A 288358-nucleotide genomic window follows, 5' to 3' on the forward strand; every position below is an offset into this window, starting at 1 on the left:
CTCACATGGAGGTCAAGAGGTGCTTTCAGTTTGATAGGCGCAAGAACGGCACCTGCAAAAACAAGTGACTGCATTGTAGCGAATAATATACACGCTCCCTTTTCTCTGAAAGACTAACAATTAATTGTCCGTTGATTAATGTCAGACAGGGAATTAACACATTTTGAAAGGATCTTTTGATTATAATTTGCTATAAACAACTATTGTGAAGTTATTGCGTTATTAATACAAAGTAATGCTGATTGGGTCCTATTTTGATATAAGGGAGGACATTTCAGACAAAAATCCATATTTATTGCTTTAATTGGTTGATTTTCAGCATTATGAATGCTTGCTCAATAACTTTAATGTTTTTTTAAAATCAAAATTAAACTTTGTCACTTAAGTAATTAAAGCAAAGTAATGACGATTGCTTCCTGTCTTCACCAGTCTCTGCTTGTCGTCAAAACATTCAAAAGGCTTTATAAATCATCAATATACTTGAAACATCACATTCATGATCGAAGGTTGTCACATTTGCTTTCTTATCTCGTTCACTCCCAGCCATTTTTGCTGAAGCAACCCCCTTCGCTCCTGGCTGTTTTACTAGATTTTGACTGATTTTGCAAGGCCCACAGAATATTGTTTTCTATTTGGAACATACCAAAAGAAAGATTAAAGTCTCTTTTTTTGTCAGGAAAAAAAGTATATTTCTATCTGTTTCCGTTTTGCAGCAATTAGCATTAGAATATAGCTAAGTTTAGAGCTGTGAGTAAATGAACTTTTTTTCAACATGGCCCTGGTTGATCTATTTTACTCTGCTGCCACCTACTGGCCGTTTTAGTAATAACTGCCATTGCTTCAACCGTTTTGTGCAGTTGAGAGGCTGTATCAAAGCCGTCTGTATGCTCTAGCATAAAAAAATAAAAAAAATAAACATATAAATACGTATTTGGGAGCATGGTCATCTTTAAAATGGAACGTATTTATACATTTTTGTGAGCGAATCAGTTAATATAAAGTAACTCTTACTGATTCAGGGATTCACCATTTTGAGTCGTGATTTTTGACCAAAGTTAAAATGCTATTTGTAATCTTATCTGTTTAAAACATTACATTGATTATCTAAGTTTGTCATGGTTTATAAAAACAAAGTTTTTCCTTTTCCATTTCTTTGTTTACTATTACATTACAATACGATCCGGGATACATTATGCGGATGTGTGAGCACGCGCCGAGACGAGCCTGGAACAAGAACATGTCGGGTTATCGCGAGAACATCTGCGCACGGATGAATAATGTCGTTATCTCATGCGATCGCAGGGATTCCAGCCGCCGGCCACCCGAGCCGCCAAGCCTCGGACGGTCGAGGTGAGAGTTCACGCTGACACTTATCATGTGCTGATTAAGACGTACGATGACCCTCGACCCCGCCTCGCAAATGGAAAGCACGTGTGGGCAAACAACAACATTAAAAAATGTATGATGAGCGTTCGTACAAACTCTTTTTGCTCTGTTACAGGAAACAAACTCTTTTGTCTTCTGTCTGTTTTCTCTCCTGATGCTTTTCTTGTTTATGTCTGTTACACTCACTTTTCTTGGCGTCAATGAGTAGTTTTACTTGTTATATAATTGAATAGAAACATGCTGAGGACAATAAGGCTTACTTTTGATTGGCACTCTCCAGAAGTAGTTAATGATGTCACCTTTTGGTGGATTTTGACATGGCTAAAAAGTCGGCCATTTTTCCTTGCGGTAGGTGCTAGCATGAATGCTACAACTATTGTTTGTTTTTGTTATGTTGACGATAATGGTTGTCTTTGAGACTTTTGAGCAGTAATGGCTGATGCCGTCTAATGTGGGTGGAGCATCGTGACAATTTTTGATGATTACTTTACGGATTCTTAGAGGGTTAAACCAAAAAATAAATAAATAAATTGTCCCGGACACCAGTTTGACTGATCGATATATAATAAGGTAAACATGTCTGTCATGACGATACGTACATTTGATCACACAGTTGCAGGTTTTGATTAGAATGGAACTTGGTGTATTTGTTGATAGTGACCTCACACCACTCAATCTCAAATTTTCGGTCAATTGTTTTGGAAGCTACGGCCCGCCGAATTTGAATATTTTTGGCCAAAAGGCCTTTGAACCTCAGGAACTATTTAGTCACTCTTCACAAAACAGGTATTTTTTTTGGAACTAGAAGTCAACTTGCATTTCAAATCATTGAGAAGATTGGTGCATATTTCAGTAACCTTTACATTGACATTGAAATTGACCTTGTGAGTCACATGACTTCAACAATTTTTATTCAATGTTATCACACATATTCTCTGAAATGTATAAAAGTTTCAGAGTGGTATTTTTTTTATTTATTTGTTTGTTTGTTTGGCAGTACCCATACCCTCAGATATTCACTGAATATTCAGTAATAGTCATTGAATTTTCTTTGAAATTTGAATATCAATGAAAGCAAAATGTTACTAGAACATACCCCAATCTTCTAAATGCTTACAGGTTTGCATCCGTGATGAATTACCTTTCCAACGTTATGTATTTTGTGACGATTGACCCAGCAGTTCCTGAGATATAAGGGTTCAAAGGAGTGCGGCCACGCCCCTTTTTGGCAAAAAAATATTTAAATTCGGTGGGCTGTAGCTCCCAAACCCCAGCTCTGATTGGCCTAAAATGTGAGATTTAGTGTATGAACTAGTACTTTCATTGAAATCAAAATCTGCTTGGTAAAAAAAATTCAGATTTTTTTTTTTGTGTGTGTGTGTGTGATATGGCATGGAATGATCCCAAAACAGTTTCAAAAAGTGATGCTTGAAATGGATTTTACATTTTTAAACTACAGTTCCACTCCATGTCAAGATATTGTTATATTCTTTTCCATCTGCAATTGAGTAAAAAAAATAAATAAATACCGGGAATACCATACTCTGTCTGGGCTCATTGTGGGTGGAAAGAGTGAATATTTTCTTCAGGAAGGGACGGCTGTAATTTTGGAGGAAGGGTCCGTAATCGTCCACCGCCTCTCACGTTCTATCTTTAGTTAGCGTTGAAGCTTTGCTGAAGTTCTCCAACACGTTGAAGGCACGGCGGTGTTTCTCCCCACCGCATAGCTGAGGGAAGGAAGCAGCGCTGAAGCAACATGGTGGAAAGTCAGGGTGTTGTGGTTATGGAGTAAGGGGGGGGGGCTTGAACTCTGGTGACCCCCGGGTTTAATTCCCTGCGCATACCAAGTCGTAATCCACAATCCAGCTTCAGCCTCAGTGGTGAAAAATCTCAATCTTTATTTTTGATCACAACATAGGTATACATTGTTGTTGTTGTTGTACAACATGCTAATATGCTAATATGAGTGAACTAAAACTTCTGTAATCAACCTATTTTCACACGTATCGATAATGAGTGGTTGCAGGTCATCATTGCTGCCTAACCAGTCGTGCAACCAGTTGAACCGGACTCATCAAACAACCCTCCGCCAGCCTGAGCTCATGACTTGGCCACGTGACAACATCAGCGCCAACCGCGGAGCTCCGATCACGAGATAAGCGCCTTGGGTTTGATTGATGCCAGTCAGCCGGCGCCCGAGGCTAAATGTTGACGCAAGGACGATTCATTTAAGACGCGCTTGTTGTCCTATAAGGTTGCGACACTGATTCATGCCGGTGCTGAAATTCCTACGCCGCGATAATTTCAGCGCAATCTGCTCCATCTGAAGCGCTGCTGGAATATACTGTAGTGACACATTTGACAATAATTATGTCCCCCTGGAGGCAATTTAACGAAAGCCTATGAATCCTTGTTAACTACGACTGGCTGCACTGCAGCCGAGTTCTCCTTTAAGAACTTCATTATGTTATAACACAGCGTGTTCTGTTTGTTTAATTCCAAAACCGTCATTTTCCTTCGGAAACAATGTTAAGTCAATTGGTTCCTTCTGTCAGCATCATAAAACAGGACGCGTCTTACGTCACATTTCATCGCTAGCTGTCATACAAATGCAAAAACAAGCTGACCGCTTTATACACTCGGAAAACTGCTGAGTCATTCGACCGACCTGTTCCTTGGGTCAAATTGACCCAAAGCTGGGTAAAACAAACAAACAAACAAATTGGGTCCAAAATTGGACCAACCCACTTTTGGGTCAAATTGACCCGATTTTCAGTCCAATCCAATCCAATCCAATCTAAAAAAAATTATCGAAATGCTACTTGAATCCATTGAACCTTTTTGACCCAAATTGGGTTATTTTTGATCCAACTACATTTATGGGTGTAATGAAACAAAAATTTAGAAAAAATAATTAACTTTTGACCAAAAAAAAAAAAAAAACAATTTTACCAATAAAAAGTAATGTGAAGTGAATTAATTTCATTTGTTGAAATCGCCTTTATTAACTGTCCAGGTAATGTTTAGGTAACATTTCATTAGCTCTCATACAAGTATAAGGGAAAATTGCTGATCATGAAATAATAAAACTAAAATTAAAAAATGTTCTCCCAAAAACGTATAAATACGTTCTATGTTGAATATTACCATGCTCCCAAAGACATATTTATACATTTTTTTAAATATATATTTTTAAATGCTAGAGCATACAAAAGGCTTTGATGCAGCCTCTGAACTGAAAAGAATGCTTGAAGCAATGGTAGTTGCTAGCCAGCAGGTGGCAGCAGAGTATAAGAGATCAACCAGGGCCATTTTGCAAAAAGCTCACTTGTAATGTAATAGTACACAAAGGAAATTAAAAGGAAAAACAGTTACTTTGTTTTTATAAACCATGTGGTGACAAACTTAGATAATCAATGTAATGTTGAGAACCGATATGATTACAAATAGCATTTTAACTTTGGTCAAAAATCACTGTTTTCGACAATAAGCAACGACTCAAGATGGTGAATCCCTGAATCAGTAAGAGTTACTTTGTTTTAACTCATTTGCTCCCAAAAACGTATAAATATGTTCTACTTTAAATATTACCATGCTCCCAAAGACGTAAGTATACGTTTTATAAATGTTTTTATTTTTATGCTAGAGCATACAGACGGCTTTGATACAGCCTCTCAACTGCACAAAAACAGTTGAAGCAATGGTAGTTATTACAGAAACGGCCAGTCCAGCCCATATCGGTATTGGGTCAAGGTAGTACTCACGGCGGTGACCGATATCAGTATCAGCCGCACTCTTCCGAACGTTTTACGATCAGGAACTAAAAATTTGAAGAATAGAACGTTTCCATTAATTTCATGTAGCTTTAAGGAAAAATACTATTTTGGAATCTATAGAGCTTTCTTTAAAATGATCTGACGTTGTTTTATGGGAGAGATTTTATGTATCAAAAGTACTAATGGTATCGGTATCAGTGACTACTCAAGAGTTGAGTACTTGCACTGGTATTGGTCTGAAAAAAAGTTGTATTGAACATCCCTAGTTTCAAGTGACATTTAAATATTCCTGTGTGCATAAACAAGCTAACCACTATATTTAAAAAAAAAACTACAATAAAATGAAATAAGTCACTTTTTGAAGAAATTATTTAAATTTTACCACCACAGGAACTCATGTGAAGTCAATAAATTCTTTCAGTCGCCATCATCAAATCTTTTATAGGTCTTCGTAAGCGTCTGTCACACAAACAAGTTTTTAAATATTTTTTAAAGGTAAAAAAATAAAAATACAGCCCTAGTGAATAATGGCAAGTCACTTATTCCTAAAATTCATAGCAGCACTGTATACACCACTGTATAATCCCCAATTTTTTAAAATGATTTTTCTTAAATGCAGACACAATGTTTTAATGTTGTACAACATTACATAACTGTAACGCGTGTGTTCGTGTAAAAACGCGCTAGCCACGCCCACAACAAAATCAAACGAAAACATATTTTCATTGTGTTGGATTATGAAGCTTCCCTTGTACTTTTGTTTTTGTGTCTCTTTTTCTAGTAGGGTTCCGGATTGTTTTGTAAAAAGTGGTTCGAGTCCAACACCCCACCCCCTTTACAATTTATAGTCCGTCATTTGAGGACTGACCCGATCCTCACGGAAGATGCGCTTCACATCCAAATGTTGTTGTGACTCATCACAAGTGCTCCCATCCGCCCGCTTTTGGACTGAAACAGCAGCTTTTTGCTTCGGTTCTCTTACATTCCGAAAAACATACTACTCGACTAGTAATAGCACTACTAGTAATGAGCCTCCATTATTGATCGCATGACGTTCTTCAGGAATTTTCACCTGTCAAAAGTTTCCTCATTGTGGGATATTTTTTTTGACTGTCGCACATTACTTTAAACTAGTTTTCTCTCAAAAAATGCACCTTTTCTGGCAATATTGCGACTTTATTCTTGTAACATTAAAACTTTTTGCTATATATATTAACTTATTCACTGCCATTGACGGCTATAGAGGTCAAAAATTCATTTGAACTATTTCTTTTAGTTTAACATTTTTTTCTACTTTTGTTAACAAGAGTATAAAAACCTAGATTTTTTTATTGTACATTTAGAACAGATATAAAATTTGTGATTAATTGTGAGTTAATTATGAAGTCATGCGATTAATTACGATTAAAAATTTGAATTATCTGACGGCCCGAATTTTTACTAATATTTAAGTCGCGTCAGGCGATGAATTTTTTTAATTGTAATTAAACACATGACTTCAGTAGTTAACTCACGATTAATCACACATTTTATATTTGTTCTAAATGTACAATAAAAAAAAAAAAATTCTAGGTTTTCATACTCGTGTTAAGAAAAGTGGAAAAAAATGTTCAACTAATAGAAATAGTTCCAATGAATTTTTGACGTCTATAGCCGTCAATGGCAGTGAATGAGTTAACACTTTATTCTCATAGCAATATAACTTTTTTTCAGTTTTATTCAGTTTATTATAGTAACGTGATTTTTCTAAGAAGAAAATCTAACTTAATTTACAACTTGCACAGTGGGGGCCCAAAAATTAGAATTAAAAAAAAATTAATCATTATTATTTGGTTATTATTATTATTATAATTATTATTAGCAGTAGTATTTGTGTGGTATGTTTTATGTGCAATTGTTTTTTTTTAAGTACTGTAGAACAAAAATTTTGTTATGTTAGCTTCGTCTTTAGTACATTTTTGTTTGTTATCTAGTAACTTGTAATATCTAATTTTTATTCTTATATTGTTGACTTTATTCTTGGAGCAATACACTTTGTATTGTCTTTATTGTGTCATAATTCAAACTATTTTGTAACATTAACTTTTTTTTCTCCTCATTGTAACTGAATAACATAACTTTTTCCTTTTAATAAGTCTTATTTGCATGAAATTACAACATTTCACTGAAAATACAAATATTTTCATAACTTTAATACCCTTTCTCGTCACACTACAATTTTATTCTTCTAACATTGCAACTTTTTTCTTTGTATATTGCTACTATTCCAAGTTTTATGGTAATTCATTTTTTTCTTAAAAACATACGTTATTCTCAAAATGTTGAGTTAAGATATTTTTTTCAGAACCTTTTTATACTTTTCAAAACATTCCTTGAAAACAATATCCTTTTATTTTTATTACATTTTGTTCTTGATTATATTACGTCTTCATTCTTGTAGCATTAAAACTTCTTTCTTGTATGTAATATTACAACTTTATGTGCCATATGTGGATGTTCTGACATATTTTCCTAAGTTTTGCTCCCAGGGACGAAGCACATTCCAAATTTGTCTCTTGAGCTAATAAAATTTGGAAAACTCGCATATTGGACAATCACTTGGGTCTTGATGCACATGTTGCATAAAATGGAGAAAAAAAGTTTATCTCCGTGTTGATGTCGTTAAAGTATGCAAGCGTAGCAACACTGGCAACGCTCGCGCAGCCTTGACAATGATTCACAATTGGAATGGGACTGTTTTTTGTAAGTTGCAGTAGAATGTCTGGGATGACACAATTGCATTTTTCGGATTATACTTAAAAAAGAAATAAATAAACTCACATCACTACGGTGCTTGCAAGACGGGTCCTCCTATGCAGCTTGTGGATAATATGGAGTAATAAAATATTTGTCATGTATTAATAACACATCGTGTTAATTGACTGACCATCGGATCGGGTGTGCTCGCTATTTGGTATATTCAGGCGATTGTTATTGACCAACAAAATGATCATTTTATTTACAAATGTGAGTTCTGTCTCTGTGTCCGGATATATATGAAGTAAATAAGAAAGAAAGAAACGTGTAAACGTGTGTCTAAAGCATTAGTGTTTAACGAGGGCTCACTATTTGGCAAGTTGCTGTTGTTTTATGTAATGACCTCAAACATTTGAAGTCTCAATTGCAAAGTAGCACTCGATTATGTATACATGCATCTGTCCATATTCATTTTTACCCTCATTTTGATAAGCTCATGTGACCTCATCGCATATTACATTTTGATAAACTCATGTGACCTCATCGCATATTACCCATGAACACACAACATTATTATTAATGAATTTAATGGTTTACGAGCATTAAGTGTAAGCCGAGGGATGTTTAAACAATGAAGAACAAACATAGTGAAGCCTTGATCTTGGCCACTTGTTTGCTTCCTGTTAGCATAGCGCTACACGGCGCCAAATCATTAGCTGCACCTGCACTGACCCGTGACCCAAAAAAGCTCTACACAAAAGTAACCACGCTCTTTTTTTTTTTTTTTACATTCGTTTGTAAACAACAGTGTGATTAGTTATCATTAAATTATATTATCTATGGAACTGTGTGATTGGTTGACAACCAGTTCAGGATGTACCCTAATCATAATAAATATATATATATATATATATATATATATATATATATATATATATATATATATATATATATATATATATATATATATATATATATATATATATATACATATATATAATAAAATGTGTGTAATTTTGTTGGGAATTTATTCATCTATTTATAAAACAGTATCAAAAAGTAAACAATTCATTGATGGTGTAGTATTTAGCTCGTTCACCAACATGCTATTGTGAGTTTTAGTCATTATCAGCAGCTTATCAACCAAAACGCTAATGGGAGAATTTGAAAATAATAAGTCCAAATATATAAATATGTTTTTGGGATACAAACAAAAAAAGAATTAAAATATAATATAAAATATAAATACTGTATAATCAAATAAAATCAAATGAAAATTTTCTGTTGTTTTTTGGAAACTCCCAATTCAAAAAATTTTTTATTGGACAGCAAGAATATTTACTTTGCTTTAAAGGGGAAGTCAACCATAAAACTGTCTTAACATATTGTATGTGCCCCTCCCCTAGCCTAAACACGGCATTCTGATGAATATAGTGTTTTTGGAATATGAGTTAAAAAGCAAACTCCTCCCTGTTTTTTTATCCATCTCAGGGGGCGATCATTTTGCCACTTCCTGTCGACTGAAAATGACATCACAATTGCTCAGGGTTCAGGTAATGACCAATCACGGCTCAGCTTCAGAAAACAGGTTTGTCGTGATTGGTCTTCACCTGAGCCCTGAGCAATTGTGATGTCATTTTCAGTCAACAAGTGACAAAATGGTTCCCCTGTAAGATTGATGAAAACGGGAGGATTTTGCTGCTTAATTCATATTCCACATACGCAATATTAATCGGAATACCGCGGGGGCACGTACAACTCCTTACTGTATATATCTTTGGGTTGACTTCCCGTTTAAATCTTGCAGTGTATCAGTAAAGTTAATGATGATACAAACCACAGCCACACTAAATTAAACCCATTGTGCTTTTATCCACTCGCGCATTGCAACATATGCAACCATGCCCAAAATGTCTAGCGGGATACATCACGGCGGTCGAGTAATTGTGTGCGCGAGCGCATGTGTGCGCGTGCGCCGTCGTCACGAGTGAACGGGATACTTGGCAATTCCCAACGAGGCGTGCTTAATGAAACGCGGTCCAACGCAAACACACCGCGGTCTTATTAAAGTGATAAAGCCTGGCAGGCTTTCCGCCGTGATGAAACGCAGGCCCGCTAAGCGGAGTGAATCCCCGCCGGCCTCGCCCTGTTGCCTCACGCACCAATGTGTGTGCGCACGCTCCGCATTCCGAGGAAATCTCTCGCAATTCCCTCGCAATTCCATCATTTTTATGTCCTTATGCTTTGTTTGTGTCATGCTAGCGCTAACTTGTTTGTGATAACGCCAAGGCTTTGACTATGGTCACAGCTGTTGCATCTTCATATTTACCGGTTTTCAGTGGTAATTTCCGATGCCCCCAAAGATCTTATAAAAACAGATGAATAAAGTTTTCGCCATGTGCTTGCTCATGTCAGGCTCATTTGTTTTTCTTCTACATGTACGTGATGTATGTGTTGTGTTGCGAATCGCTATATAAATACAACTGACTGGACAGTTGGGTATGAAGAGGATGGAGCGTAGCGGAGCGCATGCCTCCTCCCGAGTGAGCATCTGCTTTTCTTTTCCCTCCTCTTCCTCAAACATGGCTTTTGGAACGTGTTTTGGGCCCAAAAGCAGCGTGATGCAACTCTAAAAATATGCAAAATGACAAAAGTCAGGTTAGCCAAGGGATTGTTTTCTCTCATGGCCTTAGTGTTACAAATGTGCATTTGCTTGAAATTAAGGCTCATATACATAACATTGTGTAGTGGGGCATGCTGCTACCTATATAATGCAGACTGTATATAGATATAAAACGAGTAGGATGCAGTATGTGGTGTGCGGTTGTCATCAATTCAGTGATCAGGATCGTTTTCACATTCTGCAAAGCTTTCTGATGAGCTGATCATTTGAATCGGGGTGTGTTGGACAAGGGAAAATATCTCAAACATACAGGATAGGGGCCTTAAAAGACCGGAGTTAGTGACCCCAGCTTAGAGGGAACCTGTGCTCCGGTTGGCGGAGTGGTACCGTCACTTGCCTTCCCTGCCCGGAAGACGGTGGCCAGGTTTGTGTGTGTGCGTGAGTGAGTGAAAAAATAAAAATAAAAAGCTTAGAGGGAACCTTGTGGCTATGTTTGGGTCGTTAGTAGTTTGCCTTGTTAGATTAGCTAGCTAAGGTCAGTAGGGCCATAGATAGTGACCAGACTAGGACTCAACTTACCAATGTAATGTTTGTATTTTGACAACATTTGCTAGCTAACATTTGCTAGCCTCATGTCAACAGCGATACGTCAGTATATTGGTTAATAAGCAAATTAGCTTAGTGGATAGAGACTAAGCCTCAAGCCAGTAGCATAAAATTAGCATTTTGTTGAATGTGCCAAGAAGCTATCCAGGGAAGTGGGATGTTAAATTATTAAATAGTAATTATCTATCTTACATTACATACTGAGCAAGCTATGGAGGTGGCAGAGTCACGGTTGAGGCAAAAGGCACATGGTGGGCAACGTGGCGATAGGCAAAGCAGGCCTTGGATACTTTCCAAATACCCGAATCAAGCCCGCGGCAGGGAAAGACACCACCTGATTCAGGAAGTCGTCCGGGCAGGCGTGGAGGAAGTGCGAGTGAGCAAGGAGGGATTGCATCAGCAAGGGAGCATGGACAAGGTGGGAGAGCAAGATCGCCTGGCCAAACATCCTCCAGGCAGACTTCCATCGGGTGCGTTTCCTGGTGCGAGCGGTCTACGACGCCCTGCCAAGCCCAGCGAACCTCCTCCTGCCTGCTTTTCTCTGGAAGAGGCTCATTGGAACATCTCCTCAGCTACCGGTGCGGCCATGACCGGGTTCTGAGGGCTATTGCAGAGAGTTTAGCCTCAGGCATCAGCTCCAGGAGTTAATGGTGCCTTGGGAAGAGCGAATCGAAGAAGCCAATGAGAAAAAGCGGGCCAATTACCAGGAACTGGTGGAGGAGTGTAGGGAGAGAGGTTGGAGGACCTTCTATGAACCCATAGTCGGCTGCAGGGGCTTTGCAGGACGCTCACTGTGCAAAGTCCTGAGTCACTTGGGAATCGTGGGAGTGGCAAAGAAGAGGGCCGCAAATGAGGCTGCAGAAAAGGTCACCCGGTGGCTTTGAGGGCTGACCTGTGGACTGCTGCTGGGACGCAAGTCGGGGCTTGATCAACCCCAGCTGGGTCGCTTGGGCGAGGGCGTATGATGTTGCGAGACCCGAAACATTTTGGTTAGCTAAGCTGCCTAAGCTAGCTAGTGCCATGGATAGCGACTTGGCCGGCCTCATGTCATTAGCGTAACTTCAGCATTTTGTTGCGCGAGTGATATATCACTTAGCTTAGCTTAGCTTAGCTTCTAAAGCTTACTAGCACCACAGCTAGTAACTACACTTAATGCTAATGAAGCTAGGAGCTAGATGGTGACTGTAATTATGAATCATATCAACAATAGCAATTATTATCTTACGCTACTGCCACATATATTGACTTGGGCTCACGTTAGCATTTTGGGGAGTGACCTGAGTGGCTAACCTTGCTAGCTTAGTAGGCTAAACTCGCTAGTGTCTCTGCACATGACTAGTTATATTGCGTGCATGTGCTGAATCACAGCAGATCCACACAGGCATTGGGTGTCGTCTTTTTTGGCACGGCTGCCGAAAAAGAAGAAGGCGATGCGGAATTAGCGGGCACGCCGCCATGTTGATGACAGCGGGTCACACACGCGCTCATGTAAACATGTACAAGCAGCGTGCTTTACATCAACATGATTGTCCCAAACGGGACAACGGGATGACTCCTTTGTCAGTTTTCCATACAACATGTCCGCCCTGCACCTCAAGTCGTGTCCAGCTCCATAAAAGAAACACACACACACAAAGTGCGTCAACAAGCGACAGATGTTTTTGCATTGCTTCACTCTTTTCTCCTTACACACAGTGTACACACACACAGCAGCTTGATTTCAGCGCTAGTTTAGGGACGTTTATGAGGTTTTCCCAAGAGCATCACACAGTGTTTGCGTTTACTTGTGCAAGATGAGACGAAATGTAAACAAAAGCAATGGAGAGAAAAAATCAGAAGGGTCAACCTTCTTTCATAGTAAATAGAAATAGTCTCTTCCTGGGATAAACGGTGACGTCATTTTACTATTCCTTCTTTTGTGAACTTCATGATACTTATATTTATGAGCCATTAAATTTTGTAGCACTTTATGTTATACAACATTATGACTTTTTTCTTACCAAATGCTGCTTTTGTTTCAAGTTTTGTTGTTGTTGCAATATTGATTTTTTTCTTTCAGGATTAAAAAAAAAAAGTTTTTAGAATATTTAAACTTTTAAAACAGCTTTATTCTCATAACATTTTCATCATTTTACTATATTTAATTTAATTAACTTTATTTATATAATAGTATGATTTTTTTTCTTTCTCAACTAAATAGAGCTTTATTTTAATAACTACTATTTACTGTTGTAATCTGTGTACTCTGTAATGTTACTGTTTTTTGTTGATCACAAACCACAAAAATAGTTGGTTATTTTCTTTTTTTTCAAAATCAAATATTATCTGTGTAACATTACGTTGTTATTCTCGGAACTTCACATATTTTGTAATGTATAATTTTACAAATTTTCTCGCTCGACAATAAACAATATAACTTTTGAATGCACTTTTTTCCCGTGATTTTGATATTTTTTGTTCCCCCTTTGGACCACATAGTTGTTGATCTAAATGCTGTACATACAACTTCATATTCACAAGATTATAATTATTCTCATTACATTGCGATTAATCCTTGTAATTATTATTTATTTATTTTCAGGAAGAAAACCAACCTTGTTCCCACAATATAATCTTTTTTTCATAATAACAAATAAATATGATAAGACTTTTTTCTTTTCGATTTACTATACTTTATACTGTACATTCATTACTGCTTTTTTATTTTTACATTGTGATTAATTTCTATATTTGGTACGCAATCAAAACTTTATTATTATTGAATATTGACATAAGTAGTAAAATTGTTTTTAATGCACCACCTTCACTCATGTTCAGTTGCATAATGTTTGTAACTGCCATTCACGGCTTCCATTCTTTTTTCTTGTACCGTAATATCATAATGATTAAGCCAAGTATGACTTCATTTTCATAACTTTACAACAAATACACAAATAAGTCAATATGATTAGTAATACAGAACAGTACTGTTAATTTGACCAACCATTTGGGAAGTGTCTCCCATTTTTTTTTTTACAAGTAACCAGAGCAGCCGGTGAATCCAGTGTTACAGGACACCTCCCTCGCCCACCTGACGGGGACAGAATCGAGGCCCTCCAACACCGTCTGCACGCTATCCAGGTCCAGAAAGCTTCGGTTACCACCTCAGCTTCTTTGTCTGGGTGCTCGTCTCCAGAGAAAAAGCCATTACTCGAGCTGTTTCGGGCCCCTGAGGCGGGATTAGTAGCGTTTAGGCACCAAAGTGGCTCATTGTGACGACGAAGACTCTTCTATGACTTAAACGGATACTCTTGTGAATGCTTTACACACTTTAAAAAAAAACACAAAAAAACATTTCTCACGGCTAAAAGTGGATACGCAGTGCCCCAATGGACTTTTTTTTGCTTAAAGGAACATTGACATTCTGTCAGCAGAGGCAGAGGAAATCCATAACTTTGCCACGAATAATGCATGAAACTTAATGATGACAAAATTCAGACTGCATGAAACCTCTTTTTTTTTTTTACGGTATATGTAATATATATATATATATATATATATATATTGTTTGTAAGCATCATCACATTTGCATACAACAAGGTTACTGTAGTTAAATGAGCCTTGGGGGAGGTATGTGCCAAGTGCCACTCAAGTAAATCATGTTTGCTTAAGGCACTGAGTTGGTTCAAAGTAAATGAGTATAGCTTAGATAGGGCTACGTTACCGCATAAAGAACCCTGGCAAAACATCTGGGAATTATCGGGGGAAAAAATGCAGAAATACTTTAGTTAGTTTCCAGCAAAAATATTTGCCCAGTTGATCGTTTCCTGGGGGGGGTTGCAAAGACAAACGATCATCATTAGAAAGAATTGCCAGGATTCAATGTCAGTCAAACCATTCACAAAGAACGCATTCTTTCCTGTTTCTACACATTTTCGTAAAAAAAAAAAAAAGTGTTTATTGACGAACGTTTTATAATAGCATTGAAGGATAAAATGTGCATCTCATTTGGAACTGGTGTTCTATTACGTTTCTGTGTCCAAACTCTTATTGATTCAAAAACATTGGACTTTTTCAGCGCCATGTTGAACCGTAGCAGGACGTTAAACAAGCATTTGGACAAGCGTGAGTGTCAAACTGTTTTTATTATAGTCATCATTTCTCAACAGGTTAGCTTGCAATCAAACAACAAAATGTGCGTCACATTCAGGACCGCATTGCTATTACTTTTCTCTAGCCAAACATGTATTGATTGTGAAATATCAAACTCTTTATGCAATATCCTACCGTCAATTTAGGCTTGTAGATTTAGATGAGTTTTAATAGAGCCGTTCATTTCTCAACAGTTTAGCTTGCGATCAAGGACAAAATGTATGTCTTGTTCATGACATGCATGCTATTACTTTCTTGTATCCAACCACTTCGTTGTTTCAAAATATGATTATTTTTCCTGCAGTGTACTGTATTGTACAAATAAGTTAAAAATGCATCCACACTCAAGACGAGTGCTAGATGATGAAAATTTTGTAATAGGACAAAATGATGCTTTTACTTTTGACCCCATCCAAATAATTATTAATTACAAAATATTACATTTTTCCCTTACACTATCCTAGCAACCACTATAAATGTTAACATGGCTGCCATTTCGCATGTCATATTGCATCAGGGTGTTAGCTAAGATGCTATACTGTATTTCTGTGTGTTTTCAACTTGTCAGGGGGCTCAAACTAGGCCATCACGCACAAACAATGCTATTTGTTGGGTCATCCAATCTAGCGTCCGCTATTTAGCCCAGTCCGCCTCAGGGTGTCCTGTATACAACACCTGTTGTTTACCTCTCGACCGTGGAAAATGACAGTTGCTCCCTGCGGAATCGCATGGAAAAACTTCCCACTTTTGGACACAGCTGTGAAGTGGAGAGCAGCCGATCTATGTCCGAGGTGTTTAAAAAAAAAAAAAGTAAACAAAGTATTGGCAAGAGGAATAGCAATATACACAGGAAAGGTGACATAAAGTGTAACTTGATTAGGCCAGCCTAGCATCTGTCCTTATTAGTTACTTTCAGTTTCAGTTGTCTTTACATTTTTTGGGGTTCTGGTTTCCACTATCACACTATGACCGAATGCTGTATGCTAATTATGGCTAACATTGAGAAACAGCAAGTAATAGAAACAATGACGGGTGGCAGAATGTTATTTAGGCTACGCACATCACAGATGGCTCAAATGTCACAAACCACAGATACTAGTTAACTAATGTTGACTAATTTTCACAATTTTTTGCCTACCTAAAATCATTTAAAGACTCAGATACAAAGAATGTCATTTTCAGCAGTAAATTCCATTGCTAAATAATACTGACCTGCACTGTATTAATGAGAAATGTAGCTTGCTACTATAGCTCTTGTCTAAGTTGAACCGGTATCCGCTACCGCCGTAGTTTGAATGTGTTATGTGTCCGTACGTAAACCTGTGACGAGATTTTCAGAATTAAAAACTGAGATGCTACAATTTTGCTAAAAATCAAATATAATAAATTCTCACAACCAACTAACAATTGCATTTGTTATACTGTAATGCAATTGCTAGTTGGTTGTGTTTTTACTTTAGCTAATGCTAAATGCTACCTTGGTTGATAATTCAACAACTTTAACTAGCGGTATTCATTTTTTTCATTATTTCAGTTCAGGTCAGCGGTAGTCAATCATTCTTATGCAACAAAAGTTTAAGAAAAAAAAACATTTTAAATAAATTAAACAAACATGGTCTGACATAGTCAAAAATGGCCACGCGCAAGCTTAAATGGTAGTACAACTAGAATGACATTTTGCTGTTACGTCATCAGTCAGAGAAAGCTGCTGACTAAAAGTCTCGGCAACAGTCATTTATTTACATTTGAAAAGTGCTAATAGTCCTCCAGTAGAAAATGTTTGTTCTTTGTAGTACATTGGCTGGTCGGCCACGACACCAGGAATGACAGAAGCTTTGCTATAAGATCTTAAATAGCTACAAGCAATCACCATAGTAAAAAATAAAATAAAAAATCGTCTAGACGTAAAAAAAAAAGTAAGGATTTTCATGAGATTATTCGAAAACGTTGAAATCCCATCATGTGTTATAAAACGCCTGATGTCACAAAACAGCTCTGCGTTTCATTTGTTGGCTTTATTGTCGGCTGATTGACGCTAACGCTTAACGAAGTCGTCTTTGTGGTCACGCTGTGGGGCACAGACGCGCCATCGTGGCTGCTCTTCATGTTTAATGTTGAACAACATAAAAAGCAAGTAGCTCTTGAAAGACTTCAGCGTGCGTGCCTTTCATTGTTTGTAATAAGAAAGATCTCCGTGAGGAGTTTCAGGATGGCTCAAAATCCAAAACAAGCATCCTTTTTTCCCCCTCTTCTCTGTCGTGAGGAGTCTGCTCCCTCAGATCTTTTTCTGGAATCACATGTAATGATTGTGGCTGACTTTGAAATGGACAAACACGCTTGCCTGCAGCTCAACTGCATGACTTTTAGTCATCGGGAACGCGGCGGCTCGTCAACATCGTGAGCTAGCACGGTAGCATAAGTGCTAGTTAACATCGTGAGCTAGCACGGAAGCATAAGTGCTAGTTAAAATAGTGAGCTAGCATGGTAGCTTTATTACTAAAGATATTAGCTCTTTTTTTTTGTAACTACACTTATACATTCCTGAGTGTCTAAAAATGTTTGTTGAATCGACTAAATATGTAACAACACCAAAGATAAATAAAATATTTAAAGTCATTAAATGGGCAAATATTAATTGTGAATTGCTATATTGCATGTAAACGCGCAAAAGCCCAAATATGATTCCATACACGCATTATAATCCAAATAAGATAATAAACCACAATATTTGGTCATATAAACGTGATCGGGCTACCTCCTTTGAATTGGTTTGTGTTTTGCGTATGATCTATTCGCAAGGAATGTTGGTCCCTGTCCCAATCCTCGCACTTCCACCCTTGTGCGAGTGTGTAGGCTGTCCCAGTTCTCCGAAGTGAACTGTCACCTCACTTTGCCCCGCCCCCTTTGTGTCCTTGTTCTTCACTTCGGCTTAGCCCGCATCGATGTGGGCTCAGCCGAAGTGTATTACCCACAATTCATTGCAGAGCTGAAAATGGCGTTGTTCGATGGTAATTCCAGTGCCAAAAAAAAAAGTATTTTTATTCAAGTGTAAGTATGAAACTATTATTCATTTTGTCATTTATATTTGTGTAATTTTAACCAAACTTTAACATCACCTACATATTTTGCGCTAGTGCAGTTGGCCGTACTTAGCGACCTTGTGCGCATGCACCGCAGGTCGTGCAGGTGCCGCAAATTAATGCTTCGCAAATCCCGGCGTTGAGCCACAACTGTCATCAAAATTGCCCAAAAAACAAACGCTGCAGCAATGTTTGATGACGCAATCGATCAGTACCGCAAGTTGATGACGTCACACGCGCTGTCCCAATGCTACAATTTTCTCATGCTTGAACCTGTGCTCTCCAACACTTTGTGCAACCTCTATTAAGTGAACACTTCATTGAAGAGCGTAGGGAGTAGTGTGAGCATTGAGACTGGGCCTTGGTCTTTTGACTACAGTAACTACTTGTATGTGCGGCGGCCATCTTATGTTGCCACTCGCTAAATGACCCTAACTTGAACGCATTGATTTTTCTGCGCCGTTTTCACGCTATTTTCTGTCTATGGCAAAAATGCCACAGTGTGCATATTGGTTAAAAAAAAAAGAAAGTATTTGGACAAAATACAATAGCAAGTCTATGGGAAACTGGCCAAATAGCCGACTTTTTTGCCCCATTGTACACACACATATGTGCGGGTGTATACGCCCAGCCCACCGGTGATAAACATGCATAGGTAAACAAATATGGAGAAACATGGCGGCGCTGCATAAGCTAAGCAGGACACTTTTGGAGCAAGGTGGAAATATATTAGTGTGGTGAGTGACATGAATATAATGCTTTTTATTGGCTGTAAAGTAAGAAGCGGAAATGACGTCTATTTGTGTAATGACTTTGTCCATGCGTCGCTGTTTATTTATATAGCACTGTTCATACATTAAAATGCAGCTTAAGGTGCTAAACAATTAACATCTATAAGACAATAAAAAAGAAGGGGGAAAAAACACCTCCCGCCCCCTCCAAAAAATAGAGGAAAGGCACCCATAGGAAACAGACAACAAAATAAAAACAGCTAAAGGCTAAAATAAAACAGAATAAAAGGCAAAAACAGAGCTAAAAGACAATATGGTAAAAGTAGCTAGGAACTAAGAAAATAAATAAAAGGGGTTAAAAAGATCATTTAAATGCCACAATGAAAACGTGTGTCTTGAGCCTTCTCTTAAAAATATAAATGTTTCAGAAAGCGGAATTTTGACCTTAGCCGGAGCAACCAGGTCACTTTCTTCTAAATCTGCTATGTTGGCATGCTAATATTTTTTTAGGGTCACCTCTATTCACCTTTTTGCCATTTTCATCATCATGTTTATATAAAAGGTATGTCACACCGTATTTTTAAGTCAGTTGTGTTTTGGATGGATAAAAAAAACATTGTAGATAAAAGCTTTTTAGTAGACAGCGACATTTTGTTTTCTATTTCTGGTAGCTGTCCAGTGAAAAGCATATATCTCCAAAAAGTATCAAAAAAATAATGTACAAAGTACTTTTCTTCTAACTAAACATTTGATCTGAAATACAAAAAAAAGTACAGTTTACAAAAAACACAGAAAAACTTATGTATGTTGTTCTTTCGGATTAAAGGATGAAGACTCACAAAACAAAATTTGGAGTTGCATGCTTGTCATTGAACAGCGACGACGCAATGATTTAGTGCTTCGCGTCTGAATTTAACATCCAAGCGCTCCTCAAAGCGCCCACCAAGTCCCAATGGCAAGAACCACAATGAATTTCACAGGAGCGTGCGTCCCTCTGCTGCGCGCACTTGGATGCTGTCACCCTCTCTGTCATTTACTCCGACGTCACAGCAAGCGGCGGGCGAGATGGTTTGCAGCTGGCCCGCGTGCTGTCGTGCAGATATGTATCCACGCTAGCCACACGAACGCTTGGTTTACGTCCAACGTGTAATTGGAATAATTGCAAGGGCCCGAGCGCTTACTTACTTACATCCGTGCGGGAATAAATCTGTCATAATTGGCTGCAATGAAACTTGCATATTTTCAGTGTTAACGCGAGCGGTGTCGGGTTCCCGGACACCCACTTTGATTTGCAGTTGCGTAAGGAATGTGTATTGATTTGAAACGTTCCAATCTTGACAGAATGGTCCAATTTCACCTGATCTTTCTCCTCTTCTTCTTCTTCTTCTCCCGTCTGCTGGTGCGTTTGTTTTACTAATTGGAACGGAATAATAACCTAGAACGGAGGTTCTCAAACTTTTTGGCCATAGGAACAGGTTAGAATGGCTAATGAAAACTAACAAATTAAGAAAATTGAAAAAACTTTTTTTTTTTTAAATAAAAGTAAATGAAATTGCTTTAAAAAAAAAGATAACTGAGATAACATTTTACATTTATAAAACTAGGGCTGCACCTATTGTCATTTTTGTCTATTCAACTGCCTTTGGAAAGTAATTTAGCGGCTAGCTGCTATCCGCTAACACGAGAAGATGAGTCAAGTAAGCCATTACGCCATGACACACTGGCGGGAACAACTTCACAATAAAAGCATTCCAAGGCATCAATGTCCATAAATTATTTTGTAAGGTAAGGTTTATTTTGAAGTTGGCCTTTTCATCACGTTGGCGGCGTATCACTATTTGCTTGTTTTAGCACAAGCTGTTTAAGTATTGTTATAAAACACAATACAGTACTGTATACTGTATTTATATCACTTGCCAGCACGTCGTGGGCGGCTGCCTACCGGCACTCGCATATAACTCAGAAACATGACATTAGGTAGAAGCACCTATCACAAATAGAGACACAAAAAAGTTTCAAGAGGCCATGTTAGAAGAGAAACAGGAAGTCGGCCATTTTGGGGTCATTTTCGTCCTACAGATTTTGACTGACCGCTACCAAATTTGAAAATCCACATTTTTGGTTTTCGTCATTGCGTGTGGCAGGAACACGTTTTTGATCACAATTTGATGACTGAGCATAAAAACGCAAGAAAACTTTTATTTTGCTTTTAAGAAGCCATTTCCAGGTGTATTTCAAAGATGAATTTGTCCTATAGAGTTTGCACAATAATCGACAAATGTGAATGAAATACAGTGGCGCCTTGACTTAAAAGTATCATTTGGTCTGCGACCATGCTCGTAACTCAAACACTTGTATTTCAAATCATCGTTCCCTATTTAAATGAATTGAAATCCTATTAATCCAATCCAGAACCCAGAAAATACAACAAAATTGGTTGAAAAATGGGAAACTTTACATGTACATAAAAAAACATAGTTATGACATAATTAAATAAAATGTAAAGAATTAAACCGTTTTGATGATGCCCGTCTCAAAATAAGCTGTATTCATATTATTGTTTTTGGCAGAGGATCAAGAAAATGTGCCTGTGGGTATTGTTGTATGACCTGTCTGCATGTGTTGCTTCATTTGTGATCAAAGATGAATCATTTAAAGGTTTGTAATTAAACATTGACACTAGTTTTGTTAGTGTGTTTACAGCGTTTTGCATTTTGAGTTAGCATTAAATTAGCGGACTACGACAACATTAATGTATGTTAAATACACAACATGCCTTTATTTTTTTATGTTTGACTTGAAAGTAAACTTGAAATTTCAACTGGAAGTGGCACTTGGCCTCTTTTCCCCCCAAGAATTGTTCAGTATCCGCAAAACTGCTGCTTGTTGTCATGTTCGCTGCTACCATTTAGCGCTCGTAACTCAAATTTTTGCTCAAGTAAAAATTAGTCGATCAATTGCTTGTATCTGAAAAATCTTTAAGTTGGGTGATTTTTGTGTTTAAGTACAAATCAGTGATTCACTGTAAGTGATATGTAGGGGATTGTCCACCACCACTGCCCCCTAGTGGTTGGAGGTCAAAATAAATCAAACATATGCATACTCCCTCTAGTGGTCCATGAATGAATCACTGCCAGTTTTTTTTTTTTTTTTTTTTACTTTTAAGTACAGTATTATAAATTTGAATATGTTTCAATGGCTTATAATTTGATTAAATATACATTTCAGGAATAAAACCACTCTCATTTTTGATGAACGCTTAATGTAGGCTTCTTATCTGTATCTGTATTTTGAAGTTGGTCGTGATAGTAGTACTTGAAGTATTTTTTTTTTCCGGTGGTAGCCTACTTTTGAGAACCACTGTATTAAACACGGGGGTAACACGAAATTACAACCAAAGAAAATAATTTTCATCATTGCATGTATGCAGTATATTTATAGATGCAATAACAGCGCTCCTGACAGTGATTTCCATCACCCTCAGTTTACTCGCATCTAATCCTACGTTCTCTCTACTTCCCAACTTTAATGTTAGCTTAAAAGTGGCTAGGAAAGCGTGGCCCAAGTCCCACCGGTCCGCAAATGCGCCCCCAAGACGCTGACTGCTGATATTTGTGTTTGCTTAAACTTTAAACTCGCAGTCAAACAACGGTAATTTGGGGTTTTTGCGGTGCGATGTTTGGCGGCGGCAGCTGCCGGGAGTGGAAAAGCCTGTTTGCAAAACACACACAAGCAAGCGACGCGACACGTCTTATTTGCTGGCCCGATTGACGGCTGAGAGAAGGCTGCTGTTTGTTTTGTGTCCTGCGTATTTGTTACGGAAAAAAAGGGGAATAAAGTGGCCTTGCGCGTTTGGGGTGAATGCAGCAAAGAGCCCGTTCCCACTAGCGTCTCAAAATAGTCACTGAGGGCTTTTCAATTATCCGGCCGCACTGTAAGAAGGGGCCCAATCATAAAACCAGACTGTTTACCTCCTCTCTAAATCTTGCGCCGCCTTGATTGAGGGGGCCGAGAAGAAGTCGGCCTGGGATACAAAGCACAAGGTCGGGACGGGTGGGAGTCGGGAGATAATGCACAAGCGAACCGTGTGTGACCCCCGGAACGCAGTAGACAGGAAGTGAACACCAATGGGGGTCAGGCAAGAGACAAATGTTAGCTTAGCACACGTGTGTTGAATGTTATGAAAGTTGAATCCTCGGGTCCTATTTGGAATTTGATGGAAACTTTCTGGAAAAATCCACCTAGGAAGTTTGGCCTATGCGTCCTCACCGGCTATCAAAGTTTTTACCTTTATGGTGACACCCTTTGTCTTTGAAAATTTGGACTTAATCAAATTCTGAATCAGTTTTTGTCAATTTATTAAATTTTGTATTTTTTTCTTCAAAAATAGCGTGCATTTGTTTCCTCGAATTTAATACATTTTTCCTTGTTTGATTTTTTTTTCATTGTGGTATTTTTATTAATTTTGTATTTTTTATTGTGTTATTTTATTTATTTTTGTCCTCAAATTAAGGTTATCGTTTTTAATATTTGTCATTTTTATTTCATATAATTTTGTGTATTGTTTATTCCATGGAAGATTTATTTTCCTTGACTTTTTTCATTTATTTTATTAAATTGATCATTTTAATTGATTTTGTTTTTTTATTTATTTTACTTAAATTTTGTTTCTGTTTTCATTTTTCAATTAAGTATAATTTTTGCTCAAAATATTCAATCTTTGCTTATTTTTAGTTCATTAAATGTCTCATGTTTTTACGACATAATATTTGCTCAAATTAAGTATATTTTTGTCCCTTTTTAAAATTTAATTATTGTATATTATTGTACAATGTAATTATTATGTGATGTAATTTTAACTTTTTAAAGTTAAATTTTGTATTTTTGGCAAGAAAAAACTTTCAATTCTTGCTTTGAGTTAATAATTTCCCTTTATTTTATTAGATTTGGCATATTTTTTGTTGTGGACTCAGTGGCTTGTTTGCTTGTTAATTAAAATATTAATTTGCATATTTTCCATTTGTGTTGTTCTTCCCTCTTGTGCACTGCAAAAAAAAAAAATTCCAGTATCTGATTTGTTGTGAGTGTGTGCAGACATTTTTCTTCTGTGACATTCAAAGGTGTTGTGTTAGACGACAAAATAAGGTTGACTAAAGTGATTGTTAATTTGCCACGTGGATCAAAAGAATACTTTAATAACGTGTAAGGATTTATGATGACACTCCCTCAACAACTCATTACTTTCATGCTTGTCTGGATGTCAATCATCTTTTAGCTTGGAACATTAATCCTATCTGTACTATTCTAAATCATTAAATAATCCAGAAAGGTGCTGTTTTTTTTTTTAACGATGGGATTATTTCGGTATAAATTATTAATAATCACTTAAAGGTAAATTTTGCTGATGTTTAATTGAGCAGGTCAACCCTGGCGCAGGACCCCCGTCTGATGTGCTTCCCCCGCCCGGAGGCTCAGGGGATTATGTTGATTTTTTGTAATCAATATTTCAGCGTTTATATTAACATTAACCTCCTTCAATGCTGAGCTCAGCGGGAAATGTCACGTGACGTGTCGGGACGTCCTACAAGGACGCTCGCGTCCTGAGGACACTATAGGAATACACGGTGTAATATTGATTTACGCCATATCGATTGGTTGTTAGTCATCATAGGAACGTTCATGTTTACTGATCCATTCAAATTAAATGCGTCACAGTTCATTTGCATTTGAATGTGCTGCTTGGGCTCCTGAAGGTTTTCAGGGAGTGCCAAGAAATGTGACTCAGCAGATCTCTGACAACGTCGAGCTCTTATCTATTTTGTTACTTGGTTACATCGAACCACTGACACATAACCCCGTCACTAATCAAAATTGTGTTGAAGAGGGTTGTGTCTAACCTAAATCCCAACTCCAGCCTAAACCCGAAATCGAACCCGAGCGCCTAATCGCAACCCGAACTCAAGTTTTCTCACAGGTTGGACAGAAGAACTCGTCCTCGGCATGACTCAGCAGTTCTCTCTCACAACATTCGGTTTGCTTTTCCCTGCTTGACGCTCGCATCATGAGCGTGTGTCCTCGGTGCACTCCGGGCCTGGAACACTTCCACCGCTCGCAAGGATGCAAAGTGAGCAGATTTCTCACAAGCGTAAAGAACGGAGCCAAATGAATAACATTTGTCAGATCAAGCACCTGCCAGTTGGGATTTTGGCGTTTGGGAGTGCGGGGGATGAGCGCAGCGTTTAACCCTTGGAGAGCAACTCGCGCTGTTTTTTTTCTTTCTTTCACGTTACGTTGACTGACAGCCAGATTACATCCACCTGTGTCAGCTGCCTGCTGTTATTAAAAACACACGTTGTGGATATCCAGCGTAGAGAGCGTGTGTGTTAGCGCGCTATGTTACTCAATACCACCTGGCCCTCGTGCCAAATGAATTCTGGAAGCTTTTTCACACTGACGCTCATTTCCCTGACATGTCAAATCAAATGGGAAAAAAATAAAGAGATTTTCTACAAAGCACATGAAAACTGTGTTGCAATTTTAGTTGCAAATAGTGGGAACAATTCCATGAAATTTCCGGAACTATTCCATGCCAAATTTGGCGCCCGAACACACACACACACACACACACACACGCACACACACACACACACACACACACACACATATATATATATATATATATATATATATATGTATGTATGTATTTTTTTAACGTATTGTATTTTATTGTGCATTCAGAGCAGTTATAATATATGCGATTAATTGCGAGTTAACTATTGAAGTCATTCGAATAATTACGATTAAGAATTTTAATCACCTGACACCCCTAATTTAAATATAAATTTAACCCTCCCACCCACAGGCAACACACGTCTAAAGTTCCCCTCTGACAAAAGCCTATACCCGAAGCCTAATGTTGTTTATTAGTAAATCTTATGGTTTTATTATTGTCTGTTTGAACATGTTTTTTTTTTTCCCTTACACTTGGGAAAAATGCATAATTTTTTTTAATCTAATTCGTTCAAACATGTTGACCATGATAGTGGTATGCTTTTTTGTTATTATTATTATTATTAATATTATTTTTAGGTGCAAAAAATTGAGAACCACTAGTGCGCAGTGAATAACAAGCAACTTTTTGCGTGTGTGTGTGTGTGTGTGTACTCATTGATGAACATACAGCACGTTTACTGTAAAGTGTCAGAGCTTAAAGCATTATGAGCATTCTTGGAACTCAGACGCACCCCAACGCGCCAAACACACGCCGGTCACCATGGCGACGCACGCACCGGATGGAGGGCAACACTTGAAGGTGTGTTCATAGTTTTTCATTCCTTGCAGAGCAGCCCTTTGAACCGTGACGCCGGTTCGACGATGTCAGCAAGATAAGGGAATTCCCTCCCCGAGGCACCCCCTCCCCCTGCAGTCGCCACGGCAACCGACAGACAAACAGCAGGCCCGAGTGTGAGGCGGCATGCCAGAGGACTCCCAGGAAGTCTTCAGGGTTCCCTGGAGCGCTTCTTCGAACCTGTTGTTGTTATTGTTGCTATAGTAGTGGCGGGCGGGCGTACAGGTGAGAGCAGGTTGCTTCTTGTGACGAGACAGGGCTATAAATAGAAACGGCAGCTTTGATTTGCACGCCTCAATGAGGTCACAGCTCGTGTGACAATTTTTTTCCATAACACAAATCATTACTGGCTGAGATGTTTGCAATGTCAACTACAGTTGAACAACATAGCAACTGCTAATCGGCCTTGACGTAAAGTGAACAGGGTTGGAGAGACTTTTGTTAGTTTTTTTGGGTTCAAATTTAGTTGCGAATATCAATTTTAAATCATCTTGAAATGAATAGAAATGCTATGTATGTGTTTCAGCTGCCCCAAAACTTAACAACAACAAAATTGTGATGTGTTTTTTTATTTAATGATTACTTCATTGCGGCTTCTACTGATGTGTGTGTGTGTGTGTGTGTGTGTGTGTGTGTGTGTGTCTGACTTGACCACCAGGGGTCAGTGAAATAGTCATGCAGATACAAACGAACAGTTTCACATCTACTGTAAGTGACTCAGTAAGCTGCGGTAATAGTGGTCGTTTTTGCAGAGGATAAAGAATATATGCTTGTAAGAATTGCTACATTGTCTGTCTACATGTGTTGCTGCACTGTCTCTGCTTAAAACATTATAAAGCCGCCACAAAAATGTTATCAGTTAGTGCAAGGTGTTTTCTGTTATGTGTTAGCATGAAGCTAGCAGAATTTAAGGCTTTAACTTTTTTTTTTTTTCCACTAATCACTATCTGCCAAATTGCTTTGTGTTGTAAAGTGAATTGAGATGAGGTCACTGCCGCATTCACTGCCATTGACGGCTATAGACGTAAAAAAATCGTTTGAACTATTTCTATTAGTTTCACTTTTTTCAACAAGAGTATGAAAACCTAGAAAAAATGTTTTTGTACATTTAGAACAGACATAAAATGTGATTAGTCATGATAAGTCATGCGATTAGTTACAATTAAAAAAATTTAATCGTCTGACGCCTCTAATTTTTTAATAATATTTTCTTTTTTGTTTAATTACTTAATTATTTAAACTCAAGATTAATCACACATTTTATATCTGTTCTACAATACATTTGTTTTCTAGGTTTTCATACTCTTGTTCACAAAAGTGGAAAAAAATGTGAAACTAATAGAAATAGTTCAAATTAATTTTTTACGTCTATAGCCGTCAATGGCAGTGAATGAGTTTAAAAAAAAATGCGGATGATGACCAGGATCGCAAAAAAAACCTCATAAACTAGTCTCTTGTGTCACAAGGCATTCATTTGTACACCCCCCCCCCCTCTTTTTAATGTAGCATATTTTCCCCCTATTTTTATTTGATTAAAATAAGTATGTTTTTCAAACGCGTGGATGGTAATTATTTGGTCTAAATGAGTATAATTTGTCTTTTGGTGAATTTGTATATCTGCAGACAGAACAATATTTAAATTGTATCAATTTGCTGTACATTTTCCCTTTTTTATTTGATTGAAATTTACATTTATTTGCTTAAATTCAGTATAATTATTCTGATTAACTGTTAATTTTTTTTTTATTAAAAAAATTTTCCCACTCTAATTAGTAGTTATCCTTAGTTTATTTATAATTTCCATTATTGACTTTTATCTAAATCTTTATTCAGTCAGTCAGCGATGGTCACTTTTTTTTTTTACCCGACTTTCCTACCTAAACTTTCAGTTTGTCGGCTAGTTAGCATTAGCAATAGAACGCTACGTTATATCGTCTTCCATTTTACGTTTCTTCCTCCCTATGACTTCCATTTCATGTTGACGTCTCCCTTTTAGACCAACCACCAAAATAAGAAACAACAGAAAGAAGCAGACGTGAAGGCTGAAAGCACGAAAAACAAACTCGTGTGTTGACGTCACGGTGGTTACGTTCACGTCTTTGATGGAATGAAGTGAATTTGAAGCCTTTTGGCTAACATCAAAAGAACGTGTGGCGTGCTGGCATCCCGCAGACATTTTTCTGCGTCCTTCCTGACCCTTGAAGACTGCGCATTTGTGTGCGCGTGTGCATGTGTGTCGAGTGTGCACGTGGTTTAGTCATGGCCGCCAGGGAGCTGTGAGGCGTGCAGCCGCGAGCTGCAAACACAAAGCAGCGCCATCTGCATGCCTGGAGCAATTCCAACATCAACAACGCACACGCACGCACACACACAAACACAAACTTGTCAGAGTTCGCATGTAGCGCCTCATCTGGTCACGTCAATGATGACGCTGGGGGCTGGAGCACATGTGTACATTGTTACAGGACTTTTTTCATGACATTACATTTAAACGTGACTATAATTGTGTAATGTGGAGAAATAAAATAAAATGGTGTGTGTATGTGTGTGAGAAAAAGATGGTTCATGGTGTATGTGCAAGCAGGCCTGCAATGAAAATCAGCCAGTGGTTACCATGGCGCCCACAATGTATGTAATCAATTGTTCCCATTCTTCATATAAATAGACTGAACTTATATGCTGGTTTCTACACTATATGATGCTCAAAATGCTTTGCAAAGCATTACATTACATTCATCACACCAGTGGTCGACTGCCGCAATGATCGATCCCACAACCTTTGTGTTATACACAATGTTCTATGTTTTTATCCATCTCAGGAGTAGGCCATTTTGCTAATTGCTGTCGACTAAAAATGACATCAAAGTTGCTCAGGGGCGCTGGTAACCACCAATCACGGCTCAGCTTGTGAATGTCATGTGACCACATTCCGAAAACAAGTGAGCCATGACTGTAGTTACCTGAGCAACGTTGATGTCATTTTCAGTCGACAGCAAGTGGCAAAATGGCCGCCCACTCGGATGGATAAAAATGGGTGGCTCTTGCTGCTAATTTCATATTCCACAAACACACTATTAACGTGTTTAGAGTCGGACTAGTGAGGGCGCACATTGTAAAGAACATTATTGACTTGACTTCCCCTTTAACTTGCTCCAAAGAACTAATAGACTACAAAAGAAAGAGAAAAGGAAAAGGAAAATAATTTAAAATATATATGTATATATATATATATATATATATATATTAAAAGGAGACAACACAAAGGGGGAAATGACAAAAAGTAGAATATGTAAAGACAAAAGTGAGGAAATTACTTAAAAAAAGAAAATAAATAGTTGACAAAGGAAGGCAGTAAAGCTCAGGGCAAATTAAAATGGATACTGGAACAATAGAGCAAGAAGTGTGTGTGGGGGGGGATTAGAAATAAAATAAATAGAAAAAATGATGAGAAGAAAAACAACAAACGACATGAAAAAGGGGAGAAAGTTTGAAATGAGTTTAAAATTAGGTTAAAGGGAGTTTTTTCTTGTATCACCTTTAATTACTTTCATGTCATATTACAGTACACACTAATCAATTAAAAATTTTTGAGTTATGTGTATATACTGTGCTGTATATAAAATATTAGCTTGCTGCTTGTTCGCGAATGTATCCGTCTGTTTGGTGTACTCTGGCTCTATCAAGTGGCCATTAGAAGTATTACAAGTCACACCATTATTACTGGAACGGAAGACAAATACATATTTAGTCTTGTTTAAACCCCAAATACATTACTTTACATTAAATCACTCTAAACAACTAATTTATTTATGTATTTTGATTTTGTGACGTTATCAGAATTTGCCGTTCAATCTACTGGATTTACATATTAAATATCAATTAATACCATACAACATCCACTCTCAGCTAATGATATGTATTGATCATTACAGTATTTTAATTTTAAATCAATAAAGCTGACATCTCATTGGCTGCTGCTGCTGCACCTACGCCCCTGTGCAAAGCACTACAAGCGTGTGCGCGCGCGGGCGCGCGTGAAACCTCTCAGCATCACAAGCCTGTCAACGAGGCGTGTCTCTGTGCGAACACACACGGTGTCAGTTTTGGAGTAAGCAAACAGGTTTTTCGGGAGGATTTCAACCCGGAACTGAGAGGACGTTGACACACAACAGGTGCGTGAGTCGCCTGATTTCGAAATTGAAAAACAAATAAATAAATAAATTAAATAACAAAAAAAAAATACGTATATAGTTTTAATATCGTAGCTAAGCTTTATTTAGTAAATCACATTGTGTTTTATGGCCACTACATGTATTATAGATTTATATATATAAAAAAAGGGGGGTCTCCCCCATTCGACGCTTCCACAGGTGGTAATGATCTACATCCGCGGTAAAAAGTAGGGCGCCGTCGTAGTGTTTGAGTGAGTGCGCTCAGCACATGTTTGGTTCTACTGGCATCTTGGCAGCGGTTGATTGAGCCTGTTTTTCTTTTCTGATTTAGTTTTCAAAAAGGAAAGAGACTAATATGGAGGCACTGAAGAAAGGACTGAACAAAGCCAAGGAAGGAGTGGTTGTGGCGGCGACGAAAACCAAGCAGGGAGTGAGTAGCGCGGCTGAGATGACTAAAGATGGGGTCCAGTACGTCGGTGGGTCCCCACTTACTATCGACTTCTTGATCAGCTGTTGGTGTTTAATTGATTAATCGCCGTGCAGTTGCACTGATTAGGCTCACATGCTGCTTTACTGGCGAGGTGTATTTTTTTCCCCCTCTTCAAGATCTCAAAAGAGGTTTTTACTTATCTTTATTTAACCTTGAAAAGCCGACAATTTTTAGATCATGGTATTTAATTTGAACATTAACGTTAGTTACCATTGGTAGTAGTAACAGGCGTTAATATAGGTTTGTAAAAAAAGATAAAAATAAATTGTGAATAAAATGTTCGACACACTCCTTTTAACCTTGACGAGCTGACAAAATGTGAATACATTTTACGTGATTACTCATTATGAACAATAGTAGTATTTAAACGTAACTAATAATTATAGTATGTTTTTATAGTGCGTGTATACTTATAATGAATTATCACTTGCTGTTGTATCATTTAAAAAAACTGTTGGTTTTTTTTTCATTTTTGTGAAAAATCTTTAGCCTTTGTTTTACCATTATATCCATACTTTGTATAATATAAAATATATTAGTGTTTAAATTTTTATTTCCCACGCATATTAGCAGTATTCTATTAAAAAAGTAATTTTATTTACGTACTATCAGTATCTACTTAGCACTAATATTTTATTCAGAAAATAATAAATTATTCACATTTCATAAGTACTGTATATATCTTGTTGTATTTCACTCATCATTTGTTTTCTTCCATTTTCAGGCACCAAAACAGTGGAAGGAGCCACAACAGGTATCTAGTGAGCTATCTGACAATAAACGAGACACAAATTAGCATGAAGGTGAGCAGCTAGGTGCCATATTTCCATGTGTGGACCCCCTGGGAGGGCAAAGTGTGGCTGTCACAAACAAGCCGAGGCACCCATGGTGACCTCCTGTGAGGCAACCCCCAAGTTCCACGGTCCATGTTGTTAGGCTAAATGCAAGGAACACCTTTTACACAAACATGAAGCAGAGCAAGACGTGCCGGATCTGCAAAGTCGCTAATCGAACAAAGACTACAGACAGGAGTAGATAGGGTGTGGTCGTGTGTTCTGTAAGTGAAAGCCGTACAACAATTGAAGGTGTGTGACGCCCTACTTCTTTTTCAACAGTCGCAGGTAAAACGGTGGAGGGGGTGAGCCATGTGAGCGGAGCAGTGGTTACCGGGATGACCAACGTGGCTCATAAAACTGTGGAGGGGGCAGGCAGCATCGTCGCCGCCACCGGATTGGTCAAGAAGGATCCCGCCAAACCGGTGAGAACAATTACTTGAATATAAGACGACCTGCATGCCGAGGCCAAAGTGAAAAGTTGAAAAGAAAATCCGACGTGTAACATAATCCATGTGAAGTGGTATTAACGCCACATTAATATTACTTGGTAATGCCATACCAAGTAACAACAAAAATGTTACAAATATATTAAGAGTTGTAACATTCACAAATGAATGTCAAAATTCACAATTTCACACCGAAATGTACACGCAACAATCCGGACTTTTTCTTGGGAAAAAAATGACAAAGCAGTTTAACAAACTGTATTGTTGTAAAATATCTATGTAATATATATATTTAAAATATATATAATATAAAATTGCAAGTTGTTTTTTATTGTAGTACTTTTTTGTGTGAGTGTGTGTTAGGTTAAACATTACAATTTCTTCTTGAAAATACATTTCCGTATTAATTTATCATGGCCTTATTTCACTCAAAATGAGTGTTTTTAGTGAAATAAAAACATTTTTGTAACTGAATTTTTTGCACGATTATATTTTTGTATAATTGGATCTAAAACAAATCTGAAAATTTGAATCAATCTGATTTTGATGTCATTGAAACTGGGTGTACGTGTTGGTGGCACAACACTAAATCTCGCCTTTTAGGTCAATCAGAGCAGAGGTTTGGGAGCTACGGATCGTAAATGTGACTTTATTCTCAGAATATTTCAACTTTTTTTTTCAGAACTTTTTGTGTGTGCAAAATATGGCTTTATTTATGTTAAAATTCTACACTGCTTTTACATCATTTTCATAAAATAGCAACATTTTTGTCACGTGAAACATTGAGGTAAGAATGCTACTATGGTGACCATGTCAATGTAATTGGCAGGTTTCTGATTTATTTAATTTTTTTGAGACATTGTAAGAAAGCTGAAATTTTTGGAAAGCCAACTCCTCTGAGCACGCCTTAATGTAATAATGGACCTTACTTTGTGCACTGTGGCACAGAAAAGGACCTTCCCCAAATCTGTCCTCATTAGAGGAGGATTAACATCTCCTGTTGACTCATCCTCCATCTCGTGTCTATGCACATCCACTCAAAATGGCCGCGTGACCTTGAGCCGTCCGTCTTCTTCGTCATCGCTACTCTTGTTTGCTTTGCCGTGTTCACTCCTCAGTCAGGAGGAGGATTTCACCCAAATAAATCCATAACATAATGGACAAGCTACAAGTGTTACGTGTCAAACATGTCTGGAGATGACAGAGTCTCTTCAATGAGTCACAATGCATCACCATCAAGTGAGAAGATTCCCGTGAAGTGACAAGGAAATGAGTCCTTTTGTCCTTGCAAATGTCCTTTAACGCGATTACACACGCACAGACGCGGCGTTTTAATCAGACTCGACACCCCCGAGGGATGCGACACACCACCTGGAATGTGAGCCCGCTTCGGATGATGACGAGCCCAACTGGCGGCAGGGACGGAGCGACAGATGGACGCACCGACAGTCGGAGCGTCATCCTTTAGACGCCGTGGCCGTTTATCATTAGGAAGCGACACCGTGTTGACAGGCAACTAGCAGAGGGGAAAGTGAAAGATCAATATGAAAGGTTTGCCAGAGGTATTCAATCAGGCTTCTTCCAACTTTGGTTGGAGCAGTTTGGGGAACGGATCTTTTCTGTGCCAAAGCCAGATTCATCAAATTAAGCTGAGTCACGAACCGCAACCTGAGAAATGGAGTGTCTCGAGTGCCAATTTGTCTTGCCGTTTGTTATGTCTTGCAGAGCGACGACAACTCCGCGGCGCAAGATGCGGCCGAGTCACCGGTGGATACCGACACCACTGACGCCACGGAGGTGAGACGCCATTAAAATTCAAACAAACACTTGCAGCGGATGTGATCGATGACACCTGGTCTCATCTTTTTTTCTTCTTTTTGTCTCATAGGATGACACAGACTGAACATGTTTTAAGAACAGGCCATGTTCCTGCCAAGTCCCGTCATGCCTCGTCTTGCCTTCGATGATGTCCGTGTGTGTGTGTGTGGGTGGGTTGTGTGTATTTGTATTGTGTGTCTCTTGCACATCAGCAAATTGACCTCAGGTGTCTTGTTTGCGACGGTGATAATTCTAATTTATTATCACAGAGTTTGTGTGTGCGTGTTTGTCAGTAACAAGCACATGGAATTAGACCACAATTAACCACCGACATGTCTCTAAATGAACAAAGACAATATTCTCTATTTTTTGCTATGGCGTCCGTTTGTGTATCCACGTTGTATTTCTATCATGAAATTGTAAAGCATGTATGTATGGCCCTGTAATGCATATGATGTTATATTGGGATTTAGTGTTTAATAAAGTATATGTTAAATGTAAAATATGTGAAGCTTTCAACTTTTTATTTATTAAATATATTTTCCCACACAATCACAAAATGATTAAATTCAAGTAACGTACATTCATTAAGAACTATATATATTTTTAAAGTACATACCGGTACATAACTTTTTGTCCTGACTGGGGCGTTGTAGATACTTGTAAAATGTATTCTAGTTTTAAATATAATTTTCCCACAAATAATGCCAAAATTTAGCTATTGTTTTTAAAAATTCACCACCCTCTTAAAATTGCCTAAGTCATTTTTTTGCCTAAATCATCTCATAATGCAAATGGTTAATTTGTGTTTCTTGAATATCTGGAAAAATAATAATTACGCAATTATTTTAAGAAGGCGTCAAATTGTATTTGTGTTATAGGGAAAAATGAGTTTTTTGAGGTGCTCTATTCAAATGAAAGACAATTACTTGGTGCAAGAGTGGTAGCCACTATTTTTAGAACTATTGTATAATTAGCAAAAAAAATATATTTTAAATTGTAACATTTTTTCCCAACAAATAATATAATTTTTTTTTTAATTTTTTCAGAATAGCATTTCTTTTTTGAATGGTGAAAGGGTTTATTGAGGCGCAATAATAACAGCAGTTTTTAATTTACAGTACATAGTTTATTTATTGTACATGAGAAATAGGTTGCTAGAAATGCTCAAATGAAAACCCTAGGAATGAGAATAGACAATTCTCAGTCGATGTTTACTTGCAAATTGCATGTCTGAATATTTGCTATATATATATATACATAAATATATATATATATTTGCATGTGGTTCTTCAAAAGATCCTCCGGACATTTGCTAAAGAAATTGAAACGTCAACATTTTAACTTACATTGAGATGTGCATTTAACACCAAAAACGGATCTTATTGCATGAGGCACTTCATTTGCTACATCTGGACCTTTTCATCTGCTAACTTATTGACGATGAGCTTCACCAAAACAGTAACTGCATAAAAGACTGACGATGAAAATTGATTCATTGACACTTTATGAACAGATTACTGTGTATCGTAACATGTCTACTGTGTACTTGACGTGTAAAAAAAAAAAAAAGTACATAACTGTCCATTGTGAGGCAGGAGCTCTCATTTCCTCTTCCTCCTCTTGAGGGCCTTCCACTCTCCCTCCTGCGTGGCCAAGCTGCCGAAGAGCTCCTTAACCTTCCTCTTCCTTTCCGCATCTCTGTCGGTAACAAAGAGCCAATTGAGGGTGAGTGGCGTCCGTGAGCTTCGTGAGGCTCGCGTGACGATGACGGGTACCTGCTCATGACGTCGTTGAGCTTCTCGCTGGCCAGGAAGCGAGTGTCCTTCCTGATCTCCCTCAGTGCTCCCTTGAACTCCTTCTTGTACTTGTGACGCAGTTTGTGCTCCTCTTTCTGCTCCTTGGTCCCGCCACGCTTCTTCCCGTAGTCCAACCTGCAGGAAAGAACATGTAGCATCGACTCAAGCGCCACACATGCGACTTATGACCTCTTTTTATGTCATGTACGTACACTTGCACAATCTTGGGTGTAAACAGCTTGAGAGGGACAGGCTTCTTCTTATCGAAGACCAGACGGCTGCGAGCGAGCGGAGCACCGCCAAGGACCTCCAGGATTGACGCTCGGACCTCCTGCAGTACATTTAAGGAATTTTTTTGTAATCAGTGAGTGACTGGCTGTGATCTTAACTTTTTTTTTTTTTTGCTAAAGTTTATATTAACATTTCGTCCAAACTGGAATATTTCTGAGTTCAAAATAACTCTTTTTATTTATTTATTTTTTTTTTCAAATAAAAACTTTTCCCATGCATGATAATATGTACATAACTATAATCGAAAGGGAAATAGTTCTGTTCAATCACTCAAAAAAAAAAAGTCCTGGTTGGTATAACACAAGAAAAAGATACGAGTTAAAGGTAACCCACCTTTAAAGGCTCTGGCATCAAGTTTGAGGAGAGGTGTTGCGAGAGCAGCGCTGTGATTGGCTGAAAGATGTGTGTGAAACAGCCCAGGTCCTTGTAGAGCACACAGCATTTGTTCAGCAGCTCCAAGCATATGGACACGCATGTCAACCTGACAAGAACAACATTACACAATTCTTTAGCACTTATAAACGCACTACATGGAATTGCAAAACTGTCAACAAAAGTGGGGACAAAAACTTGATGTTTTAGTAACAATTTAACATTCCGTACTGTCATACAAGTGTCAAGTTTTTTTTAAACTAAAACACAGTCTAAAAATAATAAATTGTTTATATATATATAAAAAAAAAAAAACATTTTTTTAAAATTACTTTAAGTTTGCTTTTCTATTTTGATGAAAACACAAACTAAATCAAACCAAATTAATTTAAAAAATACTTTAAAAAATAATCAATAAAATCTAATTTCATTTCATTTTAAAAATAAAATACATTATTTAAAAAAATTATCAAATAGTGCTTTAAAGAGGAAGTCAACCCCAAAAAATTCTCCATAACAATATATTGTATTTATAAGCATTCTGATTAATATTGTGTTTGCATTGTATCTCATGGATCAAATGTCATGACAAGGCGAATATTAGGAAATAGAATGTTTTCAAGGATGTTGTCAATGATCAGAGCGTTTCACATTAAATCTACTTCACAGAGTGTCACTAAACACAAAATATTAGTGTCAAAGTCACTGTTGTGCAGAATTTTTTTTCTCATTTTTTCCATTATAGCTTGGTGTCCACTCAAATAACCTATTTTCAAACGGTGATTATTAAAGAACAGATTAAGGCAGAATCTCACTTTTTTTTCCAATGAGAGAATGGAATCCAATCTTTCATGTGCTATCCACCGTGTTTATGTAGTCATAGCACACGATATTCTGTTTGCCTCAAAAGTTGAGTGAAAATGCTTGAAATTGGCTGTCACTGCAGGGGTTGTCTTTTTGGATAATGTTTGGTAGTAAAAGAGTTAAAATACAAATGTTATCATCATTATTTATTAAAAATAATAAATGATAACATAATAAAAATAAATGCACTAGACGCGTAGTGGTACATCTGACTGCCTTTCATGCAGACAGCGCAGGTTCGATTCCTAGCCAGTACCCCAATACCTGGATGCTGCTTGTCTTGAAAACAAAAATGAAAAAAAAAATCAATGGGAGGGACTGACTGTGTCGAACCCTGACGGGACCATTCGAAAGTCACAACAACCAACGGCTACCTGTAGTGATCTGCATCAAGATCCTTCTTTAACGTGAGGCGCTGCGTGGCAGACAGTGGCAAGCTTTTCCTACTCCAGCTCTTCCAGGATTCCGGGTCCGACAGCACCAGCAGATTGCTGTATTTCCCCGTGCTTCGAAAAGGTGGAACCACTCTGTAACCTGTATTATCAAGTAAAAAAATAAAAAATAAAAATCAGTTTGTTGGCAGCAACGATGCGATGGCTTGAAGATGAGATGGCGCCAACCTGCAGACGTCTTGTCCCCCACGGCTAAGTGCAGCGTTCCGGACAGGAAGTTAACGAGCTCGGGCAGGAAGCGCTTGGAAAAAGAGACGTACTCCACCGCCACACAGCACAACACTAAACCCGACGTTACGTCCTGTAATGACCTCACCGGACACTGCACACACATCATTTGGAGTCTTTATATCGCAATATACTGGATGTGCTTGAAAAGTGACCGTTACGTATGTATTCAAACAACGTGTGATGTACTATGAAAATGGTATGTTCAGTGATATATATGTGTGTTGTATTATGACTGTGGCTATGTACCTTCGTGAGAGCTTGGCATATGTAGAGTAGCGCTGGTGTGGTGACAGGATGTCGAAAGTCAGACGTAGGAAACAGCAATGCCGCCACCTTCAGGTAAATTAGCTAGAAGCACACACAAATATTCATAACAAATAAACACAAAGCTATCTTGCTCCATTGCACGATTGAAGTGACATGAAAATATTCAGGGTTCCTACTTCATACAAACTTAAGACTTTCTATTGTAAATTAAATGCAAGACTTCACAATCCTGTTGTCTAAAGTTGCTACAGTACGGTACAAAAAAAAAGTCTAATGTAGTGGTTGCTGTACTTTACTGGAGGAAAAAAATGGATTAAATGATCAGAGGTGCCAAATCCAGGTCCAGAAAGTACAAATCCTGTCACAGTTTAGCTTTAGCCGCAGGTGCTAGTAGCTAGCACCCATGGTGCTCGTTTACCTGCTAGGAAGCGAGCTAGCTAACTAGCTAGCTAGCACCCATGGTGCTTGTTTATCTACTAGGGAGCTAGATAGATAGCTAGCACTAAGGGCTAAAGCCAAACTGTGGCAGGGTTTTTACTTTCTGGACCTGGATTTGCCGCCTCTGAACTAGGTGTTGCTTGGTTCAGAAAATAAAACCTATGTTGAGGGCCCATAAAATTGGTAAAATTAGGGTAAGAAAATGGGTTAAGAAATAGTTCATACCATGTCTAGTGTTGGGAAGGCAGCATTCCCTTTGACTTCAAGCACTTCCTCCATGCTGTGAGCAGCATCTCCAATGATAGTCTGCATAGACTTGCAGGCTGCTTCTGGAAACATCTGACACAAGCTGTACACCTCTCTACACAGAGGATAAAGAAACAATACTTAATTTATTGACAAAACGATTTAAATCAGCAGGCTGACAATCGACTCACGGAATTAGCTTGTCAATGATGGTTAGTTCAGGCGGACTCCGACAGGCCAGTTCTCCAAGGTACTCCAACAGAAATCCTACCAGGTTCTGAAACACAGATATTATTAAATCATAATACGTAAGCTTAATACCACAAAATAAATACACTATTGTACCTGCAGTTTGAACTTATTTCCCACAGCCAGACTGGGGTGGTTGCACTTTTGAGTCCGGGCCATGATGAGGCGCTGGTTGTCAGGGGTGTGACCGCGAAGTAGCTTTTCAAGGTCTTTGGAGCTTTCTGGAACTGTAAGAACCATAAACAATGCAAGCTGCTATACATGCTAACAATATTAGAGGCTAATGCTTTTACCACTGCTAATGGTGACCAGTGAAGCATTAAAAAAAGGAGCTAACTGACAGGTAAAGCAACTTAAATCAATGCTAAGAGGTAGCTAAATGGTAGCTAATACACTGCTAATCAAAGATGGCAACACAGGCCAATAAAATGCTGAAAGGAAAGCTAATATATCAGCTAGCGCCAAACAGACAGCTCATAAAGCCCAACATACTGCTTATATATAATATATAATTGATTCATTCAACTTTACATAGTTTATGTTGTTAACTTGAATAAATGACTGTGCCACTCTCTGCTCCCTTAATTGCGCCACAGGGATCAATAAAGTTTTGTGAACCTAATAATGTAATTGAATGCTAACACTAGCTAACGATACATTGTTAACAGACTAATCAGAGAGGTTTGTTACCAGTGAACGTGTACGGAAGTTCGGCTTTGGCTGCTTCCTGCAGGGCCGCCTTCTCCTCTTCACTCTTTTTCGGTTTGATCTCCTCCTCCTCCTCTTCCTCGCTTTCTTGCTCCGATTCCAAATCTGAGTGACCATCCTCTTCCTTCTCCACTTCCTCCTCCTCTTCATCATCATCATCATCATCATTCTCTTCTTCTTCTTCCGCATTGCTGCCACCATCCGCCTCTTCTTCTTCTTCCTCATTGCTGCCACCATCACCCTCTTCTTCCTCCTCACATTCTTCTTCACCTTTTTCTCCATCTTCATCTGGCTCCTCATCAAGGTTCCATTTGCCATCCTTTACAACAGAGCAAGCATGTATAACATACATATTTCCTGTACAATACGGGTTCATGTACAGTATCTCGTGTCACCTTGTAAGCTAAAGTTTTCTTGTCCTCTTTGTCAAGGATGAATCCATCTTGGAGGTCGTCGGCCGACATGTAAGTACGATTCGGCGCTGCTTCCGCCTCTTCATCACCCATCATCCTCCTTAGTCGATCCGCCTTTGAGGGAAATCAAGGTGGGTGGTCTCATTTCTTTGAAATATACTTTTCCCTCCCTGAAAATATATCACTATCGTCCATAGAAATGCAACTCTTTTTTTGGGGGGTAATGATGAACATTAAAATATTTTTTTATTTTTATGTTTGTCTCTAAAATGTATGATTTTTTTTTTTAAAGAAATCTTTTTTTTTGTCTCAAAAAGATATTTTTTCATTGAAAATGTATTGCTAGGTTTTTAAATACCGGTTCCCAACTTTATCTTTTTTCGTCAAGACATACACTTTTAGCTCTACAAAAAATTATGACATAAAAAAAAATAATCACGTTTTTTTCTTTGAAAATAAACTTTATTCCCAAAAAACAAAGCTTTTTTCTACTGAAAAATATTTTCAATATTATTTCAAAAATGTGTCCATTTTGGTATTTCAAATGTACCGTTTTTTCCGCTTGAAAATCTTGATTACTTTGTCAAAAATCAGGAAAAGAATTAAAATATAAGCATTCTAAGGATTAATTCTACAAGTGTATTTTGCTTTTTGTTGGTCTTTTTCCTTTTTTCTATATTACTGTATTAAACATTGAGAACCACCAAGAATTTCTATATTCAGTGCAACAAGAGGAGAAATTGCCCAGAGCGGATGCACGAAATGCAGCATACAATGTCTTTTGACTAACAAAGGAACAAATGTTATCATACTACTAAACAGAAGCTGTTTGTTTTTAGTATGTTACTGATTGTTGACAATTACTTAGAACAATCTGGACAAGAACAACCTTGGGTAATGAGCCACACGTTGCTTCACCAAAGACAAAATTATTTGATCATGTATAGGTGACTGCTTTGCAAAATTTCCAGTCAGTGCACACCGTTTTCCATAAATAAAAAATTATATATATTTCTTGCACAGCGGTTCACTTGCATTTAAACTGGCATGCTCGTTAAGAAAGCCATTTTGTGAACATACCTCCAGTTTCTGCAGCTTCTCCCGCTCCTCCCTGGCGAGCTCCTCTGGGGACTTCATTTTCTCCGAGGGTTGAGCCTTCATCTCGAAGCCCAGCTCCTTCACCATCTTGTCGTACTCCTCCAACTGCATAAACGTGAACGGCCAAAATTATAACCACAGTTGTTAATTAATTATGAATAATAACTATTTATTATGTCAAGGAAAATGGCTGTTCGCGACCAACCACTGGTCTAGCTGTTGCTCCCACCTTTGGTTTTTCCACCGGCATGTCCTCCCGTTGAACTTTGGGCTTCTTATGCATCAGCATCTGGATGTTCTTCCACTCATGGTCCAGCTTCTCCGTCAGCTCTTGTGCCTCCTCCTTTTGCACCTGTCGTTCTCTCTGAGCAGAAAGAGGAGGATGACTGTTTTATTTGCCATGTCTCATGATTCCCATTGGCAAGGAGGGCACTCACCTTCTCCTTTTTGGACTTTTGGATGAGCTCCTCGATCAGCTCCTGCCTGGACTTGGCCTTCGGGCCTTCTTCATCGTCTGTGTGCTCCCCGGCGGTCTTCTTCCTTAGGAGGCCCCCGCCGCCGCCGAAGTGAGAGGCTGTCAACTCGGCTACAAAAATTCAAAAAGATATTTTGGTTAATTGCAAACTCCTGTTTTAAGCACAAAGTGACCTTTAAACATTGACAAAATATGTAACCTGGGTTGGACATAACAGTTCATTTTTCATTATTTTACATTGAGGTTAGTTTTTCACTTTTTTCATTATTCATTTTAGTGATTCATAGAAGACATGATTGAAAATAATATACGGGTAGTTTCATTGCACAAGCGCAGTTTAATTGTGCTTCTTTATTTTTATGATTTATCTAAGATGGATATTTATGACAAATTAATGACATTTTTCAAACTGCATCTTTTTAAGACCTTAACCTTTTTTAATGTCATCATTTAACAGATTAACTTAACTTCAGAAGGGTTAATCGTTTTTTTTAAATAAAATTCTGTATATTTTTATGAGATCAATTAATTTTTATTATATAAATGAATTTATATCATTTTTGTACTGATTTACTTTTTTTTAATTTGTTTCAAATTCCATACTTGTTCATTAAAACTGTTGTATTCATTTTATTTATTAATAAACTTTTTTTAAATACAATAAATTTAAAATTATGGGAATTTTTCCTGGGCATAATTTATTTAATTATTTTATTTGACACGTCTATATTATAAGACATATATTCAATTTGTATTTTTTTGCTGTATTTCATTGTCATCATTGTCATCATATTTAAATATTTAATTTTTTCTTTATTTTAGTAATCTATTGTTTTTTAAATTCTGTATATTTTAGCAGTCATTTATTTATTAAGAACATTTTTGTGGAGTACTTCAGTTTGATGACAATTTTTTTCTTGAATTATTGATTTACTGTATTTATGAACAATGGTAATTTTTATTCTGTAATTTTTTTTTTTTTCTTCATTTTATTAAGACAGGGATTTATTATGATATATTTCTCTTTTATTTTGTCAATATATTGTTTAAGATAGCTTAAAATATGTTGTTTTGTCATTTTTTTATTCAAATTTATATGTTTTTCTTCATTTGACCAATACATTATATTTATAGCATCAAATATTTCTTTAAGCCTGCATAGTTTTTTGTTTTTTTTTCCTTAATTTTTTTTCTTTGTTATGAAAAAAGTTCCCTCCCATTCATTCATTTCTGGATCCGTTTTTAAATTATTATTTTTTTTACAAAATGAGATCATAAAACAAGGATTCCTCTCATTTTCTATAACATAAGCATTAGTACGCATGCATCGTTCTTACCCGACAAAAGTCCTTTGTCCCCCGACTCATCGTCGCTGTTCGCCATGTCAGTGAACTTCTCCATTTCAGACAGAGATTGTCCATAATGAGTCAGCTCCTCCTCCTCGTTCAGGTTGTACATGTCCTTCTTCTCATGGGCGCGCTGAAACATGTCATTTAAAAGCCATTCAAGAGACTTTAACACAATCAAAGTTATCAATCAATGTTAGTAAAATGTTGGCATTGCTCACCTTTCTCTCCATGGCAAACCTCTGCATGATTTTTTCTTCAGGTTCCATGTTGGTGTCGTACTCCCCAAAGCGCCTGTCTATGAACTTGTTGCTTTTGTTCTTCTGCTTGTACTCCTTCAAGAGTGTCTCCTTCCTCTATTGGATGAAGGAAGACATCTCATTTAATGTGAAGCATGAAGAACCCGTTTCCTATTCTTTATCTATTACAGTGGTTGTCCAATTTTTTACATTAAGTGCCACCCAAAAAAAATACTTGACAGTTGGCAATGTCAAAAATGTTAACTAGCACATAAAGGGTTAACAAAATATGACTGCCTGAGTGACCATGGAACAGATTGTTTTCTTTTAAATAATTCCCTACGGGAGTGAAAAATGTACAAGTGCTGTGTATGGAGTCACACCTTGTTGATGGCTTTGGAGCGGGACACTCCAGGGAGGCCCACATCATGCTTGCTTTTCCTCCCAAGCACATCGAATTTCTTGCGGTTGATTTTCACCTCAAAAGGGTTGTTCTTGATATCGGTGGAGGTCTTAACTTTGCGAACTTTGTCAGCCACGCTCCGCTTTTTGGGCACCTTCCCCATCTGGAATAGTCATTTATTATCAGCGCCATTATTAAATGTTGAACAGTAATGTATTTCTGCATTCCAAATTTATTATTATTATTATTAAATGTATTATTACGGCAAACGACTTTGACGTCTAAACATTTAGTTCATACAGAAGATTGGGACAACTATTGTTGCTCACCAAATTCACAAATCACTTAAATGTAATTGAAATCTGGCTTTACCGAATGTAATTTATCATTCCATGTTTCAAAATATACTCAACAGATTTCAAACCATTCCAACTTCTACCTGGTCAGCTCTTTCAGTAAGTAATAATAGCAATAGTTAGTAAAATTGAAAATTTGCTCAAAAAACATTCGCAAATGTTTTACATTTTTAACTCCACTCACAAATGTCTCAAAACAAATTCAAAGCTTGATCCCAACATCTGAAACGTCAGTTCATTTAGGCTACCATTTGTGAATGTCTAGGAACCCACATTTTTTTCATAAATTACCAGAATCGCCAAGATAAATTGCCAATCAGTAAGATTTTTTTTTTCACATTCAGCTCCACGCCAGACCTTCAACATTCACACAAAATTTCTACAAAAATACAATTCATATAAATATTCATATTGCAGTGCCAGTACATATCTCTGTTTCTGAACAAACACATTAGCTTTGTTAGCAAAGCCGTAAACAAACCATCACTTGAGATTACCGTGTATCACGAAGAGACAATTTATATAATCCACCGCGAAGACAACATTTAATCGCTAAATGGACCCGACGTGCACTTCAATGAGTACAAACTAATTTAATGTAGTATTCACGTTGTTTTGCTTCAGGTTTACCACATGAGTACGAGAAGAGTACACGCAACGGGTTGAAAGTTCAAAAAACAAAGGAAATCAAGCAGAAACAGGAGCTGCCTTCTATTGCGCGTTTGCCTACAGCGCCACTACAGCGTTCATAAATACAATTACATCTTTGACACGTGAAGAGAATGAGCGAATTATGATTATTTTAAACAGATATAATATTGCATTGTTTTCATGACGAATGCAGAAATGTTGTGGCAAGTTTTTACAGTATTTACTTTTCAATTGTGTCGTACATAAGCTAAAAAGAAATGCGCCCAAATATATCCACTAATACTATAGTGGTTAAGAGGAGCAGCACTATTTTTTTTAAACGCCACAGAAAAAAAAACGATGATGCCAAGTGTGATGATGAATGTACAAAAGACAAATAAAACGTCAATTATATAAAATCAATTTTAATCAAGTATTGTATGGTGAATACTGTATTTCTTTTTTTGGGGCAAATGAAAAATAAAGCTAATATATCCATATAGTATTTTTAAAATATATATTTCTGGGGTGTTTTGGGGGGATGGCACCTAGAAATATACCACCAATGGCAAAGAGAACATGTGATGGTAATTATAGAACATGGCATGAAAAAATATGAAGATGTTAATGATATTGTTAGAAAGGAAATTAGCAAGGAAGTGAAAAAAAAACTGCATGCTTTTCAGGCTTATTTAAAAAGGGAGTCATTTACTTTTACTGTATTTTATAAAAAGGTATCGAACGAACTTGTTTATTTGTATGGCACATAACCTCAATGCAAATCTGTCCAGATTGTGGTTTAGGCACGCCGGAAGTGAACCATTTATGGTAGAAGAGGGAACGTGATGACCATAGAATCACAACAATCAGTTACAGAAATTAGCTAATAATATTAATGGCTAGCATGGAAATAAGCAGGGACGCAAAATGTCACGCATCGATCAGGCATCTTTAAAGGGTGAGTCATTTTACTTTATTGTAGTTTTATTAAAAGATGGCGGAGATTAAAACAGAGGATGTTCATTTCTACGACACATACGTAACCTAAAAAGCATAAACATTAAAATTGCTTGCAGAGTATGGGTAACGATGAAAAAATAAAGAAAAAATAAACAGTGGTTCACAGTGCTCTCTCACAGCAAGCTAACGATGGCTCGTCTATAGCGTGTGACAAAATAAAACATGTAATATTCAGAAAAATAACACACAGACACACACAAATCAATGCTTATCTTTGTACACATTCCTTCATAGTAATCCAACCACTGGAATAAAGCCCATAACTGACAGGTTGTTAATTAGCTCATATACGTTAGCCGCAGTCACTAAATTAGTACTTTTTGCAATTTTAACATTGAAATGAGAGGGTTTTTCTTTCTGCATTCACTTGATTTTGTTCTTAAAAGACACTTTCTTATATTGTTATACAATCCAAATACATTCTTGTGGTTACAATAACTGTCTTTGCTTTGCACTGGGTGCTTTTTATTAGACATGCATTTAAAAAGAAAAAAAAAAAGGCCAGCAGAGTGGACAAAGACAGGAGGCATCAATCCCTAAATAATGATTTTTTTTTTTTTACACTGTATACAAAATTGGCACGCGCTAAAGGGAAATTAAAGGTTAAAAAGCCAGCAACTAGTGGTGTTAAAACAATAAAAGGGAGTAAACGCGTGAAGGAGGTCATATTTAGGACTCGGACTTCTTTTTGTTTTTCTTCAAGAAGGAAGGAGTGCGGAACTTCTTTTTCTTTTTGGATGGGGACTTGCTGGGAGACTCGTCGCCTTCTGCAGCAGCGGGTTCCTCCGCGTCTTCGGCGGTTTCGGTGGCAGCGGGGGCAGGGGCGGCGTCGGAGTCCTCGGCGGGAAGCGCTGGGGCATCGGACGGGTCGTCGGGGGTTAAGTCGGGCAGGGTCTGTCTCAGGGTGGCGGCGTCGCTGTCGTCCTTAAACGTCGGCTCCGGCAAGGTCTCTGATGGGGGGGACAGCGGCAACGGTTAATGACAGAAAAGGGCCCGTGTTGAGCTCACACTTACCAAGCTGTTGGAAGAAACAAGCCCCTTTTACACTGCCTGAACCCACCCCCCCCAAAAAAAACAATAGGCCCCAATCGCAGCTCTGTACAAACCACATTGACATGGAACGAGGGGATAAAGTTGACTGTGCCACTTTCTGCTTTTGGAGGTAGGCCCCCGCCCCATCTATTTATGTCACTCTACTGTCAAAACAACACTGACAAAGAACGGCAAGAGGAAGTCAACCCGACAATTTTCCACCTGTGGAGGTATTATCAGAGCCATCATTAAGCCAGGATGATGTGTAAAGCCTGTAAAGGGCTGCTTATGCCGAACTTTCCCAGAAGTCATTGCCTTTGAAAAATGGCACTGACACGTACAGTATATGGGGCAAAGCTGACCAGGCTAATTTCCGGCTTCTGAAGTAGTAGCAGGGAACGATCCTGCCTGTGTGCAAATCACATTGCATACTCCCAGTATAAGCCATTATTTTTCCACCTATTTTTTTTACCCAGTTGCTTTTCTGTATTTACAGCAAAAATGTGAAATGAGTGGATGAAATCCACACAGCAATTTTCCACCTTCGGAGGTAGTTTTAGTTTGCAAGTAAACCGTTTTTACACTCGTACCTATATAAAGCAGTCGTTTTCATCCCTTCCTCTATGATATTGTTGTGAATTAACAGAACAGACACGGAATAGATGTGATTAACTCGACCGGGAAATTTTCCAGACTGCATTTTTGGCACAAAAGCGGAATGGAGGGGGCAAAGTCAACCTGAGCTCCCGAAACTCTTTAATTCACATCAAAGCCAAAACGACACTCATTATCCTGCCAAGCGTTAAAATACTATATTTCCTCAAACAATGGCCTCCGCTCTCACACCACAATTAATTAATTAATCACTGCCATGTTTCTCTAAGGAGCTTTACCACAACGCAAGGTGTCAACTGTAAAGCTGATTTTTGTATTGAAAGCAAGTACCCACAAATTAAAAAGAAAGTCAAACAAAATGTTCTTTACAATAATATGTTCTATGCACCACCAGTAGTCTAAACATGGCATTCTGATTAATATTGCATTTGTGGAATATGAATTAAACAGCTAAATCTCCCCGTTTTCATCCATCCCAGGGGGTGGCTATTTTGCCACTTGTTGCCGACTGAAAATGACATCACACTTGCTCAGGGTGAGCAACTGTGATTTCCATTCCATTGTCATTTCCAGTCGACAGCAAGTCGCAAAATGGCCGACCCCTGAGTTGGCTAAAAACAGGTGGATTTTGCAGCTTAATTCGTATTCTACAAACGCAATACTGATCAGAATGTTGAGTAATGAGGGCACATACAAGATACTAGGGGTGGGAATCTTTGAATGTCTCACGATTCGATTACTATATTTGGGTGTGCGATTCGATTCAGAATAAATTTTCAATTAAGAACGATTTTTGATTCAAAATGATTTGATTGACTGATTTTTGCTTCAATTTATAGATGTTCAAGGAATCGTTATGATCTACTCCAGTCTGACTCGCTAATGCTAATTAGTGTGCTACTCGCGGCACTTTTATCACTCAAACGGCTCCACGCTGCAAAAAAACAAAATTTATTGGAATAACTTGATCGTGACTTTTTCCTTCTACTCTCTAATGTGGTTACGATTTAACAGTGTATCATACCGGATACCACACTGCCCCTAAGTGGCCAAATCGGGTACAACATGAACAGCGCTCCCAATAAAAGCACACATAAAAACCGTTAGACAATATTAAATAATTTAAATAAAATCAATTTTGGGACATTTAAAATCGATTCTGAATCGCGATTCTTATGAGAATCGATTTTTTGGGCCCACCCCTACAAGATACTATTGTAAAGAAAAGTGTTGGGTTGACTTACCCTTTAAAAATAGGGACGAAAAACCCAAAAGAATAAGAGAAGAGGACGCCGTATATAGAATTGATGTCGGGTACACGTTCCGGTTAAGAAGCTAAAAAGGCCCGGCCACTTTATGAGGAAATCAGATTGCTTTTTTCATTCATTAGTTTTACCTTCATTTAAACAGCAAAATCTTAACAAGTGTCATTCCTTTGATCATGTCCACCCTGTGTATATAGACAAAAACATGTATATTACTATATACTCTGCTACAGACTACTTCGGTGCTTTCAAAGGTTTTAAGAAAAATCACGCAAGTGAGGTCACAACACCACACGGCAACATTCTTAACCTCCTGAGACCTAATACTAATTGCTCTAGTTAAACAGAAATGATCCTAATCTAAAGGAGTATCATCATCAAACTTCTTATAGGCTCTAAATTGAAAATATGTCTGAATAAAAGGGTCGCAGGAGGATAATTTAATCTCAAACAAGTGGTAACAAGTCACACGAAGCTCACACAGCTACCAAAAAACACCAGTTTTAATGTTAGTCGAACGCTATTCAGCCTGCTATGCAACCGCTCCTCTCCTACACAGCCACACACAGATACATATAACAATATGGTGACAGCTTTGGCCTTGGAGAAGCGTTTCCAAGCGCGACAGCATCAAAAGCCAACAGCAGCAAGACACATACACACACACAAACTCAAATAAGGCACTTGTGTACCTGGTGAAGGAGACATCTGTAATAAAAAAAATAAAAATTCAGGATTTCACCCGACCATTTTGAGAAGGAAAATGGTTATTTTTCGACAGAGCGTCGTTGGTAGGGAGCGAGGTTAGCTAATAACAAAAAGGTGGGTGGTGAGGGTTACGACAGGGCCATCTTCAACTCTATTTATGTTTGATACCACTTTTTTCCGCACCAATACTAGTACAAGTATTTACTTGAGTACTCACATATAGCAAGTACCAATACTTCTACTATTTTTGATGTATAAAATTTAATTTTGACCAAAAATTGTAACCAAAGATTTTTTGATGCTGATGACGATTCACCAATGTGTCAAGCTGCCGTGAGATAGTGCCAACTACTGGTGAGGAGGACTTATTACTTATTATCAGATTTTGTTTTGCCTTAAGCATTTGTGGCTGGTAATCGGCAGCCTCCATGAGTACTCGATACTTTAATATAAGGGCAGTATCGGCCCCATACCTGGTATCGGAACTCCCCTATCCATCATTGGTTGGCGAGATCATTTTGTTAAAGGGGAAGTCAACCCCCTAGTTGTGCAAAAAGCACTGAAACGTTGAACATCTTGTGAAAAAAAAACAGCCACAACTAAACTCTTTACTCGTTTTTGGCAAAAAGCGGTATCGTGATAACTGATTTGAGTTGGGGAAACTCTGAAATAAACCTCACCCACATCCAGGAGACAGACGAGGCGTTAAGGGTCATGGAGTCATTAGTCTACATCGCTCTAAGTACTACAGCCATGCAGCAAGAGGAGGGGCATGCCGGAAGACAAGCATGGAGGTGGTTTGGCGGTGAGTCGTTAGGTGGCGTGGTGAGGGGTGGTGGAACTGTACGTACTTACTATGGTAACAGGTACTCTTTAGCATTTCCATCTCCTGATTGAAATCGCAGCCACAAAGAAGAAAAAAAGCACAAGTAGAAACAAATGTCTATGCAGATCAAACCACGGGCACAGTGTTAAAATAAAAAACAAAATTTGGGTGGGGGGAAACAAAAAAGAAAAAAAGAATGGCGGCCCGCCATTCTTAATGACCCCAACAAGATGGAAGATGGAAGGCGGAGGATCAAAGGGGAGGCGTAATAGAACACCAGCTCAAGTCTTGGATTACAACTGACGTCAAAGCTGCATATCGTTAACCTCTTATCTTAACTAATTAGATAATTACAAAATAATTATACAGTATCACTTTGGAATCTGCTGTGACGTAGGTGTAATCCAATTGTAATAAAGACCAAGAGGAAGGACATTCTCATATGTTTATATTTTATAAACTTAGCATGACAAATTACTTAAGTTATAAAAAACAACAACTATTTTTCCCATAGAAATTATTGGAAAGTTAAATTTTAGCAACAATTCTACAGTTTTAATTGTCAAACAAGTGTAATACTGCAAATCACTAATGATAAATAATAAGGAAGTAAAGTGGGGGGAATAATTTTCTGACTTCTTGCTAAATTTGTTAGGTTTTTCCACTTACAAAGAAATTAACAGTCTGCAAATATATTAAGTGTTTATTTTTGTGTAATGTATCCACTTATTTGATTCCCAAGCGGTGGAGAATTTTTTTTTTGGGTACTTATAAAAACTCTAAAACCTTAAAAGTGTCTCAGCAACCACTCAACGACCAATCACGGCTCATCTTACGGACGTCATATGACCAAACTCAAAAAACAGGTGAGCTGTGATTGGTCGTTATCTGAGCTCTAATCAAGTCTGATGTCATTTTCAGTCAAAAGCAAGTCAGAAAATGGCCGCCCCCTGAGACTGATAAAAAAAACGAGTGGATTTTGCTGGCTAATTCATACGCCACAAATGGAATATTAATAAGAATGTCATGTTCAGACTAATGGGGGCGCATAAAACATATTTTAGAGAAAGTTTTTGACTTGACCTCACCTTTAATGTTCAAATTCATTATTATTATTATTTTACAATTGTACAAATTTTGCCTCTTGGCCTGTTATTACCCAAACACAGAACAATAGAAATGCGATTAAAACATTTAAACAGCCACACGGATGCATAGGAGACTCCACATTGCCCACTGGAAGACCACCCGAGATGTCATCCATCCAGCCTGGAGGACTAGTGGAAACCCCACGTTTAAACCAAGCTGGGCCAGCCGGAGCCCTAGGAGGTATAATTGGGCCAACCTTACCTTCCTCTGCTCTGACTGGAGTGCTGGGTGGTGTACAGGTGGCCTTTGGGTTTTTAGCCTCCTCCTCTTCCTCTGGTTCTGCCAATTGCTCTTGATCTGGGGGAAAAAAATGAAAATTATTTGACTACCAGACTATATAGGAAAGACCGATTGATTTGAGACAAGAGGGCTTCATCCATTAAGTCTCAGTTGAAATCCCCCTAAAAAAATATCGCAAAAAGCCAAATTGACACATGGACAAAATCCTTGGTAGAAAGAAAAACCCACATTTATCGCAGAAAAAAATGAAACTGACAAGCAATATAATACAGTACATAAATATGCACTGAAATTAAGCCAATAAAAAAAACAGCCATTGCTTTATTTTTATGGTCCAATAGATCTTAGGAAAAAAAAACAAAAAAAAGAACCTGGGCACATTTCAATCCAAAATGCCTTGATACTCTGGTGATCTGACTGTATCTGGCACAGGTTCAAGACACCCTGTGCGGATCGCACAAAGCAGTTCCAGAACAGAATCAAGTCTCAAGACATGCAGTGGCAGCCCCAAAAGAAAACGGAACCTTCCTCCATGTGTGCTCTTCTTTGTACTTTATCGTTTTCTAGCAATGTTTTTTTTTAAAAAAATTTTATTAAATCATAGACCAATGGGCTTGGCTGGATACAGCAAACTTAACCACCTTTCAAGACACCTTGTGTCCGATACAAATTACTTTCATCTCCAGTAGCAAAAATAAAACACGTTTACCCTATTTTACATCTTTATTTAGTAGCGTATGCATGAGGGCCAATAGTCTTGCTATTCCAAGGTTCCCACTACAGGTTTATATCTGAATTTAATTTAACCAAAACATGGGTAGGTTGTCTTCTTTTAGGGTACCAACAACTTTGTCCACGTGTGTAATTAATTTCTAAGGTGCAGGAGAGAGTGGATACCAACAGATATCCATCCAGGAAGGGTTAGCAGGAAGAAGCATCACCGTTCCAGTCCAAATATGGGCTGTTCTGATTGGAGAGGTTAAGCACAGCACACCACAGCAAAAGGCACATTTGGATGCGAGGAGCGAGCACCCGGGCGTCCTCGGCTCCTCGTTCCAATCTGCAGAATTCTCGGATGCCTTTGACATCAGAGCGATGGGATTGGGGGTAGTAGGTAAGGGAGCAGCAGACTCAGGACCCGCCCAGAAAGGGGAGAGAGGACAAGGCAGGGATGATCGCCCCCGCTTCACCTCATGTACCTTCAGCCTGATTCGCCTCCATCGGCTCCTTGCTGAGGGCTCGCAGCACGGCGCAGTGGAAGTCCTTATGGGGGGAGTCCGGGTGGATTACATCTGTAAAGCCAGGGGTCGGGTGGCCCTGCCCAGAGGCTGTTGTTGTGCCGGGTGCGGATGGCACAGGAGGGGGATTGGGGGCTTCGACCGTCAGCACACTTTCCAGCTTGGTAGACAGTGCTGCCTTACAATCACCATGTTCCTGCACTGTGTATCCAAGTTGGCAGTGTACGTGTAAGCGGAGAGACATCATTACCCACTCCATTCCAGCTATACAACCGATCTTTATACTGTATATGGAACAATGCTGTTGTAATGCAGCAACAAATGTGTTTTGATTTCAAAACTTCATACTCTTGCAATAGTATAACAAGTCTTTAAAGTGTGGAGGAAATTGTTATGTACAGTAAGTGTAAAATGAAGTTGTGGTATTCCCGAAATTGACAGCAAATTTTACCAGTTTACCTGGTGCGTCATCCATTCAGGCAAATAAAGGCTCCCGCAAATAGATACTTCCATACTCCCTCATTCCTAAAAAACTGGTAGTAACTGTAGTAACAGATGCTACCATTCATTCTCGGATAGTAAAGAGTTCACCACAGGGTCCATTTTAACTCTGTTGCTAACCAAAACAACAGCAACGACAGAGATACATAAACAAGTTTCTCAGATGACGTTTTACCCAATATGCCTCAGTTCTTGCCATTATAGTCCTTTTTATTTTGTTTTAAACTCATCTTTAATTTGATATCGCAATATACTGGCAATATTTTACCCGTTCAAACCCAAAAACACATAAAAACATTTTTTAATACTTTGTCCTTCACTCCCCAAAACGTACTTACACGTTATTTATGTTGTTTTTTAATGTTGTTTTTTAATGCAAAAGAATACAGAAGGCTTTGCTGCATCTTCTGACATGAAGAGGTAGCTTAAAGCAATGGCAGTAAAAAAAAAAAAAAACAATTAAAAAACGGCCAGCAGATGGCAGCAGAGTATAAGAGATCAGCCAGGGCCATGTTGCCACAAGCTTTTTTTCCAGTGTTTTTTCCAGGAATGTGTATATTGATGAAACTTAGCTATATTCTAATGTTTAATGCTGCAAAACGGAAACCGATACAAATATACTTTTTGTCCTGATGAAAGAGGAGACTAATCTTTCTTTTGGTAGGTTCCATGTTTTATAGCAATATAATACAAAAATCTGGGGGCTTTGTAAAGTCAGTCAAAATCCAGTAAAACAGTTGCGAGCGAAGGGGGTTGCTTCTGTGAAAATGGCTGGGAGTGAATGAGTTAAAAACTCAATGTATTTACAATTCTATGTTGATGTTCTGAAGTTAAGTCCACTTCTGAATTTTTTAAATGAGTCGCCTTTTCTTGACAAATTCAAACTCCAACAAAACACAATGTTTTCTCAATTTGAGCACGTTTCCAAATTACTTTGTCCGCAAATGATGGCACTGGCAAATGGAAGGCGTTCCAATCAGATTACTCCGAGGTTATATGCTCGTCACACCCTCTAGGGGAGCTGTACAACATCCATAGGGATTGCAGTAGCTACTGTATTTACCTTCAGGTCCTTTCTGCTTCAGCTCTACCTCTCGGCGATACTCGTCCAGCTCTTGGTCGGTGAGCTTGTTGAAGGGGTTGGGCCCCTGCTTGCTGACGATCACCTTGGGCTGGTACTCCTTCTCGATGATGGCCTTGGATGCGGTCACCAGTTCTCCCTTTGGGACAAACAAGAGAAGGGAAGGGAGGAAAAACAAAAAGATACCTCGAAATTACAGTAACAGATCCAAACCAGCTGAAATTTGACATTTACATGAGCAACATGAACAGATTTCATTTCATCTACCAATTTTCATTATACAATGGCGGGAAAATAATGTCCTATAATCTATTCAAATTGCTCAATATGCTGCTCACAGTCACTAGGGACATTTTTTTTTGTAGCTAGGAACTGCTGTGATTGGCTGCAATACAAAACTAACATTATAGTAAGCAAATTCATTCGCATTTAGCATCTATTTTCACTTTTTCATTCAATAAAACAATGTGCAAAAATTCCCTTTTATACTTAACAATAACGTTTAGAGTTGAAAGAAGATTGTCATTCCTATTCACAGAGAGTAGACATGGAATGAGGGGGTTGACGAACAATCGAATGGCAATTTTCTGCCTTGTGAAGGAACTCTAAGAGCTCTGACAGAGTCGGGACAGTTTGTGTGAAAAAGAAATGTGTAATGTTAAGACCAGGATGTGAGGTAAAACACTGGACGCTCACATTCCTTGTCCTGTTATGGTAAAAGCAATTGTTGCCATCTTAAGTATTTTATGTCACACTTGTCGCTGGCACGATCTAATTATCAGATTGTAGGATTCTGTGTTGCTGTGTAAAAGCGCACACTTATTGCGACTTTGCTGGGTTCTGGTAAAAAACAAAGGTGAGTAAAATGGTTCAAATTATGCAGGATCTCTAGATAAAAGAAGCAAAAGTCTCTACTGTACAGAGCATAGCCTCCTTTACACACATCATTCAAACATGGCTACAGACTCTCCTGAGGGAGACGATGCGAGTAACAGATTAGTGACCGGAGCTTCAAGTACCTTTCTAATAGATCTAGCAGGACTATAGGACCCCTCGGAGGCATCGAGGCCGTCAATAGTGTCTGTACAGTCAGACAGAGGGGCGTCCTGCAATAGTAAACCCAGTGAGGGCACAAGGCGGTAGGAGGGGCAGCAGACTCATGTTAGCAACCAGGAATCTTGATACACGCATGCAAAAGCGGAAAGGTTGTGCACAAGCATCATCACTGCGCAATTCACTTGAGTGTACTCCCTCCCCTTCTAAATTTCCTCATGCCAGAGGGATGTATTTACTTCACTGCAGAGTACCCAGTGTATATAGGGGTTATTTATTAAGGGGTTTTAAATGTTTGTCCCCCTGAATACAAAAGCATTATAAAATTACAGGCCATTACTTTAGTTTAGTGAGGTGATAAGTACATTATCATGCATTTCAGCCTCGGTGAGGGTAGATTTGTGCCCTGTTTCTACTGTGTTGTGTTTGTCCCACATGGAATAAGGCCACTTTCTCTTTAATCTCCAGCGAAAACCTCAACTTTACAGAATTCACGTCACCCCTGCAGACAGTGTGCGTGTTGTGCTAAATACATCTATAGCAATAGCAACCATGTCTGTATCAGGAAGGAGTCATAAAAAAGGTAGTTAACAGCCACCGTCTGTTATTTTATTCCAGAGATGATGTCGATTTGAGGTATTTATTCAACTAGGGGGCCACTATTTAAGGAAAACACAGCAGTGGACTTATTAGAAGCTGGAGATTGGATGACTTTATTGCATTTGAAAGGTCTGCTATTGTATTTAGTTGAATTATACCTGTGCATCCACTAAAGCAAACATGCAGAAAAGCACACATGCAAAGTGAAGCGGTACCATGCATCTGCTCTTTTGAAAATGAATTTTAATATCAACAAGCTCAACTACATAGCAAATCTGTTCATTTCCCCTCACGTCTTGCTCTTGTTTGTTTCTTGGAGGCAAAAAAATACCTGACATTACGCCGATGAACTAATGCATGCAAATTGCAAAACTTTTCCTTTTTTTTTTTGGGTGCTCAGCATTCCATGAAGTCTGCCAAAGCTCATCCAAAAATTTATAAAATTAAAATGTAATAATGTAATGCACAATGTTCACAGGCTTTTTGGTATTAAGGGTTCCCGACCTGGAAAGAATATCTTTTAGCCACATTTCCTCCAAAGAACCACATATTTCTTTCTGTTTTGGTTGTTAAAAGTTGTTAACACCTTGTGTTTTTAGCACACAGTGGTACACTAACTAAAAGGGTGGATGCGCACACACACTACTGCAGTCCACTAATTGCTCAGCACAGAAGAAAAGCCTACAGAAGACTTTCCTTTCCTTCAACTCAGCCAAGCACAAATCATGAGCTCTAGGAGGTGATGTTTAAATCCATTAAACATTTACACACTGATGCAGAACATTCATTTGGACTTTTTGTCATTACAGTCTACTTGCAGTGGGGCAGCAGCCCAACAAATGGTGCAGTTTTCAGACATTTTGTACATTATCAACATCTACAAGACGGAAGTGGAACTGGGCATTAGATGCGCATGTTTGTCTCTGTTTGACTTGCCTCCGACAGGTTGGCAGTCTGATGTCAAGTTACAGTATTTATATCCTGCCTACTTGGTGGAAATGTGGCGTTTCTTTATATTATATAAACACACAAATATTTTGGTCATTTTGTTGTGTATAAACCAAATACAAGTATTTATACAACCAAATGGGAGTCAATATTCCTCTCCAGGTCAGGACAGAAGTGACATTGCAGCACCGACCTGCTGAAAGTTGCGCTCCACCACTGAGCCAGTGCACAGAACCTGAGACTGAGGTCCCGCGGTCTTAATGTCCTGCAGGTTCTGCTCACGGATCTACAAAGACACAAACATAATAAGTATGGATATACTACAATGATAAACATGATCAAGAATGAACTGGAACAGAATCCAAGGCTACCTTATTCCTCATTTCCAGCACTTCTTTGGGATTAGTGTTCAACGGGATGAACTGATTGGCCACAGCGGCCTGTCGCATTCCATCCTCTTTAGTCCACTGCGAACGCCACACAACAACAAAGTCAACACAAAAGAGAAACAAAAAAGCTAAGAACCAAACTGAAATGATACACAAACATATTTATGCAAGCTTCACCGTAACTAAAATAAACATGCTCAACAGAATAAAGACAAAAATGGGCTGGCATGAAAAAAATGAATTGAATGAATGAGTAATGATAAAAAAAAAAAAATGTTCCGATAAATCCCTGGCATTAGCCTCTAATGTAATTCCTTAAAACATTTATATTTCATCGAGTACAGAATATCCTCAAATAGCAACACCGCTGCAATTTATTGCCTTATAAACGTGAATGAATAAATGCTGCATCTCAAGAACACCTTTGTATGTTGCATGTGTTGTGATAAAGACAACCTTTGTAAAAAACAAAACAAATGATACCACAAGGTGGCTGCTATTATTTACTATGCCTGATACCATCATGAGTCGGATTAGACATCTACAAAAACTGCTTATTATATCATTAAATTATTATAATTTGTAAATACAAAAAAAAAAACATTGCAAAGCTTTAAATCTAGAGGACACCTGGCACACTCCACAGTTGAATAAATAAAGAACTGCTTTGTAAAAATTAAAATAACATCACTGAAGTGTGCTAAATACCTTTGGCACAACATAAACCTCCTACAGAGCAGGCTTGGCATCTCTTCAGCTGACATTTACAGTGGTGTTTAAAAAGACAGGCCTGCAAAAGCCGCTAAGTATATGCCACGTCGCCCAAAAGTAACTTCTTTAGTCAATCTTACTATAAAATGCATTCATAAAAATAAAGACGTGCCCTTAATAGACGCTTTACCCCTTGAGAACAATGACATTAGGCGCACAGTTATTATCAATATGTTTGGCGACAAAAAAATGACGACTATTGATCTAACTTATTGCATGATGAGTTGTAACCAAGGACCTTATACTGACCTAAATTGAATTGTTGCTCATAGGCTAAAGAAAGCTGTCTTTGTTCATCGGTGATATGTTGAATAAACGAGAAACTCATTTTTTTTGTAAGCAAACAAACAAGATCATGAGGTGTTAACATCCCAGGATGAGGATGAAGAGTAGAAGAGAGGATGGGGTGAGGATCGGGCAGGAGACGATGGCGCTTACGAAGTGAGGAGGGTGGGCAGTGAAGGGTGAGCTGGCATCACCAGTCGTTTTCAAAGCTGATTAGACAACATCATCAACAACAACATGGACAAAAGAGAGCGAGAGCGAGAGCAACCCTGTTTTGGAAGTGGAATTCCCATATTGCCTCAAAGAGGATGCTTCACCCATGCTTCAGTTGTCATCTATCTGACAGTTAAACGGTTCCCTTTCCCAACAGAAATGACTTCAGGGAGTCTGTACTGCGTTAACTGCTGAACACATTTGAAATCTTACTAACCAAAACAGGAATACCTGAAGAGTTTTCCAGATGAATTAAAGCTATGTGTCTTAGCTCATTCAGTCATTGAATATCAATGTTTTTCCTCTTTAAATTACTACGAATTTGCGCTGTATACCAATGTGGTTATATAGAGCCATTTAGTTGCCTTGCGTTTATGTGTCCAACCCTCCCATCTACTGTGCAGTATTATGCTTGTTATTTTGTCCGCCCAGTTTTGCCTTGGTTCTTTCTGTTTGATTGAATTTCCCAAAAGTATACAGACGCTCCCCTACTTACGAACATTCAAGTTGCGAACAACGGTACATACGAACATTTCTGCGCGTACAGTATGTGGAAAAATGTTTGGAAAGAAATGCTGTAAGTTAGATTTTGTATTGCGCGTAGTGCTTCTTTCCGCCGCTAATACCGACGATTGGCGCTGTGAGAGCTCATTGGAGGCTGAGCAACGTGGCGAGGAGGAGGAGGAAGAAAACGCCGGTCCCCATGAAGCAGGAAATAACTTTTGAAGCCGATTCCAGCGACGACGAAGAATCTCTCATGATATAAAATCCTCCTCTTCCTCCTCCTCCATCATCTCCTTAAGCATCGAGTACATCTTCCAAAAGTAAGTTAAACTTCATTTTATTTATCTTATTACGTACATGTACATACTGTGTGTGTCTCTCTCGCTCTCTCTCTCTAACATACGTAGTACAGTACAGTACTGTACGTATTCTCTACATTCTATTTTTATTTTTTTCAGTACAAACCAATGCAGGTTACTTGTACAAGCCTTAAACATACTTATAAAAACCTTCAATATACTTATATAGGCTTTAAACATAAATTATAATACAAAATATAGCACTGAAGCAACTTACGAACAAATTCACCTTACGAACGATCGTCCGGAACGTAACTCGTTCGTAAGGTGGGGAGCGTCTGTACCTTTTATGACTGTGTACACATAAATGAACGCCCCTTAATAATCATCTCCTCACATCTGCTGTTGAGTCCCGATCAACAGCTCTATTCACGGAAATACAGATTTTCTAGAAGTAGCCCCAGGATCCTCTTTTATGTAAAACCCTGGTAATGCTCAGCAGGATTGTAATAAAACTGAATCAGTTTCAACACAAAAAGAAGAATGAGCAACAGGTGAAAAACTGAGCTTTCATGCAAGAATTCTTTTCTTATTACAAATCGTGCCTGCAGGAAGCTCATGAATTTTTAAACGCAGTATTAGAGTTAAATGAGTAAGGAGGGAAGGAAGGTGGATTGAGCATGAAGATGGACATGTAAACACAATAAATATACTCACTGAGGAAGAGCCTCACAACACAACATCTCCTACTTTTCCAACAGGAGATAATTAATTTTTATAAAGCCAGATCAAAATAGTGTTTTTTTTCCCCCGCCCTCCGCTGCCAATCATGCAGGTTTAAAGAAAATTATAATAAACTTAATAGGAAGCAATTGCATTTTTTTTTGGGGGGGAGGAGGCAAATCATAAATTCAAGCTGCATAATCCTGAAAAAGGGCATACAGCCGGTCTTAAGTATGCAAGCAATTTACCGTTTTAGCTTAGCAAAGAAATACAAAATAAAGTGTGCAGCAGAGTGGTGAGCACCCCCTGCTGCTCGCTCCTCTGGGAAAAACATCCTCAATAAATAACAACGATAATGCATTTTCACTACCCACAGCAGCAGTGGGGCATGCGGTGGGGCAGCTGGTGGGCCGTCGTGACACATTCAAGGACTGTGGGGGGAACAAAACATAACTAATTGGTGATTAAAGCTAGATCCTCTAAAAATAATATAGACCCTAATAAAAAATACTTGTAAATGTGTATCAATACTAGGATGACTTTTCATATTGCATTTAGAAGGATCTTAGATAATTCCACTAAATTGACAAAATTCGCAATTCAATACATGCTATTTTATATTCAAGAATAGCCTTCCATTAATTAAACAAGACATTTTTATACAAGATAGATATTGTTTATTTAGTTTGAATTCTTGATTTAGCTAACTCTAAATCATTTACATTTGAATTTCATTTACTGTTTTTGCCTTTTTGCAAATAAACAATGCAATTAAAAAAAAGAATTTCCCCACATCGAAGCAGCATTTTGTAACCCCAACCCCACATTTTAACTAATCAGGAAACTTCCATAAAGGGCAGAAAAACATAAAAACTAACAAGACGAGGGGAAAAAAACATGAGTTACATATGAATATTAGATTTGCAAAGTTCATTTAAAAAATAATTTAAAAAAATCTTATCTTAGTAAGAGTTGAGTCCTAATGCTAAAAAAAAGAGCTTCAGAAAATATCGTCCATACCACTATTTTTAAGTCTGTTTTTAGTAACCTAAAAATAACTAACAAATGGGAAAATGCTTTTAAAAGTGGCAATCTTTACATATTCATATTCTTCATATTTTCAAAACTATTGACAATCTTTTAAGTACTGTTAAGTCATGTGTTTTTTTTAATTTGCAAAAAGGCAATAAGACTTTTCCCCTCACAGCCCAGTCCATCAAGATGTCGACCAACTGCCGCCAACAAGACAGTTACTGTATACACACACACACACACACACACACGTATACTATGAACAATAAGGTAGGCACAGACCAAGCAGTTGGTTATACAGCTTGGCACGCAGACACCGGACGAGAGAGACTGCAGCAAGGGTTTGACGTGATCGTGTGTTATGTTCGTCCACACCTTAGGCTTCGACTTGGGGCTGCCGCCGTCGGGCCCGTCCTCGCCGGGCTCGTCGGGCCGACCGCTGGCATTGAGCCAGCGGGTCTTGTCGCGCTGGCCGCGCTGGAAGCTGTGTTTCATTGGGGAGCGAGTGCCCGAGTCGCTGTCCTCGCCGTAAGAGTAACCGGTGGAGTGGGCGTTCTCCACGTCACTGTACTTTTTACCTTTGTCTCGCAGTGCCGGACAGCGGTAAGGGTAGCCGGTCCTATAGCCCTGATGGGGACCAGACAAGCAGTGATTCACGGTGTGTCCCGTAAAACTAAAAAATTTGCGTTTCAGGTTGACGAACCAGGTTGTCGAGCATTCGCATGAGCGCCTCAAACTCTTGCTCCCCTACTAGCCACTTGGGTTGGGCAGAGGACCCGTCGCCGGCAGGCTCGGGAACGCGAGGACGGGACTTGTACTTGCTCGGATCAAGCATCACAAGGTTATCTGGGCCTCCAGCGCTGGCCAGTGTTCGCACCTACAAAAAAAAATTATGAAATATGATATAGAATATTATAAAAGACAACAAATGAGATATATGCGTTTGATTAGCTTTGATTAGTTAGATTGGCTAGTGTGAAAGCTCTGCTAAGTACTTAAGACTTTTAAGTGATGATAGCCATCCATATGCAGCTGTTATGCTGTTTATATGTTTTGTTTCAAAGAAGAGAGCTGCCCTATTCATTCTTTTGAACTTTTGTTCTGACCGGAGTTAAATAATCTATCCAAGAAACTATTAAAAATAAATCATTTCTAGAGTCTCCATGTGTCACCTCTGCGGACTAAATGCACGCCCACTTTCTCTGAGACCTCCCTCCATGGGATATTGACAAAAGTAGGCTTTATCAGGTAAACATTCTGTCCAGATGAATTCAACGCAATCAAATTATCCTTCACATTTGCAATGCCAAAGTGCAATGACTATGGGACTTCCTTCCGACTTCCTGGTTTTCACACATCAACTTAGTTTTTGTATCCTGCGCCCCAGTTCTTGCGTTTCCGCCTTTGTGAGATGCCCCGCGCCGATGGGCGGGAGCGCGCGGTTGGTGGACACAGGGGTGGGGGTGCGAGTGTTGGAACGCGGCCATTAGTGGCCGGAAAAGACGCTGTGTGAAACCCGGAAGTCAGAAGTCCGTGGCATCTACCCCATTGGTCTAAACTACAAGTAAAACCTATTGCACTGTTAATCCTAAATGCACGGATGGTGTAGTAGTTAGCACGCTCGCCCTTAAAGCAGCAGGCTCTGGTTCAACACCCACTAAAGGTCGTCTCCCCCCCACCCCCTTCTTTTCTTTTCAATGAGAAAAAATTAATGAAATTAAAATAAAATCTCCCTCACCTGAATCTCACATGCGTTGACCAGGTTGTTGATGTAATAGAATGCTTCTTCAACAGTTTCGCCCACAGACACCAAACCATGGTTCCTCAAGATAAGCACCTGAAGAGATAGGAGGAAATGGACGCGTTTTAGGATGAAAACCAAAGAATATGAGCAACAGCACACACTGAGATGATACCTTGGCGTTTTTGCCCAAGTTCTTCTGAATGACAACGCTTTCTTCATCGTCCACCAGTATGCCTTGGTAGTCATGGTAGGCCACCTCACCAAGGGCAAGAGCCTCAGGCGAAATGGGTAGCAGACCGCATTTCATAGCCGATACCTGGAATTGGATTGAACAAAAGTTGGTGATATGAAGTTTATGTTGTACAGAAGAGATGGGGACAATTCACTACGTTTTGATGTGAGAGATTGTAAAACCAATGATCTATGCCTCTGCACTCACAAAACTCAAAAAATTGTCAAATTTGAAGCCCACATGAAATGGCACTGGCAAACAAAAAACAAAAACATTGTAATTTAGCGAAAGATAGCTGCTTTCGAATAAGTTTCTGAGCATCCTGTTATGTCCACCTAATGTCGTGTCAATTGGTGAAACTGGTGTCGGGGGCAATTTTTTTCCAGCTTCCTAGCCAGCACTACTGAGGGAGTTTTGGGCAGAATGGCGGTGAGGACCCCAAATGTAAACATTTTCACCAACTTATTTTCAGACGTACCGCAGCGCCTGCAGCCGTGTGTATATGGACGACGCACTTGACATCTGGCCGCGAAGCAAAGATGGCGGCGTGCAGATTGAAGCCGGCTCCGTTAATGCCAAGGTTAGTGCTTCCCCGATCTACGATGTCACCCGAGAGGTCAATCTTCACCTGAAGGACCGAAGATTAAAAACGTAATGATAAAAAAAGAGCAAACAGAAGAACATCAGAGCAGAAACAGTGATCAAGACTCACCAGGCTGGACGCGGTGACTTCGCTATACAGGAGCCCGAAAGGGACAATAAGAAAACTTTCCTGGTCTGAGCTCACCCTCACCTGGAGGACAGGAAGTAAGTCCCATTACAACAGATGTTCCCCCAATCGTTATTGACTGATGTTTTGCTGTAAATCATCTTACTGAGAGATGGTTGTAGATGAGTTGCGACCAGCCAAACAGGTCGGTGAGTCGGTAGAAGGCCGCCAGCTTGCATCTGAGAATCTTCTCGCCTTTGTCATACGAAATAGAATCCGAGCCACGCAAATCGTTCACCGGAGTCACCATACCCAAACCTGAACAAAAGGGTTCACGTTGGAGTGCAAAGGGGGGATATTGCCCAACATATCAACAAGCGGTGCTATAGACCTTAAACCAGTCCTTCTCAAATAGGGGGCGGGTGCAATGGTGGGGGGCCGGGACTTACTCATGTTGAGCGCTGCCATACCACCCTGTGGCGCGGCGGGACACATGGACGGCATGCTAGTAGTAGTCATGAAGTCGGCAATCTGCTGCAGCGCCAGCAGGCTGGTGGGTGTCTTGCCCTTTTTCAGTTGATCTTGGATCATGGACTCCAGCTCGTCGCAAAACACCTGCAAAGTGAAACCATTAAAAACACTCCTAAACAGAAGCGTTTCACACACCACAATGAACCGTTATTAAAACAGTGGATGTCTTTGTGCTGAGCATTCAGATGCTGTTGTGGAATCATGTGATTTATTTGGAAGGCTGTCAATTTATATGCTAGTGTAGTGAATATGTCGGTGCAGAATGAGACACCTAAGCGACCAATTGAAACATGTTTCATTACATTGTGTTTCAAATTTATCTCTGCTGCTAGTGTCAATCAACTCTACCCCCAAAAAAGTTGAATAAGTCAGATAAATTGACCACAAAAATTTGTCATTTTGACCTCGACCCGCCAGCTGAGCCCAGCCCAATTCCTGACCACATTTGGCTACCACGTAGCTCTACCACTGATGTGTATTGGTTTGCTCTCTATATTGTAAATGGATTAATGGGCTGCACCATCTAATTTGTGGGCCGGTCTCTTGGAGTAAAATGAAGAAAAAATATTATTGAATAGCACCACATCGGCCCCAAAAGACACCGGCTCACCGGGCATCTGCCCTGTATGCCAGATGGCCAGTCCAGCCCTGGCTGGCACCATGTTACGGCATCCACAGAGATGTAATGCTAGCGGCCTAGCGCCACTGTCATAGCTTTAAGACCGTTTTAAGAGTCTATAGCACCCTCTAACGGTGGTAAGTAGATACTGCAGTCTTGAAATGAAAAAAGTCAGTCAACTTCAATTTAAAAATTAAGATGGGCATAACTTGCTACCTGCGAACAAATCAAATCCATTTGATTACTGGATTATTCAAGGGAATAATCGATAGGATATTTCTACATAGATTAGACAGTGACACCCCTAGTTTGTATCTTTAACTCCTTGGCGAGCAAATGGAAATGGTCTTGACGTGTTGGAAACACCTGATATATTTAATCAAGAAATTTAGTCTAATGTATATGCATATATGACATGAGTTGTGGTGTTTGTCACTAACTGTCCCACTGACCGGGCTTTGCAGTATCATGGAGACCCGCTTCTTCTGTTCCATCATATTAAAGTCCTGTCGCAGGGCGGGCGCCATGTTCCTCTCGCGCAGGTACTCGGGGCTGCTCTCGTCCACCATCCGGTCAAAGTAGCGCTCCTTGTGGGGGACGGTGGCGGGAGGGTGGGCCGTCACCACTCCAGCACCTGAGTCGCCGTTCATCCTGGCCTGGCCTCCTGCAAGAGACAGAGAAAGTTCTTTGGCTTTTTTTGCGACGAGATACTGGTGAGCAGGAAACCATTTGCGACATCAGAAAGGGTCTGGCACCTTATTAATTCCTTCTCCATTATGTTTCAGTCACATTCCAGAGGTGAGTGTTCAGTTTAGTTTAGTCATATTGTGGTTAACTGAAAGTTGATTAATAATCAGGGATGCTTGATCTTGATCTTTTTTAAAGTTTTGAGACAGATACCAGTTTGAGTATTCACTAGTGCTCACAAATTCAGAAAAGCAATAGGACCACTAGTGCTTTTGATACATATTTACTGTGAACAATTACCTTTCTTTCTTTCTGGCTGTACTGGTCTCACCAGCAGTAAGATTACTCAGTCATTTAAAAAGTTCAACAAATCCAGCAAGTAGATGTTAACGTAACTAGCACATATCTGTCTAAAAACTACATGCAAGTGAACAAAGAAGCTTACTTAAAAAAATGGCCCCGTATTTTTAAAAGGGTAGTAGTTTGACTTGAGTTTTATTTTACAATGGTTATACCTGTGTGACCCCCGCGACCCTTGTGAGGAATAAGCGGTTCAGGAGATGGATGGATATACCTGTGTGATTAAGTGTATTCAATATCATCTACTGTAATCCCGTCTATATTCCTCGGATGTGATAAATATGGGACCAGTGAAGGATGGTAAAATGCTGATGGGACAAAATTTGTATCTGCAAGTCAGCATCATCAGATGTAAATGCTACTTCCTGTCACGGGACTGCCCTGAAAGGCCAGGGAGAATTTACGCTGGATGAGGGACCAGTGAGCCTCAGTGCTGTGCTCTGATGAAAGTCGATTCACGTTGAGCAGAAATGATGGGCGCCATTGATATTGGAGAGAGCTATGCATCAGCCACTGTTGTCACCAGAGGAACTTTTGTTGGTGGCGGTGTTACAGTGTGGGCAGGTGTGTCCAGTCGGTAGAGAACTGCCCTACACTTTGTGAATAGTACAGTGACAAAGCCCATACTACCCGAATAACATCATGAATCCAGTGATTGTGCCCCTACACGAACAACACGGGCCTAATTTCATCTTCATGGACGACAATGCTCCAGCTCATGGAGGTGGCATCATCAGGGAACGGCTGTTGGAGACTGGTGTACCTCAACTGGAATGGCCAGCACTTTCTCCAGACCTGAATCCTATAGAAAACCTGTGGGATCAACTGAGTCGACGTGTAGAGGCCGGAAACGCTGCACCCCAGAACCTCAATGACCTGAGGGCTGCTCTTCAAGAAGAGTGGGATGCACCCGCTATTGTTGTTAACGTTTTTCTCAATGAATTGTTTGAGATGAGGAAATCACCAGTGCATCCTACTACTTAAATGTCCCAGTTTCATGATATGATATCACTGTAGCATGGACTTTAGACATTTCCATAAATTTCACCAGACAGCCAAGTATCCACAACTTTTTGCGAGTAGTGTATATTCAAACCATTGTGCACTTAATTCGCATAATACTGAGCTCACGGTGAGTTTCTCCGCCAATGGCATAATCAGCTAAGCCGGATGAACATCCGGAGCCACTTTCAAACAGCCAATGGATTTCAGTGACTGAAACACCATGCTGCAGGGGCACTATCATACAGAGATATCCACATGAGCCACAAGTCTGACTTTGAGCCAACATGTTAGCCAACAGCAATAATAGATAATAATACTGTGAACATACTTCCTGTGATCATTATTTCACTAGTTTTAACCTAAATGCAGACTTTTTGCTAGGCAGTACAAATTGTCATTCTTGAGAATTTAAAGATAACTGCTTTTAAAAAGAACATACAGTATGTTAATAAATTTTGCTCTAATATCTATACTATATCATTTGCATAAAATTAACAAAAATAAATAAAAATAACAAACAATACTTTTTACTGTTCATCGTGACAGTGGTTTGGAAAATATATTGTCAAAAGTAAATTGTTAATGTGCTAACCTGTTAACAACAACAGTATCAGGAGATAAAGGAAACATTCTCCCGCCCACGACACAGCTCGGATGAATCATCTCACACTCACAACTCCTCAAAAACGTGGGCACAGGGATGGCCGGGGGGGGGGGGCTTGGCAGATCTCCTGTACTGTTTGAGAGTGTCATCTCTATGGAGACCCAACAGGTTGCCATGGAGACGGGCCGGTCTTGCGAAGATTACTGTTATGTAAGAACAGCTGTGGGCTAAGATTGTAGCAGTACAGTCGGTGTTAAAAGGCGCACACAGCCAACTTGTATGTCTGAACTGGCCTTTTTTTTATGTAAATAATGGCACACTCTGCTGGAATGGCCACAGATTAGAAGCAAGGGTGTGGTGGTGAAAAGCTGCAGCTGATGCGCCAACTTGCAAATCAGCGTAGTTTATGACATTACATGGGAAAAAAGAAACAAAAGAAAACACCCTAAAAACAAACTGACAGGCTCACTCCAAATCAATAGAGAAAATCAGCTCAATGGATATTCTGTGACTGGTTTGAGTTCATCTGCTTGCACTGAGAATAAAGCAAACTAAAACAAAATTACTTAAAGTCCATCTGTTTGCACTGAAGGTGCACAGAGTAAAGATGTAGAATGCTAACATTAGCTTCTTGTGTTTATTTGTAACTAGCTGATTTAATAGGACTTAATTAAATAAATAATCATTTGTTTGTTTGTTTTTAATACAATTTGTTTGTGTACAAATGACTTCACGAGACTTCCAACATTAGCTTCTTGATAGACTCATCCTTCTGCAACTCACACTTGAGTCTTGTACAAATAGGGTCATTGTGGCAGGTGCTAATGTGCAACCTGATGCTTTCCATCCAGTCAAACTTGAAGATGTGTAATATACACACACACATGATCACTAACAATGTCAGGCATTTTGTACTACAGCTTGTCCAGAAGGATAGCGCGCAACTTTTGCGACGAGACTTTTATCTCCTGCTGACTGCACAGGGCAGGCCAGATGTAGTATAGTGCTGTCGTGTTAAATGCAGTGGCTGCACATTTATGTATTTTCCGCACGCCATATTGCACAAAGGGGCTGGTGGGTGTTTGGAGAGTAAGGGGTGCAGGTGAACAACAAACTCCTGTGGAAAGATTGTGAGGCCGGGAGTTGAAAGTAAGCTGCTATGTTATTATTATTATTATTTTTTTTAATTATTTTATTTTATGGTTTTTGTCTTTTATTTTCCAATTTACATTAACAAAAAAAACAAGTCATGATCATAATATTAATATAAGAACGTTATTATCAAATTTATTATTTTTATTATTAATAAAAATATACACAACCTCACGCACGTGCGTGTGCCCGTGTCACGCTGATATACAGATAGGCCTCCTGTCTTGTAAAACTGTCAAGCGTGTCTCTGCCTCTGTTAAAACCACTAAGTGCAGCCATTTAATCCAATTTTGTAAAATGTGACAGTGATGTAAAGCACACGCAAGTTATTTGGCTAAACTTATTTTCACAATCAAGTTTTAAAATGCCCTGTTAAAATAGAATGCACAATAAATAAACATGTTAAGATAGCGTTAGTTAGTTATTTGGTTTTAGGTGACAAATACAAAGTGCATTCCAATTCTGATTTAAAAACAAAAAAGAAAGTTAACATCATACTTGGAATGAAATGTTACTACAAAACTAAATCCATATTATCAGTTTTAAGTTTTATTTTGGAATGTACAACACTAGAAACAAGGATGGGCAGCACAGGTGGAAAGTTGCTAGCATGTCTGCCTCACTTGAGTTTCTAGGTTTGAATCTCACCTCAGGCCTACTTGTGTGGGTTTTCTCCAAGCATTTTGGCTACCTCCCACATTTACAAAACATCCATTCACTGAAGACTAAATTAAACATAGATGGTAGGTGTGCCCTCTCGTTTGTCCATATGTGCTCTGTAATTGACTGGTGACCAGTCCAGGGCGTATACCATTACAGTAGTGAGGATAAGTGATGGAAAAATGGTTAGATGGATGGATAGAAACAAGGGCAATATTTTAAAATGCACTGCAGTCGAGGGTGTGGAAAGAGTGTGAGTTAAAAAAAAAAAAAACACCCACACACTACCATGCATAAGTGATGTGTATAGTGACTGTGGTGGTAGCAACACACAGCAAGACTGACACAGTCCTGTGGGAGTTTTTCAGCCATTCTATATACAATCCGGAGAGGGCTCATCCACATCCAGGATGAGGAGGGGCTAAATAAATGGGGCTTCACAAAAATAAGTGCGATGATAACCATTAAATCAGTAAACCCACTACGGTGTATGAAAGTGTCTAGCAGCCCTTTACAGTAGGAGGCATACAATTCAATATCAAGTGGACACGCAATTGATTTTTTTACCAAGTACATGTGGAAGCGCAAGGGCTAATGACTGGATTGGAACAGTTTCCTGTTTCCAAATAGATACTAAGCTAGATAGCATTTTCCTGTTCCACAATGTAATATGGGGAGCTGTTTTACTTTAGTTTGAGCTGTATTTATCATACTTATGTTCACTTCCCATTACACAGGCATGCCAAGTAAATGAAGTACCTTGAACTTGCCAAACACTAGATGTTTAACTATTTTAAATAGGGATGGGCGAGTACCGATGCCAGGTATATAGCCAATACCTGGCCTTATTTCAAGGTATCGGTACTCACGACGGTCTCTTGTGGCTGTTTTACGATACAGAACTATAAATAAGAAGACTGGAAAATTGTCATTAATTTCATACAATGTCATTGTTGTTTTAGGCTTTATGGGAATTTTTTATGTAGCAAAAAAAGCATTGGGTGACTACTAAAGAGTTGAGAAATCTTACTGGTGGTATCGGTCTGGGGGAAAAAATTGGTAATGAACATCCCTAATTTGGAATCATGCATCCATTTTCCTAACCGCCATCCTGTCTTTATGATTAACTAGAATGTAAATAGTAAGCCGGTTAAAACAGTTAAACACTTAAAACCTCATTGCACCCAATTTTTTACAAGTGGTCAGATTTGATTAGTAATCAGATGAAAAACGTTAGCATGTGGGAATACTACAATGCATGACAAACTTGTGGATCAAAATACATGCAAATATTGTATGAATCTTTGCAGAAAATGAAAAAACTACAGGGACCGACCCAAGCAGCTGTTGAAAATTCACAATACAGCTATACAGGCCTGTGTTAGCTAAATATAATAGGGTTTTTTAAAAAAAAACACCAATACTATGCTCTATTTCTTATAAATGTAACTAAAGCACTTTAACACGTCTTGCTCGGTCCGGGTGTTGGGGGGGAAAAAGAAGCTCACACCCACTTCCCTGCAGCCTCCATTGATCAAGCAGCGACACATTAGCAAAACAACGTTAGCTTGTTCGCCTCCACTTTTAAAACATACGGCGCACGCATAAAAGCCAGGAGCCATGTTGCGCCGGGTAAACGACGAAAACCCGTCCTTTCGAAGCTTACCCTCTCGTAGACGAGGTGATGAAATGTAACTGTTGCCAGTCGAAGGCAGGCGTATTCCGCTATTTTTGTCCACAGAATCTGTCGATAGCAGGGTGAAATTTCGGCCCCTGCGCTGAGTTGGTCGTCCCCCTAGTTCGACTCCTCCCTATCCACCATCATCCCGACTTGGGTGCGGCTAAACCTCTAATTGATTTTCATTGGTCAAGCAGTAACATGTGACGTTACTGTAATACCTAATTGGATGACTACTGCGTAGCCCCGCCCATTGCATGGAAAATCTGATTTAGGTTGATTTAACGCAGCTAGCTTCAAATCGATTATATGAGAGAAATAACAACAGTTTATTCTAGACTATTTGAGCACTTAAGCATACAGCCTATCCAGTTTTAGGTAGTTTTTGTCATCGTATGTTTATCACGAGGGCAAATTAATAAATTCTGATATATTAAATATATATTGAATATTAAATTTATATTTGTAAAATTGGGTGAAATGGTTATGTTTGTAAGTGTACCTTTACTATAGCTGTCATTCGTTTTGTAATATGGGCAGATGTTATAAGTTTTTATTATTTCTTCCCCTTTCTTTAAAAAAAAATAAAGAAAGAAAAGAAAAATTAATAAATTAATTAAAACGAAATTAAATTTACGTGTGTAAACCAGACGCAAAAAGTGTCACGTGTCCATGGGTAAATGCGACATAAATGCCTTAAATTATAATTGCTGTTATTAAGTAACGGCGAGCCTCCTATTTTGTAAAAAAAAAAAAAAAAGACTGCATATAAGTTAGCCATCCACTAGGGAGTGCAGTCGACAAACATATGAGAGTAGGCTTGCTATACGTTATGTTCCTATTTTCTCCCCTGAGCTCTCTCGGCCACCGCAGATTTCCAGTAGAGAAAATAACAACAAATCCCCACGTGCTCCCTCATTTAACCTTTCAAAACAACTTGAGCTTTTAAAATGCTTCTTGCAACGTGACATGCGTGATATTCATGGTTTTACCGCTAGATGGTGGTGCTTTGTCAACACAGTCACATGAACTTAGAGAATTGAACTCTTAACCTTGTACTTCCCTCCAGCTTCAATTAAGCATATGACACCATAAAGGGGTTTCCCATAGAAAAAGAAGACCAGAAATATGCAGTGCCAATGGACATTTGAGAAGGGAGAGCCTCAGGTGAGAACACAAATATTTCCCTTTGTCAACATATCTTGTGTCCGTCTGTTCAACAGGAAATGTACGATATAATGATATTTGAGCAGCTCAACAACAGGCTGGGCAAGGTTCGAGTGATGAGAAGAGCTTGGTTATGCATTGTCGTGACATGATTCAGTGATGATTGCATTGCTTCAGTGCACAGGAAGTGTGGGAAACATCTTTTGCAAGGCATGATTACTTTACTTACCAAAGTAAGGTTGAGGAGGCAAAAAGGGTCCTGACAATGAGCGTTAACTGCAAATTTCCTGTCCTCTGCGGTTGTTATAATTGGTTTTTGTGCAGTATGTTTCCCAACTATCAAGCCAAGTATAAATTAAACAACCCAGTAAAAGTTTATGCCTTATTCTAAATATGTATCTGTGAGCTGTTCTGCCATATTCAAGTAATAACCACCCTCACAATGAATTTCACAGCCAGAGACTTTGAAGCTACGCTGAGCAAAGTTCCAGAGCGAAAGAACCACTTTCAAACAGGGGCTGAAGCACTATTATATCAAAGACAAAAGTTAAGCAGAGCTGCAGCGTTAGCACAGATTAGCCTTAGCTAACAGTGTTTCCAGTATTTGCTTTTGATAAACGGTGCTTTCTCAAATGTTCTGCTAAGTTGTCTATGTGGGTCCAGGGTGTATTGGTGTTTGGTGATGTCATGCACCACACCGCTACATTAATTAACAAAGTGTAATTCAGCAGTTTGGTGATGCATACACTTGCTGGTGAGATGAAGCCTATGTACTATGTAGCTATGCTTTGGTGACAAAGCTGGACCCGCCATTGGCCCAACAGTACACAGTATGTTCCCGGCTGAGGGCTTACTCACTTGCACGGGACAGGGCTGGCTGATTTCTGCATAACAAGAAATGGGAAGTGAAATAAAATTCTTTATGCTTGAGTCATAAAACACCCAGAAACTGTTTAAAAGTGTGAAAACTCTTCAGCACTGTAAGTAACTGACATATATTTTTACCCCTAACTTTTTCCTTTTTCACTATTAATAAGAAAGGATAGTTTGCCGTACCCTGTGACTTTTAACTAATAATCTTAGCCAGGCCACCAGACAGTGTCCTCTTGAGACTGATCCCGGACCAGCCGCTGCTGACCCTTGCCAGGCTGAGAATAATTGCACAGTCTGCTTTTGCAGCATGGATACCACCAGCTCGAGACGCTAAATATACCTGACTGGTGTGTCTGAAGAGCTCAGGCATAGAGATAGTATACTTAGACTGGAAATCCACACCTTGGTGTATTTTTATGCCATCATTTTTCAGACCTTCCTTTACCCAAACACACAAAATAAATATAAAAAGTATCAATCATGACGCTCTCAATGAAGTACTTGGGACATGGTACGTATTGAAACATAAATACAAAAAAACTGTCAGTTTGGCCTTTAAAGATGTCAAGGGGAAAATGTTGACCTCTATGTAGACAAGAAACAGGACAAGCACTGTGAAAATAATGTGAGTTGAGCTATAAACGAATAAAAACTTAACATGTAGTGAGATGACTGCCTATTACACCTTAAGCAAGGCCATAGACACATTAACAGGCAGTTATCATCTGCCTCATACTACTGAGTGCTCCCCATCCGTTAAACACGGGCATCTCACTTTGTTGCACAGCAAAATGATAATACAATATCAGAAAAAGAGAGACAGAGAGATGCCTGTCTACTTTACCCTAACACCAAAAAAATATCACCAGTATATGATTATATGAGGTTATAATCAATATAGAATACATTTCACAAGTGCAAAAGCATATACAGGGTGTCCATAAAGTCTCTTTACCATTAAAAAAAAATATTAAAAATACAATTGATTAGATATTTTATTCAGATTTGTTCTATTGTATTCAGTGTTTATTAAAGTTTTTTTTTATCACACTGCATTTGTGTGTTTCAGGGATCCTGTTTGTCAAAGAGGTGATGTTGAATGAACCTCTACAAAATGGCTACCCCTCAAGAGAAGGCGCAATGTGTCTCATGGTTTATTGAAACAAAATCGGATAGGCAGACTCAACGAAACTACAGAACTAAGTATGGAAGAAATCCACCATCACGTCCGTCAATTCGTGCATGGCACAAGAAATTTATGGAGCCAGGGACAGTGTTAGATAAAGGAAGGAGTGGGCGACCTTTGACAAACAGGATCCCTGAAACACACAAATGCAGTGTGATAAAAAAAACTTTAATAAACGCCGAATACAATAGAACAAATCTAAATAAAATATCTAATCAATTGCATTTTTAATACATTTTTGAAATGGTAAAGAGACTTTATGAACACCCTGTATATTTCTAACAAAAGTCAAATGAATGAATTACTATTCTGAATTGTTTAACAAGTTGAAAAAGAAGTTAACCACTGTCAATGTTTAAGTACAATTTGATATTAAGTCACGACTGGTATGGTGATGCTAGAGTCTTGCTCCTAAGCCAAATAAAAAAGCAAAACCGATACCCAAAAGTTGATCCTTTGACCCTCGCTATACTGAACTCTCGTCATCTTTGACATGACTTTTTAATGCATATTTGTCTTGAAACCATCTTGTTTGATGGTTACTCCTAGAATAAGTGTTGCAATGTCGCCACACCTCCAATAAAAAAAGTTAATTAATGAAAAAGCAAAAGCAATTTGGATCTTCAGTTAATTCATGCTCCTTGTTAAACCGAGCTCTCACTTCAACCTCACCTATTGCAAGAAAATCCCCAAAATGCTCAAGAAAAAGTAAAATAGATGCCCAGAATTAACATTGTAAGCTCCCGTCACGCATGACCATTGTTCGCCACGGGAAGTTTGATGGCTTTTATATATGTCTTTTCTGAAAAGTTAGGTTGAATAGCCAATTGAACCTCTTGTTGGTGCAGCTCTTTCTTTTGAAATAAATGTCACCTCAAAAAACACTTGAAAGCGAAACAGATGCACAAATTTATGCTAGTTGCTAAACCAAGCTCATCAACAGGCACCCATCTAAAAAATGCGTATTTTTCAGAAAATGTTTGTTCAGTTATTAATTGAGGATACTTCCTTTCAAATAAGTGCTGCGCTAAAAAACTAAAAAGCAAACGACTGGATGTTGCTCAATAAAGTGAGGTCTATCTAGCATGCTGGTGTCTATGTTTTGGGATAAGTGTTGCGGAAAACAAAACAAAACAAAAGAAAAAGCAACAATGACTCAATGATGCTTTCTAAACTGAACTCTCATGACAGATGTCCATTCTTTTTGGTGTCTTAAAAAATATATAGAAAAAGCCAAATTCATGCCCATTACAAATCCTTGGATGCTCTTGAGAGGTGGAACAAGTTTTGTACCAATTTAGAGCCCAATTGTTTAGATTCGTAATCGTACATTATCAGCAGGATGGTTTTGTAAAAAAAAAACATTAAGTAAATTATTTCTCTCCCCAAACCTAATGGCATTTTTCTTGGTGCAAGTTCCATTCCACCAGTGTCTTCTGAAAATCAAATAATCTATTTTTACATTTTTTATTTTTATTTCTTTTCACAATCTGGATACTGCAGCCACCACAATCCGCAGACTAATTAGTACAAAGGCCTCAAAGTTCTGAGGATCACGGTTTGAATATCAGTCCTTCTATTCCTGTGTGGAATCAAATAATAATAAATAATAATAGTTTCAATTTGCAATGCACTTTTCATCAACATGATCTCAAAGTGCTACAGACAAAAAAAAGTATGTTTCTCTGGCTTCCATACACATTCCCAAAACATTCATGTTAACTTAATTGAAATTGTCTATTGGTGTGAATGAAAATTAGAATGGTTGTTTGTGGATGGACATTTACTGCGTGTGCCCTATTATTAACGGGCTGCTTTAGAAAAAGGTCGTTAAAACAACAAAGCATGTGAGACTTTTGCACACTACTGTATGTGTATATCTTTTCAAAAGCAGCAGACCATCTCAAGTTGCAACAAATCATCTGTGCGCCACCGATACTTTCGGTGCACATTCTTCGGTCACCTGTTTCCTCTTAGCAACACATGTCAGCAAGTGAGTGAAGACAAAGTCAGCTGCTTTGCTAATTCATCTTATATCATCTACCTTTAACTCTCAAATCACCGGCAGACAATAGTGAAGAAAGTGAACAATTTGTACTAGGAGTGGTAGTAATAACACTGCAAAATCACAAAGGATAGAATAAAATATCCAATCTAACCCAGTATATTTATAAAGCCTATTTAAAAACAATTAAGTTGACCAAAGTTCAGTACATCAGTAGATAGATAGCAAAAATAACAGCAAAACAAAACAAATGCAGGACAGGTTTACACAAACACAATAAATTGACAGAAAATAAATAAAATAGAGTCATACTCAACTGGTTTATGCTAATCACTCAGCCATTCACAATGTAGAAAAATCCTGATGTCATCAAGAGCCAATGAGCTGGTGAATTTGAAATATGCAAGGAAAACGTGCCATGGCGGATATAGTTCAAGTTTCCTGGGCCAGCACCAGTGATTTTGAAGGCCCTTAACAGATTTGAATGACATGGCAACTCAAACAGGCTGAAATCTGATTGGCCCAAAAAAAGTCAACATCCATGTGTACTGAAAGCGGTGTGGCCAAGAGAAACACTAAGAAAAGAAAAGAATAAATTAATTAAATTTTGTGAAACTAATTTTTGAAATTAGATTGTAAATTTAGTCGGTGCTTCTGCAGGAAAGGCCTTGCTTGCCCTGATCACTTCACCACTGTGGTCTAGACTGGATTCATTTTGACGTGACTCTAAATGTGGTAAAGGTGAATAACATCTTTTCATGTTCCATTTTAAATTTTCCACGTGCGTCTGGTGAACGTGAACAGAAAGTTGGCTGATTTAGCAGATGAATGCATGCATCCAATTTTGAATAATTTGTTATTTTACAAGTCACAAAGGAGCCACAGAGGTAGACGTTTTTTTTTTCCTCCACGTCTACTATAAAGATGTTATTGTGTTCATGGCATGCACAGAAAAGGCCCACTCAGTGACTCAAATCATTCTGTCTCCATTGCAACCCACTACTTCTTTAAGGAAAATTTTGTGTAACCTTTGACCTGCAGCGCTCACCTTTTTGGACCCTCTTGTCTCGCTACCGAATCTCTAGGCCAAGATACTTTGGGTATGTACCTGGCCTTAAGTTATCCATTAATTAATCAAAATGCATCATCAGAAATAATTGCATTAAAACAATTCATTATCTAACTTCATGAACTCTAAATATTATTAATATTGTAGTTATTTAAAAAAAAAAAAAGTATTATTATTTATTCAATTAAAAATAACACATAAGCACATCAACACCCTAAAATAGTTTCTCCCATTTTTTCCCCCTTCAGAATTTACTAATTAATTCAATGAAAGACGATGTATTGATTGCCCAAGAATTAATTAAAATGCGTTAAATAGTTTCCATGAGGTGCTTGTCTGTCAATGTAAAATGTGTCTTAATTTGTGATTTTGAAAATTAAGAGACTTTCAGGAACGTGATAAATAGTTCCCAAGATGTCCTGAATGAACTGAATATTTTCAAGTTGAAATGGTTTCAGTTGAGTCGGTGAAGAAATGTGGAATTAGGAATTAGGAATTAAATGTTTAACAGTGAAATAAATGTAAAATAAAAAATGTCTGGTCGGCAGGAGGACACTTCTATGACCAGAAGTTAACATCCATCCGTGCTCCATCCTTCCTCCTTCGTCCCTCCTCCTCCTCCTACACCCCCCCCCCCCCCCCCCCCCACGCCAGTCGCTATGAGATCCCGGAGCGTCACACTTTGGAACCAGTCTGGCTTCAGCCACCCATGAGGATTCGCTACCAGGCACATTACACTGCAAGCTTTGTCACGCCGTTTCTTCCTCCCGCACCGGGACAACGAAGAAAGGAGGGGAAAACAAGCGTCCGCGGTGAGTTTGAGTAAATTGAAATCTGCTTTATTCCATGTTTTTTCCAACCCTGTTGCGCTAGCTCGCTAGCTAGCCGCTGTAAATGCTGCTATGGCTCGGGTAGTTGTGCACTTGAATCCCCCTTGCACTTGTTGCTCCCCTACGGAGAAAAGAAAACTATTTTAGTCGTTCTTGTTATCACTTTTCAGAAACCGCTCCTTCTTTCTGAGTTTCAAAAGAATTTGCTGCAAAAGTGCGAAGTCTAGACAGTTAGAAGTTTAAAAGTTCAAACTGTTCAAAGGGGTTACGGGCAGGGGTGAGGAACGTATGGGTCGCGGACTGTTTACTGTCCTCTGAGAGCATTAGATCAAGGCCAGATGGGGCGAAAAATGCTGACTAATGTTTATACGACAATAAAATTTTTAATCTTCTGAAACTGAAGTCAGAATCTTTCAATTGATTTGTCTTATTTATTTTATATATATATATATATATATATATATATATATATATATATATATATATATATGAGAATAAATTACTATCTCACGATAATAAATGTATTTTTTGAAGAAGAAATTCAAGTGTAAGGCCAAAATGTAATGAGAATATAGTCAGAATCCTATGCCAGTAATTCATATCATGGTATTAACTGTATCCCTTCATGGTAATGGAATAAATCACAGTATATATCTATTTGCTTACTGGTTTACATAGTCTTTTATTGAAGCTAAATGGATTAAAAAAACAATGAAAGAATAAATTTACTTTGGATAACAACACTTATTGTACAAATCTTAAATCAAAATTAAAAGTCAGCACTCTCTGGTACCAAATAGTGCAATCAAAAATTATTGCTGATATTTTAAATGAAAACAGTACAATTGACTTAGAGCAAGTATTCACTTGAAGATCACAAGTGGCCATTTATTTATATAGCGCTTTCAAACAGCCTTAGCTGTCACAAAGCGCTTTACAGATACATAACATAAAATAAACATAACATAAAACATTAACAGCAATACAATAAAATTACAACAAACCAACATTTTTTCATTCCTACATATGCTTTGATGTTTGGAGCAGTTATAGATGAAAGAGAAGAGAAAGTCTCAGACGCGACCACAACATGCATAAGACTACACATAGAGCTTGGGGGCCCCCTGGTGGCTTGGGCGCTCTAGGCAGTCGCCTACTTGGCCTATAGCAAGAAACGGCTATGCAGTTGGGGGGTGGTTATCAGTTGTGTTACTTGCGTCTCATCTAGCCTCAAGAACGGCGGATGGCGAACTAACGTTACATGCAGTATATCTGGTTGCAACACGTTTTTGTTTTGTGTTTTTTAATATATTTTTTGTACATTTTCTTTAAAATTTCTTGGGCTTGGGTGGGGGCCAGTTTACTTGGGTGGCCCGCCCACATATTAACATGATGTGGGAAACACTGCTGTGTTTTTATGGAATGGTCATACTTTTAACAGTAAAGCTGGTCAATGTGGACATTTATAATAATAACAACGTAGTACACTTCACTGTCTTTTTTGACAATTCCGAGCTTACGTTACAAGCCCAAATAGCCGTCTTATTTGGTAAAATGGCGCTCTCCGCTCATTAAAAAATATTGGACTTTGGATCGTTGTAATTAGATTTTCGAGGATTCTTTTGATTTCAAAATATGAGGAAATGTCGTTTGACTACTATAACAATCTGCCTGGTTTATAATAGTCGCAGGCAAAAGCAATACAATATGCTGTGCGTTTTTACCATGCTTGGAATTGTCAGTAAGCTTGTATATGATCATAATTTACCCTTGGCTCAATTTTGATGCGATTTCTTGTGGAATACAAGTTATTTTGGTGGCTACTCTTCTTGTTGAAGAGTAGCCACGTTGAAGTAAGACACCTGGTTCACTAAAATTCCTCCTCTCCCTGTGTGGCTGCCTTTCAAGGACAAACATGTTATAATATCAAAAGATTGAAATTGTAATTTTGCAAAAGGAAGTGAAGAAAAATATAATTAGTTTTACTTGAAATAATTTGCTAAATTTTACCTTCATCAATATTTACACTTTTTGTTCCACGGTTCTCAGTTCTTAGGAAACCTGGCCTCACTAATAATGGCCAACACAATAAACACAATGCTTTATGCTACAAAGTACAAAGTATTTAAAAGTGTCAAATTTTCACTTCATGTGAATGCATAATTAATAAACCAGCATTATATAAGCAGCAGACTCTTTTTCTCTCAGAAAAGCTGGCACCCAAAGGTCATTGGGAGGTTTCTACCCTTGATATGCATAAATTTAAGGATGCTCTTTCAACCTAAACAATAGGCTGACATTTATAGGCTGCAAGCTCGCTCAATGCATCAGCTCCATGTACTTTACCAGTACCGATGCTTTAACGCTGGCAATTTAAAAGCAATGGGAAGTCAATTTTGCACAGCATGCAAATGTATGTAGTATTAGCAGCTTCACTGCTACTAACTAGCCACTTTGGCCCCACCATTTTCCCCTCAATCCTGTCTGGCCGGAGTGCTGCATCCCCCGGAATCCTTAAAATTTCAGCCGGGCCACGACATCCCGTTCCTTATTGCACAAGTCTTCTACGCAACAAAGTTAATTTGCACTGGTCTTTCTTTGCCTGGTTCACGTCACTCGGGCCTTGTTGATATGATGGACTGTCCAGTCGAGATCATCGTGGTAGGGGGTTGGCTATAGGGAGCTAGCCCTAACAGGATATTGCTGCGTACTATTACACCGGCAGACAAATCATTAAACAGCTGGCAGTTGAGGCAGTTCTGTTGCTTGAACTGACTTTGCCTCAGGTTAGATGTTGTGTTTGTGTGTTGTGAGTTTGTCCTGGTGCCTTTTTGAAAGATTATGAAATGCCAGGGGAAGCAATTGACATATTTCTTCTATTTGCTCTTCAGGCACTGATTTCCCACACCCCTTTAACAGTTCCCTTTTGTTTCTAGGGCACCCTAAGATTGCACAGCTCAAAACTATGGGGGGAAAAGTATGCCTCTAAATCTCAGAGTTTGAGCTATTGCCACGCACAAGGTTACAAGCTTTAATAGTATTAGACAATCAGTCTGTTTGCTTTTGCTCTAGATTTTTGTCATGTCCTCTTCCAACTGCCTTTTTTTTTTAAATATTTGAGTCCAACGTGGGTTTAAACTTCGAGCTCATAGCGCGGCAGGCTTTACGTTCTTGAAAAACAACTGCACAAGAAACTAAAATAACATCAATTATTATTAATTTATATATTTACTGTTGTTTATTGCACAGAACTTTGATTCACAATTTATTTAGTTGTAATATTAACTTATGTTTATTAATTATACTTCAGTAATTGTAAAATGTTTAACCTTTATTTTTACTATTCCTCTGGCTTAATTGAATGAAAATGTATTGTATTTTTTATTTGTTAAGTTTTATATATTGAAAGGTAATTGTTAAATGTATTTTTTTTTACTCTTAAATAATGATGAACATTTACTACCACCAAAATTAAAACATAAAATTTAACAAAAAAAAAATGTTTTTCTTTTAAAGAGAGAGTACCAAAGGACCGAAAATTGGTACCTTTGAGTATCGGTATCGATTCCCAGGTACCGAGTGTTGGAACGGTGCCGGTTCAAATGTGAAAGTTACCCATCCCTGGCGTTGATATTTGAATTCTTTTTACGTAATACATTTAAAAAACCAACAAAATTGATGTCCTTTTTTTTTTGTCCTTTTGCAAGATTGATTTATGTAAATTGAATTAGTACTGGTCACAGCCTATTACTTGTTTTTCACATATTCACTTGAACCAGCAGACATGAGCTAAATGAAATGACACGCTTTTTCTTGTTAACGATAACCTTGCCTTCTCTAGAGGCTCCTTGTTTTCCAGTCTTAATCAATTTGAAGTGGTCTGGAAAAAGGGGAATTTCATCAGCGGGATGAAAACGAGTATTGTTCCAGACGTGAACTTTGTGCAGGAATGGCGCCCATCTTGCATCTCAGGCAGAATTTACTTACCATTTTTGGATGTTTTGGACCCCCAAAAAGGTTGGATCATATATTGCCTTTGCAAAAAAAAAAAAAAAAAAAAATGGTTTCAGTAACTAAGCATCATGAAGTGTGTGTCATGTCAGTGTTGCATATTCCATGTTGCATCATATCCTACAACCTCTGCTTGAAAAGAAGGCGGATCAACAATTCACCTCCCACTGTGGCAGTCACTGTAGTCTTTGACGCTGACACCCCCAAATCAATCCCCCCCGCCTTACACAACAATGACCAAGCAATGAATAAGGGGGTGTACTTACATAGTGTTGACAATGCAATGTCTTTTCCATGGTTTTCAAAATATTTACACAGAAGACAACCCTTTTCTTTTGCACAGCCTTTTCAAGCCAAGATTTATCTACCTTTTTCTGGGTTGATGTTAAGGATAGATGATTATCATGAGTGAAACAACAACAGTCCAGTACAGTCGGCAGCATGGTGACCCCCTAGTATATAACTTCCGAGGTTTTGGGTTCAAATCTTGGGTCCTGCCTTCCTGTGTGTAGTTTGCATGTTCTTTCCGTGCTTGTGTGGGTTTTCAACAGGTGTTCCAACTTTCTGCTACAATTCAAAAACATTTGAGGTCAATAGAGGGTTCCGACCTTTGTGCTAAAAATAGCAACATCCCACAATCCCATGCGGCCGACCATAGCGGTAGGTAGGTAAGTCCCCCTTTTCAATGTGAACACCGGTTAGTGTAAATATTTACAGTAGATTCGTTTACGCGACGAAAGTTTTTTAGTGGACTTTGACAATCTGTAGTGAGGGAACAGTACACGGAGAGTGCGCGTTATGCCTACAAATTGTGTTTGATAGGCGACGTACGTATAAACTAAAACAAAGACTGGATTTGCTGACCCAAAAGTACTGCACTGCACAACGTATATTGATATTACATTACATTATGAAATTGCATTATTACATACAAGCCATTTTAAATCTTTCCCACTAAATCCCGACACGCTATACTGTCACTCTCTTGGTGACTGGAGGTGCTCGCAGGTAAACAGGAGCGTTTAACGCCCTCGAGTGTGATTGTGACCCAACTTGCTTTAGTGTACTAATACGTTATATTAAAGGTAGAAATAGTGTGATGTTTTTTTCTTCTTCTTCAGAGTAGTCTAACTTATGTTAGAGGCGAATTATTTGTCCTCTTTTGCGTGTTCCAAAAAATTGAAGATAGACTTCTTGTGAGAAAAACTCCTTGCAAAGATGATTTATTACAGAGAATCTCCGGTCACACAACACTGAAAAACATCACGTAAAAGGTGGAATTCCAGGGTGCGTGTGTGCCCCCTCTTTTGCGGAATACAGCTTTTAAAGAATCCAAATCAGTAAGAGCACCTATTTCTCCTCCCATCATGAATAAGTATAACTGATTGGTTCTCACACAATATGTTACATAATATTATTTTCGTACACAGTCCGCAGCTGTGTTCCATCTTTTTAGACAAAATATACTCTCAGGGTACTTTTCGTACTTTTTTCCCAAAACAATATCTCACAAACAAATTGAACTGGATTTAGAGTGGCCGTGAGTGATGGTGCTCTCAGGGTATGTGTGTGGCAAAATCTGTTCTCACGAACAGAACGTGTGTGCGCAAAACACTGAGAAGGAATTTTTTGACAAAAACAAGGTCAAATTATACTGAGTTCAACACTATTTCACCTACTCTACACATCTATAAAACATTTCAACATGGTTAATATATGAAATAAAGAATTAAAAATGTTAATAATGTATAACACTTATGAGATGAAAATATTAATGTAAAAAAATATTTTACCTGTAACAAAGTGATCAAAACAAACGCTTGTGGCGTGGTAGATTTGATCTGTTGATCGCAGCCAGCCAAGCTCGTCTTCGTCGTTCACTCTTCTTCTGGGTTTCTAATCCCTGATTTGTAATCATTTTCGGCAGTCAAAAAAACCCCTTTCCGCCTTTCCCCCCAGACTCCTACAGTAAATGATTATGCACGAAGAAGGCATAACAAACTTCCTTCTGCTTCACCGAACAATAACAAATGTTGCGTTAGTAGCAGGGCTTTACTACCAATATGGACCCAGGCAGTGCATTCTGGGTAATCTGAAAAGTTCTCTGAACCCTCTAGTGACGATTCTAAATTGTCCAAACTGTAGGTGTGAATGTGAATCGTTGGTGATAAGTCCAGGGTGTACCTTACCTCTCGCCCAGTCAGCCGGCATAGACTCTGGCTCGGTCACAACTAACTGAATGGTTAAAACGACAGCTTAAGCTTTTTTTTAAGCTTTCACTTAAATGTCCCATTCGTCACCAAATCTTTGTTCTTGGATTCCACCTGGCTTTTTCACGTAAGGAGTTTGACATATGGCAGGCGCCCACCCATATTGTTCTCGCCATGCAGGATCGGGTCAGGGGGCAGCCTTTGGTGCTCTGATGTTGAGGTGTCTGGTGCTGTGTTTTCTCCACACATCAGACATCGTGGCCAGCCCACATCACCCCCTTACCTAACACCACACATCCTCCCCATCCCCACTCCCCAGCCACAACAACGCCGAACCCCTTCCCACCCCCAGGCTGAAATCATTTGCTATTGGCAGGGAGGGGCACCATCTGCCTCCATAGACCAAGCAGACTTGCCTGTAGAGGCATTTGGTGTGTGGCGTGTGTGCGCGCGTGCATGTGTTTGTCACTGGCCATGCATTACTGCATTTCTGCATTCCAAAGATGTTTTAGCGAACCATAGAGTAGATCAAGCCTTAGAATAAACTGATAAGAAGGACAGAGACGGAAGCCTGTTTCATACAGAGGTCACGCCAAATTACTGTATCACTGCTTTAACAGAAGTCCTGGTGTTTTCCCACCCTTGCCTTCGCCATGAACTCTTCAAAGGCAGGATACTGCCAACAACAGCCTTCAGATCGATGACCGGTATGCGTTTAAAATAGTCGAACAGCGGTAATGTCTTTCAAAACAGCAGGATTGAGCCCAGATTCAAACCTGGAACCTCAGGCAGAGCAGTGCTAACTACTAGTACCTCAGTGTCCTGCCTGTCTGACTGAGTCAGTTTGAACAACATGACACAAACTCTGGGAAATTGAGATACATGCATGCTCATGTTTTTCATCTTATAGCAATATAGCTCTTATTTAAGCAGGAGTTCAGAACATTCAGACCTTCAGATTCTCCCTGTTTCCACTATTCTTAACACCAATCTTATTGGCTTTGTTTGACCGCCTGATATTTTGCAATTATGCACATTTTGTAATCAGCTGTAATTTGATTGGTGAAGTAAGACGTAACATATTATAATAATATACATAAGTAGTTATTGGAAATGCACCTTGTCAATCACCAATCCAGCATTCTGCCACTTGCGCAAAACTCACAATGACATTTACCGATACATATAACAGAAGTGAAGAACAAAAGCTTTATTTATTTATACGCTCCTTGATTTCACAATTTAGCTAATATTCAAATTGTAGACTTTTAAAGTGACAAATTAATTGAATTAATTTGCTTTATTGCCCAGCCTTAATACGGGTATTTGCAAAAGTCCAGTAATACAGTATAAGACTATTATCCTGCGTCTGCGTCCCACTTCACTTCGTTTTGCCATGCAGGAGTTGCAACTCTTAAATCCACAAGTTTTTCTTCATTAAAATAATTTTGAAAAGGTTCCAAATAAAGTATTTATTCCTAATTTATTTTTATTGCACATTTTGAAAGTAGCTGAAAATCAAATTATGTTATTGTTAATAAATAAATGTTTTATATTTAAATCACGCTCATCGTTTATCGCCCCAGGCTTCGCTGACGACATAGCTGAGTGCAGCGCAAAGCTCCTGATGCATTGCCGCTGACAACCAACTTGGCTGTGTGTTTTTTTTTTTTTTTTTTTAAAGGTTCCCAGCATTTAGTGTTGCCGAGGGCACGGGGTTGGAAGGGAATGGCAGCGGGAAGGCAGCCCGCATACAGTACATTCTGTTTGTTGTGTTTGTCCTGTTCCTCCTCCTCCTATCCTTGTCTTACGGCCATCTGCATGCAAGGCAACATTGACTTTTACAGGTGGCAGGTTTGAATCTTTTTCCCTGGAACGGTTTACAAACAGTTAGTATCCTATCCACCTTATTCCCAGGCCCCATCAGCCTTTGCATTTTTTTTTATGGGCGCAACTTCCGGTATGATCAGAAACCGGCAAGTTTGTTTCAGATCACTTCACTTACCTTGTGTGTTGTCTGAGTCCCTACACTTAAGAGCAATTTAAAAACAATAAATCGTTAGCCTCTCATGTACAGTTAAACCAACAGGTAAACTGACCTTGGCTTGAAGCTATAAACATGACATGTACATTGCAAGCCCTAAATTGTGTGCACTGTTACTGCAAAACTGTTATAGTCATGTTTATCTGTTATTCAGTGTGATTTATGTTTCAAACTTTTACTGAACCTTAATTGTAAAACACATTTAAATAATTTTGTAAAAAGACAAAAGCAGCTGACAAGAGGAAAATGGCTCTTTATAACAATTTATTTCTTACATATGATAAGGCAAAGCATACTTTTTTTTTCCTTACAGGAGAGCTCAGTATTGTTCATTCGATTTGACATCATCATTGCTCTCCTTTTTAAAAAAAAAAATAAAAAATCCAACAAATCAATTAAAATAAATTTAATAAATGTTTTTTTTTTTTCGTTTTTTTTTTTAAAATACATATACATATATATATACATATACACACATATATATATATATATATATATATACATATATATATACATATACACACATATATATATATATATATATATATATATATATATATATATATATATACCTTTTTTTGTATGTGGGTGAGTATGTGTATGTGCATGTGTGTGTGTGTGTGTGCGTGCGTGCGTGTGTGTATTCATCAGTTCACCTAAAGCCCATTAAAAAAAAATCCCATACTAATAATATAATATAATAATAAATTGCCAGATGCAGAAACATCAATGTAAGTTATCACGCAAATGTACGGAGCACACCCTCACCGTTGATGGAAGGTTGTCCTATGGTGATATATATATATTTTTTTCGTGTTACAGCTGACAACCAACCAAGTCTTGCGCCAAACAGGAAACGTAAAAACTTGTTGGAGCAAGGGTTCACCATATCGATTCAATCGGCTAAATATGACAATAACTCAGAGGGAACACTGTGACAGAGCTCATCTTGCGTTGTAGTCCCATCACCTCCAAAATGGTGGATACATCTGAGGACGTGCATTGCATGTTCCCTGTTGGTTCCCCCACTACAGTGCCTAACTGTTTAACAGCTAGCCCCTGTGCTTAAAGGAGAGAAGAAAGCGACCCCCCCCCCCCGTCACAATAGACACACTCCCATATGCCCCCTCCCCCGTCTCCGACTTGCTTCCTCCTCCTCGAGTCGATTGTGTGTGTATTGAGGTTTTCCAGAGACGAAACCGCTCCTGCACAGTAGCAGATGAGCGCCGTCCCTGCCCGCCCTTTTTCCATGGCGGATGACAGAGAGCGGCGTGGGTGAAGATGACATGTCATATTTGGTTGATTCAAATGGTTCTGTTTCCGTTTGTCTGTCATGCACCCATGCGACCGAGCAGAAAAATCTATCCACCTGCAGGATCTTCCCCCGCACTCGTCATGGTAAGACTCCTGTCGTTGCATTATTGGTACAGAAATCAGATTTTGTGCACAGTGCAGTGCAGACTCGCTTGCACAGTCAATGCTATTTTTACTCTCCTCCTGAAGTAAATAATTCAGTATTGTGGTGGATTGTACTTTCCGGGTAGGACTTTTTATTGTGTGGGAGGGGATATACCTTCATAGGTGACAAATGTGTGGTATGAGGTGGTAATCTGGAAAGTCATTGCTTTTCAAAGTCACTATCTTGGATCTATTGTTTTTTTTTACACTACATTTAAAAAAATGTTCAGTACTGCTAATCTTGTTAGGATCACTGCAGATTTATTGATTGGCTCAGATGCTAACTGGACCCACAGTAAGCTATGTGAACTAGGGATGAGCACTTGACTTTATCAATTTGTGGATATGTTTTAAATTAGGGATGTAAGATATATATTACCTTATTATACACAGTCCTAATATATACTGCAAATAGAGTACAAATATGAGTTCTAGTGGCTTTTCACCACATTGAAAACAGCCCAGACAAGATGGCACGACCAGCGGAACCTCTGTTGAATGTTGTCTGGCAGATGGCATAGGCGGCGGAAGCAACATAAACAAGACTGGGCAGCTGAGCCGAGCTATGCCTAAGTTAAATGTCTAAAAGGTGAGGATAAGTGGTTCCGAAAATGGATGGATAGCAAACCCTATAAAGGCCTAGATACACCAATCCGGCGTCGGCCAAATCTGACCGACGCCTACCCCCTGTGGCGTTGGGCCAGACGTCAGCACGTCGTGTAGAAAAATGACGTAAATACACACCGCACCGACACTAACTATTACGTACCTTCAGCGCATGCGCGAGAAGTAATTCCCCTCCATACCATCGGCGGCGGTAGTCATTATTATATAACGGGATATAAAAACGTAAACAACTCATACCGGTGTTGACAGCGGCGCCGGGGTAAACGCGGCGGCCAGCTGGTGAAGCGAAAATGGCCGCTGGAACAAGCTTCGTATGGATGTACTCCGTTGTGGCGTATCCTGGACCCTGTCGACTCCTGGCTGCTACCGAGCGTTGGTTCACCCAAAAAGCTTCGTCCGCGCTGCCCTTCGCGTTTTGGACGCGGTGCCGACCTCCAGCTTCTGAAGGAGCTTCCTCGAGACCGCCGGACAGAAGGGCCATGCATCCCTACTGCTCCCACAAGGATCGCGTGGTAATTGACAAACAAAACGTTTATTTTGAGGGAGTTTTTCCTTTCCAACAACTTTGATCTCCTATGCCTGACGGAGACCTGGACTGTCGCTGGTGAGTCCACCGCTATGATTGATTTACTACCACCTGGCTGTACTTACTGGACGTCGGGCCGAGGTGGAGGTTTTACGGTGTGGTCACGGAGCGGCGTGGTGTCTGTCGGCGTGTGTAGTGGAGGACCCAAAATGCAGGGAGGCAGGAGAACCACAGCAGGAGTGCGGGCGAGACTGGCGTGCTTTATTTTACAGAAAACACTAACCGAGGAACTGGTTAGCATAAAATAAACAAGGAACTGAAAAGGTACAAAATCAAAATGACAGCCAGAACTCCGGGGGTGACCGTGACAAGCGGCAATGATCCCACACGGACTGATCACCACCCGGTAACTAAATGCACCCACACTAATTGGGTAACTAGCCACACCAGGGGCCAGGCACAAGTGGCTGAGGGCCCGGATTGGTCAACCCGCGGAAGGGCGGGAACCCACTCAGGGCCCTCAACCAAAGCCAGATCTCCCCAGACATGACAGGAGGAACAGCGACTATTTAAATTTTTTATTTTTTTTTAAAAAATCTAAACGATGTCTTATTTACCACATCGATCACAGCTTTGAAGCCACCTTCTTTGAAGTCGGCCAAACTGTCACTGTGCATTGTCATTTACCGACCTCCAAAATACAATAAGGACTTTTTAAACGCCTTTGCAAATCTTCTTGCCGAAATCATGCTGCAATATGATCATATCCTCTTTATGGGGGACTTTAATAGTCACGTGTGCTGTCCTGAAAAAACATAAAGTTGAGTTGAGTACTGTTTATCCGCGTTGTCACTTGCTCTTCTTGCCTTGTTCGCTGATTCGCTAGCTAACAGCCAATCACAGTGATCAAATGCCCCCGACGGCGATTCAACATGTCGAATTTGCTGGAACTCGATCCGACTTCACGACAGTAATTTATACACTGGCGCATGCCGTCGGCCCAGCGCTGTCCATCTCCCGATGTCGGATTGGTGTTTCTAGGCCTTAACACAGGAATCAGGAAGCAGAACTAAAGCGATAACCGGCGATGCATGTGGCTAATAAAAGTCAATGAATGTCAGGTTAAAGAGCTCCTGCTCGTACATAAAAGCGTCAGCATCGAAGGCAGCGGAACATCAGAACAGGCAACAAATGTCCTATTTTTGCATGATTTATATATACACTTACAAAAGACTGCCTGGTGTTGTGTAGGGGCTGATGGTCCTGGGTGGGGTCCATTCAACTCTCTGTCCAGTCATAGTAATTATCAAAAAATAATAATACATTTTTGGTTTGGGCAATCTGTTTTGGATTATGTGCTTACTGTCTATTTTAAAATAATGTTGTAAAACATGACTTTAAAAGTCAATCTCATTTTTTCAGTGTCCAGTGCTTCAAAAATTGGTATACCAACACTTATCTGCTTATGGGGAACTAAATCCCACTTTGGCGGGCCGTAATCTGTGTTATTTCAGCACGCTAACACATAACACAGCATATTAATCTCGGAATCTAATGTGGCTATTGTAATCCCTTAAAGGCAGATGAGATGAAGAGCTAATGCCTGATTTTCCTGTCAGCTACAGGATGCATCATATTAAAATATCCTCCTCCAAAAACCCTGATTGGTAAGAATGATATTCTTTGTCTCCTCCTGCATGTACTTTTAAGTGTTAAAATAAGCAACCAATAAGTTTTTTTGTTTTTTTTTATTATACATGTACTGTATCTCCATTTGCCATCACAACATTGCTTTGTACAAGAACTTCGTCCTACCTGTCCCATTCACTTTGTTTTGAAGGTCGCTGTTATTTTTCTCAAATACCCCAAGTATTGAAAGCCTAAAAAGGTTTGCGCAAAATAACAATAACATGTCTGATTGATTCTTGTTTATTTTCGTCAAGACAAGACTTGTGGTGGTTTTCTTTTAGTGCCATCAACCTCAAATACTGTAATTAATGCATCAGTACTGACTCTGATGGATGCTTAACAAGCAAAGAGAAGCAGTTTGCTGTTAATTTGGTTTAAAAAAAACAAACAAATGCCGACAATGTTGGATTTTGAACAAAAGTTATTTCCATAGAACCGAGTCTGACTTTCTAGCAAGACGAAAGATATTTGCCATATACTTTGATATAGTAAGACATTTGTTGACAACCACCGGATTGGCTTATGAATGAAAATGTTTTGAACATATATATTCAAATACATATATTTTTGAGTCTATTTATTGCACAAGTCAAAACCAGGTGGCTTAAGTGGCTATTTAACCTCAAATTGTGCAAATTTCAATGTAAACCACTGAGAACAATGCAAGCTTTTTGAAGCAGTTATTTTACCTAGCCTAGTACCTACTGTTGCTAGCTGAAAAGAACAAAGGCACTATCCAGATCATCATCATAGGGTAACTAACATTTACATAAGCACTTCCCTTTTTTTGGACAATGATTTTCCAAACAAGTAAAAACAGCACCTAAGCAGTGATGTCTTTTACTGATGCTAATTCTGGCTAATCATTTTTTTTTGTTTTTGTTTTAGTTTGCTATAAAATGTTCGACAACACGGACAGCAATCTGTGTGGCATCACTACAGTATGATCCCCCCCCTCCCATCAGCATTTGCCCTGTGTGTTCTTCGATAGCATTATACTATTTGCTCTGTACCTTGAGAATTACTTTTCTCTGTTCAGCTAGCTGGGTGGGGGTGGGGGGTGCTTCAGTCTCCACGGTAACAGTATCCCACAGAACTTGTCTCTGAGGGAGCAGGGCTCGTTATGGCAATTGTGAGCCACTGAAGCATGTCTGCTTAGTTCAGAATTGTCTGCTGGCCTGATTGTCATTTTGTGGATATGACTAATCACAGAGGAAGGAATTTCAAGGGTGATACCGCAATTTGTGATTGTAACTAACTTTCTGTTCTTCTTTTTTGTCTTGGGCAGTTTGGCGTTTCGAGAGTCCTGGGCCTCGTCCTCAACCCGTTTTAACTGTGCAAGGGGGGGGGAGTGAGAAGACATTTTAATGAACCACTACACGCTAGTCGACGCCATGACCGATAGGTAAGTGGCGTGTCCTCTTCATGCAAGTGTCTGGCTGTGTTCTGGCCTAGCTAACCTGTTTATTCAGTGTGAAAGTAAGACATCCCTGCAGTGTTGCTGCTGTGGCTCAAGCAATAACACTCCACTCACTCTTTGCGAAGTGTTGTTTGAGTGTTCTAGTGCACCACCAGAAGGGTACATGGGGTGAGGGAGTTCATAACATAGAGGAGTAAATGGTTATGGTTGTGTGGGTGGGTGTTGAAAGGAGTGGGGGGGTGTAAAGACTGTTTTGCTCCCCCCTGAAATTGTATGACATTTGCACAGAGGCTGATTTGCATTTCTTGTTACCACTGACAAAACGGCAAGCTGACGGCCTTTGAGGCTTTGTTACAATATGTTACTTTCTTTGTAATTCCCTCATTAAGTTCTTTTCAGTTTTTTTCTGCTTTCGTTTGTCAACTTTTTTTTTTTCCATCTCTCCATATGGGTTCGAAGGATTGGGGTGCGGTAGGCAATAAGCGGAATAAGCGCCAGAGGCCGGTCAGCTGAAAGGGATCTTCGCAAACAACAAGGCTGCTCCTATTATGAAGCGGCCTCAAGAATGCTGAGCACAAAATGTTTCTCACAATGTGAACTTTAAGAGCCACGGTGGTCTACTGGTTGGCACATCTGCCACATGGTTCAATACAATCATATCATGTTTCAGTTATTGGTCTGGTCTGTAACGTGCAGTTTTAAGGAAAGGGAGGGAGGACGCTACATTGCACCCAGGCTGGTCTCTATTTGGCTTCAGGCTGCAAAATGCAAAGCAGCCTGTGAATGATTGTTTTTTGTGATTGGCATTGAAAGGCATTCATTGACATATGCCCATCACGTACCATCACGCGGAGCACCACTATCCTGAACGTGACCCATGAGTGTCTTGTCAGACTCGATTCTGTAAAACATTTCATCTGAATTACATTTTCATTGTTCAATGTCGCCTTTGGTTCTTGTCTTGACGATGCAGGCTTTTGAATGTCTTCAATAATGTCTGAAGCAGAAGTGTGTTTTGAGGGACAGTTCTCGCGATTCATTAAAACTTGTTCATTACCCGTGGTTGTTGTAATGAGCTCAAAATTATCTGAAGAAAACAAAGTAGTAGTCACCACTGCTTGTCTTGTCTTGAAGTACTTGTGACCATTGATCAATAAAAAAAACATGACAGTCGTCATCCAAGGTTGTCTGAACTGGGTTCATTTAAGTAAAAAAAAAACGTATTTTCATCTGTCTTATAGGTACACTTAACCGCAAATCAATAAGAACATGGAAAATCAGTTTGAAAGCAAAAAATTAAATGTCATAATGGACTTACAAGGTTGTCATCGGACAGCAGTGTAGTATTTGAATGTGTTTAATAGGGCTGTAATGATTATTTGAATAATTGCTTAACCTGATGATTTTTTTTATTGGATTAAAAAATATATATATATTTTTTTTAAATAAACCTTTGCACCACATTATTAAAAAAAAAATTGATTATGATTATGGTTTTGTACAAAACGTGACAAAAAAACAGGCAAAAATGTTGATTGCTTTCCCAAAGTAAAAACAGATGTTGTTAAATGTCTTATTTTGACTAAGCACGGAAACATAATCAATCTGCTTTCATGGAGGACAACAGAAATCTGAGAACGATTTACTGTTGAGAGGCTGAAATTCCAGGGACAGTTTTACAATTTTAAGTAAGCAAGGTCACTAAATGATTCATCGATTATCAAAATAATTGTCAATGAATTTGATCATCGATTAGTTGTTGATTAATTGTTGCATCTATAGTGTTTAAAAAAATGTTACAGCTTCATTTTGTTAAGCCAGTATACCTGCTGGACTGTCTTTTTAAAGACCAACATTTATGTTTAAAATAAGAGTAAACAGTATTTCATTCCGGTTCATCTGGAGTTCTTTAATATGAAGTGAAAATGTAAGATTAAGTGATGATGTTGATGAACTGTGTGCCTCGGATGAAAGGTATCTGAGCAACCAAGAATGATCGAAAAGGAGGGGGAGGGGCCATCTTTTTTATTGTTTGTCTGTTGTCGTACGATTGTTCAATAGCGAAGAATGATAAATGTTATTCCAAAAGGAAGTGAGGGGAAAAGTTGGGGGAGGTCTCCTCCCCGGCCAAAAGGCAACAAAGCCCCCTTCCTCAACACAAAACCACTTAACATCCATACAAAGGAAAGCAGTAGATGCTTCTTATTTGCTTTCCAATTCGCAAAACACGCAAATAAACGTCCCCTTATCTCCTTGAAACAAACATTAGTTCAGTGTGGGATCGGGCCACATTCCTGTTAGATACAAGCATTCCATTCGGTATTCCCAGATACTAACTGGCCGCTCTCCATGTCCAACCTCCTAAACAGAGTTGACCATGCTCATATTTGCCTGTTTTGGCCACTTGTATTTTGTGTGCTTTTTACGCATCTACCAGCATTAAAGCTCGGCCTCCAGCGATACAGAAGCTTTTGGGATGAGGAAAGTTTGAAAAGCCAGATTTGCCTCTGTAATCCTCTTCAACACAGCCCCCCCTTCTTCCTTTCCTGAGAAGGATTTCGCTAAACAGGAATTTCATGCCCTCTTAGAACAAGTTTTTCCTCTTGTTGTGGATTATTTGGAAAGACGGCTGATTCCCAAATATGAAGACAGAGAGAGTACAGTGAAACCTTAAAGTTTTCTGGAAACCTATTCTGTAAAGAAGCCATGTTATGCATTTTCTCCTCAATTTAAAACACTTTACAGGTGTCTCAATAATGTGTGCGACATGCTTTTATGATAATACCCCAAGGATCATGAATTACAGCATACTTTTGCACTTTTTTCTGTGTCATGCAAGTGAGCCAATGCGCACCCTTGACACTCTACTAATGGTTTCCTACTCAGTCCTGGATATTCTTTGTCTTGCTTTTGACCAAAACCTGTTTGTTCCAATCCGAACCTTGTCATTTTGTTTCCCTCCCCCAGATGCAGTGATCCCAGTCGATGGCGCTGTCAGGGAGCGTGATTGTATATAGATAGAGGGGGTGGATTGCAGAAAGGATAATGTGAGAAAATTTAGGAACGCGGGGGGTGGTGGTGACGTTTTCCTGGAATGAACCACCATTGCGGTCCTCTGTATACCCATGTGCTTTGTTTTCTGCGTGAGTCAAGATCCTCCATGTTGTTGTTGTTGGTGGTGTTTTTTTTTCTTTCTTTTCTTTTTTTTAAAGAGAAGCCAGTAATGTAACTACCCCCTGAGTGCCTTTCATTCAGCAACCTTAGATTTATAAAAAAATAAATAAATAAATAAAAATCTTCCCATGAAATAAGAGTGATAGTTTCAGGTTTGAACTTGCAAGTTCTTCCACTGTACTGCTATTTGTTCGCAAGTAATGTGATCTATAAAATTCTATAAATAAATACCACATTTTATTGATTAATTGGAAATTGATATGGCTGTAGCCATATGAGTTGGCAGTTGGAGCTGTGGTTGGTTTCAGACGCTCAATACTAATCTGTTGTGGTTTGCAATCTAGGTGGTCGAGACAGTTGAGTCTAGAGGAAGATCAGAAGTTATTTCACCACAAAACACCTGCCTTGAACGAATTCTAATCTTTTTAAAGGCGCTTTATAATACTATAAATTCAGATTAGGTGCACCAGACAGGGATGTGATTTTTCTGCTAATTCGCGGAATTCCGCTTTTTTTAGCCCCCCCCCCCCAAAAAAAAAAATCCGATTTTTTATTTTTTTAATTTTTTATTTTTTTTTAGTAGTTCATTGTGTGCTATAACAAATACATTTGTGGTATGCTCTAATATGAGTTACTTTTCATTTGGTCACGATACAATTATTTGTTCATGAAATTTGAACTCTTCAACATTATTTATGTGTAATCACATTAGTTAGATATGATGATATTCTCAGTGATAGTTTTCAAAAGCAAAGGCAGTCCAATGTTTTTGAATGTGACTGATTTTGAGTTGACTAAAACTGCCATTTTATATGGGATAGTTCAATATACATTGAAAATTTATGCTGTTGTTTTGTCTATTTCTTTGTCATGTGAGTGCATTGAAAGTACTTAAAAACACGGAAAACCCATGAGCTCCGGGGGGCTTCGCTGGACCGAGCCTGCGGCCCCCAGACCCCCGGCTAAATTTTCAGATAATTTCACTTTGGTCAAATCACATCCCTGACCAGAGTGATGAATCAATGTCAGTAATCAATTTAAAAGATCTTCAGGATCAGAAGATAGAATCAGTTAATTGATTGGCCCGTAGAGGGTCTCATAAGAATCTTTTCAGTTGGACTACGGTACACACAAAAGACGTTTGGCTGTGGCATGACAGAGTTAAGTTATTAAGAGTTTCGCATTATATGGGGAGTTATTAAACTTAGATACCATTATGTGCCTACACACCCAATTGTGAAAAATCAAATGTGCAAATACTTATCGCCTATTGTACAGCCATCCATTCTCAGTACCACTTATCCTCACTGGGGGAGAACATGTAAAATCCACATATGAAGGTCGGAGTCTGGATTTTAACAACAGTCAAAATGAATGTATATAATTCTGCATCTATCCATGTAATTCAAAATTGGGTGCACAGACTGCACACGTTCATTTTTGAAGGCCCTGGAAATGGTTACTTCATGATGAATTGGTTGATTTTTGGTCTTTTCATGTTTTATGGATATTTATCAAATTCGGCTGCCATGGTCCGCCTACGTGCAATGTCAAAACCCAAAATGTTTTGCAATTATTCTTCAGTCATCCATCTAGTATACGTGGTTCGAATTTGCCAAATTGATTTCGCCATTGAAAACATGGCTTCTCAAAACACTTTTTGAGGTACAACCAAGCCAGTTTTGCCTGGATGTTTGAGTTAAAGAAACAAGGACATCTCAAGATTCCTGATTAAAATGGAGTGACTTGAGTCATGACTGTTTTTTAACTGAATCATTGTCCCGAGTGGGAAGTCTGGTGTCAAACTGCTGTGACCTTAGTTCGTCATCTGTCATTATGTTTCCTAGTCACTGAGTTTCTGGAGTGGGAACCATTTGATAAATGAGTTTTGAGTCTGAAGAGACCTCATTCAAGTCCACGCCTGTAACATCCCCACTTCCTCTCGGTGCCCTTTCGAGACCTGGATGTCACCAAAGAGCTCACACTCGGGCCACGATATAGACGCGAAGGCGTGGCATCCTCCGAATCACACAGGAAAAAGCTTCGCATCAGCTGTCAGCGGGTTTTGTGGGAGCTGAGCTGGTAACAGTCCGAGTGCTTCCTAACCATGTCGAAGGGGTTGTAGCCTTTGACCCGAAGCTCATCAATCTCTCGCCAATGTCATCATCTCGCTCGTCTCAATCGAAGCTGTCAGAGTAGAGCAGGAGGCCGGGGTTTGTTGTATGCTTTGTTTGTGCTCACTTGCATCTGTGTTTGGATTCTTTGTGTGGGGATCAACAATGGTGTGTAGTCTGGAGTGCACACTAAAGGACGGCGTGGGATATCTTATGAGCCAGCTGACCTTGAGCTCACGTTATATGTTTTCATATAGGAATATATAAACCGATTGCCGGTATGTTACTTACCCTAATTGAATTTGAGATACAATGGAAAGTTTGATAATTTCTACTTTCCTTTCTTTTCTTTGGTCCTTCCTCGGGTCTCCTGACGGCCTCACGACTCTGGCTGGAAGTGTTCGGTTTAGGTGAACGGTATGGGATTTTTTAATAGGTTTTAGGTGAACTAATGAATACACACTCGCACACACGCACATACACATACTCACCCACATACAAAATAAAAAAATAAAATAAAAAAAGAGAGAGCAATGATGATGACAAATCGGCAAAATTACCGAATGAACAATACTGAGCTCTACAAGAAAAAAAAGAAAAGGAAAGATTGATTAAAAAAAAAAAATTGGGGGGAAATATTCTATTCAGCAAGTGAACGTGTTCTGAATTCTTATTAACTCATTCACTGCCATTGACGGCTGTAGACGTCAAAAATTCATTTGAACTATTTTCATTAGTTTTACACTTTTTCCTCGAGTATGAAAACCAAATTTTTTTAATTGTACATTTTAGAACATATATAAAATTTGTGATTGATCGTGAGTTAATTATTAAAGTCATGTGATTAATTACAATTTTAAAAAAAATTATCGCCTGACGCGATTAAAAAAAAAGACTATTAAAATACTTGGCAATTTTTTTTAGATTATAATTAATTGCATGACTTCACTAGTTAACTCACGATTAATCACAAATTTTATATCTGTTCTGAATGTACAATTAAAAACATTTTTTTCCCACTTTTGTTAACAAGAGTGTGAAAACCTCAAACTAATAAATAGTTCAAATGAATTTTTTTACGTCTATAGCCGTCAATGGCAGTGAATGAGTTAAGGTGCCATTGTTGTATAATGCCTCTTGGATGAATTGGCTTGAGCTTTTTGTAACGATTTTGATACCGTTTCATTTTCATAATCATAAAAACATTTTGTATTTCTTAAGTCACTGAAATAGTTTGCAATCTATCACGTCAACAGCACCTTGCAGCCAAGTAATGCACTCCATTTTCAATTGCTTCAAGACTCAACTCCTCATTAACTTTCCACAGCTGGAAATATTCATGGCAATAAATGAATCAATTATGCCCTCTCTACATTTGTACTGTTTTGCACTATTGTGGTCCGCACTTACCGTAAATCCCATAATTTGAACTCCATTGCATAAACATTTCAAAACAGTAGCCTCTACCAAGGCACATAACCCCAGTATTTTAGATTAGCCTATTGTAAAGTATGGAGTCCTTTCATAAGTGAGTTCCCTGCGCAGTATTGATCTTACGCTATATGGTGGTGATGTCTTTAACAATGTTTAGCGTTCCAGTAAAATGAGATTTGATCACACCACAATGTTGTTTATTGCTGCATTACTCCATAATAGTTTTCATTTTCTTTTAAACTCCGGTTTCATTTGCTATAAATAGGAGGATACTGATATTGTTTGATATTTATGCACACATCCTAACAAAGCTACATGTTTGTTTTTTTCCTATGACCTAAATTTGTTGTATTTGTTAATGTGTTTACCAACCAAATTTTGTTTTTCTAATTCCGAGATTAATAATACAACAGCGGAAATGGAGCCAGAGCTGCAAACAGAACAGTGAAAAGGGCAAATATTTAATCTGTTGTTGGCCTGTGGGAATAAAAGCTGGTGAGAAGGAGAAGGAATTCAACGCTGTTGTGATGGTTTTCTTCTGGCTCAGGGAAGCGGTCTGATGGAACAGACTGTAAAGAGTCATGAATGGACGCCCAACTATCCGTCACAATGTTTCTGTGTCTCCTTATCTACAGTCAACAACATAATAGATTCTCCAGCTCACTCTTCTGGCGTGGCTTGATGCTGCTAAAAAGAAAAATTCCCAATAAACATCTTTTGAACCTCAAGTTCAATATTATTTGGAGGTCAACCAATACTGTTTCTGATAATGGCGTGATGGGTTTGGTGTTATGTTATGGTTATGTTAAATGATGGTATAATTTGTCATCATTTGCGTGTTCCAAAAAATTTAGATAAACTTCTTTGTGAGAAAGACTCCTTGCAAGGATGATTTATTACAGAGAATCTCCGGTCACACACACTGAACATCACGTAAAGAGTGGAATTCCAGCGTGCGCGTGCCCCCTCCCTTGTGAAAGACAGCTCTTTATAGAATCGAGTTTGAAAGTAAAACGCCTTTTCTCCTCCCATCATGAATAAGTAAAACAGATTGGTTCTCACACAATATGTTACATAACAGAATTTTAGTACACAGTTCGCACCTGTGTTCATCTTTGTAGACAAAATATACTCTTCCGTGTACGAGCTCGTACTTTTCCCAAAACAGAATCTCAGTCAACAGATTGAACTTGACAGCTCCTAATGTAGTATAGTTGTGGGAACTGTGTGTGTGTTCTCTCTCAAAGCAGAATATGTTCTCAAGCAGGACACTGAGAAGAAATTTTAGACAAAAACAAGGTACCAGATAGGTTAAGGTCAAGTAATACTGAGTTTAACATTATTACACCTGCTCTACACATCCATAACTAAATTCAACATGGTTAAAATATGAAATAAAGAATTAAAAATGTTAATAATGTATAACAGTTAGTTTAGCAGATGCTTAGGTTTTATATCTTAATGTTTCGGAATCAATTGCCTTTCAAAATAATACTTTGAGTTTGAGGTTGAAAAAAATAGCATGTCTGTATCTGTGCCACCAATGCTGTTAAATGCATTTTCGTCACGGGCGACATCGTAGTAAGGATTTTGCTCAGAGGTCCATTATGACTGTCAAACAATGGGAATGTATGATCGACTCGTATTAAAATACTATTAATATGCTATTATTCACTTTCTTTTAAAAGGATGAGTGGTAACAAATGCTTGCAATACTCAACAATTTTAAATGTGAAGAGAATCTACAATTTTAGTATTCTAGTAAGAAACATGAAGTTGACATACACCATTGGCTTTTGCTGGCCACATTAATTGATGTGGTGGGCCTGATCTGGTCCCCAGGCCTTGAGTTTGACACTCACGTGCTACACTATTTGACAAGTGTAATTTGGCGTCTTGTTGATTAGATGCTGCCTCCACAAGTGAAAATACAATCACTTTACTGCTGGTAGTAGCAACTAGCATTGTCTGTCGCAAGCTCTTAGCTCTGCCCCCGGCTGCCATGGCAATAAAAGCACTACTCGCTATTAGCCCCAAAGTAGAGGGGGACGGTATGAGCAGTAATCCATTCACCCCCAGAATGATTTCCACCAGGGTGTTAAAAGTGAAGTGTGCTGTTATTCTTTATCCTTTGTATATTTTGACAATAGCGTGTTATTAAGACACAGAGGAACTGTATTAAATTGTGAAAAAAGGTATAACATCTCTCTTGTTAATCATTTTGGCTGTAAAACTTTTAACCTTGGAGTCAACTTACTGGGAACTGACTGAAGTTCTTGTCAATAGGTGTTCAATATATTTTGGATTGTGTTCATTTCATGGGTGAATGTGATATTTGTGATGATTAATGTTTGTCATTGGACATCAAGGCACACACTAATCCTTCATAACTGTCCTGTCTGATCTCTCTCTTCTCACCCTCTCCGCCTAGCTTGAGGATTTTATAATTCTCCCCAGAGGAAGAGCGTCACATCTTGTAAGGAGCCACAGGTCAGAAATGTTACTCATCACTCCCTGTTTTTTTGCTGTGCTGTGCAGACTATGACTGAGCTGTCCGTGCGCCTGCACACTCCCAACATGAATAATGCATGCTTGCCCGACCATCCCCCGCCGGACCATCCTTTGCTCCTCCCCGGCTCCTGTAATCACCTTGGGGCGTTGCTCTCCTTTTTCATTTTTGCTCTCTTTTGCATGACCACACCTGGCCACTTTGATGTCGTCCCGCTTTTTCTTTTGGTGCTTTTTGATTGGTTGTCATCTGATCCTCAATTCCTCCTGGAAACAAAATGATGGTTTTGCGCAAAGCTGCCTGCTTTTGTGAATGTCACATTATACTTTGCTCTGTCACTCTTCCCTGTCTTTTAACCATTTGCCAAAGCCTTCTCCGAGAGGAGACTAAGCATGATTGAACTTCTGTAGTTTGCTGAACTCACTCAAGATTGAAAATTGAAATTGAATTGAAAACCCTTTGCTGAAAGAAATGTTAAGGTGATCATGTCATCAGAGACAAAATTGCACTTGAACGTAAAGCCCCTTTTACCTTACCATTAAAAGGCGCAATTATCCTACTCGTGTCCTGTATCAATATTCTGTATAAATGACACTGGCATGAAACATTGTGGATTAAGTTAATCTGGCAACTATTCCACCTAATGAGGTAGTATCAGAAGTTAAATAGCGGTTGTGTAAAAACTCTTTTCCACTTCCAGTGTAAAAATAATACAGTTCCACCTCTTTTTCTTTTTTTTTTAAGTGTTCCTGTTCAGAAAAATGACAACATGGAATGAAGTGCATTTGACAAAATGGCCATTTTCTGCCCATGGACAGACACGGCATTACACCAATGCTAGAACCCATTTAGAAATCTGTGTAGCCTGGTTAACTTCCTACAGCATTTTATTTTACTTTTTTAAATTAATTTATTTAACTTTTAAAACATTAAGAAGTTCACAAGTAGCCATTGTGTTCCAATGCAATCACGTTTGTGCTGCACCTGTACTTTGTGTGTGTCTGTGAGGGGAGGGGCGGTGGGAGTCTTTAATTTGCTAGCACGTTAGGTTAAACAATTTGCCATTGCCCTGTGGTCACTTGTATTGTGCATGGCTATTTTGTTAAATATTCTTTGGCTAATTTCACTTAAAACAGGGATGTGATTTTTCCGCTAATTCGCGGAATTCCGCATTTTTTTATCTCCCCCCCCAAAAAAAAAAATCAGATTTTTTTTTTTTTTTTTTGTATTTCATTGTGTATGCACATGACTCCGACAGATAACATCTTCTGCTATAACAAAGACATTTGTGGTATGCTCTAATATGAGTTACTTTTCATTTGGTCATGATACAATTATTTGTTCATGAAATTTGAACTCTTCAACATTATTTATGTGTTAACTTAGTAATCACATTAGTTAGATATGATGATATTCTCAGTGATAGTTTTTAAAAGCAAAGGCAGTCCAATGTTTTTGAATGTGACTGATTTTGAGTTGACTAAAACTGCCATTTTATATGGGATAGTTCAATATACATTGAAAATTTATGCTGTTGTTTTGTCTATTTCTTTGTCATGTGAGTGCATTGAAAGTACTTAAAAACACGGAAAACCCATGAGCTGGACCTAGCTGGGTGCCAGCGGCCCCCAGACCCCCGGCTAAATTTTCAGATAATTTCACTTTGGTCAAATCACATCCCTGTTAAAACTATTTTCATTTTGAGCGTGCAAAACAACCACTTTACTTTACTTTACTTTTTATCTTTGTGTGGGGTCTGTCACATATATCAATCAATCAATCAATCAATACATTCTGATTTGAAAAATTCTCTTGCGTGTGCCAGACCTAAGTCCTTTTTTTGTTACGCGCCTTTCTTGCACGTTTTCATGCCCGTTTTAGGTGCCGCGATTCTCACATCCAGAATTCTGACACACCCACCATGTGCGACCTGTAAATTTGCGTGCAACTACCAAAGAGTTGTGATTCGATTAAGTCTCCGGGTGGCCCTAATTTACGGTTTGTGGAGTTTTCTTGAGGCATAAATTCCATAGAGCATTTTGAAATTATGCCACACTTTTTTTTCCTTTTTTTGGAGAGGAAAAAATAAATAAAATTGTGCCACACTTTGATTGTGAAGCTAACTTGCATAGTAGATCCAGAAGTCATACTAATCTTTGCCAGTCACGTTTGCACGCCTCATCCAGAAGCTACTTTAAAGGAATGTGTGTATTTGCATTCACTTTTTAATAAAACCAATACAATAAATTTAATCCAAATACCTTGCTCATAACTGAATGTTTAGGAGACGGTGCGAATTGAGAGTTGCCCAGGTTGCCAAGCAACACAATGCACATCAAATACAAAAAAAAAAAAAATAATCCACCAAATATAATGTGTTTGGTCGTCATTGTAATGTAGGAACATATACAGCCGTTGGGAATTCGGTGGGCGCATATGGGTCAAATTAACAGTATTGTTTTCAGGCATATGCAGAGCTTGCTATTGAGCTGATCATGAATCAGCTGTGTTGAAGAAGGGAAATATCCAAGACCTGCAGGACTCCGGCCCTCGAGGACCGGATCTAGCCATTCCTGTGCTAGAGCATACGGAAGGCTTTGATGTAGCCAACTGCAGAGACCGGTTGAAGAAATGGTAGTTATTACAGAAACGACTAGCAGGTGGCAGCAGAGCAAAAGAGATCAACCAGGGCCATGTTGAAAAAAAGCTAATTTACCCACCGTTCTAAACTGATTTGTGAATAATGCTGAAACTTGGCTATATTCTAATGCTAATTGCTACAAAACCATAAACGGATAGAAATATCCTTTTTTCCCTAATGAAAGAAGAGACTCTAATCTTTCTTTTGGTAGGCTCCATGTTTATATATATATATAGGTGTGAGAATCTGCGCAGCTAGTAATGTGTGCATCAGTGGGCCTTTTCTGACTTGAGCACACAATGAAAATTTGGCCCAAATTACTACTTTGGTTCCTCTCCCTAATTCGCCTACCTTACCTTTTTGGTGTTCCAAATCCCTTCAGCTGCTTCCTTAACGATCAACAGATCATGAGAATCCCTCTGCCGTGCTCTTCTATGTGTTGTTTGTCCCTACTGTGCTCTGTGAAGGTTCCCCCCTTAAACTGTTGGTTTGCCAAATTTGGCAGGACACCGTCTTGGTACTGTGGCGGCCTTTGTGGGTGATGCCGTGAGTTTTCACACACAACTCCAAAGGGAAGTACTTGTCCATGCCGGGACAGAATTTACCACCGTGAAATTGGTGCCCGCTAAAGACTGTTGAGAGAACGAAGAGGGAGGGAAATGACTGCCAACTGGAAGCAGAGAGGATGTGATGTGGTATCATGTTAAGGGATGTTTGCTACTCCTTCAAGTGACTGGTGGTAGAGTTGATTTGAAGGATTAATTGTGCACTACAAGAGGGGCGTAAACGGCCCGTGAGAGCGTTTGATCCAGCTTGTTTTGAAATTGTAAAAACAAATGGATTAATTAAAAGCTAAACTAAATGTTAAATGTAAGAGGGATGAATCCCTTCTCCTGTAATGTTACAACTTTAGTCTCATAAGTGACTTCTTTTTTGTTGTAAACACGACTTAATATTATGACTTTACATGTAGTATTCAGATTTTCTTTACTTTATTCTCGTAAAACTTCGTCTTTGTCCCCTTCTTAAATTTTAACATATAATACATTTTCATTTAACATTATTTTTTATTATTCTTGTGAATTACATTTATTTTTATTTTTAAAAACACTACTTCATTGAATCTCTGTCATTACTTTTTTCCATGCAATCCTCAAAACAGAACGTCAGAGGAGCTGTTATGAAAAGCCCCCCAAACCATTAACCCGTAATTTCATAAATACTGAATAAAACACTCGTTTGATCAGTGCATACTTACGTATTACCCTTGGAGGACTTTATAAAAACACAAATGGATCCTGCCCCACATTGAGTGAAGTCACCTGCCCTGGACTGCTTAGAAAACCAAACACACAGATTGGACTACCAGTCACACACTTGAGACCGCAAGACTTTAAACCTAGGCTTTCACGGCTTCTCAAAATAGGCTGGCGTAATGTGTCCCGGAGGCCTGGCTGCCATTATAGTGGCCCCAAGTAAAACGACATCCAGTGAATGACTTGTCTGTGAATGGCGGTTTTCTTGTGGCATGGTTGAATTTCCTCCTTTCGTTACATGCACACACACACACACAGCGTAGGTGCATTTATTTCATTCGTTAAAAGAAAACTTTATTATACAGTTGAAAGCATCTGAAGCACGTAAAAATTGGAGTTCGACCCGAACTTTTCAGTGTACTGCAACATAAATTTATGACACGTTCATTGTTTTTTGTTTAAATTTAGCATTCGCCATCTAGTGTTTGTAAAACATTATGGTTGTCAGGGCATTGCACATTCACACAGTTGTTGCGGCGCCACCAATTCACATAATCAGATGCATCGTGACTTTTGACAGAACTAGCCAAAGCAGGCATTGGGTCAGAGGTTGAGTGTTTTTACGGTACATTTTGCTTTTACTCTTGGCTCAAAAGGATATTTGGACTCTATTGGACTCTAACTTGGATCTTCTTTGAGTGGCGCATTTGTGTCCATTCATTTGTGCTGTTTGACAAGAATCAGCAGTGAGCGATGATGTAGACTGCTAACGTTAGCATCTCCGCTGGCTTGTTTTACCCACTTTGCTGATGCTAATCAAAACTGAAGCTTTCCCTTTCACTTAGAGCAATGACTACAAAAGAACTTTCTGTGCTAAGAAAGGGAGGCAACACTGCCTGGAAACACGCACACCATTCGCCCATATGTTCACTCTCAGTTTTTCAGATCCTCCTTGGCCATGTGACTAAAGGAAGGGTGTGTTGTTGTTTTTTTTTTTTTTTAAGCTCACCATCGGCATACTAAATATACCCTTTGCAGGACCTGACCCCTCATTTGCCTTTGCTGTGGCCACTTTAGGTTGACATGCTAGCTTCGCCGTGGCCCTACAGCTAGTAATTATATAGGAGGGCTTCCATTTTACATCCTCTGTATAGTGTTTCTTTCACACAAGATCTTATCCGTTTCAGGTCAGTCATTGATCGTTTGGCCACACTTTTTAATATAACCAGGAATAGTTTGTTTTCGGTTCTCTTGTGTTCTCTTGATCCTTGAGGAAAGGCACGGATTGTAGGAATGTACCTCGAAGGTTGAACACAATCTGTTCCGCGATGCTGGTTAAACAAACCAAAGCAGAGTCTGGCAATGTTTTAAGCAACGCCAAGGGTTTAACAGACGTTAACCACCCGCCTAACTTTTGATCCCAAGTAATAAGTAAAGAAACCTTACTGGTGCAAGAGGTTAAAAGTCTAAACTGAAAAGCTTAATATTATCTCATGTTTGATGGCGAGCTATCATGGTGCTTTTTTAGTGCTGGTATACCATACAACCCTAATGAGAAGCTATCATTGCAGTCTTTGCTCAGTGATTCTCCTTGTCAAATATGCATCCATTCATTTTCTATTATGCAATTCCTCATTAAAGTCGCAGAGGAGCTGGAGCCTTTTCCAAATTATTTAGAGTGAGTGGTGAGGTACACCCTTGACTGATCTCCAGATTGTGGCCACACACATATAAACGAACCATTCACAACTATGAACAAATTAAAGACTTCAATTAACATAACATGGATGTTTTTGGAATGTATGAAGAAACCAGAGTAACCAGAGACTTTGGGTGAGAGACGGGTTTACTCACATTAACACCTATTTACAATTTTGACTCTTAAATTAACTTAATGTGTCTCTTTTTGGAATGTGGGAGAAAGCTGGCATGAACACAAACTACAGGAAGTTTCGAGCCGAAATTCAAAACTCAGAACCTCACAACTGTGAGGCAGATGTGCTAACCACTAGTTCACTTAGTCAGGAACAGCTCTGTTACCACAGAAAAAGTGTCCCATAATGCCAAAAAGCAGAACAAACGCTAAGTTAATCGTTCATACTAGTTGAAATGAGGTTTAGTGAGATGACATGACAGTCCAAAATTTGTCTGACATTTAAGGCATATTTTACAAGCTTCAAGGCATACGACTGTATCTAATCATGTAATCATCCAACCATCCATCTGTCATCTGGTGAGGTTTGAGTGGATAATGCATCCAGACTGCTGTGTCATCTCTCAACGGCTGGCAAACCACCGGAGGTCACGTCGGTGCAGTTAGGAGATCTTTTTACGAGCTGCAGATAAATGGCACTGTTCCAAAAGTAATTAAGTCGAGGCAGCCGTTCAAACACACACAAAAAAACCCCACACTTATCCACCTGTAGCTACTATGCTGGAATGGGACGGAAGTTTCAGTGATCGTACGAATGAATGATCGCCAGCTGGAGTAGTAATGCTTGGTTAAGCCTAGACGCTGAGATTGTTAAACCCTCGGCTGGACTGACAGAATCAGTTCATCATGCTGTGGGGAACCGAAAAGCCGCCTGCATTTGTTTTAATGCTCTTGGTGTGTGTGGTCACCTCCCCCCACCCCTTAGTTTACAGTATCACGTCCACTAACGTATTCGTAGCCAAACTTGCATGTAATCCCTAAATCTGTCCCCTCCTTAGCATTTCATTTCAAGTGAGTGCCGTCCTTCTCGTTATTATTTACTGCACAGTTCTTGCCCTAACCTGTGGGAAGCCCTGCTTCTGGTTCACATGGTGACTTTAGGGAGCTGGACGGGTATAATCCAAGTAGTCCTCGTAAATGTTGGGATTGCACTGTGCCGATCCCCCCCATGGGGTCAGATGAAGGGACAAAATCCATATGTGATTCACCGCTTGATCTTTCAAATCCTGCAAAAAAAAAAATTGGGATTGGAGATTGATAATCCATCTGTTTCGTCAAAGTACATAAAGTAATATTAACTGAGACAGGTTAAACCATGTGTGAGAATGGGGGGGTTAGTTAATATTTAATGTAAACATTTTACTAACTTCCTATTAAACGCCTTAAACGTGATTAGGATCGTACTTGTTCTACCCACTCAACTGATCTTGAGAGCTGTAATATTTTGCTTATGTACATGTAAAATAAATTCTTTGTTTGAACAATAGTTTGCAATAAGAAATTAAATCAAATCAAATTTTTGAAACAAACATCTCCAAATGAGTCTAATTAAAGTATTTAAACATCATAAATCAATGTTTAATAAGTATTGTAAAAATATATTCAAATACTATTTAAACACAAATCCAGTGGCTATGGGTGTTTTTTCCCTCTAGTTTAGAAAATCATTTATTTTTTATTGACAGATTTTTTTTTTTTTGGGGGGGGGGGGGGCGCTCTTAAGTAGGTATGAATGGTTCATGGTATTTTATTCTCCTGTTTTCTTAAAATAATACAGTATTTACAAATCATTTGTCTGTTTTCACTTAACTCATTTGCTCCCAAAAACGTATAGACACGTTCTATTTTAAATGTTTTAAGTGTCCCAATGACGTATTTATACGTTGGTGATTTTTTTTTTAATGCAAAAAAAAGTTTGCAAACTGCGGTCCTCGAGGGCCGGAGGTTATAGAGGTTTCCCTACTCAAACTGCAGCTTATTCCAATTAACAGTATCGTTTTCAGGCATATGCAGAGCTTGCTGATGAGCTGATCATGAATCAGCTGTGTTGAAGAAGGGAAATATCCAAGACCTGCAGGACTCCAGCCCTTGAGGACCGGATCTAGCCATTCCTGTGCTAGAGCATACGGAAGGCTTTGATGCGGCCTCTCAACTGCACAGACCGGTTGAAGAAATGGTAGTTATTAGTGATGGGCAGATGAGGCCTCATGGGGTGTGTGGCACTATCCCTAAACTGTGTTGACACTGTGTTGACACAGTGTTAGTGTATCACTTAATAGCGACATCTGCTGGATTTAAAAAAGCATTGCAGGAAACTTCAATAAAGACTGTGGAGACAGACGTGGTTAATTTACACATTTTTATTAAGAAACATCAGCTTCTTTAGCATGTTTGGCCGGAGGCGATTTCGTCTCTTTGAGACAATTTCTCCTGCTTTGGAGAAAACCCTTTCACACGGTACCGACGATGACGGAGTACATAAACATTTCATCGCAAGTTTGTAAAGATTCGGGTAATTCAGTCTTTGAGTTTGCCAGTACTGCAACGGATCCTGTGTTCGTTGTGTGTTGTTCTCTGAAAGATAACGCTGCACTTCAATGATGGCATCATTGGTGACGTTTGTATTTGCTCGGTTTTCCAAAACCTCAGCATCCAGCTGCTGCCACAGGTCGTCATCTAAGAACAAAAATACAATACATCTGCGTTAGTAATTAATTCCAAATCATATGATATGACTTGCAAAAACATGACAACACAAATAAACAGAATTAACAATTCTATGACATGCCTGGCCTGGGTGTAGAAGGTCCAGGCTGTGCTTCTTCTGGGGCGGTTTGGGTGGACTCAGGGCTCCTCATTTCCGCAGCACACTCTGCTTTTAAGCGTTTCACTGCTTCATTGGCTCTTGATGAACTCAGAAAACCAACTGTCTTGTACCTGGGGTCCAGCAGTGTTGCAAGTGTCGTTATACTGAGAGACTCCAGGTTGCACAAATGATCCACAACTCTTCTATTTAGGTTCTCCACAAGTCGAATCGCTGTATCTGTGGTCACATTTAAGGCATTCCGCTGCAGTGAGCAGTGCAGCATTTTAAGCATCGGAATGACCTTTGATCCGGAGACTCTTTTTTCTTCTGAGAGCTCCACTGTCGCATGATTGAAGGGAGCAAGCACACGGATTGTTTCCTCTATGATATTGAAGTCCTCTGCCGTCAACGGAGCAGTATCATTTGTTACAGAGGCCAGAGCTACCACCACTGGCTCCTTTTGCTCTGTAAGTCGTTCCAACATGTGATATGTGCTGTTCCATCTAGTTGGTACCTCATTTATTAATTTCACCACTGGTTTTCCCATCTGTTGCTGAACTTGAGCTAGCTTTTCTTTAGCTGTGGTGCTCGTTCTGAAGAATGTTACAATTTGCCTTGTTTTATTGCGGATATTTGAGAGTGTTTCTATTTGGTCATATGACTTTCTCACTGTTAGGTTAAGTGAATGTGCAATGCAAATATAATGCCTCATTTGCAGCTTTTTGGCACATGCAATCATATTTTCAGCAGCATCAGTGACCAGACATCTAACTTTTCCCGCTATAGCCCACTCCTCCATTAGGTTTTTTTTCACCTGGGCCATATTTTTGGCAGTATGGTGCTGAGGAAAGTGCTGGACTCCCAAAACTGAAGTACGCAGTACATGGTTCTCAGTGTCAATGTAGTGACAAGTTACAGCCAAGTATGACTCCATGTTAATGGATGTCCACATATCAGCTGTCAAACTCACTGCAACGGCACTCTGCAGTTCTTCTTTGACCTTCTCCTTTTGCTCCTCATATTTGTGGCTAACCATGTTCTTGATAGCCTAATATTGAAAACACAGGTAGAGTAGATGAATGAATGAAAGTACATAAAATATGTTGAATCACTTAGCGAACATGTATAACATCCATTTATTCTTTCCTTTCACTTACCTTTCTGGTTGGCAGAACATATGAGGGCTCAAGCAGCTGGAGCAGGTCTCGGAACCCCTCGTCTTCCACAATGCTGAGCGGCTGACAGTCTTTAATGATCATGCTCACTATAGCCTGATCCACCGCTTGCTTTCTGGAAGCACCAGAGTTCATCACAGGAGAATTGACTGGTGTCTCCGTTTCGTCCTTCTCATGCCGTGCACGATAATGCCTCAGCATTGAAGACGTGCTCCTGTTAATGTAAGACAGCTCCTGGGAGCAGAGCCTACATTTCACCTAAAATACAAATAAATGTTACTTAATGTAAAAATAATTTAAATGTCCTTCAGACATAAATTGGAATACAGATCATTTGAATGAAAACTGATCAAAAGTAGAAAGAGGAACAGTAAAGTCACTCACCTTATTCTCCGTAGTAAGATTAAAATGATCCCATACTGGAGACAACTTTCGCTTTCTCGGTTGATCCATGTTCTCAGTAGATGATGCCATATCAAAAAAACAACGAAACACAAACCACAACGCAAAGCTCAAACCAAAGTATTCTCTCCATACAACAGAACCCACAAACGACTTGACACATTTGCTTGTTTATAAACACAATTTGGCGCTTTGCAGCCAAGCGATACAGGAACTGTATCGGTCACGTGATTTTTCTTAAAGGGATACGCGCGCCGACACGGGGTTTCCCCTCTGTGTGCGCGATACACGCGCCGGCGCTTCCGTGTCATTTGACCCATCACTAGTAGTTATTACAGAAACGGCTAGCAGGTGGTAGCAGAGCAAAAGAGATCGACCAGGGCCATGTTGAAAAAAGCTCATTTACCCACAGTTCTAAACAGATTTGTGAATAATGCTGAAACTTGGCTATATTCTAATGCTAATTGCTGCAAAACCATTAACTGATAGAAATATCCTTTTTTTTCCTGATAAAAGAAGAGACTAATCTTTCTTTTGGTAGGTTCCATGTTTATATATATATATAGAACACAATATTCTGTGGGCCTCGCAAATTCAGTCAAAATCCAGTAAAACAGCCGGGAGCGAAGGGGGCTGCTTCAGTAAACATGGCTGGGAGTGAATGAGTTAATTGTGTTACGGCACACTAAAAAACACTATTTTTGCGACCCTAAGAACCCTGCTGTCTTTGCGAGAAGAAAATGATTTGCAGTCTGTTGGCATCAGGAAGAATAAGAAGCTGTTCATCTCTCTTGCATTGATGCTGATGCATTGATGTGTAAGCCAGTGAGAGCTCGAGAGGTTGGCAGCTAGTGAATGACCAATTCTGTAGAATCCGCCTTCGCTGCTCTGCTCTCCGGATGCCCAGAGTCTTGTCTGCAGTGCATTTGAAATGTGGGAAGACACCATCTTGTATTGAGGGATGGCATGACTGTTTGTTACGGCGGCAACAAAATAATTTGAACCACTGCCAGGCATGACGTCATCTAAGATGATTCCAAATCTCACAAAACGTTTGCTTATGTTGTGAGATATCAGCCTGGTAAACTGTGGTCAGCTTGGTGATGAAGTTCTTGCTCTTGCATCATTTGGTACCACCAACCAGCCATCTTACCTGTCTTTTCTGCACTTTTTTTACAGGAATGCACAATCCTCAAGACACTGGTTCCCTAATGAATAAATGTTCCCCAACCTAATTCTATTTAAACTTGACATTCCTTTGGATCTTATTGTGGCCTACAGTCTTGGGAAACACTGTCCAGAATTCCAAATCGCGCAGCCAAGGTTTTTGTGTAAACAGATAGTAAAATGTTCCTTACTCGAACCTCTCTGCTCCAAGTGGGCATCCAGCCAACATCATTGCTCAGTCAATAGTGCGGTATTGGGAACCCCACGGCCCTGAGCAGGTGTCCGCCTCCTTGTGAAGCCCAAGTTGCCGAAAAGGCAACACAAAGGGCTCAAAGAAGCATGCCAGCATGGTAACCATCTTGAATATCCAGGCCCGGTATGGCAGCTCCTCTAAATCTGTCAGCGGGCGTAGGGTGGCTGCCAGTTTTGCTCTTTCTGCTACTGTAACCCACCAAGCCCTCCAAATGGGCTTTTAAAGCTTTTGTTAAGCCTTGACCTAAATGGGGCGCATGAACAGTGCTAGCTAGGATTGGTTTGGAGTTCACAGACACAAGTTATGATTTAGACTTTTGTCTTTGTTTTCTCGCTTTCTTTTCTTTTTTAAGACTGAAAATTTTACAGGATCATTACTTCTGCAAACCGTGAACTCGCTGCTAAGCCAAACTGTGCCGGCATTTAGCTTGGCAAGACTGCGACTGTGTCCTCTCCTGCCTCTCTGTTCATTGTTTGCTACTCTGGAGTGTTGATGTAGAAGGGATGGAGGTGGGGGTTGGCTGGCGGCGGAGTGAGTGCAGGCCATCTTCAGTAAACAATTGGTCCTTGTGCACTTGGAGCAACACCCCTTTACCCCCCCCCCCCCCCCGATTACAGAATTTGTGCCTGAAACTGAAATTGGTCGGTGATCCCAATGTTTGGGAGGTCAAAACACCTTAGGCAATTTGTGCTCATTTACTAGAGGATCAATAATCAATTAACAACCCCCACCCACACCATTTTTCCAACAGAAATGATTGATTGTTTATATACCCCCCCTGTCATCAACACCCTAGTTATTAAGAGTAATGACTAACCTATATTTAGAATTAGCCTTCATGGTCCTTTTGGGTCACAACAGGCAATGGGTCATTTGTACTTGATTGTTCTAATACCAGAAGACCAACGCAACAAACTGTAGACAAAATAATGGCAAAGTCTTCCTTTTTCTCCAAAAAATAGATTTTATATAACAAACAAACTGCTTTAGTCCATTTTCAGTTAAAAACAGCCTCTCTTTTTTTTTTATGGGTGGGGTGGGGGGGGGGGGGGGGTTAGTCTGAAAATGCTAACATTTGCAAACAAACAGCTGACGTCATTAAAAAAAAACAACATTTTAGTGAAAAACTGCTTTGCTGTGTTGAAAATGTCTGAAAATGCAAACATCTGTCTGTAAGCAAGCAACCAAAACCACATTGTTTTGCATTCACGTAAACATTTTGTGTAAATAGAAGCGGGGGAGAAAAGAACTTGGTCCTTCTCAGCCACAATAGACAATGGATTATTTGTTGTGGGTTGTTCCAATACCAGGGAAGCCTAATATGTTTTCTATTATCAAATTTAAAATAAGACAAACTACCAAAAATTAGACCGTTTTAAATGAAAGTGGATAGAAACGGTGTTGCTTTGGTTCTTTGTTTTTATATAAAAACATTTTAGAGAATGAAAATGCAAATTTGTCACAAACGTTTTTGATAACAATGATGTTAATATTTCATTGTGTTTAAACACATTTTTAAAACGGAACCTGGAAACACAAATATTTGTCTGTAGAGAAATGGACAAATGTCAATTGTTTTTATCCATTTTAAGTTGAACAGTCTGATCTTTTTTTCATGAAAGTTTTGTATCCTCGGAGCAGATCCCAAAGTAGATGCTTTTGATAACAATAGCATTACCATTTAGATGTAAACAGTGAAAATGTTTACCCATCAAAAAGGAGTTTTACAACATATATAATAATAATGCATCAGATTTATATAGCACTTTTCTAGACACTCAAAGACACTTTACAATGGAATTGGTACTTTATTCATGCACTCACACGTTCACACTGGTGGCGGTACGCCAGTTTGTGCCCAAGGACACGATACATTACTCGGGGAGAGCGGTGATTGAACAGCCGACCTTCTGTCTTTTTACCTTTTGGGTAGAAATTCAGTCACCAAAAAATGACACCAGTATGATCATGATTGGTAACAGTACAGCCCCACTGTATATTTTCTGCACGGCGATAGTGCCTAACAGTACACATGTATGCCATAAGAAGGTATTGAAGTGACATTGCCGACTCCTTGCCTGGCATGCATATTTCACCCTTTTAAGTCGTTTTTTGCTGGAGATCACATTGATATCTCAAAATAGGTTTTTTCAACGTAATGGCTAAAACCTACCTATCGTATGTGTCCTCTTCTCACAAGCCACCCGATAACCTGTCAGCTGTACCTTTTATGTGACCGACTCACTCGTTTGCTGCTGGTATCTTTTGATGGTGTTGTGGGAAAACAAGAACAACCTGCTTTTGTCCCGGATCAGCCTCTCTTTGTGAAGAAGTGCACAACCTACCCTCTGTGTGTTCGTCACAATATTATTTGTTGGTACGATGTCATGTGAAGGCATGGCAAGGGTTCTGCTAGCTTCGCATGTAACTTCAACACACATAAGTCAAGTTATGCAGCTTTTCCATTACATGATTGACTAAAAGAAAGGAAACACTTTGGATGGAATTATGTCAGTTGATCATTTTGAGCGATAAAGTAATTCAAATTTTCGTTAATCTCGCCTCAACTCATGTCAGACTCTTGTAAAACTTGACCTCAAGATTTCAACACGCAGCCATTGCAAGGCACGCTTGGCCACAACCGTCCATGTGGCACAAGCGAGATTGAGAACAGAGTTAGGGATTCATTTGAATATTTCTACCTAATCTTTTAAGTCGCCCACACCCCCAGATTTTCAGATGGCCTCAAACAACCAACTTGTAACAGTACTTTACAATATGAACCAAAAGTGGCGTCTCTGTTTGATGTAGTGCAGCTGTCCAATAGCCGCAATAATAAACATGTTAAATTAACATCTCGAACAGTTTCAATCAAAACTATTATCTCTAGTCTTTGCCATTTAACATTTAAAGTTGCACTAGATTTACTTCAACTCCATGTGACAAGCAACATGAAGTGACATGAGACTGAATCAGTCATGACACATTTCAGTAGGGAAGTGGTCTTCTGTTCTCTTCCCATTCTTGGTCAACGGTGCGTGAGAAAATAAGCCCGCGAGCACGTCTTCCTCCTCCTTCTTCACCTCGTCTAAATTTTGAAATATGTTTTGGCTTGTGACCGCATTTGTCTCACTCTCACCGTTGTGTTTTGCAGAGGAAACTTCACGGTTCCGAAGTTGTCGGAGTCCAACATGGGGTATGGCGTGCTGAGCGTGTTCCTGGGATTGCTCCTGGAGGTGTCCACCCATGGACCCCATGCTGTGCCACGAACCTCCTGGAGACACCAAGGTGAGTCCGCTTGAAACACACGTACAGCATTTTTGTATATTACTAGCAACCAAAACAAAAAAGTCACATCCACGCAAATATTAAGGCCGTACCAAAAAGAGAAAAAAAGTATGCAATTATAAATTAGTGGAGCACAAAGCCAAGTATAGTAACATTAAAACAAAAAAGTTATTTTTAAAAACAGCTCTTATAATTGTACTACTTTATCCTCATATTTCAACTTTATTCTTCATAGCAATTATTTAATGCCAATTTGCAGCGGTTAATGTCGGCCGTAACTCGGCAAAACACAACAGCTCCGTGCTTAGCGAACACCGTTTTGTTTAGTTTTTCTCCTCAACACATACATCTGGCGGGAAGTGGGTTCGCGCCGCATGCGCCTACACAGTGGCCTTCACGAAAACCATAACCATATGGTGTAAATAAAAGCGTCATATAAAAAGCAAGTTATGATTTTAACGCTATCTGTTATTTAGAATATTATGCTAGCTATTGCTATTGATGAACCTCATGTGAAGGTGGTTTATTTGTGTTAATTAATACTACACTAATACAGTTCATGTAACATGGGTTCATGATTGTGTACATGCTAGATGTATGGTGTTGATGCTTTATGATTCTCCGTTTTAAGTGTTTTACAAATTCCTTTTGGGGCTGCAGTTCAATTGTTTGTGGATTATTGCGATTTGCAGCACGGATAACTGGGATTCACTGTAATGTACATATTTCATTTTTAGAGTATGCGGGCACCATGAGGAGCCAAACAAGTGCTCCAGACTGTGTGATTGTGCATGTGACTTGGGTCATTTTTTCATGAGCAAGCACAGTCCGTTAGTTTTTTGTCACAATGCCTAGAAAAGACAATGGAAGGCACTTGAAGTGTGAAGCAGTTGCAGAGTGAGCATTGTAGCCTTCCTGATGTCTGCCCTACATCATGTTTTAATTGACGGTTCCGCATGTAATTCCCTGCAAATGACTGTTTATCATGTCGGAACCCGATGTTGGCAGTCAGACCACAACGGCGGCTTGGCACTGACATAGAAAATACACGCTTGATCTTTTCTCAGTGTGATAAATCGGTCAGAGACTTGACAGACTGAATTTTTTGTGTTTCCTGCTGACAGAAAAACTATTTTTGTGCTGTCTGTGCATTGTGTTTATGTCTTAAGTGAAAATAACCTGATCCCAGACAAGCAGGAGGGACAATACAGTGAGTGCAATATAAACCTTTGACCTTTTAGTGTATATTTTCCTTCCCAGAGATTTTTAAGTAATTTGAAATTTCATCTGTGAAGGTTGATGACTTGCCGTAAACCCAGAAAATACACAGGAAGCCGGCAGCTATGTTCAAGTTAATTTTGCAGCATCCTTCAATGGCGTCACAGAGTTTTTATCCAATAGCTCGTGCTACCAATTATCTGTTTATCTTGTGTTATGTTGAGTTGGGCAGATCATGGCAGCAAAAACGACTCTCCATAAAGCTAGCAAACTAATAAGTAATATGAAGGGAACCTGTCTGTCGCTTCTTCTGTCTCTATCTGATAGGCTGTTCTTATCACTGTGTGACAGGTTTTAAAATTATTACAAATAAAATTAAAGGCATAATCGATTCTAAGATGAATCTGTGGCCATTACAATATCTTTATCAAATGTATCTGTCGTTTTTAAGTAACATTTTAACTTCTTAACACTTCAGTTAGGGCTGGGGGAAAAAAGCTGGATAAGTCAACCACAAGAAAAGGTCACTTCGCTGTCACCATGTTACTGCATCAAGATAGTGCAGTCTACATAAAACTCCCATTGTACTATTCAAACTACTCATTACCTTTTCACAGTCTATTAGTACCCTCTATTGATGGAAAATTGATACTGCAGCCAAGCAATCAGCTTTTCCCTGTCATGGATCATCATCGCAAGTGCACTGGATGGCTTCCTGATGCAATCCATCCATTTTTGTTTTGTTTGGGACCGTTAGTGACTGTGAATCGACATATAAGGGTCTTGCCTAGCAACTCACCAGGATGTTACTGTCATGGTTAGTATTTGGATTTTAGATCTAGAAGGTGTGCTGCTTCTGCCCGAACTGTCGGACTTCTCAGGAAACATAAAAAGCAAAACCCGATTATTTTTCAATGCAATTTTGTGATTCCTGTGCTCAGATTTGGAGCTGATGGAGTTCTCTGAGCCAGGCATCTTTAACTACTCCACGCTGCTGCTTAGTGACGATCGGGACGCACTCTATGTGGGCGCCCGGGAGGCCATCTTTGAGCTGAGCAAGAAGAATGTGACCGTCCGAAACAACAAGGTATGAAGGAGATTCGTCATTATTATTGTTATTATTGTGTCCGCGTGTGCATGGTCTGGTCTTCTGTCTCTATCTGATAGGCTGTTCTTATCACTATGTGACAAGTTTTAAAATGATAATTACAATAAAATTAAAGGCATAAGATGGGGATAGAGAGGGCTGATCGTCCAAAGATCATTTTAGACATAATCTTATGTCCGGCCATACAGACAGTTTTAACACATACAGTATGACGAAAAGTTATTTGTTTTTGTTTTTAAACTTCTTTTCTTTTCTTTTTTCCTGACTGCTCTGTTCAAGGTTCTGTGGCAAGTTGGCGAGACCCCCATAAACATGTGCACTCTCAAAGGAAAATCAAAGGAGGTGAGAGAGCTGCATTTGTAGTTGCCCACATGAAGTGTGAGAATTTAAAGGCAATTAAAAAAAATGGTGGTACATTTTTGGGGAGGAGAGCGAAGTTACAGCATTTCAGTTAATTTCAACAGGGAACATTAATTTGATATACGATTAAATTGAATCCCGTGCTTGTTCAAGGAACGAATAAGGCTCATACGTCAAGGTACCACCTACTGTACTGCAGAGAATATGCAATGCATTTCAATCCACTTGTCTCTGTTGGCATACAGAGCGACTGTCTGAACTACATCCGAGTCCTACAGGTGGTCGACGACCAGCGGCTCTACGTCTGTGGGACACATGCCTTTCAACCGCAGTGTGATTATTTGGTGAGTTGTTTGCTATATTTTTTTCACATTTAGCTCAAAAGTCACTCATTAACTAACACTTCTTGGGAAAGCTGGGAACACAACACCCAAAAAAGTCTCAAGGGCCACGACTATTTTTAAGCAGGGAGGCATCCATTTTGTTTGAAGGCAGCCATTTTATGCAAATTGGAGGGCTTGTACTTTGATGAACTTCAAATACGCCCAAATGTGACTCGACTGACATTGCCAAGGTTTGGGTGCTGCATGTCACCAAAGTTTGATCCTTTTTGCGGATTTGCAATGAAAGAAGAGAGGGTACACGAGTCTGTTCATCATGAATTACTTTTTTTTGTGATTGAGTTCCTTTGTATTTATTTTGGATTTATTCATTTTGCTTTTGCTTTTATTAGATATACACTTTCTATATTCTATGCATTTTGAGTGCTATCCCATACTTATTAACTCACCAAATTTGTCAGTCGTCCTGGTGAAAAGCAGTGTGTAGCGGTTGTAGGCCTGACCCCCAATTTTTTTTTCTTTTAATACATCTTGGTATTGTTCTTTTTCAGACTTTGGCTGACTTTTCGTTAGAAGGTCGAGCAGAAGACGGCAGGGGGAAGTGCTCCTTCGATCCCTCGCAAAGCTTTACCACCGTCATGGTTGGTGAGTTAAGGACCCTTTTACATGAAAAGACATTTTCACAATTGATATTTCTCCCACATAAATAACATCCCTTTTTTTTTCATCAGATGGAGAGCTGTACTCTGGGACTGCTTATAACTTCTTGGGTAGCGAGCCCATTATTTCTAGATACTCTCCATCAGCGTACCTGCTTAGGACGGAGTATTCCACATCATGGCTCAATGGTGAGAAACCTCTGATGATCTGTCAACATTTCTTAACAGTAAACAATGGTTGGTGGATCCTTTCTGGATCTAGTATTTGATTTTCCAATTTGAAGGCCTACATTATCCCTTAAAAATTATACTCAAATCCACTGTTCAAAGGTCTAAAAAAAATACTGTTGTTGTTGTTCCGTTGTGTTGAAATGAAAAGTCATTGTCATAAATAAATGTTATGTGCAAGTTCCAAACAGTTTCTTTCATTACATCCTCCCTTAAAGGTCTTAAATATCATGACAGTGGCCTTAAAGTTGAATTAGCCTGCTTAAATTTTACGCTATGTCAAAGACATGTCTGTGACGTGTTTTCCTCAAAACTGCAGCTCATAATTCAACTTTGCACAACCTTATCCTTGTCCTTCCCCACATGTTTTCTGCAGAGCCCAGTTTTGTTTTCGCTGACGTGATCAGGGAAGGGGAGAACCCTACAGATGGCGAAGATGACAAAATCTACTACTTCTTCACTGAAGTATCCGTGGAGTACGAGTTCTTTGGCAATCTACTCATTCCGAGGGTGGCGCGTGTTTGTAAGGTGGGCAGGTCATTTATCATAGTTCTCTGAGCGCCATCGCCGGAAATCAATTTTCCCCGAGCTCATCTCTGTTGTTTTTTCTTGACGCAGGGTGACCAGGGAGGTCAGAGGACTTTACAAAAGAAGTGGACATCCTTCTTGAAAGCCAAGCTGGTGTGCTCCATGCCTGAACTCAACTTTGTCTTCAACGTGGTGCATGATGTCTTCATCCTGAAGGGCGCCCGCTTGAGGGACACGGTCATCTACGGGGTCTTCACTTCCCAGTGGTCAGTCATACTTGTACTCCATTGAATATCATCCATCCATTTTGTGTGAGCAAAGATTCGCGGTCACACCTATGGACATTTTAGTTTTCAATTAATCTAACTTTTTTTTTTTTTTTTTTTGCTTTTCTTATATCAAGATCAATTTTTGCAGAGTATTTTCTGTGATGTCTCTTTAATCGTATCCATTTTGTCTCCAAAGGGGAAATGTTGGTCTGTCGGCGGTATGTGCCTACAACATGTCCGCAGTGGATGAGGTCTTCTCCAAGGGAAAGTACATGCAGAAGGCCACTGTGGGGCAGTCCCACACTAAGTGGATTCGCTACAATGGCGTTACTCCTTCACCACGCCCTGGCGCAGTAAGTTCACACATCAGCTATTTCTGACTTTAAAGACACAATGTAAATTTCTCGATGAAATTAGCCTCATTATGTGGCGCAGGACAGGTCTTATCTGAAGTGAAGTCAGACACTTTTTGGTAGCTTTTCACACACTTGGACAGACACTCCAGAGTACAGACGCTCCCCACCTTACGAACGAGTTACGTTCCGGACGATCGTTCGTAAGGTGAATTTGTTCGTAAGTTGCTTCAGTGCTATATTTTGTATTATAATTTATGTTTAAAGCCTATATAAGTATATTGAAGGTTTATATAAGTATGTTTAAGGCTTGTACAAGTAACCTGCATTGGTTTGTACTGAAAAAAACTTAATAAAATGGAGAGAATACGTACACTACTGTACTGTACTACGTATGTTAGAGAGAGAGAGCGAGACACACACACACAGTATGTACATGTACGTAGTAAGATAAATAAAATGAAGTTTAACTTACTTTTGGAAGATGTACTCAATGCTTAAGGAGATGATGGAGGAGGAGGAAGAGGAGGATTTTATATCATGAGAGATTCTTCGTCGTCGCTGGAATCGGTTTCAAAAGTTATTTCCTGCTTCATGGGGACCGGCATTTCTTCCTCCTCCTCCTCGCCACGTTGCTCAGCCTCCAATGAGCTCTCACAGCGCCAATCGTCGGTATTAGCGGCGGAAAGAAGCACTACGCGCAATACAAAATCTAACTTACAGCATCTCTTTCCGAACATTTTTCGACATACTGTACGCGCAGAAATGTTCGTATGTACCGTTGTTCGCAACTCGAATGTTCGTAAGTAGGGGAGCATCTGTACCAATTATTTCTATCCAACAAATCCAACTCAATTTCCCATAATATTTCCCCCTGATTTTAAAACATCTCTGTATGCTTTGATAGTGTATCAACAGCCGCATGAGGCAGCAGAACATCACCAGCTCGCTGCACCTCCCCGACAAGACCCTGCAGTTCGTCAAGGACCACCCCCTGCTGGAGGACCCCGTCCTGCCCATCGGCAACAGACCCCGCCTCATCACCAAGGATGTCAACTACACACAGGTCGTCGTGGAGCGGGTCCGCGCCCTCGACGGGAGCATCTTTGATGTCATTTTTACCGGAACGGGTACGAAACATGAAACATTTCGAGTCAATAGGAAACACATTTCGCAGAATGGGAACCAGGCCATGCTAACTACGATCCCACCATTTTAGATAAAGGGGTCCTGCACAAGTCAGTGGTCCTCGGAGGAGAGGTCCATATGGTTGAGGAAATCCAGCTTCTGAAGAACTTCGAGTCCATCAAGAACTTGGTGTTGTCCTCCGAGGTCAATATTGTTGTATATTAAACACTTCTGTCACAAAATAGTTGCCTTTCATGTCAGAGGAAAAAAAAAAATTCTCTCCCTGTCCTCACAGACGCAATCTCTGTATGCTGGTTCCGACTCGGGCATTGTTCAGTCGCCCACAGCGTTCTGCGGCAGCTACCAGTCCTGTGATGACTGCATACTGGCCCGAGACCCATACTGTGCCTGGGACCCTCGCACTGCTCTCTGCATCAAAATCTCTGACACACCCAGTCAGCAGCTCCGGTGATTAATCCAAGATATAACCTTTGACCATTGATAACTGTTGAATCAGTTTTTTTTCTGTCTTTATATTTGTGCGTATTGTTTTATTAAAAAAATATATATATGTTTGTTTTTTTCTTTCCAGGAGCCTAATTCAGAGCCTTAGTGGTGATGCAGACATATGTCCTAAAGGTAAGATGCCGTAAAAGATCAAAAGTCCATTGATAGATAGTGATGTATTATTTGAATTGTGTGGAATTGATTGTTGATTGTCTTAAAGCCATTGATACTACTTTGTTCAGGATAAAATCGTATTGTGGGAGTAAAATTTGTAGTTAAAAAAAAAAAACACTTGTAATTTTTTGTTAAAAATCGGGGGGAAATGCTAGAATAATTGTTGCAATATTAACCGTCATTAAGTTACATATAAACATTAGTAAAGTTACAAGAACCAAGTAGTATTTTTTATATTAAAATGTAAATTGAAAAGAACCATGTCATCAATTTGGGCTGAAATCGCATTAAATTTAGAAGAATGGTCTTTTTTTTAATCTTATTTAATTAAAGTCATGAAGCTAGAATAGTTGTAATCTTCAGACAGTCATATAGCTAGAGCAGTGCTTCTCACTTATCCCCACCCCCCACCCCCCCATGAGGATGACAATATTTAGCGTGCACACTAGACCCCCCCTCCCCCCAACTCTCCGCCGTGACTATAAATAGTATCATTTGTCAATATAATTGTGGTAAGTACACCTCTGCAGAGGACCTTATGAGTGCCCCGAGTCCAATGCATATTCATCGGAAGAGTGTGTACAGTCTGCTACTTGCTATTTATTCGCCGGAAAAAAAGGCCGTCAAGAAAGTGTAACGTCTGCACGCGAAAACGGACAAAGCGAAAGTGAAACTAATCTGTTGTGCGAATCCTGGTCCCTCTCCTTGCATGCAGGAGAGCGTTATAAAAAGAAAAACTGTATTTGAAACATCCACATAATTGTAAGTAGTACCACAGTTGCACACATTTGTAAATAGTTTGCGAAATTGTTTTGTCAGATTGTTACACCGTTGAATGGAAATAAACGTATTTTGCAAACTAAAAACACTTTTTCATTGTTGGTGAAAGCGTTTTACAGAAGTAAAGCACTATTTAGGTTTTTGTGGCATCATTCATGGACAAAAAGAAGTGTACAATTCACTAGAGTGCATGAAATAACATCGTTTCACAAAAAGCTCTTTTTCTCCGCTTTTTGTTTCAAAACAGAGAATTTCGGTGAAAGTAACCATTTTCTATTGTTGATTACTGAAGAACGGAATAAGGTAGAAACAAACTTTTTTTTCTGATGAAAGATGAGAGTCCAATCTTTCATTTGGTAGTATGTGTGTTTCCATAGTCCAAACACAACATTTTCTGTGAACCTTGAAAGATCAGTCAAAATGCTTAAATCGGCTGGCACTGGCGACAACCCGTTTCTGAAAACGTCTGGCAGTGAAAGAGTTAAAATGGAAGGCTTATTTTTCCTTCCAGACCTTCGTATTGTGACTTTGGGGTGGTAAAGTAATATCACGTTTCCTTTGTTAGCTCCCGTTGTGCCCCTGAAGGAGTACGAGCGTGTTTCGGTGAAGCCTGGAAGCTCCGCCGAGCTGCCGTGCCTGGTGCACTCCAACGCGGCGCACGTGACGTGGCGATTCAACGGCTCGCTCCTCACCGAGGCGTCGCGCTTCCACTTCGTCCGAGAGAACGGGCTGCTCATCTACAGCGTGGCCGCCGAGGACCAGGGCCGCTACGAGTGCTGGTCTCTGGAGTTCGTCGCCGCCGTCGGGAAGAACTTCACTCGCCTCCTGGCGGGTTACATCCTGACTTTTGGCGACGGGCGCGCCTCAACCACCCGCCAGAGCCAGGAGAGCGTGGAAGGTAAAGCTGACAGAGCGCTAACATCAGCCCTCGCCCCGCCCAATTTCACCGCCGCCGTGCAGCTCACGTCCCCGCCCCGCTCATCACTAACCCCAAGCGGCAGCACCGATCAGCCCACCGAGCAACACGTCCTCCCGAAGAGCGACGCCCCGGAGGCGGAGTACTTGCAGCGCGGCAACGGCATGGCCCTCCTCCTCCTCTTCTTGCTCTTTTTCGTCCTCTTCGTGGCCGCCATGGCCTACAACTGCTATATGCAGTACCTTCCGGCTCCGTGCCTGCGGCTGCGGGCGGCCATATTGGGCTCGCACGAGAAAAGCGACGCCGCCCGGCCCGAGTACAGCGCCTGCGAAGCTGGCCTGATGGAGGCACCGGCCGTGTCAGGCAAAGTCGCCGCGATGAAGCGGCCGGCGCAGAACAGCAGCCAGAACCTTCGCGCGCTGCGTGATACCGGCTACGAGACGGAGCCCGAGTGCAGCAACGGCCGCGTGCCCTCTCACGGCTTCAGCGACGAAAGCCCGTCCCCGCAGAAACCCTTCGACGTGGACTGCGACTCCCAGTCCATCCAGTTCGCCGATGCCGACGAGCCTTATTGCTAGAAACAAAATAGAAGGCCGCACGTCATCTTTTGACTTTTTGTGTTGCTGTGTCCTCTAAAGCGGGGTATCGACTAGGGTTGCCAGAAAGTTTCTGTTGGAATTTAAGATGCAGAATTTTTGAAAAATTCAAAATTTCCAACTTTCCATGGGAATTAACTGGAATCTGAGGCTATTTTAATGGAAAGGTATCATAAAAGTAGGCAGCAATACTAAATAGATCCCTGTAGGTGTCCTTGCCCACATGCAAGGGCATTACTGTCATTTGATTGCTTAAAAAAAATATATATATATATATATATATATATATATATACTGAAATTTTGGCTTGACAGATTTTAACTTGAAAAACTGACAAGCCAAGGTACCACTTCTGGTGAAATCTGGGGCCGCAACTAATAATTATTTTGATAATCAATTACTCTCTTGATTATTTTGTCAATTAGTCGATGAATTTGATTCAAAAAGACAAGTTTAATTTACATCCCTATATTCAAATACTAGTCTGACTGTAACATATCAGTAAATAGGCAAAAATGTAAAAAAATATAAAAGCAGATATTTACAAATATTTTATTTTGATCCAACACAAAGACACTGTAATAAGTCTGCTTTCATGGAGGAACACAGAAATTTGAAAATATTTACAGTTAGAGAGGCCTAAATTTTAGAGGATTTTGTCCATTTAATGATAGTAATTAATTATCAAAATAATTATTGATAGTTGATTAGTTGTCGATTAATTAATTAGTCAGGATTATGATAAAATACTTTTAAGTTCCTATTAAGAATCAGCCTTCACTTTTGTAAATTCCTGCTTCGTTCCCGTTAATTCCCATGAAATATTTCCAACACAGTATTTTGCAACCCCAGTACACATGTATCGATTTTTCTCAACAAATTTTGAAAAGGTGACAAACCCAACACATAAGGGGGGAAAAAAATTACCAAGCGTGTTCTTAGTGCTCTTAATACAGTTCCAGATGACCAACACAGCACAATATCTGCACCAAGTTCTCCTCAAAACAAACCAGATGCCTTTTGTGGTACCAAAACTGACCTGTGTGAGGCAGCACAGTGTCACAGGGTTTACAGAGTGCTTGAAAATACAAACGGTAGTAGAAAGAAGACCGAAAAAGCTTGGCTGAATGTTACATTTTCTGGTAACAATTTCATTTGTATTGTGCCAGTTGCTCCTCTGATTGGCCATTATTCCATTTGTCTTAATGATATGTGATTGTAAATATTGAACAGGTTTAATTAAGATTTATGATTGTTGGATGTCCCGAGTTGATCGGGCAGGAAAGACTCACTCACTCTTTACACACCCCACATCACGCCACAGGTTAATCACCCAGGATAACCTTCATCCGATCGGGCCTTTGCTCACTGATTGCAAGGATAGAAAAATACTGTTAATTTGTCCCCATGGTCAAATATGTGTTTACCCCGTTTTAGCTTTTGTCCAGCAAGAAAAGCTCATTCCTTAATTCCAAATTGGAAACATTGTTTACCAAATTGGTAAGTTATGTGGATGTTTTCCAAATTGGACTCCGTTTTCTTTGTACAGGCTGAGTAAGTCATCGTTTTTGCTTCGTCTTGTTTTGTTGTCTGCATCCTGGGCCGATGGACTTCAACAATTCTCAGGGAAGGTTTTCGCTCAGCAAGTCGCAGCCCAGCTTAATTTTCGGGAGGGGGACGATGGCTGATGGAATGGAAATCTATTGGACAAATCAAATCACTCGTGTGTTGAGAGGAAATTCTCCAGTTTTACGGCCATATTGTTGCTGATCACTTGCTCTCAATAATCCACTCTTTATCCACTAACTGAAACTCTTTTTTTATTGACCCTCAATTAGTGGCCATCCCTATTTGTTGGAAATTGGTATTTAAGATGAATTTATTGTGAGTCGTTTTATTTATTGCTGTTTTTCCAGCATCCATCCTGTCTCTTGCACATCTCTCGTATCCTGCGTTCCTCAATTTTCCTTTAATCGCCTCCCTTTTGCCACCATTTCCTTCCTTCACAGCCTCTTCATCTGTCTTCCCTTCCTCTACTTTCACTTCCTCCTCTTCCTTCGTGAAGCCTCATGTGGAGGCTGGTGAGGCGAAAGTGAGACTCTTGCCTCCCCTACTGAAGGACCAGGCGTGGCGGCTTCACGCCCACGAGGCCTTCCTGCTCTTCTGCTTGGCCCTGGGTGAGTGATGTGCCCCCCCGCCCACCCCCCGGTCTAGAAAAAAGAAACAACTCCTCACCTCTAACCCTGCTGCTCATTTGTGTCTGGACTTCCTCTGCATGGCCTGACTAACATTGCGGCCTATGCTGTGAGCTCTTTAACTTTTGAAGTATTGTAAGAAGAAGCTGACACGCCGACTTTGAATGTCCGAGAAGGGGTGCAGTGTTTTTTTTTTTTGTTGTTTTTTTTTTTTTTTTAAATCTATGGTAGGCTCACTGTGTTGCATCCCACTATGCCAACTGGGCCGTTTTTGTGCCTGCAAACCTGTCAAGATATTTGTGTGTATATATGGTGGGGAAAAATATGTAAATAAATGGAGCTTGTCAGTAGATAGGCAGGGAGACAAATAAAAGGTGTCAAATGTGTCTAACACTGGCTTGTTTGCTTTTTTATTTTTATTTGCTGGTTTGGTGAGAATAACACAACATAGCTGAGGAGACCCCCCCCCCCCCCCCCCTTCGGGAATTTCAAGAGTTGCCCAAATAGCCGGTCCACTTTCGAATCTTCGGGCCAGCCCAATTACCCTATACAGACAGTACTTTCTTTGCTCCATATTTTTGATGCTACCGTACTATATTCTTGCAGCCTTTACGACAACTGTTGACAAGTATTACCATAAACAACAACATCATGAGTACGTCGAAGCTGCAGCCATATTAGATGTGGAACAGCCGAAATATGGTTTGTGAAAATTCCTCATTCACTTGCTCCTTGGAGATTTATCAGCAAGCCACAACTAATTGGATTAATACCGAACCGTTGCTTTTCAGTGTATTAAGTCATTCTAACTAAGTGGATGAATATTATTATTTTATGGCTAATTATTACATATTCCTTAATGTGTCTTTCACTCTATGCACTATAAATAAACGAAAACCTTTTTTTAAACTAAATCAAAGCATTTGCGATAAAATAAAAATTACAAACCAAAAAAATCCAATTCAAAATGTATTGATTTATTTTATTTTATTTTTGTAAAAGGAAGTAAAAACACAAATAAAAAATACAGAACTGTTATAATCTTGGTAATTGGTATAAATGTAAAAATATTAGATTTATTCATTTCCAATTGTGTATTGAAAAGTGGATCAGAATGTGAATCCAATCTCAATTTCTTTACAGCCCTAACAATTAAATATTAATTTCTGTACATTGAGGGGGGAGACCGGGGCCAGTATTAGCCAACACGAGCTATAACCGACATGCCAGCAGTTCCTAAGGACTTTATTTCTATTTCATGATAGTAAATTTTCAAGATCAATGATAAACAATTTCTCTGGCTGTAAAAACAAAAACAGGAGAACAAGGATATGTCCTTGTTTTATTATTTAAAAAAAAAAAAATACAGTGTGACATCTTACCCCATATAGTGCGACAATTTACCAATTAGTGGGGCAACATGTCACATGTTAATTCCCTCTATTTAATGGCTTATAACACTGCACTGGCACAAAGTATGAAAATGACATAAATACAAAAAATATACCTAAGACTTTGGTCTTTCATCTGGTATACATTTTGCTTATATATGATGTATTGATTCCAAGAAAAAAAAAATATATATATATATATATATATATATATATATATATATATATATATATATATATATAAGTGAGTCACCTTTGCAGATTTGCTTAATATTGACTAATGAGTAGTTAAACTGTTGAGTGGATTTTTTGGTTGAGGTTCCTATTTAATTAACTTAGAGAATGAGAAAATCAGATTGGGCCATCTCCGTTTGCTGTTACTTCCTGCACGAATATTAAATCATCTTTAAGATTATCTTGATCTCAATCCGCGAGTAGAATATCGCGATTTGCGAATGAGCGGGGGAACACTGTGTAAACTGAAAACTTAATGAGTAGTTAAACTGTTGAGTGGGTTTTTTGGTTGAGGTTCCTATTTAATTAACTTAGAGAATGAGAAAATCAGATTGGGCCATCTCCGTTTGCTGTTACTTCCTGCACGAATATTAAATCATCTTTAAGATTATCTTGATCTCAATCCGCGAGTAGAATATCGCGATTTGCGAATGAGCGGGGGAACACTGTGTAAACTGAAAACTTAATGAGTAGTTAAACTGTTGAGTGGGTTTTTTGGTTGAGGTTCCTATTTAATTAACTTAGAGAATGAGAAAATCAGATTGGGCCATCTCCGTTTGCTGTTACTTCCTGCACGAATATTAAATCATCTTTAAGATTATCCTGATCTCAATCCGCGAGTAGAATATCACGATTTGCGAATGAGCGGGGGAACACTATGAAAACTGTAACCAGTAATTGTTGGGTCAACATAAAAAGTCCGCTTGTGTTCCTCAGGTCCTAGCGACACCCACATTGACTGGCTCATAAATGGGCGCAGAGCGGACACGGCCGTAACAGAGTACCGCCTCCCGCTGGTCGGGAATACGGTACTTGTGAGCAGCCGGCTCCGGACGGGGCCCTTGCCCCGGGACGCCCGTTACGGCTGCGTGGCCCAGGCCGGCGCGGGGAGCGACGCGTCGCAGGTGGACCTCCACCTCGCCGTCGGAGGTACCTTTTGACCCGACGGCGGCGCTGTGTCACGGCTGGTGTGCTGAGATTGTTGGTTGTTCGACAGATGAGGAGAGCGCTCCGTCCGGGGATTTGAACCAATGGAGGAGTGCGCTCACGCAGCATGAGCAGCTGCTAAAAAGATGGGAGAAGTCCTGGGTAGGTGCAAGTGTCGTTTTCTAACCTGGCACTTAACCAGCTGCATTATTCATTGCTACGCCTAATCATCTACTCTATTAACCCCATTTGACTAATTGTGTTGAGGAGGAACTGCGTATTATACTCCAATAATTTATGGTTCATTTGCCTTTATTTTATAACTCTCTAACCTATAAGACCAAAACAATTATGTCTAGTAAATAAGATATTGTTTACTGTAATAGAGATTCATTCATTTGTGTTGCAATTAGATTATTTTTCTAAATCGTTCAATAGTACTTCGTTATGCTCCCCAGTCTCCACATTGCTGCAGCAGTCATTGGGATAAATTCTGTCTCCTTATGTGGCGAAGTAAATACAAGAGGCACACACCTCGTGCCGTCAGAGACTGCATGTCGAGAAATGACCAAATTAAATATATGCAGTCTCTACTAGGGGTGTGCAAAAAAATAGATTCTCATAAGAATCGAGATTCTCATTTAGTACGATTCAGAATCGATTTTAAATGTCCCAAATTCAATTTTATTTAAATGATTTTATATTGCCTAACCTTTGTATGTGTGTGCCTTTATTTGGAGCGCTGTTCATGTTGTACCCGATTTGGCCACTTAGGGCCAGTGTGGTTCCACGCGGTCTAATACACTGTTAAGTTGTAGCCACATTAGAGAGTAGAAGGAAAAAGTCACGATCAAGTTATTCCAATAAAAGTAGTTTTTTTTGCAGTGTGGAGCCCTTCTTTTGAGTGATAAAAGTGCCGCGAGTAACGCGCTAATTAGCATTAGCAAGTCAGACTGGAGTAGATCATTACAATTCCTTGCGCATCTATAGATTGAAGCAAAAATCATTGTCAATCAAATCGAAAATCGAATCTGAATCGAATCGCAGACCCAAAAATCGGAATCGGACCAAATCGTGAGACATTCAAAAATTCCCACCCCTAGTCTCTACATTGCTGTAGTGGCCCTTAGTCTCCTTCAATCAAGTCTGGCTGCTTATGCCGAAAAGGAAATACAGCAGAATTGAGTCATTACACTTCTGACTGTCAACAAATGACAAAAATAAATACACATGCTAACATTATCTTTCTTAGCTACTCGACCCACTCCATAATCTCCAAATTGCTGCAGTACCAATCTCGGACAAAATACGGAGAAGTGTATACAGAAGACTTGCAACTTCTGAGTAAACAACCCTTTTTTGCCTTAGCTCTGAGTGTTGCTGTATACTATGTTCCACAGTCTCCACATTGTTCCCTCTTGGGGGGGAAAAAAATCTTTGTGCGGAAAAGCAAATGCAGAAGAGCTGTGGCTCATAACTTCCTACATAGCAGTCTCAACCTTGCTGCAGGGGCCCTTAATCTCCATTTGGATAAAATCTATACCTCTGTATGCCAAGAAGTAAATATGCGAGACCTAAACTCTGGATACTGCCATAGTATGCTCTAACATTTCCACTTTGCTGCAGCAGTCCTTAGTCTCCTCTTGGATCAAATCTGGCACAATATATAAAATGTGCACCGTAAATGGGACAGTAGCTTTGGATGCTGCAATTTATTTACACTCCATTGTCTCCACTTGGCTGTAATTGCCCTGAGTCCCGCTATTAATAAAATCTTGTTCCTTATGCCAAGATGTAAATGCCGAAGACCCACACCATCTTAATAAATGCCTCAGAATAACAATAAAACACATGCTAACAGAGCCGCTCCTTACCTCTGGGCGCTGCAATATTTGGATCCACTAAATAGTTTCCTCATGGACACAGGCTGCCTCCTTATACTCAAAAGTAAATACAGTAGTAGACCTTTGTTCTCTATTGCATTGCTTGCTAGTGAGTCTCATTAATGTGATGCATTCAGTAGCATGATTTTTTTCATTTTGCCACAAGACTCACTGGAACAGTTTAGCAGGTATGCGGCGATTGCTCAGCATGCAAAATCATTTGCAGGATGTCCACCATCCACCGTGTTACTGTGTGGTCATCTCTTCCATTTCTTCTGCGTTTCTTGTTTCGACCGCTCATTCTACTTCTTCTGTGTCCACACCACAGGAAAGCTGTGATGGCCACTGAATGCTGCCAAAACCAAAGCATCACTTCATAATTGGAGGCACAGGAACCGATGCCTCTTTTTTCTTTCAGTTTTTTGGGGGACTAGAAAACCTGGAGGTCCCAGTTAAAGGCTTCTTTTTGCGGGACGCGAGGGAAACTGGGTACGGGACTGGCGATGGACGCACTGGGAGTACAAAAAATGGAGGACATGAGGCTCAATGGAGCTTGCTTGGTGTGATATGTATGAATTCAGAATTCATAAAACTTAAGGTATTGTCATTAATAAAGAACAGAGCAGAAATATTCCGATACCTGCAAATTGAGCATTAAAAAAAAGCTGCAGCAGCATCCAAACGTGGCGGCAGTTTAATTCAACGTTATTACCCACTTCCTTTTACCTTTGGTTTTATTTATTCAACATGAATGCGGGAATAAAGGAAATTTCCATTTGTGCTACCATGTGCCCTTTTTTTCGTTTCTTTTAGCACTCTGTGTAATGCTACTCTGGCACCCTCTTGTGTCCAGATATGGAACAACAACTACTTCGTGTGGGACAAAAGTAGACCAGAGACACCTGACAGTTGTCATTTTATTACATTTCCAGAGCCTATCCCAGCAATCGTTAATTTTTTAGCTTTTAAGTGTTTTTCTTAAATTTAATCCTGCAACTACTAGTACTGGTAAATAATAATTTAGCAGTCACTTTGTACATTTTAAATCAATTAAGGACCAAAGGCCATCGGAAAATGCGTGAATGCAGATGTGTATATGTTTGAAACAGTTGTTTAATAAATAAATAAAAAGTGTGAATGAGACGCCATCTTGTTTAGACTCAGCATGACTTATGATTGGATAATTGATGTCACATGACCAGGAGAGTTTCCCACCATGGCTGCTTCGTGACAAAACAGGTGAGGACAGCACCGCTAATGTTTGTTTCAAAAGATCTTTAGCTAAATTTAATTTGGTTATAATGTCACAAAGAAGATATATGTCAAATAATTTTATTGTACAAGAACATCATATGTATATTTCAAGCGTACTTTTTTTAAAATGGTGGAATATTTTTTTCAAAAGTAAAGTCATGATAAATGTGGCAAAGCCGTAGCTCTATTATAAGGTTAAAACAAAAGGAAGGGGGTAAGGACACTTTCCGTTCATTGAAATGCACTGGATTTAATTTGTGAGGATTATTTTGATTAGAAAATGTCGTTTGATTTCTGTAACAATCTGCCTGGTTTGTATGCGAGTCGTAGGCAAAAGCAATACAATACGCCATTTCACAGTGTAAAGCAGGCTTCCTCAATCCTGGTTCTCAAGGACCGGAGTCTTGCAGATTTTTACGTTTGCATACTCCAACACACCTGATTCCAATAATCAGCTCACCAGCCAGCTCTGCAGAATCCTGATAACGATCCTGATCTTTAGAATCAGGAGCGTTGGAGGACGAAAACCTCTAGAACCTGATAGACTCCGGCCGTTGATGACCAGGATTGGGGAAGCCTAAGGAAGCATTCGCATTGTGTACATTTCAGAAATGCCCGGATGGCTGTTCGGAATTGTCCATGAGTATGTTCAGCCATTAAAGTACATGCATTATAGCACACAACCAAGACTCTCTATACCAGGGGTGGCCAACCCTGGTATAGAGAGCCACAATCCAGCCTGTTTTCCAGGTTTCCCTCCTGCAGCGCAGCTGAATCTAATGATCAGCTAATCAGGCAGCTTTGCAGAAGCCTAATAACGATCCTGATCATGAACCAGGTGTGTTAGGGGAGAGAAACATGGAAAACAGGCTGGATTGTGGCTCTCGAGGACCAGGGTTGGCCACCGCTGCTCTATACAGTATTGTACGCCGTTGAGGCTAATTTTAGTTTGCTCATTAACATTCCACTAGAACAGGCAGTCAGGAGTCACCATCCTTTTTGACACTGAATACGTTTACATGCAAGTGACATAGCAGTCAATAACTCTTTCAAAACCCAAACATTGGCAATATTCAGGTTTTGAAAGGCCATGTAAAAATCTGGGGGGCACAGGGGCGCTCTGTCCCTTTTCCTTTTTGGGTCACCACAATAACATATTTTTGGAAGTGCAAGAACAATACAAGCTCCTCTGAGATTCAAACCCAGAACCTCTTGTCTATAAGTCAGACGTGCTCCCCGCTCGGGCTACTTTCTGATTATCAATACAAACCAATTACAAAGCACATTAAGAAGTGCTATGAAGATAAAAATGGTCAATTCTAATTGGAAATCCACAACAGTGAACACGTGCTCTTATGTTCCCGCACACACTGTAGATTAGAATTGTGTACAATTAATTGCTCTCTCGACTGTTGAATTGAAAACAGTGAGCTAATAATAATGGTTAAAGGAAAGATCAATATGGAAGGGAGAAGGGGATGCAGTTTTACCATTACTGTAGCATGGATGTTTTCTTTATTTTTATGATGCAAACATCTCTGAAGAAGATGAAGATGTGTAATCTGATGTTTGTGTTTCTTGAGTTAATACTTGTTTTTTTGTGTTCTTTTTCTTAAAGACTGAAAAATGACGGTTTCACCTGCGCTGCCTGGGAATGGTTTCTCCCACTATCCTGCAAGCCTTCCCTGAATGAGTCATCCAGCCGACCGCTCATTGGACGGGAGCACACCGTCCCGAGGGATTGCCTTGCAGTAGCAGCAGCAGCAGCAGCAGCAGCGGAGCGGCCTTGCTTCCATTCACAGAAATGTTGGTATGCCAACCTGCTCTTTCATTCACAGCCAGGACTATAAACATTGCCTTTTGTCCCTCCTTTCTTTTCCCTCTATTTAAATTAGCTTTTTTTTTTTGCTTTGTTTCCGAGGGCTGAAGGCATTTTTTCCTCCTGTCTTCTATATTTGCTATGTTAGGGAGGGAGACTGCAGTGCGAAATGCAGCAGAGTGAGCGAGAGCGGAAGCTGCTCATGAATGAGCGTCGCTCGCTCCCGTTCTAGAAGGCGAGAGGACATTTTTGACATGAATGGTCTGCGTTTGTGCGCGTGAGTGCGCTTTCTTCCCCGCTGCCACGGCGACCACGGATGTTTCATCATCATCATCAGCAGCAGCAGCAGCAGCACCGCTCTTAAGGAGACTCTCCTTTGCGCTTTTTCCTCTTCATTGACTCATCCTCGCCTGAGGAAGATGACGTCCATAGCGGGTTTATTTGGGTTGGATCATCCTCATCGCTGTAGTTGCCTTGTTTAAGATCCTCGTGTTCAACTTCATATTTATGATTAGGATGGGGATTTGAGTTTAGTGATGGATTTTCTTAAGTGTATTGAAATGGCTGACAAATCTAGTTTAGTCGAATTATGTTCTATTAACTGAATTTTACGCCCTCGGAAGTGAGTGTTTTAAATTGCTATAAAGCAGATCGATTAACCGCACCTTTCACCTCAGAAGAATGATTTATAAAAAGATATACATTTTTTGGATGAATTGAAACCATTACGGATAGATAATCAAGCTACCTCACATTACTCAATTGAAAATATATTTTTACAATGAAATAAATAGAAAATACTGCAACTATATTTAGATAAATGGTATCAACTCATTTACATTAAACAGTTGGAGGATTTTACGAACCGATTGTTGCTAGAGTGCTGTAAGTGGGAGTTTTTTTCCCCCTCTCCCCTCTGTGCTGCCCTCCCTCCAACAGGAAGTGATTTGCAGTGTTCAGCAAGCCTTTTGTTGAGAAGGTTTTCTCACATCAGTGAGTCATGCTCCAGCTCTGAGCTGGCAGGAAGGCAGCAGCCACTTCGATTCCGTCGCCATCACCTTCCACGCAGTTTGTGGATTTTCCCTTGGTTTTTGGGAGGCTCGAAATCACCATCATGGTTGTTGTTGTAAGCAGCAGTTGAAGCATCACCACTGGAAACCACGACGACGACCTCTCCATCCTCCTCTGCCTCCTACATGGATTTCCGCTGTGTTTTTCTCTCCAGACTGGATTGAAGCGCCGGATTTTAACAATCAGGAATCGAGAAAGGTGGCCTGCGATTGCTGTGAAACGTTTACCACTACCACCACCGTCTACACGTCTGCTGCTGCCATGTTACAGGAGTGGGTAATCATCGCGGCAAGGAGGCGGGCGGTGCGTGTCGCTTGAGGCGCCGTGAAAGAGCAGAGGCGAAGGGTATGCTTCACCGCACCAAATACAACCGCTTCAGGAATGAGTCGGTGACGTCCGTCGATGACATCGTCCACGGCCTGTCCATGAACCCCAAGGTGTCGGCCAGCCCCGAGACGCCTTACGCGCCGCCGGCCGACGTCCAGTCCTTACCCGCCGCCAACGCTCCCGGCGCCCCCGCTGCCTCTGCCGGCCACGACCACTCGGACGATGGCGGTACGCCCCTGTGCGCCCTCATCAACAAGGTGTCCAACCTGAAGTTCAGCAACTCGGGCAGCTTGCTCGGCATCAAGGGTCTGCCCTCGGCGGTCAAGGACCTGGCGGTGGCCAAGCTGCAGGGCGGCGGCGGTTCGGGTTCGGGCCCCGGAGTGACGACAGCAGGGGCGGCAGCCTGCCTGTCAACGCCGGAGCCTGCCGCCGGCATGAGCAAGAAGAACAGGCTGGATGAGCTTCCACCCGGCGGCGAGGACTGGAACCCTGGCTGTGGCGGCCCAATGGGCAAACTTTTCAGAGGGTGGCTGCACTCTAGTGAGAAGATCTCTGGGCCAGGAGTGACGTACATCGTTAAGGTATGTGGTGAATGTTGGTCACCAAACATCCATGCATCCATTTTTTTTCTTTTTACATGCACATTCATGTTTGTCTGTTTACATTGGAGCAAAAGGCCAACTACACCCTTTATGTGTCGTTAATCAATTGCAAGGCACTCGCAGACATACAACCAACATCCATCCATGAACTCACCCACAATCCTGTTAAATTGCTGACAAAATGCAGACGACACCCTGGATTGGTTGCCAGACATGTCATATCAAGGACAAACGTACTGGTCGCCAGCAGGAGTTGGAATGGCACAATAAAACAAGATTTAATATTTATTCTAACAATACCAGTATCACCATACAGTGATATTGAGGGTGGGGTGTGAACATGATACAGTAATTCACAGAATCTATGTAATTATTGCTTTTTGTGAAGATATGGATATCATAAATAATTGATATTTTGGGAGAATGGGGAGAAAGATTTAACAGTTATTTGATATATATGCTATTGGAAGAAAAATATCATGATACTGGTGGCTCTTTTGTGAATTGAGGCCATTGATTGGGTAAGCTATGTGAACCACAATCAGATGGCAAAGTATCGATACCAGGTATCGGTATCAGGCTAATACCACATCTTAAAGGTATCGGTACACACGACGGGGACCGATACCAGTATCGGCCACCATCTTGTAGCCAGGAACTAGAAATGAGAAGAATAGAAAATTGCCATTAATTCCTTGCAATTTTAAGGAAAAATGCTATATTGGGATATATAGGTTGCTTTTTATGTATCAAAAGTACTAGTGTAAGGATAGACCGCAGATTATCGGTGCCAATACTCAGCATTGGCCTTTTTGAAAAATCATGCAGCTGATAACAGATCAATTTAAAACTGTGTTAACATCAAGAAACTAGTTATTTAAATTTCAGTTAACTTTATAAGAGGTGCTTCTAATTCTGGGACCTCTCTGCATATTCTTTTTTTTATTTGAAATTAAGGTAAGTAAAAATTGATAACATAACATAATAAAATTTAATTTAGAAATTTTGCCGCCAATATTTTCCCTTTTAGTCAAAAATGAATGTCCAAATATCAGCCTCCTTGTCTACTAATAACCGGTATTGGTATCGGCTCTGATAAAATAAAAAAATAAAAAAAAAACATAATTCTGACTCTATACTAGTGGTATTGGTACTTGGTATCGGTGACTACCTGAGTCGAGTACCTACATATCGGGGCTGAAAAAGTGGCATCGAACATCCCCACCGGTACACCTGGTTGACTGTCATTATCAGCCACCATATCAGGAAAGCCTCCTGTAGAAGGTCATCTGTGGGTGATATTTGCACTGTGTAGTGCTTTTGTAACCATGCCGACGACTTTATTCCCCCGTGGGTTGTGGCGGTAACAGCAGGGGTAAAAAAAAAAAAAAAGAAAGAAAAAAAAGACAGCATCTTATGTCAACGCCAAGCATACATCATTCGAAAGAAGCACACGTTGGTGCCGAGCTGTGAATGTCATCATGCCGGCAATGAGTCACCGGCGGGACTGATGATGCCGATGTGTGAAATGAATAGAAAATGTGTGTTGTTTTTTTTATCCCCCCATTTTTTACACTGAGATTTTCCTTTCCTCTTGTTTTAATGTGCGTAATGCAACATGAGAGAACAGTGACAAGTTGTCACATAAAGTGTCTGTCTGCCGTGTCACATTAACCATATTAAGGCCAGACAGCGTCAATGAACGCGGCTACCATTTTGGGCTTTAGGTCCTGTGAGTTCAACATCGCTTCAAATTAGCATCACATGGTCGCCCCCTCACCCATCATGTGCCATTAGTGTCAATAGACATTGATGTCATTCGCAACATGCACATCAATGAATCCCTTTATGGCAGGCTTTCACAGCTCAGGACCGCTAAACAGACGCTAACGTTGAAAAATACCTCACCTTTAGCCATAGCATTGACACAAAACACTTGGATTTATTGTAAATGCATTTGTACAAATAAAGGCCTCCACTAGCCCTGGTGCAGTGACAAAAACTAAACATAAAAAAACAAACTAGAAAAATTCCCGCGGATATTTTGAATGGGACTGCTGACTCTTGTAATTGAGCTGAACAGTTTAAAATTTAAACCACTGGAATCGGTCAAGAAATGTGGAAGTTAACCATAATCAACATCAACTAAAGTATCTCACTGTCCCTTTAAGAACGCACACACATTTGACTCGGAGACGTCACGCACCCACATTCCATTCATATTGTATGAGAGACGCACCCCTCGAACAAAAGCCTCTCACGACTTAACAGTTCAAGATACAGATTCAAGAAATGGCTCGTTAGAACGGCAAGGGTTTGGGGAACACGAGCATGTTCTAATTTTTTTAATTGGATGAAAAATGAAAACTTATGATTCATCAGAAATGAAGAGGAAAAAGGAGGCGAATTTAACATGGAAAAGATAGGCGAGTTAGTCCGACTTCTCCTCGCTTAAAGGGAAAATAAAGGTACTAAATGACACCTTAGCCAAATAAAAGTTAGTTTGTCTGAAAGAGACTCGTCACTACGAAATGTGAGAATTTGATGTCTAGAGAGCAAAGATTGTGGCCATGGTGACGAGTTGAAGTGAAACTTTTGCAAATAGAAGTAGACTTTTTTTTGTTCCCGCCACTCAAAGCCTAATTGCTCCACAGAGTGTGTTAGAAGGCTATATCACTCACTGTCTTTGAACCCGCACAGGGGGGAGAGCTTTCATTCCTTAAAATAAATTTCGACACTGAGCTAAAGATGGGAAAAATTGCTACAAAATGAGCTAAAATTCATATCGGCCGGACAACGTATGCGCGAGCAGCGTGTCTTGGAAAAAGGTGCTTGATCTGTAATTTGTTCCCCCTTTCTCCATTCATTTCCTATGGGAGTTTTTTGGGAATTGCGTCGCCATGGTAACTCGGAATTCCTAGAAAAGTAATGCCGCACCGAGTCAGATCGAGCCGCATCGTTTGATACCTCATTTGTCCCGGTGCGATCTACGATACGGGCCGCATTTTTGTGGAAAAATCTGGGGATTTTCTAGGGTGGAGCGTAATATGTGCTGCTTTCAGCAGTCCCATAACTAGCAAACCTGCTCTAAAAACGAATTAAAACTAACTGAATTAAAAAAAACAAAAGCCAAAACGGAAAGAAAAAAAAGCTAACTGTAATCATCATCTGACCATCTTCTGGCAATCCGGCCGCCACTTTTTAAATGATCTTTTAGCGACGATAACGGCCAACTTGAGCAGCGAGGGGCGGAGGAAATGTTTTTGTTTACAGACCCGACGATGAATGCAACGCTTATCATCAGCACAAAGTGTTCCCGGTCTGTGCTCTGTGTGAGTAGGTGGCTGCTAATGAAGAGGATTACAGGAGGATCTCATGAGGTGTACTAACACTGCAGAATTCAATATACTGTAGACGCTGGTTTACGTAACTCCGTAGTTTATCACTAAGACAGTGATGAAGTCGTAATTACAGCAAAAATTTGTATGGAAAATACTTCGAGGCCATCGATATAAAACAAAGAGACAACTTTCTTCACTGTAGAAACTAGTTCCCTTTACATAGTTGGCAACCTTGAAATTTTGCATGTCAGATCTGTGTTAATAAATATGAGAGCAGAGCCTTTTTATTTGATTGAAATTTAAATGTATTTATATATTTATTTATTTCCACACTTATTTTGATATGTATTTTTATTTTTTGTCATTTTTATTATTATTATTATTTTTTTAAATTTTATTTTATATATGTGTATCAGTTTAATTTTTGAAATATATTTTTATATCTGTTTTTATTTCCATATTTATTTATGTATTTTTAATTTTGGCATTTTTGGTCCACCACTTGTTAAAACAACCTGTAAATAGTGCAAAAATAAATAACCAAATAAAAAACATACCACTTTAATATTCTCACTAACTGAATTTGATGTAAAGTCTTGTAACGACTTTCTGTTCCTTCTTTCCAGTATCTGGGTTGCATTGAAGTGCTGCGATCAATGAGATCTTTAGATTTCACCACACGGTCTCAAATAACAAGGTAAGTCCATATTTTATTTTTATGACTTCACCTTAACCTGTAATTCCGCATTGTACTGTACTGAGGCATCAACAATAGCCATTGCCCAGCTCTCCACACCAGCATGTCTACAGCAGTCGAGTTGCAATTAGAACCTTTTCAAGTCCAGTTTTGTTTTCACACCGTATTGTGCACGCCTCTATTTATATCCGTGCAACTATTGAACGACAAGTTGATGATTCACTTTGTGTCGTGTCCACTTTTCTGCTTCACTTGCATTGATGTCAGCTGGCAAGGACGCACACTTGTCGCGTCCCGCATTTCTAGAATGTTGCATCCAGTGCTTTGCAAATAATCTCTCTCCCTAAACTAACAACACTTTTTTCTTCTTTTTTATTATTATTATTATTAATAAGCCTCATTTCAAGGTATCGGTACTCGTGACGGTGGCCGATACCGTTATTGGCTGCCCTCTTGTGGCTGTTTTTTTACGGTCAGGCACTAGGAATAAGAAATTTGAGGAATAGTAAATTGCCATTAAGTGTATGCAATTTTAAACAAAAATGCTATATTGGGATATATTGGCCCTTCTTTAAAAGTATCTGTCAGTTTTTGGGGGAGAAATTTTTAGGTATCAAAATTTTTACTAGTGGTATTGGCTCCTTTGTATCAGTATCGAGGACTGAGTACTCGTACTGGTAGGCTATCAGTCTGAGAAAAGTAGTACTGAACGTCCGTCATAATTGTCAATTTGATTACATAATATTCATATATTGATACAATTGTCCCTCTATCCCTCCAGGGAAGCCATTAGCTTGGTTTGTGAGGCTGTTCCAGGGACCAAAGGAGCTCTGCGGAAGCGAAAGGTACGTAGGAGTGCAGAATGACTCCGAGGGTGGGGTCAGCAGCAAGGAGGGGGCGGGGGCAGGTTCGAGGAAAGGGATGAGGAACACAATAGAGGGCAAGAAGAGCAGATGGGAAGGAGTGAAGGGATCCTGGAAGGTCAAGAACGGAAGTAGTGAGGAAGGCAAAAAGCTGTGGAAAAAGGAGGCAGTGAGTCACGCAGTCACGTATGCATATGAATGTTGGCGAGGAAAAAAAAAACATCATTAGATATTCATTTAGAGTCTATTTATAGCATCATGGCCCCTGCCCGTCGCCTTCCTCTCATCCTTCCTGTCCGGAGAACACGTCCTGATAACGAGAGCAGAAAAATGATGAGACACACGCAGCACCGTGTGTGCGTCTGTGCGTGCGTGAGTGTGTGCGCGCACGTGAGCGCAGGGGCATGGCATGCTGCATCCCACACTGTATTAATTGCACACGATTGCTGAATGACTCACATAGCACACGCTATCTGCACTGGTTGTGAAACGAAGCGTCAATCTGCACTCTGTAGTGTTCGTTCAAATGTTTGTGGAGATAAAAAAAACAATACCCGTTGCTCTATTTCATGTTATTTCACATTAGTTCACATTATTTGGCTGTGGACGAAAATTATTATTTTTTTAAATCCATGACGACGTCATCTGTCAGAACTCTCTAGATCACTTTTGGCTAATTTTATCTAGCCTTCTATTCATCAATAACTTCACAGTCGGCCGTTATCAGCCATGTTTGTCCGCTTTTGAACCTGTTCTAAATAGTGCTCTAATGCAACGATTCCCAAACAGTGTTTTCAGATTTTGTGATATTTTTCAAGTTTTTTTTCTAATGTTAATCGTTTGCCATGTCCCAATAAAGGGTTGGAAACACTATTCTAAGGGGAATTAACATGCTATGTTTTTTTTGTATTCATTTTGTGTGTCAGCCACCATCCAAAGCTCTGTCCAGCATCCTGGGGAAGAGCAATCTGCAGTTTGCCGGCATGTCTATCAACTTGAACATCTCCACCAGTAGCCTCAACCTCATGACGCCGGACTGCAAACAAGTAAGCCGGGAAACCCATCGCCTGCATGAGATTGCATATTTATGCCACTGTAATTGGCAACGTGACAAGATTTCTATAAAAAGTGACAGTCTCTCAAAATGCTGAGTGTGGAATGGCTACTTATAAGATTTTTGAAAATCGCATGATGGGTTCCAGACAATTGAGATTTTTATGTCGGAAGAAACTTGACTTTTTGCGGAATGGTTTTATGCAATTGTTGCCTTTTAGAGAATCTGCCACCCCCGAAATAAAATAAAATAAAATAACTCCTTCATGCCACTAAAATCCTCCCTAAGGATTTTTGAAGCTCTCATTGCATGAATTCAAAGATGGTGGCTAATTCAATGCTACTTTAATTCTGAGCGTGTCGAGTCACATAGTTGACATTTGACCACTGCTTGTCTTTCATTGGTTGATCCAGTTCATACCTTTTGTGGTATAAAGGACTCAAGATAAAATAAGGTAATACTTTATTGAGCCCCAGTGGGGAATTTCAAGGGTTAAGGCAGTACAGGGTAAAACAGCACACAAATAGAGATGGCCAGAAAACAAAATAAATAACATTTGTTTTATTTACAATTACTTTTTTTGTGTGAAATGACAAAAATGAACATGTGCCAAATTTACCTTGCGGAGGACATGGCCATGTTGCACTCCACAGCCTCCCCTTTTCTGCAGCGCCCCATTTTCTTGCTACCTTCTATCTTCTGTTGAACAATAAGAGTCACCTTCCTTTCAAAATGAAAATACAGCATTTCCTTCTTTTCCCGGGTCAGTGCGGCTTGTTTTGCACAGTTGCTTCCACCTACAGTAATTTACAAGTTGGGGAAAAATACAAAACTGAAATTGTATTAAAAGCTTTAGCTAAGATGCTAAAATGGTGCAGTATAGTCTTATGCATGGCTTCATCCGATTTGAAAATGGCTGTCCTGTGGGTGAAAGTAATGCGTCTTGATAAGTGGGTGGCCTCACATGTTACCAAATATGAGTGGTAAAATGCAAAATTGACACGCGCAGATAAAAAATAAAATAAAAAAAACTCAATCTGCACCAAATGTATTTGGTGCTTGTCCCAGTTTAACTATAACTAAACAAGCAAAGCATGCCTTGTCAAATCATCCTGATGACCATAAAACTGTCCATACAGTAACGACTTTGTCTCCTTTTGAAAATAATTTGGTCTGATTTGTTGAAAGCTACAGTCTCATTCGTAACAAGATTAGAGAGCAGCTGTGTCCTCTCGAGACGTCTCAAACCAGCGTTAAAAAAAAAACTAAAAAAAAAACTAGGCGTGTTATTCTTAGTTGAATCATAGTCACGCTGTTTACAAGCAGTAAGAACATTTCTTTCCCTGCTGTATTGTTTTATTGTGCAGATCATAGCCAATCATCACATGCAGTCCATCTCCTTCGCATCTGGTGGCGACCCTGTAAGTACCTCATACATTGACGTGCATCGTTTCTTATAATGCACTTCTTACAATGATTCTGTCCGTCTTTCAGGACACAACAGACTTTGTGGCGTATGTGGCAAAGGATCCTGTTAACAGAAGAGGTATAAATTAGGTCCTTCAACCATTGCATTATGCCCATTATTATAATTATTTTATAATGTAATAATTTCCTGAATATGTTATAAATTAATCCAAAACGTAATAAAAGCAAGTAATGTAATTTCACCAATAATCTAATAACACATCCTGACTGAAATTTAATTTTGCAATGTGCAAGACATGACATATCAACACAAGTAAGCGATATGCTTTGTGAATGGGACGTTAAGGGGGAGCCAATTGCGGGTGCAAATGCACAGCAATTTATGCATTCATACTGGATTTGGCCCTTAACTCATTCACTGCCACTAGTTCTATTAGTTGAACATTCTTTCCACTTTTGTTAACAATAGTATGAAAATCTAGATTTTTTTTTATTGTACATTTAGAACAGATAAGAAATTTGTGATTAATTGCGAGTTAACTAGTGAAGTCATGCGATTAATTACGATTAAAAACTTTAATCGCCTGACGCCCCGAATTATTCATAATCTTTTCTTTTTTTTTTTATTCATTCACTGCCATTGACGGCTATAAACGTCAAAAATTTATTTGAATTTCTATTAGTTTAACATTTTGTCCCCACTTTTGTTAACAAGAGTATGAAAACCTAGAATTTTTTTATTGTACATTTAAAACAGATGTAAAAAATTTTTATTAATCGTGAGTTAACTAGTGAAGTCATGCAATTAATTACAATTAAAAAAAATTAATCACCTCTTGCCTTTTAATTTTTAATAATCTTTTTTCTTTTTTAAGAAAAAAAAGAAAAGAATTTATGGCAGTAAATGAGTTAATGTCCGATCCTGTTGTCGCTCTCTAGCGTGTCACATACTGGAGTGCTCGGACGGGCTGGCCCAGGACGTCATCAGCACCATCGGCCAGGCCTTCGACCTTCGCTTCCAGCAGTACATGCAGTGTCCTTCCAGCAAGCCTTCCTCCACACATGACAGGTGAGTCCTTTTGTGTTCACACTGCAGGTCATTGCAATTTTTGTTTTTGCCCGTCTGTCATGTGTATTACATTTTTTTTTCTCCATGCAACGTGAACAGTACAATTCCGATATTGATCCGGGTGTGCACTTGCGTGCAGGGTGTTCAACGTGGAGGAGTTGCCGTGGACGGAGGAGGAGGAAGAGTCCGCGGAGCATCCGTACTACAACAACATCCCCGGGAAGATGCCGCCCCCTGGAGGCTTCATCGACGCGCGGCTGACCAATCAGAATGCGCCCTCAGACGGCAGCCAGGTGTGTCATTTAGTAGCACCAACTCCAATTGCTGATAATCAGGTACAGGCATACCAGAATGCAAATTGTCTGTTTGCCTTTAGACGGGATCGAACTCTGTGGATCAGAACTACTACCAAGGGCGGCATTGTGGAGAAAACTGGCCAGAGGAGAGAAAGTCTATCTTGATAGAACAAGGTAGAAACATTTTTAAAAAATTTCCACATCATTTTTTCTGCTTATTTTTACTCAGTTGACATGTTAGGAAACAAAACTGTCCAGGACAATTGTGCTTGTATTTTCTCCACTTTTTCATTCTGAAATATTGGATGTTAATGTAAATCTTGGAGATAATGGCAGAGCAATGCCATCGTGATTCATTTCGATTTTACCATTGCTATGACTGTTCCTCTCCAGGGTCCTTGGATATAAGCAACGAAAGCAAAGGTCCGATGACAAAGGCGGGAGAGATGCCCACTTACATGAACACCCAGCAGATCGACGAGCAGGTCCTGGCGGCGCTGCAGGCCGAGGCGGAGCACGTGACTAAGGGCATGGCGGCCACGGCGAGGGAGAACCCTTCGACGGATCTCTTTGACATGAGTAAGTCGTTCATGGTGTTGTTTAAAGGGCACACGTTTAGCATTTTTTCCCTCTGTACTTGTGTATAATAGCCGATTTGTTGGTGTCGTCCTATCCGAGTGAATAATATGAATGAATAAAGATTCAAAAGATACCAATAAAGTTAATAGGGCTGGGTATTGGTTCTAATTTCCTTACTCAATTCGATTTTGCACTGCAAAATCTGAAATCTTAAGTAAGATATAATTTCTTAAATTTAACCTAAATTTGATTAATTTACTTTGACACGTTTTTTTTGTTTTGTTTTTTTACTTAAAATGAAATTGTCAGACAAGATCATTGTGTTTATTTTAAGATAATTATGACTTAATTATTTCTATTTGATCAAGCAGTCTTTCTTGGCATTGAGTGTTAACAGCCAGTTTTAAGTACTGTGAGTCTTCAAACAAGAATTTCCCACATTTTAAGATGGCAACTAACAAAGACAATAAAAATGGGACCTGTTACCTCCCTGCTTGACACTCAGGGGAACTTATCCAAGCTATAAAAAAATAAAAAAAAAATAAAAAAACTTTTGTATTTTAAGAAAATAGTTCTATTTATTACAGCTTGAAAAAAGTCAACATTACTTGTTTTTACTTTAAAGAAAAAACTATTTTCAAGACCGCTGTGGTTGAAAAGGGCCTAGTATTATTATTTTTTTCTTCAAAATCTTACAGGTAAATTGAAATAAAATGTTCTTGTTCTGTAAGCAGATAATTTTGCTTATCTGAAGTAATAATTTTCCTATTTTACTATATTTTTTATTATTTAATTTTTTTTTTTTTTTGCAGAGTGATTCACAAGAGTTCAGTTTAATTCAATTTAGATTTTTTTACGGTTCGATTCACTTGAATCCAATATTGATTAATTATGAAATTTCAATTATTTTTTAATATAAAGGACATGATTAAAAACTCCACAAACATTAAATTCCAAATTAAATTTTTTGGAAGCTGTAACTGATAAATGATTTAGTTTATTAATGTAAGTAACCACTTAAGTGTTACACAAACCTTGACATCAACAAAGATGAGATGAAAATATTTTCATCATACAGCTCTTTGGTTTTTCTTTATTTAAGACAAAAAAGGTTGTCTTATCAGACACGTCACAACTGTCAGTTTGACAGCTTGTGAGGAAGACGGCAGTCGACGCCGAAACTAGTAAAGGTAAATGAAAACCTTTTTTGTTTTAAAAAGAAAAAACAAAGGACTGTATAGATTTGAAGACAATAACTTTTTTAACCATTTTCCTCATTTTAATATAATAATTCAAAATATTCTAAATTGTCTTAAAGTGCAATAAATTATATATATATATATATATGTGTGTGAACAGTATATTTCAATAAAAGAGTAAGATACAAAAAAATGGCCCTTAAAATTCTACTTTCTTATGAATTTATGAGAAAGAGATTAAAATAATCGATTATTTTAATCTATTTTTTCATGGTTTTATGAATAAATGTCGGTCTCGAAAAGGAAAACATTCTATCAATTATTCAATTAATTTTATTGTTATTATGGTTATTATTTTTTTTTCGTTTCGTTTCGTTTTTCGTTTAAATCTCTTTTTAACTACTGGTTAAGTAAATATAACTGACTGATTTGTTTGTGAATCAAAGTTCCACTCTACATTAATTGCACTAATCCCTCCACTCTTACCTTGACCGACTAACTGAAGCTTGTATGTACCTCAAATTTTGGCTGGCAATACAAAGCAAAAAAATAAAAATAAAATTACAATCTATTGCAATTATTGTATGTCTGTTTTCCATCAAATGCACCCTTTTACAAATTGTTGTAAAAATATAATAAGTGTCCTTGAATGAATATCGAGCAGAACCCTTCGAGGATGCCATCCAGTCTCAGCCGCAAGCGCCCTCGCAGGTATCCGCCCTGCACAAGGCGACGTCGGTGGACAACTCCAGCCCGCTGCTGGCGCGCTCCATCGCCTTCCGGGCGCAGGAGGAGCTCGAGGGCCAGGCGTGGTACCGCGGCAAGATGAGCCGGCGGGACGCCGAAAAGCTGCTGCACGATGACGGCGACTTCCTGGTGCGCAAGAGCGCCACCAACCCGGGCTCGTACGTGCTGACCGGCATGCACAACGGGATCGCCAAGCACCTCTTGCTGGTGGACCCTGAAGGCACGGTGAGGATCACAACAACAATGCAAATACTATAATAAAAAAAACAAATAATAATAAGAAATAAGACATATTGTCAGACGTGCTAACCATTCACTACCGTGCTGCCTTCCGCCAAAACTTAATCTCATTCTTTCTTTTTTTAAAGGTTCGGACGAAAGATCACGTGTTCGACAGCATTAGCCACCTGATTGGCCATCACCGTGACAACAACCTGCCAATCGTGTCTGCGGGAAGTGAACTATGTCTGCTGCAGCCGGTCGTATGGAAGCAGTGACCCGGCACTCGCCACGTGGGAACGGGAAGCTCCGAACTGTCTTTCCTGTCGTCTCAGAAACTTGAAGCGTGAGGGAAGATGCTTAAAAAAAAAGTCTATAGCGCTCGGGTGACGCTGGGGGAAAAAAAGAATATTTATTATAGAACTGTTATTTTATCGTGACGACTGAAATGCTATATTTTTGCGAAGACACAGTATAGGACACCCATGATATATTGATTTGATGTTTCAAACGATACGATATAATATGTTCTTGTAGTTTAGACAAATCCTGGACCAGAATATTTTAGAGTACGAAAGCTACAAATGTTACTTTTTGTCTGCCAAGCACAACCACATTTCTACTGACAAACCAACAAAATGCCACAGCCCCAAACTCAAAAGCGGTTTCTCAAGGAGGAAAAATCCGCTTTGTTGTAGTCGGAATGCCAACACGCATCCCTAATAGTGTTCCCCGTGGTTTGAAAGATAATTGTTTTCTTGCGGGGCCACACTGAAAACACACAAAATATATTATTAAAATGAGGAAAAAGTTCTAATATTACCAGTCTTTATGAAGTCATGCCATTTTCAGAAAAAGGCTTAAAGTTTTGACGATAAAGAAAAGTTGCAGTGTCTGGTTTCATCTCAAGGGGGCAGACATTTTGACACTTGCTGTCAACGAACGTCACATGACCAAAAACAGAGAACCTATCAAACCTACAGTATCACAAACTTAAACGTTATACTCATGAAGTGAAGACGTTTTCTTTAATATTATGATATAGTCATAATACTACGACTTTATTTATGCGGGATGTAGCAGCCCCAATCCCACCCCTCCACCCCCGCACAAGGATAAAACTTAACTGATGATTTGTCGTTTTATTTTTATCGCCATGAAGTCACCAAATCACCGTAAGAGCTGAAACATAGCTCATGCAAACAATCAAAACTATGTACATGTAGAAATACATAAATGCTAACAAACAAATTATTAAACAAAACGTGCCCTTTGCCTCTTCGGAGGGGCTACCAATACAAAAAAGGACATTCCTCGACGCTGCTCAGCAAACGTTTCCAGTGTCCTTACGCTATTAAGCTACCTCAAGTACAAAAGGCACTAAAACGGAAATGACTCTTCAAAATAAAAGCGTTAGCACAAAACAGGAAGTGACTATTTACACTGTAAATTTCAAAATAAAATACAATCAATGTTCCGGTAAGAAGATGTAGTTATGGTTATTTACACGGGATGTATTTAAAATTAATCAGTGTAATAGTCTCTTGTTGTTTTTTTTTCTTTTAAGAAATAATTTTTTCCTTCATTTTTTTTTTAATGACATTATTGTTGTAAAATTAGAACTTTATTCTCATTACAACTTATTTGTAAGGTAAATGTGTATTTGATTCAGCTTTTGTTACAATTCTCTCTCTTTTCATGTAAAATTAGGCCTTCAGACTTTTTTTCTTATTTTGAAATGTTATGAGAGGAAAGTCGTAACGCGGGGAAAAATTTGTAAGGCCGCAAAAGTAGTTGTAATATTGTTTTCATATTAAGAATAAAAATGTTATTAGAATAAAGGCCAAATACTGAATATAATCTTAATGATGAATATAAAGAGAAGTTCTAATGGTCCAAAAAATGAACCCTAGCAACTCTCATCAGCTTTACTAATTTATTCTTAACTAGGTCTTTATTTCTCTAATATTACAAGAATGTATAATCCTAATATTATTATAGTGTCATGTAATGACGATTCTTGAAAAATTCTGACTTTTCTCCCCATAATATTAGAACCTTATTCTTATAATATTAATAAGCCTAGTAAAATTAAACTTCATTCTCATCTTAGGCTACAATGTTTTAGGTGAGGTCATTAGGCAATTACCTAAACTTTTGACTAGCCACCTTTACAAAAATATTTTACTCAGTTTTTCTTTCTTGGGAAACTATGACTACATAAAATCACACCAATTCTCACAATTTTAGAACTACTTGCAAGTCAGTTCTAACCAAATCAATGTTTTTTTTTTGTTTTGTTTTTTACAATATTTCCACTTAATTCTCTCTCACACCTAATACTTCCGTTTCCTCACCGGGTCGCATGACTTCTAAACGTAATGTCGTCGATGCCCTTTCAGCGTGTGTAAAACACTGTAAAATAATCCCACTTTAATTTGCACGATTTGGATTCTTTTGTAGCTGTTAGTGATTGGTTCAGAGTGGCTTTGATCACATTGTTTTAAACACTACTAGGTTGTGACTATTTTAATGACCACACGTGAATAGCACAATCACAACGTCATTTGCTTTCTCACCAAAGACGGAAGAAAAAGAAGCAGGCCCTCCTCTCGGTTAGAATTTAGCCTCATTTCCTCGCAATAGTAGCAAAAACATGATTTTTCTTTTCTCGGCCCATTAATGGCAAGTGAACGGGGTGCGTTCAAGTGCAGTCGAACCAAAATTAGCATGCGTTTTCACTGGGTTTTGATGAGACTGATGCAATGTGATGCCTGTATTTTGCTGCAAGGGGAGAGTGTACGTTATACGTTTGTTATTTATTACATCCAATCAATAGAATTGGCTGGTGTTGGGGAAGCCTGGAAACAATCAAGTTTAGGATGGGAATTTTAGGGGGAAATAATCGACGCGGGGCACTTTTCTTAATTATCGGATGTATATTTTGTTTTCTGTTTAGTTTTTTTCAATGTTAATTTGTAACTGGTATTTTTTTAACACACACACACATATATATATATATATCTATATATATATCAGAGGCACTTTAAATGGTGGCAAGTATGCGCTTATGATTGGTTAATTCATAACACGGCCACGTTGCAGTTACGGTGTTTCACTTCCCTTCTCAAAAAAAGATATTCAAATAATCACGTCACATAGGTTGCATCAAAAGTGGAAACGTTTTTAAGTGGTTTATCTTGGCATTTGAAGAGGGGTGTGTAGACTTTTTGTATTAACTGTATACAGCATGTTTTTTCTCCTTTTCTCCCCCCTCCCCTCACCCCTTTGCAGACTGGCCTGACGTTTTGTTTTGTAAAAGTGTCCAACTTTGAAACTTGCTTAGAATTCAGCAAAATGGATTCTTGTTTGTTTTTTTTTTCATGTAATTTTGAATAAAATAATCCATGTTGCCATAATTTTGAAAGAGACAACCGAAACAGGTTTAAATAATGAAAATCACACCACTTCAAACACCTTAAGATGGACAGTGACGATATGAGGAGAAAAAAAGAAGTTAAAAATTTGGATCTACAACATGTTTGAATTCTTTAATCCCTAGACGAAACTAGAGGCAAATAGAACACATCTTTCTTCAGTTGATAAAAATGTGCCTTTTCTTTGTACAAACTACTGGATGTTTTAGTTTTGTTTTCCCTTCAAAGTGCAATAGGTGATGTTCAATATGGAGCATGCCTGTTCTCCACTTGTGGAGCTCTCGTGTTTTGGCCCTGCTGCGTGTTGCTGCTTGACACCTCACTCCCTCTCTTATTATTGTTCTTATTATATACTTGGAGTATAAATGTCATGTTTATTTTCCCCACATTTTACAACTAGAATCACATAAGAGGTCACTATTTTTTGGAACAGTAAATGGAGAAAGCGATAGAAATGAGGACATAAAAACTAAAAGTCCAGATGATGTTTACAGATTAATCTTTTGGTTGTATGGTTTCACATTATTCTGTATGACTGTTGGCAATAAAACCGTGAATGTGTAGAACCTCTGCTTTCTGGTACAGTATATTTGTTTAAAAAAAAAAAAAAAACACAAACTAACCATTCAGATTGCTTTTGGTTTAAAAAGTATTATGATTAACATTTTAATAATTAAACTATTTTATTTTTACACTTATTTAATTTAAAAAATATATTTTTATTCTATGTATGTTTGTTTTCATTTAAATTTAACATTTCCTGTACTATTTAATTTATATTTCTTTAAAGTCATATATATATATATATATATATATTCAATCATGTTTTTGTTTTACATTTAACTTTTATCTTTATCCATATTTTTCTATTAGGTCTAATTTGTATTTATTATGCTATTTTTAAGTCATTTCTGTTATATATTTAATATTTTTTTATTTTATTCCAATTTTATCTGCATTGTTTTGTTTTATTCCTTTATTTAAATGTATTATTGTTTTATTAGATTTGTAGTATTGAATGTTTATTTTATTGAGTCTTCAATTTTTTTTTTTTTTATGTTTTTCCGCGATGTATATGTAATATTGATATTTATTTGTTTATTTTTGACAGAAAAGTTCTACATGACCACATTGTAAGTCAGGTGAAGTTTATTTTCTTCCATAAAGAAGACTTTTAAGGCTGGCCCTGAATGCATCACATGGACGATTTGCGACCTCTGCTGGCCACATGAGGTAATAGCCTCTGTTTTCGCTTCACATGCACGTAAAAACACACATGCTTCTCAGGGGTGTAGCTTCATGCTTTAAACGTTACTTAAGATTAATTTGGTAAAACAAAGAAAAAGGTTATCCACAGAAAAATGTGCAGTATTAAAGAATATTTACTTCCGTCAACAACCAGCAGGTGGCAGCATCGCACCAACAGCCATGCCTTACCATACTGCAGCTCCTTTCATTCAAGCATGATGCTGTGGAGATGTACAAAGTCATAATTAGTGCAGAACGAGTATAATAAATAAGCTGTGATTGTTTCAAACAATCACGACAATAACGCTACATTAGGATTGCGATTACTGGAACATACTGACAGCGGTTCCTTTAGATCTCAACCATGACTGCATTTAAACTGTAGTTCTTAATGCAAGAGATTCCTATTTAGTGTCTATCTTTTTGCGCCTACTATTAAGTGATCTATCTTTATCACGATGCATGTGCAGAAAATACAGGTAAACAAGATAGAAACAGAAGTGGCCCGGTGATCCCGGCAACAACTTGATATGGCAGAGAATACTGCAGTATTTCATTCATTGATCATTTTAATCTATATGCATGTAAGGCCTGATTTTGATCTGCGGTTGTCTGATTTTGTGCCTTTACGCCTCAACTGAGTCTGTCAAATGTCTGATTTGAATCTGATTCTTTGCCGAGGATACCCAAATTCACGTTGTTTTCCCCCCTCCTGCTTTTATTGTAGGTGACTCACAAAGACAAACCATATCTGATCACTCTCCACCAGCCACTCTGATATATGTCAAATTTTTATCAGCTCATATTTGAGACCTGGTTCTGATCTGAGGTAATATGATTTTTTTCTCCCCTTCCAACGTGTCACTGACTTGCAATCGTAGGCTGTTTAATTTCTGTTTCCACTGCAGTCACTTTTGATTCATATCAGATTTTTATCCAAGTCCAATCCAGGTCTGGTTTGCATCCGAGGTACTTTTCAGTGATTTGATCAATCCTGTTTACACTGCAGTCACATTGGCAAAAATCAGTTTCATATCTATTTTTAATCCACAGAGACTAAAGCCTGATTCAGATTGTGGGTATCCGGTTTGATCTGATTTCATGCATTTTTCCTCTACTGTTTGATAACACCTAAACTATATCTATAGCAATCCATTTACACTGCAATCACTTTACTGGAAATAATTTTAATCCTGTCAGGATCAAAACCTAATTTTGATCCGTGAATATCTGGTTATGATGTTTTCAGTGACTCACGAAGACCATCTGGATCTGATCAATCCCGTTTACACTGCAGTTACCTGGGAAAGAATCTGCTTCATATGTGTTTTTAATCCAGATCAATTCCGTTTACACTGCAGTTATCTGGGAAAGAATCTGCTTCATATCTGTTTTTAATCCAAATCAATCTTGTTTACACTGCAGTTACTTGGGAAAAATTCTGCCTCATATCGGTTTTGAATCCAGATCAATCCCATTTACACTGCAGTTACCTGGGAAATAATCTGCTTCATATTTGTTTTTAATCCAAATCAATATTGTTTACACTGCAGTTACTTGGGAAAAATTCTGCCTCATATCTGTTTTGAACCCAGATCAATCCAATTTACACTGCAATTACCTGGGAAATAATCTGCTTCATATTTGTTTTTAATCCAAATCAATCTTGTTTACACTGCAGTTACTTGGGAAAAATTCTGCCTCATATCTGTTTTGAATCCAGATCAATCCCATTTACACTGCAGTTACCTGGGAAAAAATCTCTGCTTCATATTTGTTTTTAATCCAAATCAATATTGTTTACACTGCAGTTACTTGGGAAAAATTCTGCCTCATATCTGTTTTGAACCCAGATCAATCCCATTTACACTGCAATTACCTGGGAAATAATCTGCTTTATATTTGTTTTTAATCCAAATCAATCTTGTTTACACTGCAGTTACTTGGGAAAAATTCTGCCTCATATCTGTTTTGAATCCAGATCAATCCCATTTACACTGCAGTTACCTGGGAACAAATCTCTGCTTCATATTTGTTTTTAATCCAAATCAATATTGTTTACACTGCAGTTACTTGGGAAAAATTCTGCCTCATATCTGTTTTGAACCCAGATCAATCCCATTTACACTGCAATTACCTGGGAAATAATCTGCTTCATATTTGTTTTTAATCCAAATCAATCTTGTTTACACTGCAGTTACTTGGGAAAAAGTCTGCCTCATATCTGTTTTGAATCCAGATCAATCCCATTTACACTGCAGTTACCTGGGAAATAATCTGCTTCATATCTGTTTTTAATCAATTAAGACCAAGGCCTGATTCGGAGCCAGGATTATCAGGTTTTCTGATCTGCTTGCATGCATTTTTCCCCTAGTGTTTGATATCGCCCAATAACAGGCTATAATCTATATCAATCCGTTTCCACTGGAAATAATTTGAATCCCCATGGGATTGAAACCGAATTCTTTGTCTGCGAATGTCCTATTCTGATGTTTTTTCTAGAGATAGAAATCAGAATAGGGTCGCTTTAACCATGTAGAGTAAATAGTTTGTAAATCTGATTCCTATCCAAGTGCCCCAGAACCCGTTTGGGATTTAAAAAAGGTCCAGTTTCCAACGGTCCCAGGTCAAGATTTGGACAGGATGTGCCTCACAGTCAAGGTGCCTTTGTATGTTTTTGTCACTTCTTAGTGTGAAGACCGCCTCTCACTCGGTCCCGTCATTCTGTAGGAAGTTGTCAGCATCAACCCCGCTCGGCCTCGCAACCCCCGACACCTTCCCGGGTCCGGAGTCCGCCTCTGCGTCCGGCCCCGCCTGCTTGCTGCCCTGCTGGTTGTGATTGTGGTTGTTCTGGCTGCTCCACGACTTGCTCCGGCTCCGACTCGCCTCCAGACATTGCCTGTTCCCGCTGCCCGGCGTCGAGGTTTTTCCCCGGTAGCAAAGACAACAAGCCAAACCCAGGAAGGCCCGTCGCATCTCGCGGCTGGCCAGCGTGTATATGACGGGATTCATGGCCGAGTTGAGCACGGCCAAGCCGATGAACCAATCAGCCTTGTACAGGATGGGGCAGCGCCGTCGCTGCTCGCACGCCACGTCCACCAGGAGCAGCACGAAGATGGGCGTCCAGCAGGCGATGAAGACGCCCACCACGATGATGACGGTGCGCAACAGCGACATGGCGTGCTCCGAATTGCTATGCTTGCTCACCTTGCGGCTGCTGGACTTGACCAGGATGTAGATGCGGGCGTAGAGCACCGACATGGCCAGGAGCAGCGCCATGAAGATGGTGATGCAGAACGCCACGTACTTCTTGGAGTACAGCGGCAGCACGGTGGAGCAGTCGGGGAGGTCGCCGATGCAGTTCCAGCCCAGGATGGGAAGCGCCCCGAAGCAGATGGCGATCAACCAGCACGTGCCGATGAGAAGGAAGACTCTGTAGTTCTTGTTGGCGTCGTAGGGCCTCATTTTAATCATGGTCAGGTGGCGCTCGATGGCGATGGCCAGCAGGCTGAAGATGGAGGCGCCCAACGCCACGAACATGCTGCCCTCGCGCACGAACCAAAGGGCGGGCGACAGGTGCAGGGTCCTCTCCCCGGAGAGGAGCAGGTTGACCAGGTAGGCCACGCCGGCGAGCATGTCGCACAGCGCCAGGTTGCCGATGAAGAAGTACATGCGGTTGTGGAAGCGGTGATTCCGCCAGATGGCCACCAGCACCGTCAGGTTCTCCAGCACGATGAAGCCGCACACCACCAGGAACAGGAGGGTCTTGGTGTCCGGGGTGCCCGTTCCCGCACCCGCGTCCACGCTGGGGCGGTGCTCCAGCTTGCCCGTGTAGTTGTAGTGCAGGTAGATGTGAGGGTCGATCATTTTGGCGTCGGCGGGAGTTCAGGGGTCGGCTGTTGGGAGCACACGCCAAGAGAAGTGATGCTTCCACTCAGATACATTTTCCCACTTCCTGTTTGCATGCAGAAAGCTTTGAAGGTTTACAGTACAGCCGCGTGAGACTTTTAAATGAAAAGCAGACGGATGGCGTCCAGCAGACTTACCAGAAGGACTTTGAAGGCTTCAGTTGATCCAAATGTGAAGTGCAAACATGACATTTAGCTTCAGTTTGGTTTGGAAGTCAAAGTCCCGGTTGACAAACTTGCCCGATCCCCTCTGGCTCCGCACAGCGCGCACCATCGCAGCCGTTTTTTTTTCTTCCTCCTCTTCCAAACTCAAGAGTTGACGTCGGCGGGCTGGAAGTCACACCCCTTCTTCCCTATGCCCTCCCTTCCTCATCCCCTCCCTCACTTTTATCCTCCCTCCTTCCTTGAGTGCATACATTGAGGTTTGCTTTCATTCGTCTTGTATCGACTCTGGCAACCACTTTTTATACGTGTATGTTTCTTTAAATGTATACACAGGGCGCCCCCTTCCCTCTCTTCCATCCATCCAATCCATCCATCCGTTTACGTATCACATATCAATCTGTCGTTCCTCATTCATTATTTATCAGTTCGTTTATCTATGTGTCCACCAAGTGTCCATTAGTCCACCCATCTTTATTCGTTGGTCCGTCCGTATTTTTATTCATCATCCATCCATCAACGGTTGTTTGGCATCCAACCAAAGTTTTTTTTTTTCGACCACTAGTTCATCTTTTTAACCATCCGCTCATCATTACCTATTTTTCATCAGCCGCCAACACATCATCCATTCATCCTCTCACTTACCTTATCATCCATCATCAATAATTAAACCGTTTGTAATTGTTTCTCACCCGTCAATTATACATCAAGTCATCTTGTTATTAATCAAAAGAGGTGCAACAAAATAGATTGGGGTCTAAATAATTGTTTTTTGATTTAACTGGACTTCCTTTTGAATAAGTACATATCGAATTATATTTTTTTGGAGAGTTCACACCAAGTATAAATCGGTTTAATGTTGCTGATGATTTGTTATTTTCTTTCCATTTAATAGAATAATGTAGATTGGAGAGCTTTATCGTGTTGTTAAATATTTCAACCAAATTGTAATCTTACTGAACCAAACCAAATCGAATTATTTATCAAGATACGTATCAAATTCTCTTTTATGGAAAATGCACACCCCTACCTCGAACCTATCCATTCACCCATCCAACATCTACGAATTAAGCAGTCATCCATCCGTGTCTTTCAATCCATCCGTCCTGTGGAGGGTCAAGAGGCAGGCGGGAATCTGCGGTGAACAAACAAACTGAACTACACACAAAGTTGAAGTGAGCTAAGTGACAGTTCAACACAAATGACATTTACTGTACATAATGACAGTTCATAAAAAGTAAAAGCTCCTTTTTGCTTTTTCTTGCTGACTCTTTGTTTTAATTTGTTTTAATTTTTTGCTCGGGATGACTTCCTACACACAGCCCAGCCTCCTGGCATACGACTGGCTGCCCACGAGAGGAGACATTTTGAGAGAAGGGAGTTACTTTAAAGGGGCGAGCTCATCCTTTTGTTCCTGGTCTTCCTGACCTGACCTCATGTCCAGGAAGGATGGGCAGGACCACAGTCGATGATGATAAATATGATGATTCTGATGATGCGATGTGATGGAAACAGAAAGTAAAATTCTAAACATAAAAAATAAAAAAAGTCAAGTTTTTTCACTCAGTAAATTTCACATTTTGGATAATTTCCCATTTTGGATACACCAGCAATGCAGTATAGTGGCAAACAGCAAGCATGGCATGGCTCAGGTGGTAGTGTCCCTAACTGAAGGTCATGAGATTGTTCCTCAACTCTTGAGTAACTAATTTAAAAAAAAAAAAAATTATTAAAACAAAACTTTCCTTGTATAATTTACTTAGAATTTATGAATGTCTAAATATTACTTTTTTTTCCTGTGAAAAAAAACAATCTCTTTCTCTCTCTCTCTTTACTTGGCAGAAAAAATACTTCACAGGGGGTACGTCACTGAAAAAAAGGTCACTAATGCTTCAAAATTACATGTGTACCTTGGAAAACAAAAACAAAACAACACCTAGCATTCTATAAGCACAAATACACAACATAAATAAAATAAAGAATTCCCTCTCTCTCTCTCTCCCTCTTTCTCTTTCTCTCCCTCTTTCTCTCTCTCTCTCTCTTGCTCTCTCTTGGTATATATATTATTGTCTATATTATAATGAAAATACCCAAACTATTAATCCTGATGCACATATGGCATTTGTAAAGCTGTTACTTTTAAATTTCCTTTTTTTTTTTAAACTCTAGTTTGATAAACGGCCTTGTTGGAGATCTGCTGATCGAGCACTGTTGAAGTTCAGTGACATGTTCTAGCAGTTTCCAAAGACAAAACCCAATTTTCCGCCCCGTGTGGGAGCCAATCATGGAATACTTGAATGTGGTTATGAATATGAACCAAGAGGAATGTTTGTGTGTGCTGTTAGCATTGTTAACGCAGTCGCAGGGAACGAGCAAGCATCTTTCAGAGAACAAATCTGGGAGCTATCATAGAGCGGGATTAACGGACACGGTTGGGGGAAAATCCAGAGGCTTTTTCAGAAAAAAAAAGAAAAAGAAAAGAAAGAGCCGTGTGGGGCGCACATCTGCATTTACATCAACGACGGTCCAAGAATGAAACCATCATCTAGCAGGAAGCCATAATGTGTGGTTGTGTGTATTCATAGACTACCACAGAAGAAGAAGAAGAAGATGGGTGGAGGGCTCTATTTTTTCCCGATGGGACCACCCTCACTAAAGCGCTGACATCTTGGGTTTTGGGCTTGTCATCTTCGTCAGCAATTAGAGCGTCGCGTTTTGCGCCGTCGCTGTCTGTCTCGCGAGTTTGATTCCCAATTTACGCCAACGGCATTTGATGTCGCCCTGCAAGCCGCAAACCCCCTCATTACGAGAGCAGCGCAGCCTGGCTCGGTCTCACAGCTGGGAAAACCATTCCCGGACTTTTCCACTGCTCAGGCTGCAGCCAGGACTTGATATTGTGTGTGTTGGAGTTTATTTGAGTTGCACGACCGCACTGCGCAGCCGGCGCTGTTGAAAGGGGGCTGCTCTGCAAAACAGTGCTTAACATGCACGAGGCAACTTGACGCCCTTCAAGTTGGACAATTTCACCACAAATGTCATAAAAATAAATAAATAATCCACATCAAACTGTCAGCATATCTCAAAAGATTTGCAGCAAAAAAAAAAAAAAGAAAAAAAAAGTTTGACATGGGCTGCACTATTTAAAGAAAAAGGGGGTGGACTGGGTGAAAAGTGTGAATGTTAAAAAAGAACACCTAATAGTATTTTTTTTTCTGTCATAATATCAACACACTTTAAAAAAATATATAAGCTATATCAGAGGTCCCCAACCCTGGTCCTCAGGGACCGGTATCCAGCCTGTTTTCCATGCCTCCCACAGCCAACACAGGTGGAGATCGTTATCAGCCTTCTCCAGAGATTGCTGATTAGCTGATGATATGAATCACCTGTGTTAGGACCAGGGTTGGGGCTATATGGACACTGAAGACATTTTTTGTGTGTGAATGTTGATAAAATAGTGACTTAAGTGATATCATTTTGATGTCACAGAGCTATTTTTCCTAAACCATTTTCTTAAACGCTTGTCCTCACAAGGGTCGCGGGGGCGGGGGGCTTGCCAGCCAATCGCAGGGCACACAGAGACAAACAACCATTCATACTCATAATCACACCTATGGACAATTTGGAGTGTTCAATGAACTTGCCATGCATGTCTTTGCAATGTGGGAGGAAACCGGAGTACCCGGAGAAAGTGACCATGGACTCGATCTCACGTCCTCCGCACTGGGAGGCGGACGTGCTAACCAATCATCCACTGTGCCGCCTTTTTTTCCCAACTATTTAAAAATTTTATTTAGTTTTTTATAACAAACCATACATGGGCCACACAATTTAGTTTTTTTTATAAATAACTATTTTGTACTTATTTAACTATTTACTTGTATATTCACTTAGAATTTTATATATAGGCCTCTATACGGCATACAGTACACAGCATAAGCAGTATAATAAAACATATTTAGTATTTGTTTCTGAGAAGGAAATGTTTTTTTGGTTTAATAGTAGGAACAAATATGGGAGATGGAGTTAATAGCTTTGCACCTTCCTCTTTATGTAGCTGAGTGAAAATGAGCTAATATTTGCACTGGCATCAATATTTACTCCTGATGGGATGAGCCAACGGGCATGAAAAATTCTTGGCGCTCACCTGACAGGCATGAGCATATACGTAGATGTGAATTATTTATATGCCATATAAAAGCATATTCCCACATTGAGTATATATATAGATCTAGTAATAAGTATTATGAAGACATCCATAATTGATTCTAATGCAGCAATGGAAAGTGACCATGGCCGGATAAGAAGGAGATAAGGACCCGAGTCTTTAGTGCAATAAGCGCATTGTGTAATGTGTTTGTCCAGAAGTGGTTTAAGGGCGGGAGTTAGGAGAGGTTAGCTTGGTTTAACCCGTCATTAGGGTGAGAGCGTGGCATCTAAGGGGGGCACCGGGCACCTTCATGTGCAATTCCACCCCAAGACCATGTCTTTAATTTCACCTTGAACATTTTTTTTGTGCGGCGCTCCCCCAGTGAGTGACTGAGATGGGTAACCCCCTTCTTTGCTGTGTGGCTTTGTGGCCATCGTATTTTGGGCGGCGACAGCGGGCGGCCCCTCACATGCAGTGGAGACATGACTTCAGTTGCTATTTCTTGCTAGTGTGATCAGTCTATTTGTAAAGCCCCTTTCACACTGCTTGTAAAGATGACATTTTCTTCCTTTGTTCTGTGTCATTGTTCTAGATCGGGGGTCAGCAACCTTTGCTGTCAAAAGAGACATTTTAGGCCAAATAAAAAAAATATCTATTAAAAAAAAATATATATATATATATATATATATAATAATAATAATAATAAATTATAATAAATAAATAAATGGCAAACAATTACATTTTTAAATCAGATTAATCACATTTTAGAATTTTGATTAATCACAATTAATCGCTTAATTCAACAGGCTTTTCAGCAACATTTTTTGCCCGCCAAATTTAAAGAGCACCTGTTCTGTGTTTATTCTTTCCACATTTAATGTTATGAGGACGTCTTCAACATTCATTGATCCACTGCACACTCTCATCCTCCTCTTTTTCTAATCAGTTAAATACTTGCATAATTTAAATGGGGGGAAAAAATGAATCTAATAGTTTGACATGAACAAATATTCTGAATGTCAAACGCAAACATTTATGAAATGCTTTACTTTAACGCATGTAGTTATGTTTATTGCTCAAACACAAGCTGTGCTACCTTTAACGTAGCCAACTGTATTAATCTGCGTTAATACACGATTAATGTCAAATTTCTGACATTTTTTGCAATTTTATGGACATATGATCATTTTCTGCCTCTCTTTTTACTTTTTTTGACATTTTGTGGATATTTTTCACATTTTCTTCTGACTTTTTTGCTATAAATTTATGGTAATTTTCCAGATTCCTTATTTTATTTTTGGAGATTTTATAGTTGCTTTTTGAATGTTTCTTTTCTGCCTTAAAAAAATTAATAATTTTCAGACTTTTTTTTGTTTTGCTTTTTTGGCAATTCCAAAGACATTTATATGGTCATTTTCTGCCTTTCTTCTTCTTTTTTTTGTGTGTGTGGACATTTTATCATTACTTTTTGAACATTTGCTTTTCTGGCCTTTTTTTTTTAAAAAAAATTTTTTTTTTAATTCTCTGACATATTTGGCACTTTCATGGATATTTTCTTGTAATTTTCTGATTTTCTACTTGGACATTTTATGATCACTTTTTGGACATTTTAAGGTAATTTTTAAAAACTTTTTCATCTACCGACAACTGATATTTTTTGGGGGATATTTCATTATTCTTTTATTTTTATTTCATCATGAAATCATTCACATTTAAAGAATATGTTATCTAAAAAATTAAAATAAACATATAAACAAAATATTAATTTCTACACATTTTTTTAGAGCTCCACGGGGATCCAGAGGAGAGGGACTAAAAGAGTCGCTCCAAAGTCGTAAGTTGCAGACCTGGTGGGACGAAATGTCCACCTTCTGATGTAGTATCAATAGTAGCAATATGGTTTTCCCCCAATGCAACTGTACTTGAAATCAACCTGGCACTGTGTGGCTGCTTGTAAATCCTGAAATCTCTGTTGCTACATAGCGTACCCACAGACTTTCGCACAGGACTCTGCGTGAAAGTAAGATGAAACCAGTGCAAAGGAGTTTTTCATCAGAAGATTAATGTAATTACAGAAGATGCTTGACTAGATGCAGCTGGTGTGCATGATTTTCGTTTTTTTTTTTTTTTTATGTTTAATGCGGTTATGGTGTCTTTCAAATGATTCACGACGTGTGTGTTTTGGAGAACGTTGTCAAACAAAGCAGTCCTTTGAAAAGATAATTTGTTATTCAGATGAAAGATTCAGATTGCACGCCTGCCTTACATCCGTGATGAAAATATGAGCATGAATTTATGGTGTATGTGCATGAAGATGAGGGATTCTGAGGAGGTTGGTCTAAACTGTTTACATTAATGTTATATACTGGATGTATGTGTATGTACTGTGCAGTATATACAGTAATTGCACTTCAAGGTATGCAATTTCAAGTTGCATTAGCTTGTAGTAATGTGAAGATGCTTAGCAAGTCGTGTAAGAGAGAGTGTATCGTATGTGAGCGCACTTATTAGCAGACTTCAATGCATTTCTGCTTCAGAACCATTAGCGTATCGTATCGACGTGGTCGTCGCCGCCACTCATCTTAAACATGGAGGAAGAGACATGCCCAAGCACAGGTCAAAGTTTACGCACAGCTCGCTGACATGATGGCGGATCCTTAACTTCCACTTTAAATGAATTTGTATTCCATTGTAATGATAATAAGCAGCACTAATGTCAACGCTAATGGTAATAATCTCAACATAAAATTATGTGAATATAATGAGACAATGTTTGTTTCAAAGATACGACACAAACAATTTCGGTTAGCATTTAGCATGAACATTTATTAGCTTAGTGCGTTTAGCGTTCCAGGGTGTACGTGAGATTTTAGAGTAACGTCCATGCAAAAATACTTTTAAAAATAATTGTTGAATTATAGAAATACAATATTTCGGAAAAAATTTAGTTCATACTATTCAATTTCTTTGTCCTAAAAAAAAAAAATCCGGGGTCTTCCTAAAGCAGAATGGTTTGACCCAAACTGTCATATGCCACCCAGGATCATCTGTCAATCGTTAAATAGTTCAAACGTTGAATATGGCACAACACTATTTTTTTTAATTATTCCTGTTTTTAAACCAAAAATGTTTTCATGCTGGTTAAGGGGGTACTTGGCAAAAAAAAATAATTCACAGGGGGTACGTCACTGAAAAAAAGGTTGAAAACCACTGGCTTAGGGTGGATGGTTCTGTTAGCATTTAGCATGTCGCTTAGCTGAGCTTCGGAACCTGTTACTAATGCTTCAAAATGACATGTGTACCTTGCTAAAAATTTATATATGTATATATATATATATATATATATATATATATATATATATATATATATATATATATATATACTGTGTATATATATATATATATATATATAAATACACTAACAGGTGAATTTGGCAAGTGTTTAGCGTGTATGTTTCAACAGTCTTGTGTTAGCTTTGAGCTAAAACGGTAAGAGAATATTTATTTCAAAACACATCATTTTATAATGTAGGTCAATTTGGTTAGTATTTTGCATGTAGTTTAGCTTGGCTTTTGTTGTTGAGGAAAAAAAGTTATGTCCAACTACAACTGTCCATTAGCTGGTTAATTAAAAAAAAAAAAAAAAAATTCATTGTATCTTTTTGTTGTTGTTTTCGTCATGGCTCGAAGCTGACCGACTGAAACACAATCCGTTCACTTCCTGTTTGCTTTGGAATCAATAAAGGTGCTCGCCAGTTATCCAGGAAATTACTCAGATGCAGCGTAAGTGAGCTGGAAACCATTCTAACACAATTAAAGGCAAGGAGGAGGCCGATCATAAGCTGCAAATGATCAAGCATAAAAGGTTTTATGGACATGCATGCTGTTGATTGATGGGTGTCCCTGAGATTTTAGCCCCTCCCAACAAAAAAAAAAAAGGCTTTTTAATCACTTGACCGGATATGCACCAAGATTAACCACAGCACACATTAGTACTCATCACTCACTACCCAATGTAATGTAAAAAAATACAATAAATATATATACGTTTCTTTGTCAGTGACATCATTTCCTGGCCTGACGGACTGTCTGGAGTTTGTTTTAGGTGGTTGCTAAGCGAATCAACGCCAATGGATAACACAAGATCACACTTTGATTGAACAGTCTACATTTTTATTGCGCTGGATTTTTTATTTTTTTTTTACAATGTGCTTTAGCTTTACTGGAAGTGATTATGGTTTAACAACAATTGAGTCCAAAAATGAGACCTATGTGGTGCATTAGTGAACTGATGCTAATATTGGACTCTTGTTGTAGCTAAAGTATGTTTACAGTGGAGACCATTTGGTGTGCTCGTTCGTTACTATGGATGGCAGAATGAAATGCCAATTAAGTAGTCATTAAAATATAAAGGAAGGTTTTAAAAGAAATCATTTAAATCTCTAAACTTGTATTTATGAAATAAAATCATTAATAATAATAGTGAATCTATTAAATTCTTTTTTAATTACCTGTTTAAATATTTAATGGAATTTGGATTTATTTAATGACGTTTTTGTATTTACAGAATTATATTTTCTATTTATTTAAAGGCTTTCAATTTGTTAAACTTAGTGAATTTTTATTTAATGTATTTTTTTTCATGTATTTGATGGCATTCTTCTATATCATGTATTTTTAATTATCTAGTGGCATTTGTGTTTATTTAGTAGTATTTTTACATTTATTTATTTGAATGGAATTTTCAATTATTTAATGTAATGTGTGTTCATTGTTTTTCATAAAAATGTGTACTGCATATTTGGTTATTTTTGGTGTTTATTTTATGTTTGATTTAATGACATTTGTCATGAGAAGAGCATTTGAAATTATTAAATGCAATACAGTATTTATTTCATTTTATTTGATTTAAGTGCTATTAAACATTGACACACGCTATTAAATTCCATTTTAATTTTTTTAACTGATTAAAAATGATAACGAAACACATGCTTATTAAATAGTTTCATTGTAGTTGTTTAGGATTATATTTCACAATGTAACTTAATATTAGCTTTATTTTTATTTAATTGAGGAACCAAAAACTCAATTGGTGAAAACCTCGCTATGCTAGAAATGAATGTATGAAGCGCGCGCGTGTTGTATGTTATGTTGATGCACAATTGCACATCCTCGAAGGAAGTGCTAGAGAACAATGTGCTTCAAGTTTGACACGCTCTCTTTAGGGACCTCCAACAGGAAACAGTTTCTAAACAAAAGACCTAGAAAAACAAGTACAAGAGTACACCAGCACGTTTTGAACATAATCAACCAGTAGAGCAGAAAGTGGAAAGTCAAGTAACCTTTTGAAGCGGGGTTATATGATATGTAACTCTCTTGCGCCACCCTGAGGCACAAACTTTCAAAAGTGTGGAAAAGGGTTAACCAAGATAAATCATTAAATATCATTAAATACATTCCTTCTAATCTATATATTTTCAAATGAATTTTATTTGCTTTACTGTATTTTGGATTGGTTGCAATTGCACGTTTTTTCCACTAGAGGGAAGAGCTGCCTTAATTATCCCTAGTAGTCGAATATTGCATTTTACTGATTGTGTAACATAATCTTATAAAATTCAATCATGCGGCAAAATGCTATTTCAGATTATTAACAATATAATAATGTTATATGACATATGTATAATATTATGTTTATTAAATCAAATAATGCATTAGTAATGTATCATTGAAATAATAATCCAATAACATATTTAAAATGAGATATTTTATTCTTCCAGGGTTTTGATTATATTGCTGTCATAGGTGTGTTGTTTGTACTATATGTGTGTGGTGTTTATGATGATGTGTTTTCACAAAATCAGGCTTACGTCTCCATGAATAAAAATTGAGATATTCATTTTAGTCATACACTGCCATCCATTTTAGAGCACTTTGGCATTTTCAAAACCCACAAGATAATGTGTTCATACATCAAATCAACCAAATAAAAGAATGGACACTCTCCTTTCAAACCAGGAAAAAAACGTTTTTTTCCCCATTCTTTTTTAATCAGCAGTAGAAAAAAAAAAGTAGGTTGCACAGAAAGCAGCCGTTTCTCCCACGGACTTGCTTTGTACCAATGGATTCACAAATTGTGCTGATCTCATACATTTAAAATGAGCTAATTATATTATTTTAATTACTGTCTTATGAAAAGAGAAATATGCTAATAACGTTCTATGACTGACTGGCTTTTTTTTTTTTTAAAAAAGAAACAAAAGTGCGTGCTGAATGCAATAATGAAGCGTCTATATTTCAAAAGTGGAACTAATGCTTGCTTTAGATCTGATAGAAGATTTTTTTCCTATTCTCCACTGCTTTAATTTTATCTCTTTCTATTCCGTTGTTTTCTCTTTACTGTAAACTGCAGCTGGACGGAGTCCAGGAAAAAGTTCCCCACGGGGAAAATAAAAGTATATCGTATCGTATCGTACTTAACTTAAAAATGACAAAAATAGAGTTAACCCAGTGGCACCTATAAAAAAAATTGTGATGTGTATTTAAATCTATAATTATTTATAGCTTATAGTGCTCAACTTATAAAATAAGTAAAAATATTATTTTAAGTGTTCCTGTTAATCATGTAGTGAAATAAAGCTCCCACACCAGCTTTAACATGTCATGTCTTTATAAAACATTTTGCAAAATATAGCCAAGGCTCATTCATTTAAATACGCATAAATAGCACACAAAAAACAAAAATAGTATTTTTTTTAAACCCACATTTCAAGTCAAATAAAAGTGATTAAAAAGAGTCCATATGGAGACACATTTTGTTTTATTTACAGAACCTTGATTTGCGTCTCGTTCATGTAGCGTCAAAGTCTTTGGAAGCTTGACTCACTTTTTTGAATGTGCTATGTACAATAGATAGTGCAGTGGAAGGAGGGTTGTTCTCATTTTGTTCACTTCAATTGTTGAGTATGTCCTTTTTACCCTTAGCTCTGATTCATACATAAATATTATGATACATTCATCTTTGTCAACTTTTGATTTCCTGAACCTATGAATGTATGTATCACTGCATATTCCCTTTGAGCTCGTTATCAGAACTGTAAGATCGATCTTTAAATGCTTAGAAATTGTCTATTGGTTTTTAAAAGATCCGTTTTCTAAAAATGCTTATCCTCAAACAGTGTCGCGAGTGAGCTGGAGCCGATCCCAACCGACACGCTGGACAAGTCGATCGCAGGGCACTTATACGCTAAACAAACACGCGTTCACATTTACACCTATGGAGTATTTAGATTCTGTTTTTGGAATGTGGGAGGAAGTCCATTCATCTATTTTCTATACAAGGGATGGCCAACTGGCGGCTCATGCCCACACCTTGAGTGACCCCTGATTAATTTTCACCCCCCTAAAAAATGTTGCAGTGGAAATTATTAATATGTTTCCTCTACTACAGTACCCCGCATATCTGCAGTTTGGCACCTGCAGATTCACCTAGTTGCAGATTTTTACCCCCAATGTATTTTTCAGTATAAAAAAAAAAAAATTGCCAGTTTTTTTTGGGGTGTTATTTTTTTTTGTGGGTGGGAGTGGGGGGGCAATTCTAGTTTTTCATGGAAACTCATTGGAGGCTTATCAGCACATTTTTTTAAAGATTTTTTGGGATTAAAATAATAATAATAATAATAATTCTCATTGCATTTTAATAGGCATAAATTATACGCATAATTTTGCTATTCGAGAGCGAGCATGAATTTTGTTTTTATTTAAAATGGCATTTTTGTCATATATCTGGTTAGGGAAGTGTGTGGTCCTATGAAAATAGTGCCCCCCACCACACACCCCTACATCAACTGAAACTCGGGACACTGCAAGGTGGACCACCAGGCTTCCCGTTCATAACTGGGAGGATTGCCCGTTTAGGGATCAATTAAGTCTAAATCATTTAAGTCTCCCATCCATGTTCTATTATGTTAGTGTCTTTAGGGTTGCGGGTGTGCATCCAAGAGTGGTCAGCAGCCAATCGCAGAGACAAACATACAAATCACCATTCACATTCATACCCAGGCCTAAGGACAATTTAGAGTCTTCAGTAACCTAACATGCGTATTTTAGGAATGTAAGAGGAATGTGTAGTACTGGGGGGGAAAACCCACCCAATCAGCAGATCATGCTAACCCCACAAAGGATGGCCAAAGGCGCCAAACACTAATACACTGTGCCGCCCACCATTAATTGTACAACCTCTTCCGAAGTGCATGTAAACATTCACAAGGCTTCCCAATTGTGACATGAAGGAACATGATGTGTTTTGTTGCCATAAAAATAGAAACGAAAAAGTCAGGAAGTTCAATAATTTCTCTCTTGGTGCACTTGATGTTCATGTGGCGGTCTCTGGGATGGGCGGGGCCCGCTCCAGTCTGGCGGTCCAGGGGTCCGATGCGGCTGTGTAAAAGGGCGAGCGGGTCAGTATGCCGTCCCCCGCCAAGGCGAAGGCGAACACCCCTCCCTGCCGTTCTGCCGCATCCTTCTCCTCACCGTCCTGGTATGATTTAAACCCGTTCCCTTCCAAAACGCCTGCGGTGGGAGTGGTGTTGGGCGGGCACAGGTAGCCGGCAGCGGGCGCAGAGCGCCAGGCGGTCGGCTTGCGTCCCCGGCGTGGGCGGGAGACCCGGCAGCTTTGCCTCTTGAGGTGGCGGTGCAGGTGGTCGGAGCGTGTGAAACTCTTGTAGCAGTGCTCGCACTGGTAGGGCCGCACGCCAGTGTGGATGCGTAGGTGGTTCTTCAGATCGTAGTTATGCACGAACTTGGAGTTGCAGTGCAGGCACATGTACGGCCGCTCGCCCGTGTGCTTCCTCATGTGGATTTTCAGCTTGTCCTGTCTGCCAGGTGGGACGAAACACAGTGTTAAAAACAACAAGGGGAGGCATGACTTGAGATACCGAGAGTTACAATTCGATAGCGCTGGGCACAACCGTCGTTGCATCGACCCGTCATTGACGGATGCCCACCTTTCGGCGAATGCTTTATGACGTAAAGCCTTGGAAAAATATGTGGATCCACTTTAATGGTCAATTTGTTGTTTTATACAAAATGACCCTTTTTTCTTTTCTTTTTTTTACCCAATTTTCGGTCAAATTGACCCAAGTAGAGGATCTGACCCAACTTTCTGAGATGTTTTAATACAAAAGTACCTCCATTTTTTTTTTTTTTTGCAAAACGACACAGAAAGTTGGGTCAAATTGACTCAAGTAGACGTTCTGACCCAACTTTCTGAATTCTTCAAAATGACCCAATTTTTGACCCAAATTTGGGTCAAATGAACCCAAGTAGGGAATCTGATCAAAACGTAATGGATTGTTTAAAAAAATTACCTTTTTTTTTTTTCTTGTGCAAAAAGAAAAAACAAAACATAAAGTTGTGTCAAATTGACCCAAGTTGTTTTATAGTAAATGACACATTTTTGATCGAAAAGCAGGTCAAACTAACCCAAGTAAATGATCTGACCCAACTTTCTGGGTCGTTTTTCAAAAATAAAAAAAATAAAAAAAGGTAGTCATTTTGTATAAGACAACCCAGAAAGTTGGGTCACATCATCTACTTGGGTCAATCTGGGTTATACACAAAAAAAACATTTTTTTTACCCAAGGTTGGGTCAAATTAACCCAAGTAGAGGATCTGACCAAAAAGTTATGAGTTGTTTTTTACAGACTCATTTTTTTGTTTTGTTTTTTTAGATGCAAAGAAAAAAAACAAGAAAAAAAAAACAGAAAGTTGGGTTGCTTTATAGAAAATGGCCCAATTTTTGACCCAAAGGAAGGTCAAACACACCTAAGTAGATGATCTGACTCAATTTTCTGGGTTGTTTTATACAAAATGACCCAAGAGGATTAGTTCATTTTTTGACTCATAATTGTGTTATTTTTGACCCAACTGTTTTTAGAGTGACATGGAGCCATTTTTTTCTGCCTTTTTCCCTGTCTCGTTTTTGTGTCAAAGGTATCAGCGGAAATGGGGATGACTCAGCAAATCTCAGAACATAACCATCAAAGCCAAAAGGTAAGAACACAAATATGGGGTGACCCGACACTTTCACATCTGCTTTCACACTGGTCTTCAAAGCTGATGTTAAATAACGTGATTTTCTCCATGTCGTAGGTCTGTGTGAAAGTGAAAGTATGGGAGTGACCCGTGTTGTCACAGACTTTAAAACCCCAAAACATGCTACAATAAACATTTATTTTGATATCATTGACACCAGTTTAAGAGTCAATCACAAAAGTGCTAGCGTAGAGTCGCATAATCATGATGAGAGCAGAGAATGTCAGGTTAGGTTTTGCTGGTGGAAAGTGTGCCAAAGCCGTGGGTGGGTGCCACATCACCCGCAGATAAATTAACAGAAGGGGGTTTCCGTACATTTTAAATCTTGACTTGAGATGGTCCTTAGGTTGGTGGGTTACATGAAAAGTGGGTGCTTCATTTTCCATCTGATGTTTGGTTCACTTAACTACAGAATTCATTTTCAATCTTTATAAAGGGTACTGACATATTTTGGGCACCCTTTTGCTGGGAACAAATCAAAACCACTAAACCAAAAGCAGAATGGTATTGTCCATTGATTGGATGACTCTGAATTGTCCTGTTTATGTTCAAGAGCTCTTGTTCCTTGCCTGACCACACAGTGGGTTCAGGTCTGTTTCGTTGCATAAACTTTGCACCAGATTTGTACCTTGGTGAACCAAACTTGAGCTGTACCACTTGGTGGAAAAGTGACTCTCGTCGTAAGGACACACGCACCCATTTTTCAGTGACTTGGTGCTGGTAATCATGGTCCTAATGCAGTTTGATCCCGAGGTGTCTTGGGCATCTAAGGTAGTGTCAGAAGTCCCTTTCACTCGGTCTGTCTGTCCATCAAAGCTTGGAAAAGCTTTTCCAGAGATGGGCAAGTCCAAGTCAAGTCTCACATCTTTGACCAAGTCCCAGTCAAGTCCAAGTCCTTAACTACAAGTCCGACTCGCTGGATAAAATGTCTGGACTATAGCTCTGAGTTTGCCATGCTGGTGATTGTTTGTGTGTTGACGCATTTGTCTACTCCACATCATTAACGTTGGCCGTTGCTCGGGCGCATGGAAAGGTAGGGAGACAGAGAGGGATTTGGAGTAAGGAGAGAAAATGAGAGTCTGAGTCAAGTTTCGAGTCTTTAGTGGACGAGTCTAAGTCGAGCTGCAAGCCTAGAAAAATAGCCACTGTCAGAGTTCGAGTCGCGAGTCCGCATCTCTGGCCTTTTCCCTTTGCTTTTCTATGTGAAATGTACCAGGACAGAATGGAGGACGACCTGACAATTTCCCATCATCTGAGTATCAGAAGCCGCTTTCACGTCCTTAAAAACCTTGACAGGAGTAGCACTCGACTCACCTGGTGAAGCGCACCTCGCAGATGGTACACATGTAGGGTTTCTCCCCCGTATGGGTCCTCATGTGTCGGGGCAGCTTCCCGGCCCCCTGGATGATCTTGTTACAGATGGGACACTGCTGTGAAGACTTGGGCTTCATCTTCCTCTCCTCCTCCAGCTGCCAGGGAGGGAAGAGTGCCCCAAGGTGAGACGCCGAATTCAGGAAGCTCAGGTATGAGCGGAAGTCAGCCTCGTCCTTGACAACTCCCAGGGCGTGACCCGAGGCCGGCACGGGCCCCGTGGAGCCGCACAGCCCCGAGCTGACAAACTCCTTCAGGAAGTTGCCGTGGAGAAGACTAGGCAGCACTTCCTCTTTCATTTCCTCTTTGATGATCTCTCGCTTCACAGCTAGATCGAGGGGCCCGGGTGGGGGGACATCAGGCGTCGGGTAGGTGGCAGGGACCCTCGGGGAGCCTCCGCTCGTGCGAGAGTGCTGACGGAGCCCGGGTTCCAGGAAGTGCTGTGGAAAAGCCGGGAAGTTGGCGGCCCACATTGAGGGGTAGAAGCCGGGCAGTAGCGGGGAGAAGCTGGCCCTCCTGTCCAGAGCGGATATGCGGGGGTACAGACCGTCTTGGAGGAGCGACTCAATGGAGAAATCCTTTAGGGTGCGGTTCTCCAGATTCTCCTGCAACAGGACAAGAAGTTATCTTTAGCGTTTAGATACAGTGGGAATGCTATTTAACTACTCAGGTTGCTAGCTGTATGTTAGCATGTGAGAATTTCATTCCGTTCTCATTGAAATAGTACCTGAAGTCAACACAAGATGTAAATCTTTTCTATTGACCTTAGCGCTTTCACTAGTCTTGCTATGTGTTTAGCATGTTAGCATTGACTATTTCCTGTTGGAAATAACACTAGTCATTTAAGGCAAGACAAGATGTAAAACTCAAATCGATCGGTAAGTGATAGTCAGCTTAGTTTTTGACACAGGGAGAAAAGTCAATCGGAGCCTTAGCAGAGGTCTACCTGCTTTCCACGCATACTGTCAGGCGACCGTTCCTGGCAGGTGGAGGTGCTGGGTGGCGGCGACTCGTCCATCCCCAGAGGCTCCCCCCTGCTCTCCGAAGACCTTTCGTCGTCATCCTCCTGATCATCGTTCCTCGACCCGTCTTCCTCTTCTTCTTCCTCATCTTCCTCTACTTCTTCCTCCCTCTCTTCAGATCCACCTCCTTGTCCACCACCGCTGTCCATGATCTCCAGGCACACGTTGATGATGCAGGGGATCTCCAGCATTTGCGCCGCGTTCAGGATCTCACTGACATTGGACGCCGTCACCGTCAGTGTGGAGGTGTAGGCGAACTCTAGGATGGCCGTGAGCGACTCAGGGGCCACAAAGTCAATTTCATAGATGGCCGCGGGGGGCGTGGGGGTTGCGGCGTGCTGGTGGTGCTCGCCATTGGCCACGGTGAAGAGCTTCTTGAAGTAGTGGCTGCAGGCGGCCAGCACCGAGCGATGGCTACGGTACTCCTGGTCGCGCACGATGAGGATCACGTCGCAGAGGAGGCCGTCGCGACGCTGCTCATTGAGGCTGCACAGGACATCGCTGCTGTGATTGGGGAAGGGGATTCCGATGCGGTCTTCCTCTCTATGGTGGACCATCCTCCGCTCTCTGGGTAGGAATCAATAGAGCAATGTTAGCTTATTACACTAATAATACCTGAATGCATAAAAAATGTAAAACTATTTCTGTTCTCAGTTTATCTTGCTCTGTTAGCATACAAAATGCTAGATGCTAGCATTTTATCATTTAGAATTAGTTCAGGTACCATTTCTACAAGACCAGATGATTAAAACTCATATCAATTGACCTCAAAACTTTCAGCTTAGCATACCAGGTGCTGGCATGCTAGCATCTTAGCATTCTCTGTTAGAAATTGTTCCTTACCTTATTTTTTGTGACATATTTGCATACCAACTGCTAGCCTGATAGCATTTTAGTCCATCTTTTTTTTTTCTTCTTTTTTTTTTTGGGACCCAAAAAGTCCATCTCATTAGAAACAGTACCTGACCTCAGGGCAAGATGTTAAACTCATATCAATTGACTTCAGCTCTTTTTTGATATAAGCTAACTTGTCAACTGCTAGCATATTAGTATATTAGCATTTAATATGAGATAAAGGACCTGAAAGCCAAGACATATTTTAAACTCATGTTAATTGTCCTTAGCGCTTTCTCTAATAACCAGGCTGCTGTCTTGCTATGTGTTATCAAACAAACTGTTAGCATGTTAGCATTTCTTCTCTTCTCATTAGAAATAGCACCTGAATACAAAGAGATATGTCAAATTCCTATCAATGAACCAAGCTATATGTTAGCATACCAACTTGTTTTTAGCACTTCCCATTATATTAGCATTTAGTAGTTTTATGACTTTTCAGAAAAAAAGAAAAGAAAAAAAAATCCAAAATCTAACTGTATTATAAATATTAGAATGTGATTCCTTGGCCAAAATGGGCTAATTCCTTTTTAAAAACTTACTGTTAGGACATCAATTGAGATTTAAAAAAAATTGTTTTAAATGAGAGACGAAGAAGAACCATATGGTCATTTTACTAGAAGAACAACAAACACCGTCATTCAACAACCGCCAGTTTGTAAAAATACTCTTGAGGCTTTTTGATGACAGTATTTGACAGTGCATATTTGAGAACATGCTAAATGAGAGACGTAGCGGTCAGTGCGCGAAAGCCTCAACATGCTCTCACGTGTCTGTACAAATACTTAACATAGCGCATATGTATGTATTATGCGTAATTCTTATGAACTTGTAGGACAATTTATTAAAGATTCTTACACAATCCTCCTCGACCTTCTGCACAAGAGTTTTTGTTTTGATTGACACGGTCAGTTTCCAAATATCCTATATAGTGATCTCTGAATGCCACTGTCATTGTTTATGCTTTAAGATCGTGCACGTACTCGCACCATGAACGAGCCTGACACAGATGCTGCAGTTCCGCTTTTGGCCACAGGTGGCAGTCACCGGTAAAAAAGTGACAAACTGCACAAATAGCCTTTAGACCAAAAACAGCCATGTAGCTTGAACTGCCGGCTTTTGGATAATCTTTGTACAACACAAAATGACAACTCATAACCATCTTTGTTTATTATTTGTTTATTTCTGTGACTTTAAAGAGTACGATGGCCCATTTGATTAGCACGCGGCGACGGAAGAACCACAAAAGAGGTCAGATCGCTGTCGAGATCATCACATCCTGTCACGAAATGCTCGCTCTGTACTTTTTTTTCAACTCTCGTACGAGATGAGGTGCTCCCAAGTTTTGCCTACCGCCTGTTAACTGGCAGCTCAATTAGAGTTGATGCAAAATTTTCAAGTATAATGGCACTCAAAAATCACACAAAACTTCATAAAGATGATAGTGAGCCTCGTAAGAAGTGAGCATTCAAGGAGGAGTTGTTTAAATTGTTTTTTTTTGTGCCTTTTTTGGGTGACGTGCTTTTCAGAAAAGAATAGAGCACCAATCAAGGCAGTGAGACTTATTTACTTGTTAGCCTTTATAAGGCTACATGTGGTTCATTTAATCATGCACTTGTATAACAGGAGTATTATACGCAAGATTTGCTTCTTCTTGTAAATTACTTTCACACTTTCCCTTTGTCGTGAACATCAAGACTTATTGACAGTTTTTATATTAACCATGGTTAACTTATTTTGACATGTGCACCAATGGTAAAGACCATTAAAATAAAACTCAAATTTAAAATTGCCTGTAAAGTAATATGGGGGTTTAGAATGATGACAATTTGACCTGATAACAGATTATTTGGACAATGATAAAGAAAATCTACAGAGTAAAATACATTTACATTTAAATACATTTATAAATTAAAAACACAATAATAAATTTACAATATTCGGGGTAAATTAAAAACCAATAATAACAATAAAAAGTATAATAAAATAAATAAATAAAATGAAAATACTAAATAAAAACAAACTAATGAAGTCAAATAAATGCACAAAAAATTAAATAATAAAGCGAGATAAATAAATACAATGATAAAAATATTAAATAACGAAAACATGCTGCTAAATAAAACGTAATATACAAAAAATATTTAAAATTCAATAAATAATAATATGAATACTTTTGAGAAGATTTTTCCAAAGACATTTTTCTGTGAACCAAAACACAGTCTGCATAGGAATTTAAAAAAAGAGAACATGATGATAACAATGACAGATTCAAATAAGCATGTTATATTAGTGTATATATCACGCCAGTCCAGATCAAATAAATCAGAGGCTCGATGAAGCGGTTGATTGCTCACTTTTGCACTTGAATGACCGTGAATAATATTTAAATTGCAGTTCAAAAGGTTTTGACGGCAATTTGACACTGAACCAGATGACTTCTATTATTTCCTACTGGGGGGAAAACAATCAAAGAATCCCTCAAATCACCTGCAGCCACACACCTACGTCTTATTTTATTGTCTTGTTGCTAGGGAACGGTTGCTATGTTGACGCCATTGATCGAGTGATTAACAGGTCCACAGGACATGGCTCAACCGGATACAAGCCCTCGGGCCTGTGCAAACACCCCGTGGGAAAAAGTGCAACAAAAGAGCAACTGTCCAGTGACAAGACACTATATGATAGATTTATTACATTAACTGTTAACGCGTAACACACCTTGTCCACACGAGTACGTTGATATTTGGCGCAAGCAACCATATTTGCTGGCAAAAACTCAAGGTATCTAAAGGAAGCGCAAACGTGTGATTTCTTCCAACCAATCAGTGAAGAAAGGTAATGAAAAAGAGGAAATTATTTCTATGCGTAATATACCATTTTGGGAAAATCATACCGACTCGCAATTCGACCCAACAGTCCAGAAAGTTGGGTTGAATTGACCCTATATATACACAACATATATAAAATAATGATTAATATGTTATAATGATGATATATTAAAAAAAAATATTACAAAATAATAAATAAAATACAATCATCTTAATAAATAGGTTATATAGTAATAATAATAATAATAAAAAAACTTAAGTACAGACATAAGATGAAATAAATAAAATACTGTAAACATAACTATAAAAAAGGACAGTATAAATACTATACTGAGAAAAAGACAACACAAATAAAAAAATAAAAAAATATCATAAATAGCTAATAAAAACATAAATCTGTAAAAAAATATGTATTTAAAGAAAGCAGTAAAAATAAAATAAAATAGAAATAGAAAAGAAAAAAATGAAACACAATATATAATTTACTACTACTACTACTACTACTGCTACTAATAATGAAAATAATAATGATAATAATAATAATGATAATAATAATGATAATAATAATGATAATAATAATAATAATAATAACAATAATAATAATAATAATAATAATAATAACAATAACAATAACAATAACAATAATAATGATAATAATAATAATTATTATTATTACTGTTATAATAATACTACTACTAATAATATTATTATTATTGGTATTGTTAATACAATGTAAAGGTAAATAAATTGAGTAAATAAAGCACTTAAACATTTGAAAAAATATATAATAAAAAAACAATTAAAATAATCTTCTCAATTATATGAATAGAATCCCTAAAGCACTACATAAAATAATAATCTACCAAGTAAATAAACAACATTATTTTTTTGTTAAAAAAATAACTAAAAAGTCATCAAAAAAAATATATAAACATATTTTAGATTTTAACTAAATGAAATTCAGCAAACCATAAATAAAATAAAAAATATAATAAATAATAATAAATAATAATATATCAATAAATAATAAAATAATAAATAAAATCAAAATTCATGAGCACACCAAACAGCCCTCATGATTCTAATGAGCATGTTATTTTGCCGTGTTTGCATGTGTTCTGTGCATATAAAACGATTGAGTGCCCCCCGCCCCCTCAAAGGAGACAATTGCCTTCATTAAAAGTGAAAGCGTGGGTAACGAAAAGGTGCTGTGAAAAGTTCCCTAACAGGTTGCACAAACAGCAGAGGAGAGGCCCCTCCCTGCAAGGCCCCCGCCAAGGCAAACAATAAAAAGACAGAACCAGCCAACCCGACTGGGAGGCGCAACCCTCTGTCATTTTGTTTGCTCCGAGTCCATCCTCATACTACCCACTGACCCGCCACCCCGCCACCCCTCCCCGTCCTGGAATGACGGTACACGTGCTCCCACTGTACGCCTGCTCTTGCTCGCAGTGGCCAGCCCCTAATTACAACGTGGAGAGGATCTAAGGAGGATGTGCCACATACACATAGGGTGGGGTGGGGTGGGTTGGCGCGGTGGCCGCGGCTTCCGCACTGTCAACGACGTTTCTTCAGCCACACGCCCTTGCTATGCTTTTAGCCACTAGGGCGGCGACTCGTCTTATTTAATCATCACTCTATAATAAATATAAAACGCTCATTGGAACTCAGACTCACTTTCTTGGCGACGTCGCAAGGCCCAATCCACAAGGCTCGATCATAAGACAGTGAAAAATATTGTTAGCCTATTAGCATAGTTGTCCATTTAACTTGTCATTGTAATATGCAAAGGTTAAATTGAGACAATTGGACTCTTCTGATTTGTTTGGGCAGTTATGCTATTAGGCTAACGAAGTGGTACATGCAAGCCACGCCCACAAACGGCCAACAGAAAGTTATACAATGGCACTATAAGAATGTTGAGGCATACCGTGAATAATCATAAACCTTTTTGTTGGGTTTCAATTACTCACAGATTTTTGCTATTCACTGCAGGACTCAGTCACTATCCCCAGGATGGTGAGGGAACAACATATAATTGATTTCACAATTTAATCATAACTCTGTGTTGATTATAAAATGCTCATCAGAACATAGATTAACTAAATTGCCCTTTCTTTGTATCAGAGAAGCCTCTTATCACCATGCAGAATTCACATGGCTTATTCCTAACTGCCAAAGTAATATTTAAAAAAATCCCTACTCTGTATTAAATATAAAATGCATATCAAAGCGGACAGTATGTGAAAATTGTTACGCCCACTAAGTTGTTGGCTGGCAAACAGGAAGTTGCAAACAAAAGGAAGCTACGACAATATTAGACACATTTAATAACTTCCCCACATTAAAAATGCATTTTTGAACATAGATTAATAAAACTACTTGGATTTCTTTTCACAGTTATGCTATGTTTGTGTCCCACCATTGCTTGGTAGAGTTAGTTTGTGTTTATTATAATTGGCCAATGAAAATAATTTTAAAACGTGACCTGACAAGAACAGGAACATAGATATTATTTTAATAATTCAGTCCCTAGCTAAATTTAAAATGCATATTCATGAATCGAAATATATATTTTTCTTTGAGAAGCAGTTTTGTGAATCAATTATCTCATTTTAGGATTAACTTTCAAATTTTGAGGAGCAATTTTTTCCGCATTTATCGCAAAGACCTAAAACAAGGGTTTTTATTAAACAAAAAAATTAACGACAACAAAGACAATTATTTCTTTTTTATACAATCAACTGCTTCAATCTCTTAAATTCACATTGTGTATAGCAGCAAACTGTATTTTCTTGTTTATAAATTTTCAGTGGGGCAGTTTCAAACAAATATAAATTTCAGTTTAAACTTAGTAGTCTTGAATGCATATATGGTCCTTTCGCAAAGCTAATTTGTTTTTGTTTTTTAAAATGATAAGATGTACTGTAATGAAATTTTGAGAACATTTATTGTGCATACCTTAAATGTCAAAATCAAAACTTAGGATTGTATTGTGAATACAGACATACAACATAAATATAAATATGTTACACTCTAGGCTACTAATATACTTGTAAAGCTTATAGGCCACTCCTCTTGGCTGATGTATACCGTAATGGAACTTAACTCATTTCTAGTTAAGGCTTCTGTTTAGCGAGATTCCAGACACTTAATAATTTGCCTATTTTGCTGTTCAAAGTTAGATGCTCTCCACTTGAACGCGGTTTCAGCCAGACTTGTGTGAAACGTGTTCTCAATCACCCAAGCATTTAAATTCTGGTGTGAAACAATAACCTTTAGGTTATCTTAGCAATTAGCATTACTTACTACTTTCAACGTAATCCCTCCGTGAGAACGATACTTGTAGTAAACGCAGCTTATTCGCCGCCATGAAGACTGACTTTATAACAACTCCGCAATGTTTTAGCAGCATTAGTGGCCAGCTGAAGCTTGTTGCTCGCTAGCTAGCTTGACTCGACCTCTGACAACTCGCGTATAGGTGTAGTTTCTTAGCGTGTCAAGCCCAGTTTTCGTACGTCTTAGCAGTTCAATTATTGGAAAAACTCCAAAGTCTGTGAATCTCAGTTTTGCTATTCAATGTGTTTTGATGAACCTTGCATATGGGAATGTAGCAACGTAGATTAATTTCTTGGATTTTTTTCTTCTTCTGTCTTCGTCACATCACATTGGTTGATGTAGCCACTTGTTGCTAAGCATAATTCATGCGACGCAACCATTTTTGGGGAGTATAGCCTAGTTATCGTTTTCTTTTTTGGAGGTCAATTCACAAAAAAAGATTTTACACCAGTCAAGCTGTCTATGCTGTTTCCAAGGCAACTTATAGCCGCACAGCACAACAGATGAAGGACAGGGACAGTCAAGTGGAAGTCAGACGTTTCTAGACATCCGCTGGGCTTATTAAGCCACACACATTCTGTACTAATTTCACTATATTGTTCTATTATGCTTACTGGCTCCGGTGGGGCACCACCTTACTTGCCCCAAACACAACCCTCCATAGAACGTGAGCTTCATGGTGACAATCTAACTTATTAGAGCGACCCCCTCACGTCCGCCAGTGTGTCACCTCCACCTCTCCCTCCTCATCACCACCACGAGGTCCTGACACTGGTCGGCCAGGCCCCGCAAATCATCCGCCCGTGTCACAAGCAGACGCTGGTTTTGGCCTTAAATGACTAAAACGCTGTCAGGCCAATGCAGGAAATCATTCATTACGAGGCAAAAGTTGACGGCGAGGGGCCAAACAAGCCTGTTGTTGCTCGTCCCACCTTATTAAAAGAACATTGAGCGGCTGTGAAAGTTGTCTGTGCACAAATTGCTGTCAATCACATCCCAGTTAGGTTTAAAAGTGGACGTTTGCAGCTTAAACTACTGGTTAATTGGACCGCAAAAAACACTAAACATGAATGGCTTTATTGGCTTGTGACAGTCAAAATATTGTGAAATTAGCAATAGGCATGGAAATAATGATTAAGTTACTTCAATCCAGTCAGACATTTTTTTCTTCTTAACACTAATAACTTTGTGCCAAACAGAAGTAGCCTGTATAATTAGAGCAATAAAAGTCATACTACTAAGTACGTAGCGTGCCAATTTAAATCCTTTTCAGTATCTATCTCTAATTTTAAAAACAAGTTATCATAAGGTTCATGTAACATGAACCTGAAATGGTTTCCAATGTGGCTTGGTGATAGAAAAGCAACAATCACCAAAGTAATAAAAAAAAAATTGAAACAAATTTGAACTCTTGAAATTTAAATAATAAAAGACAAAATTGTAATAAAAAAAATAGGAGAATAGAAATAACAAAATCAAACCCAACTCATGAACATCTTTGCCCCCCGTCGAGGCGGCATGAACTTAACTAAATGCGTGCGCCGCACACACGTGCTCTTCACCACGCTTGTTCACGCCGACTATCACACAAACAAACCGCAAAAAAACACACAGGCTCAAAAACTCTTGCGCTCTATCACCTTACCTCGCTTGTCTTTTTATCCAGTCCCGACTAGTGTGAACTTCTGGCTGCCCTTTCGTGACCTCTCAGCATTTCCCCCTTTTCGACTGCCAATCAATCAGTCTCAAGCTCCCATTCATAAAAATGTACAACAAGAAAAATAAGCCAGTGAGGAGAATCCAAAAGCGAAGCGGCCGTTTAGCGCAGGTTGTTGGGTCTGTGTGTTGTTAAGAGGCAAGCATGGGACTCAGGTTGTGTGTGTGTGTGTGTGAGTGTGTGTGAAAGGAGCGCTGGGGAGAGGAAAGGGAGGGGAGGGCCGAGCAGCAGCACTGCGCTGCGGAGATGTCGCACCGCTAGTTTTTATAGCAGGGTGGGTAGCTGCAAGATAATAATACCCCATCCTCCTCCACAACACAAGTGTATGTGCACCGTGTAATAAGCCCCATGGCGCAGACACCCTCTGATTTAGGTCAGACAAAAATGAATTTTTAGTGGTGTTCGAGGGGACCGGGGGCAAAGGAACTCCGAGGGGTTGTTTGGGGAGATGGAGGGAGATGGAGGGAGGCGGCCGAAGGAGAGAAAAAAAAAAAGAGAAGGCGAGTGAGATTTAGCTGGACTGGGATGTCTGACAGCATAGAGACGGAAACACAACTGTAATTTAAAAGTACTTTGTTGGAATGTTTTATGACAATGCTTTTATGACAAGATCAAAATCTTGTCATCTTTCTTTTATCTTTCTTTTGGTCATTTTTAAATGACATGTTTAAATGTGATGCAAAGAAAATGAATTAAATAAAGTGGTCCCTATAGACGTCTCCAACATACGAGCCGTCGCTTGGCTATTTTTGTTGTTGTCTTGAATTATGAGCAAAAATGTTCATTTTGAATGCTAGCTATTAACCTTGAAGCTCTGCAAGATGAATTCTCGCGGTATTTGTGAGTTCACGCACTCCCGAGAATTCATTTTGTACCGAGCCTGTTGATTTCCAACGATCCGAACCACCCAATCACAGAGCGTCATTGTGTTTGGGGCGAGATATGCAGCTGTGACAAAACATTGTGGAGAACTCCTTTGAGTGAATCACAATATCAATCTGGCTATTAGCTATCTATGGCGGTAGAGAAACAAGTTATACTTGCTTCAAGATGTTTACTCCAACTCCCAGCTGAAGTTCACGTAAAAACTAAACGTAAAACAGAGAATTAATTGCATGTTGTGCATTTAACCAAACCACATTAACTTTCTTGTGAAGGTCTGCTATCTTAATGCTACCACACAATGCAAAACACTATAGACAGGCTAACAAAACTAGCATTGATATTGAAGTACAATTTTAACATGAGCAACAGCAACACAAATCAAATATATCTGTAGTATATCTGTATGTATTATACTGCCCCTGGTGGCCAATGTGTGCACAATGGCCGTTGAATTATCATGATGCACAAATTGTTTTATTCTTTACATTCTGTTAAATTATTACTGTATGTTTTTATACAATACAATACTGACTAGTACTTATTCTTATTTAAATCATTCACTCCCAGCCATTTTCAAAGAAGCAACCCCCTTCACTCCCGGCTGTTTTACTGGATTTTGAATGATTTTGCAAGGCCCACAGAATATTGTGTTTTATTGCTATAAAAACATGGAACCTACTAAAAGAAAGATTGGAGTCTCTTCTTATATCAGGAAAAATATTTATATCTGTTTCCATTTTGCAGCAATTAGCATTAGAATATAGCTAAGTTTCATCATTATTCACAAATCTGTTTAAAACACTGGGGAAAAGAGCCTTTTTGCAACATGGCCCTGGTTGATCTCTTATACTCTGCTGCCACTTGCTGGCCATTTTTGTAATACCTACCATTGCTTTACATGTTCTCTTCAGTTCAGAGGCTGCATCAAAGCCTTCTGTATGCTCTAGTACAGGGTTCACCAATTCCGGTCCTCGAGGTCCGGAGTCCTGCAGGTTTGAGATGTTTCCGCCTACCAACACACCTGATACTAAAGATCAGGATCGATACCAGAGCTGAATCAGGTGTGCTAGTGGGCGGAAACATCTAAAACCAGCACGACTGGAATTGGTGAACCCTGCTCTAGCATTAAAAAAACATTTTAAAAAAACAACAACATATAAATACGTGTTTGGGACCATGGCAATATTTCAAATATAACGATTTTATAGGTTTTTGGGAGCAAATGAGTTAAACATTTTACAATTTTTGTTGTTGCTGTTTTCTTGGGGGCTGGAACGTATGAATTGCATTTCCATTCATTTCAATAGGAAAGCACAAGAGTGATAAATAAAAAAATTGAACTTCAAGGTGCTGTTCTATCATTTTAAAGTTAGGACTGCAGATTAGGGATTAGTGTTGGAGTTTAGGCTAGCATTAGCACTTAGCGTTTTAGTTATACGGTTTGGGGTAAGTGTTAGGGTTAGGGGTTGGATTGGAAATTGGGGTTAGCGTTAGGGTTAAGGTTTACACTAAAGTTCCGTTTCAGGGTTGAGAGTATGATTTGGGTTGGATTTAGTGGTTATAGTTAAGGGTTAGGTGCAGGAATAGGGTTAAGATTAGGAAATCGGTTCAAAAGGGTTAAGGTTGGGGTTAGGGCAGATGGTAGCTTGGACACTTGATGAAACAAAACACACTCAACGTTATCACAGCAGAGTGCGGTTTAACTGAAACAAAACTGTCAAGTGTGAACATGCCTGAGATATTTCTTTGTGTCCAGTAGCACTGATACAGTGTGACCGTGGTCCAGCTGGCCGGCACAAAACAACACAAGACGAGCCCACTTCCCCTCCGCGGCAGAGCCCCGCGCTCCTGCTGAGTGACACTGCTGCGGCCGGCTCACACTGGCATCCAGTATATATAAACGGAGGGTTAGCCACTAACTGCTAGCAGGCCAGACGGCCAGAAAAACAACATAAGACGGCCTGGCTATTCTCGCGCCCTAAGTGGCACCTGCGCTGAGCGCCTTCTTATGAACCCACACCCGCTTGGGGGTTTAATGGCGCCATCGACCTGTGTGTCACTTTGACGCTGAACGCGTTCACTTCCCGCTGGACCAATCAGGATGCTGCAAAACAAGAAAGCGGCCAGACTTAAATGACGGACGGCCATCGTTATTACACCATTATGAGGTGAGGAGCTCAGGACGGGCCAGACGACGAAGTAGTGGACTGGATATTATGTGACATCGCTGCTCACTTCCTGTTTGCAGCGTTGACCTCAAACACCTGGCTGTTATTGTACAGGTCACATGACTACTGTGCCGCACAAGAGCAAACAATTTTCTCCTAAAATCGCTACTTCGCAGAAGAAAAAACAAAATCATCTCGCTTGAGTTCCCAATCTTTCAAGTTGGTATTATACCTTATACTGCTGTCATACAGTTGAACCTTCATTTAATGGACTAATTGGGTGAAAGGGTTGTTTGTTACAATAAAATGCCTGTTGCATCAAAATACTTTTTTCATGTCTTGAAAATGCTCAATGCAAACTAGTATTGTAAATACTGTATATGTAAAGAAAAAAGCTTGAAAACGTTTGAAATGTTGAACTTATGTTGTTGGCGCTTTGGGGGAAGATAATGGCGTGCATCAGGTCACATTTATGAGCCACAATGTTAGCGCTTCTGTTTTACAATTAGAGGCCATTAATGAGGGCTGTACTATACCAAAAAATAAAAAATAAAATAAAATAGTAACTTCAAGATACATGAAAAATAGTAACTTCAAGATACATGTACACGACTGGCGCCCAGGGTGATTATAGTTGTGGAATTTTATAGTAATAATAATAATAATAATTAAAAAAAAATAAAACATAATAATAATAATAATAATAATGCATCAGATTTATCTAGCGCTTTTCTATCTAATCATTATAGTTAGTTTTGATTTTGTTTTGAGTTTAGTTTTTTTTTTTTTAATTTAATTAGTTTTAATTAGTTTTCTGGTTATTTCAAGTTTTAGTTAGTTTTTGGTATTAGTTCTCGTTTTAAACAAATGTGTATTACTAGTGTGCAAGTTTGAATAAATTCCATGGTAAATTGAAAAAAGTAACACACTTCTTACCTAGTGTTGCCATTCAGCTGAATTAAACAAAAAAGCAGGCAAGGCGAGCCATTGGAGCCAAAAGTCAAACTGAGGTGCTTTTCTATTGGCTGCTGCTAGATGACATCACTTCCATGTGATACACTTTTAAACGTCCTTATTCTGGTTAATATCGAAATAAATCAACCCCAAAGTCTCATGTATTAAATTAATTATTCAAGACGAAAACTAAGGACATTTTCACTATTATCATAGTTAGATTTAGTTAGTTTTGTAAATGTAAAATGTAGTTTCAGTTAGTTTTTGTTTTTATTCTATTTCGTTTCATTTTAGTTGTAGTTATTTTGTTAGTTTTAGTTAACTAAAATAAACTCGCTAGCACCTGAGTAAAAAACAGTTAGATATGAATAGGTAGATATGACATGCTCCTTTTGAGCTGCGTGCTTGCAGTGATGTGAAGCTAACGTGAACATGCACTGCTTTTGATGGGGAAAGTCGCCCCTGCCAACATGGCTGCCACATTGCCGCACTTTCACTCTGAATTGGCTCAGTGAAACAGGAAATGATTGGTTGCCAGCGTGCCCATATTTGGAAATGCTGAAGTAGCAGTCAACAGGAAGTAGAAAATGTGATGCTGGTTAGACCGCACCTCAACGAGATGATTAAGTTCATTGTTGCAAAAGAAAGTCCTTGTTTTGCTCATTACAAGAAGAAGCAGTAACGAAAAACTAATGGCTCGGCAGGAACTTGGATAGTTGAACGAAATTGTTACTTGTCCGCCAAAATAACAATACATCACTCCGTCAGCTCCTCTCCAATTGGAGGCGCATGTCTGACGTCACAGCGCCACTGCTTTCGAATTGAACATTTCCAATTTGAGTGCACTTGCCACGCCCAGTAACGCCCCACACAATGAATGGGGTTTGACTGCGCCCTGCTAATTGCAGTATGAAAAGGGCTTAAGGGGCATTAGTAAGTAAGAATAAAGCAATGAGCTGACTAAGCAGTTTAATAGGCGGAAATGAATCTGCATTTTTAACAATAACCAAATGTGACTAAAATAACCTTTTTCACTTTTTTTTTTTCTAGATAACATCTAGACTTTAATATCAGATGATGACTATTAGGTTTGATCTGTGAAAAAATATAAATTGACCATATTTAGACATATGCTTTTCTTTAGGCTACAATTGACACGAGGCAAGTGTGACGACAACCATGAAGGAACAGCAGGAAATGAAACTTATTGTTGGGCAACATTCAGCGAAAGGTAAGCAGACGTCACAAGAATTCTGCTCAGTCAGCATTTAAGAGATGAACTCCACAGGTGTGTTTGATCTTATTCTTTGGCTTGTTTTGCATTTATGTGTGTGCGCGCGCGTGAGTCGAATGAGTGCTAACGAGGACTAGACCTTGCCGTAGTGGGACAGCCTCCGTCTGCCTTCAGGTACCATGTGTGTGCGCGCATGTGTGTGTCAGCAGGAGAGCCCCGAGGCTCCATGGCACCTCCTAATTAAAAGCAGTCAGGCTGCAGGGCAGGCCAGACACATGTCTGTCAACACACACACGCACTTAGGCAGCGCTCACACATGCGCAAGGTGTGAGGTACAGGTCAACTATTTTGGGACCAAGTAAGACCCCCCCCCCAACCCCACCCACACCTGCACGAATCAAACAGATAAATGTTTTTTTTTGTGACGTTACTTGCTTTGGATGTGATGTTAACCAATTGGGACCACTCTGTTGATTACCTCCACCAAGGAAACTTGAATTTGTAAGCAGGTTTACATGGAATCTCTGTAACCACGAAACAGCAAGATGCACGCAGCCAAGTAGAAAATGAGCACCCTTTCATTTGAGCACAATTAAAGCGCGTGTTTAACTACTAATTAGCCTACAGTATATATTTTGGGAATTATCTTGTTATTAACTAATTAGCTTACTTTTACTACGAGCCACAAAACGTGAAGTGAAAGGATAAATGTGGCCAACTGTAATTTGATTTGGAGCAATTAGCAGGATGTTTCGTTGTTAGATTTCTATTTAATAAGAAACGCAAATTTCAAAAGTGGCCTTGGGGGAGGTCTATGTTTTTAGTCATAGGGCACCCATTGAACTATGATACTTTGACTTGTATAATTAGTACCCAATGAAAATATTATTTTTGAACAATAACTGTTTATGTTTTATACTTTCAAATTTCAAATTTCTAATGATGATCAGTAGTAAAATATGTCATGCTCATCCCCGTAGACCTGTAGTGTTAGCATACGACACAATTGGGATAGAAACATAGAAAAAAAATCAAGAAGACGCCGGATCCAAGCACAGCCCAAACTCCAGCTCAGACATGCATGAGCTTGACACAGAGGCTGCAGTTGCGTTTCAGGCCAGAGGTGGCAGTAGTATTGTTGCGCCTTGGCGGAGGTCTTGTCGGAAACAGCAGCAGAATGTTGACACTGACGTGTTACCTGTCTACGTTTAAGGTGTTGCTGTAAATGCTAACATGCTAACTGGCGCTGGCGGGGGCCAGGTGGGCGGATCATAGCGTGCGGAGATGGGGTGGCTTGAGCGGGCCGAGCGAGGCCATCCCACACACCCGTTCACGCGCTCTACTTTCAGGTGGGTGGACCCACTTATTCACGCCGCAGCTTTCTTCTACAAAGCGTTATGAAACCATGCTTGTTTTTATGCCTCCCCCTTCTTCTTCTTCTTCTATGCGACAACCCAGCTTGGTTCTAAGTTTAATAAACTATATCAAATAATGTGTAAAATACTAGTCGTTAACAAAAACAGGCAAGTAGCCTAAAAAAATACAAAATTAATAAATAATCAGATTAAATACGTATGAGTATAAATGAATAAATAATAATTATACATAAAAGTATAAATAAATAAATAATAGTTGTTAGCAACAGGCAAGTATATGTAGATGAAAATAAATAATGAAATAAATAATTATACATAAAAGTATAAATAAATAAATAATAGTTGTTAGCAACAGGCAAGTATATGTAGATGAAAATAAATAATGAAATAAATAATCTGATTAAATACATATGAGTACATGTAGTTGAAGAAACTAATAAATTGAATTGCATTTCTTTTCATTAATAAAGATATGACATTACAAAAGAAACACATTACATGTGGTTTTATTTTAAGTTTTTAAAGTAAAATGTTAATATAAAATTAATGTAATGCAGTTGTTTATATAATTGAAGTTGTAGTTTAAGGAATTTGTAAGAAAATAAATAAAATACAGACAAGTACCTGTACATGAATTTTAAGAAACCAAATTACAAAATAAATGAAATACAGATAAAACCATGTAGTTACGTAACTACTGAATTAACTACTAATTTAATTGAGTTAAATTAAAACAGATACACAGCTGTATTGATTACATTTATTTGAAAAAAAAAGTAAATTTATATTTTAAGAAACCCATAAAATAAAGTAAAATTAAATATTCAAATCTTCAATTTATAGAATAAAAAGATAAAAAAAGTGACAAGTATATAGAGAAAAAACCTGCTTAGATTTTTTTTAGATTGGGGGGTGTTATTCACAGTTTTGTTTTGTTTTGTTTTTTTTGCAAAAGAATTCACCAACTAAAACAACATCTAAAATACTTTGACAATTGCTTTCAACAGGACGGGAGAACTCATTGTAACTTTACAGCCCAACCCAGCTGAAGTTTCCACTGCATATTACTAAATCAGTCAAAAATATTCCTAGTATGCTATTGGGAAATAGTGACGAGGTTGGGGAGATACTGTAACGACATCTCCATCGGCCGACCTCCGGGAGCGCGAGCTCTCGCCTCCCAGTCAGCTGTTGCGATTTTTAGAGGGGAATGCGGGTGTACACAAATCCAAGCTTCTTTTTTTTTTGGCAGGCAGGCAGGGCCCGGGCCTCCCACCCACAACAGCTTCTTCAAGCCTCCGCCCATATATCCTCTATTCATCGGCTTAGTCAGCCAGCCAGCCCCACTCGGCACAAGCAACCTGGACTTCACTCCTGTACGGGGGAGGAGGAGGCCGACACGCATGCACACGCACGCATAAACAGAACTGTTGGAGACATGCTAAGACACACTCGTGCTACTGTATGTCCACACTTACATTGTGAATCATGAAAATGATTTTTTTTCCCACCCACTATGAGCTCAAAAGAACTGTCATTCCATTATAAAGATTGCATTTTAATTGTAGCAAGTGCATGCTACTTATCGTCCAATAATGTCCAATCAGAGACGGGAGATGCGTAAAAGGTTCAATTAAAAACAAGGTTCGAATTGAGGGATAGTGAGATCACACGTGGAATTTGGCATTTTAAGTTAACGAAACAAAAAAATAGAACAGCAACTAGCATTGGCGCAAAAAGGAGATCAAGTAATCAACTTTGATTGGGAAAAAAAACTGTCACTTGTTGCTAGGCAGAGTTCACCTCACAGGGCGATGAAATAGAAGCTAAGTTTTTTTTTTTTTAAAAAGCACACAATGAGAATTGTAAGTCAAATGTATCTGTATTCATTTTTATTATTGCTACTCTGTATTAACTATAAAAAAAATAACATTGCCATGCGAGTCCTTGCCAAATCTCACAAGACTTCAACAAACCTTGTGAGTGTATGATAACAACAAGGTGCCTCATAATGTCATCAAAGGATAAGCATGGATTTTTTTTATTTTTTTTTAGCACTTAGCCAAAACATTTGTTTTTATCAAAATAACAACACCGAATTTGCTCCCATTCATATTTACTGCAACACACCTGAATGATTGCAGCGCAGCGTGACATGTCAAACAGTGAGTGGATCTCGTGTCGCAGACGATTGCCAACACAGATTGTGCAAACATGAGTGCAACACGCCTCTGGTGATGTTTGCCCAAGACAAAAGGCCAGCGCGGATCAGCTCGAATTCCCATCATCCCACTGAGCTCCATCATAGCGTGTGTACAGTATGTGCGCGACTGTAGAGTAGGTGCGGTTGTGTCTACTGACGATGTCCTCAAATGACCTCCACTGAGACACACCTCCACTGTTCTTCCTCTCACATGTCACATGTACGCCCACTTCATTAGGTACCTACACGATCTCATGAGGAGAGGGTTAACCACACCACGGGGGATTTAAAAAATATTTTAAAGATGATTCAGAGGGATTTTCCCACACTGGTGTCAAATTTATGAACGAAATACGATAAATAAATGCGTCTTGTTCAGATCAACACCTGCGCCCCAACTTAGATCGGCTTTTAAAATCTAGTCTACTTTTGGTCACAGAGAAATGGGCGTGCAATAGAATACACCTGGCACGAAAATGAAGAAGCGCCAAGCACATTTGTGCCTGTCTATGAAAATAGGGCCCAAAAGTGGAACCAAATTGTGTGAGATGCACAAGAATCAATTCAAGTCAAGAATTGACAAACAAGTATAATAAAGTCAAGTTAAGTTAAGTAAGACCAGTTTAATAAAGTTTGGTGAAATCAAATAACGGAACACCAAGTACATTTGTGCTCATAAGTTTACATACTGCTCATAGGTTGAGCAGAACTGTAAATGTCCAAAAGCTGAATGTCGCTGAATGGCACAAAATTGCTTTGAATCGTCACCAAAATTCACATGCCCATTTCTACTCACATCCACTTCAACCTCTGAAAATATCAAAAAAATTGCCACAGTATTTGGGATTTTATGGGCATGAAGCCTTTTTCTCACCATTCAGTTATGCTTATAAGTTTACATACCCCCTAACACAAAGTCAAAACGAGTAAAGTAACACCAATAAAGTTAAACTACTGTCAAGTAAAGTCATGCATAGGAGAGTAAATTTAAACAAAGTAACCCTAAGTAGAGAAAATCAAAGTCACATGATGCCAAAAAAGTCAAGTAAAAAATAAAATAAAATGAAGACAGTGCAAGTCATGTGATGTAAACGTAGTGACGTAAACATCCCATATGTGTGCGTGTTTTCTTTGTTGCTTTTTTTTTTTTTTAATCAGGTGACACTAATAATTTGAATGGCAACTAGACACAGACCACACGTGATGACATCATCTATTACGATAAGCAAGCGTGTTCTTGGAAATGCAAAAAAAAATTAAAAATAAACAAAAAATAGGGAGTTTAACTTAACTTCCCGTAGGAGAGACGTAACAAGGTTGCATAATGTATTACTGTCATATTAACAATAGATGTGACCAACACACACACACACGCCCGCACGCCCACGCACGCACGCACAAAGGGCTGCTATTGGCTGACATACTGTATGCTGCACATTGTGAACCTCCGTATTAAATAAGTATGAGGCCTCCCAAACACACATCCTCTACAATAAATGGCAAGTCCTCACCTTTGCACTGATTGGACACTTTGCTCAATATATGAAACAATTAAGATAAAAACACTAAAACATATTTAAAAAGACACTGACCTTTCCCCAAATAGAGAACTCTTCGATTCACTTCCTCTGCTCAGTGCTCGTTCAGGAAGTCTGACACTCACTCACTTTCTCAAGTCAAGAGTGAAAGAGGAGGAGATTTCAGGGGTGAGTGAGAGAAAAGGTAGCGCTGTAAAAAAAGAAAAGAAAAAAAAGCTGTTATCTTAGAAACATAACATAACAAAAAATAAGTGCTACACCCAACTAAGTCCTCCCCCCTCCTCCTTCAAAACCAAAACTATTTGGCAGCCTTCCACTACAAGTCCACCTGTGCTCAGGGGTAAGGGAGTGACACGCACACGCACACACATGCCAAAACTGTGGGGTGGGGGGGGGGGGGCTGCTAATGGGAGGCTGGTTACAGCTAAGTAGAAAGTGATTACTCATGATTGCACACTGATAGTTTAATATTCTTAATATATTGTAATATGGTGTTTAATACAGAAGCAAGGAGTAATTCTAGGTCTAGTATAACAAAAACACGCCTGCTAGTGATTCGATATGGATGAATGAGCAGGCAAACGTGAAGTATAAATTGGAAGGGATTTAACAGTTAAAAATGTTTTTAATTTGTTTATTGCGTGAGGGTCAAAGTAAGTTGATTTAAACTAAAAAGGAAAAGCTTTGTACTTACTCCATTTACCATTATGATCAAATTGGACTTTTCATTTTTTGGACTATGACGTTTTTTTTTTTTTGCAAAAGTACAATTAGTAACCCATTTTAATGGATTTGGGATTCAATGGTTAAGGTACTATCTGACATTTTTCCGTTCAAAACTGAAGCTTGAGGAAGCAGAGGACAGCAGCCAACCAGGAACAAGCGGGAAACCAGTCCACCAATCAGGAGCGGGGGTTCGCTCCGCCAAATTAAGGGCCACATTTGAATTTGAAATGGACAACGGGCCAGGTCATTTGTAATGTGTTTTTTTCCCCTTAAATGTCTAATGTAAAATATTTTAAATGGTCTAACTACATTAGAATGTCGCTTTGGAATTAATAAAAAATTGTACAAATGAACAACAAAAGGCTATTTAAATGCCACAAATTCTCAGTTTGATTTTTGACTTTTTTTCATACATTTTTGTTTGAATTTGAAATTTGGGGGTGTTTGACATAATTTAAAAGAAAAATAAATCTAGAATACACACCGAGGTGTTACACTGGGTTGAAGTCTAGAATGGATTGTTAGGATTGTGCTGAATAAGCTCGTCCAACCTGTGTTTTTGTAGGTTACTTATGTGCCATAATCTTATTAAAATGGCACAGAAAAAAGAGAGGGATCCTCAGGGTCGACAAGTGTGACTCACGTTAGAAGCAGACATTCACGCCAAACTGGCAGCAGGGGAGGAAGGACAATGCTGTACGTGCAAAATTCCCATCAAGTGTCACAACAACAAATACGAGAAAACACGAGCAAGTGTTTCGACAAATCATTAGTTTCACCTGCACCACCTCATGACATCCAAAAATGATATAACTAATATGCTTGTTATTGTGCTGCGCATCACGCCAAGCTGTTCCTAATAATCTGACAACAACAAATCAAGGCAGCGCCCACATGCTGCTGCCGCTTTCACGCGGCCACCTGTGGAGTGGGAGTGGGAGTTGCCATCTCCATCCACCAAATGTGTCCATTTATGTATTTTTTCTTCCCCACTCCTTTTCTTTATTTTGTGTTGGCAGGTTGGCTCTCATCTGCCCGCCGACGCGTGTTCTTCATATAAGCAACAAAGCCAGCAAAGGCGTGATATTACCGCAACTGTGTGCAGTCAATTAGTTGCCTGACAGTGACAATTGCTTTCAACACAACACGGCAGGAGAAGTGAGGGTGTTAGCCACCCCTGTAGTGGTATTGGGGGATTTCCAATGGAATGGAATGGCATTTACTGTACATGAGATATACTGTAAGTGGATAATCCAAATTACAGTTTTGCAGCTTCTTCATCAGATTGTAGTATTAGTTTGGTCCATTTGAGGCCGTTCATACAGAACAGTGACACAGGGGAAAATAAACTAGAACAAAAAAACTAGACAGCGGTGTCTGGTTAGCTAGGTTAGTTTAGCATTTAGCATGGCTTCTCCATCTTTTCTCATCATCTCTTGGTGAGTATGATGACAAAACACTTGTCGTAATTGTATCTTATTGACCACGCAGGTGATAATGACTGACTGAAGTGCAACTCCACAACGTAGCTTAGGAGTAAGCTAGCTTTTGCTAGCTTGCTACTTCTGCGTAGCGCAGAACCTCCCTCAACCTCTGATTACCTGCGGTAGGTAATGAGAGCCGAGCAAAGCATTTTGGAACCATCTCGGTGTTTCTTTTTCTTCTACTTTCTTTTGACGTTTGTCTTGCTGTTTGATTCTCAGTTTTGCCATTTATTGTCTTTTAATGCAGTGCAAAATGCAAATTTGGGCCCGCAAACTGCGATGCGAAATGCTTATTTTGAGCCTTGCGCTTGACACAAAATACCGACTCTTTTACAACTCTGATACTAACCCCGAAGGCAGAAACTTGTATACTTGTAACTTGGTATACTTTGACCAGCTATCTTTTGTTGTTGCTATTTCCTTTCAGAATAGTGTTGCGGAAAAAGGCTGGAAAATGCTAGCCGTGTCGAAGGGGCTTCTTGGTACAACTTCATCGCTTCAATCTGTATTTGTGTTGTTGGCTACATACACAACAGTGTGGACAAATGTTGACTTCTGCTGTTAGTGTGACAGGGACTGTGATTTTACCTCTGAAATCCCTCCATCATTGCCCCCCCCTTCAGCCTCTCCACCCCCTCCCTCAACAATAAAACCCCCACCCACTTGAACACGATCTCCCAAAGATATTACCACCTCCATCTTCAAGAGACAAGCACACACTCCCACTCTTTGCTTCGTCATACCCATGCGTCCGTTCCCCCTATCCCACCCGTCCCTGCCGTCCTCCACTCCCCCCCCACACTCCTGCCAGGCCGTGGTGTTTTTCTTAGCCTCTCCTACACACATTTCACACAGCTCCCCTCTGCCTAAATACACAGTGTCGTCCCACACAAGCCGGGCCCAGATGACCCACTGAGAGAGGAAGAGAGACGAGGGGGTGGGTGGAAGAGCTTGTGGTGGGCAATAACACCATCAGGTGCTTTCAAGGGTGGGTGGTGGTTTGGAGGTAGATGACAGCCAACACAGGATTCAAATCATTTAAGTGGGATTTTGGATTCTCTTGTGGGCTTCTTTTATGTGACTGCAGTGGGCCATTGTGTCAGCCATCTTGGGTCAGGAGAACTGCTATTGTGGCATTGTGGCTAATTAAAAACGGAGCCTCAACTCGTCTTCCTTTTAGTTTATATTAATTGTTACGAGTAAGTTTTTGGAAACAATTATCACCTGAAAAAAATCACACAAAAATAATCATTACTTTTACCGTTAAATGCGCATGTCAGTACGTGAGGAATTTAGGGACTCACGGTCTTGCCTTCTCTAAAATTGCTAATGCTATTTTTTTATGCTATATTTGAGCTAGTGAGGTTGGCTATCATACACGACCGATGATTAGCAGCCACACAACAATTGTGAATATTGTATATAGCTAGCTGTTTTATATTCAGTGAAGTTATCATTAACTTGAATTTTTAATCCTACTGTTTGAGCTAAAGCATTCTACTAAAGCAGCTTTTCTTTTTGTAACACTCGATTTACTGCTGTATTTTTGTGATGTTTACATTGGCATCTTTACTCTCTTCTTATATTCTGTAAGTCATTCACTTCAGCTTTTTTTGCATCTCTCTGACGCTACTGATTTAGCTAATGATGGATATTAGCAGGTATAATCACAAACTGACATGATCTGTGTTGTTTGGTTTTGGATGGATTTTCGTTGTCATGTTCTCCTTGTGTCTCCCTTTGCCAATGTCTCATCAAGTTTTATCATGTCAACCTGTGCTTGTCATCCTGCTCGGTCCCTTGTGTAATCCAATCAGCTCATCAGCCTTGTCCAGGTGTCCTTCATTGTCTCGTCAGCTCTTGTGTATTTAGTTCCATGCTTTCTTTCTTTCAGTCCTTGTTGGTTTATTGTCCATGTCATGTCCTTGCTATATGTTATGTTTCCTGTGTGTTTGTTTGCGTCCTCAATTTTGCTCTAATCTTGGTTGTACTAGTGTATAGATTTGTTACTTTCTCGCTGTTATTTTGGACTTCTGTTAATTAATTATTCTTCTAAGCACCATTTTGCCCTCTTGCTATTTTGATAAAGCATTTTTTTATTTTTTTATCTCGACCTGCTTCGTCACCTTGCTTCCCTGTGCTTGGGCCCACATCAACACATAACAGGATACAAAAATGTGCAATATAATTAAAAAAATATTGTTCGGAGAGAGAAAAAATATATATTCAATGAGAGCAAAATAATAATTTTTCAAGAAAAATAGTTGTAATAATAAGATTAAAAATGTATTTTCTCAGGGTAATATCCAAATCTTTTGAATATTAAAAGTTATATATTTTCCAAGATGAAGTCATATTTAATATTATTAAAGTCAAAGTTTAACATGGGAAGAGAAACACAATTGAACTTGAATTTGAAATTTGTAACATGATACTCCTATATAAGCCTTTCTTTCAGAACTTTATTCTCGAAAAATAGGACTACATTCCCGACAAAATATGCCTTTATTCAAGTAGGACCATTTCTCATAACAGGATTTTTTTCTGCTATGTCATCACAAGTATATCAGAGCTTTCAATTCGCCCAAAGTAGGTAGGAGTAATTGGTTTGTTTGTTTTGGCACAATGGTCTCCAGCTGTAGGTATACACTTTTCTTTAAAAGACCCATTCATTGCAATTTTGCAAACTACCAGGCAACAGGTTGTGGATCCCCTTGGGTCTCTGGACCCCAGTGTCAGTCTGTCTCACTAAAAATTGAAAGAAAATGTTACTACTATAGATGTTTTCAATAAAAGTATGTCGTCAGAGCAGACAGAGGAGTTGCTTTGACTTGTTTACTCCCCTCAGGATGGGGCCAGTCAATGCGGGACAATATAAAAGTATATTTAGTAGACGATAATAATCACCATGCTCTATCAATATCCACATGATGATTATGGCCGGCAGAGAGGAGAGGGCGCTGGTCACTTGTGGCTCAGAGCGGCTAAAATAGCCACGGCCCTGGTGACAGCGAAAACTAGCAAGGCGATGGCTGGCAGCGGCGTGCAAACCGCGCACTGACACAAACGACACAAATGACTGGCCTGCCGTGGCTTTCATCTCAACGGGGAAGCCGAGGCGCTGCTCAGGCACAAGCGGCGGTCCGTCAAAAGCACACAAAAAAAAAAAGTATCAAAACATACAGAGCCCAAAGGCCAGGAAGCTTTTTATTCCAGCATCCCTGTGGCGGATTTTACGGAGGAAGGCGTTTGTCTTTTATATGACACGCTGACTTCACAAACTGTTTTTATAAGCCCGAGTTTATTTAGTGTGCGCGACAGAGCACCGCAATTTACATAAATGCAGCTTGTTATAAAATATATCAAGTGGTGATGAGTTTTGTTGCCTTATAAAATAACTTTAGGCTAAGCTAACGAGTAAAAACATTAAATGTGATCCAATTTCAAGAACTGTACTGTATTAAACTTTTGACCCTAATGCGGTGATTCTCACCTTTGTTTTGCTACGCCCCGCTAGGAGGAAGAAAATATTTTCGCGCCCCCCCCCCAAACTCTCCTCCACGACTATAAATAGTATAATTTGTCTATAAAATTGTTGTAAGTACGCCTCTGCGGAGGATCCAATACTCCTTGTGCACATTCTGACAATGAGAGCCACCGCCATCTACTGTAGTGGATGTGCAATTACACTTTATTCTAGTACGCCCAAATTTTTAAATGTTACCTCAGGTCACACGTACCCCCCTGGCAACACGGGTAAATGTAACTCCAGATTTAGGACTTTAAGTCATTGTCATTTAAATGATTTTTATTGTTTTTTCCAATCTCCTATTAGGTTTTCTGTTTATTGTTTTATTTACTTTTTGTTATTTTTTATTCTTGTTTTTATAAATGCAGAAAATAGAAAACTTTTAAATTGAGGTCAACATTGTCATCCATTGAAAACGGCTATCACTTGATTTTGTAAGTTTTTTCCTTTCATTAGAATTTTTTTGTGTTTGTTGTTATGAAACAAAAAACAACAACAAAAAATCTATTCATATATTCATAATGTTTCAATGTGTCAGTTCAGTAACTTGTGTAAATGTGGAAATCATTCTTTGGTGTATTTTTTGAGGGGAGGTGGAGTGATGAAATCAATACTTGGAAATATGTATTCTTTACTGGATGAGCATAATGATTTTAATAATAGGTTATTGGCAGAAAAAGCATGTACATTATCTCCACACCAAGTGTTTTTCCCCCTGTTAAATACTCTATTGCTTATGTTTCCATCTTTTTTCATTTTTTTCTCTCTCTCTCTCTCCCTCTCTCTATTGTATGATCACTTGGATGTCACGGGAGGCCGGTTTTAACAACATTAATTGATGGTGTGCGACTGTGCAACATCACTTGCAGATAGATCTCTTAATAATTCTAATGCCGTTTTTTATTTTTTTATTTTATTTTGTGTGTGTGTTTGCCAGGTCAGTGTGCCCACTCAGTAGGGATGAGCAGGAGAGGAGGTGGGAGGAAAAGCGAGGACAAAGGAGGATGAGCGGGATAATATCATATTGGTAATCTATGACGCTAATGATAATATCACGATGCAGCTAGTAGGTCATAATCGACACAATGGAAGACAAATACTGTATCACCATCTATGACGGATAAACACACAAAAAAGTACAGTTTAAAATCTATCAAAATTAAATAGATAAAATATTTGTGTCATTTTGTACTTGTGTGCTTCTGGGTGTACTTGTCTCCCAGACTGCGATACATTTGTCCTTGCGTCAATTTATACTTGTGTCCTTTGTCCTAGTGTAGTACTTAGTGCCTGTTCTCACTCTCTCTCATGATCAAGAAACGGGAGAGAGACTATCGTATAACATGACTTGAAGGAAAAAGTAGACTCACTCAAAATAAAGGACAAAGTGTGCTTTGTCACTCCTTTTTGAGTTTCACTTTGAACCTGCAACAAAAAACAGGAGCATAAACAGAGTCTGCTGGCTTAATGCTAACATTCCATAGACGGCAAATGGAAATTGCCATTGACGTTACAGTAATTTTAAAACTTGAAATTGCTACAAAAAAAAAAAAAACCTGAGCATATATTCTCTCTGCTCTGTGAGAACAACCGACATTTAATATTTAATTATGCTGCATCTCGTCCAGTAGACCTCAATATTTTTGTCAACACACATTTTTTACCGGACCAAAAGTGGTTTGATCGGGCGATGTCGTTAATATGTGTCAACTGTGGGCATTTAAAGCCCTATGCTAGCTAACTTGCTAGCTCGTAGCATGGAGCCATAGTAGCCACTGTAATTGTGTGTGTGAAGTTTTGTTTTCATCAAAAAGATGAGAGAAAATTTTATGTGAAATAGTTTTAGATCTAAAAATATACAGGGATAAAATAATTGTCCTGACAAAACTAGACTAAAACAACAGTTTTTGTTGACTAAAACTAGACGAATAAAATTATGTTTTCTTGGACTAAAACAAAGACTAAAATGCTAGATTTATAGTTGACTAAAAGTTGACTAAATAAAAACGGGATGAGGTTGATGACAACAACTAACAAGCGTGATTGAAACTGGACTAAAACTGAGACTAAATTAAAAAATGGCCGATGAAATTAACACTAGTGGGCCGTGGACAATGAACCTCGGTTGTTGTATCAATACATTTTTGTAAGAGATACGATACCTTACAATATGGATATATTGTCAGACCCCAAGCGCATGTGAGTATGTTAGCACGGCCCCTGTCTACCAGCTGCCAGTGTGTAGCACTCAATCCGGCGGAGGCGCAGTCCTAATTACAGGCGCAAGGCTACAAATTTAGCCAGCATGCTAACCATAACAGAGGAGGCAGCAGGGAGGGGATGGCCCGGAAAAGTCACAGGCCGGACGGGAGCTTCATGAGAGCGGACCACAGGGACCAGGAGGGAACGGGGGGTGGGTTTGGCGGTGGTGCGACTCTATTTCAGGATGCGCCGCGCTCGTTATTTATCATCGTCTCCAACCTACAATTGACTAGCGAGCAAACCCCCGCCTCAGACATGCGCTCCCGCCCCGGCTTTTATGTCCTGCCAAACTTTTAAGAATATCCAATTAAAAAAAAGATGAAAAAAAACAAGAAGTTCACTTTACATTTTTGTTGCACACATCTCTAACGAAGCTCACACCCAGAGTCAAACGCTTACATATACGTGTGCGTGCGTGGACAGTTTAGCGAGTGCGCGTGTTGGCAGTTCAACTCAAAGCTCACCCACGACTCTACCACTTCCACCCACAGTGTCCTCTATACAGCTGCTCTCGCTGAGCCAAACTCACACCTCAGCCTCATCCCTCACTCCTCTCCTCGACATGCCACCCTCCCTCCATCAGTCCAACCGTCCGTCGTCCATTTGTCCAGATATTTGTCTGTCCGTCAGCTACTTTTCAATCTCGATGTCAGTTTTTGTGTTCATCTCATCTATCCCTAAATTCCCAAGTTCAATAGATAGTCCAGGCAACTCCCGTCTTGTGACCTCCTATACTTGTTGCACATCCTTGTGTCCTAGTGTACTTATGTCTTAGCATCCAAATCACCGAATGTATTAATTTCCTAGTGCACTTGTAGGTGAATGTCCTTTTTTTACATTGCCCCGCCCCCCAAAAAAACGTTGTTTCTGGGTAATTTTGGGCTGCTGGGTACGAAAATGACATTCCTTCCATTGTAGTTGCTCTAGATTGTGAGATATCAATATTTTTGTCAAACAATTGATTGATAAGGGGAAGTAAAGTTAAAAAAAACAAAACAAAAAAAGACATTTACCCCCACTACACTAAACACAATACTGTATTCTGATTAATATTGTGTTTGTGGACTATGTATTAAGCAGCAAAATCCACCCACTTTTGTCAGGGGACGGCCATTTTGCCTCAACTTGCTGTTGACTGAAAATGTCATCACAAAGGACTCAGGTAACGAAGGCGCGCTTCACCTGCTTTCTGGGTTTGGTCATGTGACATTCGCAAGATGATGCTGCATTCGAGGTAGGTGGGAAGTCTGAATCATCCCTCTCGGATTGTCGCAGTTCTGACCTCAAAGCGTTTGAGGCAAATGTAAACAACAAACATGGCTGATTCTGATAAAATATTTGTTGTTATTATTGTCCAGAAGATTTTCCACTTAACTTCCCTTTATTGTGCTTTGACAGTTTACGAAATGTTCTTTGATCGCTTTGACGTCACCTGTTTTTGCATAAAAAAAAAAAATCTGTTGTTTACTGCTAATATTGCCAAATTTTTTAAAATAATTTTTGCTTGATTTTCACATCAAACATTATTTGCATATAGAAGACTCATCCAGCTTTTAATTTGCTCTCGACAGTGACACAACACGTTGTTAAATAAAGCTGTGTATCATCTGCACAGCCATGATAGCTAACATTGGCGTTCTGTGTTATGATTGGTGTCCTGGTTTTGTTTGCACCTGTACTCGTACTGTTCCCTTGTCGTCCAATCATCTCCACCAGCCACTTGTGTCTTGTCCAGGTGTCTCTCGTTGGCTCGTCAGTTGGCTTGTATTTAGTTTCCAGGTTTCGCTCAGTCTGGGTTGGATCATTGTCGCTGTCACCCTCTTGTGTTTTTTTGTTCCTTTGATTTTTGGTCTTTTCATAACTTTGTTGTTTTAAATTTTTTTTATTTAGAGTTTTACGTAGTTCCCCTGTTAGTGTTTTTTGTTAAATAAATCGTTTTCAGTATTACATGCATCCCTGCCGTGGTTCTCCTGCCTCACTGCATTTGGGTCCTCCAACCCCACCGTGACATTCTGAAGTATTTGACCCGAAGGTAACAAATACAGATTGAACAAAAGGAGTCTAAGGACTGAACCTTGAGGGACCCCACATGTCATGGCCATTTACTCCGATTCAAAATTTCTAATGGTCACAAAATACAAGTAGTTCCTTTTCCCCCCAAGCAGGAACTCAACCATTTTGGGACTGTTCCGTTTAATCCCACCCAAGTTTCTAACCTGAGACAGTATTTGAAGATCAACTGTGTCAAACGCTGCACTGATCAGATCCAGTAAGACGAGCACCGACACCTTCCCTGTGTCAGCGTTTAATCTTATATCATTTAGTACTTTAGTAAGAGATGAAACCTGATTGAAACTCATCAAAAAGTTCAAGAAATTGATAAATTGAGGCGATGGCCACAGCTGCCTGTACTTGTGTCCTTGTATCTGAGTGTCTTATTGTGTCCTCATACCTTAGCAGCCTAGCATCCAATTATCCTATTGCATTTTTGTCCTAGTGTACTTGTGTCCTAGTTTCTTTTTGCACTAGTGTAATGTTTCTTGCAGTGTACTTATGTCCTGGTGTCCTTTTGTCCCGGTCTTGTGACCTCACTGTGTCCTAGCTAGGCTAGTGCGTTTGCGTCCTTGCGCCGTGTTGCCCTACTGTACATCCCTGCACATCCTTTCAAACCTCACTGTGTATTCATCCAATCAAAAATAATCCCTGTGACCATTAGGAAGAAGCGATGATTCATCGACGAAGAAATCATCAACAAGCTGGAGTTGAATAATTATATCAAAAATAATTCCAATTCAATCCAATTTGACAAATTGTTTGCCAATTTCAATAAATTTTACAATTTATTTATTTTTTCTTCCAAAGAGCAGTGAGCACACTACATGGACATTAGCTTTATCTTTTGTAAACTGTTTTGAAACCTGTAAAGTGAACACAGAACTACATTTAATTTGCTTGGACTGAGAGCGCAGAGATGCTTATTGAATGCATCTTCATTCTCAGAAGTATTTTTTTTAAGGAAAAAGTAAATTATTTTTGAGAAATTGCATAATTTCCCCCTTAAATAAATCAGACTTTATTTTTACAGCTTCCATTTTCCCCCTGAAAATATACAAAGTACAAATTTATTCCAGATAGTTGCGAAACATTTTCCCTAAAAGAATGACTTTTTTTCACTTTCCTCTTGTAATATATTTCTTTCCTTGAAAGTTTTTCTAGATAACTTAAAAAAAAAAAAAATCCAACTTTATTCCAGAAAAAATGCTGTCTTTTATTGGAAAATAAAATAAAAACCTATGCTTTTGTTTCCAAGCTAACCAAACCAGAGAAGTGAATTTCATGCGCTTGGATTGAAAATGCTGGGCAGCTTATTGAATGCAAGAACAAAAGTTGTTTTTCATTTCGCACAGACACAACGTGACCTGATGAAATGAGTAGAGACACGTAAGGGATGACATTCAGAAAAGATGAAGGTGATGAGTCATGTGTGAACTTCACAGTCAGCAGATCTTGACCCACTTTTAGCGTGTTAGACATCGTGCGCATGTTGCCATCATAATCATCTCTCATCCCATTGTCAATTTATACATACATATATATGTCCCTTTATCACGTTTTACAGTCATCTGTCCATCTGTGCAATTGTGTCCTATTGGTCTAGTGCAGATTAATTAAATAATGTCAATAGTCCAATTTTCTTTTTTAAAGTGATCATAACATGTACAAAAATGAAGAGGAAAAGCAAAAATTGACCATAGAATGTCCATGAAATTGCCAAAAATGTCAGAGAATTGAAAAAAAAAGCAGAAAAGAAAATATTTAAAAAGTAACCTAAAATGTCCCAAAACAAAGAAAGGCAGAGAATTATTATAATTTTTTTTAAAAAAGATTTTTTTTTAATTTTTTTATTTTGAAGGGGGTGGGGGAGGGAATTTCAATAATAATAATAATAATAGAATAAAAACAACTTCAACTTAAGAACCAACCGTTTCATTTAGCTGTGTGGGAGCAGAAAGGAATTACACATCTCCACCATCTCTTCTCAGATAATATGTTTATATCATATACATCCTTGCTCCAAAAATACAATATAAAAAATGGAAATTTTTTACATTATCTACAAGTTAAAAATATGATAAAGAAAAAAATTCCAACACTGCGGGGAACGCTCCAACCGCCTGTTTTAGCTAAAGATATTAACAAGCTTTCTCCGACAACAACAAAAAAAAATTCAAAAATATATAAGTTACTTTCATATACTGATAAAATGTCTTTACCCATCTCGAAATGGGAGACAGACTTGTCTATAGCACCGAAACCTGACTTTTGGATTCAAGTTTGTGAAAACGCATTTAAAATGACAAAACACACAAATTTACAACTTATCCAATATAAAATTATTCACAGAACATACATTACTCAATATATGATGAAGAAAATTGGACTCTCAGACTCCGACATTTGTCTCCAATGCTTACAAAACACTACAGACACTTATGTTCATGCTTTATGGTTATGTACTCCGGTTATGTATTTCTGGACTAAAGTCTTAGAAAAACTTTCCACTATTTTGGGCTGTAGGATACCTTTATCTCCAAACTTGTGTTTGCTAGGTGACCTAACAACAACTGACTTACCACATAAACAATTTCAATCTACACTTGTAGCCCTTACTATCGTTAAAAAAACAATTCTTGTTAACTGGAAAAATAAACAAACTCTGAATATCGACCAATGGTCTAACCTCCTCATAAATCACATTTTAATGGAAAAAAATATCTGCCTCAAATAAAAACCAAATATCAAAATTTATAGAAAGATGGTCTACGTATATAGAATTTTTAAACCTAATTCTGGTTACTTAATTCTGTCTGTTAGCGAGAGCCACTACATCGTGATAACTTACATTGATGTTTCTGCATTTGGCAATTTATTATTATATTATATTATTAGTATGGGATTTTTTTTAATGGGCTTTAGGTGAACTGATGAATACACACACGCTCGCACGCACGCACACACACACACACACACACGCACATACACATACTCACCCACATACAAAAAAAAAAGTATATATATATATATATATATATATATGTGTGTATATGTATATATATATGTATATGTATTTAAAAAAACAACAACAAAAAAAACATTTATTAAATTTTTTTTAATTGATTTGTTGGGTTTTTTTTTTAAAAAAAAAGGAGAGCAATGATGATGTCAAATCGAATGAACAATACTGAGCTCTCCTGTAAAAAAAAAAAAAGAAAAAAGAAAAAAAAAGTCAGATAAAAAAATAAAATAAAAAAAAAAAGACAGAAAATAATATGTTCAACAAATGTCCACAAACGAAAGAAGAAATACAGAAAAAAAGGGGCAATTCCAAAAAATGGCCAAGAGTGTCAGAAATTTCCTGGCAGAAAAAGCATAAAAAATGTAATAAAAATAAAAAACAGAAAATGTCCAAAACTGGAAAAAGAAAAGCATAAAATGACCATTATACTTTTTGTCCCCCCCCCAAAAATGCCAAAAATGTCAGAAATTCAACAGCAAGGCAGAAAATTCTAAAATGTATGAGAAATTAAGTATGAAAAATTACACACAAGAAAAAAATAAATAAATAATGATTGTCAAAGTATTGGATGTTGCAAATTGTTGTGTTGTGGTACAGCTCTAATTAATCTAAATCTTTTGACAGGAAAGGTTGGTGACCCCTGGTCTAGTTCTGGACGAAATTCCTCAGATGCGATCTAATGTGTCGCAAGGTCGTCTGTGACAAGTGATCCGACCTAAGCAGAACGCCAAATGCAACCGGATAAGTTACTCCAATGGCCAAAGTAACCCCGGTGCTCACCTTTCATAAGCGACGCCCACCACCGGTTTGAGCTCTGCCGTGCCAGTGGTGCATTGTGTGGAATGAGGAGGAGTGGGCGGGTGGGCACGCGACCTCTTGACCTCTCAGCTAAATTGGCTCGGAGCTGCCTGTATGTCTCCCAATGCCAATCGATTGCCCTTAACCTCCAAACTTTATTTTTTTGTGAAGGGCCCCACACTGTACATACCTCCTGGGCTTTTTGTACTTTTTACACAGCTGGCCTCCAGCTCGTTCAATTCCATATGCAGTGGTACACTATAAATGCAAGTGATTTTAATGAGGAAGAGCTATATGCGTATCAGCATAAGATCTTGCCCACACACTATACCACTTTAATCCAAAAGTCGACATTTGCAATATTATATTGTTATGTTAGAGATAAACAATTAGTACATATCATCGAGCTGATGAAACTTATATCACCATTTGTAAGTAGGAAAGCTGGAAAGTTTGGCGCCTTAGTAACAGGTATCAATATAGCGCCTGCATCGACCACATGACTTTCTCAAATTGATACACGCACGACTTGGTTTTTAATCTACATGTAGTATTTTTTTTTCTTTCCTTAGTCCCTCTACTGCTCAGCCAATGACAAAAAAGCACCTAAACACTTTGTATCTTTCCAAGCATTACACACGCAGTGTGTCGATATTAAGCATTAGTCGTAAGACGATGACTTTTCCATCACCCCCCCCCCCTCCTCCTCCTCCTCCCACCCTTTTCCATGTCCTCATCCCTCCACCCGTCCGCCTCTGATGCCTTTCCTGGCCGCCTGAGAAGCAGAGGCGCAGCTCGAGGCGCTGACCTCGTCCCCGGGACCCCCGGGGGGGACGCTGACCATTACTTGTCTTCCGGGTGTCTCGCTGTTATCCCACCTCGGAGGGAAATAGAATGTAGTCGGTCGTTCTCGCTGCCTATTAGCGCTGACACTGCTGGAGGTTTAAAATACAGGAACTAATGATCTGTTCAATCTTCAACAGTGACATCATTGCCACTTATGGTACATGACGCCATGATGGGAGGGGAACAGGGTGGATGTTGAGGTGCAACGTGATGATAAAGACGTTAGTAAGACATCCGAAAAGTCAGATATTGTTAGTGTAAAGTGAGTGCAGGCTCATGTCGGTAACTACGGGAAAAAGCTGAAAGGTTTTGCTTCTGGTTGGTTACATTCAACGCATGCAGTAATCACATGCTACACGTAGCATGCCACAATCAAGAGCCTTTTCACAGGAAGTGAGATGTATTTTGTACAAAATGCGCTCTAATAAGTATTTGTGTAAGTTATGAAAAGTATTTGAAATGTTGTGTTTTATTCTATAAAACTATGTTTTCCCGAAATAATGTGCTGTCTTCATAAGTAGGGATTTTCGATTATTTTTTTTCAGATTGATACAAGTACTCAACTCTTGAGTTTTCACCAAGGATACCAGGATACCATTAGTACTTTTGAAAATTTCATAAAAATGACTGTATTATTTTTTTCCTTAAACTTACTTGAAATGAATAGCAATTTTCTATTGTTATAATTTCTACTTCCTGATCAATAACTCTCTCAATACATATGACGTATCAATACGTCATAGGCGTCATAATCGTCGCGTACACATGACGTACCAATACGTCATAAGGTTTTTTTTTAATACAAGAGTGCAGCTTCTGACTGAAGGATTAGGCTTGACTGCAATGTTATTTGAAAGAAACGGCCAGCAGGTGGCAGCAAGTATAAGATCAGCCAGTATCACGCAAGGATCTTGTTGTAGAAGAAGTTGTGCTTGAAATGTTTGTTTTACAAAAAGCTCATTTTCTATGTTTTTTTCCCCAAGAATTTCGACAAAACATGGCTATATTCAAACGCTGATAACTAAAGAATGGAAAAAAATAGAAATACACTTATTTTTTCTGATGAAAGAAGAGAGTTTAATCGTTCTTTTGGTATGTTTATATAGCAATAGAACACAATATTCTGTGGGCCTTGCAAGATCAGTCCAAATCCAGTAAAACGGCTGGTATTGAACTGGGTTGCTCCAATAAAAATGGCAGGTATTCAATGAGTTAAGCAGCCACAAGAGGGTGTCCAATAAGTTACCAATTTTTACTTTATTTTGGCATGACTTTTTTGTAAAAAGCTACAACAATATACAACTTTTGCAAGTTATGACTTTTTGGTATTCGTGAACAACTTTTTCCTGAAAGTATATTTTTTATTGTCATCATCTTTGACTATTACGGTTGCATTTGTGGAATATGAATTAAGTGGCAAAATCCACCCGTTTTTATTTATTTTTATTCATATTGTCCCTTGCTGTCGACTGAAAATTACATCACAGTTGCTCAGAGTTCCGGCAACGACCAATCACGGCTCACCTGTTTTCTGGGTTTAGTCATGTGACGTTCACAAACTAAGCCCTTAGGCACTGCAATGTCATTTTCAGTTGACAGCAAGGGACAAAATGGCTGTCCTCTGAGATGGATTAAAACGGGTGGATTTTTTATGTTTAATTCATATTCAACAAACACAATATTAATCAGAGTGTTGTGTTTAGACTAGGAGGGCTGCTTAGAAAACAATATATATTATTTTTACTTAGTGCTCACAAGTTTTTTTTTTTTAATTTATTTTTTTATTTATTTATTTATTTTTTTAAATGAGCAGTGTCATGTCAATGTTTAAGGCTAAGTTCTTCTTTCCAGTTGGTGCATTTAACACATGCGGTAATTACTGGCCACATTCAAAAGTCTTTTCACAGGAATTTATTTGGATTTTATACAGAAATGCGCTGTAAATAGTAGAAAACTGAATGACTGTATTTTGGGGGTGAATATATGCAAGTGCTAAGCCTCACTAACCATTTTGAAATGATGTATTTGTGTATGAAATATAGCATCTTCCGGGGAACGTGTTGGACATGTTTATGGATTTTTTTGGGCACAAGCCTCTTACAACTTTTTTTCTCTAAAAATATTGGACTTTATTCTCATAGATTATGATTTGTTTTACTGAAATAATAGTAATTCTCGTAAGTTTTGTTTGACTTGCCTGTGCAGTATTAGCCATGATTATATTGTATGTTATATAGGGTTTAACAAGCACCATTCCAGACTTTGTGCTCATGAGTTCCAACAGATTACTTCTGTTAGCATTATTTCCTAGCAAATTGTGCATGTATACAACAAAATTCCGGTAGGTATAAGAGATCAAATTTGGTGTGCCAAGTGAAGCTTTTACTACCAAGGTGGCAAAATAAACAGCCTTTTGTACACAAATTCTCAAATTAGTGTGACGTTCTGCTCGACAGACATTTACAGCAGTGTGATACATATACTGTGCACTTGCGCTGAGCATGCGGTCATTGCTGTTTTACAGGCTTTTTTTTTATTTTTATGTTTGCAGTAGCCAAACAGCCGTTTATTTTGGCGGCACCAAATAAGAAGCTAGTAGTTAGAAGGAAGAGGAGACCAAAAAAAGAACAAAACTAAAAACGTTTTTAATTACCATCGAAAGTGGACTTTGATTGTGGACGTTTGTTTGTCGTGGTAAACTTGAAAGGTGAAGTAATTGTGGTGTGAATGTTTTCTAACTTTAATCTTAATCTCACAAAAACATAACGAGGAAGTTGGGCCTTTTTCTTCATAGGAAAGGAATTTATTTTCAATAGTTCCACCTTTTTCTTTCAATAAATAGGAATTTATTCTCGTCAATTGCAAAATAAAATTATTATTTAAATAAAATAAATAAAATGTGTGTGTATATATATATATATATATATATATATATATATATATATATATATATATATATATATATATATATATATATATATATATATATATATATATATATATATATATAGATAGTTAGATATTTATTTCATGTAACGTCAGACTTTTTTTGTTTGTTAAGAAAATATGTTTCTTATGGTAAATTTGATATGGTAACCAACAATTTTTTTCTGATAAATTCCCCAAAAATTTCCCAAATTGATGCACATTTTTTTTCTGGCAAATTATAACTTTTCTCCTGGAAACTGACACTTATTTCCAGGTGGTTAATAAAAAAAAGCCGTTCTCCTAAATAAGGGGTTCTATTGTCTAAAACGTATAGTTTCTCTATGTAAAAGAAAGTTTTGTACTCATAAATGGCAATTTTCCCACATTTCAAATTTACAACTTTTCACTCAAAAACGTACACTCTAGACCTGGGATAGGCGACCTTGGTCCTCGAGAGCCACTGTCCTGCCTGTTTTCCATGTCTCTCTCCTCAAACACAGCTGACTTAACTAATCAGCTAATCAGCAAACTCTGTAAAAGCCTGATAGCGGCACAGAAGAAGTGCACAGTCTACATGGCGGAAGCATAACGGACTAGCTAGAATCGCACAAGATAAAAATATGTCAAAATATGTTTATAGGAAACTGCATCTCCATTTGCGAATGATAAAGTTGGCTGATGTGAAATGATGCTTGGATACCATCTTTCATGTTTCTGTGTGTAATTTATTCAGTGAAGCGATTTCTACACTGCTTCAGATGATTTGCTGCACACTGATGTCATATTTATGAATGAAATACGGTGACATCCCGCACACACATACATCAGCGGAGCCTCAATCAAATCCACCGAAATTGCGTTACGCCACTTGCACCACAACTTAGACCTGCTTTCACCTGGTCTAAAGTCTAGTCTACTTTTTTTCACCTTACTGGAATGCCTAGTGAGGTGTGGCATGGTCTGCCAAATTCCCAAATGCTAAACTAGACTTCCCCTGGCAGAAAAATTAAAACATGCCAGTTTTTTAGTTTCCAAGTGCGAGTGTGCTTGGCAACTAAAGTAGGGCCCACCATGTTAAGTAGGGATTTTACCCTTTCCCAACATTTTTCAAGTAAATTAAAACTTTTTGCTCACAGACTTACACTTATTTCCTAATGAAAAAATGCACATCACTCTGCTACATCTAACTTTTTTCCTGATTAAAAATAAACTCTCTATTCTCCTCTGCAAATGCAACTTTTTCTTTTTTATTAGATTTACATAGTAAACCGTTCCATTAATCAACTCATTCAAATAAGAATGGTAGTGTATGACCTCCACATCCAGCATCTTCCGCCCAAAAAGTGAAGCCAATCAAAACAGTTTTAGCATTCGTCCCATCCGCTCCACATTATGCATTGCAAATTGCGGGTGTATGTGAGGGGGGGTGTTTAGGGGCGTTCGGGGGGGGGGGGGGTGCAAGTAATGAAGCTCATGCAGTGTGAGAAGGCCAATTAAAGCTTGTGTGTGGTGGCCGCCACCGCGCTGTGCTCAGGCTCCCTCCAGGCTAAAAGACACAAGCCAGTAAACACCTTCTCTCACACACACACACACACATGAGATCCCAAAATTTTGATTGACACTTTGGATTTTCTACCTCATTTAGCAACATGAGTATGACAAAATATTAGGCATCGCTCTCAATATGTTGCAGTGCAGTTGAGGTTGGACGGGTAAAATCGACTAAAAAACATTTAACGTACGTCATCTATGTTAGCCAAATAAACGACTCCCTTAAATAGATGCCTTCTTTTGCCCCCATCAGAAAAAAAGAATGTATGTGAAATAAACCATTCATAAACTTTATTGTTCATTTGCAGACATTAAAGAGTTCATGCCGAAACCTTTTGAACTTTGTTGCTAACCAAAACAGCAGCACCTAAACACTTTATCAGATGGGTTAGTGTGGAGCCATTTCGTAAATGATTTTAAAAAAAAAAAAAAAAGATTATCATATGTTATGTGCTGTGTGTGTTTTTTAAAATAGCTTAGCACATCAGAATTAAAGCTCGTAAATTATGTTTTTCTATTTAAAAAACATTTTTTAATTTTATTTTTTTTAAACTCTGACTGTGTTTAAGACTTTTGAATTGTTGATAGATTTAACATTTTTGGAATTTTTTAATATATGTATATCTTTTTTTTTTACCTGTTTCATCATTTTTTAAAGCTTTTTTCACAAGCCAAGTGTTACTTTTTGAAAATAGTATGACTTTCTTGAGATTTATTTCCAAAGGATAAATATTTTTCAAAGACAAACTTCATTTCTCTTCATTGTGTCCTCATCTTAATCAAATGCACCAAAATCGCATTACACCATCTGCGTTACCATTTAGACCTGCTTTTACCGAGTCTAAAATCGAGTCTACTTTCTTTTAGCAGTTTGCCAGATGCACCGGGGACTGCACAACTCGGTAGTGAAAGAGAGAGAGAGAGAGAGAGACTTCAATTTTTTTTAAACCAGTTCATTCCTAGAAATTGTTTTTTTTTTGGGATTCCACAACAATGCATTTCTGCCAATCATAGCTGAGCATTATCTTTGAAAAGGGAGAACTTATAGCGTTGTGGGTAAAGGACAATGTGAAGGTAGGATGAGGAGGTGTGGCAAGGGTCCACCTGCGTCAGCCGTTGCACGGGGTCATTGTGGGGGAGGTGAAAATTAAAACACGCGGGCGACGTCTTGCACCTACATCCCCCGCCGCCCACCCTTGCTACCTTGCCCTCAGTGGGATCACTGACTTCTGTGTGTGTGTGTGTGTGTGTGTGTGTTGGTGTGGGTGTGAGGATGAACACACGCATGCAGGTGAGTCACAGGTGGAGCTGCTGTCGCTGCATATTTGAGGCCTATCATCATTTGGGTGGCAGGAACGACCCATACACAAGCCATTCTCATGGGAGTGTACGTGTGTGCTTATGTGTGTAAATTAAAGGGCCAACTCCGATTTTTTGGGGTTGAAGACGTCATTTTATGTGTATGGCTATCATCAGACTTTTCCTCTTTGTCATCACTGGTATCCTTCTGTGGTGACGTGACTCCAAAAAAAGAAGAAAAAGCCAAACACACTTGGAAATGAGTTAATGCCGTGGAGGCTAACTGTTGGGATTCCCCCCCCTCCAAAAATATGACTTCATTTTCCAAAATGGTGATTTACTTTTTCTCAGAAAATTTTGACTTTATTCTTCTAAAGCAGTTTTGTCCAAACTATGGCCTGGGGTCCATTTGTCACCCGGCATCCATTTTTAAGCGGCCCATGGCATTTAATAAAAATGGCGTCTGCAACTAATACATTTGTTTAATATACTTTTCTAAATTTGCAATGATGAAAAAATTAAGTCACATTTCTCTTCAGAAATTTTCATTTTTCTCCTGTTTGGGCTTCGAATGTAGAGTTGGGATTTGACTGCTGTTCAGTGCAGGGGTGGATTGTCTGGAGGGTTACAAGGTATACATCGTAGAAGGTGAGTAGACAGTTTTTTACTGCTTTAAGGTTATTAGAATGTTGCTTAAAGCATTTTCTTTTGGAAAATTCCATCTTACTATCAAAATTATTTAATAGCGTTTTAACAAATTGCTGAGTCATCCTTTGAGTCGTTTCATCACAGTTCACAGTTATTGTTCAAAGTGCTTTTTTTTGTGTATGTGTGCTTCTAAAATTAACCCATGCCAAATTAAAATGCATATGGCGGATGAAAATATCCAAAATGTTTCTTTTTGTGTGTATTTATGCTGCAGCCATATGCGTGCATGTTAGTCGCCTGCATGCGCGACCTATCGCGAGCCATGTGACTCAGCGTGGCTTTCGGCGGCCACATCATCGGGATGTCCTGGCGCGTAGACCATAATCATCTCCTGACATTAAAGGCCACTCGTTTTTCCCTAGTGTGTAATAAAAGGGGACTTCCACCAAAACAGCTTATAACATTCTACAAATCACGGTCTTCCGTGTTTGTGTTTATTCCCACTTTGCCGTGTGAAAGCGACTCAGACGACATTCTGACAGACTTCTGCTCATTTCTGGCTCCGTCAAGTCACTGTGTTGGGCCAAGTTCATCGTTACTGTTACTAATTTGAAAATAGATATATTATGCACTACTGTAAATGTGTTAACAGGTCCCAAGAGTAGGCCTCATCCCAGGATATCAAGACTGACATGTAGACCGAAAAGCTGACAGGAGAGTCCAGCTAGAAATGAAGTTGTCAAGCGCTACAGTAAACGCGTTGACTGGTTACCGAGTTTAATGCATAAATGAACAGTGACCAAGGCCGACCAATGATGGTAGGGTCAAACAACACACTACCTTTACTTGCCACTAGGCGTCAACAGCAGGGGTCCAACATTTTTGAAACTGGGAGTTACTTTCTGGGTACTGATTAATGCCATTGGCTAATGGCTACACACTCCTGAAATAACAAATTTGCTCAAATTACATTTACTAATTTATAATATTAATGATTATATTCATAGACTGTATATGAAGACACTGATCCTGTTAATGTTTCTCTCACATTATTTATCAACAATGATTTAACCTAAAAGTAAACTAATGAATATAATTTGCAGCACTTTAACTCAAGTAAAGTCAAAAGCGATGACAGAACAATGGACACAAACAGCTGCAAACTTGTTAACTAATCCAGAGTACAACCCAGTGATTGCAAGAACCAAGGTTATTATAGTTAACATAAACTAACCCCCAAAAAACTAAAACTAAAATTGAAAAAAAAAATGTCCTTAAAGAAATAATAATAAAAATGCTATATAAAACTGAAACTCTGCTTCACGTTTATAAAACTAGCAAAGTATTATTTTGATATTGCTGTACGTTGTTGTTATTGTTGTTGCATTGGAAATTGTATTTTTCATTGTAATTTGGAAATTGTAGTTTACTTTATTACATAATACTTATTGGTCTTTTGCAATTGACATATAATCCATATATTTAAACCTATAGTCCGACGATTTGTTTTGGCCTGTCCAGGACGTTTCTGGGCGGAGACTAAATGTTTTCCCTCCAGTCAAGCAGAGGCAAGCTACTATCAGTGGAATATGCTAATTTCGTTGTACGAAACTCCGTTCCTGATTGGTGGACTGCTTTCACGCTTGTTCTTGGTTGGCTGCTGTCCTCGTCTTCCTCGAGCATCAGTTTTGAACGTTGTGTTTACAAACAGCAACCAAAAATCCTCGTACAGCACCTTTGAAGAAAAACTATAACTAAAACTAAACTAAAATGAAGCATTTTCTTAAAATAAAAAAAAAGCTAATAAACTTGTTGTAAAAATTAATTAAAACTGACTTAATTTAAAAAGCAAAAGCCAAAAAAACTAAAAAATTAAGTATAATAAAATATGCAAAACTATTATAGACGGTGGCATGTGCCCATTGTAAAAAATAAAATAAAAACAACAATAACAAAAATTTAAGTGTACTCAAAGTTTCAAGGGAACAAACTTCAGTCAAATTTGAAAATGTTTTAAGATGATTTGGACAAAAAAAAAAAAAGTTTCCTTTGTTGTGCTAACTACCATGGTTGCCTTAAATGTCAATAATTTAAATGACAGTTTGGGACCAAATATGATTTTTAAAAGAAAACTTTCAATGGCCATACAGTCTAAAGATAAATTTCATACTCCCTAACAGTTAACTACTCCTATATGCAACCACTGTTGTTTGGTATAATGATTTAGATGTAAACTGCCCATTGACTGCACGACCAGTTACTCGAGTTATGCAGATTTAAATGTCAATTTATTGTCAGCAGACTCCCCAAATAATCCTTGTTTTTGTAACATTAAGACAGCCCAAAAACTGCATGAACAATGCCTGAAAAGCCAGCCAATGACAAAAAGCACAAAGTCATACATGACTGATGGAATTTCTCCCAACATAGGTCAGTGGCAACACTCCAAACGAGTGGGATGAGGATGAAGAAAGGACGAGTGAGACAGATAAAAAATGGGGGAACGAGAGCAAGCGAGCCAGTGAAGGTCAATGTTATAGACGGGACTCTGAGAAAGTCTCCAAATAAAGCAGCCAGAGGGGCGAGGAAAGAGAGGGAGGGTGTAATCTCTGGCTTCACCAGAGAGCAGAGGATGGTGGGGAGGGTTTTGGACCTAGCTTCACACACACACGCACAAACAAGTCGGCCATGCCAGGCGGTTAGGTGGGAGGATGTAAGGGAGAGGGCTACACCCTCAAGCTGCAGCTTTGTTGTGTGACACATAGACAGCCCACCCTTGCATTCCCACCCCTAAATTTGGCCTTGAATACAATTGCAGGTTTGAGGGCAACAAATCAGACCCGGCCACGCAGGCGGTACCGACTCGGCCTACGACTGGCCCAAAGAGAAATGACTCCACAATGGAGGAGGAGGGGGAGGTACGGTGATTTTTTTCCCCCTTTCAATTTCACCTTCCTCCGCCCCCCAAAAAACTAAAACAAACAAACACACACACAAAACAAAAAAAGACATGTTTAAGCATAACATTCAACAAGAAAGTCAAAATGCACAACCACTGCATGGTACCTACTCGGCTCCACAGGGCGCTACTTAATACAATTGAATGCATGCTAATTGGCGTGTAGGCTTACTTGAAGAGGGACTTTCATTTGAGAGCTACTTACAAAAAAATGAAAGCATGCAAGGGCTGCTTTAAAATTCTTTGACTTTAACTAAATAAACACACTGAAATCAATCAAGCAATTATAGATTGTTCCTATTTCCTACCTTTTTTGGAAAAACGTCTACATAACAGCTGTCTGTTAAAGCTAATCAGGCAAATAGTTAAGGATTTTCAAGATTTTGGAGTGTACTCTGCCCTGCATCCCACAAGACTAGATCCACCCCTGCAGTGAACCGTAACCAAATCCCATCTCCACATTCAGAACCAAAATAAGAACAAATTGTAGAAAACTGACCAGGATCATTAATTTTCTTAAATTAAAACTTGGCACAGAGCATAAAGTGGAAGAAACCATTTTAAATTCTGAAATTAAATCATATTTATTGACCACAGTGTTTTGAAGAGAAATTGTTTTATTATTTTAGTTGTGAAGTTTATTTGTATATTTGCATATCTAGAAAAATTCAAAAGTATATAAACTAGAGGTGTCAGTTGATTAATTTTGCAATTGTAATTAATCGTCTGACTTCAATAATTAACTCGTGATTAATCGCAAATTAATCACACGTTTTATATAATTTCCAAATATACAATAAAATAAATGTACAATAAAATATTTTGTTCCCAGTTTTTCATACTCTTGTTAACATATAAGTGGAAAAATATGTTAACCTAATACAAATATGGTTGTATCATTTAGTTTATTGATACAGTAATTTCATCGTATTTCATAAAGCTGCTTGAAGTTGAAGTTAAAAGATGTATTGTGCTGTAAAAAAAAAAAGTATAAGACATTGATTTATGTTGAGGTCATTTTTCTGCCAGTAGATGGCATAAACATTTAATGTTGACAGCAAAGTGCAAGGGACGGATGTTAATCCAGCGTTAAAAATATTATTGCCGTTAATTAACGCACTATTTTGACACCCCTAATATAAACCAATTTATTACTACAGTAGTAGTGGCGCCTATTTTTCTGACACCCACTCTTATCACTCTAACCACCTCCACTTTTTTTTTTTTTTTAACCAGCCATCCGGGCCATATTAAATGTTATTTTTAGAATATCATGAACCACAGAAAAATGGATGGCGGGCTGTCAGTGGCCCCCGAGCCATAGTTTGGACAACACTGTCTGAAACTGAATCAATGACCGAAATTATTCACAAATGAATGCATCAAGTACTATATTCATCTTTTGTAATAAGACATTTAATGTAACTGCATAATATTTTGGAATACTGTACATGCATTATCATAAAAATAACCCATGGCTGCAATTCCACAAGGCCGGCCCGCCTCATAAAATGGGCAAACTTTTTTTTCGATGGTGAGATGCATCTTTCATTGTGGCTTTTGCAGAGTTTATTTTTTATTTTTTTAATAGCAGAAAAGTGTGCGGCTGTAGCTATACCAAAGCAGTTTTTTTTTTGTGACCTCTATGGCTGCACACATTTCTCTCCCCACCACTTCATACTGGCTATAAACATGTGTGTACACTCACACACACACAGAGTGTTTATTCTGAGTGTGCATCCCACCCCGATGACCGCTTTGGGCTCTAAGTCATTCTCCACTTAATTTACTGTCCTCCACCACTGGTCCACTGCTGTGTAATTACCATGCCGAACACATACACACACACACATATACAGGTGCATGGAAACACAATTATACACTCATAATGATACCCATTGCACACTCACACACACACGGAGAAAAGATAACAAGAGCACTAAAGATGAATTGATAGGACGGCATGAGGGTTAGTGTGTACAAGATGGGCTGTTTGATAGCTTTTCTTTTCATGTGGTCAACGCAACCACACATGGTTTCGTTCAGGACAAAAATATTCCAATCAAGTTAATATTTAATTTTCATTCCCATTTAAAAACAACAACAGCTCTTCTACCCCTTCAAATCCTTTGACAAGTCAATTTAAAAGGCATTATATTTTTTATACAAACACATAACAATTTGGCCCTTGATTGGCTGGCCACCCAAAGACGTCAATAAGTAAGGACCCGCTCCCCCATTAGGTAAGATAGGCAGATGCTAAGTGCGCCGTGGACTCTAGGGGGCGCCAAAATCGAGTGAAAATTCACCTGTCGTGTAATTTAATTTGAAATATTTGTTTGTATTCTCTCTTATTTTCAAATCAAAAAGAAAAGTAAATTGGAATTAATATAAAGAACTTGACAAAGTGTAATTTCTGCAGTAATTGCGTGGGAATTCTGAAAAGCTGAATGCTTGTGCTATAATCCATTTCCTGATATGATAGTCAATTTGTATACATGTATATCACTTAGCATAACAACCATGTATATACTTGTGCAACCTCCTGGTTATTGGACAATGCACTTTACCAACTGCGCCACCGAGCAGTATCAAACAGCTGGCAATGATTAGTTGTATGTATGGAAGGGGGCGTGTCAGTCCCATTGAAAATGAATGGGGAAAAGTTTATATTTAACATTAAATTGTGCGAATACTGTAAGTAATGTGGAATCAGACGATATACATCCTGGGAGGCGGGAATTTAAATTTAAATGGTGTAAATCAGAAATATTGTGTGGGAGTTGTTTCACGGGAAAAAAGTGTGCGGAATCAAAATCACAATAACTAATATGGGAATGCTTCACAATTAAGTAAACAAAGATGAGCAACATGAATGAAATGAGCCTTCCTGACTGCCCAGGTGCAGCGGCCAAATTTACAAACTGTGCACCAGGCTGCGTTGAATTATATTAAGCGCTCAGGTTAGTTACTGTATACTATATTTCTAGATTTTTTCTTATGATCAGAGGTGGGCACTTCCGTCACTCCGTCAGGCCCGTTGTCGTCGGTTGCCCACATTTTCGGAAGTTTATGAAGCAATGTGGGCATCCGTCGACAACGGGAAAGTGCTAATTTCTGAAAAAAGTAGACAAAAATAGACTTGAATCTTGATCTTTGAATAAAATCTTCTGTGGATGACTTTCATATTTACATCAACTTGACAATTAAGTCAAGCATATATAGCCAGCATAGATTAATTCAAAAGGAAATTATGTGGGGTATGTCTTTACCATTATTAATCAAATGATATAAAAATGACCCACATATAATTGCTGTAAACAGTATTATGGCCCAAAATGTATTAATTTTTTTGTAGGGATGGGATTTGAAGGTATCGGTACTCGCGATGGTGACTGATACTAGTATCGTGGCTATTTTACAATCAGGAACTAGAAATTAAAAGAATAGAAAATTGCTATTACTTTCATGACATTTTAAGGAAAAATACTAAATTGGGATATACTGTATACGTGTGTCTTTAAAATGATAAATGATCAGTCATGGTATCGGTATCAAGAGTTGAGTACTCCAACTGATATCAGTCTGAAAAATCCCTATTTTTTTTACACTTTTATTGCCACATTACAGAAATAAAGGCGATTTTTTTCAAATCCGCGGCAATTCGTGGGAACTGTATAACATTTCCTTCGTCACGTGTTGAAGGTCATAAGTATACTTCTCCCATCCTGTATCCTTCCTCCCGTGCTCTTTCCTGTAGTCCTCCCTGCACCTGATATCATTTTCACCCCCACCCCAAGAGCCTCAACTCCCCCACGTATCCGCCATCACAAACCCCCATCCTTCCAGCCTCCCTCCTCGCTATGTGTTTGCCGGTTGAACTTCCCTCTGTGTTCCATCTGCCCCTTTGCCACCTCTCCCACTGCCTCGCAGCAGACCCACCTACTCAACGGGTGCTCGAGCGCACACACGCAGGCAAGGCATCGCCACTGTGGTGCACTAGCTCAGCGGGAGGGGGCTGCCGGGTGTCAAGAGCTTTGGGCCTGCAACTTCCAAGGAGCAGATAAAGTGTGGACATAAAGCTCATATTATGGATGTTGCGTTCATATCGGACATGTGATTGCATCACAATCTTGTGTTGTGTTTAAACTTATGCAAGTTGTAAATGTTACATTACCGTATGTTACATATACAATGTTGCGTGCGTGCGTGTGTGTCCGACCGAGCTAACCAAAACAGCAGCATCTACCGAGGCATGTGAACAACAAGCAACCTTTAGTATCAAAAGAGCCATTTTAGGCCAAATAAGTAACCAAAAATCTGTCTGGAGCTACAAAACATTTGAAGATTGTGATGAAGGAAACGGTGTGTTAATGTTGTACTGAGGGACCAAGACAGTGCTAATTTGAGCTACACCATAACAGAAAAGTATGCAGCATCCAACACTTCGTATTTTTAGATTTTTCTGCCTTTCTATCAAATTTCTTATACTTGTGACCTTTTTATAGACACATGGTAATTTTCTGCCTCTTCTGCCTTTTTTTGTTGTTGACATTTACGGTTATTTTTGGACTTTTTTCTGCCTTTTTTGCTGTCAATTTTTTTTTTTTTGGGGGGGTGGGGGAATATTGTGGACATTTTATAGTTACTTTATAATTATTTTCTTTCCTGCCTTTTCTTAAAATCTATTTTCAAACTTATTTTGGCAATGTTGTGAACATTTAATGGTAATTTTCAGGATTTCTTCTTTTTTTTTTTACATTTTGGAGTTACTTTTTCAGCAAATTTTTTCTGCCTTTTTTAAAATTACTTTTATGACCGTTTTTGGCAATTTCATGGACATTTCATGGTAGTTTTCTGCTTTTCCTCTTTCCCCATTTTTTTTTTAAATTCATCTACCTTTCGTCTCTCTTTTTGGACTCTGACATTTTTGGGGAATATTTATTAATTCAATTAAAGAATATTTTATCCCAAAATAAAGATAAATATGTATATAAAAATAATTTCTACATTTTTATTTTTTAAAGATCTACAGAAAAGGGACTAAAGAGCCACAAGTGGCTCCAGAGTCGCAGGTTCCTGCAGACCCCTGCTCTAGGATGAATTAAATTGTGGAGTTTCCGCAGCAATATTTGCTAACCATAACAGCAGCCCCTACTGAGGCCCAGGAACAGTTAATTAAAGGGTGGTGTTCCCTGCCTTTCAATGTACTTAATTAGACCATGTCGGGTTCACATGATAAAATGTGTCAATTTTCATTCAGTTTACCACATTTAAATGACGTGCAAATGATATAAATCTACAGTTAAATATTATTATTATTATTAGTAGTAGTAGTAGTAGTAGCTTTACTGCTTTATGTATTGCAGCACATGTTTAATCAAATTATAATGTGACATATGGGATTGCCTTGGAGGTCTGTGCTTGCATTAATTGTAAATTTTGAGCATATTGTATTCGTTTGTGTTAGATTGTTAAAGTGTTACCTAATGTTGTGGCTGGTGGGATTATCAATTAAATGTATTGTTTTAAAAACACCTTGTACAGCTTATGACGTTTCAGTTGCATGTGTGGATCAAATTTAAAATAACCTTTACATTACATTATGTAACATTATTATTCAGTTAAAGATTTCAGTGCTTTATTATGATATTTTTTCCCCACATGAAGCTGCTCTGTCGTGCCACATGTTTTGTAATGATGATGATATAATGAGTTGACACCCACTGAAGTATGCTGTATTGTATTAGATACAGAGCGCTATCTCTCAGCTTGTGTGCTGCCCCCACCTACTGGCTGCAAATCTAACATTGTTTTTGTTACTCAACAACATGGCTCCGGGCCCATTTGTCTGTGGGCAGTCGCTGCCCACACAGACACACGCCACAGTCAAACTGCATTGCAACACTGCGACACGAGGCCTAATGAACTATTTCGTTACTACGCATGCTGGGTTACTGCATTCATTCTCTGTACAGTATACAGTAAATATACATGTCATTTATTTTGTGTGTGTGGTGTGTGAGAAAAAAAGCCAGATGACAGTGTCGTGTGGGAAGAGGCTGTGACCTTAGGAGCGGCATGCAGTCTCAAGTCCATGGTAGTGGTTTTGCCTTTTATAACACACGAAGTTGGAGCCACAGGCACACGGAAATATCATCACTGCTAATTGGTGCCTTGGTGGTACCATCCCTCCTGCCTGAGGAGCAATGAAAAATAGCTACTTCTATGTCATGCATGCTTGTTTACTATGAAGGGCGGCACAAGCGGTAAGCACATCCGCCTTACAGTTCTGAGGTTGGAGGTTTGAATCCGAGATCTTGCATGGTTTCCCCATCCTTGTTCGGGTTCTTCGACATTCCAAAAACTTTTATGTAGATTCATTGAAAACTCTAAATTGTCCATAGGTGTGAATGCACAGTTACAAATGAGTTGCTTTCAGACTTTATGTGAAAGGACTCACCTCCCAAGTAGCGACAAGCAGTAATGAATATAGGCCAAGATTTCACCACATTATCATTTCTGTTTATGTTTAATAGCAATTAACTCATTTTTACACGTGTTACAAAGCTAAGTGCTTGTTTGCAGCGTCATAGGTTATTTTGAGCAAACTCCACTTCTCATAGCGTCCACAAGGGGTCATCATTACAGATTTTGTTAAAGTGCTTCTTAACTGTAGCGTACAGCATCATTTACTTTATGATTCACTATTCCCTACCATTTAATTAGATACACCTGCATAATCCAAAGAGCTCTATTCAAAATTATAAATATACAATACAGTATCGGATGGTTGAAATAGTGTATAAAATAATAGCAAAATGAAATAAAATTGAATTGGAAAAAAAACCCTTAGAGTGCAATTAACGGGATACTAAACAATTATTCCATGCGCAGTAAACAATAAAATATTACAGTTAGGCTGGCCAAATTACAGAAAGCCTTTCATGGGAATTAAATGAAGTACTGTATACTTTAATTTATAGGAAATAGAAAAACTGTTTATTATTCATAACTTTATATATATAAAAAAAAAAGTCTGAATAATTTTACATAGGGGCAATGTTAAGAACCATAGAGGAATAATCCTAGTTAGGGGGGTATATACAGTACATATAATCTTTAAATAAAAAACATTTGAATTATTTATGGTGTGTCATTTTATTTCCATTAATTATCAAAAATGTTCATCAAATGTATACAAAGTATTACTATCTTAATGTATCTTTTTAACTTTTTTTTGCCTGTTGGCCAGCAGTGAGCTAAGTGTTGGTTTCATATTAGTAATTTCATACAAATAGTAAATGTAAGACACAATACTGTACATTATTTTTCTCACAAGAGTGTATTTCATTGAACCTATCTCTGGTTATTTTTAATCTAGTACTGAGCAAAAACATAAACGAAACAGTCTTGTTTTTGTTGCAGCATGAGTCGAACTAAATAAAATAAAAATTCCTATCTGCTCAAAAGGGCTATTTGTTTTAAATATTGTTCACACATATGTCTAAATCTGCGAGTGAGCACTTCTCGTTTAACAAAATAATGCATTGACCTCACTTATGGTGGTATTTACTACATTTCCCATAATGCACCCCACCCTGCTTGCACGTGTCAACGCTGCCAGCAAACCGGACCAGACGTCACATTCCTGCATTCCCTTTTCCCCCTCCGGTTTTTCTACGTTGTCATTAACTCCATAGCTAACCCAGCTCCCCTTTTTATACACTTCCTTCCCTTTTTAAAACAAACACACTCATGGCCCGGAAGGTTTGATACGAGAAGGAGGTGAACCCGGGTTTTAGAGACACATTCTCAATTCGGGTGAGCATTAATCTCATTATAAGCCGGTGTATGTGTATGTTGTTTCCAGTGCTAACAAGCACACATAACATGGGTGACGTGTTAAATGGCCTATTCTTGTAGTCTTCTTATGTTATGACATTTTCTGTCATGCTAATAATGTGATTTTAAATCCTTAATGTGCGCTCTTGTTGTCTTGCGGTTGTTAGCATTAGCCGGCTGGTTAGCCACAAAGTTGGCGTCAGGTCATCATTGTTATGTTCCTCGCGTGGGTTGACTCAATTGGTGGGTTTTACCTTCATCTGTTTCTCGACGTGTGGACACTGGCATGTTGTTCACATTATAGTGTTTTGTGTTGTTTATGAGGATGTATTGTGGGATGCTAAAGCTCGTGGCTAACGGATGTAGCTTTTCAGGCAATATGGGCGTGGTTATGGTACAAGGATACTGACGGGTTTGTTTTGATTGGAATTGTTTGTTTTTTTCTATTTGCTTTCATTGGCTTTATTTGACATTAGCAGGACTGGACGAACAGTTCTTAAGATTAAATGGTGTGCTCCCAATCTGTCACCTAACTTGAATAAACCATCCCATCATGTGCCTAAAAGTATGACTTCTCATGCATGTAACATTCCTTGGATTCTTGTCACAAGGAATGACTTAGCACGCAAATGGAACGTGTACGTGCCACTGCATGCCACATATTAAAGACCCTCAGCCGTGATTCGCGCGAGATCTACAATACAAATTGTGCGCCAGTGAATGTGTAACTAGCGCATGGTGGTTAAAGGCACAATGTGTAATAATTGGCCACTAGATGTCGTAGTCGAAGCGCATGCATTTAGAAGCACGCACACTACGGCGTCTCAGAGAGACCACACTATGCAAGTTTACCACCAATCTGTATTTTGCGCAAGCAAACGAGCATCTCGGCAAGCGACGGCGACTTGGCAGCTAGTGTGAAGCCTGGCGAGCGGGATTTAGCCACAGCAGCTAACAAGCGCGGCTAGCGTTAGATAGTCAGAGCCATAGGCTGACGGGAAAAGCTAGTAAAGCAGATGGTTACACGCAGCGGGAGCCCGAATCATGGGCCTCAGCAACGACCAACTTGATGTACATTCATGTGATGGAAAATATAGTGTTTTTTTAATTTGAATAAATTGAATAAATTATTAGTTTACCGCTTTAAGGCGGTTACCGCAAAAGTGTGTGGTCATGTGTTTGAAACCCGCTTTGTACATTTGTTTTTTAACTACAATTTCTTGACAAGATCCTACATGATCTGAAGGTGTTAGGCTGATAATGCAGATAACAGCCTAAGGGTTATGGTTATGGTTAGGCTGGTAATGACAAGAGCAGCCCATCTTTGGTGATAAAACGAAATGAAAACTTCGTGAAAGAACACAGAAGGGGGTGACGCGAAGCAGGAATCACGGCCAGTAGATGAAAATATCCACTGCCAAATAAAAATGTGTGTAATCAATATGATTTCATGTGTTCCGTCAGTGTAAACAAAGCTGTATAGAACAAAAAAAAAAGTGTCTGTTATTATTATTTAAAAAAAACAACAACATATATATATATGTATATTTTTTAGATATGATTTGAATGAATGGGCCATTAATGTCGATTCCATTGCATTTATGTAAAAAGAAAGTTCACTGGCCCAGTCGAGCCAGCGTCAGTGAACTTTAGGTGGCCCGACCCAGTCATGTAGTGGCCCCCGGGGCCATTGGCCATGCCACTGAAATCATTAGAGATGATGTTCAATACAGCATTTTTTTTTCAAAGCGATACCACAAGTACTCAACTCTTGAGTAGTCAATAATACAGATACCATACTGATAATAATAATAATAATTACACTTGCACTTTTTATGCACCCCCCCAGCCCCCACAGAAAAAGGCCCTAAGGAATCAGCCATCATGGCGAATACAATACTGAATGTACTATATCATGACATAAGTATGTTTATCGATAACTGTTGATTTTTTTTTACTTAATTAAAATAAGAAAAACAATTAATTCATTAAAGGTAAACTCAAAATGCAACAATCCAGAGGAAAAATACCAACTCAAAATTTCTCTTAGTAAAACTAATTTTAAAGGAATGTATGACGGTGTTCATTTCATCTATCCATAATCACTCGACTTGAGCTGAACCGTGTTCCCCTGCTTTATCACAATTCATGAATCTACCTATTCTCAGATGTGTTTTTAAACCTGTCATCTTATTCGCTGAAAAACTCACCAACTTCCTGCTCATACGTGTGTCTAATGTGTGCTATGGCGCTATCTGGTTGCCAAACGAACTATGCTGTAGGTTGAGAGTTGGAGGTTTATTTCCTCAGGCCATTTACCATTACTCACGTCATAGGGCTACAAAAAGCAGGATGGAGTGATTAGCCTCCTTTTACACCACCTTTAAAAGCTGGCATTTTATGCTAAGTTTTTGCTCTGTCAGTGTGGGAAGGCCACCTACACGGAATGGACCGTAGAAGTCGACCCGTCAGTTTTATTTGTGCCTTTTTCACTTCCCATATAGGACTTAATTTTGCCGCCGTTTTCCTGTTTTGTATAATAAGCCACTCTGACATGGAATGTTGTAAGACCCGACCGATACAATTTTTTTTTTTAATGCTGATTCAGATTTCGATATTTGGCACAATAAAATTCTGATAGCTGATTAATTAAAAAAATGTATAATGAATGAATTAATTTCTTTTTTGGTTCTTTCATTTAAAAAATATATAATTAATAAAGTAACTTATTTTTTTTGTTTCTTTAATGCTGAACAACAATGAAGAAATGAATTACAGGCAGAACATTTTATATTTGTCTTTTATTGTGATAATTTGTTAGTTCATTTGTATTAAAAAACAACAACAACTGGTTGGATGGTGCCTGCGCATGAAGACTTTTTTTTGTACCTCTTTTCCATGGCACAAAGACATCAACCCAGCAATTTTAAGCAATATCTTAGTTAGTATTGGAAGTAGTATCAGAGCTGTAACACTGGCCTGACAGAGCATACATGCAAGGGAATACCGGAAAGTTTTGACAAGGGTGCGACATTTAACACCCTGACACTCACTTATCGCATTTTGTTGTGTGTCTCAAGTATTTTATTGGCACCTTAATCATCATGTAATTATCTGTTTGAATGATGTTGCGTTTGACATGGCTTGCGTCAATATCCAGCTTCACTGCATTTTGTGTGAAATGCAAAGTCGGATAAATGCCAGTTTTCTGTTGCAGCTCTAATGTGGAATCTTTCTGTGAAAGAGGTTAGTGAGCCCAAAGGGGGGCCACCACTGAAAACAATGATGCATTTAGCTTAGCATAGCTCCACGCTCATTGTTGTGGTCTTATTGTAGCTTAGCTTTTGTCTCTGGCATTATTTGTTGTGTTAGTATGTGACCAAACCATGACCACCAATGGCACTTGCTGGCTTACATAAATCCTTAACTTGCTACTTTATAAAGGCATCAGTTTGATACAACTTTTGTGTTTTGATTGTGGGTGTGTGCTACATGGCAATAATAGTTGTACTGACAGTGCTCTGTACCACTCGGAGACAATAGACCATTGTGTACACAAACATAGGCAAGCATCCCCATACACAAACAAGTCTGACCCCTTTTACTCCCATGTGGCATATGTAGGGCTGTTCTTTACCCCCTCATGTATTCAGGCCAGTTGAAGGAAACCAACAGCAAACCTAGTGTAGAATGTCGAGAACGAAATTGGAATCCGCAAGCAAAGACAGGCAGAGGTAGACCAAAAACAATATGGAGAAGGTCAATCCAACAAGAAGTTTGGCAAATGATGTGCAGGAATGAGGAGGAACTTAATTGACAACACATCACCACACCCGTCCCATTTTTAACTTGACTTTTAAACACTACGTTTAAGCAAGAAATCAACTTCGTAAAAGCATCATGATATATCTTAATTTACTAACTCAATCAGGTACATGTTGTTGCTGTTAAAAGAAACAACAACCCTCATCGTGACCCTGCTCTCGGATAATAGACTACGCCAAATTTGGTGTAAACCCGCTGTGTGAGGTTGTTAAGAGCCAGTCTGTAGTAGACCAGATTAGCTGTATTAGCCGCTCCCTCACTGTATGTGGTGGGAACCCTGACTTGCATTCCCACTGTTTTAGCTCCAAGCTTATGCTTCTTTATGTCTGCTTGTTGTGTAATCACGGGCGTCTAAAAGGCTACCAGACAAGTGGCGGTGTTGTTTAACAGTATAATAGCTATAAGAAAACCTCACAGTTTGGGTTAAATATTGCAAATTGGATTTAATGGGCAGGTCAATAGCCTAATCATTTAGCATTAATGTATAGGTCTCAAATACTAGGATTGTGATGCTAATTTAGTCTGAATTATTCAATGTTTAAGCAATTAACATTTTGTTATGTTCAGATCTGCAGTGTTATGAAAGAATCTGGCGGAGCACCAACCACATTGATGGGCTGCATACTTGCAAATCATGCGATTGTTGGAAATTACAGAGGTGGTGCCTTGACTTCTGAGTAGGACTTGACCGATAAATATTTTTTTTAGGCTGATGATGAAATCTGTCAGGATAAAATTCCAATAACTGATTAATCTGCCGACTAACAAAAAAAAAAGTAAGATTGATGAATAAAATAACTTTTTTTTTTTTTTGGGTCCTATAACACTTACGACAATAAAGATATGAATTACAGGCAGAGCATTAGATTGTTTAAAAATACTTACTTTTAGTATTTGTTCAACTTTACAAATGTAGTGAAAAAAACAGAGCGGTACTGCTAGTGCAATCTGCTATGCACTTTCAACCCTTTACTGAACACACTTATACGAAATGAAAACACTTATATGTGACCAAAACTCATGTCTGATCGCTCGCTCAGGCAGAAAATAACAGGTTCATGATGTCACTCAACTAAACCACGCCCCTTAAAGGCAGACAGCTCAGTTTTTGTATTTCCAAATTGTCTTAAAGTACACTGTTCAGTAATTAGCTTTTTAACCACTTTTTATGTCTTTACATTGTCCTTTATTATGTTTTTGTACAAAGCAGTACTATTTTTGTTTATCAGAAACACAAAACAAAACTTGTGGTGTTTTGGGGGACTGAAACGGATTAAATAGAATTACAATTCATTTCAATAGGGAATATTAATATAGGTAACAACAACTGTTTATAATGCAAATTAATCCAACAAAAGTGAATTAATTTCAAAAGGGTGCCTTTCATTTTATTGGTAGAAAAAAAACCTATCTTACCCCTTTGAAAAACACCTGTTTTTCAATTATTTTGTTGTGTCAAGTAACATAGCTTAGCATTTTGTTTCCCTTCATTCACCAAATACCTTCATAACCTGGATGTGACCCCACCAAGGGCCACAGTATTACAGATTGTTTTTGCCAAAGGAGAAGTGAGTCACATATTCCGTAGACCTGTAAATGAACTCTTTACTCTGTTTTTATTAGAAACATTGTCATTGGCTTGAAGTGTTATGAAACCTATACTCCTTGTCAGTTGTCACTCCTAGACCGAGGACTCCCCAGCGACTCGCCAGGCATCGGTCGAGAACGCTCCGCATGCTCCATGGGGATAAATCCTCTTTAAAAGGCATGGCCGCTGATCAAAGCTGTGATGTAAAGGAGCTTAGCGGTGAGGGCCAGGGGGTCAGGTGATCGCACACAACAACCCTGACGGGAGGGTGGGGCGGAGTGGCGGTGAAATGAGGTGGAAAAACTAACAGAGAGGCAAGCGAGGATGTTGACAGTAGCAGAGGGGTGCGTGAGGGTTTTGATGTAAAGTTCAGAACTGTCAAGGCTGTTGTGGAAAGATGGTGCGTGTATGGATGCTCGTTGACAGCAGTAATGTGTTGCGTTGTTTTCAGATCATGAGGTGAGAGCTTTGCCGTTGTTATGATGCGTTGATAGAAAATATGATATCCTGCTGATGCTGACTCTGCCCTTGCAATCTTTCACCACTTAGGTCACTTTCCTCCCCACCTTCCCCTCCTCGCCTCCCACCCGCCGCCGCCTCGGTTGTCATGGAAAGCTCATCAGTAGCGTCGGCGTCATCCGAAGCCGGCAGTACGCGCTCGCAGGAGATCGAGGAGCTGGAGCGCTTCATCGACAGCTACGTGCTGGAGTACCAGGTGCAAGGGCTGCTGGGAGACAAGGTCGACGGTGACTTGGACCTGGACGATGGTGGGAAGGTGCCACAGGTTAGCGCATTATTTCAACGATGAATGGCAGTGATACTTTATAAGCAACAATGCCCAATTTTAAAATGGACAGATAGGCCAAGGCATTTGGAGATGAGCTAATAAGAACAATAAATGAACAAGTGAGAGGTTTAAGTGTGTATAGAATTACTTTTCATTTTGTATTTCATCTCATCGCACTACATTTAAATTTAAGATGGCTTGCAGTATATAACACATTTTGTGATCATATGTCTGCCTGCATCAGTGATCAAATTACACTGTTTTCTTCTGACTTCTGAAATTAGATAACTTAATTAATGAAAAGGAGCGATTGTCCGATCTTGATCCGAACTTACCTGGCAGGTGCAGCTCCGCATTAGGAAGGTGTTTGCAATACGATATTGTTACCGTGTACCGTTTTATAGGTACTGCTTAGGGGTATGCATCTTTTCACAAAAGACGATTCGAGAAGGTTTTTGATACCTGGGGTGTGAAACGCTTAAAGCGGCCGTGGTTCAGGGTGTAGAGAGGGTCATTCAGTAACCAGAAGGTCGGCTGTTCGATCCCTGCTCTCCCCAAGTCATGTGTTGTTATGTCCTTGGGCAAGGCACTTCACACACATTGCCTCCAGCGCTATTCACATTGGTGTATGGAGGGTGCGAATGTTTGGTGGTAGTAGGAGGGACCGTAGGCGCACACTGGCAGCCACGCTTCCGTCAGCCTACCTACTTAAGTAGCTTACCGCCACCACAGTGTGAATGTGTGAGTGCATAAATAATGTATCCATTCCATTGTAAAGCGTCTTTGAGCGTCTAGAAAAGCGCTATATTAATCCGAGGCATTATTATTATTATTATCATTATCATTAAGGATGGTTCAATTTGAAAGTGGCACAATTTGATTTGGTTCGCCTCAGTGGGATTTCGATTTGATTCAATATGGTATGGCTCAGTTCTAGAGGATATGATGCAATGACTTTTTTGTAGTCATTTTACATAATTTGAATGGACTTGTCAGTACGTACTGTAAATGTGACCTTCTATGATTTATCGTTACAATAAAAGATGATTCGATACGTCTCTCAATATACAGTATTTAAAAGTGGAACCATTCGATTCTGTTCGGTTTGATGCACTTGCATCTTAAAAAAAGAATAGAAAAAGATTTTCCTGTTCCAACAGGCTTTTGTTACACAGTACTGCTGGAATTAGGTTGCATAATATATAATGTATATTTAGGGCAGCATATGCTTGTAAAATGAGATTGTTCAATGTATTGGATAATAAAATATCATATTACTCGTTGTGCTTAGTGTTCCTATGTCACAGGGAATATTTCTTGTTCTATGGTTGCTTCGTTCGTAAAAACAAAAAGACCAAGAAAAAGCAAAAATGATGTGGTTTTGTTGAAATGAATCATTTAGATGCTTACATCGCTGTAGACTTGCAAGATTTGTTGATGTCTTACTTGAAGATTATGATTGTGATTTTTCTCTACATATTTGTACAATTTTGATTGAAGTCCAAATTGTAACACTTTAGGGACGTTTGGAAGTCTACTGTATAAGAAAGTACCAATTAAACAAGTTGTTAAATCAAATTTTTTCATTTATTGGTTGGTGTAGTTTATGTATATGTAATATACCAGCAGTTGGGTAATTGTTGTAATTCCCACAATGTGTTGTTTGTCTCTTCCAGTGGACGGACAACTGCAATGACTACAAAGATGGCAGCTGGACGTCGTCACAGGGAAGGAGTTCCTCCAAGCCAGTAAGTGTGTGTTCTGTAGGGCGGGAGTTGGCTTTCTCTCCCAGAAGGATGGAACAGAAAAACATTCTTTTACCACCCCTGTGCAGGATGAGTGGGAGCACAGCAGTAACGGCAGTTCAGGGTCCAGGCCCAGTTCTGGGTCTAGACCGGGTTCCGGCTCTCGATCTGGCAGCAGGGGTCGAAACAACCAGTTCAAAGGCTCCGCCAAGGTGCCAGCTCAAATCATGTCATGTCTGTGTGTTTAAGCTACAACATATGTCACATACTGATGGATGTATGTTATGTTTTTTTCCCCATTTCTGTTGTTTGCATTTTAGAATGGAAACAAAGATGTCTCCTTTGACATCCTCGGCACAGACATTTGGGCGGCTAACACAATGGACTCACGCGGGTACGTGCTTTGCTCCTCCACCTCACCCAACCTGGTCCTGATTTAGGCATCACTACATTTCCCCAACAGATGGTATCTCACCAGTTATGGCTATGGCCAAAGCGAGAAATTGTCAGAGCAACTTTGTTCCCAAATTCTGTTAGTGCTTTTGATACCGAACAGTGACACGATAAACCTTTAAAGCAGAAGTCAAGTCTTTTTTTTTTTTTTTTGGAAAGTGTATGTTCAATGTGCTCCCATTAGTCTAAACAAAAGCATTCTGATTTATATTGCGAACGTCACATGATCAAACTAACGAGCCGTGACATTCGTACCGTGAGCTGCTAGGCACTGTGATGTCATTTTCATTCGACAGTGAGTGGCAGTATAAGACAAAATAGAAGCCCCCTGGATAAAAACGGGTGGATTTTTCTGCTTAATTCATATTTCACAAATGCCCCCCAAAACGAGAAAATTTGTCAATCACGTTTGTTCACCAATTTGGTGCTATTTATAGAGAACAGAGACAGGAAAAATAATTGCAGGCTTGACTGTAATTTTAAAAGGGGCTGGTGTATTTTTTTTTTAATGTCACGTTTAATTAATTTTTTTTTTTTTTTTTAATTTTTGGGTCAAATTTTGTGTGTGTTTATTTTCATTTTCAATGCATTTCAGTGGGTGTCATTGATATGCAGATTTTCACAATTTACAGGCAGGTCTGGTCCTTTTCCCTCTCGAATAGCGGGGGTTCAATGTACTGTATATATTTTTATCATGCCATGTATGTTTGTGGGTTGCAGGGGCACAGGTTGGGATGTGCAGCCAGAGAAGTTAGACTTTAGTCATTTCCATAGGAAACACACAAGAGCTATGCCAAAGCACCTGCCACACATCGACCGAGAGGGGTATGATCCACCATTTTGTGCAAAAAATTTGGCCAGTTTTGTGTTGCCATTTGCATCTTGATGTAATCTCTGTGGTGTCCATTCTTTTCCCCCCTGTTTTCAGGATGAGCAAAAACAAGTTTGAGGCAGACGACTGCTTACACTTAAATGACATAGAGAAGTTCCTGCCCCATCTGTGCTCTGTGAGTTACAGACCCATTTCTTGTTGTGTTTTGTTTTTGGTAGAAGATATATAAACATTTAATAATTGTAGCCATACACAAGTTAAACAATTTACAAGCGGGAAACCTTTACATATTTCTTGTCACCATGGAGGAAAAATACTAACCTCCAGTTGAAGAGAGAGGCTGTCTATAAATAAACCTCTGGTGACACCTAGTGGTTTATTGACGAACTGCGGTGTACACTGCTTCAAAATGCACCACTGCCACCTAGTGGTTCTATGTGTGTATAACATTAACACAGGTCCATTTAACATAGGCATTTTTTTCACAAATTAAAACAGTACACATGTGTGTCAATAACTTGTCTGTGACATGATTGCATCACAAATATAAAAAAATGAACAAGTTATAGTACACTCTAATGTTTTGCTTAAATCAGGCCAGTTTTAGGTGCCAGCCATGGCGCATACAAGTGAGCCAGCCCCTGAGACTGATGGGCTAATGGCAAATTTGGCTTTTGTTACCAGAACCTGAACATTGCTACAAGAGATACTTCATGCACAGCTTTCATCATCTCGCTGGCAGGTGTATGCTTAAAAGCTGGCTGGATCTCCCTGGCAAGGGAGAGCATTTAGGACACTGTTTTGACTGTCTCCTATGTTGCGCCGCTTGGCAGGCTGGCTCTCACCATTTCAACGGCCAGTGAGTGCTGCACTGCTTAAGTGATTGGGTGATACACTACACTTGTCATATACAGTAGCTCTTGCCAGACCCGCATTATAGCATAATAATTGGCAAATTAATAAGCGTCTTAAATTAATAAGTGTCTGGAGAGAAAAGAGTGCAAAATAACACTACACGAAACAGCAAATGAATTAGCCCCACACCACAAGCGTCAGCTGAGAGGGAGGGAGGTTAAAAGTATATTAAATATTTATAATATTATATAATATAACATTTACTAGTCCCACAAGGTGGAAATGAGCATTGTTTCACAACCAATTATGAAAACAGGAAATAGAAAATTGCAAGGGAAGATATTTGTACAAGGAGGACATAGCACTAATTGGAAAACAACATTTTGTCACTTTTTGTTTGTACCCACCCACTTTTCAAGTGAGGATAATAGAATTTGGAACAGAGTAGACATTACTAAATTCACAAAGTGAATGATATTTAATATTTGGTGGCATAACCCTTACTTGCACACATTGACTTCACCAGACTGTTAGATTCTTCATTTAAAATGATAATTTCCAGGCCTTTACTGCAGTCTCTTTCAGTTCTTCTTTGGACACTTTGGGTGCCTGTCCAAGTCCAAGTCACACCCGAGCGTGTATAAGTAGTAGGACCAGCCAAACTATAGAAAAAAAGTGTAATTTAGAGTCTGAAAAATATGGTACCTAATTGTCAAAATCTGAGAAACTAAGTTTGTTTCTCCTCTGCACACCCTGTGAGTGGATTTCCAAGATAATGTCTTCCTGAAGTAATGTCTTCCTGAAGATAGTGTCAACAAGTGAACCAAATGTGTAAAACTGCTTTTGCAGATGTGTTACTACTATCGTCAGACGGGTAGTATTGTGTTTAACAAAAGTGATTTGTTTTTGGCTGGGTTGTCAGGCAGTAGCCTCCGTTCACCAATGTCACCCTCTCTTCCTTCCCCGCTGTCCAAGCCAAAATGTCTTCCACTCGCTCCCCTTTCCTTCCCCTCTCAGCCTCTGTGTCATCTTTGCCTTTCTGCGTCGTGGCATTTTGAGCCAAGACTGGCCTGCTCACACTGTTAAGGATGGCTTCCTCATTGTATAGATCCCGAGCCAAGAATGCCATTTCCAGTTATTCATGTTGGACCGACAAGAAAGATGGGGTTGACCTCACGTGTGCGTAGGATTGGGTATGCCAACATTAGACCATGGAACTCTTGGTCTTCCCTTCCTTCAGTGATCTATAATAATAACACTTTTCGCTATGTCCCATAAATTAAAATTATATCATACTAAAAGCATGTTATACATGTTACCAGATACACAATTTCCATTGCATTCAAGGGACCAAAATGTAATTAAATCAACCAAAAGTAAAACAGATTGTTTCCAAATTTGCTGTCTGGATTACTTTTGGATTAAGATTGTTTTATTACACTTTGTAAACCTCAATACCAACAATTTCGACATGTGACGTTTCAAGCTTATAAATGGCACACATAAAACTAGATTGTTGAGCAGTGTGAAAATATATGGTCAGTGGTCACACAGAAGAAACTCAGTCTACCAGTAGAGGTGCAACAGTTAATCCATTAATGGACATCTAATTGATTATCAAATCAATTGACCACTATTTTAGTCAATTAGTTGTTTCAAGACCTTGTTTAATTTAAAATTGTTTAAATGCTTGGAATTTGAGCCTCTCAACAGTAAACATTAAGGGTGTGCCTCTCCAATAAAAGATGATTCGATACGTTGTCTCACTTTAAATGACGGTGTTCCGAAATTTGCAGAAACTGCCTAAAAGCCCAAAATTATTGTGATTTTTAACTCAAACATAAAACGTTTGCATACATTAAGTGCCAGTGTTCGGCCAATTAAAGGGTCCCACACCCGGTGCCTATTCGAGGGACTGCTCCGATGAGCTAAACAATATACAGTATATCACCATGCTGACTTTTGTGTTGCCCTATTAAATTTGCAGTTTGGATTAGATCTGGATGAAACTTGTTTTGAAGGATGCCCTGGGAGGGGATTACAGTGTGGTCATCTCCAACTATGCCTTTTTTGTTTTACTGTACAGGTATATGACAGCATAGTGGCTTAGAGCAAGAATACCTAGTTGTTGGTTGTTGCCTGGAAGTTTCACACAGAGCCACGTCAAGGAAAATATAACCTGCAATTCCAAATGACCACACAGACCTGCTGCTGTCATTTTTTTGGTGCCTTAAGCAGTTTTGTTGCACGGCTCTGTCAGGGAGATGATTACAATGCCCTAAAAGAATGAAAGGCAGCAGAGAGGGGGAAGGTTAAGTGAGAGCAGTCATTGAGGACATATCCGCTCTCTGGCCCGGGAACAAAGCGGCAGCCTGGAGCTGAGATGTGTCGCAGACTGCCTGGCCCCTGTGCCTGGACGCGTACGTGCAGTCGAGCAGGACTTGGGTCGGGAAATGGACCAAGGGAGGGTGGGGGGTGCTGGGGCTGGACTCTTTGTGGCAGTGTGTCTGCCAGCTGTCAACTACATTCCACTGTTCATTCTGTTCCACTTATACCGTTTCTTTCATGTTTCCACCAATCTGACTTTATCTCCCATCGCGCTTGATATTTGACATCTCCTTCTTCCCCATGCGTCTCATCCTCCCTCCCTGTGCTCCACTTGACGTCCTTCGCGGTTCCCCACATCCTTCAAATGTTGATGGGCAGCGGAACAGTATTCAGGGAGGCGTGGGGGGGTCACGGTGACCGGTAGCCCCCCCACCCTGTGGTCTCTTCCTGCTATTGTCCCTGCTCTTGATCCTGCACTATGTTAACTATGCGCTGGTCACTTCTGCAGTACGACCCTTTGGTCTTTTCCCACCTTAGTCACCGGCAAGGTTTTGCATCTCATCACTATACAATCAAAAGTCTGCATCTCCAGATTTTGATTTTGATTTTTACAAACAAAAATACTTGTTTTGTGTGTTTGTGAGAAATAAGCAATTCCCAAAATATGAGGATACATGCCTTTCATCAGACATTGAGCGTATCAACTACAAGAGAAGTCATGTGACTTTCCTCAATCCATTGTCAGAATATTTAACAATTAATTAATTTTGAAGTGCTTTAGTCTCATGACGTTCTTCCTTGTAATATTACTTTTTCTGAAAACAAAAATTTAGCTTTTGTATTAATTGTACTACCTTTTTTTGTTAAATATGATGTTATTTACATTACTCTTTTTTATATAATAATATAATACAACTTTTTTCTGAGCAAAGTATTACTTGTAAATGTAAGCTTTTTTTCTCATTGCATTACTGTAGTAATATTACTTTTCAAACTTACTGTTTCAATTCCCAAGCTTTACAACTTTTTCCCATCCTATTGCATTTTCTGAACAAAATGCGACTTTAGTCTTGTAACTTCTTTCTTGTAATATTACTACTTTTTTTCCTATTAAATATCTCTATTCTTCTTACTTTTTGTAGTGATGTTACTTCTTTTTCTGAACCTACTACAGCACTCAATATAACAACCCTTGACATCCTTCGCGGTTCCTCACATCCTTCAAATGTTGAAATGTTGACTAAACAAAGTACTTGAGTCTCTCTTCTTCACACCAATTGCTACTTTACTACTAGCCAGGATTTGGAACAGTCTTTGGGAGTGACAGAAGAGTACAAAAAAGTAAATAGGTGGGTTTTGGAGAAAATAGATGGATAACTTTCACCAAAAAACAACAACCCCGACGAAGTGAATCTCTAAATAGCAAGCCATGACAAAGTGAGGCTTTACTGTACTCAAAATGTTGTTCCTTCAGGTATTTTGACGTGTCACAGACATTACTCGGTTGTTTTCACGTAAATACAACATTAATGTAAACCAGAGTGCACAAGCACAAAGCTTTGATTCATCCGATGTGATGAGCAGGCTGTCAGTGTAATATAGCACAGAGCACATGTATGATTGAAGCCTCACTGAAAGCGGTGGCAAGAACAGAGGATGAGCATATGAAACCTGCCTCAGTGGGTGTCACATGATTACGTTTCTATAGGGTACTGCAGTCCCCACCACACCGACACTTTGATCCCACAATGGCTCCATCTCCTCCTTTTATCGAGACCACCGGCTGCTTTGGTGTAGCTGTCAATCTGTCACTCCGTTGTGGCGCTGGCCTCTGACCACGTCTATTTAATGAGATGTGGATGTCAGGACCTCGCATCTTTTCGCCTCCTAGCACCGATCACCCACTGTACCTGACTGTGATGGCTGCTAATCTCCCCTTTCTGTACTGCAGGCGAGCGTCATTTACAGAGTTAGATCAAAAGTGCCCCTGAGTAGCGATCATCAAACACCAAACAAATCCAACACTGCAGGGAATCCTATAGTACAGGGGTTTTTACAAGAAAACACTAAGAAATTCTCCGCGTTGACGTGAAACCTAACATGTCTGAGTTTGACTTTCTGTTGACGGCAACAGCGGTCGACTATCGGCGCAGATTTTCTGATTACTCTTGAAGTGCTGCTCGTCAAGTTGTCTTTGATCAAATAGATTTTTAATAGCATTTCTCATACCATGAAAAAATGGGTGATTGAAGTGAAGCTATAGCTATGCCTAGATTCCCCAAGCGTATTCGGGCCATGCTTGAATAGTTTAACCCCAAAAAATTATTAAAAGTTTTTTGAGAAAAAAGGTGTGTTTTTGAAGATGATAAATTTTTTTTTCCAGATAACATTTTTTGTTGTTGTTGAAGTTGTATTTGTTCTAGATAGGTCATAAAAGTAGCAGAAGACTGTTGGTGCGTTCAGAAATATGCCATGAGCGCACAGTTTTGGAAACTCAACACGTTGAATTTGCCGTTCAAAAATTCAGAGTGCACCAATAACAGAGTGCTAGTGTGCTCAGTCAGTACTCCAACTGGGGACACGGTGCGCCAGTGCATTGGGCAGTACTGTAGAAGATTGAAACGGTGCTAGCAGGATGCGAGGGTTGTGGCCTGACAGGAGAAGTAAATGTTGGCATTCACCACCATTCGTGTACCGTGGATACTTCTCAAGTTGGCACGTTATGAACTTTATTTTTGGGAGTTTGTGCTTTAGTGGTGCTTGGTCTAGGACTTTTCTTAAGGTGGTGGTTTTTAGGCTGGCTAACATTGATGTTAGCTAACTGTGTGGGTTAGAGAGTTGATAACTGCTGAGCCGGGTAGTTGTATTAGTAGTTGTCTTGCTAATACAACACACTGGTGTGTTCAGAAATGAATGGGAGCAGAGCGCACTTTGCCTCTCCGAACATACACACTCTCAGTGTAGTGCACGGACTTGAGTCTATATAGGCTTCAACAGGCTATAACATGAGATCCTTCTTTTGCATTGCTCATTTACGCTGGCAAAAAATGGCTATACGGATACTTATCCTTTACTTTCCCCCAAAATATGACTTTATTCTTGATTGCTTCTATAATTAGGATTTTTCTAGGAGAAAAAAATTCTCTTGAAAAGTTTAAATTCACTTTTACATTACAACTTTGTTCTTCAAGAATTAAGAGATTTCATGTCAAAGTGTGTTTTTTCCTCAAAATATGACGTCTTTCTTTTGGTTTGTTGTTGAAGAATAGGCCTCCTTTTTTCCCCACAAAAAAGTTGAGTTGGAAGGATTCCAACTTATGCTGTAAAAAAAAAAACTTCTTTGTTACATTATTCTGCCTTTTTTCCTTTATAAAAAGACGATTGTGTGGGATTCAGACTATTTTTCCATGAATAAAATTACTTATTTTTTGCTTCTTTTTATTGAACCCCCAATCCACAACACAAACACGCAAACATACACACAAAGTGTCATCACTTATTAGTTTTCTGTATTAGTATGGCACTCACACAGAATAAATCTTAAAATGAGAGTTTGGCGCTTTCCTAAAGAGGCAGCGACAAATCCAATATTCTGTGTCTACTGTGAATTTTCATCAGTCTTTTATCCACAAGCACAGTTTAAACATATAAAACTTTCACCACATACAAACACACGTCTTTATTTGAACACAATACTAGTGTTATTTTTAAATGCGCCTTTGTGCATGTAGATGTGATTTTATGGGGTGCAGCTCATTTGTAGATTGAAACAAATATCATTCATCGTCTGTATGTGGGAATGTGGGAAAAATGTTGTATTTTCGTGTCCCTCCCTCTAGATTTTACTGTATATGCTCGCTCCCTTAAATTTACAATCTCTCATGTTGTCATTCCTACACTACTTCTCCCCCCAATCCTCAGTGCTCTCAACAACCTGTCCTGTAACGCCACTCCTGGGGCACTTTTATATTTATCGCTTTTGGCCACGTTCCCCGGCAACATAAATAAGCTGAGAGGGAGAGAGAGTGAAACAATGAAGTACTCCGAAATTATGCCAGAATTGTTGTTCCACTTGAAGGCACGGAAAAGACAATGCGCTTCACTTTTATGCGCTATCGCGAGAAAGTCCATATAACGGTTAGTCTGGTTTCTGTTGACATTCCCCACTTCCTTCCTTGTTCTCCGTACTTCATTCTTAAGCAAAGCAGCATCAATTCTAATGAAATGATTAACAATAGTAATGAGATCATGACCTTTCTACATAGGCCTGGGATATTTCAGTACAGCCGGGGTTCAAGCGAGGCCGTTTATCTACCGTACGTCGTTTCCTTTGCGCTACGTGGCTGCACAAGACGTGCTGTCCCTCTAGCATCGGGGGTCTGTCTGATTTTTCTAGGAATTCTCGCGGCTAGGTCAACATCCTATCATTGAGACTGCATGCCTGCGCATTATACAGTGCACACTGCGCATGGTTCGTTGGCTGTAGTTTGGACTGGGATACACACATTTACACACTAATGAAAGTCAGAGCAATAACAGGAGCGGGATTCCATCTGTGTGTGAAACCCCATTTGCGCTGCCTATAAAAGGCATTGTTTTTCTGCCTTCTCTGCATGTTGCAGTTCAGTATAAATGACTCTGAAGTAGGCCTGGGCAATATAAACAGTATATTCAATATAAGGTATACATTTTGCCGAAGGTAGAGATTTGGACTCTACAGTCTTCCCGCTGTAGCGCATGGTGATGATGTTTACAATGGCCCCTTGTGCATGTCCTTGTGATCTTCAAGTAAATACTTGTTCTTAGCCAGTTGTACTGTTTTCATTTAAAATATCAGCAATATTTTTTTTTGCACTCTTTTGCACCAGAGAGTGATGACTTTTAATTTTGGTTTGAGATCTGCACAATATGTTATCCAAAGTAAATTTATTCTTTCATTGTTTTTTTTTGTTTTTTTACCCATTTACCGGTAGCTTCTATAAAGGACTATGCAAACCAGTAAGCAAATTATTTATTTAAAAAAAAAAACAATACTTGATTCTATACCGTGATATATACCGTTACCGTGAAGGGATGCAGTTTATACCGTGATATGAATTTTGGGTCGTATCGCCCAACCCTACTCTGAAGCAGATTGTGGGGCAAGAATGAGACCTGCGTGCAAGGGCATTTTGGTTTGTGAAGTTTTAACCCTTGATACTCACTTCCCCTGCCCCAATGTGTTGAAAGAAATTCTCACTGTCAGATGCTGCCGCCGATGTTTTCTAATTATCTGATTGCGGTATGCCATGTCAGTATGTAAATGTGCACACATTTGCGTCAGTATCCCGCTTCACTGGGTTTCTGTGCAAAAAGGCAAAGGCCGGGTTTGTCTCTTTTTACTGCTGTGGTGCGTTGATTTACAAATACATAACTAAATCTTTTTTTTAATAATTGTGGCACACATTTAGCTAACTGAATACCTCTTGGTCGATACGACATTTAACCTTATCTTTGTAAGGCATAGTGTTTTATTCTGCGCATACTAATTAGATAGCTAATAAAGTATCTGAGCTGCATCTCTACTGCACCTCCAGAGACTGAATGCGCTGACTCTGCACTCTCCCCGCTCATCAAGGCCCTCTGAATGACAATGATGATGTGGCAGTCAGGTTTGACCTCCAGAAAAAGCATCCTGGCGTTGACCATTGCTTTTGAGAGCCGCGTCCATAAAGAGGACAAGGTCGAGGTAGTCCATAAAGTCCAGGGCTAAGATGTGAGTTGATGATCAGAGCACAGACCTACTCATATCTAATCTGTCATGTTAGCCAGAGGACATGGATAAGACCAGCAGTTTATTGAGGCTTTCCTCAGTCGCTGAATTGGCCACCAGTATTTTACGTGGAAGGGCTCCAGTCGACAGCACTGGTTACAGACTGATGCGTAACCATGGTACCAACACACATTGATGCAAAGTGTTGCTGGGGGTGCTCCGTTTGACTGGTAGCACTGATGTTTCATCGATTATACAGCATATAATTAACTTAATGTCATAATCATGTATAATGCCTTACTCCGAAGTGTATTTCCTAAGAAAATAGCACAACTATGTGATTAAATCAAACGTAACAATGGCTGTTTATGTACAGTTTGCATAGTTTCCCTGTTTCTGAATGGGTTTCCACCTATTTTTCCCAAACATGGATTCTGCGTCCACCAATCTATGCAATTCAATTAACACAGTTCAGACAGTCTAATGCAGGGATGGCAAAATGTGGTCCTCGAAGGCCGGAGTCCTGCAGATTTTAGAGGTTTCCCTACTCGAGCTGCAGCTGATTCCAATTAACAGGATCGTTATCAGTCTTATGCGGAGCTTGCTGATGAGCTGATCTTGAATCAGCTGTGTTGAAGAAGGGAAATATCCAAGACCTGCAGGACACCGGTCCTCGAGGACCGGATCTCGCCATCCCTGGTCTAATGACTGCAGGAGCTGAGACTGAAAAGCAGGGCGATGACAGTGTAGTCAAACTGTAAACATCTTCACATTTACTAAGGATAATCCTATCCTTCTTGCTTGGTATCATGATTGACATGTATGTAGATCACCCAGTGACTTTTATAAGCAATGTCAGGCAATGAAAGAGTAATCAAACTATCAATTATATTTACTTGCTAGGCACTACATGCTACTACTGTAAACATTAACAGATTCCGAGGATCAAACTTGTTCCTGAGAATGGTAATTAACATGCAGATTGCCAATGACTTCATGAAAAGTGACTAAATAGGCAGCTAATGACTGTACAATCCAACTATAAATTACATTCTTTCAATGGCATATACTTGCCAGACGATATGTGCTACTGTAAATGAGTCAACAGGTCCTGAGGATAATCCTTGTTGCTTGGTATGATTGTTGACATGTGGCTTGTTTAATTACAGTGACTAAATATCCAGCCAATGAGGATACAGTCCAACCATAAATTAAATTTTACTGCAGTGCAAGCATGTTTCCAGGTCCTGTGGGTAAATTATTTTTGCTGGGTTTAAATGTACATCGCCCTATAACTCCACAAACGGTAACAGTCTACTTGCCAGACAGGTGCTACTGGAAACATTACAGGTCCCGAGGGTATTACTTGCTTTGTGTAATAAGTGACATGAAATTCGCCCAGTGACAGCATGGCTGTATATGGCGACCCCTGCTTTACAATGGCTGATAAAAGCATACCGAACTAAACCATATTGGTTATTTATTATTACTTATTTTGGTACCCTTGACAACTTTTGCATATGGAAAAGCAAACAAACTGTGTATTCTTCCAAACTGAACTGTAAGACATTTTTCTGATAGAACAAATAAATCAAGTACTTCCTATTCAATGAAAAGCAGACCCAAGGGCAAAAAGATCTTGGATTATGTCATATATAACAAGCATGTTTCCAATGCACATTTGTATAGAAATTTTCCACACAGTGATTTAGTGCACATTGCTGGTTTTGACATCAGCTATCTCTATGATTTGTTTCTAACAGGTCTTCCCACCCCTTCCTAATGAGGCTGAGATTGCGCACACCAAAAAGCTCTTCCGACGCAAGAGGAACGACCGACGGTAATGACGCATGAAGTCCACACACACTCCTGGGAAGGTTTTAATGCGATGAAGTCAGATGTCAGGCAGCCAATCCTTTGGCCTTAACAGCTCTCGTCTGCCAAACAGCGTCCACTCAGGAATGCAGACTGCAGACAAATAATAAAATAGACACATTTAAGGTTTTTTTTTAATGTGAAGACATGTTTCATTTTGATTCAGTTCTGTAAGTTTGTGCTGGCACGTCTGCTCTTTTTGTATACACAATGAAATCTGATTTGTGATTTCATTGAAACGAGCTTCTTGAGAGCGGAGGACGGGCCGGTGGGAACATGATTCTTTTGCTGCCTGCCCTGATGTCACTGGAAAATTGTTCTTGGGTTGCTAAGCAACCGGGAAAGGGAAAATATTTGTGTTGTATTTTTGGTAAGACAAATGAAATTTAGGTAAGTACCAAATGGACAACGCAAAGCACAGCAAATAATTGGCACTGTTCAGAACTATTGTGTTCATGGCAATGTTTTTGTACATCGGCTGAAAAATATAGGAGGAAAATAACAGAAACTTAATATTTACAACCACACTGGTATCCATGTTTTTATGCGTATGGTGTGCAGCTGCCTCCAAGAACTGTTTGTTTTTATTGTCTTATTTTTTGATTAACACATTGACTCATTAGCATAGTCCTAACTGTCAAGACACTTATGTCAGATCTTCTGGCTAGGAATCTTGGTTGAAAATAAGAGTCAGATCACTCTGTTTTGCAGACTCGTGTCAAAGCATACTAGGCTAATTTATAGTGAAAAAGTACTTAAACCACACAAAACTAAAGCCTTTTCTGCAAGTTTGAGTCATAGCCAGGGAAAAATATAGTCTAGAAACTACGGGGGAACCTCTGAGGTGGAATGCCCTCAATTTGTAATTCAAACCAAAGCTTTTGGGAACATTTTGTTTTGAAAATTACACAAGTTTCAACAGACATGAGCAAATGTTTTCTGATGGTATCAAAACAAGTTATGGATGATGGCGGAAGAAAAATGTAGCTGTAGCATAGCAATGAAAGCGATCTACAGTACGCATCTGTCCTGGCTGCTTAGTACAATATGGCTAAACAGACAAAAGTAATTAAAATAGTAGCAGTGGGTCAGTTGTTGTTTAACCACTTCAGACCCATAGATGGTTGCAGTGGACATGTAATAGCCTCGTGTCTAAACCTATAAAACACATAATTTGGATTATGTCGACACTTCTGGTTCATGAACTAACCAATCACAATCGCAAGTTGATTTGCGTGATGTTCATGTTAAACAATTTGCATATAAGCTTGGTAAGTTTACAACACGCTACAGCCATATTATCCTGGCGTCCACTATAACAACTAAAACATGAGATGCCCCCCCCCCCCCCTCCCAAAAAAAATCCATGTTCTTATGTGGGAAAAGTCAAAATCAGCGCACACAAAAATAATAATAATTTGCCCAGCAGAAAAAATGCGTGTCTGAAGGGGCTACTCTCTGAACCCAGTTTAACCAGTTAAGAATTTTTAGAAATGGAACCCGGAAAGTATATAACACTCGTCAAAGTTAATTATACAAATTATTGTCTTTATGTTTTAATTTTTTATGTTTATGTTTTTGAACAATTTTTTATGCTTTTATGAAAAAGAACGGCAAAATGCGAAACTCCAGAATTCTTACACTTACTGTACGTGTGTCTATCAATGACAAACTTAAGGGCAAGTAGGCAATGTATAGTCTAAGTTTTTGTTTAACAATTTATTTTTATGTTTGCATATAATCTAAGATGTTAAAAAGTGAAGTAACAATTTTATTGTTGCGGTTAACTTCGTTTGGCACTTGTATGATAATAATAATGATCAATTTGACGGTACTTCTAACATTGCCTTGATGGTAAATAAAGATTTTATGTTGGTGGCCATTTGTTCCTGGCACGGACACTTTCCATTTCCATGATTTCCTCTTCGGGGGAAATGTATTCCAGATCCAAACAAATCAGTTTGACAAGCGTCAACAACAACCTTAGAGGTTTCACTGTGGTGTTTCTTTGCTTCTCGAAGAATCACCCTCTGCAGGTCATTTGAGATAATGCAAGTGTTAATGACTCCCTCTACATGTTGTGCAGTGTGCAGTCTAAAAGAAATGGTGAATAGGCGTTTTGTTAAAATGTATATGATAAAAAATACACACAGGAGCAACCTGTAACAAAGTTAAATAGCAAGCGTACCATAAGGCGCAACACTGTCTCGTAAGAGGAGTGAAGGGAAGGCACTACATGTGTTTCTACTTTAGAAGGCACGTCAAGCAGGGCTGAAATTAGTTGTGATTTACTGGAATGTGCTGCTTGCAGAGAAAGGGGCAAGGTAAGACTCAATATGCTCCTTTCCCGACTCTTTAAACATATTTCTTTGTTGTGTTGCCTTTGCATATCTGCACTCGTCTTTGCATGATTTTTTTTGTTCTTCCATTGCGAAGATGCATTAAGAAGTTTTCTGTACTTTAAATCACCAATAGGCAGGTGTCTGTCTTCAAGATCCTGTAACATATAATAAGCCTCTTTTACACCGAGATGTTGTCAGGTTGCCCCTTCAGATGTATCTGCATGTGCCTTTTACACACAACCCAGCAAAGGATATTGCAACAATTGTTTTGTGCTTTCACACACCATCTCACTATTACAGAATTACATGTCAACAGCCCGATTGTCTAGTGTCACGGATAGGGATGGGCACCGAGTCCCAAGTACTAAATTGGCCCCGGGCCTGAATTATTAAAGATTGGAGTATCGTTAAGCGCCGCCTTTAGCTGTTCTCTTACTAGTCCAGAAGAAATTAGTCAAATTAATTTAGACTTCGTTCTCCATATTTTGTGTATGTGCCTTTCATACAGACCAGCGCCACTGAAAAAAGACAGTCAGTGTGAAAGGGGGCTTTACACACTAGCATCATCCCACCTCTGGATCAAACAGTGACTCAGGGGGAAAAAACAGCAAATTGTTGCTTTTTACTAGTGGCATATGAGAAACCTTTACACACAGTTGTATTCCAGTCTGGCTCTGATAAAACCAGCAAGTGGGGAAAATCCCGCTTGGCCTATTCTGTGCCTATGCCAATTATACAGAACAGTGACACAGAGAAAAAAAGCGGAAAAATGTTTGTCATTTACAGGCAGTGGGAAAGGGGCTTTACACTAGGCGTTGTCTGGCCTCTTTTACAGCTCGGATACTACCCCCAAAGGTGGAAAATTTGACTCCGTCCCCCAATTCTGTGTTGGTTCCGTTTACACAAGACAGCGACAGAGAGAGAAAAAATACAGATAATTGCATGCTTTACTGGCTTTTAAGGTGGAAATTTAAAAGTCAACTTCATTCCCCTCCATTCTGTGTCAGTGCTGTTTCATTGAACAGCGACAGAATAAAAGCAGGAAAATGATACCTTTCACAAGTCGTGTGAAATGAGCTGAAAACATATGCGGCCTTACGGCTCTGATAGTTAGGACAAAGCTATGTTGACTTTGTACTCCCCATTCTGTGCCTGTGCACTTCATGCAGAATAGTGACACAGAATAAAAGTGGGAATTAAATGTCTACTTTTCCAGGGTGTCTGAAATAGGCTGACAACTTTTATGGTACTTATTCATGTACAGTATCAGAAACGAATTATGATTATCAAGTTCATTTATGTTTTGGACAATGTCATCTTGATAATCTCAGCTAAGATCCTCTAACATTGAGGCCGAACCACTAAGGCTGAGTAAGGCAATCCTCACACTCCATTAAAGGACAGTGTGTAGTGGTCAGTTTGAAGCTATGCGTTTTATTATTGACTGTCTGCCTGCAACGCTCCCGTCGCCCTACTCCATCCACCCAGGCCAATCAATTTGTCTGGGTCAACCAATGGTAACCAATAAAGCAGCAACCCTGATTGATCACCAATATCCCACGGGCATATAGCCATGATTCAATTCATCTCTTCAGTCACCATGGCAACCCTACTTCACCTAGTTCTCTGCATGTTGTTCATATGACATAGTTATCAACCTGTAGTTTTGTTTGTCCTCTCTTTGCTTCCTTGCTTGCCTCCTACAAAAAATACTCCTTTTTTCAAATTATCCTTCACACTTAATGCACTCCTCATCTATGCATCTCTCCATCCTTCCATTCACCCAAACTGTGGCGCACCCCTTCCTCTCCTGCTTCTAGAACAATAGATCACAGCGACCGATTAACCATACTTCTGCCTACCGGCCCTGGGGGGACACGGCACGTCTACGCCAGGTTAGTCTTGGTACAGGGGACACAAAATAATGCAGTAAAAAGCACGCATCATCATCTTTTAACATCTCTCTTTTGTTTTTGAATTAAAACATTTGTTGCTTTTCAGATAAAATATTACATTCTAATTTGGCGTTGCATGTTTTTCATTGGACAGTGACAACAAATGCTTTTTCATATATCCTGACTGAAACCTCCCACTGGAAGACTGATCAAACATTGGTAAATTTTCAAAACACAATAGTGACGTGTTTTGAAAATGTTAGCCTTTACATGCAAACCACTGTCTTTTACAAGAGACCATTTTTGACTGAAAACTGATAAAGACAGTGGAGTTTGGTCATTTGTTTACATGACAATGACTCTTGAGCCTGAAAACGTGAAATAAGCGTGGAGACGAAAAAGTTTGAGAAATTATTAGCATGTCTCTGTAAATGCTGAAAATTGTATAATAATAATAATAAGTCTATCATAATCCTTAATTTTGATCAGCATTGTCAGAGTGTTCATCATTTAACATTTTCCGAAGAGGATTTGTTGCTCAGTATACATTTAGTTTAACTTTGACTAAATTGGTTATCTCTATTATTTAATGCTGAATTTTGGAGGGAAAAAAAAACTGAGACGTCTTGTGGATGTTTTTTAAAGCAATAGCATTTCCATGTTAAAAACAGTAGTAATGTGTAAAAAACATATTTTTTCCTTTAGGAAGTAACATAGCCAACTAACTACACAGACAAACCAACAAGCACAGTTATGATGGCAAGTATCTGATGGGGATGTTAGGTTTAGCTGGATTACGTAAAACGACGGAACCGATTTTTATAAAAATATAAAGGTTGGACTTCGGCCAATAAACCAAAGGTCCCGTAAAGTTTGGCTTCAGTTCAGTTCACGCTTGTGGGGAAAAAAAGGCTAACTTTTGCTATGTTCTTTGTGAATAATGCATACATCTTAATGGCATTCATGCATTCGAGTTTCCAATTTGGTACTGATCCAATTTAGGATTGTTGTGGGGCTTGGAGGAGGTCTTTTTATCTTGATGAGCTGCAGCAAAAAAACAAAAAAACATCAGTGTAGACAACATCAAACAAGTTAATTATGATGACTACAAGGATGCTACAAAACGCATTATGCAGAAAATACTTCTATTTAATTAGTTGATGGCTTCAGAGACAACTGAGTTTGCGTGTAGGCGACTTTGAAAGCTCATCAGCGGCCTCAGTTGTTACGTTTTCATCGCAAATTCCCCGTCGGTGATGTGACTGATGGACGGTCAGCGCGAGCAACCCCGCCACCGAGCTCTGCCGTCATTAAATATTATTAACGTTTTATTACCGTCTCATTTTCACCCCCTTGCCTGCGGCGCTTTAGGGAAAGGTTTACGAGATGTGAGCCTCTACTAACAGCTGTCGTAAAGATCAAATTAATCATTAGCGTGAGCGAGATACTGTCCTGCTCAACTTTCACGATGTCTCCTATGAGCGGCACGTGGCTCCACGATAGATTCTAATACCTCGACCTCTTTAGTCCCATTAAACACGATTTTGCCATTTCTGTCGGTCAGCATTAAGACTGATTGGGATTAGTCACGTAAAACCCCGGTGGAAATATCGTGGCCTTGAAAAGCGGCTTTGCAGCCGTCTCTTCATTGAAGGAGGTGAAGAAAAGCACGGCCGCCCTCCACTCAGCTTAACGAACATCAGTCTCAGAAAGATATTGAATATTTGAGGCAGTTGTTTGCTCACCACCAGATGAACTGTCTCCCAACCTCCCCGGGAGAGTGGAGCCGAGGTGCCAGAAAGGACGCACACCCAATGAACGCATACAAAGCGGCCTATAAATATAATGCATTTGCATTTACTTGGGCTGGCGCTTTTATGAAGAGGAGAAATACTTTAAAGTAAGCAAATTTCTGAAACACAAGTCTGTTTGATGTCTGATAAGGAAGTTAAGCTCTCCTTTGAATATTCACCTCCTTACCTTTTAGACTTTTCGTTCCTTATAGCAGGCTTTTCAGTTAAAAATAGAGTACATAGTGCCCTCAGTTCATGATGGAGGTTCTTTTGGTGGCAGCCGACTGTACATAGTATATTACCATTACCAGTTATTGCATTACATTATCTCCCCCCCCCCCCCAATCATGTGGGTTTCGTTCCTGATAAATACACAGGTCAACTATTCCTTAGGCATGTTTTTATTATCCCGGAGAGCCACACCCACTTTCTTAAAAAAAAGAAAGTGGGTCTGGATAGCTTCCCCTTACGTTGCCACTCACAAAGGCCACCTAACTTGAATACATTGCTTTCTCTTTCAAGTTATTTTCTGTCTCTATGGCAAAAATGCCACAGTTAATACTGGGAGAAGCGCTACATACACATTTCAACGGTAAGAATGCGCAGAATGTCGACTATTTGTTTCGCAACTATGGCAACAACACTACGTCAAAATACATAGGAAGTGGCCAGAAGACGTAATTTCCGCTCTCCGCTTATTGGTTCTTTCCACTGTCTGATTAGGTTTGCCCTGCCTCATAAATGCACTTGATTATGACTTTGTCCAGACTCAGTCTGGTTACCAGGCAATGTTTTTTACATGTTTTTTTTTAAAGGCTTTAAATACTCAAATAATATATATATATATTTATTTTATTTTATTTTTTACTGTTTAAACGCATATAAGAGATTGAGAGAAAGCTGCTTTCTGCAATGTTTAATATTAATATAATGTTTATTAGTTTTCAACGAAAGCTAAGCTGTGCAGACGATTTACAGATTTTGTTCTTTGTTGATTATTATCATCATCATCATCTTCTTCTTCTTTAAGTAAGTGGTGTGCTACCATCTAAGACTAAGAATAGAATTTCACCCTAAATAGACGAGATTTAGAACAACATTAAAACATATTAAAAACATGTCCAAAAAAAAGTCTGCGAAATAGCACGACTGTGAACCCTTAACTCACATTTTTTTATTAACTGTATATGTTAGTCTTAAAGAAACACAACAGATTTGTGTCTTTATTTTAATTAATATGATTCCAAAAGCCCATTTGATAAATTCACCTTTCCATACCCCCATAGAGGCTGGCCAATCACAGCACAGAACAGTGTTCTAATGCAGTTTTTTGTTAAATGATGTGTTTGGGGAACCTGCGATATAAACCTCGATAAAGCTACAGTATGTGGTTGTCCGCATTGCCAAGTTGAATTTGTCAAAACTCAGTAAACACCTGTTTCTGCTCCACTTTACTTGCATTGTCAGTAAAATGTTACACGTTTCAGCCAAGCGGTTAGTATGTGTGCCTCAGACAGGAGATTCAGGTTTGAATTTCCTACTCAGTTTACATATTCTTCCCGTGCTTGCTTGTGGTTTCTCCAGGTACTCCGGCTTGCTCCCATATTCCAATAGCAAGTGTTAAGTTAGTTAGACCCTAAAATTTTTCATGGGTGTGAATGTGATTGTGCTTGTCTATATGTGCTCTCTGATTGGCTGGCGAGCAATCCGGGTGTACCATGCCTCTTGCCCAAAGCCAGCTGGGATAAGCTCCAGCACACCAACAACTGAACTATCTAAAAGGGTTGCATAATGCTTAATAAGTCTTTTATTAAGTTGAACATTTTCTGGTTTTCTTTTGCAAGGAATCTAGCTTCTATTAATTTTTTCTTTTTGGTTGCATTTTTCTCAAGGTACTAAAAGCGCGGATTCATTGATCGTGTAACACCGTCTGTAAAGTTCCACGGCCTTCTGTGTTGTTCATCATCAGTACAGCCTCCCACAAGGGTGCATTATCTCTTTTTAAAAGGCAATTTCAAACAAGCCTCTTATGTTGAGTATTTGACTGGCTCAAGTCAGACTGAGACCAGCTTTGTTCCTTTTCATATGAGTTTAACCAAAACAAAAATTAAAGTAATTTAATATATAATATAAGTTTTAATTCTCTATTGTTGTAAGTTTTTTCTATAATGTGGATTGGTCTGGAATGCTTCCCCCTTGATCAACGTTGCTCTATCAGTAATAGCTTTATTTTGATTCCTTACGTTTTGGTTGAACCCAAAAAGCAACAAAGCTGCTCTCAGTCCAACTCGAGACATTCAACTACTCGCTCAACACAAAATTGGGTTTCTTCAAATTGCCTTAAAGAAGAGAAACACACACTAAAGCAAAACACAGCCTTGTGGGAGGCTATGAAGAGCAACAAGGAAGGCTGTGGAACTTTACAAAGGTTGTTTCGAGATCAATGTCTGGGCCGTTGCTTCTGTCCCACCTCCTTGGCTACTACAAGTACTAACTACTATTGTATTAGTCTTCGCAAAAAGTAAATTCATTAAACTTAACATAGAAAAAATAATTCTCTTTCCACCAATTAGTGTCAAGCTTCATACCAACACTGTGACTCCAAAAACTGAAAAGATGTGATGGTTAACATCAGGATTTTGTGACCTCTCCCAAGTGAAATACAAAGAAAAATGTGTACATTTTTGGTTTAAGCCATCAAGGCCATCTAATTAATATCAAGCATATTTTTTTCAAAGTCAGACTTGATCTTAAGCAAAATAGAAGTGGTAGAGTGACACCAATAGCTGGTTGTTTGTTCACGCTTAGGCTGAGGTAGATAATAGGTTAGCTTCTTGGTGCCGGCGTGGTTAATCTCCCTAACCATATGTCAGTCGCTTGTCAAAGCACACAGAGTGCACAGCAGTAGGACAGAACTATGCGGGACAAGAAACCTCACCGTGCATCCACATGTAAGCAGCGTTACTTAATGTAAATGTTGGGATAGTGGTGGTTTAGGGGTAGTTGATGTCGTGATGCTCCATCACAACCAAGCTAACCATAACCGTATCTCCCATTCCAGGAGGCAACAGCGGGCTCAGGGAGGAGGTAAGAACCAGTCTCCATCACCGCAACACCAGTGGGATCAGCAGTCACCCAGCCCAACGGAAGCAGGAGACAACAAAAACAACAGTTGGTCGCCTCGCCAGTATCAAGGCGGACATGTACAACGACAGGGCGCACCTGTGCACGGATACAGTCAGAACCGACGCTGGCACCCAAATCAGAAAGGTCCAGGACAGCAGAACCCTGCTGGTGTTGATAGAGGACAACCTCTGAGAGCAACCAAAGAGACAGAGAATGTAAAAGTGACAAGCGACAAGCACACACGACAGATGGAGGAGCTTTGGGACTGCAAGAGTCCCGCTGACTCTCCTAAGGCTGAGTCAGACGCAAACGCCTTGTCAGACGTGACAGCCGGCAAAGAAAGCCCCGGCTCCTCGGGCCAGCACTCGTCCAGGGAGCCCCAAATCAGCTTGCTGCAGTCGTCCAAGGAGAGGCTGCAGAGGAGACTAAAGGACAAGGTTCGAGAAAGCTGCTTACTTTATGTCCTTCACTATTAAGCCAGTCAAGACTATGTGCGTGTGTGGATGTTTGCAGGCTACTTTCATCTTTATCACACACACACACACACACACACACACACACACCTCAGTGCTTTAGTCATTTATCCATTTTTTTTATTTGACTCAACTGTTGCGTGACTCAGCTGTGTTCTCTGATGCTTGGCTGCTCAGAGCTGACAGCAAAGCCACGATTCATGAACATTAATCTTCAGTGACACCCCTTGAGCCACTGCTTTACACAATTTACCTTATAATCATAGATTTTAATCATGTATATATATATATATATATAAATATATATATGCAGTATACACACACACACACACACACACACACACACACACACACACACACACATACATACAGTGCTGCTCAAAGGTTTGTGAACCTCTTGAACAATTTGGACTTTCCACTTGTCTCAACCCCTTTGTTCAATCTGAACCATTACATTTTATATGAAATAACAGGTGTAGGTTTATCAATTTAATGAATGAAATGTGTAGTCAAAACTTAATTTTAAAAAGTTTTTGGTCAATTAATGTAATTGCAAAAGTAAGTGAACCCTGAGCTGCATTGCTTAAAACAAGCAGTCAAGTAGATCAGGTAGAACAAATTGGTAGCAAAGCTAACCACTGAAATGGACCAATGAAATGAGAGGTTTAGCAAAGAAATTGTGCATCATTGACTGAAACAGAGACAAAACCACATCACTTTAGTCTTACCCAGGTAAACCCATACAGGCCAGTCATGCTGAGAGGAAAATAAATCTCAGGGGACCTCTCAGGAAGTGGGTAGTGACAGCACCTCTGTCTGGGGAAAGCTAAAAAGTAATCTAAAAAAAATTAGCTTCATCATTCCACTGTGAAGCAGATAATCTGCAACTAGAGAACACTGAAAATTACTACAATCCTGCCTAGAAGTGGACGACCTTCTAAAATATCAGAAAGAACCACAAGAAAATTGATAATTCAGATAAAAAGGCAACTCGAACATCACATCAAGGGATTTGCAGACCTCTTTTGCTGCATCTGGGACACGTGCATGCTTCAACAATCAGAAGAAAGGTAAATCGACAAGGCTTTCATGGAAGGCTTGCTAGGTAGAAGCCTCTGCTCACAAAAAAGATCAATGCTGCCCATCTCAACTTTGCCAGCGAGCACCTGGACAACACTGAAGCTTTTTGGAAGTCCCTTCTGTTGGTCACAACTTAAAACAGTCATGTTTGGTAAAAAGTCAACACTGCATACCAGCAAAAGAACCTTCACCCTAGAGTGAAGCATGGGGGTGAGAATGTTAAATTCTGGGCTGGCTTTTCATCCTCAGGACCTGGACAACTCCACATAATCATGAATTCAGAGGAATATTGTGAAATCCTGGATCATAACCTGAAGCCGTTCTTTGTGAAGTTACAGCCTGGTAGAAGATGGATCATGCAACATGACAATAATCCAAAGTATTCCAGCAATACAACCAAGTAGTGGCTGAAGAACAATAAGATTAATGTTCTGGGTGTGCCCAGTCAAAATCCTGACTTAAATTCTTGAAGCGGGCAGTTTATGCTAGACGCCCATCCAACGTCTCTCAACTGGCTACATTTTGCCAGGAAGAGTGGCAAAAATCCCCCCAAAGTACAGTATATGTGAAAGACTGATTAATCACTAAAGAAAGTGTTTGGATGAAGTTCTCATTGCAAAAGGAGGTGCAATGTCCGATTAAGTGAGAGGTTCACATACTTTTGCACCCATCATGAAACCCATGAGTTTTTCTTAAATCAACAACATTATTTTCAATGTCAGCATTGTAGATTTGGGTATGACTAAACGTTTAATAAGATTATTTTAATATTTTATACAAAAAATCTGACCATAGTTTTTCTGGCTACTTCCCATATTCCATAAACATTCATGGTAGCTTCCTTGAAAAACTCAAAACTGTCCATAGGTGTGAATGTGGATGTCAATGCTTGTAACCGACCAATCTGGGTGCAGATAATAAGAGTTACTCAGCTCTTATCTTTCCCCAGGAGGAGGCGCTGACGGAGATGTCGAGTGGACCCAGTATGGACCGCCTGCTGGGGTTGCTCAACAGCATGAGGAGCAACAGCAGCGGTGTTGAAGAGCAGCTGGCCTCCTTCATGGAGGAGGCACAGAGCTCTGCGCGCTCCGAGGAAACTCTAACCCAAGTTGTTGGCACCATCTACGACAAGGCCATGTCGGACCGGAGTTTCGCCGCCACCGCCGCCAAGCTCTGTGACAAAATGGCGCTCTTTATGGTGGACGGGACCAAGTTCAGGTCCCTGCTTCTCAACTTGCTGCAGGTAATCCTCAGCTGCTTTCTCTCAGAGAGCCCGTTAAAGTGCCGCATAACAAAGATCCAGCATTTATCAGTGTGTAAGCGTTTTACATAAATGTCGGCATTATTTGCATCGTTGTCTACTGTAGTGTGACATAAAAAACATGTTAATTTCTTTCGCGACAAGGTGGGAGAAGGGAGTTTCAGACACCTGTCCCACCTTTTCAGTATCCCCATAAACACAGGCACCGCTTTCACCGCCGTTACGACTAATACTTTACCTCCGAAAGGAGAGTGTTTATACAGAACAACTGCCTGTGACATTTCTATAACCAGTTTCACACAGTCGATTCATCATATACTTCAGAAAGAAATGTCCGCAATGTTTAGTCATTCATGTGTTAAATGATATTTTATATATCAAAAGTACTAAAAGCACCAATACTCAGTCTTCGTGAGTGCTCAAAGCGTGAATACTCATACTGACATCGGTCTGAAAAAAGTGGTAATGAACATCCCTAGTTAACTGTGTGCGTTCACACAGAGACACAGCATTATTAGCCCCAGTGTCTTGTGTAATGTACTGTATATAAACATGGTAGTTAATTTCACACAACAACACAACATCCCACAATCAGATAATTAATAGATGTCTGCTCTAGTGTCTTGTGACATTCCCTTACACATCCCAACTGTTACTACACTGATGATACTCAGATGATGAAATATTCTTTATCCCTCATTTCTTGTCAGTGCTATTTGTCCAGAACAGTAACTCAGAAAAAAACTAAACAAAAAAGGTAAGTTTTACAGGCTTTGTAAAAGAGGCTGTTAATACAAAAAAATTGCAAAAATGTTACATCCTCTTTGATTCCGCAAAATTTCTGCATCTCAGCCATAACAAAAAGACCCAGAAAGGATCTCCTTAAGCCTCTTTTTTTTTACACATAATCTAATGGTGGTGGAATACGGCTGCAACTGGGTGTACTTTCATACAGTTAAACAGCATTCCACAGTTAGATAATAAAATGGCATCCACGCTAGCATCTGGTAGCATGCAAGAAACAATTAATCAACTCTCGATTTCACAGTCAACCAAATTCTTAACGGTTATTGAAGCGCTTAGTAAGGCCATATCTTAGAAAAGCATGATCTGTGCCTTCATGCATTGACATTAAGACTTCAACATCGTTGCGTGGCTCAGCATAAAGGGACAGTAACATGACAAATCACCTCTTTGGATCTTTTAGCCATGTTAAGATACTAATTCCTCACCAAAAACATCACCAAAGTGGTGTTTTCCTCCATTCACCCCTCTATGAGAAATTTTTGGTCATTCTGTTCTCCAGGCACCAGCCCCTCGCAACTCGAGAAAACAAGCGGGTGCTCACTCTATGATGTCATTAGGTGAGGCCGACAACAACAAAAAAACTTTCAAAAATATATAAGTTACTTTCATATACTGATAAAATGTCTTTACCCATCTCGAAATGGGAGACAGACTTGTCTATAGCACCGGAATCTGACTTTTGGATTCAAGTTTGTGAAAACGCATTTAAAATGACAAAACAAACAAATTTACAACTTATCCAATATAAAATTATTCACAGAACATACATTACTCAATATATGATGAAGAAAATGGGACTCTCAGACTCCGACATTTGTCTCCAATGTTTACAAAACACTACAGACACTTATGTTCATGCTTTATGGTTATGTACTCCGGTTATGTATTTCTGGACTAAAGTCTTAGAAAAAGTTTCCGCTATTTTGGACTGTAGGATACCTTTATCTCCAAACTTGTGTTTGCTAGGTGACCTAACAACAACTGACTTACCACATAAACAATTTCAATCTACACTTGTAGCCCTTACTATCGCTAAAAAAACAATTCTTGTTAACTGGAAAAATAAACAAACTCTGAATATCGACCAATAGTCTAACCTCCTCATAAATCACATTTTAATGGAAAAAATATCTGCCTCAAATAAAAACCAAATATCAAAATTTATAGAAACATGGTCTATGTATATAGAATTTTTAACCTAATTCTTGTTACTTAATTCTGTCTGTTAGCGAGAGCCACTATATCGTGATAACTTACATTGATGTTTCTGTATTTGGTAATTCATTATTATATTATATTATTAGTATGGGATATTTTTTAATAGGCTTTAGGTGAACTGATGAATACACACACGCTCGCACGCACGCACTCACACACACACGCACATACACATACTCACCCACATACAAAAAAAAAATATATATATATATATATATATATATATATATATATATGTGTGTATAAAAAATCAAAATTATTATTATAATTTTTTTTAATAAAAAAAAAAAAAAAGGAGAGCAATGATGATGTCAAATCGAATGAACAATACTGAGCTTTCCTGAGAAAAAAAAAAAGGTGAGGCCGCCTCTGCGGACTAAACACACGCCCACTTTCTCTGAGACCTCCATGCTCGCAGGATAGTGATAAAAGTAGGCTTTTATCAGTAATCATTCTCTCCAAATGAATTCAAAACAGTCATTATCCTACACATTTACGATGGTCCCGCCCGGTTTCGCGTCCCACTCAGGGATCTTCACCCCCCCCCCCCTCTCTCTCTCTCTCTTCTACTCTGTCCTCCACTACTATTTCTTGTGGCAAGGTGATATTTTGTTTCAAACGTTTCTATTTATTTAACTGGCTAGCGTGGCCATTCAGAGGAGAGCTCGAACCTAGCGCTCCAGAGTTTTGTGGGCGGTGCACGCAGCAGCCGGCTCGGACAAGAGGGGCGCAGCAACCACACGGGGAGAGGCGGGGTTTTACTGAACCGGGCGTTTTACGTCCGAGTTACAAAAATAGCCAGCAAAATACCTAATATTTCATAAAAATATTACATCGCCATGGTGTCAAAGGTAAGATTTAATCATTATATGCCTATAGTTAACTGTGGATGGGCTTAAAATACCGTAATATAATACCTTTAAAGCAATAAAAACGTAAGAATGGCTCTCAAAACTAAACCAAAGGCAAGGGATTGAAATTCCTTAATGTGTCTAGCACAATTTGGCATCCTGAAGACAATTCCAACATGATTTTCAAAGAAACACAAAAAGTGCACGCTAGGTGCTGAAAATATGTTTAAAAACAAAAAAATAATTAGAGCGCAATGGGAGTAAGTGGAAGGCGACTTGCCGTGGAGACATTTGGACCCTTAAATGTCACATGAAGACAGCGTGGACATGTTCGTCTCAGTCGACCACCTTAGGACACTTTAGTGCCCTGGGTGTCTTGTCCGACTCGCTGGAGCTGAGAGAGGAGAGCGTTGATGGGCTGGAGAGACCGAGGGAGGAGTGGTGGACTTGTATTGAGGCAGTGGCCCGTGATGTCGCGGGTGAGGAGAGACGATCGCATGGGGAAGCACAGAGATCATGAGGGCTGAGGAAGGCCACCGGGGAACAGCTAAGATGGTACTTTCTTTGAAGAAGCCACGAGAGCGCAACTTTGAAAGTTAACGCTTGAATAGGAGGGGAAGGAAGGGTGAGGGTGAACGTTGATGGCTGTATCTTTAACCAGGGATTCACTCCAGCAAATCTTACTGGGATTTGATTAGTTCATTGTTAAGCATTAGGTGAATTATGTGATTGGCTGGAAACCAGTCCAGGGTCTAGCCTGCCTTTTGCCACAAGTCAGCTGAGATAGGCAAATGGGGTGCATACATTCTAAATAGTTATTTAACACCAACTAAACAGGCTTCCTTTGGCAACGTGTTTCAGAAAGAGCACAAAAAAGTGAATAGATGACTTTTTCGTCAAATAACTGGGATACGTTTCACCAAAAAAAAAAGAGCAAATTGGTGGATACCTGACTAGTGAACCACAAATATTTGAGGAAATACTGTACTTCATTTCCATTATTTTAATTTTCTTGTCCTCCTCCTGACATTTTGCTTCATAGCACTGTAAATGTCACACAAGGATTCACGAAGGCCCTCCCTAATGGTATTATTTCAAGGTTCACCTATGTGTCAATGCGGGCGACAATTATCACGTGACCATTCTGCTCATTAGTAGCCAAGACGTCGATTGGTGCGTGTTCATCTTTAAGAGAGCTCGGCCTTTTCCAACCAACTTTATCACCTCTGCTTGACTCCTTTGCCGTACTCTTGCAGGTTATTCAAGAAAAATGTCAGATGTCAGTGCAGGAACTCTACTTGTAACTCCCGGCGCAATATCTGTATAACTGCACTTCAACCAGTATTAACACAAACACTCTCATGGTTCACTGGCCGTGACTTGTACAGTGCATTAACATTAGAAATTATATTTTTTTTAAATCAGGATTTTTGTTGTAAGGCAGTAAGGTTAATGCGTACACCACCTACAAAAAAATGTTTTTTACTGCTTCTAATAAATGTAACATTCCTTATATCCACCTACTAGATAAAGCAGGGGTGTTCAGAGTTTTTTTCATTTAAGGGTCTCATTTGAAAAAAATGGAAGAATGCAAGTGCAAAACCAATCCATCAAGCAATTTTATATTGTTGGTTTATATATGTATGTATTTAAAAAATCTGCTACATTACAGCTTTATGCTCAAGGTAAAAAGGCAAAATAGTTTAGGATTTGGGGGCGTGCCCATGGCCTTGTACCCCCACTACAGTAGGTGTACCCCTGCACTGAGCAGATCTCCACATTCAGAACCAAAACAAAAGCAATCTGTCATAAGACGACATGTATTAAAGCAGTGTTCATTCATGCAACGTTTACAAATCAGACAGGAGCATAAAGTGCTTACAAAATGGAATTATCTTTACTCAGTATTAGAAAGAGAAAATTGGTGACTATTTGAGTTTTAAATAAATAAATGGTTGAATAAATGGAAATAAATGTTTGTTTGTGTCTTTGCACATCTATCAAAGCTCCATATAAGTAGTTTGGACACCCCTGAGATGGAGAATCGTAACTCATATCTCTCTCCCTGCCATTACCGATCCACAGAAGGACTTCGCCCGCCGCGAGGAGCTACAGCGGTCGGATGCAGAGGCGTGGTTGGGCTTCATCACCTTCTTGTGCGAGGTGTTTGGGACGATGAGAAGCAGTTCCGGGGAGCCCTTTCGGGTCTTAGTGTGTCCCATCTACACTTGCCTGCGAGAGGTGCGTATTGTTGCACGTTTTGAGATTATGAACAGAGCGCTACTATTGTGCAGCGGGATAAGAATACAGTTACCACAGTACTTACATTTTTATTTGATTGTTGTTATCAATATTTTCATCTAAATGTATAATAATTATGACTTTGCTACTGCAGTTGATGATGGACTTTGATTTCGACTTGTGTACAAATTTGGGTGTCGTCGCTGCCGTAGGAATGGAACTCTCTTGTAAAATGAAGACCTATAGTTCAACACTCTAACTTTTGATCACAAGTGATATGCCACCAGCATGTAGTTGCCAACCAGTCCAGCATGAGAAGCTAACGTTAGCAGTCTACATTGACACTTAATGCTCTCTCTTGTCAAACAGCACAAACTCAAAATCCACTCCTTTGCAAAAAGCTACTCAGCACACTTAGTAGATACTTAGTAGATAGTCTTATCTAATCATTGCCGAAAACAGGAAGTAGAAACTTTCCAAGAAATAATGGGTAACAGCGCTAAACGCTTCATCACTGTCTTTGCACTGAGACGCTCATTAATGCTGGACAAACATACATGTACTTAGAAAAATGAGTATTTCAGAGTATTTTGCCGGATTGCGACGTACAAGTGGCACTAATTTACAATTATAATAACAATTTCCCCAACAAATGTGTCTGCCCATGACTTGGAAGCTAGGCTAAGCACTGGCTCAGTGACATCCGGTCTGCTGCAATGAGTTTTGTTTTATGCACAGACTAGCTTTAGCTTCTGGTTAGCAGCACATACCTGATAGCTTATTGAAGACAATGCAGAGGGTGAGGCAGTGTTGTGTTTGCAGATGTGTCCGCTGCATGTGCCACATACACTGATCCCCACACTCTGATGTAATCGATGCTGATGTTTTGGGGGGCGCTTGTTTGTTCTTAGTAGTTTGCATGGTCAGGGTAATGAAATCCGTACTGGTTAATGGCCCAGCAATATGTGGAGCGGGCTAAACATTAGCTCATTTACATGAGACAGGAACCCCACCTAGACAAGTTAATTTCATCAAGCCAGAAATATCCTAAAGTGTCTTGTAATTCTCGATCCTTGATGAATTTTGACAAAAGCTTGCCACAGTATATGTGAATTTGTAAAGTTTGTTTAATCTCACCTTTAAAAATGTCCCATTTACAGTCAACCATCCTTGTCCACGTGTTTCCAATAAGAAGAAAGCACTTAAGCGCATATTGCACCATGCAAGTTTAGTTTCCTGTTTTGCGTCCTGACCCAGTCTAGACGCTATACACCGCAGTGGCTTTTTCGTTAGTGGCGCAACCTGCCAGGACGCCATCGCTTCCAGGAAAGCGCACGAGCCAGGGTTTAATTCTCATCAGCAGGCCACGCCACCTTGCACATGCTCGTCTCTGTATCCATGGAAACCATGGGTAGGGTCACCACAGCGGGGTGACCGCTGTTCAAAAGGCGACCTATGGGGTATTGAAAGAAGGAAGCGGGGGAGGGGGAGCAAGAGAATAGGTGAGGGGAAGCTGCGGGGAAGAACTGCGGTCAGGTCAGAATTTGCTGTACAGGAAGTTAACTGGCAATGAAACAGGTAGAAGAACAGCATGAATTGACTTCAATTTGCAGCACAAGCTATAATAAAGCATTTACTGTACTATCAATTTTCTCCATTGGAAATAGTAAAAAAAATTGTTAATCAGTGCAGTGCAAACCATTAACTGTACTGCATTACTATTAGTGACCTTGTTATAAGTGTAAAAAGAAAATTAAAAATAAAACAATTAATTACATACCAGTATACTATTTTTACTTAGGGCTGGGCAATAGGGCCTGTTTGGGCTTTATTATTTTTTTCCCCATTTCGGTAAATTAAACATGCTAAAGAAAGTTTTGCTTTTGTTTTTTTCCCCGTTTTGGGATTTGCTTTACAGTATTTCTCCTGATACCAAAAAATATATTTTCCCCAGCATTAACTGGCATTAACTTCCACAAAAATAATAAAAATGATTTATTTATTGATTTATTTTTTCTTTACAGGTAATCTTAAAAAAAATAAGTGGTTCCTCTTTGGAAACCACCATTTTAACATGATAAAATCAGCCATTGAACTCGAAAATGTAACGCTGGACCACTTCCAGGTGTCTCGCTCTATTTTTTTCTGTCGAATGTTGGAGTTGAGGCAGGCAAACTTGGCAAATTATTTGCAGTTTGGAAACGCATACCTCGGGTCAAAAATTTTGATCATCATGTCTTTAAATCACTGCTTTTGCAGTTTATAATTGGGCACCGTGTCTTTGACAATGGTCAGAGCAAATTATTCTGCGATTACTTTCCACCAGACTCCTCTCGTCATATGTGACTGTGACGTGTGCAAAACTGTTACACGTTACAAAAAGTTCTGTTTCCGCTTCTGGGGTTCTTGCATTTTCCCTCATTGTTCACACACGTGTGCCCTTATGCGATGTTATCACACACACACAAAAAAGCAAACCAACTGACATTTAAAGTCAACCACACAAACGTGTTGTTAGCCACATTAGCGTCAGTTTGCATTGAAACACCGACGCCCCCACTCCTGTTTCGTTGTCACCCCCGGGGGAAATATCCTCTTATTGGCCGCTAAGTGCTCCACTATGACCACCAAGCGGGTGGCAAGTGCTCATCCATTTAGTGCAGGTGCCGCACAGTGGGTTTGTTGACGCTTTTTCATTAACAGCGGCACCTGCAGGAAGATACTACCGGGAGCAATGTGAATAAATTAAGCGCCACTCTTGTACTAGTTGCTTACGACGACTATGAAATGCCCCCGAAATGCCAAGTGCCAGTTAACACATCATAGCAATCCCATAAAGCATGCTTGTCATTTGACTCTTGTAGTGTAAATGCAGCCTTAGAAGATTAATGGTCTGTTTTTGGAGGACGTTTGAAGACAATCTAAACGATACATTTCCCTGCTAAATTGTATACATTTTTCCTCGGAGCGTAAACAAGAGAAACATCACTGAGAACGGGATATTTGTCTCTGAATTATTCATCAAGTATCAGCATGTTGCCGCAGCAAAAACACGGTACAGAAACAACTTCCTCTTGCCGGTCGCCTTAAATACAAGCTTGATTAATTGATGCATAGCCTTTTGTTGTGCAGGCGAGACAAAGAAAAAACATACAACGGATTTGTTTTGCTTTTTTAGATGCATATCTTCTAGCAGGAAACTTGTTTCTGCAAAAAAACCTCATCTTTTATTGAAGCTGGTGACGAGTGTGTGTGCGTGTAGCCTACTGAAGTATCAGTACACCAGTGACACCACAGAGACTTCCTTTTCCACTGCATGACTACTACTCATTGAACCTTTTCCATTGAAAAAAAAACAGTACCCGGGTACCATTTTGAGTAGCCTCCTGGTAGCTAGTAGATTCGACGCACACATGCTAAAATTAGCATGCCATGGACTTGCCACAGTTTCCTCTTTGCTGCTGCGCTTTTTTGTAGTTGCCCTCAGTCTCCTCTCAGATAAGATGATTAATTAATTACAAATCATGTACCTTTGCTTATTTATAAATGCCAGCAATGTAAAGTGACAGGCAGAACAATAAATAAATACTTTTCCTTGAGATGGCCAAAGGTATGTGATGTATCATGTATCCACTTAATGTGACATTTTTGTTTGTGGGTGTGCCATGTTTTTTTTCCTAATGTAAACTATGTGCCTTGGCCCAATAATTGTGGAGTGGGTCTGCATTAAGTACTGTATGTGTGTACCAAATGAAGTGTCCATTGTCTGCTTTTAGTTTGATACACTTCAGTGGAGTGGATGTGATAGAGAAAGGCTAATACTTGACGAAAAAGGTGGGATTGCTGGTCCCAATGCCAGAAATAGTGTTGCTATGCAACTATTGGAAGCCCATTTGAAGTCTTCCAACTTCCAACGCAGCCTGTGTGTGTGTGTTGTTAGTATAACGATGAAACATGTTTGCGTCTCAGCTGGAAATTGGTGCATCCTATCAAAGCGTTCTTTGACAAGGCAATCAGTGACATGTCATTTGTTCGGCAAACACGCCGACGTTTGATCCGTGACAACGGCAGAATCGCTGGCATAAATATGGATGTTCTTCACTCACGTTAGCAAAAAATCACAGCTGTCCTACTTTTCACTTTTCTGATCAAATGTCGTTTGAATGCAGGAGGATGGATTGGTGCAGGGGGTGGGGGTGTGGGTGAGGACTAACTAAACGGGAATCACAAGAAATTCCCAAGGTTTTCCTAGCTTGGTTATATAATAGCAAGCAGGCACAGATCTCCCAGCTTGTCAGGAGATGCTTTGAACTTTGTTCGTTTTCCACATTTAAAAAAAAATCTGAATGTTTCATAGAAGTATTGATGATTAATGACTGTATTTGAGTTAAACGTCTGTGCAAGATCCCCCAGAGAACTCATTAGGTGATCATCCCGCCTATGTGGGATCGTCATGCTGTCACAGTGTCCATCTACGTATGCTGAGGTGACGCCTACAGGCGTTACATGACAGTTGGGATATAATTGTGCTTAATTTATAATCTGCGTTTCCATGACATTACTTTTCAAGGAGATGTATTATTATGCATTTTATTTTTACACTTCAGACCCGTTCCCAGATGTGACATGCTTTTTTTCTTTAAATACCCCTAAGTATCAAGAATTCTAGACACATTTTACGCACCTGCTTTCTTGTCTTGCTAAACTTAGCCTACTTTATGCAAGTGTGTGACTATGTGCTGTGCACTAGGGGTGTGCCAAAAAAAATCAATTCTCATAAGAATCGCAAATTCTCATTTAGTACGATTCAGAATCGATTTTAAATGTCCAAAAATCGATTTTATCCAAATTATTTTGTACTGTTTTGCCTTTGTCTGTGTGTGCCCCTATTTGGAGCGCTGTTCATGTTGCACCCAATTTGGCCACTTGGGGGGCAGTGTGGTTCCACGCGGTCTGATACACTTAAGTTGTAGCCACATTAGAGAGTAGAAGGAAAAGTCACGATCAAGTTATTCCAATAAAAGTAGTTTTTTTGCAGTGTGGAGCCGTTCTTTTGAGTGATAAAAGTGCCGCGAGTAGCGCGCTAATTAGCATTAGCGAGTAAGACTCGAGTAGATCATTAATTACAATTCCTTGCACATCTATAGATTGAAGCAAAAATCATTGTCAATCAAATCATTTCGAATCAAAAATCATTCCTAATCAAAAATCGATTCTGAATCGAATCGTAGACTCAAAAATCTGAATGAAATCGAATTGTAAGACATTCAAAGATTCCCACCCCTACTGTGTACGCTTCTCAATATAGTGCTGGGCCAATGGCAAGTTAGGCTTTCAACACCCAAGCCCACTGAGCGACCGAATATTGTGCTATCAGATGCTAACGCTGTTAGCAAACGTGAAGCTGTAATACTACGACTTTATTCATGCGATATTTCAACACTTTTTCTCATAAAATGACAACTTTACTTTTACTCTTGACTCACGGTTAGAAACAAAAGTGCTTGAAATGGATCTTATTTTTGCACACCGTACTGTACAGTTGCATCTTGTCTTGTTACTTCCTCGTCTTCCTCACCACGCTGGATGTCACCGCAATGTCGGCACGCTTGCATCGGCCCTAATCTAAATTGGCACTGAGTCTGTTCTTGTTCCATGTAGCTGCTGCAGTCCAAAGACGTCAAGGAGGATGCCGTGCTGTGCTGCTCCATGGAGGTGAGACACAAACACACACATTTGCATACCACAAGACAGTACACTGTAAACTGGAAGTTCCCTAACTTTTTGGGTGCATGTACCTCTTAGAGGGGAGACATTTTCTTTCACGCCGTCCCACCAGGAGTAGTAGTAGTATTTGACACACAGTTACTGTATAATACATAAAGTACTTTCTATATCTTATGCTTGCTGTTTTTTTTTTTTGCACATGTTGAAATGTGCTTGCATTGTGCTTAGAAGTGTTCTTTTACCAAGTTTAAATGAATTTACGTGTAGGAGGTGTTAACCCAAGAAAAAAATATCTAGATGGGGTTTAGCTGGTGTTGCATTTGGTATTCCAACGGTGTACCTGTTGTTTGTCCTCGTGAGTCTTCTGAATAATTAGATAGCAAAGAGGAAGCCGAATTATAGATGAAATCTCTTTTTGACCAAATGAGTTTTAAAAACAGGCGCACATTGGCAGGAACAAGGTCAATCCGTGGATAGTTTGTCACATTTTTAATTGACCTATTGAAATTAAATTTAAAAAAAAAAAAAACAGAAAAAGTGATTATTCAATTCGCTATTTGGTTTTAATCTAACAAGATTCAATTAGATTTTTGGCTCAGATAAAAAGTACATTGAAAAACAGGCCACTGACTGAGTTTGAATTTAATATTTAATTGGTCATGTTTATGTGATCTGGAAGTTTGGTAACTTACGTAGAAAAGATAGCTTGTTAGATAAACTGTCAGTCAGGGCCACCATCCATGAATTGATCCATGACATAAACCTGCACTTTTTCCTCAATCAAAAGCATTTTCGATTACTTTAGCACTGAGTTGTTGTTCTTTTAATTCCCATTCTTGGTAACACTTTATAATAATGATTGTTAGTTAATAATTAACCATTTGTAATACATTAGTTAAAGATGAAGTCATGAGAACTCATATTGAACTAATAAATTGAAAGTATTAAAAGATTAGGAATAAATAATGTACTAATTCTTATCTAATAACTTGTAAATGCATTAACAAAAGATGAACTCATGATGAATTAATAATTTGCAACTATTGGAGAATTATGAACTAATAACTTGAAAATATTAACTAATGATTAATTCATGATTAAGAAATATCCATTGCTAATTATTAAAATGTAGAACTAAAATGCAAAATGGTTTGTATTACAGCCAATACCACAGATACAAATTTTTCAACATGAATTCACAATTGCCTATCATGACTTCGTCTTTTACGTAAACATTTTAATGATCACTAATGGATATTTCTTAATCATGAGTTAATCATTACTTAATATTTTCATAGTAGTTCATAATTATTAGTTCATCATGAGTTCAGATAATAGCTCATCATGACTTCATCTGTTGTTGATTGCATTTACAAGTTATTAGCTAACAAATTGCAAATCTTTTTATATTTACAAATTATTAGTTCAACTTGAATTGTCATGACTTCATATTTAACAATGGTTAACTAACAATCATTATTCTAAAGTGTTACCAGCACGGTAAACACTTTCAAAATTTGTCACCTGTCAAGATGCAGATCTTTTTTCTTTTTTTTTTATACTCTTCATTACTTACTTACTTTTCTGGGTAATTTCCCTCGTAAAAAAAAAAATTAGGAAGAGATTTTCCTTTTTTTCTCCCTCAATTATAATCTCTCTTCGTGACGTTTCTTTAGCTTTGAACTTGTAAAACTAATAATGTGTCATAATAAAGGCTCTGAAAGCCTCCCACTCATATGCCACAGACTGTGTAGTGACTACTCATTTATCTGCATTCCTATAAATTCTTCATCTAATAACTGTTTTTATGTTGAAAAGATGGGTCTTTAGCCATTTTTTTTCTTTACACAACAAACAGCATGGCGCCTGTTCAGAAGCACAATTGGGTCATAAAAGCAATCTTGATCTTGTGTTATACATGAAAGGAAGTTAGAAAATTGTTGAGCATGCTTGATAGGTCCCTGCGTGACAATAGTATGCCTTAATCTCTCTCTCCAAATCGTCACCCTCTTAAAATAATTGCCCAAGTCATTTTTTTTTTTTTTTGCTTAAACCATCTCCTCGTGATGTAAATGGTTAAATTTTTTGTGATTCCTGAAAAATCTGAAAAAAATGATTTAGGCGATTATTTTAACAAATTGTTTTATAACTATTCTACTCCTGTTATATGATTGATTGAGAGAGAAGAAATAATCTGCCACTATTGTGTTCATTGAAATGGAATAGACTAGACTAGAATGTGACGCAGATTAAAAGGTGCAAGACTTTCTCTTGCTCCTCCTACAGCTGCAGAGCGCCGGGCGCCTCTTGGAGGAGCAGCTGCCCGAGATGATGACAGAGCTGCTTGCGTCCGCGCGCGACAAGATGCTGAGCCCGGCCGAGTCACCCCTGACCCGCTCGCTCTTAATGGAGGTAGTAGAGCTACACGCACACCACTGGAGCCCTTTGGAAGCTGTCACCACGCACTACTACAACCGCACCATCCATAAACTCACCACGGCCTAGACACGCCATTTTTTTCCCCCCAGACTCTTGCTACAGATGATGGTTTTTGGGCCGCTAGGGGCAGTGTAGGACGGCAGCAGCTTGTCCATTGGGAATAGAGAGATGTTAAAGGGGGGGGTTGGGGGGCTGTGTCTTCATTGTCATCGGCCCCCTCCTCTCATTCCTTCCTCCAGCCCTCGTGGCTGATAAAAGACAGAAAATGGAGGCAGGGCGCAGACACGGTGCTGTCTGTCTGCGCCGTCTGCCCTCCCCTCCGCAGGGACCCCCGGGTCAGGAGGTCTCGCCGCGGGACTCCTGCACGCCTACAGCAACCCCCATAACCTCCCAACCCCCACCCACCCTTTGTCTCCCTCCCTTAGCAGGAAGCCTTTTTTTTGTAGGGATGAGACAGCGGGCCTGCTGGGCCAGGCTGGGCTCGGGATAAGGATCAGGCCTGCTCGAGTAGGGTGGCAGATGGCGGCTTGAGCCCTTGTGAGACACACACACAATCGACACTTGCACACACATGCACGGCTCCCCAGTAGAAAAGAGGAAACGAGGGGGGTCGTCGGCATTAGAGGAGCATTAGAAAAACACACACAGTGCTGTTAAACCTTTTGTTTTTGTCTCCCAAGCCGTGCACATCCACATTCATGATTACTGTTTTTTTTTTTTTATTATATATTTATTATAACCGTTTGATTTGAATCTTATTCTTACAAGGAGTATTAGTGCCACACCGAAAATAAATAAATGCTAACATTACGAGAATAAACTTGCAATAATGTAAGAATAATAATTGTCATGTTGTGCAAATACATTGCAAGAAAGTTGAAATGTTACGTGAATAAAGACGTAAGATTACGACAAAAGAGTTATCATAGGTGAATGGATTTGTAATAAGAGAATCCAGTTGTAAAGATACAAAATAAATGTTATGTTCCGTGGAAAAATGTCATAATGGTGGTGTTTTGAGAATGCGGTCGTAAAGTTCTGTGGAAGTTGCTATGTTACATGAATGAAGACAAACGATTACGACAAAAAGGTTATAATAGGAGAAGCAAGTCATAATAGGAAAAACAAGTTGTAAATCAACAACATAAACTATTCTGAGGAAAAAAGTTGTAATTTTATCACAGTCTCAATGGTATGCGAATAAATAATAAATACATGATACAAGAACAACTCTGGAATGTTATGCAAATGGGAACGCCGTCGTGTTTTGACAATAAAGTTGTATTGTTCAAAATCCAAATGCAACCTTGACAGACAAGTCCTAATAAACGAATGAAGTTGTCATATTTCAAGACCGTCAAGTTGTGAAATTACAAAATAAACTTGTAATGTTATGAGATAAGTTTTAATGACGTAAACAAACGTGGTGATGATGCAAGAAAAAGGACATAGAGTTTTTGAGAATAAATGTACTTTATAAAAATGAAGTTGTACGTAAATAAAGTTGCACGACAGTTATCGTAGGAGAAAGAAATATGCAATGTTCTGAGAGAAAATGTGCACCATCGTAAATGGTGTCGAAATTATTTGATAGTCACAATGTTAAGTGAACAAAGACGTAATATTGATAGCAAACGTAATAATAAAATGAAGAGCAAAAATAGGCTAAAGAATGATTACGAGAAAGCAGTTATGAAGCTGGTAGTGTTATAAAAATGCACCTGTAATGTTAAAGGTGTAGTCCGAAGGATCTGTTTTGGCGTGTCCAGGACGTTTCTGGGTGGACAATCAACATTTTCCTTCCAGCCAAGCCGTGGAGAAAAGCTATGATCATTTTCATATGCAAATTTGCGCTGTGCGAACGCTTGCTCCTGATTGGTGGACGGATTGAAAGTACGGAGAAGTTTTGATTCCCGTGTCTTGTCTAATTCGGCTGTGCAAACTCCGCCTCCTGATTGGTGGGCTGGTTTCACGCTCGTTCCTGGTTGGCTGCTATCCTCGACTTCCTCAAAATGTTGTGTTTACAGACAGCAACGGAAAAGCATCAGATAGCACCCTTAAAACAAATAATAATATAAATTAAGTTGGAAGGTTGTGCAAATTAAGAAAGAAAAAACAAGTTATAAACTGACAAAATAGTTGTAATGTAATGGCTGTAAAATATATGAATTGTAATATGAGAAAAATGTTCTGAGAAAACGTAATACTACAAGAAACATGACAATAAAGTATGCAACAACATAAAATGACACAAAGAGTAATTTTACGCTAATTTCTTTGTAATATTGAGTTGCTGTGTCATGAATAGGAAAACGCTATTACAACCTAAATGTCTCGCTGCAATGTACGCTATAATATTACGAGGTGTGAACAAAGTTGTAATACTATGACAAAAATGTTGCGCAAAGTTGTAAATGGCAAAAAATAAGTTATAATTTTGCAAGAGTAAAATTGTAATATTATGTGAAAGAAGTTCTCTATTATGAGAAGCACAGTTGTGATGTTACACAAAAATATAACAGACCACTATCCACTATACTCGCATGATTCTTTTTCCCTTTTCAGTGTGACGCTAATACTCCTCAGCGTACCTTCTCAATCTTTGTTTTCTGGATTTTCAACATGTACATCTACACATGTACATGTACACCAGGCCATATTGCACACGTTTGAGTTGTGAGACGGTTTGCTTGAAAAAAACAAAACAGATGAATAGAAAACATCCCTGCAGTCATAGGAAACTATTGTTGAGCTAAAAAGGAAATAATACTATATTTTTAGGAAAAGAAGCTGGGGATGGCAAATGAAGTGTAGCTGACATTTACTTGCAGCATCCTTTGCTGTGGATATTTGCTGTGTTCAGGATTGACACTATTTGATCATTTTTATTGTGTTTAAAGAATAATGGCATTTATTAACCTGTGTATTTTGCAGACCACATAGCCAACAATTCTCTACATATATATCTTTGAAGCTAACATAAGCTATGATCGGTCATGTAGTAAATGGGCTCTCTGTAATCTGCGTTCAGTATATTTGCAAGTATTTAAAAAAAAAAAAAACACACACAATTGAAATTAGCGAAAGAATTGTTATGGGAAAACATTTCTACCAGGCTTGTTGATTTTGTGAATGTGTTCGACCAACCTTTGTGAAATAGGGACAGTCGTGAACATGACCGCCGATGCTAGTTGGCTGCACGTTAGCATTACTAGCACCACATATTTGAAACTGAAGTCTTAAGGTTGCAAGAAGAATTAATATGTAGAACGTCAAAACGCGATGCTGTGTATGTTGGTGCCGCTACATTTAAAGGGGAAGTGAACCCAAAAATGTTATTTGCAATAATATGTTCTATGTAGCCCCACTAGTCTAAATACGGTATTCTGGTTAATATTGCATTAGTGGAATATGAGTTAGGCAGCAAAATCCAGCAGTTTTTATCAATATCAGAAGGCAGACATTTTGCCGTCGACTGAAGATGACATCACAGTTGCTCAGGTAACAGCCAATTACGGCGCAACCGTAATTCTGAAGATGAGCCGTGATTGGTTGTTACCTAAGCTCTGAGCAAATACCATGTCATTTTCAGTCAACAGCAAATGGTAAAATGGCCGCCTTTTGATATTGATAAAAATTGCAGGATTTATATTCCACTAACACATTATTAACCAGAATACCGTATTTAGACTAGTGGGGCTACATAGAACATACAATTGTCAAGAATTTTGGGGGGGTTGACTTCCCCTTTAAACATGTTTTTATATATATCCGACTGAGAAGCGGCATTCTGTAAAAAACAACAACAAAAAACAAGAATGCAAATAACGTGATGACAAAAGTTGTCAAGCTATGTGTTTGTCAGAATGTTACCGGGGAAAAAAACTGTACTTTTAGTCGTAAAGACAAGCATGAAGTTTTTTTTGTTTAGTTTTTTCATAAAAAAAGTTGTAAAATTACTCAAATTGAATCGTAAATTGCAAAGAAAAAAGTCATAAACCTTCGAAATTGTCTAAATATTACAAGAAGTTAGGAAATAGTAACAAAGCAATGAAAGTTGCAGCGCTACGAAATAGCCGTAATATTTCACGAGTAAGGTTGTGATATTGCAGGAAAAAACTAATGTGAATAAAATTGTACAGTAATAGGAGAAAAGTCAGAAAGCTACAACATAGTTGTAATATTGCAAAAATAAAGTAGTGGTACTACAGAGTAAAAGGAACGTTACATTAATTAAGTTGTAATGTTATAGAATAGTCACAAAGCTTTGAAAGTCGTAAAATTACAAGAATAAAATAATAAAGTTTTTGTACCACAAGTTTTAACATTGTGACAGGTAATATCGTTGTAATGTAACAAAATTGATGTTTCATCTACAAAATTCACAGTGTATAATAATACGAAACTGTCACAATATTACATCAATAATAAATTATTACAGGAAAAAAAAGTTAAAAAGCTACAAGAAGATTAAGTTGGAGCATTACAAGAAAATAAAATCTCTAAGCTACAAAATACTTGATGTGTATATATGATTAAAAAAATTAAGTTGTCAAGCTACGAAATAGTCGTAGTATAAGAGTTGTGTTGTAAAATTACAGCAAAAATGTCATAAGATTATGAGAATTAAGTCGTGATATTGCATGAAAAAGTCGTAACGTTTCAATAACAGTCAAGATGCTCCAGGAAAAAAGTTGGAACATTTCAATAAAATATTGCAAAGCTACCAAATGGTTGTAATATTAATGTTACAGGGGAAAAAAGTAAGATTACACAAATGAAGTTGTAAAATTACTTTGAATTTGGACTCCCTTTGCATTCTGATCGCTAATTGTCCTTCAGAATTATTTAAACCCAGAATCAGGACAAAGTGACACAAAAATTATGTACCGGTACCAAGACCGACAAATGACCTTCTTTTTTTTTTACGTTGTTTTTAGTGCCTTATATTCAATTGAAGAGCGACGAGTAGCCCAAAAGCCAAATAAATCGGCCTTATAGCTAGATTTAGCCTTTAGCTTAGCATGTGACGTCAAGTACCCTTGCACCCCTAACACACAGTGTACATGCTTGTGCATACACATGGCATGTTTTTTTTTGTATTATTATTTCCTCTGTCTTGCATCAAGAATTCAGATCATGTGTAATAGAAACATCATCACTTGGATGATGATGTCATGATGATGGTAACTTGTTTTTCCGTCTTGTTTTATTTCTAGCTTTCTATTTAAGTGAAGCTCATTTATAAATGTGGGGGGAAAAGACTTGTGAAACAGATGTAATACCTAGCTTGCAGGCAAGTGTGTAAGTGGTGGGATTACTGTGGTTTAGTTACCGATGCAAGTTTTTGTTATGCAAAAAAATTTAATAAAGGGAGGGTGGCCCCCTCCTTGTCTGTGCCCGTGGACCCCAAACCCAGTTTGCATATTGTCATGAATATTAAAACGGGGGCTCCACTCGGTGGTTGTTTTGCTTTTTCCTCCAGAATTTGTGGAAAATAAAAAGAAGACAAAAAGATGTGGTGGAAAAAAAATCTTTTGTGTGTGTGTGTGTGTGTGTGTGTGTGTGTGTGTGTGTGTGTGTGTGTGTGTAGTTCTACGAAGACAAAAAGGCAGATGCACACATTGTTTCCAGGGTCATTAGCGTCAGAAGCGCGTGACAAGCGCAGCACCACAGTGGGTCCTTGCGATAACAATGCAAGCCTCATTTACATGCTGGCCGTTACGGCGTCGCACGTTAGCCACACGACACTTGTGAGTGGTAATTCCGTCTCCTTGGACTTTATTGCCCTTGGGTAGTCCAGAAGCATGCCTGGGATTCTAGGCCAGGGGTCTACAACCTTTCGTACTTGTCCTGTGGCTCTCTGTAGATCTAAAAAAAATAAAATAAATCAACAAAAATAGTAGAAATAAATATATATTTTTACATACTTATTTTTATTTTATTTAGATGAAATATTCTTCACACGAATTAATGATTTAAGTAAAAAAAAAAAAAGGATTTAAATATTTAAAAAATATATATCAGTCCAAAATTTTAAGTTGTCAGAAAAAGAGAGATGAAAGGTAGATGAAAAAGTTTTAAAACTGACCCTAAAATGTTCATAAAAGGGAGAGGAAAATCAGAAATTTACCATAAAATGTCCATGAAATTACCCAAAAATGTCAGAACGTGGAATGGTAAAGAAAGAAAGAAAGAAACAAAAGCAGAAAATTGCCCGAAATTCAGAAAAGAAAACTTTAAAAAAGTAACTATAAAATGTCCAAAATCCTGAAAATTACCATAGAATATACACAAATTGATGGACAAAAAATTGCCATAAAATGTCCAAAAAAGGATTTTAAATTGCCATATGTCCATAAAATCCCCCCCAAAAAACATTTTTTTTTAGATTTATCAAGATGGGAGTTCATTCGTCATTTAGCACAGTAGTTGTGATAGTGTTAACACTTTTATTGAAGCAACATCTTGATAAAAAGTTGAAAGCACTTAAAAACAAGGTCTTCCCTCGCAGACAAGCTCTGGGGAGATGCCGCCATTTTAGTGGGTGGAAACGACGACGTCATGATATAAAAACATGGAACCTACCAAAAGGAAGACTAGAGTCTCTTCTTTCATCAGGAAAAAAAGTATATTTGTATCTGTTTCCGTTTTGCAGCAATTAGCATTAGAGTATAGCTAAGTTTCATCATTATTCACAAATCTGTTTAAAACTGTGGGGAAAAACAGCTTGTTACAACATGGCCCTGGTTGATCTCTTATACTCTGCTGCCACCTGCTGGCCATTTTTGTAATATCTACCATTGTTTAAAGCATTCTCTTCAATTCAGAGGCCGCTTCAAAGCCTTCTGTATGCTCTAGCACAAAAAAACATAAAAAGACATATAAATATGTCTTTGGGAGCATGATCTTATTTAAAATAGAACGTATTTATATGTTTTTGGGGAGCAAATTAGTTAATGAGATCAAAGACGCTGACTGGTAGAAAGAAGATTCTAGGCAACGTTTGGGCATCCAAGAAGAAAAAAAAACTTTTAGTGATTATGTCCGAGCAAGATCTTTATTGGTTTTAAGAATATGATTTGTTACATTTGTGAGATCAAAGAATCTGACTGGTAGGAAAATGATTCTAGACAGTTCGTTGGCACACAAAGAGCGCTTCTCTTCTGAATCGTTCAGGATGATTGTGCTATGTCCAACAAGATCCTTATCGTGTTTAAGGGATTTATGATGTGTAGGTTAACGAGATCAAAGGCTGGACTATCCAAGATATGATTCTAGGCATCACTCAGTCTTCCGAAAAAGCGCCCTTCAAACATTAGTAAAATCCTTATTGGCTTTAAGGGATACTGTACGTGTAGTTCAGTTCCGCTGAGTGCGTTCCTTAAATAACCTCCTTTCAGATTTTCAGGATTGACAGAACTTTATTGATTTTAAGCACAAAAAAATAAAAAGGTCAGAGAGGTATGCACATGCATCCAAGCAGCACACCGCATTTCCTTCCAGCTTATTCCACCGTGTCAAAGCAAGAACCGTATAGATTTTGAATGCTTTCTGATTCTCAGATGCTTGAGGAATCTGGGGGTCAAAGGTCATCTCTATTACATGGACCGTCAGAGTTCTTTTCCTGCTGAAACTTTCATATGTTGTTGTCGAGGGTCTGAGTTTTCTCGCTAGAATGAATTCTGTATGTTCAAAATAAAGTTTGAGAAAATTGTCATGAAATTAGAAGATTAAAGTTGTAGTAGCAAGAGCAAGATTCAAATTGGTTTTAAGGAGGGGAGTCGTAATTAATTGCATTACATCTATAGTTAACTCACGATGTAAAATAAAATTACAGTTTTCATACTCTTAACATAAAAGTGAGAAAAATGTTTAATAGAAATATGGTTGCATCTTTTAGTAATTTTTACAGTAATTCCATAATAATTCATTAAAATGAGTAAAAATTCAAAAGATGTACTGCATGGTAAAAAAAAAAAAACGTGTGAGATGTTTATTTGTGTTGAGGTCATTTTTCTGCCACTAGATGGCATAATTGCATTTGTAAGACATTGGTGACAGCGCAGTGCATTTTTCTTTTCATATTTAGAGCTAATCTAATCTTTAACATGAAGTAACTTGCACATTTTTTAAATTGTAAAATACAACTTGACCCCAGTCTCCACAAATATACAGACGCTCCCCACCTTACGAACGAGTTACGTTCCGAACGATCGTTCGTAAGGTGAATTTGTTCGTAAGTTGCTTCAGTGCTATATTTTGTATTATAATTTATGTTTAAAGCCTATATAAGTATATTGAAGGTTTATATAAGTATGTTTAAGGCTTGTACAAGTAACCTGCATTGGTTTGTACTGAAAAAAACTTTTAATAAAATGGAGAGAATACGTACAGTACTGTACTGTACTACGTATGTTAGAGAGAGAGAGCGAGAGACACACACAGTATGTACATGTACGTAATAAGATAAATAAAATGAAGTTTAACTTACTTTTGGAAGATGTACTCGATGCTTAAGGAGATGATGGAGGAGGAAGAGGAGGATTTTATATCATGAGAGATTCTTCGTCGTCGCTGAAATCGGCTTCAAAAGTTATTTCCTGCTTCATGGGGACCGGCGTTTTCTTCCTCCTCCTCCTCGCCACGTTGCTCAGCCTCCAATGAGCTCTCACAGCGCCAATCGTCGGTATTAGCGGCGGAAAGAAGCACTACGCGCAATACAAAATCTAACTTACAGCATTTCTTTACGAACATTTTTCGACATACTGTACGCGCAGAAATGTTCGTATGTACCGTTGTTCGTAACTCGAATGTTCGTAAGTAGGGGAGCGTCTGTATGCATTATTATTATTACATTTATTACTGCTAAATTTTGACGTGGACGTGTCTGCTGCGTTGCGACTGGAATTCCCCCAGTGCAGGCTTTCCAAATTAAGGGGTGTAAAAAAAAAAAAAAGTGGTGTTAAAGGAATTTTAAATTAACTCAAAATTAATGCACACATTTTGACACCCCTAGTTTTAAAATATTAATTACTGTAGCTCAAAGACTGGAATTGTAGGATTCTAGTCAGCACCCGGGCATCCAAAAGTCTGTTCTAAATAATGTTCTTTGTCAGAGATAGATACTAATTGTCATTTAAAAAAAATATATATATTTCACAGAATTAAACATTCTGGGAGTAGTTATGTCTTGGTTGATCAAACAATTTTGAAGATGGTCAGCGGTCTTGACCCCGTCACGTTCCTGTTCCTGTTCAGGCATGCAGCTCAGTGCACTGCGTAGGAAAAAAAACAACTCTGTTTGCCTGTGCGGAGGTTACCGAGGCCGCGCATTGCGGAAGAGAGAGTCAAGTTAAAAAGCCGAAGGAGCTTCTCCCCAGATGTTCGGCTGCGGGAACGCTCATCTCGGAGAGAAATCAATAACTGTGGGCTCCCAGCCGCTTCCAGCTCGACCTCTGGACCTCTCCATCTCAGCGGCGCTTGTTACTTCCAAATCATTGTCCTGGAACATCCACTTGTTTAGCCGAAGGTCTGCAAAGCGGGATATTGCTGCAACACAGCAACCGGCAATCAAGACAGTTAGATGACGACTTTCTCATGAATCAGTAAATGCTGTTCGGTAGCTATGAGCAGGAAGTGAAGGACATGTATGGTTGACAGAAGGGTTTGATGAATGTGCATAGGAAACTGGAACCACTGTTTCAGTATTTTTTTTTAAAGTAGTCCTTACATGCATCCATTTTCTGCATGCAGCTTTGGAGGGAAAAGTCTGGACACCCCGGCTGAAAACAGTTTTCAAAAATCATTGAGGCAGTGATGCAAAGAGCGCTCACACATTTTTCAAAAAGAGCATTTTTTCAAAAGGGGGAAACTTTTTGAAGCTGATGTCAACCCGAGCGGAAACTGGAAAGCTGTGTCGCCGCTTCCTGGACTGGCAGCGCAGGAAATGATATCACGACCTTTACGCTTCCTGAATGAAGTGTCTCAGCGGCCCTTTTGGGGCGCAGGAACTCCTGAGTCAGTAAATCAAGCATTAAATGGAGCCAAACACTCGCGCCCGCCCCGTGCCGCTGCATTGGGGGGGGGGGGGGGGGATGGGCTTTTCAAGTGCTGCAGTGCAACGTCAGACATCGAAAGTCGTTCATTTGGCTCTACGGGCCTGAAATGAGTTTGTTGTCGTTGGCTGATGTTGAGTCCTCCATTTCAGAAGAAGTGATGCAGCTTGTAAAATGGTGACATTTCTCTCCCTGATTATTGCAATTTTATTGACTATTGAGTGTTTTTCCTGGCAGAATTGAGACTTATTGAAAATTACTTCATGACATAAAAAAAAAAATTTTCTTCTGAATATTAAGTTCTTGATAATTTTAAAATTACATAATACATAAATGTCACTTTCTTCTCATAAAATTTAATTTTTTTCAAAATATTAAATCTTTTTTGTCCCAAAACCTCAATCTATAGTCTTGTAAAACAATTAGTTTTATTGATATTAATATTGTTTTATTAATATTAACACAAAAAAAAAACTTTATGTAAAATTGCAACTTAAGCAGACTTGTTTTGCCATCAAATTTGACTTGATTTGTTTTATTTTTTGGTAATATCATGATTTTTTTTTTCATAGAAATTACAACTTTTTTTTTTCTATATTAACTCATTCACTCCCAGCCATTTTCACTGAAGCCAACCCCCTTTGCTCCCAGTTGTTTTACTGGATTTTGACTGACTTTACAAAGCCCTCCGACTTTTGTATTATATTGCTATAAAAACATGGAACCTACCAAAAGAGAGTCTCTTCTTTTATTTCTACTGTATCTGTTTCCGTTTTGCAGCAATTAGCATTCGAATATAGCTAAGTTCCATCATTATTCACAAACCAGGTGTAAACCAGGGGGGGAAAGCTTGATGCAACATGGCTGATCTCTAATACTCTGCTGCCACCTGCTGGGCGTTTTTTTGTAATAACTACCATTGCTTTAAGCGACCTTTTCAGGTCAGAGGCTGCATCAAAGCCTTCTGTATGCTGTAGCATAATTTTTTTTTTTTTTTACAAAAACATATAAATACGTTTTTGGGACCATGACAATATTTAAAATAGAACGGTTTTATACGTTTTTGGGAGCAAATGAGTTAAGATGGTTGTTAAAAAAAAATGGAGGTTTTTTTTCCCAATAATTTTTCCTAAAAATCGGACTTCATTCTTGTAAAATATTTTTTTCGTATTTACAAAATTTAAATTTTTGGGGTAAATTAAGACTTTCATCATGCAAATGGCAATTTCATTCTCTTAATTGTCTTGATTGTCCCCGCTTCCTTTCAACTCAGTCACGCTTCAGAATCATTAATACGACACGTTGCCGTCTAGTGGTCACGCACGTGACGTCCTTATCGCTAGCGTCGGCTCGGCTGACTCGTGCTATTTCCATGTCGCCGCTGCCAACGCTAACGGATGGAATGTGGCGCTGAGGGATGAGAGTGGAACAACGCAAGGAATGAGGAAGTGGGAAGAGGTCGGGAATTCCTTTGCTTTCCTGCTCCTCTTGACCGGAATACTCTGAGGTGTGTGTGTGTGTGTCTTTGCTAAGCTCAACTAATCACTAAAGCAGAAATCAACACACGCGCTATAATTAGCTTTGGGAAAGGAGCCCAGTTAGCGAGTGTCGCGTGTGCATGTCGCTGCAAGTGTCCACGGACGAGCGGCGGGAAGTACCACCTGATGTCTTTGTTGCCGCGCTCCCGCCGAACGACTGTCAGGCTCGACCCTGTTGCCAGGCAACCTTCATCTTCTTTTTGTTTTTTTTCCAACATGCAAAAAAAAAAAACAGCCAGGAAACAAGTTAAGCCCCGAGGGAGGCTTTGAACGGCATCGTTATGAAAACATCTGTATGCGTTCGCCCACTTTTAACAGGCCCAGCGGCTCAAAGGCGTGTTCCCTGTATAAACACGCTTCAAAGAGGTCGGCCGGCGGATCGCGCGGACTCGTGGACAAGGTGCTACTTTGTCCAGGGAGATTCCACACCTCATACATGACTAACTGACCCAACCCAACTTCTTTATTTTTAGTGTGGAGGCCTTTACAGAGAATCTTCGCTTTAAAACAAAGTTATGTTGCTACGGCAGCAGCATAACAACCTAACAAATTGATATGTAACTAACGCCCACACAAGTCTAAACATGACACTAATTAATTTTGTCTTTGCGGAATATGAGTTAAGCTGCTTACGTTTTGTTTTTTTTCTAGCATGTTTGTTTACCTTTCTCACCTATCGCCAAACCCAAATGAGTATTTTGACTATTGCCGCAGGCGAATGCACCCGATTGCAAAAATAAAAATTCGTCCACCATCAATCATTAAAATATTTTTTTTCAGCCATCAAATGGTCTGCAGCGCAGAGGTTGGAGAGCTCATTCCCACCACAAAATGTTGCAGTTTAAAAGTAAATACCTGAAATTCAAATGCCACCCTCTATATTCCCACATTTTTTGACAATTTCAAACCATTCCAACTTTAAACTGTTGAGTTCATCTCCTCCACAATTTTGCAAAATTTCAAAATAAAAGCCAGAAATAATGTATGCGACAACATTTTGCTAAATTTCAAAGCCAAAAATAAATAAATACATTTGGTTTTCTCCTCTAATTTCTACAGTATTTTTGGACCATTTCAAACCGTTCCAACTTTAAACTGTTCAGATCCCCACCTTCTCTGTTCCCCACCACAATTTTGCAAAATTTCAAAATAAAAGCCGAAAAATATATATATTTTTCCCTCTACATTCCTTTCTCTTTTTTTTGATGAAATCAAACTGTTCCAATTTTAACTGTTCAGCCTCATTCCTACCACAAAAGTTTGCAAATTTTCAAAATAAAAGCCAAAATTACGATGTTTTTTGTTAGTTTTTCCCCTCTAATTTCTATACTTTTTTTGCCGTTTCAAACCGTTCCAATTTAAAATAGTTCCATTCATCCCTACCACAAAATGAAAGCTAAAAATTCAGTTTTTTTTTGTTTATCCCCTCTATTTCCACATATTTGAACATTTCAAACTGTTCCAACTTTAAATTGTTTACTTCATTCATACCACAAAATTTGGTAAAATTTAAAATAAATGCCAGAAATTACAATTATATTTTCCCTCTTATTTCTGCAATTTTTTTTAAACATTTCAAATCGTTTCAACTTAAAAATTTTCACTTCATCCCTACCCCAAAATGTTGTAAAATTTCCAAATAAAAGCAAAAAATAAAAAAAATTCACCCTTCACTTTTTTTACTGTTTCTAATTGTTCCAACTTGACCAACATAAGACAAAAATTAAGATTTAGTTTTTTTCCTTTGGATTTTTTCCCTCTACTTTCTACATGTTATGACCATTTCAAACCTCTATTTGGCTGAATCCGTATATATGGGTATTTTTGTTGTTGTAAAAAGTGAAATACCAGGACAACGAACCTGGTACCTGAAATGGAGGCTGTTTACTTTACGATAAACTTAGGCTTTAAACTCTCTTAACAAGGAAGAACATGCTAACCACCATGTCGCCTCCACATCATCATAGTTGCAGTAAATCTTCTCTTAACCATGCCATTTTCTCAGCCTCCTTTTTTAGTGTTACTTTTATTTGACCTTTTTAATTGCTCAAGTAATGAAACATGTTTTTCTCTCGCCGTGATCTTAAGCTAAGTTCGTCCTCCAAACTTTGCCTCTTCTGATGAAGCGTTGAATTTTCATTAGCGTGTAGCCACCCATGTGCCTTCATGACAACAATAACATGCTTAATTATATCAAGTCTGTTACACACTCACGTATACACACCCAATATGCGCATGTATTTAAATAACTTTTTTTTTCATTTTGCTGCGGGTTGAGCGCTAGTATAATATATATGGTAATCATAGTGTGTGTGGGCTGGGAGCATCTCGCACCTCTTTAGAGTCCTTCATTAGATCTATTTCCCCCCCAGCGTGGTGTCATGTCTTTGTGTGTGTGCGCGTGCGTGTCGTACGGCTGCAGTTGAGATGCGAGGCAGCAGACAAAGGAGCATTGAGGCGCCCTCGCGGTCACCCCGAGGCCGCGGCGGCGATGGCGGCGGTGGCGGCAACAATGGCGACATTGTTTGATGTCAGCGCCTCGGGATTGGGCCTCCGGCTCGGAATATTAAACATGCCAACACAAAAGGGCCAACTTGGCCGCTGGGGCATATATCCATTGCGCTTGAAATGTGATTTTAGTTTTCTCTGATGAGTGTGGACGCTATAGTCACAGTGCATCAAAGAGCTTTTTATTCTTAGTGTTATCGACTATCGGAGAAGTGCGAAGGCAAGCAGTCGCAAGATTAACAACCCAGCTTTCTATGAAATTTTGTAGATGGATGGATTTATTTTCATGTCTTGGAAATTGACTTCAACAACTAACAATTTAAATGTATTTGTGTAATAGATTGTCTTTATTCTCATGTACGTCATCCTCATTCGTGATACAGTAAAAAAATAAAAAATAAAAATATCTTCGTAAGATTTTTTGAAAATATATAATTTTCTTGTTTCCTTTTTTGTAATATTCCAAATTAGTTTTCATAAAAAAATAATTTTATTCCCGTAATATTTACATTTTACTTTTAGAATATTTTGTAATTAATTTTTGGAATATTTCTGAATTTATTTTCAGATTTATTCATAATATTTTGATTAAATTTTTTTGGGTCTTCTGACTGCATTCTCAAATTATTATTTTTTTTTTCCAGTAAAAGTTTTATCTTATTCTCACAAAAGAATGAGTTTATTAGAGTATTTTTTTTATTTTATCTTGGTAAGATTTATATATATATATATATATATATATATATATTTTTTTTTCCTTTTTGTAATATTCCAAATTTGTTTCCATAAAAAAATCACTTTATTCCCATAGTATTTACATTTTCATTTTAGAATATTTGTAATTAATTCTTGGAATATTTCTGACTATTTTCAGATTTATTCATAATATTTTGATAATTTTTTCTTAGTCTTCTGACTGCATTCTTTACATTTTTATATAATATATATAATATTTTTACTATTGATTTAATATTTTGATTTCATTCAAAACACAAATTGCTTTTGTTAGCATTTTAGCCAAGATGGCGGTTGCGCTCTAGTTCTTAAAAAAAAAAAAAGAATAGAAAAAAAATCTCACTATCTATTTTCTACAAAGCGTTTGTTGGAATCGTATAACATTGGTGACATTTTGAAAAACAACTTTTGGTCGAAGAAATGCTGCCTAGCTCTTTAGGATTTTGATATTGTCACGCTCAAAATGAAATAAAGAGGGAAGAGGAAAGAAACATCTAACGCGGAGCTAATGAGTTGCTAATTGTTTTGGGAGCGTCTCGCATTGAACAACGTAAACTCAACGTCAACGCGTCCAATCAACTTATTGACAAACCTGTTAGACAATCCGATCAAGCCCATTGATTTTCCTCTTGAAACTGATTTGTGACTGGCGACATTCTCGGGCCCGTCATAATTTCCACGCCTCTCCGCGACGGATTGATTCTGTTATTGATCGCTCATTAGGGCTGCCCGCCGTGTGTGTTTTGCCTCTTTTATGACGGCTCAATCGTTACTTTGACTTTGACGGCGGTGACGGTCGAGAAGGCAAATTAGCGGAGGGATGACCCCAGCGCGCTTTCATCAACGTTGCACTTTTCGTCGGCTACGTGACTGTAATTAAAACAGCCGTTTGTCTTAGGCGGCCAAGGCAAACAGGCTGGTGTGAGAACGAGCACGCAGGTGCAAGCAACCTGCCCCGGGCGGCCTCGCCGCCATGTTTATTTTTGTGTCAACGCGCCTCGTAAAAGAAACGTTAAAAGACCGACGTGTGCTTGAGTGTTGATGGAATTTTTTTTTTTTTTTTCAAAAAGCCTTTTAAAGAAGGTTGACTGGCAGCTGACCTTAGAGGAAATATCAGTGCTGACCACACTGTTTGCCGTAAAATACACCGCTTGGTCACAAAATTAGGCACACCTGCACAGGCTCTTGACACCCAGTACAGAAAAAAGTAAACCTCCACTTGCCTTACAAGTTTTTCCACATATTCTATTTTTATATGGTGGCAACCAACTTCAGCAATTCTTCCAACAAGAGGAAAAAGCAAAAAAATAAACAATAAAAATGACCCATTGTGTTTTTATTTAACTTCAGAAAGTTCACTAGCCTAATGCTAACACACAATGAAAAAGGCCATAGACCGGCTAACGAAGCTACATTTTATTTGAACACAAGGCACATGTAGACAGAAAATATACTACAACAATTCTTCTAGGCATGCACATTTTTTGTCTTTTCAGTAAAAATGGCTTATATTACTGCAATGACTGACTGAATCTAGTCTCTAATTTAGTCTCAAAAAAATCGACTGTCTCCACAATGTTGCTTTTTTTGGTCATAACTCAACGACTTTTATCTCGTAAAAGTAATATTTTGATTTTCTTTATAAAACTGGTCGAGTTATTTGTGTAATAGTAACTTTATTCTCGTCATACTCCATTTTACTCTTAACTCATTCACTGCCATTGACGGCTATAGACGTCAAAAATTCATTTGAACTATTTCTATTAGTTGAACTTTTTTTTTTCACTTTTGTTAACAAGTGTATGAAAACCTAGGGGAAAAAATGATTGTGCATTTAGAACAGGTATAAAATTTGTGATTATTCGTCAGTTAACTAGTGAAGTCATGCAATTAATTACAATTAAAAATTAACGTCCCTAATTTTTAATAATCTTTTCTTTCCTTTTTATCGCGTCAGGCGATTAAATTTTTATTTATAGTGATTAATCGCATGACTTCAATGGTTAAGTTATGATTGATTACAAATGTTATATCTGTTCAAAATGTACAATATTTTTTTCTCTAGGTTTTTATATTCTTGTTAACAAAAGTGGGAACAATTTTAAACTAATAGAAATAGTTCAAATGAATTTTTGACGTCTGTAGCCGTCAATGGCAGTGAAAGAGTTAATTTATTCTGGTTAAACTGTGTCCTTGTTCATTTACAAGGGTGTACGACATCATTTGTGTAGTGTCCAGTTTAGTAAGATTTTTTTTTTTATTATTATGATTATGACTCAAATGTATATAATATTTTGTCTTCTTGTAATGATTTCGCTTTTTTGGACTCACGACTGCCACCTCTGGCCCAAAGCGTAACCGCAGCATCTGTGTCAGGCTCGCTCATGGTGCGCGTGCGAGTACGTGCCCGATCTTAAAGCGACAGCCACAGTTGACAAACGAAGACATGACTTCAAATGAGGTAAGAAAAACAGTCAGAGGGAATCAGTCAGGGCTCTTCGTACTCATCTGGGCATTGGTGGAGCATGTATGATGTAGAAAAAGCTTTAACATTATCTTTTCAATTGAATAAATTCTCATAATGCATTGATTTTATTCTTGTCAAATATGTTGTCATTGTCATTTGTAAAATAAATAAATAATTTTATTTAATAAAAAAAAAGACTTTCTCTCACAATATGCAGTGTGTATATATATATATACTGTATTTGTTTTTCATCATGTTCCTGATTCTTTTTCCACCTTTTATCTCACGTCTTCTTCACACACATAATGTGTACGTGCAAAGAGCGTCAGACGTGTGTG

At 39.0% G+C, this 288358-nt stretch overlaps 10 protein-coding genes across 53 annotated transcripts; 5 read left to right on the forward strand and 5 right to left on the reverse strand.

Annotated features, from left to right (window-relative positions):
• Positions 1-30428: 30428 nt before the first annotated feature.
• Positions 30429-34684, forward strand: LOC144063593 (uncharacterized). 4 transcript variants are annotated; one of them, XM_077585296.1, is made up of 6 exons: positions 30429-30589; positions 30921-31065; positions 31804-31833; positions 32195-32337; positions 34087-34158; positions 34250-34684. In XM_077585296.1, the coding sequence occupies exons 2-6, from the start codon at positions 30945-30947 to the stop codon at positions 34262-34264; spliced, it is 381 nt and encodes a 126-aa protein (XP_077441422.1). In that variant the 5' UTR covers positions 30429-30589; positions 30921-30944; the 3' UTR covers positions 34265-34684. The 4 variants fall into 4 exon arrangements, with proteins under 4 accessions (XP_077441422.1, XP_077441423.1, XP_077441425.1 ...); XM_077585297.1 differs by lacking the exon at positions 30429-30589 and adding an exon at positions 30788-30840; XM_077585299.1 differs by lacking the exon at positions 30429-30589 and adding an exon at positions 30798-30816.
• Positions 34685-35286: 602 nt separating this feature from the next.
• On the reverse strand, positions 35287-45107 carry nop14 (NOP14 nucleolar protein homolog (yeast)). The gene is made up of 19 exons (XM_077543104.1): positions 44924-45107; positions 44051-44233; positions 43650-43784; positions 43420-43561; positions 42045-42193; positions 41837-41971; positions 41590-41712; positions 40492-40623; positions 40079-40415; positions 39485-39615; positions 39331-39416; positions 39119-39254; positions 38435-38536; positions 38126-38279; positions 37880-38039; positions 36603-36750; positions 36191-36309; positions 35958-36113; positions 35287-35880 (listed from the first exon to the last, which is right to left on the reverse strand). Exons 2-19 carry the CDS (start codon positions 44231-44233, stop codon positions 35784-35786), a joined length of 2625 nt encoding a protein of 874 aa, XP_077399230.1. The 5' UTR covers positions 44924-45107; the 3' UTR covers positions 35287-35783.
• Positions 45108-46744: 1637 nt separating this feature from the next.
• Positions 46745-71686, reverse strand: add1 (adducin 1 (alpha)). 23 transcript variants are annotated; one of them, XR_013296645.1, is made up of 19 exons: positions 71518-71686; positions 65836-66047; positions 64683-64848; positions 64400-64551; positions 64237-64317; positions 64003-64152; positions 63465-63608; positions 63287-63385; positions 62252-62425; positions 61831-62175; positions 57704-57799; positions 57526-57618; positions 54714-54870; positions 53111-53350; positions 51873-51968; positions 50552-50582; positions 49681-49696; positions 49120-49173; positions 46882-47026 (listed from the first exon to the last, which is right to left on the reverse strand). XR_013296645.1 is itself a non-coding variant. In XM_077585773.1 (18 exons), coding segments are annotated over exons 2-17 (2223 nt in total). In that variant the 5' UTR covers positions 66034-66047; positions 71518-71686; the 3' UTR covers positions 46912-47026; positions 49681-49695. The 23 variants fall into 23 exon arrangements, 15 of the variants coding, with proteins under 15 accessions (XP_077441903.1, XP_077441904.1, XP_077441890.1 ...); XR_013296641.1 differs by having other exon boundaries at positions 50552-50585; XR_013296644.1 differs by having other exon boundaries at positions 50548-50585.
• Positions 71687-78474: 6788 nt separating this feature from the next.
• Positions 78475-128328, forward strand: sema4d (sema domain, immunoglobulin domain (Ig), transmembrane domain (TM) and short cytoplasmic domain, (semaphorin) 4D). Of its 8 annotated transcripts, none has more exons than XM_077542618.1 (18): positions 78477-78641; positions 88280-88322; positions 91115-91202; positions 92513-92629; positions 116444-116577; positions 118737-118882; positions 119183-119245; positions 119509-119607; positions 120156-120249; positions 120336-120452; positions 120868-121019; positions 121110-121285; positions 121485-121641; positions 122549-122771; positions 122861-122973; positions 123065-123237; positions 123362-123408; positions 124796-128328. In XM_077542618.1, exons 4-18 carry the CDS (start codon positions 92592-92594, stop codon positions 125722-125724), a joined length of 2661 nt encoding a protein of 886 aa, XP_077398744.1. In that variant the 5' UTR covers positions 78477-78641; positions 88280-88322; positions 91115-91202; positions 92513-92591; the 3' UTR covers positions 125725-128328. The 8 variants fall into 8 exon arrangements, with proteins under 8 accessions (XP_077398749.1, XP_077398743.1, XP_077398744.1 ...); XM_077542624.1 differs by lacking the exon at positions 78477-78641 and adding an exon at positions 101798-101856 and having other exon boundaries at positions 88115-88322; XM_077542623.1 differs by lacking the exons at positions 88280-88322; positions 91115-91202 and adding an exon at positions 101798-101856 and having other exon boundaries at positions 78475-78641.
• LOC144034372 (zinc finger BED domain-containing protein 4-like) lies at positions 109834-114336 on the reverse strand. Its single transcript, XM_077543158.1, has 4 exons — positions 111852-114336; positions 111450-111725; positions 110275-111340; positions 109834-110162 (listed from the first exon to the last, which is right to left on the reverse strand). The coding sequence occupies exons 1-4, from the start codon at positions 111939-111941 to the stop codon at positions 109837-109839; spliced, it is 1758 nt and encodes a 585-aa protein (XP_077399284.1). The 5' UTR covers positions 111942-114336; the 3' UTR covers positions 109834-109836.
• LOC144034197 (uncharacterized) lies at positions 126705-133066 on the forward strand. Its single transcript, XM_077542779.1, has 6 exons — positions 126705-126783; positions 127632-127919; positions 128544-128639; positions 130280-130492; positions 130560-130651; positions 132701-133066. Exons 1-6 carry the CDS (start codon positions 126705-126707, stop codon positions 132719-132721), a joined length of 789 nt encoding a protein of 262 aa, XP_077398905.1. The 3' UTR covers positions 132722-133066.
• A 495-nt stretch (positions 133067-133561) lies between these two features.
• On the forward strand, positions 133562-152944 carry shc3 (SHC (Src homology 2 domain containing) transforming protein 3). 9 transcript variants are annotated; one of them, XM_077542553.1, is made up of 15 exons: positions 133562-133611; positions 135245-135436; positions 136671-136714; positions 136787-137424; positions 141413-141483; positions 142265-142328; positions 143273-143392; positions 144768-144821; positions 144895-144946; positions 145768-145897; positions 146037-146190; positions 146274-146367; positions 146587-146772; positions 148612-148943; positions 149087-152944. In XM_077542553.1, exons 4-15 carry the CDS (start codon positions 136864-136866, stop codon positions 149213-149215), a joined length of 1947 nt encoding a protein of 648 aa, XP_077398679.1. In that variant the 5' UTR covers positions 133562-133611; positions 135245-135436; positions 136671-136714; positions 136787-136863; the 3' UTR covers positions 149216-152944. The 9 variants fall into 9 exon arrangements, with proteins under 9 accessions (XP_077398679.1, XP_077398681.1, XP_077398674.1 ...); XM_077542555.1 differs by having other exon boundaries at positions 135245-135432; XM_077542548.1 differs by having other exon boundaries at positions 135594-137424.
• Positions 152945-155744: 2800 nt separating this feature from the next.
• On the reverse strand, positions 155745-157778 carry s1pr3b (sphingosine-1-phosphate receptor 3b). Its single transcript, XM_077542505.1, has 2 exons — positions 157669-157778; positions 155745-157518 (listed from the first exon to the last, which is right to left on the reverse strand). Exon 2 carries the CDS (start codon positions 157487-157489, stop codon positions 156329-156331), a length of 1161 nt encoding a protein of 386 aa, XP_077398631.1. The 5' UTR covers positions 157490-157518; positions 157669-157778; the 3' UTR covers positions 155745-156328.
• A 10750-nt stretch (positions 157779-168528) lies between these two features.
• zbtb7c (zinc finger and BTB domain containing 7C) lies at positions 168529-193605 on the reverse strand. 2 transcript variants are annotated; one of them, XM_077542284.1, is made up of 4 exons: positions 193524-193605; positions 174255-174897; positions 173252-173913; positions 168529-170718 (listed from the first exon to the last, which is right to left on the reverse strand). In XM_077542284.1, exons 2-4 carry the CDS (start codon positions 174885-174887, stop codon positions 170217-170219), a joined length of 1797 nt encoding a protein of 598 aa, XP_077398410.1. In that variant the 5' UTR covers positions 174888-174897; positions 193524-193605; the 3' UTR covers positions 168529-170216. The 2 variants fall into 2 exon arrangements, with proteins under 2 accessions (XP_077398410.1, XP_077398409.1); XM_077542283.1 differs by lacking the exon at positions 193524-193605 and adding an exon at positions 183040-183266.
• A 31597-nt stretch (positions 193606-225202) lies between these two features.
• On the forward strand, positions 225203-276231 carry ctif (CBP80/20-dependent translation initiation factor). Of its 3 annotated transcripts, none has more exons than XM_077542230.1 (14): positions 225203-225400; positions 231384-231618; positions 233298-233369; positions 233456-233578; positions 233687-233760; positions 234540-234644; positions 234748-234826; positions 245350-245426; positions 249624-249698; positions 254553-255054; positions 257120-257413; positions 262393-262548; positions 268210-268263; positions 270562-276231. In XM_077542230.1, exons 2-14 carry the CDS (start codon positions 231442-231444, stop codon positions 270778-270780), a joined length of 2007 nt encoding a protein of 668 aa, XP_077398356.1. In that variant the 5' UTR covers positions 225203-225400; positions 231384-231441; the 3' UTR covers positions 270781-276231. The 3 variants fall into 3 exon arrangements, with proteins under 3 accessions (XP_077398356.1, XP_077398354.1, XP_077398355.1); XM_077542228.1 differs by lacking the exon at positions 225203-225400 and adding an exon at positions 231144-231293; XM_077542229.1 differs by lacking the exons at positions 225203-225400; positions 249624-249698 and adding an exon at positions 231144-231293.
• Positions 276232-288358: the final 12127 nt, after the last annotated feature.

This window comes from Vanacampus margaritifer, chromosome 14 (genome assembly GCF_051991255.1).
Source record: "Vanacampus margaritifer isolate UIUO_Vmar chromosome 14, RoL_Vmar_1.0, whole genome shotgun sequence".
In the NCBI taxonomy this organism is placed as follows: domain Eukaryota; kingdom Metazoa; phylum Chordata; class Actinopteri; order Syngnathiformes; family Syngnathidae; genus Vanacampus; species Vanacampus margaritifer.

What these genes read in the sequence shown, in the direction of transcription:
- sema4d (XM_077542617.1), top strand. Translation starts at nt 92,592, where the DNA reads ATGAACCACTACACGCTAGTCGACGCCATGACCGATAG. An exon ending in GTCGACGCCATGACCGATAG is followed by an intron (nt 92,630 to 116,443) that starts GTAAGTGGCGTG and finishes TGTGTTTTGCAG; the next exon opens with AGGAAACTTCACGGTTCCGA. An exon ending in GGGTGGCGCGTGTTTGTAAG is followed by an intron (nt 121,020 to 121,109) that starts GTGGGCAGGTCA and finishes TTCTTGACGCAG; the next exon opens with GGTGACCAGGGAGGTCAGAG.
- LOC144063593 (XM_077585296.1), top strand. Translation starts at nt 30,945, where the DNA reads ATGGAGGCACTGAAGAAAGGACTGAACAAAGCCAAGGAAGGAGTGGTT. An exon ending in AGATGGGGTCCAGTACGTCG is followed by an intron (nt 31,066 to 31,803) that starts GTGGGTCCCCAC and finishes TTCCATTTTCAG; the next exon opens with GCACCAAAACAGTGGAAGGA. An exon ending in AGAAGGATCCCGCCAAACCG is followed by an intron (nt 32,338 to 34,086) that starts GTGAGAACAATT and finishes TATGTCTTGCAG; the next exon opens with AGCGACGACAACTCCGCGGC.
- shc3 (XM_077542548.1), top strand. Translation starts at nt 136,864, where the DNA reads ATGCTTCACCGCACCAAATACAACCGCTTCAGGAATGAGTCGGTGACG. An exon ending in GAGTGACGTACATCGTTAAG is followed by an intron (nt 137,425 to 141,412) that starts GTATGTGGTGAA and finishes CCTTCTTTCCAG; the next exon opens with TATCTGGGTTGCATTGAAGT. An exon ending in CGCCCTCAGACGGCAGCCAG is followed by an intron (nt 146,191 to 146,273) that starts GTGTGTCATTTA and finishes GTTTGCCTTTAG; the next exon opens with ACGGGATCGAACTCTGTGGA.
- zbtb7c (XM_077542284.1), bottom strand. Translation starts at nt 174,887, where the DNA reads ATGGTCCACCATAGAGAGGAAGACCGCATCGGAATCCCCTTCCCCAAT. An exon ending in ACAGTATGCGTGGAAAGCAG is followed by an intron (nt 173,914 to 174,254) that starts GTAGACCTCTGC and finishes GTCCTGTTGCAG; the next exon opens with GAGAATCTGGAGAACCGCAC. An exon ending in TGCGAGGTGCGCTTCACCAG is followed by an intron (nt 170,719 to 173,251) that starts GTGAGTCGAGTG and finishes CCCACCTGGCAG; the next exon opens with ACAGGACAAGCTGAAAATCC.
- LOC144034197 (XM_077542779.1), top strand. Translation starts at nt 126,705, where the DNA reads ATGACCAACACAGCACAATATCTGCACCAAGTTCTCCTCAAAACAAAC. An exon ending in GCTCTTCTGCTTGGCCCTGG is followed by an intron (nt 127,920 to 128,543) that starts GTGAGTGATGTG and finishes ATATTCTTGCAG; the next exon opens with CCTTTACGACAACTGTTGAC. An exon ending in CCTCCACCTCGCCGTCGGAG is followed by an intron (nt 130,493 to 130,559) that starts GTACCTTTTGAC and finishes GTTGTTCGACAG; the next exon opens with ATGAGGAGAGCGCTCCGTCC.
- s1pr3b (XM_077542505.1), bottom strand. Translation starts at nt 157,489, where the DNA reads ATGATCGACCCTCACATCTACCTGCACTACAACTACACGGGCAAGCTG.
- LOC144034372 (XM_077543158.1), bottom strand. Translation starts at nt 111,941, where the DNA reads ATGGCATCATCTACTGAGAACATGGATCAACCGAGAAAGCGAAAGTTG. An exon ending in ATCTTACTACGGAGAATAAG is followed by an intron (nt 111,726 to 111,851) that starts GTGAGTGACTTT and finishes TTTGTATTTTAG; the next exon opens with GTGAAATGTAGGCTCTGCTC. An exon ending in ACCTTCTACACCCAGGCCAG is followed by an intron (nt 110,163 to 110,274) that starts GCATGTCATAGA and finishes TTTTGTTCTTAG; the next exon opens with ATGACGACCTGTGGCAGCAG.
- ctif (XM_077542228.1), top strand. Translation starts at nt 231,232, where the DNA reads ATGGTGCGTGTATGGATGCTCGTTGACAGCAGTAATGTGTTGCGTTGT. An exon ending in CGTTGTTTTCAGATCATGAG is followed by an intron (nt 231,294 to 231,383) that starts GTGAGAGCTTTG and finishes TTCACCACTTAG; the next exon opens with GTCACTTTCCTCCCCACCTT. An exon ending in CGCAAGAGGAACGACCGACG is followed by an intron (nt 245,427 to 249,623) that starts GTAATGACGCAT and finishes TCCTGCTTCTAG; the next exon opens with AACAATAGATCACAGCGACC.
- nop14 (XM_077543104.1), bottom strand. Translation starts at nt 44,233, where the DNA reads ATGGGGAAGGTGCCCAAAAAGCGGAGCGTGGCTGACAAAGTTCGCAAA. An exon ending in GCTCCAAAGCCATCAACAAG is followed by an intron (nt 43,785 to 44,050) that starts GTGTGACTCCAT and finishes TTCATCCAATAG; the next exon opens with AGGAAGGAGACACTCTTGAA. An exon ending in AGAAGCTGCAGAAACTGGAG is followed by an intron (nt 40,624 to 41,589) that starts GTATGTTCACAA and finishes TTTCCCTCAAAG; the next exon opens with GCGGATCGACTAAGGAGGAT.
- add1 (XM_077585764.1), bottom strand. Translation starts at nt 66,033, where the DNA reads ATGAACGGCGACTCAGGTGCTGGAGTGGTGACGGCCCACCCTCCCGCC. An exon ending in TGCTGGAAATGAGGAATAAG is followed by an intron (nt 57,619 to 57,703) that starts GTAGCCTTGGAT and finishes GTGTCTTTGTAG; the next exon opens with ATCCGTGAGCAGAACCTGCA. An exon ending in TGGAGCGCAACTTTCAGCAG is followed by an intron (nt 54,871 to 57,525) that starts GTCGGTGCTGCA and finishes TTTGTCCCAAAG; the next exon opens with GGAGAACTGGTGACCGCATC.